The 237,376-nt window shown below is 30.8% G+C and overlaps 6 protein-coding genes and 1 long non-coding RNA gene across 9 annotated transcripts; 3 read left to right on the top strand and 4 right to left on the bottom strand.

Moving 5' to 3' along the window:
* Nucleotides 1-26,874: 26,874 nt before the first annotated feature.
* Nucleotides 26,875-94,629, top strand: Gprk2 (G protein-coupled receptor kinase 2). 2 transcript variants are annotated; one of them, XM_067262155.1, is made up of 16 exons: nucleotides 26,875-27,158; nucleotides 66,625-66,720; nucleotides 70,828-70,940; nucleotides 71,024-71,101; nucleotides 74,354-74,451; nucleotides 78,632-78,724; nucleotides 80,826-81,030; nucleotides 87,586-87,779; nucleotides 88,974-89,011; nucleotides 89,095-89,184; nucleotides 89,259-89,347; nucleotides 89,436-89,555; nucleotides 91,331-91,474; nucleotides 91,573-91,710; nucleotides 91,785-91,921; nucleotides 92,031-94,629. In XM_067262155.1, the coding sequence occupies exons 1-16, from the start codon at nucleotides 27,107-27,109 to the stop codon at nucleotides 92,164-92,166; spliced, it is 1,821 nt and encodes a 606-aa protein (XP_067118256.1). In that variant the 5' UTR covers nucleotides 26,875-27,106; the 3' UTR covers nucleotides 92,167-94,629. The 2 variants fall into 2 exon arrangements, with proteins under 2 accessions (XP_067118256.1, XP_067118257.1); XM_067262156.1 differs by having other exon boundaries at nucleotides 91,785-91,920; nucleotides 92,023-94,629.
* Nucleotides 94,630-98,611: 3,982 nt separating this feature from the next.
* Nucleotides 98,612-114,865, bottom strand: LOC136968187 (protein TRC8 homolog). The gene is made up of 3 exons (XM_067262157.1): nucleotides 114,850-114,865; nucleotides 107,781-108,107; nucleotides 98,612-100,428 (listed from the first exon to the last, which is right to left on the bottom strand). The coding sequence occupies exons 2-3, from the start codon at nucleotides 107,947-107,949 to the stop codon at nucleotides 98,795-98,797; spliced, it is 1,803 nt and encodes a 600-aa protein (XP_067118258.1). The 5' UTR covers nucleotides 107,950-108,107; nucleotides 114,850-114,865; the 3' UTR covers nucleotides 98,612-98,794.
* Nucleotides 114,866-116,545: 1,680 nt separating this feature from the next.
* Nucleotides 116,546-124,449, top strand: LOC136968219 (protease-associated domain-containing protein 1). The gene is made up of 5 exons (XM_067262200.1): nucleotides 116,546-116,690; nucleotides 118,845-118,957; nucleotides 119,937-120,046; nucleotides 123,240-123,407; nucleotides 123,477-124,449. Exons 1-5 carry the CDS (start codon nucleotides 116,585-116,587, stop codon nucleotides 123,595-123,597), a joined length of 618 nt encoding a protein of 205 aa, XP_067118301.1. The 5' UTR covers nucleotides 116,546-116,584; the 3' UTR covers nucleotides 123,598-124,449.
* A 637-nt stretch (nucleotides 124,450-125,086) lies between these two features.
* LOC136968194 (ferritin heavy chain-like) lies at nucleotides 125,087-136,854 on the bottom strand. Its single transcript, XM_067262167.1, has 5 exons — nucleotides 136,598-136,854; nucleotides 131,941-132,053; nucleotides 128,564-128,710; nucleotides 128,344-128,472; nucleotides 125,087-126,957 (listed from the first exon to the last, which is right to left on the bottom strand). Exons 1-5 carry the CDS (start codon nucleotides 136,653-136,655, stop codon nucleotides 126,805-126,807), a joined length of 600 nt encoding a protein of 199 aa, XP_067118268.1. The 5' UTR covers nucleotides 136,656-136,854; the 3' UTR covers nucleotides 125,087-126,804.
* A 7,476-nt stretch (nucleotides 136,855-144,330) lies between these two features.
* LOC136968188 (E3 ubiquitin-protein ligase RNF4-like) lies at nucleotides 144,331-176,759 on the bottom strand. 2 transcript variants are annotated; one of them, XM_067262159.1, is made up of 6 exons: nucleotides 176,613-176,759; nucleotides 167,489-167,588; nucleotides 160,246-160,337; nucleotides 152,161-152,351; nucleotides 151,123-151,201; nucleotides 144,331-145,349 (listed from the first exon to the last, which is right to left on the bottom strand). In XM_067262159.1, exons 1-6 carry the CDS (start codon nucleotides 176,628-176,630, stop codon nucleotides 145,200-145,202), a joined length of 630 nt encoding a protein of 209 aa, XP_067118260.1. In that variant the 5' UTR covers nucleotides 176,631-176,759; the 3' UTR covers nucleotides 144,331-145,199. The 2 variants fall into 2 exon arrangements, with proteins under 2 accessions (XP_067118260.1, XP_067118261.1); XM_067262160.1 differs by having other exon boundaries at nucleotides 145,207-145,572.
* Nucleotides 170,627-174,038, bottom strand: LOC136968221 (uncharacterized). Its single transcript, XR_010879620.1, has 3 exons — nucleotides 174,008-174,038; nucleotides 173,841-173,894; nucleotides 170,627-170,659 (listed from the first exon to the last, which is right to left on the bottom strand). It is a non-coding gene; the product is annotated as an uncharacterized lncRNA (long non-coding RNA).
* A 9,650-nt stretch (nucleotides 176,760-186,409) lies between the features above and the next one.
* Sec8 (Secretory 8) lies at nucleotides 186,410-235,567 on the top strand. Its single transcript, XM_067262162.1, has 27 exons — nucleotides 186,410-186,583; nucleotides 190,868-190,908; nucleotides 190,988-191,076; nucleotides 194,367-194,429; nucleotides 194,723-194,861; nucleotides 196,739-196,827; nucleotides 198,759-198,835; nucleotides 201,918-202,104; nucleotides 203,686-203,861; nucleotides 203,933-204,175; nucleotides 206,065-206,136; nucleotides 206,221-206,364; nucleotides 206,432-206,518; nucleotides 208,060-208,129; nucleotides 210,601-210,664; nucleotides 212,508-212,608; nucleotides 214,951-215,024; nucleotides 216,808-216,946; nucleotides 223,823-223,904; nucleotides 223,968-224,178; nucleotides 224,285-224,377; nucleotides 225,980-226,011; nucleotides 230,074-230,188; nucleotides 231,172-231,290; nucleotides 231,373-231,468; nucleotides 235,042-235,153; nucleotides 235,237-235,567. Exons 1-27 carry the CDS (start codon nucleotides 186,521-186,523, stop codon nucleotides 235,402-235,404), a joined length of 2,946 nt encoding a protein of 981 aa, XP_067118263.1. The 5' UTR covers nucleotides 186,410-186,520; the 3' UTR covers nucleotides 235,405-235,567.
* Nucleotides 235,568-237,376: the final 1,809 nt, after the last annotated feature.

Below are 237,376 nucleotides of genomic sequence, written 5' to 3' on the forward strand. Positions count from 1 at the left end.
TTTTTTCAAATAAGAAAAAAATTCTTAAAACTAATCTTTTTTGTGTTTTTTCAAATAAGAATAAAGAAACTAAAACTAATCTTTTTTTGTGTTTTTTCAAATAAGAAAAAGAACTAAAACTAATCTTTTTTTGTGTTTTTTCAAATAAGAAAAAGAAGAACTAAAACTAATTTTTTTTGTGTTTTTTCAAATAAGAAAAAGAAGAACTAAAACTAATTTTTTTTGTGTTTTTTCAAATAAGAAAAAGAAAAACTAAAACTAATTTATTTTTGTGTTTTTTCAAATAAGAAAAAGAAGAACTAAAACTAATCTTTTTTGTGTTTTTTCAAATAAGAAAAAGAAAAATTAAAACTTTTTTTGTTTTTTCTAATAAGAAAAAGAAGGAAAGAAATTAAAACTTTGCTTTGATTTTTCAAATAAAAAGGAAAACTAAAGAAATTGGAAACAAATAAATAATAGACATATCCAAAATCTTCCACTTCCATTTTCAATAAGTTAGACTTTTGATTTCTTGCGACAGAAAAAACTTAAAATTCTGTGGAAGTAGAACTGGAACAAATCCAGGCATTTCGTTGGTTTCTGAAAGAAGTGAAAAGTAATTTTATAAGTCGAAAATATTAATATTTATTTAAAAAATTTTGGAAATATTACATTTTAATTAATATGAAAAATTTATAATCAGTAAAGTAATATAAACTATATCCCAATGAATTAAATAAAAATAAACAAAATGAATAATAAAATAATAACTGACTTTTAATAAATATTAAGAAAAAAAATGAAATAATTTAATGACTTAATTCAAAACAATTAATTCAAAATAAGATAAAGTAAAAATGAAATGTGGTCATGAATAAGAGTTTACCATGAGATGATAACACATGTTTAATTCAATTTAGACAAAGGTTAAACAGGAAAATATTTTCTAACCTCTTCCTCAGATTTTTGAGAGAACTCTTGTTTTGGCAAAATACTCTCATTATTATATGCCATTTCTTCTGGCATAAAAAAACTTCTTAACTTTTTCATATTTTTTTCTATTTCTTCATCAACTTGATCATTTGAACTTTCTGCAGAATTCTAAAAAAAATTTAAATATATTTATTAAATATTAAATTTGATTCGTAATAATCAACAGTTATATTTTTAGTAATTGCTGATCGAATTTAATAACGCGATGACAAGCAGCTGCAAAAAGTGGTTGCAATTGACAATTGGAAAAATATTGCTCAAATTGTCTTTTATTGTGAATATCGCATAGTAATAATGAAAACATTAAAACCTCATTGACAATAATACGGAGGGGTGTAAATATAAGTATACAGTTGAAAATCTGACAAATACAAATGTATGTTGTTCATTATTATCATTTTTATAATCATTTATTAGTTCGTGTTCCTTATTTTACAATTGAATCTTGCCACATCTAAAATTGTGGTCTTTCGAAATGGTAGTAAAGCTTCTAAGCGGACAAATTAACATTAGATGATAACATGTGTTTAATTTAATTTAGACAAAGGTTAAACAGGAAAATATTTTCTAACCTTTTTATCAGATTTTCGACTGAACTCTTTTTTTGGCAGAGATCTCCTATAATTATATGCCACTTCTTCTGGCATAAAAAAACTTCTTAACTTTTTCATATTTTTTTCTATTTCTTCATCAACTTGATGATTTGAATTTTCTGCAGAATTCTAAAAAAAATTTAAATATATTTATTAAATATTAAATTTGATTCATAATAATCAACAGTTATATTTTTAGTAATTGCTGATCGAATTTAATAACGCGATGACAAGCAGCTGCAAAAAGTGGTTGCAATTGACATTGGAAAAATATTGCTCAAATTGTCTTTTATTGTGAATATCGCATAGTAATAATGAAAACATTAAAACCTCATTGACAATAATACGGAGGGGTGTAAATATAAGTATACAGTTGAAAATCTGACAAATACAAATGTATGTTGTTCATTATTATCATTTTTATAATCATTTATTAGTTCGTTTCCTTATTTTGATTGTTAGTCGTGTTCCTTATTTTACAATTGAATCTTGCCACATCTAAAATTATGGTTTGTCGAAATGGTAGTAAGGCTTCTAAGGCTGACAAATGGTGGTTCTGAGGTGTTCCAATTTCTGTTGTATCACAATATAAGTATTTAGGGGTAATTTTTAAAAGTAATGGTTATTTTAATACTCATGTGAGGTCTTGTAAAGTTAATGCCGAGATAAAAACGGACAAAGTTATTCATATGTGTCAGTTTGCTAAGTTGTGTAATTTGAAGGATCAGTTAAGGTTTTTAATGCCGTGGTGGGTTCATCTCTTTGTTATGCTTCCAAGGTGTGGGGGTTTCAGGCGGAGAGCTTGGATACAGTATTAGTCACTTTTATTGAGAGAATGTACGGGCTTCCAAAGTGTACTCCTGGTTATCTAGTGTCTATGGAATATTCATTGATTCCTTTATCTTGTTTGACTTTGAACAAATGTGTTAATTGGATATTTAGAACGTTGAGTTTAAACGAAGAAAGTCTTAGTAAGATTTGTTTGCGTATTGTTTTGAAACAAGTTGAGTTACCTTGGTCGAAGCATTGGTTAGCTAATTGTTCAAGAAACGAAATCGATTTTGATAATTTGTTACAAGATGTTAACAGTGTTTATTTATTAAAGTTAAATAATTTTGATAACTATGTTTTGAAGTTGAATAACGATATATTATTAAGATATTATTGTGAGTAGTATAAGAGTTTGAATAAAACCTTTTTTGATTGTTCTATTTATAATAGTAATTTTTCTTCTAATGTTATGGGCATATTAATGCAAGCAGATGTAATTCATTAAGTTTTTTATGTAATTACAGAAGAGACATTTGCTTATGTGGGGCAGCTGACTCGCCATTGGATGCGTTTCATATTATCGCTGTTTGTACTTTTTTGTCAAAATTCCGCGAGGAGACTTTTGGGATTATTTATTTTTCATTTAATTATTTTAAAAATTGTTTTTAGGCTTAAAGCAAGTAGTGATTATTTTATGTAAATTTCGTCTTGGGGCGTGGCCTGCCTACTATTTAACCTGTGGTTGCTTGGACTGCTTGGGAGACTATCCGATTTTTTTTTAATAAGTGATTTAAACTGTTGTTTTTCCTTTCTTATAGGAAAGTTTTTTTAACCTAGTTGGTTGTTAATTTGCTTTCGGATAGTTCTCCCATGTAGTTCTTTAAGTCTTTTGTTTTCTGATTTGAATTCAGTTTAGAAATGATATTAATAATTTATGAATTTTTGTAATTTTGTTATTAGGTTATTACAATTAGTGAATATATCTGTGAAATTTGTTTATATTGTTGTGTAAGATTATGTATGCTTATGTTTTGTTTTTTGTTTTATCCCCACAACAGGGTCTTTGTACCAGAATAATAAATAAATAAATAAATAAAAATAAATTTAACCTAGAAAAAGGTTAAACAGGAAAATATTTTCTAACCTCTTTATCAGATTTTCGACTGAACTCTTTTTTTGGCAGAAATCTCTCATTATTATATGCCACTTCTTCTGGCATAGAAAAACTTTTTAACTTGTTCATATCTTTTTCAATTTGTTTTTCAACTTGAAAATTTGAACTTTTTGCAGAATTCTAAAAAAAATTTTAAATATTTATTAAATATTAAATTTGATTCATAATAATCAACAGTTATATTTTTAGTAATTGCTGAACGAATTTAATAACGCGTTGACAGGCAGTTTCAAAAAGTGGTTGTAATGAACAATTGGAAAAATACTGCTCAAATTGTCCTTTATTGTGGATATCGCAGAGTAATATTGAGAACATTAAGACTTCATTAAACATGAGATGGAGGGTATGATTTAGTAGGTATACAGTTGATAATATAAGAAATACAAATGTTTGGTGTTCATTTATTATTATTCTTATAATCATTTATTAGTTCGTGTTCCTAATTTTTGATTTAATTTCTACATAAAAATATATGTTTTTCTTCCTATTTTCTCCCTGTATGTTTTTCATAATCACATATACCTACTTTTGCACTCCAAGGGTATATTCATTGGACTTGAAACTGTAACTATACATTTGCACTGTAGTTGGTCTGGCTGCTTGAGTGTTCTTTGCTAATCTCGATAACGCAGTTAGAGAGATGAGAACCAGACCACCCTAAGAGAACCTTAGAGAGCCGAAGTGTCGATTAACTATATACGGGGTCCGGGCTAGATCGATAGTGGTGTTATTTTTTTAAAATAAAAAAAAACTGACAAAAGTATTGCCGCTTTGCATTGTAACTATGTCACGATAAATTTTGGTCGTTGTCATTGTTTGCCTGTCTGTTGAATTATCTGCAATCTTACACATTTACAAACACAAGAATGTCTTTTCGCATTATAACTTTTCAAAATTTTTATCGTGGATATTTTCATTCACATCAGAGATATGATGTAAAATTAATTATTTAAATCTATCAAAGAGAGTATACTTTTAATTATTTAATTGCAAAATGATATTGTCTTTCTAATTTATGACTTGGAATCAAAATATGTGATAATATTCTATTCCCAGATCAAATGAAAGCAATTATTTCTAAACGTAGTATCATTAATATAAGCAATAATAGTTCAAATATTCTGTGTGAAACGAATCTATCAATTTTAAAAACTAAACAAGGAACAACTTCATAAATAAATAGTATGAAGTGAACTTACATAAAATAAATATGTTTCTTTCTCTTACTTTAAATTGTGTTTTCTTATTTACTTTATTTATTCAGCACAATGGAGTGCAATTGATTCGCTTTTTACAGTTTTATGCATAAGAGAAAAAGAATTAAAGGCTGACTGAAAAGAGATAAAAGAACCCGAAACGCCCATCAATGAATAAATAAAGAATGTAATAAGCTCTTTGTGTCCTATCAATTGCACTCCACTGTGCTGAATAAATAAATATAAAAATATATATGTAGATTTTGGTATTAATATAACAATGTTGTATTTATCAGATTTGTATTACTCAATTTTCAAATGATAAAAAATTGAAAAATAATTAAATTAACTTAAAACTCACAACAGAAAATTCATCAGAAATTTTGGAACATGAGTCAATATTATCAACGACTTTTTCCGGCTTAAACAACTTCTTCGTCGTTTGTAGGTCTTTCTTTATTTTGTTTGTTAATCTTTCTGAAAAATATAATATGGTACGTTTAGTGTGTATGCTGCCTTCTTTTTTGTGTAAAAAATATAAAGCGGCCATTAACTATAAATTATACAAAAACGATCACGCTTCTGAAACATACAGTTACATTATCCGTCTGCAGTGAACACAAGATATAAATGATTTCGAATACTAATCCGCAATTCAAGAATGACAAAGTGCACAGAGTGATAGAATGTGTGACAAAATTAGAATTTTAATTAAACAGATACAACAAACATTAAAGTACTTTTCATTCAAAAAAGAAACTTCTGCTTAAGTAAAATAAATTCTAAAGTATTCTTCCACTCTAATTTCATTATCAATGCAAGAAACATTAATTACCAAATTTTAATGTTAATACTAACAAACTTATCTAATTTTATGTTAAAATTTTTATACAGACGATTCGAAAACTTTTCTTACTGTTTAATTATAAGAGAAATTGAAAGACGTTGTATTATAAAAGCAATAACTTATCATCGTACCAATTTCATCAGCATTTTCGTTCATGATTTCGTCAATCGTTTTTGTACAATATCTTGATGTAGCCCCCAATTCACTATCACGAGTTTCTGATGAATAGTCGTCTAGAAGGCTTGTTTCATCCTCTTTGTAATTGACTTCTCTTATTGAAGAAAACTTTTTTACTATCATAAATTTTTTGAATAAATGACGACGTTCGATATTTGTATTGACAATTGATGCTGACGTCGAAGAAACACTTTCATGCGAATTTTCGGCAGAACTCTGAAAAAAAAGTTTTAAATACATTTATTAAATATTAAATTTGATTAATAATATTCGACAGTTATATTTTTAGTAATTGCTGAACGAATTTAATAACGCGATGACAGGCAGCTTCAAAAAGTGGTTGTAATTGACAATTGGAAAAATATTGCTCAAATTGTCCTTTATTGTACATTAACGCAGAGTGATAATGAAAACATTAAGACTTCATTGACAATAATATGGAGGGGGTGCAAATATAGGTATGCAGTTGAAAATCTGAGAAATACAAATGTTTGTTGTTCATTATTATTATTATTCTTACAATCTTAGTTCGTATTCCTTATTTGTGATTTAATTTGTACATAAAAATACAAGGTAGTTCTAATTAAAGTTGCCCTACTCAGACCTGTCTAGATCCCGTTCTTATGAACGTATTTTGATGAAACTTGGTATATATGTTATATGGACACAGGGAAAAAAATGCAAAAGAATTTAGTTTGAATTTTTACCACTAAATGAAAAAATTGCGCATAGAGAACAAGAAATACAAAATGAAAACACACAAAAGATTTTTATTCACAACATTTGTTTACTGTGCAATCCATTTGCATCAATCACGTGTTCAAAACGTCTTAAAGCATTGTTAAGCGTTTTGAACATGTGATGAATTGCACATTGAACAAATGTTGTGAATAAAAATCTTCTGCTTGTTTCCAGTTTGTTTTTACTGTTCTTCATGCGCCATTTTTTCAACTAGTTGTAAAAATTCGAACTAAATTTTTTTGCATTTTTCTTTTCTCCGTGGTCTATATACCACATATACGAAGTTTCATCAAAATACTTTCAGGAGAATGGGCTCTAGACAGGTCTGAGTTGGGCAACTTTAATTATAACTGGCATGTATATGTTTTTTCTTCCTATTTTCTTCCTGTATGTTTTTCGATAGTAACATATACCTACTTTTGCACCCCAGGTGTATATTAACTGAACTGCAATCTTGAAATTGTAACTATACATTTGCACTGTCGTTGGTCTGGCTGTTTGACTGTTCTTCGCTAATCTCGGGAACGGAGTTAGATAGATGAAAACCGAGACCACCCTAAGAGAACCTTAGAGAACCAAAGTGTCTATTAACTATATACGGGGTCTGGGCTAGACCGAGAGTTGTGTCATTTTTTTAAATTAAAAAAAACTGACAAAAGTATTGCCGCTTTGCATTGTAACTATGTCACGATGAATTTTGGTCGTTGTCATTGTTTGCCTGTCTGTTGAATTATCTGCAATCTGTACACATTTATAAACACAAGAATGTCGTTTCGCATTATAACTTTTCAAAAACAACAATTTTTATCGTGGATATTTTCATTCACATCAGAGATATGACGTAAAATTAATTATTTAAATCCATCAAAGAGAGTATACTTTTAATTATTTAATTGCAAAATGATATTGTCTTTCTAATTTATGACTTGGAATCAAAATATGTTAATATTCTATTCCCAGATCAAATGAAAGCAATTATTTCTAAACGTAGTATCATTAATATAAGCAATAATACTTCAAATATTCTGTGTGAAACGAATCTATCAATTTTAAAAACTAAACAAGGAACAACTTCATAAATAAATAGTATGAAGTGAACTTACATAAAATAAATATGTTTCTTTCTCTTATTTTAAATTGTGTCTTCTTATATGCTTTATTTATTCAGCACAATGGATTGCAATTGATTGGGCACAAGGCGTTTACTACATACTTTATTTATTCATTGATACCTGTTTTGGGTGTTATGTATAATAAAAAAGGAATTAAAAACTGAATGAACCGGGGTAGAAGAACCCAAAACGCGTATCAATGAATAAATAAAGTATGTAATGAACACCTTGTGTCCTATCAATTGCACTTCATTGTGCTGAATAAATAAATATATATGTATATTTTGGTATTAATATAACAATGTTGTATTTATCAGGTTTGTAGTACTCAACTTTCAAATGATAAAAAAATTAAAAAATAATTAAATTAACTTTAAACTTACAACAGAAAATTCATTAGAAATTACGGAATATGTTTCCGTAGTCACACTTTTTTTGATTATTGATTCGTTGTCTTCAAGAATTTCTGTTACTGACTTTTTCTTATAAATTTTAGACATTCGTCTCAGTTCAATCCTTGATACTTTACTTTTATTATCTTTTTCAACGTTTAATTCAGCCACTAAAATATGAAAATTTACAATAAAAATTACATATCTTTATTATAAAGTTTTATATAATAAAAACGCAATCTGTGTTTCAGTCTGTAACAACCTCTTAAATCAAAATTAGTAGTTTAATCATTATTAAGCTTGAAATCAAAACCTAGTTTTGTATAACATCAAAAAGGCAGAAATAACGTGAATAAATTCAGTAAATAAGTAGTCAAATATTTGAAAGAGTTTGCTGCTATTGAATACATTCATTACCTTATTATTTCTATATAATTATGCATTGTGTGCGTAACTATGTATAACCATGAGGGTAAATGTTGTTAGGTATCAAGACTTACAGTATGACATTGGTCACTGACTACTAATGTTAAAATATTGAAAAAAATTAAAACATTTCGAGTATAAATAGTCTCTTGATAGTCGAATTGAAAGACTAATTCTATGGATATTTTAGTATTTTAATTAAATAAGAAACAAAATCAAAGATCTGACTGCAGGGTCAATGATAGATATATTAGCAACCGAAGACAGGATGATTGATCGAAGATCCTACAATTTTTAAACAGTGCTTTGATTTACTATATTTTTTGAAATTTGCTTTTAATTATTTGGATAGATTTTTCTAGACTTTATCAGAGAGACAGCGGAAACAATTTTATTACACAGATTATGGCTCTGCTGTGGATAAAGGCCCGAGCATAGGTTTCAATAATACACAGTGTATCTATCCTCTGTGTCAATGATCTTGTCGGAAGTTACGTGACTGTATATGCAGATATGTGAATACTAATATACTTGAGTATCAAAAGTACTCAGCATAATAAATAAACAGAAACAAAACACCTTATTTGTTGCCGAGAAATATATATAATTGAAAAAACAAACGTTTTCAGCTCGATTAACAGGCCATCTTCAGGTCGAAAACGAAAATGAAACAGATACGTTCCATGAATAGAATACAAAAATTTAAATCAAAAAATTTAAAACAAAAATTTTAAAAATTTTTACAAGAGAAAACGGAAGAACGTATAAAATTAAACAAAATAAAATAACATAAATCTTCAAAAGTATTAATTCTAGTCAGAGTTTTTAGTAAATTTTTTAACCACGAACTTCCACGCTGACGGCAGGCTCTCGGCATCTCTTGCATTTAAACAGCCTTCTTGTAGCCTATATCTATATATTTCAATCTTCTTCGCCGTCATTGATAAAGTTGGAGAAGACAAAAGTTTGATAATTGTTGCCTCGTTCCACTTCAGTTCAGAACCTTGAGCTTGCGCCATTTGTGACAAAATTGTAGTATTAGACCCTTTTGTTTCGTTATATCTATGCTCCCTTAGTCTTACGCCCAAGTTTCTAGTAAAACTCTGAACAGAATTAATACTTTTGAAGATTTAAGTTTTTTTTTTTTTTTTTTTTTGCATTTCTATACGTTTCACAGTTCCTCCAATTCAAAAAGTGTAAAAATGTTGGGGAAAGTCGTTTTCCATCGCTCACTGTACTTTTTCTCCATTATATACAACAGCGAAAAAGTAAAAATAATTACAATAATTAAAAATAACGTATCTTTATCAATTAAAGGCATCGGGGATTTGATTAGTAGAGTAATTTTTACAAATAAGTGTCATAAATGGCAGGCTTCAATTTCTTAAATTATGCCACGAAAATCAGCATTGAAGCATTGTTTTGATTTCAATTAAGGACTTTCCATAACACAACTAATGTAAGTAAACACAAAATAAGATAATTTAACTTACTTTTACAACTCTTTGTCTCAAAATTAATTCGCTCTTCAAAAATTTGCCTCCGACAATATTCGCTTCGAATAAACAACTCGTTTCTACGATTGTTAAAATTGTATTGTTAAGAGTTATTGTGAATATTAGGGCGCCTTTTGTAGGGAAAATAGAAGATGGCATTTTGGTTGGAATGCTCGTAGCGGGAGGATAGGCGTAAACGTTTTCGGGTTTTTTGGCGGAAAGACTCTTGGCAACTCATACTGTGCTTTTATCTGACTGTATATTTTCAATTTAAACAAGATTTCGACGTGTCTAGTTTCGGTCGAGAACCCGTAACGTAGTGTTACAGCTAGGGATTGCAATCCAGCAGTGTTTTGAATCCAGCTGGATTTTTGCTGGATTGAAATCATTCCAGCTGGATCCAGCGCGGATCCAGCGTGGATGTATTTTTGGTGCAATAAAATGTTATCTATCTATCTATCTATCTATCCTGCAATTTATGTTTTTTTTAATGAAATAAAACATTTAAAAAAATACTTTAAAAGCTTTTATTATTTAGACTGGTCACTATAAATCAGTAAAACTTCTTACACACTTAGGTAGTAAAATTAACTTTGGTTCGGTTTAACATTTGAGATAGAAATAATTAACTTTAAATGTTTAGTTTACATTATAATTATAATCTAAGTTAAATAATAGCAAAGGTAATTCTACTGATTAATTTATATTAATATATTATAATAATGTAAGGACGGATAATCAGTGGCTAAGTGGCTATCAGTCTTACCAGTTTTCATATATAGGCTCTACATATTAGTCTGTAGTTATTTACAGGTATATAAAACTATGTACTGGAAGTAGAATAAGTTAAATAAACTACACCTTTATCAATCCAGCAAAATTTAATAAAATAATAACGTTTTCAATCGTTTTTAACGATCTTCCTCGGTTACAAAAAAAATACAACATTAAATATAGAACATAAAATGTGTTCGGAATAAATATGAAAATTAACGGAAAACGCCCAAACGGACAAAATATAGATAAATAAACAAAATAAATAGCGGAAAAAATATATACAGGGTGTTTTTTTTTAACTGACGGTACTCAGAAACATCTGTAGAGCAATCTAGCAGCCGGACTGTCGCCAAATTTGGGAGAGTGACTAAGGACGACATGGAAAAGAGATTCCGCGAAGAAAAAAGTAGTACCTAAATTCGCCGGTAGAGGAGGATTTGGCGCTGTTGTAGCGAAAAAGCTACCAGCACTTCACTGAAGAAAGGGTCATCAGTCGCTTTTTTCCACTTGCATGGCCGCCTCGCTCCCCGGATCTAACCCCATGTTACTTTTTCCTGTGGGGTTACTTAAAGTCCAAGGTATATCTTAGTAGTGTCCCAAACTTGATGACTTTGAAGGACAACATTTCTCGAACTGTGATGAACATTCCTGCGGACGCATGTTACGTTCGGCCATAGAGAACACGGTGTTCAGGATGCAATGAGTTGTCCAGCAGGACGGTGATCACATTGAAGAAGGGAGAAGGTTATTTGCTGATTAATTAAACTTTCGTTATTACACTGAAGCCTCTGTCTGATTATTCATTCGTGTGTTTGTTAATTGCAGCTGGATTTTATGCAGATTCTTAGCTGTTTTGCTACAACAGCGCCAAATCCACCCCTACCGAAAAATTTGGGTACTACTTTTTTCTTCGCGGAATCTCTTTCCCATGTCGTCCTTAGTCACTCTCCCAATTTTGGCGACAGTTCGGCTGTTAGATTGCTCTACAGATGTCTCTGAGTACCGTCAGTTTAAAAAAAAACACTCTGTAGCCTATATAAGATCCAATGAAACCAGCATTGTCCGTTAATAACATTAATTAATGTAAAAGGATCTCCACATGGTAGACAATGAGTCCGCATCTCTATGGTTTATACAACCAGTTGTCATGTGCGCCTTGCAGATTTCCAATCTCTCAAGATGTTTGACCGTTTGCCTATTCGTCGTCGTTTTTATAATTGTCGCTTGATCCCATTAGACGTTAACATCCTTCTGTCTTGCGTATGATGCCAGCGCAGTGTTGTCAAGGTTCTTACTGATTGTATATTTGTGCTCTTGGGCCTTTGTTTTAAGCTGCGCATCGTTGCACCCACATAAACAAGCTTGGAATTGAAACGTTGGTTGTGTAAAGGCACCGAATATATACCTGTTGTTGAATTCCCATCCTTTTTCTTTTTATCGTTTCTTAAAAGTTTGAAAACAGTAGGATTACGTCGGTATACAATACGAAAATTATTAGACCTGCAGTACATTTATGTATCTTGTTTAAAAATGGAATGTAATTAAGCACTACTCTTTTTACATTTATTCCAAGCACATTTTATGTTCTATAGTTAATGTATTTTTTTGTAACTGAGGAAGATCGTTAAAAGCGATTGAGTACGTTATTATTTTATTAAATTTTGCTGGATTGATTAAAGTATAGTTTATTTATAAGTAATTTAATTATTAGTGTTAGTAAAGTAGTGAGTAAGTAATTAGTAGCAGTCTAGTAGTTAGCAAAGCGGCAACGCGACGACGTAGACTTTTTCGCAATTATTTAACAAGTTAATTGAGTATTTGCGGATCCGCAGCGCTGGATCCAGCACCAAGTGCTGGATCCAGCAGGCCGAAGAATGCGCTGGATCCAGCTGGATTGCTGGATGAGGGATCCAGCAATTGCAATCCCTAGTTACAGCAGTTAATATATCATTGGAAAACTACGCGGCACGCGATTAGATAAATGGACACCTTGCGAAAACTATTTTATACCAAAAGTTTACTTATTATTCATAATTATAATAATTTGTTTACGTCTCGAGAGATCATCGCGTCTCTCCAAACGCGATTCTTTACGTATTGCAAGAGGTATTGATTGCACTCATATTTCAATGAAGGCGTTTCCAGCTGTTAAATATAATGAGAATTCGTTTGTAAATAGAAGAGGAATTCAATAAACTAAACCAATCTGAGCAAAATAATTCAAAATCAGTCTATAAATACCTTTTCGGCTACTGGGATTCGCTTTCATTTAGCAAGCGTTTTCAACCAAGTCTAATAGACCAGGGGTGGCCAACTTTTGTGTACGTGAGATCTACTTTTTATCTTAAAAATATGTCGCGATCGACTTGTTGTCATAGGCATAGTCTAAATGGGGAGGGAAGGTGTGAAATACATACTATGTTTATACACTGTGTTTCAGTACGAGGTGCACTCCCGCGTGCTATGGGTAGATAAGCAAAATATATGTTCAAAACTATTTTTTATTTTTTAAATCACTTATTAATCTTTCTAGGTATAGGCTCATAAAGAAAATAAATTTATAGACCCAACTTTTGATATTTGCAGCTATGAGTTCTTTCCGTACAGGCGGTACCTAAAAAATTCGATTTTTCGACACTTTTTCAAGATAGATTTTTAGTAACTTAAAATGTAATTTAATTTTGTTATTAATTGCAATGTAAAATTTGTGGTACTATTTGTTCGTAAATATGAAAAAGTTGTTATAAAAATGCATAGTATGGCTGATAATTTGATTTTAAGATTTCACTTTAGCGATTTTTTTGGGGGGCCAGGAAAATTTATCATGGAAAAATGATATAAAGGTTCAGACTTATTTTTTGCTAATCTATCAATAGTTGGTGGGAGTGTACCTCGTACTAAAACACCCTGTATATCTACCTACGTAAAAATCAACATAATTATTTAACGGTTCAAAAAACTCACGTCTAGAGGAATTAAAACATCATGAGTAATTATTAACAATATTTATTAATTCAAATTAGCTACAGATAAAGACAGATTCTAGAATCTGTCTTTATTATCTTAACATTAATGGAAAGACTGAGTTTGCACGTCTCTAACCAAGGAGTCATAATTAGGTGTATATCCTGACGAAGATAATAACAATGAGTCTTCAATGTAGGAACAGAGTCGGTAGATTAACTGGTCTTTCGACTACCTATCTTCGCTAGTAGCTAAAATCAACTAGAGACAAATGTTACCACCAGGGGCACTGCAATCACTACAAGAGCGCTAGATCGAATCGCAGTGAGGTCGAAAATTTTTTTTTATTGAAAGTTATATAACCTTCGAGTTTGATTTCATAATTTTCTATGAATTTTATTATAAGAATGAAAAGGTTTTTATTTAAACCCAAAACCAGGTTTATGGATAAATAAATGACACTTAATAAAACATTAAACACCTTCCATCGCTGAGAAATGTTTATTTAATAAAGATTGATATTCAGTTAAATAAATGACAAGGAACAAAACTGACATAATAGTACAATTATTAAATTGTGCTATTATGCCAATTTATTATACGTTAAAAATTTATTATACATACAAACAAATTATATTACACATAATTATAATTATAATAATAATTATAATTATTTGCGCTATTAAAATTTACTTTAAGTGAGAAATTTTTCCATCGACAGGTAACAAAAAAGTGCAAAAATCTGGAAGTCAAGTAGGACTTGTGACCAGCATTGTGGCATTCTATCATCAATGTAACAGAACACTGATTTAATATAATATCCATTATTAAAAAATAAACATTCATGTTTGGGTTTGTTAATTGTTCACATACTTCGCTTTCTGCCCAGTACATCAATTGGCAAAGCTTATAGCTTGGATATAACAAACCTCCTCGAGATTTGATGAATGTAAATGTCTTCTCTGGTGCAGCATCTTCAGGTTTTGCTGTTAATATATTTTTGCATTCTTCACAACCAAGTGATGGCAGCAGATGACGAACAATGTAACCTCCTAAATAATGTAAAATAAACTTAAATGTTTCTGGTGCACAATAATCGTGATCTAATAATTCATTATCAGTAGGATCTCCACAGGGCAGGCTTGGATTACAAAGCAAATTTTGTAAATGTTCTTCCAATTGTTCTTGAACTTCCTTAAATGGTTTTTTATAACTCTGAAGAAGATTTTTTAAAGTAACAAGGGAAGATCCAGGATCAGTTTGAACTGATGCTCGTTTGGGAGGACGAACCAAACTGTACACAGTCATCAGTCTATACAGGTATAAGAACTGTACTGTTGTGGGATGAGAATTGCTTCCACTTCCTTGTCTTATCATTCCAAAGAAACGCTAATTGAAAAGAAAACATAAGTTAAGAGTTTAATACAAGATTATATAATCATTACACTAAGTCAGTTTTACCTCTAATGGGTCCTGATTAAAGTGAGCTGTCAAGATATTGTGAGATCTGGAAATCCCCTTGAACGTAAAGTTTTAATAAATTATATCCGAATTAATAATTACCCCTTTCTTAATACTGGATATAATCCGAATATAATACGACTTATAATAAAATTGTTCTCTATAGTGAATGGAAAATTTTCCTATGATAAACATTCTGCCTAAAAACGGTCCTGGACGAGAAAATATGCGTCCCCGGCCGTATAACTGTCAACTATCCATTGTTCTTACGCTGAGTACAGATCATCTTGCAACTTAAGTTTATAGTTAGCGCCCGAATTCGCCGTATTGTTTCCAATCCCGGGAACACCTATGGCCTAAGCACATGCACGTGACCAACTTTCCCAGCAAAAAGCTATATAAGATGCTTCCTTCCCCTCTCAGGGGAGTCAATCATCGATTTAGATCGAGTCGCGATCTTACCCTTTGTGTCTACGGAATATATTTGACTTTTGTGCCTCAAGTGCCACCGACCCTTCCCTAAAAAGGAATATTCGATCATCGTGACGAACAGCATATTTGAATTACTGATTGTCCAAGAGGTATGGAACCCATTTATGTGAGCTCTCTCTCTCTCTTCGCGTGGTAGGGATATATAGCTTATTTTATATGTCAACCCTTTTATGTCAGATTCTTGTAACGTATATTTTGTTTTCCATTAAATCGTTGTTAACCTGTTAAATGGTGTCTTGTTTGCTCGAATATTCGCTTATCGCCTTACCACGACTCCACCTTCCCTTCTACATTCGACCGGATGAAACGTAGTCCCGTCCCTACGGGATTCCTACCGTCAAATAAGCCTTCCCTGACACGTGGGCAAGTCCCTCCGACTTGTTAGCCGAAATTAGACAGAGGGCTGACCTCGTCGTCCCTCCTCGGTACCCACAATATAATATGAGTTTGGAAGCAATTGTTTAATGAGTGCTGAGATACTAGTTAGCGTCAAGCGTAGATTTTCTGCTGTCTGGTGGCTCAAAAATCCCTTTTGATCACTGCTTTTAATCTGTAATCTGAATGTTTCCCATCTATTTAACCATTCTAGAGATTCTTCAATAACCTATTTTAAAAAAGTTGTTTATTAAAACATTTATACTCGTAGTTTTTCCTAGTGAATCATTACTATTACCCTGAGATCATTTGAATCGTGTCTGATTCCATCCTGTGGCAATCTGCGATTTAAAGCATCAAAAAGAGCATTGATGCGACGTATGAAACTTATTGTAACATTTGCATTCTTTAGGCTAGCAACCTCACGCTGTTTATAAAACAGCATAGCATCAGCAAAGGTATTACTAAATATCTATAAAGAAATGAGATAAATAAAAGTATTCTTATCAAATCAGATTATATAAGTAAAAAAAAAAAGTGTTACCTGAGATGCCAGCAATACTCTCATTCTCTGGAAGTTATTGGGATTAACATGTATTTCAGTTACTTTGGGACATGCTTTTAATCCCTTTGGTAATTTGGAATCTTCATCAACAACTGCTTTAAAATGCTGTAATTGTATCCTTCCTTCAGGAAACTAAAAGTAAAAATGAAGAATAATGCAATGGCTTATATTATAAATTAGGTGAAAACACTTTATTTTCTTAGTTTTACCTGAAAGTATCTACTTTTCAAAAGATTGTTTCGTATACATTTTAAAATATGTGGTACATCAATAATTGCCAGTACTTGTCTATCTGCAGCAGGATTTGTAAATGAACATTGTATATTATTTGTGTCTGCACAAATTCCTAGAGCTTTTAAAGCTGCTTTGTTTGTGCTGGCACCATCACAAACTATTGCACTAATTATTATACCACACTGCTCTAAATGAATAATTGCTTGCAAAATAAGTTTTGCAACAGTAGAACCTGGGACAGAGCTTTTTGAACAGAATGTGCCAATACATTGTACCCAACTAGCAAAGTGAGGTCTGAACATAAACACTAGGCCATGATCACCTGCTGTAAATTCACTCTGTGGCAACACAGAATTATCACCACAATCAACAAGTCCAATCATTTCACCAGTAGCTTTTGAAAGTTCTATATGTTTTTGAAGTGTAATTTCATCAAAAATTAAAACTCCCTGGCATTCTGTTTGTGGAATAGTCTCCAATTTTGACTTTAAAATAACAAAAAGATCTTCATCAAATCCAAATTTGGCATTAATGCCTCTGATATATTGATGCAGTGTAGACTGACAAGGTAAAGGCAAGTAATCATTATTTCTCAAAAATTCATAGACAGATGGTGACCTAATTTTTAAAAGCAAACAGTCAACTAACCAATTAATGTCATATCTCATACCCTTTTTGCTTTTTATATGGCATGCTTTCAGCATGTGCTCTATTACAAGTTTCTGTCTCGGTGGTAAGGAATCAAGTTTATCAGCTGACAACTGTTTTATTTTAAGTTCAGCATTTTCTTGATGAAGCTTGAGATTTTCTGTTTGAAGAGTTTTCAGTTTCTTCTTATAGATCATCTTTTGCTTTCTGCACCGATACAAATCCTCTTTGACTTTTAACAATTCAGACTGCAATCAGAGATTTTATTGACATATGCTCAGGATGCTGTGTAGTTGCTGCTTCAGATGTGGAGGGTTCTTCTATTTCATTTTCTACAGTTGTTACTTGGAAGTGTGTATCATGCAAATCTAATGATTGACAAAAAAAAAATATTAAAAAATCAGACAATTAATCTTAAAGTATTTATAAGGAAAGTTAGGCCACAGAGAGATAGCCCTCAGTAAATCACAGTGGGTCTCACAAACCCAGCTCAATCTTTAGTTAGCATTTTTTAAATATAAAATGTTCCTTAAAAATACTGGAAAAATTTATATTTTTCCAACTTTTCGGCCCGATCAACATGAGATTAGAACGTTTTTTTTATTTGATTTTACTTAGACTAGATGTCTTAAGCTTCCAATCGAAAAATTTATATTAAAACACAGGGTCCGAGAGACCCACTGCAACTCAGGCAAGGGCAAAAAGTTACATGGCTCACTAAGGATTAAGATTACATAAAAAACATATAAATATTTATCTTTGGTATTGACTTTTCGGTATCTCTTCGTAGATGGTTCTTCATTTCTTGTGAGACATCGCGTTGATCGTTTTTGAGGTACAGACTTACTAATGTACTTAGGACAATTAGGGAAGTTTGATGGATATGCATCTGACGTTAATGCCCAGCGATCTCGTGGAATTTCTACTTTCTCTCCATTTATAACATGGGAGTAGGTTTTTAAAATAAATCTACTCGCAAAATGTACGTCACAAACATAACATTTACTTTTTTTTTTAACTCTTTCCGCCCTGTGGGCACTAAGAGGGCCTCTCTTAGTAGGCCCATTATGGGTTCGGCCAGGCCCACAATGGGGCGACCGGGTGGTGAGGGACGGGGCCCGACATATCCGAACGGATCATCCTCCGAAAAATTCCTGGGGATTTCTCGACCCGTTCGGATTCGAACCCGGGTCCCCCAGAGCGGTAGGATGCCACCTTGACCGCTCGGCCATCCGGCCATCCATAACATTTACTTGTTAGCATCTTGTCGTCTCGTGGAATGCATCGCATCCACTTCTCAATCTTATCGCTAGGAACACGGAAGAAATCTCTCTTCTCGTTCGATGACTTATATCCTGCCTTGCATCCTGGCACAAAGCACGTTAGCATTTTTATGTAGCTAAAAAAAAACAATTATTGTAGGTCGAAATCACTGAGTTCCGTATATCCAAAACAAGAACAAGGCTCTTCTGCCAACAGTGGCGCCAACTAGCGGCAAATATTGGCTCTAGCTAAGTTTGAACTATTAGTCGAAAGACCAGTTAATCTACCGACTCTGGTAGGAATCAGTCAGGACAGAATGATGTTTAGTCTTCGTTAACTTTAAGTATGAAAATGCCAATTCACACAGGTATGTAGTTCCGAAACAAGTATAAATATATTCGCTACATTCGGTGATACTAGGCTATTTTTCTCGGTTGATGTATTTCCAAAAATCTTCTTCAAATTTTCTGGCTTGTAAGATTAAATCAGTTTGTAAAATTATAATTTTATTTTCTAATGCCTTTTGCTCCATATGAAATATGTCTAAATTTTTTGGCTAATACGTTTCACACAAATCTTTGTTAAAAGGAAAAGTTATAAATTCCACAATTTCTTTTTTCAAGAAAAGAAGCTACGGCATGAAGGTATCAAATATTCAAGCTAAATGGCTATGTTTTTCTGAGTCGAGTCATAACTGCATGCATACTGTTGAGTTTGCGCGTTAAGCCCTGGTCACACTATGCGATTTCCAGCCGCGCGGGCGACTGCAACCGCGACGGCTGTTCCCGTTAACTGGTAATCCCCCCTCGAAAACCGGCGCGACTGCAACCACAACTAAAAACAAAAAGTTTGTTCTACTGGCGACGGTTGCAAACGCGCATCCAATCAGAAAACGTCTTTGTGCCACGTCATACTTTGCGTTGTATATTTGTCAACATATCTTGATTATAATAATTGTATTAACTCAGTTTCAGTACATTTAAATGCTATATTTGATATAAATCAAATCTGAATTTATAAAAGTTATTGTTAGATTTATTTTAAAAAGTTTGATTACTTTTCATAATATACAATTGAATAAAATAAATGCTTATATAAAAGAAAAAAAATATATCGATTATAAATGAATTAAATCATTCAAGCTTTCCTCTAAACAACACTTACCCTCAAATATTCACTTTTATAAGATTGATAAATAGCATCCAAAACTTCTGAAATAATGACTGATATCGAATTATGGGCAACTCTAAATTGATATGCCAAACTACGAAACGTTTCTCCTAAATTATATATAAGTATTGGTATTCATACGGATATATCCCCTATAACCTACGGCATCCGAAAGCCTTAATTCATTCATCAGCTGGTGAAAGAAAGCACGATTGTTTAGCCCATTGATTTTCATTTCGTCAAGTTTTAACCCAGCATGAACGTTTTTTTTTTATTTTTCTCTTCGTATATTCTCGCCAGCTCTAACAAAATTAGCGCCTTTTTTCTTTTATTCATTCCAGAAAAGGAACTGCTTGCTATTTTAATAAGAAAAGTAGCTAAAATTCCGTAAATACTCTGAAGTAGAACGCAAAAATGTCGGTAAACTCACGAAAGTAGACAAAAACAAGCTATTGTAATTTTATTGGTTTATTATAAGGTCAGGTGTTCCGAGTTGCAACGTCAACGAATCAATGTGTGACCACGAGAAGACGCGCGCGACTCGCGCTTGTTGCAGTTGCGGTCGCCTGCGCGGCTGGAAATCGCATAGTGTGACCAGGGCTTTACGTTCACGCGTTGCGTGCGATTACAAGTGTAACACATTAAGTCAAAAGATCGCGAGCGATCGACCAAAATTGGGTTCGCGATCGACTTGTTGGCCACCCCTGGTCTAGAGTCCATTCGTATTCATTTGTTCGATAAGCGAGTAAAAACTGTAGACTTCTCTAAATGTATTTTTAATATAACAATTATATTCCGAATCGCTAGCCACGACATACGGGCTAAAATTAAAAATAAATTCTAAAAACTTACTCGGTGAAATAAAATGTGCGCTGGATATACATACCTGGTACAATATATTGTTCAATTGTATTAATATACTTTTGAAGAAAATTATAATTAAATGTAGCTTTGTAAAAAAACGTACATAAAAATAACATAAAATATTCTTTACTTTTTAAATTATAAAACAATCCACTTAATCAAATAGCTCCATACGAGTTGCTAATGGATGGAATCAGAGACGGCTCAGGTAGGTATGCAGTGTTTGAATGCCAAATCTCGAGGGTGCCAATACCGGTCAATGTCAAATGACTTAAATCGCATCACTAGTATATCTCAAAGAACGCGACAGGGTTGTTGTAAATTTTAAACGTTTTTCACCATAGCTGTAAAAATCTAAATATGTTAAACTTAATACAAAGTAGATTGTTTGTCATTTGCTTTCTAACTAATTCGTTTTAGGACCAGTGTCCACGAAAATTTTCAAAATTTACAACTTTTTAGTCACTCATTGAACTAGAGAAATTTCTGTTTTTATTATCTAATATTACGAAGAAATCACTCCCCACTGTACTCGGCTAGAGATTGGTTGGGTTAAGGTTTTGTTTAAAATTCTGGCTCTATCGGCAGGGTTTTATTTATGTCCCCAATTCCCTGATCTCTTAATTATTTAATTACTTCTTAAGTAGAAATAAGTCGAAACCAGTTACTTTGTACCTGAATATTTGTAGTCTTGGGAAAACGGTGGAAAGACAATTTTTATGACAGCAGATACATAAATCGTAAATTTAAGGAAAATAAATTCTAGAGCTTTTATTGTATCTTGTACGTCTCATTCATTAAATTTGGTTGTAAATGATGCTGCCAAAGTAACAGTTAATTTTTTAACACTGTACTAGAATTGTACACGTTTTTTCTGCATCCCCTTACAGATGGGACATACTAAATCGTAATATCACCGGTTTAACATTTAAATCCGTAAGTAATATAAGATGGGCGAGCAGAATAAATATATCATATGGATTTTTTAAAACTCCTGTCAACTATACAGAACTATCATGAAAACATGCCAGTAAACTCCTATCGGTCGGGTTAAGTTATAAATCTAGTCTACTCATGATTCACATAATCGGGCGAGGGCGGCCAAATATCTAGCAGGCAGGCGGCTAACAGCCCAGAACCTGTCCGGAATATAAAATTGTAAGCTTTATACGTATATAGCGTCCACTAGCTAAACCGTTCGGTTGGTGCTCTGTAAAGCGCATGCGCCAATGCCTATAATCTGGCTGCTTGGAAGCTGACCCGGTTTCGACATTCCTTCTGCCACTGATATTCGAATATACAATAGCAATCTTATCGTTTTTTTACATGTAGTATAGAAATTTGTAATAAGATATATAATGCGGTTATAATAAAATATTAATTTTAATTAATTAATTCAAAGTACGTTAAAATATGAAAATTTATATTTTAGAAAATACAAGGGAAGGTCATTGGAAGTGGAAGCGGCGCTTCCACCGCTTCCAATGACGGCACGCCACTGTTAGATTATAGCCGATATTTCCCGTTTTTACCGAGTGCAAGAATTAGGTTTACCCTCTTCCGAGACTAATTAGAGAATTCTTAGATGGTCTAAATATGTTCGATTTCCCGCAAACATAAAAAAACGCATCTAAAATAGTACAATAGTAGCCGAGTTTTTCAGGGTAAACCTTAATTTTCTCCCTCTCTTCGTCGGGGGAATAACGAAAACTCCCTTCTTAGTGTACAGTACATTCTCATTTGACGGACGGATGGCCGAGCGGTCAAGGTGGCAGCCTACCGCTCTAGGGGATCCGGGATCGAATCCGAACGGGTCTAATAATCCCCAGGAATTTTTCGGGGGGTGGTCCGTTCGGATATGTCGGGCCCCGTCCCTCACCTCCCGGTCGCCCCATTGTGAGCCTGGCCGAACCCATAATGGGCTTTCTGAAAGAGGCCCTTTTAGTGCCCACAGGGCGAAAAGAGTTTAAAAAAAAAAAGTACATTCTCATGACGTACCCTAATTGTGTACCAGATTTCAACTTTCAACTCCTAACCATTTGGAGCTTATTATTTATTGTGCGTTAACTATGCTTCGATGGGCACTTTAGACTGTTTAATTTGTAAAAATATTTGGTACTCTTCTTGAATTTCTTGTGATCTGTACTCTTCTCAATTCTTCAATCTCTCTTTTCTCATAGAAAGTAGTCCGTCATGCTTGGTGGGGGAATTTCTAGTACTAGATTTTTCTTCTGTCCATTGTGCCCTCACCTATCGTAGCTCCCACTGGTCACAGGTTGTTTTAATTACCTACAAGACATTTTTACAAACACAAGTTATACAAATTTTTAAAAATACATTAAAAACACAAAACAAACAGTTTTTCTTTCTTTATAATCACCCATTTTTTTTCGCAGTGTCCCAGTAGAAATAGCGAAACTCCTAAATCCTTATTTCGTCCCTAAATTTGACATTCGAATTCATTTAAAACAAAACACGATTCCGACTCTCTTTCGAATGTTTTCACCCGTTTTTGTTTTAATTTAAGATACAAGAAACATAAAACAGCAACGGATAAACACGAATAATGCTCCATCCATGATCCTAATATATAAATATATTATATTATGCATTTATATAATAAGTTAAATTCATAATAAAATGCATAGAAATGTCAAATATGTGATTATCTAAGTCTTTTTATCCTAAAATTCTTCGAAACTTATCTTCGTGTCTAATTCTTCTTCAACAATCCAGTATTGTTCTTATAAGCGATTGTTAGATATTGTTGCCGAAAACATTATTTGGAATTGTTACTTCACATTATCTATAAATATTTTTGATACGTTTCAATGTTTTGCACATTAAAAAATAATTTTTTAAGTCAATAATTTTGAATTAGTGAATGTTCATTAATATTCTGAAGAAGAGATCCTTGTATTTGTTAGGCACAGAAGCTCTTTTGTAAGAAAATTTTATATTTTATTAAACGGTTTAAACGGGGGAAACCTGTCTCAATGAATAATTCACTCCCACATACGGTTGTCGAGACCCCTCGACCCTGTTGACACCCTAGTCAGCAACCTCACAAATACAATTCTTTCTTAATTTTCTCAGAAACAAAGCATATTATCGAATTTGAATACGACTTTAAATTAAATAAATCGGTGGTATTTTTAGAATAAACCCTAGCTTACTAGATGACAAACTGTGGTTCGTTCTTCATCCTGCCGTCCTAGTTCAATACAAATGCCATTCGCTGTTGATATAAAAATCTACATAAGTAGGACATTGGCGAATTACCAATAGGTACGCGCCTAGGGCCTAGTGATCTCGCGGGGCCACAAACATTATGTAGCAAAAAGATAATATGCCTCTAAAAATTTATTGAACGTTTAAAACACTTTAATAAAAGTTTATCATTATTTAAAAACTTTATATTGTGTTTTTCATATAAAAATCACTTTTACATAAAGGGCCTTTTAACTAAATGCTCCTAGGGCCTCAAAGAAACATAAGCCGCTATTGCAGTAGAAGCATCTTGTAACATTGTGGATAGTATCAACCAAATTTTAAAAGTCTTAGTACTTTTTAATGTTTCAATCTTTCGTAGCAATGTCAATACTACATTTTAAATATATGAACAAGTTAAGACAAGTCGGACAACGAGGAGGGAAGGCTCCTTCAATGGACGTCCGTTTATTTCATTAAATGTTATACAGTTTATGAATTTTATTACATTTATATCGAAATTTCTTGTGTGTTTCGTTTCTACTTATGGTATCTATCATTCATAAAGTCAGAGCCGTAACTAGCCATTCCTGTGCCCTGTGCAAGAATTTGAATGTAGGCCCCTTAATTTATTTGATTTGGGAAAATAATAAAACAAATACATTACAATAGATTTTTAATAAGATTTATTTTAATTGAACTTTTCTGGCTTTCATTTCAGCAAATTCATTAATTACATCAATTTAGCAATTAAAAAAATCCCCGGGCAAATTTACTTTTGTTACAAAATGTTACCTTTACAGATTTCTAGCTCTGCACACTGTAGAAAAATCTAAAAATACGGTTTTGTATATCGTAATAATATTAGTCGTTGCCAGAGAGCGCAATAGAGAAAAAATTGTAAATTTGAAAACTAGAAACATAAATTTAAATTTCTCAAAAAAATAAATGAAAAAATTTCAAAAGTCGCTACTTTTGGCTGATTTGTCTGCGGTTGCCGCAACGTCACTACGTCCCTCTAAAAGTCGCCACGGTTGGGAACACTGGTGAGCAGACATCTAGGGTCTAAGTAAGGCAAAATGTAATCGCCAAACCGCGCTGTAGAAAGGCGGAAAAATTTAAATTTTAAAAATATAATTTCTTGCGAACAGCAGTTTGGGCCCCCCCTTTCAAGTGGGCCCTGTGCGGGTGCACCTGTTGCACCTGCCTAGTTACGGCTCTGCATAAAGTGATAAAGGTGTTAAGGGAGAGTTGAGTTTTGTTGGTCGTCCAAAGAGGGGGGGTTACGGAAACTTGGAGAAACTGGGACAAGAGGGGAGGGGGAGTAAAAATTTCAGGAAAAATGCGGACAGCCGAAACCGGTCCCGGTCATCTGTTACCGAAAATCGAAATTATAGCCACGGTACAGTGCGCTGTATGGCAACTGATACTTACAAAGTATTGCTCTCGCTGCAGCCAGAGTAAAACCACTTTGTAACTTGTTTATTGACTTTCTCTTGTATATGCAACAATGCCGGAATATAATGATATACCGGTATTCAAATGACGTTGATACTCGTAAGAAAGTAATTCATATTTGTATATTTTATTTATGTCATATCATTCCTTCCAGTTATCACGATCGGTTTAACGGCAAAATTTATCAAGAAGTTAAAACAGAAATCAATACATATAATTATTGATGAATCACTTTTTATTTTATCGAGTATTAGAAAATCGGCAATTACGAGGGTGGTTTTTTTTCCAATCTCCGATGGTCCATAAAACAAAGTTAAGTGTAAATAACAAAATGAATTTATTACCAAAAGTTAGGTACAAACATGATTACTTTTCGACATAATCACCGTGAAGATTGAGGCATTGGATTCGCAACCCCCTCTGGGGAATGGAAGTCGGGGCTATACGCTGGGTGTTTAAAAAGTTCTAAGCTGAGTAGAAGTCTTCACACCTTTAATGTGTGAAGATATGAACCTCTTTCCTGAACTGAAAACGTGGCTAGTAGGGCAGAGGTTCGACACTAATGACGATCTTCAAAACAACGCTAAGACCCATCGCAAGTCACTGGCGGCAACATTCTATGAAGAGGGGTTTGCAAAGCTCGTCCACGGATATGACGTATGCCTCAATCTTCACGGTGATTATGCCAAAAAGTAACGATGTTTATACCTAACTTTTGGTAATAAATTCATTTTATTTACACTTGTCTTTGTTTTATAGACCACCGCTTACGTATTAAACGTAACGACCGTATTCTCAACCAATGACGAAGAGTTAGAGTTAAAATTAATCATTTTACTCTAAGCAAGTGAATGCTAATTGGTTAACTTTAAAATTCAAACTCTTCATTCTTATTCTTTTTTTTTTTTTTTCTTGTAACACTTTCTGCCCTGTGGGCACTAAGAGGGCCTCTTATAGCAAGCCCATTATGGGTTCGGCCAGGCCCACAAGGGGGCGGCCGGGTGGTGAGGGACGGGGACCGACATATCCGGACGGACCACCCCCCGAAAAATTCCTGGGGATTTTTCGACCCGTCCGGATTCGATCCCGGGTCCCCCAGGGCGGCAGGCTGCTAACCTTGACCGCTAGGCCATCCGGCCGCTCTTCATTCTTATTCGTGAATACGGACAATAGAGAAACTCAAGAGAATTTTCGAAAGATTGAAATCTTTTTAAAATTAATAATATTAAATAATTCTATTACGATCTGTTAATATCGATACTTTACACAAGAAAAGTATTTAAAAGCATTAAACAATATAAATATATTAACACTTTAATCATACGCATAAATAAATAAATACATAAATCATTAAAAGAATGAATAATGTTGAAATAATAATTTATTATTACTAATTAGAAAAATATAAGAAATAATAAATATCTGACTCATAAAAGTCGATTAAAAAGTAAACACCGAAAAAAATATATATTATCGATTTTTCACGTTTTCGGAAACAAGAGTTCGCTTTTGAACTGTCGTCGGTCAACCATGTTGTCAAAGAGATACTTTTCACACTATGCTAAAATGAGTCGATAAACACTAAATTGTATATTTAAATACATAAAATCGCAACACAGGTAAACACCGTCGGGTGTGAAGAAGTTTTTAAAACTGTAGGTGTTCTAGTAATTGAGTTGTGCAGGGATACGTCCCTCAAAGCGTCACAACTAAGCCAAACTGGAACTGATGGAATTAGAGAATATTGTTGCTAACACTGTGTATCTTAAAGCTAGAGAAGGTAAGAATTAACGCTTATAAAACAACTAAAATATTTTCTATATATAAAAATACATTGTAAATTTCATATATATATAATCAGTTTAAAATAAGTAAACTTAAATATTTCAAAAAAAAAAATAATAATAATAATTATCTTGAAGTTACAAGCCTTTAAATATGTCAGGTATCAGAATTATGATTCATTAAGAAAGTATTTTATTTAATTTTACATCTTTCTTATTAATAATTAATTTAATAATGTAATATACTTGTATAATTTCAACTTGTTGCTTTGCTTTCTTTTAATTTTATCTGTCAGATTGATTATTATTATTTTTTTTTTAATTGGAATTTAATTGAATTTAAAATAAAATTATGTAGTAAGTTCCTACTCTGATTGATTGATGTTATATGAAATTCACTAATTTGTATTTTTATAGCTGTTTTTCTATTGTGATATTTTAATTTAAGAAAATTTGATCATAAATTTTTATAAATGACCACTCGAAAACTGGTTATAATTAATAAACAAAGGCAAAATAAACCAATATCTGGCACGAAAATGTAAGACTGCTAATGTTTTTGCCCATTTATTACATTTTCGTGCCTGTCGTCTGTTTATTTTGCCTTGTTTACAAATTTCTGCGGTTTAATAAGTTTAAATTGTTTATTTTTGAAAAATCTAATTTGTAATAATTTGATTGTTTATTCATTTATCTGATTTTGCAAAACCTTAATAATGGTTACGCTTGATGCATTAAAGATGAAACTGCTTGATGATATATGAATTAAATATGAAAAATTATTTCAAATGCATTAACAGTAAATAAATTCGTCGATCTGGAAATATTTTTATAAAAGAAAATAAATCGTGTGTTAAAGTTAATAAATTTTATTTGATTTTTTAATATAATTATTAAGAAAAACTAATATTTCTTTTAAGTAAGTAACGGATTTTATATGTCGTATTACGCTACTAAGTATATTCCATTAATAATAATAATAAATTATTGATTGTCCTAAATGTTGTGTAATTTAAAATCTTTGACATCTAGAACTTTTTTTAAATGCTAAAAGCTATCATTAATTGAATTTGTTCTGAAAAATTTGTTTTAAAACTTTTATTTAATTAGAAGAAATTTTTAAAATATTTACAAATAAATAAATATTTAGAAATATTTATTTTTAATTTAAAGATAAACCTATTATTAACAAAATATTACTAACCTTTATATAGAAAATGAATTGTAGTAAATAAATATATAATGATGATGTGACATTAAATGACAAAATTCTAGCATTAGCTTTTATAAAATCACATAATTAATCTGAACTTAGAAATCTATTACAATTACAATATTTAAAAGAAGTCTATATGTAATTGACGTTCCACAAATTAGCATCTATCTGGAAAAGTATTTCTAGAAATTTTAATGGCAAATTGAATCAAAATATATAAATTATCTTCATTTAATTATCTGACATAGAAAAAAATTATCGAAATGTGTGAAAATTGTTTTACTTTAAGTTTTAATTTATTACCAAATTAATTATTGGTATCAAAAGATCAACTTTTGGTTGATCGGTTAATGTTACCCTTGGTGCCAAGATGGCGGCTCGTCTCCGATTCCAGCAAGGATACAGTGGGACGCACGTTCTAACCTAACCTAACCTATTCTAATAATTTGGCTGCTAATAATTATGGTAATTAGGTTAGGTTAGGTTAGAACTTGTGTCCCACTGTATCCTTGCTGAAATCGGAGGCGAGCCGCCATCTTGGCACCAAGGGTAACATTAACCGGTTGATCTTTTGATATTCTTGAATATAAAGTAATCTCAAGCTTTAATAACAAAATTATAAATGTAAAATCATTGTTTTTATGAATTACTTTAATGAATGTCTTTAACAAATTTTAAATCTGAAATGAAAAATCTATTTAAAGTGAAATCAAAAATATTTTTATTTAAAAAATAATAATAATTTAATTGTTGCTATTTACAGATGATGTCAATTTTCCTTCAAAAATAAATTACAAGTAATAATAATGATATAATATTGATAAGTAAAAATATTTTGTTTTTTTTATCAATGAAATTTATTTTAAATAGAACATTTAATTCAATTTAAATAAATTATATGTATAAAAATAAAATATATACATTTAAACTTGGTTGATTTGTTTAAAATTTTTATTATTAGTTTTTTTGTAACATCTTATATAAATTTTGTATAAGAAAATGAATATTTTAGAAGTGATAGAGTTGAATAGAAATTCAATTTGATTAATATATATCTATTGTATATTTTACTCATTCAAAAATTTCTGTAGAAATTGAAATATTATTTTATGCATAGTATTTTTTATTTTATGGCCGATATAATTAATGTTATTAAATACGAAAACTAAACAATAATTACATTACATTTAGCATGTATGCAAAATTTAATAATCACATATTTGAATTAGATTTGTCATTGGTATATAAATTGAAAATCATAAATTAGAACCGTCATAGAACAGCAATCAATGAATTAATATTAATTCATCCTTCTCCTGTGTTGGTTTCTAACTCAGTGTGATTTTTCTATTATTTATCAATTGCACATTTTGTCTATCTAATAATTATTTTATGATATGATATGATATATATGTATATATGTATTTTTTTTAATGTAATTTTCTGATGTTTGCTAAGCATAAAATTCTGAATTATTTTGGGCTGTATTAATATTAATTTTAACTAATAATATTAAAATTGAAATTTCATCTAAAGATAGTAGTATGTTCTCATCTTGTATTGTAATGATGATAAATTTAATTTTTTATTTAATAAAATAAAAAATACGGGAAGAAAAAGCTTGGAGTTTGGTTCAAATCCATAATTTCTCCAAGTATCATACCAACCGTATTAACTTAATATAATGAAATAAGTTTAGGTTTAATGTTGACAGTAAGACACAAGCTTTTACATTTATCATTTCAGCAAATTGAAAAATTTTTATATGTTTTATCTTGCTTTGATATCAAAATAATTGTGCAAATATATATATTACTCATTGTTATTTCTGTCCAAGATAGTAAAGATGGATATAATAGTTTAGTTAGTTGATAATCATTGTACCTTGGTACAATGAATATCAAGATAGTTTTATAAGTATTCTTCAATAATGAAAGTTACATTGAATAGTTAGAGAAAAATGGTTATCATCAGAGGATTATCCTGTTAGATAGGTTAGGTATGAATAACAAAAGTTTTTCAGAAGAATATTGTGATGGAGTTATTCTTTTCTGCTTTCATAGAAAAAAGTATTTTCAACTATCATCATCGATCTGCTTATTCTTAATAAAAATAGGTTAAGTCATCCTAATTATAGTGAAGAAATTTCTTCAAGTTTTCTTTTTTTTTTTTTTTTTTTTACTCATCCTCACTTAGATTGATATGGTGATTAGGGTTTCTCTAACAGAATCCCAGCTATTTTTTAACCCGGAAAACATCCCAAGAAATTCTTCTCGTGCTGGGAAATCCTGCAAATTTCTTAAAAGTTTGCTTTTTCTTTTTTTGTGTTAAGATTGAGGAAATTTTTCAAATAGAAAGTATAATTAAGTCATAAATTGTCAGAATACATTTGTATTTATTAATTATAAGCTCTCTTATTAGTTTTTAAAATTTTTGCATGTCACAGATTGTCAATAATAAATATGCAGCCTATTTGTGGCAGGACTCTGAAAATTCATTACTTGTCAGAAGCTGTAATACCATGAATAATTGTGCTGATGCTGTCTCCATTTTTAACCATGCCCAGTAGCTTCAATAACTGCATTATGCCAGGTCATGCAAATTGGGCAAGGGTACAAATGAGTATGAAGTTTTTCTTCGTAAAACAGAGTATTAAAGCCAAACAAACTGCCGAATTATCGGGCTATAAGCTTGATGCTGCTATTAAAGCAGCCGAGGTAGACAAATCAAGAATACTAGACATTCATTGAATTGGAAAGGGCATTCTCGGTAGCAGGACTTTTCATTACTAAAATAAGAACCAGATTGAGTGATCGGAGTATTTGACCATCTTTGCTTTTTAAAATCTTATTATAAAAATTTAAAATAATATTTTGTATTATGTTTTATTTAAGAAATGAAAATTACTTTCTAAGTTAGAAGTTTGATCTAAGTTATTTTTTTCTTCAAATTTTCAACTTAATTCAAAGACTTTTGTTGTTGTTGTTGTTGTTGTTGTTGTTGTTGTAAGCAGTTTCCAACAAATTTTAATAAATTTTTTTCTATTTGTGAAAATTTCTATGTAATTCAAAGGTAATTTTTAATACATATTTTACACAGCAATATTAATATTATTATTTCGGAGGTTGCAGGACACACAATTATTTTTCATTTTTAAGTAATTTAATATCATTTGATTTCAAGATTTATTTTATATCTTAAAAATAAATAATTATATCTCAGGAAACAGATCATTTTTTTCTTGAAATCCTGGAACAAGCAAACATAAATTTTGTGTCAGCATTTAGGATTGAAGATTTTTTAAAGATATATAATGTTACTTCTATGGGTTAGATATAGATTTTTTTTAATATTATTTTTTGATATGAAAACATATATTTTTGGATTTTTTTTTCTTTTGTAGTGTATTTGTTGATTTTTCTCCTGATGATAATGAATAGATACTATTTCACAATTTTAATACAGTTAAAAACAAAGAAACGTTAAGGAAACTGATTTGTAGTATTATTCATGTAATAAAGAGTAATTCAAAAAGGCTTTTAAAACTTTGAAAGCATACGGAATTTTTAATCGAAATACATAGAATCAGTTGAGGTATTTATTATAACACACCATGTTTTATCTCAATCATTTTGATTTGATATGAGTTCCATTGGTGATATAGCAGACATCCTTCCTACCTGAATTTAATTTTTTGCCTAACTCAAGGTGGTACTTGGGTAATTGCAGTGATGAGCTCAGTAGGATTTACAGGTAAAAGTGAATAAATGCTAAATTTGTAATGAAATCCAATAATAAAAAGTTGAAAGATGTTAAATCTGAGGAATGACGTGTCATATTATTAGTCTTCTCACCAATCTGTTGACCTGAAAAAATGTTTGTTAAGGAAATCTTGGATGTCTGTGAATGTGTGGTGGTGTGATGCCTTTCTGAAAGTTCGTATCCTCTTTGTAGGCATTTCACTGTGGAATAAGAATTTTCCAGCTTATCCGGATATACATTATTATTGATGATTCTCTAATAGAAAAGGAGCTATTCAGTTTCTTCAAACCAAAACATGGAGTAAGCATGCTTTGTACCAGTGAAAGTTGCCTTTTTTTGAAATGCATAACTCACGATGATGGAATTTGATACTATGGCATTGCTTGAGACAAACTGGATGTGTTTTGCTGTAAATTAATGCTTCAACGAATTCTGTAAGTCTAGGTACTAAATATAGGTTAGTTGTTTAGATAGTTTATTTTTTTTTTAGTTTGAATTAAAACAAATTTTATAATAATTGGTTAACCGATACTTTGATATTTGAGACTTTTTTTGATGGATTATTGCTTTATGTAGAAGCAATTTCAACAAAACACTTTTTAAAAATTAATAGGTTAAACTTAAAGTTACAATATAAAAATTTTTAACTTTTAAATTTGTGATTTTAAATTATTTTTTTTTCATTTATAAAGTTGTTTATAATCAAATAATTACTTTTAAATCAGAAGCAGGTTTATAAAAAATATACTGAAATGCCATTATAGAACCAAAAAACACACTTTTTCTCTGATTAAAGTATTTAAGTATCAAAGTGTCTGATTGAGAAATTGCTGGAAAGATTTGTGAGAATTTGCATTTCATAGTTTTTTTGAGTAGGTTGTCATACTCAACATCAAATTCACGAACAACACAAGAAAATATGCAACAAAGCAAATAGTATCATCAAGGTTTTTCTTTTTTTTTTTTTTTTTTTACTCTTTAAATTTGAGTTTTATTTATTTAAATTAATTTTTACTAACAAGAAAAATGTTTATTATAAGCTTAATCGAAAATTATAAGCGTTTTATTTCTGAAGCTATCAAAAATTAATTTTATTTCAATAGAAAATAATTTTTCTTCTATATTTAATGTGTGTGGAAAAAAGCTTTACAAAGAAAATATATTTATTTCTCTTTTATATCATTTCACTGATAAACAATTATAGAGAAATTATTATAGAAATTGGCATTCAATGTAATATTAATGTAAAATTATTCATTCTAATTATATAAATGAAATATTGCTATCAAAATTGCAGATATTTCTACTAATTATTGTCATATCCATGTGATTTTTAATTTGATATTAGGAATCTTATTCTTAATAAAAGATATTATTGATGCTTTAAAAAACTATTCCTTTTCCATATTCTGTCATTATATCCAAACACAGCTCATTTCGAAGGTTTTTATTTACTAAATACTGATGTTACTTCTACTTGCATATAATGCAACAAGACTATACTGTATTATTACACTCGTTCATTAACTTTAACTTTTACAAACTGGCTAATTTTAAAAAGGCTAGTTAATTGAAACAGCTTGTTGTTGTCGTTGTTATTATTGATCACTAATTTATTATTAGCAAAAAAAGAATTATTGCGCTTGACCAAAATGTTGTGAAATCAGCTATCTATAGATGCAATAAGTTTAGAAAATAAATAAAATAAGTTACAAGTTTGTTAGCTTAGACAGGATAGCATTAACTTTGATTTTGTTTAATAGACATGTTTATTGTATTTAACTGACTACTAAGCACTTTCAAAGTGCTTGCCATTAATTTAGTTATTCATGCTAGTTAAGCTACTTACCTAGCAGTTTAAATTGCTATTGAGGAGAATTCATTCATATTATTTCTCTTACCTCTTTTGTACTTGCTATATATATCACAGTAAGATGTTCTGCAAAGTGGACAAATTTAGAAAACATGATTTATCACCATGTGAGATTATTGTAGAAGTAAATACTCTTTGGTCCATTATTAAAACTGCAAACTAGAAACATAATAAGCAAAATAGCTGCGTAGCACTTTATAAATTGTTTTCATTATGATCCTTTATCTTGACTTTTCTACTGTTCTTTTATTCTAACTGACTAAAGTAATTTGCTAAAACATTTTATATTTATTTCTTTTAATTTAAATAGGTTATTTCTATTATTATTTCTACATAAATAACTTTTATTCTGTGTATTATTATAATATTAAGTAGTATAATGGAGATACAGTAGATGTCAGTTGAGTAACTTGTGGAATGATATGACAATTAGTACAAATTCTTGTGTTTTTAACTTATTCATTCAATAGTAATTATTAAAGAATTTGATTAAACTGTTTGTCTAAAGCTAATGAATTTTTTCTCCCCTTTTTGTAAATGACATGATGGCACAGCTATTACATAGCTTTTATGCTCCCTTTAAAACATTTCTATGATTCCTTTAGGTATACTTAATGACCATTATGAAAAATTAAGTTCTCCGAATAAGTGTTGCTTTCTATAAAAGAAAATTAATAATTTTATTAATCAGATATAAAAAAATTTCAATGTTGCTGTATAAATTATTTGCTATTAATGAAATGAATCACTTAAAAAATTTAAAACAGTTATTGATCCGAAATATGAAAAAATTATAGACCTATAAATTCCTACTGTAATCCATCTGTCTATAGGTCTGTCTGTCCTTTCTTAATCTCAAGAACAGAGTTAGATAGATGAAAGCCAAGACCAGATATGGAAAGATTAGGGGCAGGAGGCCCTGATTAACTATATACGAACTTCTGATGCAAATCGGAAGTCATGTTCTTTCAGTTCAAAAATTTTCCCCTGAAAGGAGTTAGATAGATGACCAGCATGACTGTATTGCTAACAGGAAAAGTATGATGTACAGGGCAAGACAGTATTAATTTCAGGTGGAGATCATATATCCTAAATTAAATAAATATAAAAAAACACGATTAAAAATTGCAGCCCAGCATTGTGACAATGTCACAATAAATAATTGCTCGCTTATCATTAGAAAGTTGTTATTGCAGTTCTTTCCGTAAGTGTAAAATGTCTGGTGTGTGCTTTTTGTGCACATTTTCAAACAGACAAAATACAGAATGTAGAATATTCAGAAGATTAAATGTTTAGCAATGTTTTATGCAGATTTTAAAAGCCTCTATAAATATTACTTAAATGGAATAAAAAGTTTTATTCCTTAAATGTTTTTGAACACCTGAACTGATTATAATGCTTTTAAGTTTTCTACTGGCTGTGCAGAATTATTTGCCTGTGCATGTTTAATATATGCTATTGCACAGCATAATTTTAACAGTAAATAATTATTACATTTATTGTAAAGATCATGAAGAATAGAAGACCAGTATATTTTAAACAGAAAGTAAGAAAGGAGAAGTATTATTTAATGAAATTTATTACACAAGGAAAGAGAGAGAAGGAAACTTGAATGTCAAAAGACATAATGGTTACATACTCTTAGACAATGGATTGGAGCAATAATTCTTCACTTCTCCAGTAGTAGCAGGTGATAGACAAACAGGACAGTGTGATTACTCCAATGTACATTGAAGATATGATGCTAGAAGAATGTATAAATATAAACAATTCTAATTATTGTGTAATCATATAATTTATTGTATATAATTATTTTATAAATTCATAATTTAATTTATTACTTTAAGATATGTTATGTTTAAAAAGTTAGTTTGCATCATTTCCAAAATTACTAAACGGCATACATGTATACAGGCTAAACAGAACTAACGAAAATAATTCAGGAATATATTTAAGAAGTCATATTTTAATTAACATTGAATACTTCAAAGCAGTATGCCAGTATTGTGACTGTACTCTAAGTGTTAAACACATACTGTGCAATTGCTCTGCTTTTGAAACGAGTCGTAAACAGCATTTTGGAAATGCAAGTTTAATAGAGATTTTGGGCCAGAGGACAAATTTTTACCAAGCTATTAGACTTTCTGAAAGTCACTAATATGTATAAAGAGATTTGATCATCTATTTATTATCTAGTTTTATATACGTTGTTTTGTTTATTTGTATTGTTGTATGTATTTGTTGTTGTCTTTTGTTATTAATTTTTATTACATATTTATCATTTATCATCAAATCACCAGAGATAAATGGTTATGACCAAGCCAGTACTTGGAGACGACACACAATTGTCAGGTGGTGTTCATAAATTACCCCGAGCCTGATGACTCTTGTTTGTTCCAAATCTGAATCAAAAGGGAGAGTTAATAATTGAAAAAGCATCTGCTGTAAAAGGAAGCGAATCAGAAAAAAGCAATAACTCCATGGAAAATAGAATTAATAATGCTGGAGAAGGAAGAGAACTTCAGTTTGCTAATTGAAATTATTTATATGATCATGCTTCTTTTTAAAATTTTAAAACACTTAAATAAAATTGAGTTTATTAATAATAAAAATATGGTTTTTGATATTTATAAAAAATCACAAATTCATTCTATTGTGCAGTGATAGTGTTTGTAATTTATTCTAAATGTATATACACTCTGCATAAGTCAGCACCTGGATAACTCGACACCGTAGGTTAATTAGTCAGTTTTCTGTGGTCCCTGCCGACTTACATAGGCAATAATGTTATTAATGTTAAAAACTCGGTATACTCGACATTGTTTAACTCGTCACCACTGGATAAATCTGTTGATTTATCCAGTGGTGACGAGTTAAACGATGTCGAGTAAACAGAGTTTTTTAAGGTTAATAACATTAATGGCTATGTAAGTCGGCCGGGACCACAGAAAACTGACTAATTAACTGACGAGTGTCGAGTTATCCGGGTGTCGACTTATGTGGAGTGGACTGTATTTATATATAAGAGGATTATAGCTTATTTTTAAACTTAAAAATGTTTCTTTTTATTTAACAAATTGTTAGTTAATATGTTAATGAACTGTAAGTAAACTATAACTGTAATTTCAAATTAAAATGAAATTTAAGTTAATTTATATAAGAATTGATTTTTTGATGGTTATTTCAAGTATTTATGTATTTAGTTTTAATTATTGTGGATAAATTTGTTTCAGTATTAAATAATAATAATGAAAAAATACAGTAAACGAATGTTTTACTATTTTATTATATTATAAACAATGAACAAGGATGAACTAACTAGCTGCTGTGTTTTATTTCAAATGCAGAAATCCATTACGATATTAATGGATTGTTGTTTTAAAATAGTAATCCATTAATATCTTAATGATTTGTTCATTATAAAATTAATTATTTTCTCTTTAATGGCCGAGTATGTTTGTTAATAATTTTGATTTTATGAAAAATTATCTGCTCGGATTTGTCTAAAAGTAAGATTTGGTTTAGATTTCTGCGGATATTCAAAATTAAAAGACGACAGTTTTAAAAATTGTTTTTAAGTCTTAGAAGTATTTAATATTTAAAAAAATTTGCAAAAATTGGTTATTGATTTTATTGTAAAAAATTTGTGTGTCAAAAATCAATTTTTTTTTTCCTTTGAAGTTTTTATCAGAACAGATTACTTTTCCTATAAAATATAATAGATCTATTTTTGAAAATTGATTCTTTCAGAAACTGTCATGTTAAGGTATTTCAGTTAATAGTATGTCGATCTTACTTGCCGATTTGTTTGATATACGATTCTTCATTTTATCTGTGTATTTAAGTTTGAAAGGAAGAATAGGTTTATATCTTTTGACATTACGTCAGTGATATATTTGTGAGCATTATTGATTTTAGTGTTTAACATTTCGAAGCTAATTTAATGAATTCAAAACAATTTCAGAATTAAATGAGTAGATTAGTCGTGAGGTAGCAAAAGACAGTTTTGTTTGTCTTTTTCAATCGAAGCTTTATCTCACTATAAATTATAATAAGCTTGGTTAGGAAAAGATTTTGCACTTTTAATTGAATTTAACTGTATGTGGGATAAAGGGATGAATTGTTACTGATAGAATTGTTAATTATTTTACTACAGTATGCTTTAAGATTTAATCTATAAGAAATTACTTTTTTTTTTTTTTTTTATAAATGTAAAGAAATTATATTACGAAAATAATACAATCGTGACAATATACCTAATACTTAAAAACTTATTGCTCTTATTTAAATATACTTATTCATAAAAATAAGTTTGTCATCATCTCAATATAATATTTCTGTTAAATAAAATTTTTTCCTTATTTCCTTTATTGTTTATTTTACATTAAAAAATTTTATTACTTTAGTGTTGTTGTGATTTATGAATGAAAGTGCTAATATCTTTTCAAAGTAACATTCAACTAGCTTATCATAACACACCCATGTCATTGACTGATATCTGTAAATGATAATTATTTGAATTGCCTATCTTACTGAGAAAAGTTTGATATTCTTTTACTTTATCTTTTGTTCAATATTAATTGAGAAAAATAGCCTAATTTAGAAACAGCAAATACCAGTATGTATTTTATTGTAAGATCATATTAGTAATTGCAGTTTTTGAAAAATAGGACAACAATTTAGTTCTTAAATAAATGATACTTTGCATTTTATAATTGTTTTCGAAAGGCATTGCTAATAACAAGATAATTAAACATTTCTAACCAGAAAGATGTCATAAATACTATTTGATTTGAATTTATATTCAGTTTTTTCTTTTTACATTTTCTTTTTACTTTAGAAGGATTTATAATGAAATAATAAATTTGTCTAATACAAAACTAAAATAGCAATATTTGCCAGATATAATCATTCACTTTTATAATCACTTAAAAGGAGTTTTTCGGACAAACTGAATTGTTATGTCTTTTGAATCAGACATTCACTTAAGCTCAAGAATTACTCAGAGGATGATGTAATTCTCAGATATTTTATTAAATGCATTTTGGATTGGAATTCTTGCCAATCCCTCCTCAGTTAAAGGTACAATCTGCAACAGAGCCTATACCAATATTTTGGACTCTTAAAAATCAGGATTGTTACTGTTTGTAGCTCTTTTAAGTGGTAATAAAAGTGATAAAATTGTCTTTTTAAACATTATTTATGTAGCTCTGTTAGTGACCAAAGAAATTGACATTTACCCAAGCTATGAATACACATTCATTTTTGTCATATATTTATATTTTGATATTTTATCATATATTTATATATTAATCAGTTGGACCTTTCCAATCAGTAAATAAAACACTTTAACTTCAATCAAGCTAACAATCATGGGCATAGCCAGGAAGGGGCATGGGTGGGCACAGCCCCCCTAGTTAACCTGGTGCCCCTCCCCAGAAAATTACAGCCTCTACTAGGCCCCCCCATAACAAAACCCTGGCTACACCAATGCTAACATTTTCAGCTGTTTTAAACAGCCATCCTCAGCTAACATACATTCCTAATCAATGGCAAAGAACATATCATTCTTGAACACAAGATCAAACATAAAATTAAAACAAATAGAGCAACATGATCAGTTAAAAATAGATATATTTATTGATGTGCATTTAAAACATATGAAAAATTAGCTTGATTGCATTACAATGTTTATTTACTGATTGTTATGTATGTTGTATTTCTCAATATATTCATTTACCTTTGTATGCAGAGTAGTTAATTCTAGTATTTATGTATTACTTTTAAAAATCTCACTTTAATTGTGAGATTATATATTGGTCAAAATGATTACACAATCTTTTATTCTCTCTCTCTCCACTTACAACAATAACAGAAATAATTTTTTTAATTGCTTCTCTCATTATTTTTTTTGTAAGTAATGTGTTTTCCTTACAAATTTTCTTTGTTATTGTTGTATGTTTAAGAACTGCAATTTAAGATGGATTTATTTATTTAATTTACATTTTTTCGATGCTGTAATTTTGACTGTAATGATAGTACCAGATCTCTTCGAAATATGAGGAATGGCAAGAATTTTATAATTGGAATGTGCAAATCAAATAATGATTTAATCTAGAATTTTTATATATCTTTGTATAAAAAAAACAATCGATTAAAAACTGTTATCAATAAAATAAAACTTGTTCTTTGAATATACAATTATTATTATTATTTTGTCGGCCCAATACTTTCATAAATAATAAAAAAACAGTGTTAAAATGTAATGATCGTTAAAGTTAAAATTCATAAATAAAAAAATTAAAGTGACTAACTAATAATGACTTTTTAAATCCTGTTATCAATCATGGTCTTATTTAGGTTAAAAAGTGAGTTTTCAGATTATTGGTCTGATAATGTCAGTATTTTTCTTGATTAATGTTATCACAAATAATGATTTTATATTGATTATATGAATGGAAACAAATATTTTAGTTATGAATATTATTGCAAATAACATATGCTATATTTTGATTAAATATTATTCAAATTCGTATATTTATTTTAATTTGTTTTATCATAAGATACAATTTCATGTATAAAAATTAAGTGAATGTTTGAATATTAATATTTCAATGAACGTTTCAATATTTTAAAAGATAATAAATATTTCAAAACATAGTTTTTCAAATTTACATATAAAATTATTTATTACTTTCGTTTTTAATTTTTTATGATTATAAATTTTTGATTTCAAAAATTATCCTCATAATGATAGTATGCTAGTCATTTGTATTATTCAATCTAAGGCAATGTTAACTTTATTGTGATTATTATATAAATTTATGCAGTGAAATCTGAAAGAGATAGGACCCCCTAAGACAGAAACCCGTGAAAATTAAAAAGTTGACGTACATTTGCATTTATCATGATGTTTTTCCTACAATTCCCACAAAATGTTTTCTAAGGCAGAACCTTTAAGATTTGTGTGCTATTCCTCTGTTATTAATTCATATCTGTCAGAATCCATCAAAGACAAAAATTTAAACGACTATTAATAAAAATAATCTGACTAGAAAATGAGTCTGATTCAAAGTCTTGATATGATTGAAAGCCTGAAGGGTCAAAATCTGAACATGATCTAAAACTACAATCAAAATTTTAATGGTTAATAAACTAACCATTAAAATTTTATGAGGGATTCTAAAAATAATACAAATTTAAATTTGGTTGATGTAGAAATGAATGTTTTATACAAATAAAAATGTAGAACAATATATTGTATTAATAGATAAGACATCAGTATATAATACTGTGTAATCAATTAATGTAAAACAAACTTTAACTTATTTGGCACAGAGAACAGACTATTAAACTAACCATTAAACATTTATTGCATTAAATTTTTTAATGTTTTTTTTTGTTTTGTTTAATTTATACAAAATTGTCAGTAGAAAGCCCCTCAAAATGTGTAGATTAAAAAATATTTATTAGGTCAAGAATATGTATATACAATGATAATGTCAGACTTTTAACTGAGTTGTCATTTTGACCTGTTGGACTTTTTTTTTAACTCTTTATGCCCTGTGGGCCTTTTATTTAAGCCCATTGTTTAGCCAAGCCTACAATGAAAATGATCCGGTGTGAGGGACAGAGACTAACATATCCGGGAAGACTACTTCTTGGTGTTTATTGATCTGCCTGGATTCATTCCTGGATCCTGATGGATAGATTTTGATCCTGTCAGGATTTTGATCAAATTCCCAAGAAAATATCAAATGAATCAAAAATATTGCTAAATGTAAATACATTTTTGGTAAAACAAAAATATATAAACCTAGAAGTTTACAATCAAATAAAATCAAATCTGTAGAATACATGGCATATTAAACAGAATACATCTGCTGCAATTGTTGTAGAGAGTCTCATCTAAATGGTCCTCAAACATTTTGGGCTGTGTTTCACAGAGTTTATTAGTCATATCTAGGGGTTGATGTCCTGGCTTTCATTTCTTTTGTTTAGAATTTGATATACAAAAGTTTTGATGATAAGTCTTTTAGCACTCCTAATATCAATAGTTAATCTGCTGATGAACAATATAACTGTGTTGCCAAACAGGTCAGCTTCACTATTGGAAGCAATTTTTCAGTAAGAGTGCTCAACAAATTGCCTTTTCTTATATTCTCCCTATGTTCATTAAGCCTTATTTTAAGGGTTCAGTATATGTTGCTGTGATGTACCAGTCAAGATCTTCCTCCTTATTTGTTCTGACCTGAATTTTGTGCACACTAAGTTTTCAAATACTTCTTCAATCTTCTATTTTTGAACATGTAGATCAGAAGATGGGATGGTTTGGTCCAAAAAAACATTTAATCTTAAATAAACTTGGACTTTTTCAAGTATTGTAGATTAATTTTTTTCTTTTAGCTATCTTCAAATACAGTGATACCTCTGTTTTCGTCGATAATTCGTCCGAAAACAATCTACGAAAACCAAGGCAATTATTTCCATATGAATCGATGTAAATCCAGTTAATTCGTTCTAGACAGTCCAAAATACATACCAAAAACACATTTTATAGAGAATTAATATAGCGTTAAATACTAAAAGCAATAAGAAATTAATATAAAAAAACTAATCTGAAGGAAAGCAATGGAATTGTTTGGCTAGACATGCAGGGTAATGTCTTGTCTTGTAGAAGTTAGTTGGACACGAGCTTCTAACCTATATTGCCCCGTGGTAAAGTGTGACGTAATTGTCATGTTGTAGTTGTATGCGTTTATGATGGTCGTATCACGGGGAATAATGTCTTCCGGGAGGTCCATTTAAGGGAAACTAGTCCCTATTCAGACGTTACAGGCGTGGAGAAAACCCAGAAAACTCCATGTGACCAGCCCGTCCTGGCGATGCACGAACCCACGACCGAACTCCCAGTGTTCAGGGAACGGAAACGTTGGCTAATGGTGGGCCGTCGCAGGGTAATGCTCACACAACGAGAAATAACTCCACACTGAACTGGAAAATGCGTGGGTCGCCCTTCGATGTCGCAAAATTAGCAGCGAGGTCACTTGGGCATGCTGACGAAATCCGAGGCAATAGACAAAAACCAAGACAAATTTTTCGCGAAAAAAATCAGCGAAAACCGAAACCGATGATAACCGAAGTCAACAAAAACCGAGGTATTACTGTATATGCATTATTGGAACTAAACAAAACATGTTTGTCTTAATATATTCAAGCTTATATTTCATCTAAAGAATTTATGTAAAAAATTTACAAATTTCAGATTGTAGAATGTATTAAAGTATTGTTTCTGGTTTGCTAAATTATGAAGTTGAATCAGTTGTATTTGTGGTCTTCAGATTTTTGTGGAGATTGTTGTTTGGAAATCTTCTAAAGCCACTAATGTGATAGTGCAAGTAAAAAAAAAAAATAACAAACTTATATAAAATAATAAATTTTATAAATCAAACATCACTTTTGAAAAAGGACACATGAATAAATTTTTTCAAATTTTTAGATATTCTTTTTGGTCATTACACTCTCAACTAAGTTAATGACAAGCTAGAAACAAAAATGAATAGAAAGCCAAAAACAAATAAGTAAATTATATAAACTTAAAATATAAATCAGAATGAATATACTGGGTGATCATAATTAAAGCAGCTCTATTCAATACTGTCTAGAAAGATATTAACCAGTTCAAATACAATTAGATCTGGTATGGTAACATTTAAGAATACGTTGAAGACATTTCTGTTAAAGAAATATTAGCACCAAAACTTACCACTATGGCATTTTTGGTGTTACAAGCAACAAACATTTTATTTGTTAAAGATACTGTAGTTTACAAAGACTTTAGCAATGCAGGAGATACTGCTTAATATGTTTCCCTTTCTGAAGACATAAATCATATATAGTAAAACCTCTCTTTGTGAGTAGTAGATAAATTTTCCAAAATTTTTCTATTGATTTAAATGGGACATAGAACTCTAATTTGGCCTACCTCCAATATGTGATCATATGTTTGTGGCCCCTGTCATACAAATCAGCTTCTTATATGTGACCATTTGCATAAGTTTAGGCATGTAATTAAATCAAATCCAATTTATTTTTTATTTGAAGCTAATTATTTTGTTTCCAGGCAGTTGAGGATTAATTAAGACCTTCCAGGGTCTCAGACACAGAAAATTGGGAGCCTCTTTGCATAATTTTATGAAATCAAACTAATAACATCTAACTGTAGCAGTAGAATTATTTATAAATTATGATATACATTTGCAATGATAAATTTGCTTTAGTTATTTTTCCAGAATTGGGGCTTGGGATCCTTATGATTATGTCTCACGTGCCTAGTGGACAATCTGGCACTGTTTCCAGGAATGCTTTTATGATTATCATTAACCAACAAAATGTAACTTCTCTACAGTAATAAGAGTTATTAGAGTGGAGTGGTGACTTTTTTGGTTACTTATGTTTGTTAACAGAACTGTAAATAACCATAAATTTTAGTGCATATTCTTAATTACGAATGTTCGACTTATTCCAAGCCTTCCTCAGCTACATTACGTTGAATATCAAAGACACAAAATATCTCCATAGATATTCTGTGAGTGTCTTTGATATTCAAAATTGATTAATTTGATTCACTAAATCAAACAATTAATAACAAACTAGTAATCATTAACAAACTACTATTGGAGTTTTTTACTTGCATGAAGCATCTTAAATTTTGAATAAGCATCCATCTTTGTAAATTGCTGCACACTGTATGTTGAAATTAAGGTTATAAACGACACCCTCTGTTTTGTGTCTACCTCTCACGTGTGACCAGTTTTGATTTTTTGCAAGAGTGTTACAAATGGGAGGTTTTACTGTACTTTAAGTGTTTCCACAGCCAAGAGTCATACAGATTAAGATAACGAGAATGAGGTAGCCAGGTGATAGGAAACACATGACTAAACATGCTGTCATTGGTGAAATGTCACAGAATATACGCATTGTCTGATATTTGAAGATGCCACACTTTGCACGAAAGTAGTTTCTCAAAGCATTGTTGTAGTTTTGATACAACAAAAGTATTGAATGTGTCCTGGTATCTCTAGATCGAGGTTTTCCAAAGTGGTTCATACGGACCCCTGGAGGTTCTTGGAACCGCTGATGGCATCTGTGGCAAATTAAAATTAATTTGGGGGTGCATGGACAACATTAAGGATCTGCAAAAGGTTTCATAAAAAGTAAAATGATTGTGACCCATTTTCGTTATTATGAAAGTTAAAAATAAATAAAATTAAACTTCACTCTGACACCGGGGATGAAATACTAAAATACTGAACCTGTTACCGGTGTAATTTACGTGAAAAAATCTTCTTTTCACAAACGTTTTTGAGCTTTCTAAACAGCTCTTATAAATAGTAATAGATAAATTGGTAGTCATTTTTACGTTTTGGGTAAAATATAAGTATATAAAATACAAGTTTTTTTTTTTTGTTTTCACTATATTATGTCTGTTTTTCAAAAAAGACAAGCTTTAGCTAGTAATTTCAATAAATATTACTTTAAATATCAAAATATTTTATTTATACAGTAAGGCCCTGCTTAATGTGGGGGATGCGTTCCTAGATGACAAAGTGCTAAGGGACAGTTTGATAAATCTATATTTTTGTAATAGATCACACTATTGTCAATATTTTATTATCAATAAAGAGATAAGTGCAAATGTTTTATTGTTTTCTTTGTTAATCAAACTTTCTCTGAACCTTGTTTCTGAATGAGTCATAGCTGCTAGTCCTACTAAATAAATAAATAAACTTTTTGAATAAGTAGACCATAATGTTGACAATGGAAATAGGACATACATTTTTACTAGCTGCCAAAAATTTCTGTTGCAGCCTATCTTTTCCAGAAAGGCTGCAACAGAAATTTTCACGAATGGAGAGTCTCCTTCTTATTTGAAAACATAAATTTTAGCCTTTGTGGCTGTGAAGCTACACCAGACAATAACTTTAGGCAAGTGCTGTGAAATCTGTTGGAGGCCAGTTTTTCTCAACCGAAATGCATGGTGTTGCCACCCATCTGGTTTTTAATCCATTGTCCGGGTTAACTATTAATTTTGTCCGGGATTTCGTAGAAATTGTGAAATTGTGATAAAACAAAGTACTAACAAATATTTTTATAAATTTACTCTATTTTAACAGCGAAAGACTTTACACACTTACCAAAACTTAATCCGCCATCTTATGCCGAGGTATCGGCAACCTGTCAACCCCCCCTTTTTTTGCTTCTCAGCTGGCATGCACGTTATTCTTCATATAGTAAAATAACATTGCGTACACGTTAGGGACTTCTGTTTGAACAAACCTGACCTGCCATCCGCGTCAGCAATTTTGAAAACGTGGCAACACTACAAATGCAATAGTTATGGGTGTTCATTATTTTGCTGAGGTGAAAATGTACTTCATTCTGTGAGACCTTCCATGGCCACAACACATTTACTTTCATTCTGTCAAGGAATGTCAATACAAAGATTAGTTGGGTTTCCTTTCAGCAGCAATCAACTGCTGGTTGTGGCTGATTCTGTACTGATAACAATGTACCAACTTTTTGAGTATCTTCCACACTACCCTAGGGATATGTCCAACTGCTGTGATACTACACATGCATTTCTCGAGTCTGAACCATTAATAATTTAAATGTTCAACAAGAGCTGTGGTAACATCTTCAACTTTTGAAGTGATGAATTTGCACACTCAACCAGTTTTAACTCCCAGACATTCAGTTACTCTAATTTAAGTGATTGTTCTCCTGAGATTGGAGAAACTTGTGGAGTCAATGGTCCTTATCATAAAATTCTTACGACACTGAAATTTATAGTGTAGTCATAATGTCGCATCATTTTTTTAAAACAGCTTTGCAAGAAATGTGCTGGCAAGATGATGATTTCATAGCTGATAATGACATTCAGCAGTTGTTGCCTCTTTTATATTCTGTCCAACTCTTTAGTGTAAACTACTGTATGTTTGGAAGGATATTATTCAAAACTTCCAAATATTTTTTCTTCTCATGATGATGTAACCTTTTTAGTAATCTTTGTTACATTTTTGTCATTCCTGTATTAATCTGTATTTGGCAAATAAATATTGGTTATTTATATAATATTTTAATATTAATGTGAAATTTAATGCATCAGAACAAATGATGTAGAAAAATTTCTTCTAAAATCTCAGACTTGGGCTGCTGACAGAAAGAAAAAGGAAAATGTTTTCAAGATACAAGTAAACATGTATTTTACTATAATTTAGTAACTTGCACGTTATGTATATTTTAAAAAAAACAGTTGTGGGAAATATGCATGTTCTAAATTGAAATTATGAACTCATAAAACAGCTTTTTTTTTGTCTGAAGTCATTGAGTCTCTCTCTTCAGAAAATATGTACCACAGATATATTCATCTTCTGTTGCAATTTTTCCTGAAACCCCTGAAGATATGTATGTAAATAACTCACTGATAATTGACAAAAACAATTTTTTCTTTGCACCTGGAATGTTATATGGGAGAGAAATCATACCTAAGCGATGTTAAAAACATATACTTATTAAAAATTGCGAGTACTTTTGAAGACATCAGGCAAAAATCAAACACAAATTTTAAACATTATTCTTTTCTTATTCATTGTTTGATTTTTGCCTGATGATGTCTTGCTCCTATGTCTTCAAAAGTACTCACAATTTTTAATAAATATATGTTTCGAATGTCGGTTAGGTGTGATTTTTCTCCCAAATATCTCACTTTTTAGGTTCTCTCCTATTTTATTAAAATTGAAGATGATGTCCAGAAACAGGCACCATTTTATTCACTTCTATGCTCTGAAATGCATTTTAGGATGACCTGACCTTTTCTTTTAGGTTAACTGTCTTTTTACTTTTCCATCCAAAGACATTGGGACCATACTGTTACTTAAACTTTTATCCATTGAGAGAAGCACTGATGATAATTTATGTAGATTTTCAAGCTGTCTCCTGGCAATGGATTTTTATAAAATATTTTCAATTTATAAATTACACTGGATTGCAATTAAATTATTAACATCCCATGATGTCTTGTCCAATCCTTTTAGGCTACTTCTCTCCTTTTTGTTTTTTCTGCGTTCATTTCATACTGTAATCAATATTATTATTCACTCCTACTTAGAGTTGTATCTTGATAGCTAATAAATTTCTATTAATTATCCCATGTGTATAATGATAAAACTTCAGAGATGTGATAATTGTCATCCTCATAATAAGCTTTAAGATCATTGTTTTCTTTATTGGTATAAGTGAATTCTGATGATGAAAAATAATTATATACATTTCCTGCTTGACTGTGCAATGTTTTATTTTATGTACAGTACATAAAACAGTATTAGCTTTCATAATAATAATAATGAAATGAAAACTAATGATGACACGATTACAAATTTGGGTTATTTGTTTAATTTTTTAAACTCTTAAGTGTAAAAATTTGTTTTATATTAATTAAAATAACATTTGCATATAATTTAAAATATTATTAAATAATTTTTAAATTAGAAGACAATAGAAATAAATCTTCACATAACATTTTCTAAACAGAATGAACAAAGAAAACAGAATCTCTGCATCTTATTGGATGGCCTGGTCATTACAATCCATCAAGTCTTTACTATGTAAGAGCAGTGGCGTAGCGAGGGGGTGCAAGGGGGTGTGTCACGTACCGGGCATCACTCGCAGAGGGGCACCCAAATGGTCTCCAAGACAAACTATATGTGTTTCTGGAGGGGGGAGAGAGGCGCCAATAAAGTGTCGGGTGCCAGTTATGTTCGCTACGCCACCATATAAGAGAGCATATTTTTTAATGAGTTGGCAACAAGAGGACAAAATTTTTTTAATCACATTGCATCATTTATATTATTTCTCTAATAATAATAATAATCTCTTATTAAAATTTTTCATCTTAATTTTAAGATTAATTTATACAGAGAACAAATAACTGGCAAAATATAGGAAGAGAAACAAATACAGTATAACCTCTATTATCCGGACTAATTGGGGATGAAGATAGTCCGGATAAGGAAAAATCCGGATAATCAAAAAAAATAATAATTGACAGTGCATATAGTATGAATAATTTTTTTGTCTAGATTTACATATCGCTTCAATATTAAATTATTTTTTATTAAGAAATTCAATTAACGATTTTTGTTTAAAGCTAGCTGTTCTTTTTGAAGCTGCTAAATCGCGAATACTTTTAAGACATATAAGTTGTCCTGAGTTACACTCTTCTTAGCTCTCAAACCACTTCATGGCGACATCTAAGCACTGAAAAGCTTCAGAATATGCAGGACCAATATCTCTTACTTTGCAAATCTCTTCGTCTTCTCGATCTTGTTCATTCGAGGCAGATATTTCTTTAATTATTTCCTCATCATTCAAAATTTGGAATCCAGGATTGTTCGAATCGCAATTTAACCACTCGGTTACATCTTCTTCATCACATTCAACACACATTGAAATTTGTGCTATTGCTTCTGCAACGTCTTCTATACCACTTTCTACTGTTACTGGAATTTACTAATGGTGTTTTCAAAATTTTGTTTCATGCATTCCATCACGTACGTACATAAATAGTGTTGCAGTTCGCCAAGTGCAAATCAGCAAATTCATAGAATTTTTGTTTATTTTGAACAATCCGGATAATTGAAAATTCGGATAATAGAGGTCCGGATAATCGAGGTTCTACTGTACTGCATCAGCAGTGATACCTTTATCAGTGAATTTTTCTATTTAATAAATTGCAATCACATTTTAATATGTTGAATGTTTTTACTAATGAAATACATTTGTTACTAATCATAGGACAAATTTCTGGAGATAAGAGAAGGATGTAAACAAAACGGCTGGAGAAAATATTTTCTAGTTATATTTCCATAATTATTATTTTTAATTTTTGAAATTTTCTTTTTGATAACTAAGTAGATGAAGTTAAATTTAAGAAACAGTTTTGTGTTATCAGCTGCCATCATGTTTTAATAACATTTTCTGTCATTTGCATAAAATTGCTTATTTCATTGTTTTCATTTCATGAAGTGGCAGTGTAAATCAAATTTCTTATATGAAAATAAATCATTTCTTGTTTTTTGCTTTTGCTAGGGAAGGTGCTTTTGAACTTCAAGTTCTCCACGGTGGATGACTTCAAATGAGATCTGAGCAATTGACTCTTGAATCTGTGCCATTGGATATTATTAACATTAAAATTATTTTCTATTTAATTTCTTCTGAGTTTATTTTAATATTTATTATTATGTTTTATTAATATTATTTGACAAATAAACCAGAGAATGAACTAGTGATGGATTTTGTTTTTCCACAGTCATTTGTTTAAAAGGTTCCCTCTCAGTATCCCCAGTTTTTCATTTCACATATTTTATATCTGCAGTAAAGTATTTTATATATATATATATATAAAAGAAGTGTGTTAATGTTTGAGATGGTTCCTTCTAAACTCTATAACAGTGTCATGTTTTCAATGGCTTCTGTACAGGAATGGAAGCATAAGGAATATGAGGTCTGTACAATAAATTCCTGAACTTTTTAAATAAAAAATTTTCTGCTTTTCTTTAAAAGCTAGTTGGCCTTGTCACTTTTAAAGTAGTTCTTTCCACTGTGAATACACCTCTTCCAACTTTTCCATCCTTTGAAACATTTCTGAAATGCTTCATTTGGGATACTGTGGAATTCTGCTAGCAAATTTTCCTTTGTTGAGTCAGTTGATTCAAAAACATCAGCCTTTCAAGGCCAGTTCTAATTTGGGGAATAAAAGCATCCACTGTTGCTAGATCAGGCAACTAAGGAAGTTTTGGAACATCTGTTGTCGTGTGGTTGGATGAAACCTGATGGATACTAGCAGTGTATGCTGGCAATGCTCAAGCACATTTCCAGTATGGAGCATCTATTGGTTTGACCTCCAGAAATCGTTCCAAGTAATAAATTCCAACAAACAATGTCAATACTGAAAAAATTATCATCAAAACAATATGGATTTTATTGTTATGTTCTCCAATATATTTGGATATTAAAATTTTACATTGCAGTTTATCAATTCATAGCCCACCAATGGCAAAGAGTGGATAAAACCGCCAAACACTGGTAGTTTGTTGTGGCTTTGCACCTTGCCAATGGGCTGGCCATGTGGAGTTTTCTAGATTTACTTTGTGTTTGTAATACCTAAACAAGGGATAGTTTCTCATGGAATGTCTTTCCAGACATCCCTCTTGGTAGATCATCTGCAAGCCACATTACCTTATACAAACAACAGAGTTACAATTTATGCAATAAATATTAGTTATTTTTGAATATAATAATGAAATAATCCAAAAGAGGGTCATTTTTCAAGCTGTTTAAAAATCAAGATTGTCTCACTCAATTCTGGCAAGTCTGGTCACTTTTATATTTACAAATTACTTAGGCCTATATAAGTATTCCAAATTTCTATTCACTTTTTTACATAAATTGTGAAGATTTCACATTTTAGTTGAATAGTGTTGGAAATAATAATTGAAATATGAAAAGTTATTGAAATTGTTTATGAAAGTTTAGTTATATCTTTTAATGACAACTGAAATGGTTTAATTAAAATAATTTTATATTGCATCAGAACATTTTCTCAGTTCAAACATAGTAGAAACAAATTGAAAAAGACAAATAATGACTATACAGCAATTCATTGTGTTCTACATCAAAGGATAATTTTTTTTACTCTTCATATGTAGGCTGTGGCTTAAAAATACCAGATCATTCCATAAGTAATGTCGTTTTTTATCACTATAAAACAAAGAGTGGAACACAAACCTCAGTCATTATAATATTCACCATCTGATGCCACAACCCTCTGCCATCTGTCAATGAGTTTTTAATTCCTCTCTGGAAGAAAATTCTAGATTTTGACGTAAAAAACTCGGACACTGTTTGCCACATATCCTCCACATTTTGCAGTGTTTTCCCATCAAGATGGTTTTGAAAACTGCAAAACGTATGGAAATTTGTTGGTGAAAGGTCTGGTGATTAAGGAGGATGGATTATTTTGCCCCATTGTGAAATTCCTGTAATTTCATGCAGGTCTTCCTTTCCGTGTGTTGGCTGGTGTTATCTCCATGTACCAGCACACCTTTATGACTGACCAGTTGAGAGCATTTCTCCAACAATGCAGCCCATAGCCATTCCAACTGCTGTGAGTAGACATCTGCCATGATTTTCTGGTTTGGTGGCAACAATTCAAAATGGATGATTCCATGCATTTCCCACCAAACACACAACATCACTTTCTGTGGGTGGAGATCTTGTTTTGCCACTGTGCCCACCATACCACCTTTAGGCACCCACTGGTGTTTGCATTTAACATTGTGATATTAGACCCATTTTTCATCTTTTGTCACCATTCTGTCCAAAAATGGCTCTCTTCTGTGACGGGTCAATAGAGAACTGCAAACATTCACATGCTGCTGTTTCTGCCAGTTGTCAACTCATGGGGTAACCATTTTCCCAGTTTGGATGCACAACCAAGGTCCTGCAAATGCCAGTGAATGGTTGAAGGGGTCAAATGGAGTGCTGTGGCTAATTCTTCAACCGTTTGCAGTGGATTCGCCTCAACAGCTGCTCACAGAAGGTCATTGTCCAGCTCAATAGGTCTTTCTTCTTGTGGCATATCAGTAAGGCTGGCTTTCCCTCCCAAAATTTTTTAAACCATCTTTGACATTTGCAAACATCAAGGGTTCCATGTCCATATATGACATTAATATATTGTGCTGCTAAGGTTGCTGAATGTTCTTGATGGAACTCATAGAGCATAACATGCCATATATGTTCTTCAAACATTTTTATGTTTAAACATGTTTTACTGACACACAAATTGCTGTCAACTGATTACGTTCTGTGCACATGTACACAACAAACTGTCCTATTAGGTGCTAGTATCATAACCTTGGTGTAGTTCACATTGCCCATCATATGGCATTGATTACATGGACATTGAAAAAAACGACATTAATTGTGGGACGACCTGATAAGTGACGATCTTGACCAAACTAAAATATCACCCAACAATATGATTCTCTGGATTTCAATGGTTATATATAATAAAATATATTTTTTAAACATTACAGTTAAATATGGTACTTATAGGAAAAAATCTGAAATGAATCAAGTGTATCGAATGAATCTATAATTTCATAATCGACAGTATTCGTAAGGATATTGTTATCCCAGAATAAACTGATAAGCAAAGTGAATAATGTCTGCTGATGTAGTCATTCACTATTTCAATATAGATAAATATATGAAACTAAACTTAGACAACAAAGGGCAGCGTGTTTGCTTTTTTTGTACTTGTTTTTATCATCCAAGTAATGGACTCATTAGCAGATGGACAAAGTTAGAGGTCAAGACAGAGGGAAGGCTCATACTAACTTATAAGAGAAGGATCATAATACCTGGATGAATGGAGGCTGCTCTATCATAATATTGGTGGAGTGAGAGACCAAGAAAAGATGTTGATCTGACAGACAAGAGAAAAGGCAGTCATCCAGGTTGGAAAAAATTTTAGAGGTGATTATCTCACCTTTGACCCTATTGACCAACCAGAAGCAAATGAATGAGATGTAGAAAGGGTGTCAGTCTCTCAACATGCAGACAAAATTAGAATATAAACTATCAATTTGAACTCTGCATTATGACATCAGTCAACAGGGAAGACATTTGTAAAAATATAGACTAAGAATTGTTTATGATTGTATTGATTAGTAATATTTTTGAATGCATAAAATTTATACTTGTGAATTTATAATTGAATAATAGAGTAATTATACTAATGCAATAACTAGTCTCCACTGAATACACTGGTTTTTATTAATTACCAAAGTTAAATGGTAAATGGACAAGATAGTACAAAGATTTATTAGATGTTATCTAACACCATTCAGTCTGGTGGTTTCGATTGATTCCATGTTAAGATTAAATGTGGAAACATTAGTGGCAGGAAAGGCATTCATTTTTAAAACAAAGACAAATCTGGCAAAAGCAGCAAACCCGAAAAAGTGAGACTATTAATACTGGTTAGGAAGAATGCTATAATAATATTAAAGTTGTAATTTAATAGTAAGATTAATTTGTTTCAGGAATAAAGTATCTAAATAGATCCTTTTAATTAGTAAAAATTAAACTAGTTAAACTCATGCTTTTGTTTTGAACTGGTTCCATATTTGTCATACAGAACCAATTCAAATCAAGTGCACCCAAATGTTTTTTCTATGTGATTTGATTATAAATGAACTTTTTCCTCCTTTCTGCTTGCTTTAATCGTACGTTGATATGTAAGAAAATTTTAATTTTGCTACTTTAGCATTACTCAGCATTGAATTTGAACTTTGCAAATGTCAGTTTGTAATCAAGAAGTTTTATTCTACTGTGGGTTTTTAGTTTTACAAAAATAATCTAATCTATGCATTTAGCACCTTTTTTCAATAATGTATTGGCTAAATTTATTAAAAATGAAATATTTTTCAAATTTATTTTTCTTTATACTTGAAGTGAAAATAATTGAAAGTAATTCCGTTCGATAAATAACAATATAAATTATGTTAATATTTAAAAATTTAAAACAAAGATCTTTTTAAAATTGTTATAAGAATAGGAGCACTAAAAAATGTAGATATCATCACTATTTGTAGACTACTACCATTTTTTTTAATTATCATTCCATTATATATAAAAAGACTCATAAAACTATATGGAGTCTTCTCATTATCTCTCTGCACAAATGGGGATATTGTAAATCTATTATACATTTTTATATAGTCTCCGTTACATTCATTATGCAAATGATAATTATTGTTCCGATGGAAATTTTTTTTTTTTTTTTAAATTGCATTTTCTATAGGTATAAAATATTTTTAGAAGTTTAATAAAGGCCGTACTTTAAGACTGTCATAAAAACATAAGTGTTGAAAGTCTAAATAGCATTGACCTTTAAGAAACAGCAGAGAAGACTACAAATAAATATTCTTGGGTTTTTTTCATCCTTCTGATGAAATTTATGATTTTTATCGTAAACTTCTTGTTTCTATCATAGTTAGAATATCAAAACTTGTTTAATGTTGAAATATTTTTTTACTACATTTTATTAATTTCATTAATTTCTACAGATTTGTATACAAGTACAAGATTTAAACTGAAATTATAAATAATTCAAAATACAACACAATGCAAAAATAATTCCCATTTTTACATGCTCGTACATTTGGTGTTTCTTTTTACAGAAGCTGTCAAATTGGCAGTTACCTAGTATATGTTTCTACAGTTACAGTACCCACTGTATATTCAAATAAAGTATATTCTCATGTAATTTATACTAGTTATTTTTTAATAAAGAAAATTATCAGTTGTTATTCTGATTGTTTTTAGTATAATTGTTTTCAAAATTAATTACACAATTTCAAAATGTTCAGTGTATGGTAATATATTCTAAATTTAACTAACAAAAACTACATCGTTGTTAATAAATTTAGTTTATCTTTCAATTGATTCATATCTCACTTTTATTTAATATCAAGAATAATTTTTGAATAATTATCTAAATATAAATGTATATGTTGTCTTTTATGGCTACGTAAAGAAATTATAAATAGAAGTACCATAACTTGAACCTGATTGAATTGTATGCTGAATGTATGATACAGTAACCACTTGTTATATCATGGATGTTGGAAGACAAACCAAATGAACGGTATACCAGGGGGCACGATATAACGATGTATCTATTCAGTCATTTTTATATGAGGCAAGTGTTCCTTCCTGAAGTGTATAGACACTTATTTGTCTATTCCTTATTTGGAAAATGTATTTTAAAGAAATTTTTGTTAAGGGAATAATTTTTGCCACTTTAAAACTACTTTTTGTCACTGATTGACAGACAAATAGCCTAAAAAGGAAGATCTGAGACTTCATAATGTAGTTTGAGTATCACAAACTCTTTATAGATTGGAGTTTCTGTACATTACACACCTGAGAACCTTTGTTTAACTCTAAGTCCTGTATATAGAAAACAATCCTCCTCTTTCTTCAAATCTTCTTCAGGTCCAGATTTTCTTATAAAAGTATGAATCCAAAACAAATTTAATTAAGAGTTTTTGAGACGAAGAATAATAATGAGTGATTTTGATAGATTTGTTTTACTTTTTATTAATTTATAAAAGTTTTTTTGAATATTTATCAGTCAGAAAAGTAGATTAATATTTAAAGGAAATTTTTGCTTCAATATAAACATTTCTATAAACTTTTTTAAGGAATCAGTTTATTACAATCCATTTAAACTCGAAACAATACAATAATAATTTCTAGAATGTATTCTACAGATACAAATCGAGTAACAGATTTTATTATTTTACATTTATAATAATACGTATAATAATATGTGATATAAAATCACAATGATGAGATAAAAACGGAGGTTTGTTTTGAGTAAAATAGTAATATAGTATAATCCCGAATATCTGAGCCCTAGCATCTATTGCAAAATGGTTTGTTTTTGTTACCTTTTATCATTTAACTTCAATCTGAGACAAGCCCATACGTATTAATATGTAACTACAATAATTATTTTTAAAACTATTGTATGTATTAGGTATGCAATAAATGATATTGAAGTTACTTTTCTTATGTATAATTAATTATAAAAAGATGGCTTAAAAGTGATGCCATATAAACCTAATATACTCATGATTTTTAATGCAAAATGGTGTAGTCATTTGTTTTATCCAAGGTAGCATCAGTCTACATTACCTTGGATAATCAGTGTTCTACTGTAATAGTAATAAAGTGGTTGTGATTTATAATTTTTTTACGAAGACGTCAAACTTGATCTTGATGAATACAACATAAAATTCATATAGTTGCGTAATGTCAGATACATTTAATAAGTATATGATGTCTTTTAATGCCAAGCACATAATTAACAAAATGTTTATTTCATAATTATTTTGTTATTTAGTATCAATAAGCTAACGACATTTCAAGTCCACCTAAAGAGAAAATATTCTGCATGGGAAAATTAACCGAACGGGTTAATGATCTACTTGTAATGATTCAATAATTTAAAAACTGAAAATCTAATCTTAGACACTTTTTAGATGCGATCACATCCATTTCAAAATTTAAAGTTGGTTATTTTAATGAGATTTAATTCAGTGACTTTTCGATAGAGTGAAATCTTAATGTAGTTACAATTTTGCTGGTTCCTTCTATTCTTTACATCAGGGATTCTCAACCACTGTGCCGCAGCACTTTAGTGTGCCACGAGATTTTCGAAGTGTGCCGCTACTGCGAATATCCATACATAAGCGACATCAGACAAGTAGTTTAATCGGTTCCACTTTCCTAGGTCGCATTTGGAAATTGTAAACGATGTTACTAGTAACTGCCAGTAGTTACCAAGGTGTTTAGAAAATGTGACCTAAATAACTAACTGCGTTGAAAAATCACCGTTATGACGTCGCCGGTTGTCCTGCGGTACTTACCGAAGTAACCGCGTGTGCCGCCAAATTTTTAAATTATTAAGTGTATCGTGATGAAAAAAAGGTTGAGAATCACTGCTTTATATATTGAATGATTTACTCAGTTCTTTATGTATTGTCTATACAGTTTTGCATATTTCTAACTGTATGTACTGATAAACATAACAGTTTTTTTTAATATTAATGTAATACTTACTTTTTCATTGTCAATAATTTACTATTAGGAGTGCTTGTAGCCAACGTTCCTGCAAACACAATTTCGGTGCACAAGCAGGTGACATAATGATAAAATTTAATCTGAGAATTTTACATAATTATTACCACTGCGTAATAGTATAGAACAGTGTAATTTACTAATAAAAAAAACTTGAATATGAATAAGATAATTTAGAACAGCAAAGATTCTTTTTATGAATTTCATTTTAATATTTAAGCATCAGGACATACAAACATCACAAGTGCAAGTTTTAAACATTCTTGAAAAGTAGAAATATACTTCTTATTGCTGTTATAAGCTATTTCTATATCCGCTATATAAGATTTTATGTAAAACTTAGAGTATAACATAGTTATTATTTATCATACCTATTGTAGCACAATTAAAACTATAACTGTTTTCCTAGATTTTAAGTCACAGGTAAGCTTTGCCATTGTAGATAAACTAAATCTTAAGCTATCAATTTTATATTTTGTATAATTACTTTATAATTTTATGAAAATTTAAGTTTGCAATTAATAAAAGTTTTGAATTTTTTTTTTTAACTTAATACCATTTTCAAAATTCCAAGAACATCTGGATAAAATTTCGACATATAGACTCCTAAATTGGAAAAATAGCTGGAATAGATTTATGCCTTACATCTCAATTTTCCAGATTTCTTATCATTTTTTGAAGTTATTTCTATATAAGAAATGATCCAGGAATGATGCTGTTTCTTGGTTTAATTTAAATTCGATCAGAATCATTAAAGTTTATAGCAGATTGAAGAATGGTCAGTCGTTAAGCTAGTCGATTTTTCGAAAAAATCTGGATGAGATTGGAGTTTCTAATGGAGTTAAATATGATAAATGGGAAATTTTTAGACTAGTTTTGAAGGAAACTTACTATAAACTAGTTTTTAAAATTAAAATCGACCATTTTTTTTTTTAAAGGTCCCATTTATCTAGTAAAAGTAAATATGGCACCGCTTTAGAACCATTTGTAATATTTGCCATGTTATTAATTTGTAAGTTTTGTATTATAAGACAAGTTAAGGCAATAATTACTGTTAATACGCTTTCTAGCCGCACGGGAAAATGAATTTTACGATTAAATAACGTTAAATTTTTAAGAATTTAATGAGATTACATTTAAAGGAGCGACACAGAAGAATCGATTAGTTGTAAAGAACGTCGCGTATTAAAGGAAATTGTGTTTGCACCGCTTTAAATAAAGAAAAATAAACTTTATTTTTTTTTCTGTTTTCATTCGTAAAAAGACACGCAACTCGTAGACTTCTCTTAATTATCACGCAGTTTAACGTACGGGAGGGGAAAAAAAAAGTTTTGTTTCTTTATTACACGTGTTTTAAACAGAAGAATAATAGTAAATTAATAAAATAACATAAAAACCCATCTGTAGAACTTTTTTTTAAACTAGAAATTGGTACGTCTGGTTGTCTGGCGATGCGAAGAAGTAAGAAATATTTCGTGATATCGATTTTTATCCTCCTTCGCTTCTTTTCACATTTCTTTGTTTATTTGCAACAGTTTAAAAGCAGGCACGAGATTTTTCAAGTGCATTTCTATAATAACATTATTAAGACAACAGGAAACTCCGTACTTAGAACGGAAAGGGTATGGAGGGAGAGGGAGAGAGAGAGAGAGAAACGTTTAATCCTGTTATGTCATATTCACTTCCCTTTCCTGTCGACTCCATTCGTTGGCTTTACTAAAGGCCAAACAGTTGTGTGTGTTTACATAAATACGCGTTAGTGTTTTAATTTGAATTTTTATTTATTTATTTATTTACGTTTTGCCCACTTTCTCATAAGCATAATTTTATTTATTTATTATATATATATATATATATATATTTTTTTTTTTTATTCGTCACGTTGCCTGTGAAATATTTATAATGGAGGCGTAAAGAATTACGGATTTCCTAAATGTAGAAATCTTTTTCTAGTGTTTTTTTATTATTATTTATTCGCGTGGATAAAATAATGGAAAGTTTATGCGAGATGACGCTCTGAAAGTAATAACTGACGATTTATTTCTGCAGCTATTTTTTTGGGGGGGATATTTTTAGTGTAACCCTGACACGTGGCGTGCCTCTATCATTAGTAAAATAATAATTTTTTTTTTTAATATTTCAAGAGAATTTTCCAGTTTTGTTACAGCTAAACTGCAGAAGACGAACGAAAATATACTCGTTTCTTTATAAATTATTTCCTATTGTATAGTTGCAGTAGTGTATTTATTATATAAAAGATGTATTATTAAACCAGGAGTACTGACAATAAAAACTTTATTTTTTAACCAGGAACAGGACTGGTAAAAGAAATTAATATAAAAGCTAGGTTTATTGTTTATCTAACAATTAAAAACTAATTCGGGAATATTGTGACTAAATTAGAATTAATGTTTCACTAAGACGAGGAGCTTGAAATAGGAAATATTAATTTAATTAGTAGCAGTATACGAGGAACAGGACTAGTAAAAATTATGCCGTAATCCCAGTCCTTAAATTAATTAAGATTTATGTACAGTATTGTTATTAGTCGTATATTACTTTAATTTAGTCCTTAGAATTGCTTAAAACAATCGATTATTTAATCAATTGTTTTAAGCAATTGATTAAATAATTGATCAATGTAAAATTAATTCTTACTTCATTATTTTTATTGTTGTTTTTAAAGAAAAATGGAATATTATAGAAATGTTAACCGGAAAAATAATTGTTGAATTAATATTTCGCTCGAGTCTATTGTATATTTAACTAATAATTAATTATTCTTCTGATTTATTTATTTATTTTCTGTAACTTGCAAAAAAAAAATTTTTTTTTCTTAGTAATTCATCTTATACACAGTGATGTAAATATTTCCCGAAGTTTATATTAATCTTATGAAGCCCACTAAATTATAAATTATACGGGTTATTTATTTTTATTGATGTATAAATCATAGTTCGTATGACGTTCTGTTACGAGTCCTTCCATTAATTCTTTCGTTATCCGTTCGTGAAATTTCCAGTCTATATTTAATAAACTTAATATGTATATAAAAAAAAAACTAACCTTAAATTTACAAAATGGAATTTCGATTCCATCCGGAACGTATTTGAATACGGTGTAAATGCGTTTATAGATTCCATCCAATAGAACAGTAACAATTATTGACATTTTCCGCCAGTGTGGGATACGCGCAGTACTTAAATATTTATTCTAAAATTAATGTTTTCTTCTAAAATTATCGGTTATTTATAGTATAAATGATCGTTATTTGTCTAAGCGCGTGTTCGTTACGTTTTATTTTTTAGACCTAAACTGTTACTCTGTCGATAAATTAGCGATTTTATGTAATTTTTTACATCGCTGCTTCGTTGTTTTATAGTAGACGACGAAGTAAAACGTCCAAATTCTCCAATAATTTTGCAGGTTACGATGTATGTACTGTACTGTACTGTACGTGTGCATTTCTTTTGTGTTTTGTTTCATCCCAATCCCTGTATGTGTTACTTTATTTTTAATACACTCGGAAAATCTGTATTTAAAGTTCAATTTTCTTTCGAATTTTTATGTTTTTTGGTTAGTTTTTCTAATGAAATCAATTATTTTTACTCCATTTTTATTTTATGCTTTTTAAAGATTTAATAGTTATATTATTTTTAATACGATAAAATATCGTTTGTAAAATTAAGCGGAATTATAATTATCAAATTTCTCCTTATTTTAGACGAAAGTAGATTACAAGTCTTAAATAACGTTGCATTTTATTATTTTGTATGCATTATTATAGTGTTTTATAATCGTCTTCGTGATCTTTATAATAATTTAAAATGATTATTCAGTTATTTAAATCACGAAAGGTTTTGCATCATCAGCAAAAATTTTTACGAGTTCACGGACATGTTCGCGGTAAAAATATCTCACTAGTTTATGTCCGGATTTATTTATATATTTTTTTTTAACTTTTTCGTGACGTTCGTTTCGTTCTCGGAAACAAAAATCAGTATTGCATTCACGTGTGCTTATTGTTTTCGTGTTTTTCGTCCTTTCGGAAAAGCTCGAGACTGAAAATTTGCAGGATAAATTCGATTTCCCCTCCCCCTCGTTTGTTTTAAGATTAACGTTTTTGTTTCCCGTGTTACGAGTGAGGAAAGCATTGTTCTAGAACACGTCACAGTTTTGTTATGAAACTAAAAAATAAAATAAAATAAAATAAAAAAACATTAAGAAGTTTTCAGGAATGTTACAACACGTTGTGATTTTATGGAAGATCACGATTCTGCTTATACGAAATGGGTTAATGTATTATTTAAAACGTGCAGTCTCTTCTGCGGGCCATTTGAAAAGCTCTGTTGTAGTGGTATCTTTGGATCGAAGCAGTAGATATTTAACTTTCGGTTAATGTTACCTATGGTTCCAAGATGGCGGCTCGTCTCCGATTCCAGCAAATAGAAGGGAAACAGTGGGGACACCTACCTAACCTATTCTAATAATTTAGTTAATAATAATTATGGTAATTTATTAGAATATGTTAGGTTAGAACGTGTGTCCCCGCTGTTTTCCTTCTTCTATTTGCTGGAATCAGAGACGAGCCGCCATCTTGGAACCATAGGTAACATTAACCTAACTTTCTTCTATCGTCAATTTCAAATTGTTAATTGGCGATGGTTCATTGTTTGTCCATTTTTACTTTTCCAGCTGTTATATATATATATATATAACTGAGGGAGAGTATGGTGATCCGGCAGAAAATGATCCCAAAGATTTTTACATTTTCGGATTTAGGACATCTTGAAACGTCGACAAATGTAAAAAAAAAAAAAAAAAAAAAAAATTTGGGGGTAATTTCTGTACGAATGTGTGGGGGCACGATTTTGTTCACCCTTTTTGAAGCTTAATTAATAACTCGTCGAAAATTTCTGAAACTGACTGGAGGTTCGTTTATTAGGGGGATTCACGCTGTTAAATTTCGGTGATTAAAGGTCCAGGAGTGGGGAGATAAAGGTGGTCGCGTGTATCTTCAGAAGGGTCGGACTTAATGAAGATTTTACTCGTTATTAGCATTTACAGTTTTTTTTATAAACCCCTCCTCTACCCTCAAAATTAAGCTCTCTTTTTCATTTTATGATAGTTAAAAACATAATATTTTATTAAAAAACTTTTTATAACAAATGGCGCCACAAATTTTAAACGTTGCCGGGAAAGTCGAGCAACTCATTGCTGGTTTATTTTTTATTTGTGAGTTACACGTGTTGTATCAGAATCCAATTTTTAAACCAGCATTGTTTTCATTTTCATAAAATCTCGATTTATCTTAAGTGAAACGTTCGTTGAGTCCTTGTTATCCATCATCGGAACTAAATTATAGAATGAAAAAAAATCCGAAAAATACGTATATTTCGGCACGGTACTGGAATTTGATTACAGTTTGACGGTAGCTTCGTGTTCCATAATTGACGTAGACAGGTCATTTTTATCGGATAAATAATTCACGTTTACATGATGTTCAAAGGATCGTTTCCGGGAGTCAAGCTTTTTTATTTAAAATCATATCCAAAAATCCGTCACGTGGTATTTATTACGATAATTTTCTATAATTATGAGACTATTTTATAACGTGTTTTAATAGTAAACAATGTGAACTGCATACAAGTGAAATTGTAGTTTCTGTTTAAATGCTTTGGAGGTTTTACAAGACAAATAATTTATTATTTCTGTAATAAAATTTTAAATAATTTGTCTGTTATATACAGGGAGAGGTACAGTACAAAGGCAGGTTCTATGTTTTTTCCTGTATGTTCTTCTTCCATAATAACTGTGTACCTACTCTTGCACCCTCCTGTATATATATATATATATATAAAGGTACATTTTGTTAGTGAATTTCTGGATACTAAAATGTTGGTCTAATGAATTTTGATTATCAACAACTCTACAACTTATAGAATAATATATGGAAGAGCTTCCATTTTATTAAGTGTCTTAGTTTGGCATTATAACAATTAAAGCAGCATTAATGCCTAATTCTGAAATGATTAATCCCGAATATAGGAGAATGTAATTAGCAAACAGAAGCAAAGGGGGGGGTTTATTCTCCATTGAGTGCATTAGTAAACTAGGTTGCAACAATTTGAAGGAAATTTAATTGAAAGTTTATCAAACTATATAGTAACCTGTTGTATCTCTATCCATTTGGTATTGTGCAAATGTTACAATTCATTTATTCACGTTTTTCTGCCAAAATGAAATTTCTAGGAAAATAAAATATGTATCGACCTTTCGAAGTTACTTCGTCGTCATAAGATACTTGATTACATTTATATGTGAGTACATACGTTTTCATAATAAATGGTATTGAATTCCATTCAATTTGATAGGAGAACTTTTCCTTATTTTCAAAAAAGTTGTTATTTCAAAACAAAAATAGGAAATTTCATCCATTTCTCTTATGGAATATATTTACCTAAAATAAAATTTAAAAACTACTGTATCATTCTTAATTTTTAATATATTTTCTGTCAGCGGTTACAGTACATTTTATTTATGTCGTCATTTATTTGTCACTGTCTTTGAATGTGTTTCATGTTGCTGTGACTTATATATCAAACGGATCAGTTACACACCTATTTGTTTTTAAAATATTAACTATTGGATTAAGTTTAATTTATTGCTTTAGAAATCTAAAAGGGTTGCTTAGTAATAATTCAACTTCATCATAATGGAAAAGAATAGTTCTAAGAAAAGGATAATGTCAAAGTGTCAAAGATTAAGATAGACTTGTAGATACGATAATAAATGTATAAAACTTAAAAGTGAGTTTATTTTTAGTTTACTGTTTTAATATAATTTAACAGACGTTTGTTTTCTGGAAATATCTATTGATTTAATACTGGTTTCCTAATATTATCCTGCAACAGTTTATAATTTTAACCATTCATATTTAGTGAAAACAATTGATTGTGAAAAAACCATATTCAAATGACATGCTCGTCAAATCATTTGAATATCAAAAACATATTTTTTAATTTGTTATAAAACAGTAATTTTTCATTATTAATGAATTCATTTGAAATGAAAATAGTATTAAAAACAATTTAAAGGAATTATTTTAAAGCTTTAATGACTTTAATTGTTCCTTGACTTGATCCTGCTAACAGATTTGTGCAGGATCAAATTGAGTGCCAAATGATTATGGGTGGTTACTTAGTCTCTTACTATACGAACAAGTGACTATCCGTGGACGTATTCATTTGCATTGTTGGCTTTAGCACCTCATGCCTACTGGTGGATGTGACTTGTATGTATTTCACTTATTAGTGATAAAGTTTTTGTCTCGTAGGCATATATGGGATGCTGGTGTTCGGTTGTGCATTAGACCATTGCAAAGAATATGTATTAAAAAAATAAAACATGCAGGACAAATAGAGGCGGAAGAGTAGCCTAAAAAGGAAAATCGATTCTGCCATAAAGACAGTTAGTTCCCAAAGTGTGAAAAGGACGTTAAAATTTAAAATAAGACACTTTTGTGATTACTTCTACGCATTTAATATTGTAATGTAAGAATATATATCTTCAAACACAAAATACAGGGTCTTCCAAAAAAGAATGCTATCATTTTGAATTACTATAATTATGTTAATTATTACCTGAGAAGTATGCAATGTACCTTACATCAATTGATAGAGTAAATGTCTGAGCTTCATCTATCATCTGTATATAAATATTTTTTTGTCTGCTGCCTCCATAAGTAGAGAAAGTGTGTTGTCATCATTGTGCAACATGATTTTCAATGACTTTTTTGAGTTTCACAGAAAATTTCAAAATGATCCACCATGTAAGGCAAACAGTCTCATTGCAATGTATGAACTATGAGTGATTATGATGATTGTAAGTGATGAATATTTTCTTGAAAATGAAATATGAAGTCTGATCTTTCTTTATTTCCTCTTAATATAATAATTGTATAATAATACAATATTATATATATAATTACTGTATTAAGTAGGTGTGTGAATATGCCATAAGGTAGTTGAAATGTTAGTTACTGAAAAAAAAAAAAAAAAATGGAATTACAAGAGTCATGCATCATATAAATTATACTTCGAGTTACCAGAAGTAATATGTGATTAACTTACTTAATGTAAGTAGTTAAATCAGTTTGCTGATACATGTTAATATGTATGTATTGGGTGCATAATATAAGGCATAGTATTATATTTTGAATTAAAAAGGCAGATGGTATATTTCACAATATAAAAACATAGAAGAAACTAAAAACCAACTTCAGACTTTCATCACGTCCAATCGTCGGGAAGAAACAGTCTTTACCTCTGCCTTTTTAATTCAAATTATGTATATTTTGAAAGGATTTGGCTTATCATCAGCAAACATTTTAACTGTTTTACATAATTGTGCAGAGGTGTAGCCTCCAAAAAAAGGTCATCTCTGTGAAGTGAAGACTGTTTCCGACAATTGGACGTGACGGAAATTTGAAGATGTTTTTAGTTTCTTCTATATTTTGATATTATTGCATAATATTATAACTAAAATGTACTATCATACAAACATTAAATTACTATTGCTTGCAAATCTAACAATATATTGCTGTTTAATTTTCTTTTATGAACATTGTCATAGCTCTATAAAGACAGAAATATGTTTAACAAAATCAGTGAGTTTCATTTTGTATCCCTGATATACTTAGTATATATGACGTGGATTTTTGATCCGCACCATATATGATTTCTTTTATCTTCTTAGAAAATTATGTGTGTATTTTCTTTTGAATTTATTAGTTAGAATTAAGTATCTATAACTGATATTTATGTAACTTTTTCAGGTGGGGCAGATAGCAATAAAGGGAAAAGTAAAAAATGGAAAAAAATTTTACAGTTTCCTCACATCTCATACTGCATTGATCTTAAAAATAAAATAGGTAAGTGTATTTAAATAATATTATTCTTTTTACTTTCTATTATTAAAAAATAAAATATTAATGTAAAACTTAAATTCTAAAATTGTGTAATTATTTTTTTAAGAAATAAGAAATTGATTAGACAAAGACTGAAAGGAAGTCGTGCCGTTTAATTAGAAGGAAGTTTCATGATAATAGAAAGATTAAAATATCTGATATATTTTGTAAACTCTTCAAAACTTAACGTTAAAAGTTAATTATATAAAAGATCTAAGTGCTTTTTATATAACAGTTGTGTATGCTTTGTATTTTAATTATCCATTTTGTTCCCATTATAACTGGATGATGATAATTCTTTAGACAAAACGTCTTTCGAGATTATAATATATTATCGTCGGATTCAAACTTAGTAATATCAGAATTAAATAAAAAGAAAACATAAAACTACCAATCCACAAATAAAAGTTTTAAATAATTTATAAATATTCTATTCAGAGATGATTCAAGCTTAACAAACAACATTTTGATTTAGAACAAGGAAAACGGTACATTGAATTTTTCTTAGTGTAATACTGACATATTTAAAACTATACAAATTGAGACATTAAAAAACATAACAAAAATAGAGTACTAAGTAAATAAATACAAAAATAATTATCAGATAATGGCTAAACTATTAACACGATGTGAAAATCAATATACACTTACTTAACCCGTGTTATAAATATACTGGCCAGATTGTACTCTGAGTTTTGATTTAGTGGTTTTGTTAATGCCCAAATTCACAGATCTGTTTCTCTATCTTATACTTTTTTGTTTAAAACCTTTTTATTCGTGTCAATAACTAGGTGTTTTGAGCAATTTGTAGCAGGATACTACAATCTTTGCATTGTCCCATTTAGTCAATGTGATTTTATTGGAATATCAATTCTTCTACCAGTGTTGTTTGTTTGTTTGTGCTTTTTCACTACTTCCATGTGTTGTTTCAATCTGTCTGTTAATCTTTTCTCGAATTTTTATACAACAGAATGCAATTTATAAATCAGTTATGTCAATTTCCATTAATTTTTCGTTAGAATATCATATATATGATATTTTAATATATATTAAAATATAAAAGATACTTTTCTGGAAACAGTGTGTGGATTAACTTGTGATCACATACATGCAGGTTTGTTTTTACATGTTTGCATGCATAAGGTGATGATTTTCCACTGATTTTTCATATATAATTATGCTGCACATAATTGACATTTTTTGAATTTTACAATTCTGAAAAATCTTCCAAAGTGTCTTCTTGCAAGTGCCAAATTTCAATGTCATATGTTGTTGGGCTGCAGTTTTCAAATTACATATCTATATATTTCCACCGTCATCCGTTTGTCCATCTGTCTTTTGTTAATCTCAAAAACAGAGATGGATGAAAGTTAAGGCTAGGTGTGGAAGACTCAGGATCTGAAAACCTGGTTAACTATGTACGAACATCCAGTCTGGACCAGAAGTCATGTTTTCAATTCAAAAGTTTCTGCAGAATGGATCTAGATGTAAATCGAGACCAGATACAGAAAACATATTTTTAAATTGAAATATAATTAAAAATTGCAGCGTGGCATTGAGATATCACAATAAGTAATTGCTCATTTAGTTTATATGATACTGTTTTGTGTACAGAACAATGTACTTTGAAACATCATGGGCTTATTAATGTAAACAAGTTTGGATGGAAATAAATGAGAGGACCGAAGTGTTTTTCAGATGGACTAGAGAATGATTTTTCTGTACTTTCAAGCGTGAAACAAACTCACAAAAACATTTAATTTGTTGAAGGTGATAGCAGCTCAAAGCTATCTATCATATGCAGATTGCATGTCACTACATCATGCATAGCTGACAAACATCTGTCATTGTCATGTTTCCTCTTGTGGAAGTCACGAGAGACTTTCATGATGTCATTTTTGATTATGTCAGGTCATCAAAAATGATATCTGAAGCAGAAAATTGCCACTACTACATGTGATCATGGGTTAAAAGAAGGGCTTTGTGTATATGTTAATTTTATAATTTATAATCAATATACTTTATTTTTGTTTTGCTTTGATCACAGTTTTTGGGAACAACCTAAGTGGAAATAGTTTTCATGGATGCAACATTAAAAAATATGTATTATGAGTTCAAAGTCATGTGAATTGTTGACAAGACTATGTCTTGTTTATAAAGTTGTATTGCCAGCTGGGTTACCAGCTTAGAGGTATGAAGGAGTACATGTCAGGAGTTGCAATTTGGCACGGAGTATTAAGTGCTCAAATCATGCACGCATAAAAACACACCAGACTTGTAGTACTCAGTTCTCGGTCCCCTGAGTTAAAATAAAATACAAAATGCCGACACACTCTACAAACAGGCAGTAGTGCAAGATTTGCACATGTGTTGCTTGTTAGGGAGTTGGAAATGCAAACATTGTGAAATCGAATTTTGACAAATGGATCTTTGAAAAAAACCCATTTACCTGTCCCATGTTATTACCAACATATCTCTGGTCGCCACATGCTGACCTTGACCGATTGACCCGAGATATCTTGTTTTGTCATCGGAACATTTTTGGAACTAGATGGTGTGTCGTTATAATTTTATATTAAAGCTAACTTCTGAAATATAATTTTTTTTCTTTTTACATTTATTAATATATATATATTGTTTATGCAAAATAAAAAAATAATTTCGAGCAATACGATAGCCACCATTATTTTTTCAAAAACTGGAAATTTTTGTTAGGCATCGACAAAAATTCAACCCGGAGTGACACACAACAGAGAGAAATTTCGATATTGGATAGGTTAATTTCACTGAAAATGCATCGTGGACAACCTTGTGGTCGTGGCTGGCAAAGTTTGAACAATCACGCTCAAAACCAGTGATACCAAAGAAGATTGGAGAATGAGAACAAGACCCACCTTGAGCGTCAAAGTGATCCCACTTAGTAGTGAGTCTCCGAGACATAGTCTTGTGCCAAATACAGCTTTGCCATTTTACTTGTTTATTCTGCAAATTTATAATTAAAATATATACTTGTTTTTATTATTATTTACTTACTGTTCATGCGATGAATAAAGTATGAATTTAAATAAATAAGTTAATAGTTAAAAGATGTACAGTACCTCTTTCAATTTTCTGGATTTTCTTCATGTGTTTAACACCTAAATATAGGCCAGTTTTCCATAGAAGTGTTTCTGCACTTTCCTCCCTGGCAGCTCTCCCATGTGTTGTGTTATCGTGCTTTGCCTTATTCTTCCAATCCAGATTATCAAAGTTAAGCATTGAGGGACCATGAAAATATTCTGATTACTCTGTCTATAGCTGGATGATTTTATTTCAAGCCTGGATTAAGACATAGAAACTGGTGAATGGAAAAGGCATCTTGCTATGAAATGAATTTGAAACAAAAAGCACCAGAAATGTTGAAAAATGTGGGAATATATGATGCCAAATAATGTCAAAGATAAAGGATAAGGATAAAAAGATATTAAACAACGATAAGTAAATTAGAACTGCTATTATTTATTTTATTTTTTATCATTTTAGTTTTAATAATTTATTTTACATATATTGATAAAGAAAAACTACTAGCAGTACTCTTGGATTTGGTAAAAGATTTGAAAATAGACAAGTCAGCTCTAATTCACAGTTAAACATTTATTATTTTATATTTTACTTATTCATTTATATCTATATACTATAAATATATTAATAAATGAGTATATAATTGAAATATTCAATTTTCTAATCTATAGTTACAGTAAAACCTCTAATCTCATATCCTTTTTTTTACAATAATCACGCTCACATCTTCCGTACTTCTTCTAGCAATACTTTATAAATTTCACTATAAGCTTTTGTCTGGTGTTGGTAATATGTACACTGCATGAACATTTTCAGGATCCTCCAGAAAATTTGGTTCAAAAAAGCAGAAAACCTACAGCACATTTTCAGTTGTTTAAAAATTAAGTTTTTCTTTGGAAATTTGATAATGGATAGGAACTTTCCACCTTTAAGTAAAGTTTCCTTAAGCCATTAATGGTTTTGAATAATTAAAATTTATAAATTAATGAAATGTTGTTCTTTGTTTTGCAGATGTTTCATACCATTTTGTCGTAGAACAGCAACCAATCGGAAGACTGCTTTTCAGACAATTTTGTGAAACCAGATCTAATTATAATAAATGTAATAATTTCTTAGATGCAGTGGTAAGATTTTCTTTAATTTCTATAATTCGAGTTTGCCATATCTTTAAAAATTGAATAATGAAGAAATAATTTTATAATTATAGGTTCATTATGAAGTTCAGTTGGATGAAGATAGGCCTGCTGTTGCTCAGGAAGTCTATAATAAATACCTCATACCAGAGGTGAGTTTTTGGTTTTAACGTTTTAATCATTTTTAGATTGTCTTGAAGATTAAGAACTGTGTCAATGTGATTAACAACATAAATTCTTTATCTTTTTAACCACCTTTTCCATTATTATAATACCATTCCAGGTTTTAAAGGATACATGTGTGTGTATGCATTATGAATTACTATATAATCATTTTTCATTACAAATAAAATAAGCAATTATGATACAGATACGTTAACATGTGATATATATCAGTGAATGACAACGACTTTGTTCTACCTCCACTTTTGTAAGTTTTAAGAAAAGACATGCTGTAGAACATTGTTTAAGTGTTGGCAATGGAACAACAATGTAGTATTAAAATCTCAAAATGTGCAAAAGTGGCAATAAGACAAGTGGTTCTCAGTCAGTCATGTATACTAATATTAATTAGGATACCATAACATTGAGATATAAATAATATATTTTGTATCTGTGTGTTTAGTTTAGAAGATAAGAATGATATACTACAAAGAATATTGATATAAAATAGGATTGTTTGTTTTGTCAAATATGTAAGAAGTATTTGAACCTGTAATAAATATTTATATATTTTGAGCTGTATTATGCAGCTAAGGCATATAATATTTAGTTTTCTTTTATTCTTCTTTGTGAAAAACAGAATGTATTCATTTTATAAATTAGGCTTGCTTTCATTTTCTTATTTTTTTTCCTGGAAATTATTACTTTAATTTTGCATTCAATACAAGAACCAAAAATTATTATTAGTATTTACAAATCCAAATAAATTTTATTGTACTAGGATTCTGGGGTATACAATTTGCATAGTCACCATAACATTAAAATATTTTCCTTTCAATTTTAAAACAAATTAATCCATACATAACATGTTATAAATTAACTGAATTGGTTAACTATTTATTTGAATGTTAACAGAAACCACCTTTTCCGTTATCATCAATTAGATTTTTAATATTCTTACAAATACCTTACTCTAAGACAATAAATCTTTGAAAATAGTTACACAAATTATATATAGTTTTGACCTGTTAAAAAAAAGTATGCATACACTTTTCATCTTTAACGTTTCTAATTCTCAGAGGTTATATTTGTAACATTATGTCTCTTTTTTGTTAAGCTGCAGTTAAATAATTGCAATTAAAACAAATAAGGCCAACTGAGTACACCCCTTTTCACGAATACAAATTCAGTATGATTTCTATAATTGTTCTGTTCAACCGAGTCATTAAACTCGGTTAATAAAACTGAAGTGAATAACTTACGAAAACCTGAGAGAAGTGCTATAGGTTATAATTTTGTGGAAGTTTTAAATAACATATAAAGAACAATCTTGTTCCAGTCTTTTGGAACCTTACACGTATTGTATAAATCATTAAATTGTCTAACCAAGAATCCTACAGCATCCATCAATAAATTTTTAATTATAAAATTGGAATAATACCGCTCCAAGTTTTAAAGGATAGAACCTGGAGTGGTATTATTCTTTAATTTTCTTATAATATTGCTTAGATTATTTATACTAAATAATTGTTCATAAGTTTTGTCTATTGGCTGATAATTATATTTAAAATTAGGAGTATTTTTACATGAATCTTTTTTGCTTTTATATAATTTCTATAAATTCTTTTATTTTCTAGATATGCTTTCAATGATTGATCTGAATTTGTCTTTCTAAATTGTTTCAAACTACTTTGTTTCTTCAGTTTATAATAATAGCACTTATTGTCAAACCATTTTTGTTTAAATTTTGGCCTTTAAACTTTTTTAAACTTAATAACGATATGATTCTAATAATGTTACTAATTTATAATAATTATTCATCGGATCTTTCTGTATCTCATGTGATATTAGATCATATGAAATGTTTTCAAATTCTCTCAAAAACCTCTGTTTGTTAATCTTTCCACATTTCCCTCTATCTGATTTGAAGTCTAGTGTAGATTCCTGTCATTTATTTACCCCGTTTAGACTTCCAATCAGTTTTAACTGTACTGGAAGGTCCAAATCATCTAACTTCAGCACCTCCATTGTTAAACACCAATCAGTAAAAAATTCCAAACAGATAATATATAATATAATCTACTACTGATTTACCAATATGCAATGCAAAAATGTATTTCACTGGAATATCACCAGTAACCTTACCATTTAAAATAAACAGACCATTCTCCTGAACAAATTCCAATAGAGCTTTCCCATCTACATTTACAGTATTATCTTTAGATAAACTTATGTAAATAACATTAGAATTTTCCCTTTATATATATATATAGTCTGAATTCTGACCAATTCGAGCATTAAAAATCTCCACATATAAATCTATAAATATGTAATAATTGATAATTGACTACTCTGTAACAGCTCTTTGGATTTCTTGGTAATATGCTGCTTTAGCTATTAAAGGGGAAAAATATACAATTATTATACCAATCTTTGATTCTCCTCAAGTTAATACTAATATTAAAACTAATAGTTCTCCAGATGCTTGACTGAATCTTCTATTTCTCAGCATTCCCAAATAACACAATATGTTCTTGTTCTGAATATAACTTATCTTCTTCCTTTATCTTGACCATCCAAGTCTCTGAAAAACCAATAATGGTTTTTTATATATTCTTTAACAGCTCCCCTATAAAGCTTTTCTTGTAGTCCCCGAATATTCCAACATCCAATAGTCACTATAGTTTTATCATTCCTCTTATTTGTCTTCAAGGGGAGATTATCCCTTAGATTACAAGTATTATTCTGTTGATCTACATTCTTTTACTTTTTAAAGCTTTAACACTGTATCCTATGTCTTTTCTACCTTGACAAATCATTCATTTACTCCCTTCTTCCAACCATTTGTTATTAACTCTGGAGTATTTATTTCTTTTTTAAAAAATAATTTAATTCAGCCACTTTATCCATACTCGTATCATAAGTAAACATTTTATTGTCTTTTATATAGTAATCTTTTCTTAACAATATTTTATTTTCTTTCAGCATTTTTCCCCCCTCTAATTTGAAAATTTATCTTTGTTAGTTTCTCATTCTTTACTCTTTTTTATTAAAACTTTCATTATTCTTTTATTGATGAGGAATTTCCCATTTGAATAAAATTTTATTTTATACATAACAAAATGTTATATATTTTCATTTATTTGTTCTAGACACTGTATATTAGATTTAATATTTCATGATAACATTAATTAATAGTAAATTTTTAAAAAGTATTTTCTGATTACTTTCTCTTTCCCCAGTCTAATGAATTTGTCGACGTCCTCAATGAGGATTTACGAGAGAAATGTAAATCCAAGTTGGAAGTAGCCGAAAAAGAACTTTTTGTGGAATGTGCCAAGTAAGTTATGGTTATAAACTGAAAACAATAATACAGTGGAACGTCGCTAACGAGCATAATTCATTCCAGACTCTTACTTGTAATGCGAAACACTCGTTAAGCAAAACAATTTTTCCCATATAAATTAATGTAAAATATGATAATGCATTCCACGCCAAAAAAAAATACTCAAATATTTTATGTATAACATTTATTCAAAGAAAATTATACAATATACATTGTTAAGGAGTGTCAGTCGTCATCTTTTCTTCTAGCATGGAATGAACCAACCTGAAATGCAAATTTGATTTGCAGAAAACAAAAAAAATCACTGATACTATGTCTGATAAACATGCCGAATGATACGCCAAATTCTTGAGCTATGTGAAAGCTATAATCAAATATTAAAAATTAATTAATTTGACTAGACATAAACATGTTAATCTGCCATCTTGTATTAAATATTATGACCAATTCCAGAAATATCTAAATTAAAAATTATTTATAATTATTAAATTTAATACGAGATGACAGCGTCACTGCCTACCTCTAATCAGATTATTTAATTTCTAATATTTAATTTTAGCCTTCACCTAGCCCATCTATTTGGCATATCATTTGGTGTGTTTATTATATAAAGGGCTATGGTTGGTGATATTTATAGGTAATATATATGATCACAAGCGACACTAAGATATTAGTGGAACGAGTGCTAAACACAGACTGATGGAGCATGCACACAATCCAGGACTTCCCATCTTCTTGTCATTTATTAGGTGAAACATTGCTCGTTAAGCGAGTCATTTTCTACAAATTTGTTTTACTCATTGTGCAAGGTGCTCATTAAACGAGGTTCTACTGTATTCATTTTGTGTGTCTTGAAATACTTTAAAATTTAATTGAAGGCACTTTGTGGATATAAGTGAAACCAGTACATATAGTTCTCACTTAATGTCTTTGAAGAAAGATGGAGGTACAGTACATTTATAATCATTTTCAATCATAGTTGTTGAATTTTCTTTATAAACAGTAAAATTGATTCTGTAAGGTGGAAAATAAATCATGGAGGTTGCAAACATAATCATAAAAGAATAATAGTAACCAAATTATATTATTTAGCCTATAGTAAAATTGGTTTTGTTATATGTTGCAATTTCCAACATTTACTGAGGACTTTCTGTACTTGTAATAACAACTGACAGATTTATAATTTTTTAGTTTATGTATGATAAATTCAAATATATTATTATAAACATAAATAATTTCTTTCAAGAAATTATTTATAAACACTTTCAATTATACATACATCCATTCTTAAATATTAAGTTCAGATATATTTAACTAAAAAATGTTAAATTCTCGTAATTTATAACAAGAATTTAAAAAATTTCAACCATGCAAATTTTATTGGATACAATCAGAATAGATAAGTGAAAATCAGATGTAACTTAAGAATGTAGATACACTTTTTAGACATCAAATGAATCTTAGGTTGCAGTTCCCAAATAGAAGTGTCAGAAAAATCCAGCCACTGGTCATTTACCATTTTGTCACATTCTCAATTCATCAAGCAGCTGCTTGGAGATATTGAGGCATTCTTTCAGCTAGTTTTGTCAGTCTGTGTGATGGACATTTCTGTCATTCTCCCAACATCTTTTATATCATTACTTATAAAAATTAGATTAAGAAACTGATGTTCTGTTCTGTTATTAAATTCCTACTATTAGTTCACACTCTCCCTATATATATATCTTGTTCAAATTTTCAATCATTAATTAAATACTTTTTATTCATCCACTCAAGTTCAAATACATTTTTTTAAACTTGTATTGGATGACACTTGATGTTAATACAGTTTTTTCAAATATTAATTCATTAATTGGTTAATATTACCTGTGGTATCGAAGATGGTGACGGGGAATTTTTTCCCTAGATACTAGATGGCAACGGGAAAATTTTTTTTTCCCTACGTTCGAGATGGCCACGTTTCCGGTAATCTGGAAGCAGATTAACAATGGATAATCTTGAAATAGAATACCGAGTGATCTAAACGTTAGAGGGCATACCCGTACTATCTGTCACATTATGCAAATTAATAAATTTTCCTGTCGCCATCCAGTATCTAGGAAAAAATTTCCCTAGTAGGAATTGACTTTAAAAAATTTTTTTTTATATTACTTGTTTTTGTATTTAAATCAACTATTACCTTGAATTGATTTAAATATAAAAACAACATTTAATATAAAACTGAAAGTAGCAATATTTGCCAGATATAATTACTTATTTTGGTAATCTCTAAAAAAGAGGTTTATAAACGAATAAGCAAATTCACATCTGTTATAACAAAAGTGCAAAATAAATATATTGCGTTGTTCGGAAAGCAATTTCATTTTTTTTTATGATAAATAAATATTTTATTGAATTGTATATCCATTTTGGTCCAATACCTTTTGCCATCTTTCTGGTAGTAGCATGATTCCATACTCATAAAAGTTCTGATTTTTGCTTATAAAAATCTAATTCAAGTGATTTTTCACATTCTCATTTGAAGTAAATGTTTTTATGTTTAAAACATTTTTTAAAGACCAGAACAAGTAATAATCCGAGGGTGCCAGATCTGGCGAATATGGTGGGTGTGGTAGCATATTCCATCCAAGCTGTAACACCTTCTGATGAGTTACCATACTGGTGTGAGGTCTGGCATTTATCATGGTGATAATACACCTTTTCTGATCGATGGTATCACTCAATTTGTCCAGTTGATTGCAATAAACTGGACAAATTGATTGTGGAATTATCTGGTAGAAGCTCAAAAAAAAAAAAATTTCCTCAAAATCCTACCAAACACAGCATGGGTTTTTGAAGTGCTTTGAGCCGGTTCATATCTTCTACTCCATGAGCACTTGCATTCGACATTGTTATAAACAATCTGTTTCTTGTTGCCAGTTATGAATTGCTTCAAAAATGGATCATTTTCTTGACATTTGAGAAGCAAATCACAGATGTCAATGCAGTGGAGCAAATATCTTTAAGAACATGTGGAACCCATTTATCAAACTTTGAAATGAAACCAAGTTGTTTCATGTGATCGTAAACAGTTGTATTCGACAAACTTAATCTCTTAGCGATTTCTTGTGTTATTTGGCAGTTTGCTTCAATTAATACCTTTATTTTGTCTTCATCAGTTTAAACTGGCCTTCCAGAACGTGGTACACCTTCAATATGAAAATTGCTGAAAGAAATTTGACAATGCCAAAACTGGTTCATAATTCTGTCAACATGTCTTCTCCATACGCATCACACAATTTTTTTCTTGCTTGAACAGCATTCTTACCTTTTTTGGTAATAAAAAAGCAAAAATATGCCAAAAATGCTGCTTTTGATGGGACAACAAAAACAACAATTGCACAGAATTAAATAAAATTTTTTACAAATAAGCCTTGAAATGTCAGCTGTCAAAATATATAATGACAATACAGTTTGGAATGAAGTTGGCTGGTTAAAAGTACAATTACTGTATATTCTGGTGTATAAGATGACTTTTTAACCTAGGAAAATCTTCTCAAAAGTCGGGGGTCGTCTTATACGCCGGAATATACGGTAATCCCTCTGGTGGTAAAAAATGAAATCACTTTTTGAACAACCCAATATGAACCTGTTGTAACTCAGGATTATGCATTACGGCTACAGGACTACATAGAAAACCTTTTCCATTGCAAGGAAATCATTTGTTTTATTCCAAGATCATTATAACTGTCTGCATTTTTAAATTTGTATATTTTGTTCTGTTTATAGATGTTTGACATTATTAAAAGCTTCCACCAAACTATATAACAAATGTCATACCTTATTCAAAGAATTTATGCTGGAATTTTTCATTGTTTATGTTTCAGAAAGCATTTTAAAGAAGTTTTGTTTATTCCTAAAATCATTTGTATTAAATAATGTTTAAATGAGCTCTTATAGAAGTTGTGTCTTGTTTCCTTTCTATTTCATATGAAAGAATTGATTCAATTTTATTGGGATTTTTACTTTATTAAGTAAAACAGAACAATAGTTACTACAATTTTGCATGTTTGTAAACATTTAATAGAAATTAAAATACTACATTGCAAGAAGTTTAAGATATACTTAAACAGAAAAAAATATAATTGACTTACATGATTAGATATGACTATATATATTATTTTTCTTTTGACAGAGCTGTTAAAGAATTTTTAGTTGGACAACCATTTTCAGAATTTGAGAACAGTATGTACTTCCACAGGTATCTTCAATGGAAATGGCTAGAGAGGTAAAAGTTATTTCTAAATTGCTTGACACTGACTGTTCTATTTAAAAAATGTTAGTTTTTTTTTTTTAAATAATTATTTAATGGTTTTTATCGAAACGGATTTATCAGATTTTTTTATGTTGAAAATGCATTTATTTGAAGCATGCAAATGCTGTAATGTTGTAAATGCCGAAAAAACAAACTTTTCAGGAGAGGTAAAAACAGTTTTTCTATTGAATGAATTTATTTCAACTTTTCAATAAAATGGTTTTAAAAAAAACACAATATAAGCTGCAATATTTTAAATGACAAAAGTCATGGTACTTGCACTTTTAATCTTTAAATGTTAGGGCTTCACATAACTTCAAGTTCAAAATACAGCCACTTGCAGTGGCAGTATTGCCACAATATTCTTTTTTCTGCAGCATAAAACATTGCATTTAGAATTCAATTCTTCAATAAAATGTATTTACAATGTTATGGCATTGCTTGTGTCATTTATCTGTAAAATTCATAGATAATAATAATAAATACTAAAACATGAATAAATAGAATAAAGTATGGCATTCTGATAAATATGTAAGAATTAACAGGAGTGTTACATTCACTAGAAATTAAAAAAACAAAAAGTAGTATTAAATTATTATAGTCTTAAGTATTAGATAATGTGTACTAAATAAAATTCAACTTACTTGAGCCTCTAACCGGTGTGAAAAATAAATAAGTACGACAAAACAAATGTTTTCAAACACCTTCCGTGTTCTTCATCATGTAAATGGTTGGATTTCTTCTAAGAAGTAAGAAAACCAGCCATTTACCTGATGAAGAACACAGAAGGTGTTCGAAAATGTTTGTTTCATCGTATTTATTTATTTTTCACGCCGGTTAGAGACTCGAGTAAGTTGAATTTTATATAGCTTCCACATGCACACCGAGCTGTGTATACTAAATTAGATAATGTATAGTAATTTGGACACTTGCCTTCTCTCTCCCTCTTAAATTAACTTATAGACATCTGTTTTGAAATTCTGATTGAAGGTTAATTGGAATGCTATCTTTCAAATAAATGTTTCATTGTCTGAAAGCAGGATAAATATCTGAAGCTGCAGATTTAAAGAAAATGCTCAAAATCTGGAAAAAATACTTTTTTATATATGCCACTATGTTGTCATGAAAATGCATATGTATGCAATTAATAAGCGTAATGTTTTCTAAGAGTTTCAAAACTGTTCATCGGGAATTTAAAAACTAAATTCTTTATATTGTACATCTTTGGAGTGATATTCTTCAATGGTGGCAGATAATCTTTGGCATCCTTCATTGACTGAATCAATCTCATCATTCTTGATCTTTTGAGAAAGACCTTTACATTGTGTAAAGTGTGCCGGCCAACCATTACATAGTTGAAGTTTGAGATGATGACCATCTGTTCTCCAAACATGGAAGCTTGATGTTTGACTGCTGTATATGTTACAAAACCATGCTTAGTGTTGATTTGACCAATCCAAATAGATAATGCATCTCTCAGTTCTTGATGCTTGATGGTTTTGGCTTATTTGTTCAACAGAAATTGTTGCCTTTTTATCCTTCATCATTTTATCTGCAGCACAACCATCTTCAGACTGAAAGCAAACTGAGGTGGTCAAAATTAGTGAGGGGCTGACTTGACAAGTTTTTGAAAGGTTCTAACATTGGGCAGTACCCTCAACCAGCTCTTACCAAATGTTTGACGATAGATATTACAGGATTAAAAGTTTGAGTGACTGGTAAGTTGCTAACAAGATGGTAATTAAACTAGACCTACATGTAAATCGCTTAATTTCCTGCCCCTGTGGCAAATTATCAAAAACAAAAGTAATATTAAAATGCATGTTTGTGCAGGCTTTTAAATTGGCAGATGGTGGAGGACAGTTTATAAGGAATTTCATATCTCAAAAACATACAGAAGATCCATTCATCTCTTATTTTTGCAGTCAGTGATGGTGGTGTTTTAGTGATTTGACTAATTTGATTATTATTGGGTTTTACAGTCACTTTTTAGGAACATTTTCATTAGTAAATATGAATTAAATATTCTTGTCTTCTATAGTTTAATAATTTTATATTTTTTAATAATTTACAGCCAGCCTGTAACATCTAAGACATTCAGAATGTATAGAGTCTTAGGGAAGGGAGGATTTGGCGAAGTTTGTGCATGTCAAGTACGTGCAACTGGAAAAATGTATGCATGCAAAAAATTGGAAAAGAAAAGGATAAAAAAGCGCAAAGGAGAGGCCATGGTTTTAATAGAAAAACAGATTTTACAGAAAGTAAATTCGAGGTTTATTGTGAGTATAATATAGATTTTTAATTTCAGTTAAAAGCTACTTAAAATTAGTAAAAATATTCTTAAAAATTTTTCATTATAAATCAATTATTTCCAACAATACTTCTACATTTTATGTGTTATAATTACTTATATTAATTGAAGCTTAATTTTTAATAATAATACAAAATTTTACAATTAACAAAAATTAAATTCAAGAAAATAGAATGACTCTGTCACAAATACTAAAATGTGGAAAAAGCCTTGAACAGACATCTTGTTAAATAGGACTGAACATCGAAATAAGTATTATTTTCTTGTAAGGTATGCAAATATTATATTGTATATTAGAAACTTGTACAGATTAGAAAAATAATAAGTTTTGAGAGATAACTACTACAGAACTTGCAGATGTCATAAAAATCATCAATGGTGATATAAATAAAATGGACTATGTTACTATAGATTGGAGGTGGCCAACTTCTGTGTACATAAGATCTACTTTTTATCATAGGCATAGTCTAAATGGGGAGGGGAAGGTGTTAAATACATACTATGTCTGGTTAATGTGTACCTAGGTAGCCAAGATGGCAACTGGGGAAATTTTTCCCTACATTCTAGACAGCAACGGGAAAAATTTTTTCCCGTGTTCGACGTAGCGGCCGCGTTTCCTGTAACCTCGAAACGGAGATGCGCGATTTCGCGTTTGTGATGTGAGAGGGAGCTCTTTGGAAATGTTGTGACGAAATGTGTTGGTGCCAAAATCGTCGAATTATGCAAATTTCGTTTGCAGGGAGTTTAGAAGACAGTGGGTGTGTTGCATGTTCAGTGTTGGCATCGAATTTTTTTTTTTTTACAATATCTGTTCTTTCCGAATTGCTAAAAAGGTAATTTATATTTTTTACAAGTAAAAACAAAAAGATATTGCGTTCTTTTTGTTGAAATTTCATGCACGTCATGGGCAACATTAATTTGAGTTCGAAGGAATTCTGGGCCAAATGTACTACCAGGAAGTTTTATAAAATAATGGAAACAGATTATTCAGAATTGGGATTGAACCGGGCAATTGATAATGCATTCAAATTTGCTGTCAAATTAGGTATACAGCAGATAGAATCGCCGTGTTCTACGTGCGAATAAGACATGCAAATTATATCACAGAAGCGAAAGAAATGAATGTCTTCTTAGATGCAGTTTGTGTGCAGTTAAATATTCAGTGTACGAAGGAACTTTTAAAAGCAAATGTGGTCGTCTGTTCCTGGGATGTATCTTGTCATTCATATTGGCACTACCTATGTCTAGAATGTGGTGCGACGATTTCGGCTTTAGCATACGGGATATCTCGAAAAGCTAGTATAGAACCCGAGACAGTTCCGTCTGCACCTGTTCAAAACATCGATAATAATAAGAAGAAGTGAAAGAAATCAAAGAAGGGTCGGGATAAGGAAACGTCAACCACCGTGAGTAAAAAAAGAAGAAATAAGAAGTCATCGACAGTAGCAGCTGATGCAAAACAAGGGGGGAAAAAAGATCTATAATAAACGAAGATCAAAGTTCGAAAGTCGGGAGGAAATGTAAAAAAGGGAAATGACAGACGATCAACGTGAGTAAAAAAATGTTTTTTTCTATTAAAATAGGGTTTACAGTAGCTTATTATAGTATAAGAGTTTTTAGGTCGCGTTATTACGAAACAGTGCGCAACGCGCAGTCTCCATAGAAGACGAAGATGGCGACCGGAAACGCGTTAGCCACGTCGAACGCAGGGAAAAAAATTATCCCCGTAACAGTCTCGAATTAGGGAAAATTTTTCCCATCGCCGTCTAGAATGTAGGGAAAAATTTCCCCGGCCGCCATCTTGGCTACCTAGGTACACATTAACCCTATGTCAGTACGAGGTACACTCCCGCAAGCTATGGGTAGATAAATAATAAAAAGCAAAATATATGTTCAAAAATTATTTTTTTATTTTTTAAATCACTTATTAAGTTTTCGAGATATAGGCTCATAAAGAAAATAAATTTCCAGACCCAACTTTTGATATTTGCAGCTACATGTTCATTTCGTACAGGTGGTACCTAAAAAGTCGTATTTTTCAACACTTTTTCGTTACTAAAAATCTAATTTAATTTTTTTATCAATTGCAATGTATAAGTTTTGGTACTATTTGTTTTATAAAATGCACAGTATGACTGATAATTTGATTTTAAGATTTCACTTTCGCGATTATTTTTGGGCCAGGAAAATTTATTATGGAAGAATGATATAAGAGTGTTTTACTTGAGCTATTGATAGATTAACAAAAACTGAGAGAGTGCATTTCATACTGAAACACCTTGTATATCTACCTATGAAAAAAACTCATGTCTAGGGGAATTAAAACAACATGGGTAATTATTTGACAATATTTATTAATTCAAATTAGCTACAGATAAAGACAGATTTAGAATTTATTTTATTACCTTAACATTAATGGGAGGACTGAGTTTACATGTCTCTAACCAAGGAATCATAATTAGGTGTATATCCTGACAAAGGTAATAATAATGAGTCTTCAGTATGAGAATTAGTCAGGATAGAACTTTGTTTAGTCTTCGTTAAAGTTAAGTATGAAAGTGCCGATTCACACATGTATGTAGATCCGAAACAAGAATAAATATATTCGCTACATACTAGGATTTTTTCTCGGTTGACGTATGACAGCTATTTAGCTTGAATATTTGGTACTGTGTTTTTCTGAGTCGAGTCATAACTGCATGCATACTGTTGCGTTCACGCGTTGTGTTCGGTTACAAGTGTAACATATTAAGTCAAGACATCGCGTGCAATCGACCAAAATTGGCTTTGCGATCGACCGGTCGATCGCGATCAACTTGTTGGCCACCCCTGCTATAGATAATGAGTTATGCATAGAAGAGACAAGTAATGATATTCATGCCCATCTTTCATTTCCTTACTCAGAAGATACCCTTATTGAGACAGATGAAGAAGAACAAGTTCAAAATCATGACTAAAAACAAAGCAAAGTCAAAAATTACAGTGATGCCATAAATTGTACTGAGAAAATTCAAAAATTTCTTTTGAATATAGGGGACACTGATGGACTTACTTTCATTGGTAAATTTAAAATTTAATATTTAATATTGAAAAGCAAGTTTGTAAAGGATAAAATATGAAGCAAACTCTTTTGTCTGATTATTTTATATAAATTTACTTGCAATTAGGTGCTTTATTTCAGTGGTGCATCTAAGAAGGGTCAAGGAGCCCTGGTCCCTTGAAAGAAAAACAAACAAAAAAGATTTTGGAAAATTTTCTATTTATATTGTGTGGCATCTTCTATTTCTATACAAATTATGAGTTAGCAGTCACATAAGGTGGGAATTTTATTGAGTTTGCATAAAAATGTAGATAGCAAGCAAATTGCCTTCGTAATTGGGCATTTGAAAGATTCAATTGAAACAAAATTTTTACAGCCGAAAAGATTAAAATACATATACAGTATATTATTTATTATATATGCTACTTATACTTTTTGGTATTTTCACGTTCATAATGCAAATTCAATGTTTTAGTAATCCATCGTATCCTTCACTATATAATGACTAGGTTAAAATGCAGTACAGTTACCAGCATGTACAGTACCTCTAAATAGTGGACAAACTTCTTGGACAAACTATGCTTTGTGAAGTAAAAAGTTGAAAATTATATGTCAAAGTCTGGAATCAATGCTCTGTATGAAAACAAATTTTTAATAATTTATAATTTTTCTTGGAAATATATTAGTTTATTATTGTATTCATAGTCTGTAGAAAATCAAAAATTAAATTTTTACATAATCTGCTGCATAAATACAAGTTTGTAATTGCTTTAAAATTTTCCAAAAATAATATTCTAATTCCAGTATACTTTAGTAGTAACTAAATAAACACCACCTTTAACCATCCAGCAAATTATTTAATAAAGTAAAATGTTTTCAACCATTTTTAATGGTCTTCTTCATCTAACCAAAAGAACATTAAAAATAGAACGCAAAGAATTAAATATGAAAAACATGAATTGCGCTTGCGTAAATACAATTAAGATGCACATGAAGATTATCCATAAATAAAATAAAATAATATATGGTAAAATAACATATAAAAATATATAATAATAAAAAACATGGCCGCAAAGGAATAACACTAGATAACTATATGTTATTAATGCATGTTACTGTAAAAAGATTTCCATGTTAATTGTATTTATGCAAGTGCAATTCTTTGCATTCTATTTTTAATGTTCTTTTGGTTAGATGAAGAAGACCGTTGAAAATGTTTCTATTTATTAAATAATTTGCTGGATGGTTAAAGGTGGTGTTTATTCAGTTAAAATTTTCCCCCCTCATAACACATTCTCCCTGAAACTATCTATTAATACAAATAATCCTTGGCTAATCTGTGGGAAAATATGGTAAAACAGGTTTACAAAAAACAAATTTATATTTTCAATTATTTTTGGATTACAGTTATACAGTGGTGCCTCATATAACGTACTTAATCCGTTCCAGGTGCACGTCCGTTATACCAAAACGCATTTTTCCATAGAAATACATGTTAAAACATCTAATTCGTTCTGCAGCATAAAATAACCGTACTGTATCATTAAAAAAAAAATGAACATGGGGTGCGTTCTTTTATTCCTCCGCGTAACTCTTTGCGAGCGACATATGTTTAAAAATTTCTGTGGAGTGCGTGCCGTTGAACGGCAAAAACGGCCGCTTGTAGCAGTAGTTTATTGTGGAAAGCAACATGGCGTCCTCCATGGCTCAGATAGTTTTGTTTCCGGGTCCATTATGTGGTTTTATGGATGAAAATTTAGAAATTGTGAAAGCGCAAGTTAGTGCACGCGGTGAGGTGTCTTTACGAATTTTTTTCGAATGGTAGCCCGCATTCTAATTTTTTTTGTGGCTATTTTGAATGCACTTTCAACAAATAATCCATTTTATGGTTAAATGTTACAATTGGAGCCCTTCTTTTGCTTCTAAAAGCTCATATTTTAGAATTATAGATTCCTCCATCACGATACTATCGATAGTGCGGGCGCCGCCATTTTTTTTCTTTCACCGTCGTTCATAAATGCCTACAAACAGCAGCGCACTCCTGTAGTAACGGAGACGCAGAGCGACCGCTATTAAAGAACGCACCCATGGAGCAGTCATCTATTATGCTGAAAGTCCGTTGTTCACAGCCAGTCTGTTGCTCGAGTCACGTAACGGCCAAACAGAAAGTCCGTTGTTCGCAGCGTCCGTTATTTGAGGCGTACGTTATACGAGCCACCACTGTATTTTAGAATTGTTGGGCCTGCAATGTGAAAAAAATTGTAGACCTATAAATTCCCACTGTTGTCCTCCATTTGTCTTTTTATACTTGTAATGTTACTAGAATACTCTCGAGTTCTTGTGTTGATAAGATGCAGAATAGTAAGAATAAAGTCCTGATACAGCAATGTAAGGCAAACTTTATACTGGAATACTTGAAGCGTGCAATGCCATAAGGTTGTAAATGCCATTTTTCTCAAAATACATTTTATTGAAGAAATGAATTTTAAATGCAATGTTTTTTCCTACAAAACAATATTGTGGCGATAGTGGCGCTCTAAGTGGCTATATTTTGAAGATGAATTTATGTGCAAGCTACGTGACTTTTGGCGTGTAAAATGTTACGGTTTACATTTACATCATTTTGTTATTCCAATTTGTAATGCAGCGAGTTTTTTACGCAGAACTGGATAACTGAATCCCAGTTTATTAATAGTTAACCTGTATCACCTTATTATTTGATATTTCAAAATGATATTCGGACTTCTATTAATCTTTCAAATTTGAAAGTTTTTAAATACGTTTTAACTTTTATTACACTAAATTAATACCGTATTGTTTATATTTTCCTTTATTTATCATAAATATATTACAATTGATAAAGATTACAGCCCAGTTCAAGTACCAAAACTGTGGGCCCAACATTGTTGAAGCCAGGAAGCAGTCACTAATAGATTATTGCCAGTTTTTAATGTTAAAATTGATAATGAATTTTAAATTATTAAACACAATTTACAATGTAAGTTTTTGGTATTCAAAACTGTTTTTCAGCTGTAGAAACATTATGATTGCAATTGTTTTTGGCATTTACAACGTTATGGCTCTAACCCTGTTTTTAAACTTTTTTTGTTTCCTTACCATCATACTTTGAGTTTAATTTCAAACACCTATGTTTTATTCCAAAGTGTAAATTGTTAAAATAATTTTTATAGCATTTGATCAAAGTTTGTTCATTAGAAAAAGTGTTTTTTCTCTCTCCTGAAAAGTTTGTTTTTTGGTATTTACAGCATTATGGCATTGCACGCTTCACTTAATACTTGCTCATTCAAATTTAAAATTAAAGAGTGAATTAATATCAGTTAATATAATAGTAAAAATGATATTGATGATGTTTACAAAATATATAATGTATAATCATAAAATGAATGTGCATTGTAATGTAATTTGTAAATAAAATAAATTTTACGCTAATTTGTATGTAATATTACTATTTCTTCATAACAGGTAAACTCTGCTTATGCATACGAAACCAAAGATGCACTTTGTTTGGTGTTGACCATCATGAATGGAGGTGATCTCAAATTCCATATCTACAGTATGGGTGGAGAGCCTGGATTTGATCTTGGAAGAGCAAAATTTTATGCTGCAGAAGTCACTCAAGGTTTAGAACATCTTCATGCTCAAGGAATAGTATATAGGTAATTACTACTAGACTGGCATTAATGAATACTTAGTATTACAGTTTTAATAATTTCAAATGTTTAAAATATCAAAAAACATCAATCTTTCCAACGAGTCATGTAATAAATACATACAAATGCAAATGTGCATGCACACATCATATATATATATATATGATGTGTGCATGGAAATTTCAAATCAATGGGAAAAATGAACAAGAGTATAACAACACTAATGCTAATGAACAATACCTCTACAAAACATGTTCTACATGTTCACGGTTACACATTGCTACAGATGTATGATGATGATTTCCTGAATTCTGAAATTTCTACATTCATGCAAGGACATGCAAGTTGCAGTGATACTCTCTCAACCATGACACATTTCTGATTTGCACCACATACAAATTTCCACCATTTGAGTATGTAACTTGTACAGATGGAACTTCCGTTTCAAAATATTCCTACACTTCACCATTACTCAATCTGTAATGAGAAAAAAAAATTTCTGTTGGTTTCAATTTTAATGGATATCCTATATAGAAATCTTTCTTTGCCATATTTCAAGTATAGATTAAACATAAAATCTATAATTCAGCCAATTTAAATAAATGAAACAGGTTTTTATGAATCTTTTTATTTATACAGAATTTGAAATTTATATATAAGAATGATTTGCAGAGTATTTTCATCATATAAAGCTTTAAACATTACATTGTTGATATAAAAATCAGTTTTGAAGGACCATTTAACTACTTTGCTACCTAAAGTAAAAGAATTACTGTGGGTAACAAAGTTATTTTACTTTGTTGAAAGATATTTACATATTTTTGGATAACATTTTACAAATTCAAACAGAATTAAACATATAAGCACTTGTTTCTCATTGAAAATTCAAAATAATGTAGATATTCAATTTATTTCATGTTTGAATTTTCAAATTGATGTAAACATAAACACAAAAAAAACAAACAAAGATATCTTCCAGGCAAACTTTTCCTAAAAGGGATGCAAGTTCATTGTATTCTTTGGTAGCTCTGTAGTTGAAAATTATATTAAGATTTATATGTATATTTATCAGTTTCTCCGCTCCTATTCTTTGTTTAAATTTCAAGTTTTGTAAACTTGAAGAAATCATATTTTTTAATTAAAAATAAATATTCAGTCAAAATAGTTGTATACTTTTATTTAAACTTTATTTTATTCTAGGGATCTAAAACCAGAAAATATCTTGTTAGATGATCATGGTAAGTTGGATATTTTCAATTTGTAAATTTTATAAATGTTACAGAAAAATAAAATTTATGAATGTTTTTTGTTTTCTTTAAAGGTCACGTTAGAATATCCGATTTGGGTCTTGCTGTTGAAATTCCTGAAGGGGAAACTGTTAGAGGAAGAGTTGGCACTGTGGGATATATGGGTAAAGGATTTATTTTGTTAAAAAAATTTATCTAATTTCAGTAATAAAATACAATGATTTTTTGTTTGTTGTAGCACCTGAAGTGATTGATAATGAAAAATATACTTTTAGTCCAGATTGGTTTAGTTTAGGATGTTTAATTTATGAAATGATTGAAGGACAGGTATTTTTCTTTAATACATCTTATAGTCAAATGTGATGATGATGATAATGATAATTAATTTTGGATTTTTTAAAAATACATTCTTTAGGCTCCATTTAGAGCCAGAAAAGAAAAAGTTAAGAGGGAAGAAGTAGAAAGGAGAGTAAAAGAAGATCAAGAAAAATATTCTTCAAAATTTAATGATGATGCCAAAGCTATATGTCAGGCAGTATGTATTTTTTCTGTTTCAGTCATCTAATATAAACAACAGTTTTTGTCAGAAAATTGATCTATAGAAAAAGAAGTTTGTATAGTTGGTGATTTAAAAAAAAAGAGCACTTTTTTTTCTTACTATCTGGCAGCATTGTAATATAATACTAATAGTACATATGCCATAGTGTGCTATTGGATAAAATAGTATGTCAGATAACTTAAGCTGCAATCAGATGGATACTTCTACATTACATAAAGATCAAAACTCTCCATTCTCTTACATCACATGCAAGTATTCTTGTGAACACATTAAGTTTTACAGTAAGCCAATCAAGCATCAGCATTTTTATAATTCTTTTCACTAGCATTGTATAAAATAAATATTTTTCTACTTCAATAATTATCTTGTCTTTCTAATGCCCATGTCAAGTGATGGAACAATTTTGATTCGCTGGATATAAGAATCTTCCCATCAAAATGGACTTTAGCTCAGCTCCAACACAATGACATCGTTGCCTGAAAATGGCTTCTTGGCATATACCAACATCACTTTGCATGTGTGTGTCTGAATGCAGCTTGAGACTTTAAATATACTATAATATTTATAAAACAGATTAGTTTCTGAGACATTTATAAATTAATTATTATTATAGCAACACAAAATAGAAACCAAAACTTGAATGAAAAAAACATTTGTTTTTTCTTGATCATAACATCAATATTCCAGAAGGACATATATTCATCTCAATATACAGGAAACCTTCCTACCAATCCTTTATTCATTCCTGCAGTATTGTACAATTCCTTCTATAAGGTGATGGCATTTAGTCCTCAAAAAGAGAGCTTCACCCACATATCCAACCATGAAGACAGGGCTCGAGAGATTAAATTACAGCACAATGTGGTTACCATCCTAGAACCATTAAGGGTCTTAATTAACTCTTATTCTTCTCAGGCCACATACAACAACATGGAAGATATGCCATATAATTCAATGGTATACAACCAACCTTTGACATAAGACTTCTCTTGAAATTGCAAAAGCCAATAATATTACCATTAGATGAAATCCCACCATGATGGTGAATTCAAAAGGCTGTCTCAGAGACCTTTTTCCTTCCAGGTGTTAACTCCATTTCAGTCATCACATTGCTCTAAGACAGCAAATGGAATAGATTGTTTGAATGGACATGTTGTTGTTCCAATGTTTAAAAGAACATATAACCTTATAAAAAAGGGGGCACAACACTATCGTAATAGCTAACCTGGTCACAGAACAAGATATTTGTACATAGATAAAGCCTGATTTTACACTCAACCAGACAGCACATGCCTTGAGAAGGTAGAGATTTATAGGGCTTATAAGAAAAATATGGCCATACACTATGGTACAAGAATAGTAACATTCCTTCTCAAGCCTGGAGATGTGCCAATGATAAAAATTACATCCTCAAAGACATAATTATATCATTATCCAATCAGATCTCTTAAAAGGAAGTAAAGCCTTTGAGTTTTCCTGATTTAGTTAAAATTTGGCTGATTTACAGACAACCTACAAGGTATGTGATAAAAGCATATATTAGTATTGTAAATGCATTTCAGACTTTTATAGTCCCTCAGCAAGCATACAAGACTAAAAAAGAATCCAGAGAAATCAAATACCATTTAATCAAACTCTATGCTATCATCAGGTTACATAAGTAAAGCTATCAAAAGCTTTGTTTTCTGCTGGAGTTTTGGTTTCTATTTTGTGTTTTTACAGATTAAATTAATTACATTATCTGTTTCAAGTTATTAAAGAAGAAACCACATGAAAGATTAGGCTGCAATAGTGGAAGAAAGGGGGCACAAGAAGTGAAGTTACATCCATTTTTTAAAAGTGTAAATTGGAAAAGGTTAGCAGCTGGTATGCTTGATCCTCCTTTTATCCCTGATGTGAGTGAAAAAATTTTTGTATTTTGTTTTTAATAAGAAATTTATATTAGAAAGTGTCTTCTGTTTAATAAATATTAGAATGAGATTTCAATTTTTAGCCCCATGCAGTTTATGCCAAAGATGTTCTTGATATAGAGCAGTTTTCAACTGTAAAAGGTGTAAATTTAGATGCAACGGATGACACTTTTTATACAAAATTTAATACGGGTAGTGTATCTATTTCCTGGCAAACTGAGGTAAGAATAGAAAATCATAGGTTTGAAAAAATGGCTGTTTTAGTTTTTATGTAAAATTTTATTTTATTGTACAGATGATTGAAACGGAATGCTTTAAAGAATTAAATGTTTATGGTCCCAATAATACCCCATCTCCAGATCTGATTATGGATATGCCTCCTCCTGCTGAACCCTCTGGATGTTTTCCTTTTCGCAAAAAGAATAAAAACAGGTAAAATTTATTGAATTTACTAAGATAAAAAAATTTTTAAATGAATGCAATACTATTATTGTTGTCAATTATTTAAAATAATTGCGAATAATTCCATTGTTGGTTTCAGAAGAATGGCACCAGACATTAAAAGTTCAAACAGTAGCACCCATTTGTCTTCTTCAGATGAGCCAAATTCTTCGGGCATGACAAATCAAGCATTAAACACAATAACTGACAACCAGGAAGTTCTTGCAGTAAGCTGAGAGTTATTTTCACAAGCTACTACAGAAAGGCAATGTGACGATAAAGAACAGTGAATTCCCAACGTGTGCCAAGATTTCTAAAATAAAATTTGTGATGTTTGGCATACTTCCAAGATCTTCCCCTCATACATCTGAAAATTCTCTCCTTTATATCAGGTACAAAAGTGTTATAGAACTAGCAAACTAATTATTTTTGGTGAATATACATCAGTTAAAATAAAAAGTTTAAAAAATATGCTCAGAAATAAATTCTGAAGATATCACAAATCATGAACTTAAGTTATCGGTTAACGTAAAGCATTTTCATTTACTTTTAACATATCCTCTTTTCTCATTTTAATATTTTGCCGCGACTCATTAAATCATCAGGTTAAATGTTCTGAATATAGAGGAGTAATGGTGGATCTGTAGAATATTAATAGTGATTGAGATTGCGTGAGAATTTTGTCATTTTTACAAAGTGACATTCCATTTTTGGCAAATGTGATTATTTATAAAGAGAAAGGTGAAGCCATTCCTTCATTTTTGCTGTGATTTTTGGCATTGGCTTTGATTGTGTTGATTTTGTTGTTTTTTTTAACTCTGTTGTTTTTATCTTTCGAATATACTTTACAATACGAAACTCCATCAGGACGGCAAATTAACTTGTCTTTAGTGCCAATAGTTTAACTCGCCTTTATTACCTCTATTTTGTTTTAATCATCAGTAATTATTGTATAAAAAAAACATTCAAGCATTTATTTTGTATAAATTTGCAATAATAGACAGCATTTTGTATACATAAGGAGCACTCTGCAGTGCTGTAAAATAATTTGAGATTTTTTTTTTTGAAGTTTTAATTAATTTATGGAATGAGGACGATGATTTTTGTTTTCTTCTGTAAGGGTAAATACTCATGAAAATAATCAGGAGTATGGGAATAAGTGAACAAACTAATTTATTGTGTTTGCACAGATGTTTCAATTCGATGTGGTAACTTGAAACCAATTTTTAAAGATTTGTGATGTTTTTTCTGTATAGTCTGAACGATGACACAACTTTCATCTGTAAATGTTTGTCGAATCGACTATTTAAGATTGACGGCTCAGAAAACTAGTGCCATTTCGAAATCAGTGTTAACATGTTATTTAATTAACATTTTCCTATTAGGTTAGAAATCTCTCGCGACTCTCGTCACAAATATCGTTTTAAGTTTAAGTAATTAGACTCCAAATAAATCAAGGGCATTCCAACTTTTAAATTCTCATCTATGTACCTTTTGAAAAACCCAAAAACAACATCCATAACTCATTTATAGTTTTCTCTTTTTTTTTTTTTTTTTTTTATTCAGTTAAATATACCAAAGGAATTGCTGTCATTTAAAATAATCTGTTTTGATTATTTTTTTGTTATAATTGCCTATAATATTTATTCCTTCAGGAAAATCAGTTTATGTTAAAAGCTTTTGTATTTTATCTTGTAATTTTGATTGTATTATTACAATAATTGGAATATAATTCATTCAGTGTACATCCATACATGTGAAGTCTGTGAAAAAAACATTCAACCAATAACAAAAAAAAAAAGTTGGTTTTACTGTACATTATTGCATATTTGTCATTTTAAGTGAACTGCAAAGTTCCCAGTAATTTTTAGAGGGAAAGAAAAAATAAACTAAATATACACTCTTGTTGGACTGTATGTAAATGATTATTTGCAAAACTGTATTACCATTTGAGATCATCAAGTGTAGCAATGATTAGAGCAATTACAATGTACATTTAAAGTTTTTTTAAAACATGCTTTCATTCATTTCTATGCACAAATCTTCGACAAAAAATAATCTGAGATACATCAGTATTATAAGTAAATAAAAAAAAAAAAATACTTTAACCGCATTGCCTGATTTCATATTTAAAAAGAAATATGAAAAAGCGTTTTTGTCGAGGTACATCGAAGCACAGTTTTGGTGTCTTGTATCGAAATGCACATTAAACAGAAATTTATGATTGACTTAAATTTTCAAAAATTAATGTTTCATTGTATGCAAATAATGTATCTATATGTTTATTAACGACAGTTAGTTTATAATAAAAACATACATCGATATAACGTTACTTCCGCATAATGAATTCCCTACGATAACACCTATCGCAGACCTTCATTTTATCATAAAAATGACTATAGTAAACTATAAATGGTGCTTGCAATAAGTTTCTTACAATATACATAATTCAATATTAAAAATATCCATATCATTAACCCTTGATATTTTTTCTGAAAGGAATCAGTACAAATATGCAAATTATCATTTGGTATCAGCCAACAAGTGATGAAATTATAAATAATGCCAATTTATATATGCTTCTGTCTTGTCCATCAGTTGTTCACTGAATGTTCAAAACTCCCCAGTATTAATGGAAAACTGCATTTTGCATTGTTGTATTTATGTGTATAAAATAAACTTGTTCATAAAATTCTGAACTGTTTTTTTTTCAATTCATTTTAGATCAAACACAATAATATAACATCATGACAGTAAATCTGTTTTTTGTGTCAAAACTAGATCGAGGTCCCATATACCATAGTCGAGTTTCATTACCTCAGGATAACGCCCCAAATGGTCTGTTATTTGAAGAATGGTGTGGAATTTTAACCTTTTTTCTGTGGAAAACTGCATGGCCATTACAGAGAATAAATTTTATTTTTCTAATCACCAAAATTTAACAGCGTCGATCCCCCTAATAAACAAACACCTCCCTGCAAAATTTCTGGAGTTATTAAGCTTCGAAGAGGATGAAAAAATCGTGCTCCCACAACGCTAACATCGATACCTACAGAAATTAACCCGAAATTTTAACGGATGAAAGAAACCACACACAACACTACAAGGAAAATGATGCCCTTCATATTCTTCACTAAAATCTATTAAAAAATGTTGAATCAATCGTTTGATACGTAGCCGAAACTGATCCACAAAGATTACATTCTGCTTCCGAAGAGACAACCAACATAATTCACGTACAATGAAACGTGTGTTAGCAATTACGAATCTTCAACAAACACAGTAGAAGATCGTTAGTCCGGCGTTCTAGTATTCCGCCAGTCGGAAATTGGACATGTGGTGGGCTAAAGACTCTGGACTGAAACACCATTTGTCATATTGTACAGATGTGTAAATCACGGTTAATTCGAAACTGGATAATTCGAAGTCATGTTATGCATAACAAGATAAAATGTTGAAATCGTGCGAAATTAGTACGATTAATAATATAAAAGTTATTTTTTTAAATAAAATTTCATAACAGCCGGGAAGTTATGCAATTCGTTGTAGGGTCTTTTCAAAACTTTTTCCATCTTTTGTTCAGTACAATACATTTTGTTTATTCTATTTACATTTGTTTTTTTATATTTTTGCGAAGGAATTAATTAACAGGCTTAATGTTCTTTCAAATTTATCGAAAATAATTTAAAAGTTTTCATTGAAATGTTATTTGTTATTAATTAATTTAATTATTGTGGAATATAATTAAACCCTATAAAAAAAAAGCAGTTAAATGTTAGTATTGTTACACTTACTGACAAAAAAGTTGCACAGCCAGATAACTGTTATCTTGGTAAATGCTTACCAATCGGTTTATTTGTATGTGGCCATTGTTGTCTGAAGGCCAGAACACTCGATGTATGACGTCACAAGGTCCTGCTTTAAATCTGGTATCTATTTCACACTTTCGATGGATAAAGGTGTGAAATAGATACCAGATTTAAAGCAGGACCTTGTGACGTCATACATCGAGTGTTCTGGCCTTTAAATGACAATGACAATGGCCACGTATCACGACATTTTACATTTCGTATTCATAAAACACGTAGCATTTACGAGAAACCAAAAAATAATTTATAACGAGGGTAAGCTTACGACATCATCGTTTTAATGTAGAAAATAGGAAGGTGTTTCTTAGCGAGGTATTCTCAGAATTTTCACGCGCCACGTGTTCGGAATCCCAGGAAAGTAAATTTTATTTCGTTAGAATTAAAACGGGTAGGAATTACTTTCAGGTAATTTATTTATAGTCTACGTGTAATGGATAATAGCTAAAACTTGCTTTTACCAGAAACTATAACCGAAGAAGGCATGGAACGTAATCTGCCAAATTTTGGGCATTTGGTAACATCTTAGAAGTTTCAAATAGAAAACATTTAAGAGAGAATCGGGATAAACGATCGACTTGATTATTTTGCTAGAGCCAAATACTCGGACACCATCTTTTCCGGTACCGGAAAAGATGGCGTCCGAGTACATCGGTTTACCGGAAGTAACCGTGACGTCATTCACCCCCATAGTCAGTTGGTAGGGATGAATGACATCGTGGGTGTTTGGCAGGTCACTCTCTACATCACATTATCATCATTCGGCTAAGGAAAGATGGCTTAGTTTATAACACTGGATAAAAAGAACAAATATTCAATTTTAAGTTTTTAAAACTTCCTCCTTCTGCAGAAATTAAAGATTCTTTGTGTACTCAAAGAATTCGGCCAGTTCCAAATGGCATGGTGGAATAGAGGGAGACGAAAATCAAGATGCATTTTAGCAGCGGCGCTTTATCCGATAGCCAAAAAAGGGCCTATTACCTGGGACTCCCGCTGACGGGGAGCCCAAACCAACTTTTATAAGAAGATATTTCCCCAAAGGAAAATCCAACATTGCACGTGCGGCCACAAATTCAAATTTGCCCGGGCCGCACGAAGCTATAACACGTCACTGGTATTTGGCAATGAATTTATTTCAGTAACAAAACCGGTGGGATAATTAGGAAAGATTGAAAACGAAAACTTTAACGGTTGTAAAGCCATAAAGGAGTGACCAAATGAGACGTTTTTGAAAGAAATTAAAAGAATTAATCGAAAACTATATTATTTATAAACTTGCAGCTGTTCAAGATTGTGGTGGCCCACCAGTGGCCGAGTGGGTAAAACCATTGAACACTGGTGCGTTCACGCCTGGCCAAAGGGCTGGCCACGTGGAGTTTTCCGAGTTTTCTTCACGTATATAACACCTAAATAAAGGCTAGTCTACCCATAAAAGACCTCCTGAGAGGCATCCCCTTTTCTGATTACTTGTATTTTACTTTTTTTTACCCGACATAAAATAAATGGACTTTCACATTACCATTTTTAGTTTCTTTAATAAAAAAGACCACACTGAAAGAGTTGTAAGATAACCAAATTAATGGAAAAAACTATTTATTAGACAGATCTATTTAGTCGACGTAAAAATATGTCATGTTTACGAGTTAACTTGTAAGAGCCGAGTAACAGTACCGAGTTATAGCTTCATGGGACCCAGTCAAATTTGAATTAGGGGACCCCATGTACTGTACAGTGTTGATTTCAGACATTTTTTTCGGAGAAACGTTTTGGGGAAAATATTTACCTATAAAAGGTTGATTTGGGGCTCCCTGTTGAAGGCTCCAAGCAATTTCCCTTTTTGCCTATAGGATAATGCCCCATTGCTGAGTAACTTTCCTTCTTAGCCGAGTAGGTATAAGAAGGCACGTTGTGGGCAGTTTCGGAATCAAATAAAAGTAATAAAATTGTCGGCACGATGATACTATAAAAGTTTCACAATAAATTATCCAGGGGATGTAAACCTCGACATCCCGATGTGTTTTTTTTTTATATAACTCTTTCTACCCTGTCGGCACTAAGAGGGCCTCTTAGAAAGTCCATTATGGGTTCGGCCAGACCCACAATGGGGCAGCCGGGTGGTGAGGGACGGAGCCAGACACATCCGAACGGACCACACATTATGCAAGAAGATTCAAACTATGATTCAAAGACGCTACAGCCCTCCCACAAAATGGCACAATAGGGACTAAAGTGGCCTTGAAAGCAAGGGACGTCCCTTGTTATCGAGGCCAAGTTTTCGATCAAAATGAGAGAAGTTGCCTGGGACAACGGGTGAATATCGTTCATTAGTTTCTTGTATATTTGCAGAAAAGAATGAATTTTATGTTGCTCGTTGATAATGGAATTTAGGGACCTCTTGGGGATTATGTAAAGGGCAATACAGACGAAAAGGGAAACACCTGTCCGTACATTGGGAAAATTCTCAATTTTAATATTAGATATCAGAAATGATTAACATGCATAAAATTGTCATAAATTTGATCAAGGCCGAGAAAGCAAACTTTCCTGGTCATTAGTTTCTATAATAAGTTGTCTTATTCTTAGAAAAAAGAATGGAAGATAGAAGAAAGACCACAAGGAAAAAGAAGAATCAGGTGGTTTGATAATGTGTAAAAAAATTAATGATTATTACTTTTTTCAAATTGTTCAAGACCAGGTAAAAATAGATTTTCATGGCATGAAATACCGCAGTAATTCATATTCTGAGTGTACAAGACACGATTGTTTGTAATATTTACTCTAAAGTCTTTCAAATTTAAGGAACTTTATACAGAAATTAGCATCAAATATCAAGCTTTAATTTGTCGACGACACTCTAATGATCATTCAAATTCTTTTTGTGTATATATATATAAAGTACTCGATACGTTTTGAAATTATTAAAAACAACGAATAAAAAAACAATTTTGAGTAAATTTTGATTTAAATAATTTAAATTTTTATACAATTTAACAGTCAATCAGTCGTCATCGTCCCAATCAATCAAATTAAACTCTAAATCAGTCTCTCTTCCGTCGTATCCTCTTTCTTGTAACTCAGTTGAAGTATATAAGCACGTTTGGCATAATGGGCATAGATCCTGTACGTATAACCATTTCCAAAGACATACACCGTGATAATAATGATTACAAGATGTTATCCTCGCTTTCTTCATATCCTGGTAGCAAATAGCGCACACATCGTCATAATTTCTTAATTGATCTCTGGTGGCTTCGGCCAACATGGTGATCTTCTTCATGGCTGCTTTTCTTTTCATTATGATGTTCCAACCGGCTTTGGCTTGTAACCAAATGTTAAAGTATGCGTGAAAACATATCATACAAGCCCTGATCGTGCCTCCCGATTCGAACAGCAGCATCCAACCTCCATTAAAGAACAGAAAAATACTGAATAAGAATTCTATAGCGTTTCCTGCGGCTCTAATATAATAAACGTAAGTATCTAATTCCTCCCAAAGATCGGAACGATACGTATCTATCAGAGAGAGTAAGTAGAGCATTAATGTGATAATTGCTTTAACCACTACCTCCACGCTAAAAATTGTCACAGTCAGTAGCCACGTAGAAATTGAATAATGGCTCCATAAGTAGATGACAAACCATACCGGGAAGCATACAAGTAACGTACATACGCACAAGGCACGGATATGTTTCCCCACTGAAGCATTCTTGGTTGCACTTAAAGACAAGAGCACAGGATTAACCGTGCTGTGCACAAAATGTAGAAAGGCTGTAAACAACAGGCAGACGTTATAGTACAGCCTAATTAGTCTTTTTTCGGGTTGAAGCGTGGTTAATCCAGTTTGCAACGCGAGAATTAGAAAAAGTATGGCGGACACGATACCAACGTTGCGATCTTCGATGTCTTCTACGCGCAGCAACATTTGAATGACTTTACACAGACGGCAACAAAAATACGACACCACACTTGTCATACCCAGTACAGCTATGATCGTATCGCATCCATCGGTAACCAGCTGTTTCCAAAAATCGTATAATTCAATCCATTCTTCATTCTTCGAGTTATTCATGAAAACCAATATGTGCCCGACGAGTCGCGTGGTCCAGAAGATTCTCAACACTTTAGGTATACGTAATCGTAACCAGTGATATTCTATCAGATTATAAATCCCATAATGTCTGATAACCGTCCGCCATTTTAGGATGCAATCACATATTTTCTCGTACATGAATTTGCTGTTGTTTATGAACTCGAGTGCAACGTAACAACTCAAAACGGCGGCACACAGGAAAGAAAAGCAGCATAACAGTGTAGCTGGAACCGCTAAATAGTACATAATACTCGGGCCTAGGAAAGATATTCCTATTAAAATCCACGAAATATTTTTATCCAATTTTCTGCGTATCATACAAAACACGAACATCAAAACGCACTGCAAAACGAAATTGCTCACGGAATACTGCACAAAATAGTTATATTTAGTGTTCAACATGTTCAATCCTTCGATTTCGTACACGTAGCTAATATTCCTGACGTATGACCACAATACAAGTCCAAATGTAATCATCCACAAATAGACTAGGAGCAGTAGTTCTGCGCTGAAGAGTGATACACAAAAGGCTACCAGAAATACTGAAAAATAAATAAATAAATATTTTTAAAAATGTATACTCTTTTACACACACAAGTATTTAATAATTCTTTCCTCAGCCAAGGGAATGAGAGAAAGAAAAAGAGAGAGAGAGAGAGAGCAATCACCCGTGCAAGAAGTACAAGTTCAAGGACAAGAATAACTATTTCCTGTTTTACTTCTCAAAGTTCAGTAACATTTTTGAACTCGAATAAATTTAGTTCGTTGTCTTAAGTGTTCTAAGGTCTTCTTAGGATATTTTTCCTTATAACTTAATATTTTTCTGCTTGTCTGTCTGTCACGTTCTACATCTCAAGAAGTTATTTCAGAAAAAGGCGGCTACAGCCAATTTCTAAAAGGTGGGAGCTCGTATAGGATATACACATGTTTTTTTCTATACAAGCTCTCACGTGTTTGATACATACAAACATACACGCACGCACCGTATTTAGAACGTGAAATGTATCTTTTTGTTTCGATTTTTATCAATTTTTTAAACTGATAAGACACAGATTTTTTTATTTTATATTGTGGAATGTAAATTTTTATATTTCCCCTTAATTTAAACCGCCATTTAAAGGCTTTAAATATAATATTTTCTGCTGTATTGTTCAAGTTTCGTTATGTATAGCGTATAGTATTACCAACGCGTTGCGTCGATCAACTTTGCTATTTTACATGAAAAAAGAAAGAAAATTTTAAAATATTGTTAAAATTAATACTAAATAGCGCACGTCTTAAGATTTTTAAACATTTTTAACGAATTAAAAAGGAATATTTGAAGAACAACGGTTTCCGGCGCTGTACCCGACGCGACGTGGCGCGACTCTTCGCGCTACATCGACTCGCCATGAGTAAATAAATCGTTCAGAAATTGCATGCAATTAAAAAATATTATCCTACTTTGTCAACAATTTAGCAACACCATTTATTATCTTGCATTTAAATTACATATATATTAAAGCGATATTAATCATACAAATTTCCACTTTTGTGTTATTTACGAATTATAATTTTCAGATGAATGGTGACCCAATTTCCGGTCGATAAATACAGGTAAATAATATATATATATATATATATATATATATATATATATATTTTAAAATTCCATCACGTAATTTATAAATCGAAACACTAACTTAATACTAAAAAATGTATAATATGTGTACCAATTTAAAATCTTCTTAACAGGTTAAATTACATTTCGAACTATTGTCTTCCATCAGTTGGCTTTGATATTAAATCCACTTTCACATTAATTAATACATTGACTTTATTCAATCAATAACAATAATAATTATATTTGACAAAGAGGTATCGTTAGTCGAGTGTAATTATAGGATGTGTCAATGTATTGATTGAAGTCAATGTATTAATGTGAAAGTGGATTTAGTATCAAGGCCAACTGATGGAGGACAATAGTTCGAAGTGTAGTTATGCTGAAAAGGTTTACATTCTGGCAAATAAAAGAATAGTCAGGGGCGCAATTACATCGGAGCACTTGTCACTCTTTTTGTTTCGGTTGCCTTTTTCCTAATCCCCGAGGGGACACCGAACAACAGAAAATTCGTAAGTTCTATCTTATTCTTCAAGTATAAAAGAAGCTAATAGCGAGGTTGAGGCCGAAGTTTTAAACGCGAAAACGTGTACGTCGGACGTTCGGCGCCGCTTTCCTGTAAGCCTAGAAGTTTGACAATGGCGTTTGGAAAGTCAGTGGAATCACGCTCCACATTCCAAATGCCATTGTCAAACTTCTAGGCTTACAGGAAAGCGGCGCCGAACGTCCGATGTACACGTTTTCGCGTTTAAAACTTCGGCCTCAACCTCGCTAATGAACGATACTTGTCTATTGAACCATGTCGTTTTCAAGGCCGAGTGCAACCAGCGCCACCTTGCGGGAACGCTGATCCGACGTTGAATCAGTTTGACGCTCCTTGCATAACGTTCGATGGCCTCTTTTTATATCTTGGGCAAAGGGCAAAGGGCCCCCTTTCTCATAGTCTGCGGGCGCCGCCGCATGTAGTATAGTGTAAGGTCGCCGACCGGTAGTGATAGGGAACTTGAAAGCCCACTCCTCGGCACCAAAGTATGGTTGCCGTCCGTTAGGTGGGGATCGGTTAATCCCGCGTCAGGATGAACCTAAGGGAAGTTTGCGTGTGGGTGTGGCGGAGGAGCAAGTGTTTTACAAAAGAAAAAGCTGTTTATTCGGTAACATTTATGCCTACATCTATGTGACAGTTCAGATCCACTTCCTTATCGTCTTCGGGATGGCGAGGATTTCCTTTCCGTCGAAGCCCCGGGGCGGACGAGATGAGATCGCTGGGTGTTGGGGATGATCGGAAAGTCGCAGAGACGTCTTGGGCGATGATACAATTCACTATATAAAGCATACGGCGAGCTTAATCCAGAGGAGACTGTCCTTCGACCTTGAATTCCGATTTTTATAGTTTTTCTTCCACTGTCTGCATTTCGGATTGGTCCCTCGTTCCATTCCTCGCTTCCCGATTGATCTCCCCTTTTCTTTCCCGGGGAAAACCGAGACCAACTCGGGTTACGAGAAAAGTCCGATTCGAGGTGTCTATTTGATACTTTTTGTCGACTATGCTCGGAGATTGTTGATAAAACCATAACACTAGACTCATAATTTAGCCCGTTGTTTGTGATTTTTGTCGTCTTGGAACTTTAGATCAAGGGTTTTTTCCTCTCCCTCTCTTATATAATCTATCGTTATAATTTAAACACAAGAATTCTGTAATTTACGCGATTTCGGACCTCGTTTGGGTCCTCACAATAAGGAATTGTTTAGTTTAGAAGTCCTGAAGAATGGTGAGCCAGAGTTTACATACACTATTTAAATATAAAGAAAAAAATCCTAGAAAGACTACTGCAAACTACATAACTTAAAGGAAATTTACTTCTACAAGAAAACTAATCATTTCTAAAGTACTGTACACATGTGTACAGTAGTTTCCACTTTACCATTAGTAGAAATTTCTAAATTATGATTGCGTGAAATGTTTATAAGTTACATATTTTTATTGATGATTTTCGTCCAGGAACGGAAACGCGTAGAAAATCAATATGGCGCTGAGCTGATGACAAGTGATTTACCGAACAGTAAATGCTGTATAACTAAACTCTACTTCTTGCTTATGTATATAGAACACAACTATGATTTTCCTGTTTGCTGCTCCGTGGAAAGAATAATAATCGAGTGTTTTAACCTTTAAAATCTAGCTATTTTTTTATTTTGAGTCTTGAAAATCCTTTAAGGGTATTATGTTTTCTACGTAGAATGAAACAAGACATGAATATAAATAACGCAATGAAGACGATGTACTGTACATTCTATGGCGTAATAGGCTATAGAATTCTATAATAAATAGCTATAATATAAATGTTTAATCACCGAGAAAGAGCCCATTCTTTGCGAAGGGGCAATTATAAAGATGAATGAAGCGAGGATTGTGATCATTGATCCCAGAAGCTTTACGATAAAAGGCACTCCGAGAACTATGGAACCATATACCGTTTATATATTTATAAATAATGTATGCATCCCGTCTCAAAATTCAATTATTCCACTGTGTTTAATACCATTCTATCAAATATTTAACTTATTAACCAAACTCTCGACATAAATCTGTTGATTTGGTTAGAACAACGTATACATTATATACTGTACTGTGCTGTGCTGTGTTTTTACGTTTACGTTGAAGAACAGGTTAGAAATTATGTTTCAGTTAGAGCGAAAGTAAACAAAAACTCAGATTCGTACAGATAATAGCGGCCTTACTTTGGAACCCCGCTATCTTGACACATTAATAACTCGAAAATCCGGATAACTCGACATTTTGATTGGTCTAATGTATTATTCTATTAGACAAGACCTCAGTAATAGACAACCCGTAAACTCGACCTACGTACGACATATTTTTAAAAGAAAAAGCAAGTTTTTCTGAGAATCTGTACTCGTACTTGTGAACTTAATACAGTTACTTTTCCCTTTATCTCGTTTATCATCACACAAAAGCTGCTGTATATCGGTCCTTTTAATTTGGAAAAAACCTAGAGGCACTGTCTAGTTATAGTTCTGTCTGTAAGTACTGAAAGTTCATTGCGTACAATAGCTAGCTGTGTACAGCGTATTCTTAAAAAACTATATATATACTCGAAGATGGCCGTAAGCAGTCTGGCGTCGAGAAAGAATAATGGCATTCCACATACAACGGTAATGACATTTGTAAAGAATAAGGAGAAAATTATACAGAACCTATGAGAAAACGCAGACGATCTTGTGTGGGGGGGCACGATTTTGTTTCCTCTGTTTGAAGCTTAATAACTCCTGTGCTTTTTGTCGTAAATTTCTGAAATTTCGCAGGGAGGTTTGTGCATTAGGGAAATTGACGGTATTAAAATTTGGTGGTTAAAGGTTGAGGGGTGGGGAGATAAAGAAGGTCGCGTGTAGCTCCAGTAGGTCGGACATAATGACGATTTTACTCGTTATTAGCATTTACAATCTTTTATAAAACCCATCCCTACCCTCAAAATAAGGCTTTTTGACATTTTATAACAGTTAAAAAATATACGAAGTTATGTAATAAAATATGACAACAGATGGCACCACCAAAATTTTAAATTATGCCGGGAAAGTTAAGCAATTCGTTTTGATAAATTGCATTTGTCAATAAAATTTCTGCAGATGAATCAAATTTTCCTTTTACGTATTACAGTACAGTAATTTAGTGTATAAAAACGATCACCTTTATGGAAATTTTCATTGATTTCACCATTATTTTATGTACTATAGTGAGATACAAAGTCGAACAACATAAGAAACAGTACGATCAACCTGTAAAATTCAAAATTTCCCAAAACCTCGCCGATTCCACGTTTAGCTTTTTCCTTTCAAGTGTCGTTTTATGGAGTTTCCACGTGAAAATTAGTACACGCGGTTCTGTATGTTAGTATTAAAAAAGCAATAACTTCGAACCATTTCTTCGAACAGCAACTACATAATAATTTTTCTACTCAATGTTTTATGAAGGTAAATTTATTATTATTTGTTTTTAATCATAAAAAAACAGCTTATTCTTATTACCTGTAACATGAAAAAGAATTCAGCTGTAATTTCAAGTTTATACATATAATTTTCCTCGGAAAAATATTAAACGTTAGCTTATCATTCAAGGTAATCTCGTGCTTATATTATTCCAAAAAAAACAAGTGGTCCTTTACGATATTCAATAACAAACACGCGCTCTGAAGGTTTCCTTAAACAATTTCGAATATTTAATTTATATAAGACTGAATAATCTCGATAAAACAAAGTACTATTTTCGCGTAAATTGACGATTTCGACAGTACAAGTAATGCGTTCACATTAAGTGTGACGTTATCGGTTATATTATAAAAAAGAATGACGTAAAAAAAAATTATATAAAATATTATATACATATTTTAAAATAATTTTCTGCGTTTTAAACCTTGCAAATTATAGTTTTAACACGCAACTGTCATACACCAATTGCTCGTAAAAATACACGTGTAGCTGTGTATAGTAATAATTTAAGCCGATAAAATTAATTTTAAATTGAGTAAAATCTACAGAATTTCATAATTATGCTGTAATATTACATCTTAAACCTTCAGATACACGTTTAAAATATACAATAGTCGTGTATTCGGCTATACAAGTGTAGGCCTAATTAATGACTACTTTATTGGCAGTGTCCTACAGCTATACATAAAGGTATATACATAAATAGTCTTGTATGTGAATACACACAATATATAAAACTAGAATTTATAAACATCTTTCCTTTTTTTTTATGCTAATTTAAGAGTTTCTATTTTTAAATCTCGTTGAATAATTATATATATATATAAATTGATTTACTTTTATAGTGACACGAAAAACTTCTATATATATATATTAATAGTACGTTTACAGTCTAATATTAATTGACATATATGAAAACGTGAAGATAAATTGACCTATTTTGGTATTTTCCGGGTGGAAGACAATAAGAAGTACTCGAGAAATGAGTTACGTAAACATTAGAACATCGTGTAACGTATTTTAATCGCTTATAATTAATCGCTATATAATTCTATATTAATATTCTAATTTGGGTTGTAATCTATTTTATTTGATTCATTAGTAATAAGTAAACCTTTGTGTGTCTTGTTACACTAAAACAAGATAAAGGTTTTTTTCCCCTAAGTCTTAAATCTGTCTAAATAATAATATTTAAGAAAAAATAAATTGTTTTGCATTTTTTTAAATATATAAAATGCTTATTTATATCATTTTAAAATGCTAAATATAATAATAATAATTATTATTATTATTGTGTCACACTCATCAACTGTGACACGTGAATACAAAGTGTTATATTTTTAAACAATAGAACGTCGGAAAGGATGTTGACTTTTTACAAACCAGTTTAAATTATAATAAATTAAATATATAAAACATCAGTTTTAAAACTATAACAATTTAAATTTAGATTTTTAAACGATTCGAAAAATAAAAAGAATGAATAGGCCCTACGTATTCATAAATCGCCCTAGTTTATGTATTTATCGTCACTACTTTGATGACAAGCGAATCACTTAAATGCAATAAAAAAAAGAAATACAATAAAATTCCTCAAAAATTATTTGAAATTAAAATTCTTCCTGTTACGCTCATTTGTTATTATACGGTAGAGAGAACAATAGAATAATAATAATATTATTGTTTTGTTTTTTTTTTAATTTAACAAATAACGTCACAAAAAACTGGAATAAATGCCAAGTAATTATTCTTAATATATTCGTGTTACTTTATTAAATTTTAATATTGAATTACCAAGTGTTTGCACGTATGTATCATTAGTATAGTGAGCTGTGAATCTAGACTGCGCTCAAATTTATTTTAAAATTATCATTTATTGTATTCCTGTGTAAAAGTTCTAATTTGGGACTTGAAATTTGAACTATAAAATAACCCCCGAATATACAAAAGGTCTCAGAATGTCTATTCTTTACGTACAAAGCATAGAAAACAACCTTCCCTGTAGGCAAAGCATAAAAAGTAACCCCCGAATACATAAGAATACAAAACAACACCCAAAATATGGACTATTTTCATACACGGCATACACCCGTCAAAGTCAATAACCTTTGAAACCCTTAACCTTAAAGATGTGCAAAAACCATTAAATATATATATATCTATATTTTTTTTTAAAGTGCGTTTGTATGTCTATCAGTAAGTCGACACGTACTCGAATCATCTCTCTCTCTCTCTCTCTCCACTCGCAAACAGAAAAAAAGTATAAAAATATAACAAACAGAACCTTACCTTTAGCATATAAAATATACCACAAGAAGGACAGAGTATCCTTCTCGTCGTAATTTTCGTAACTCGTCACATGGTGGCAATTTCTATTAAGCACAGCATCCATAATAAACAAAGGTGGGATCCTCAGTACGATTTCCATAGAGAGCCAGATACGTGATTTAAGCTCCATGTTACTCTGCTTGGTCCTGTAACATTCAACGTTACGTCTTGCCTGAATTAATTTTCCTTGAGAATCGTAACCGATTTAACGCCATCTGTCGAATCCTTACTTCTCTTTTTCGTCTTTTGCTGCTGCAGTAGTATCATTTACTAGCCAGGAAGTAATACCTGAAAAACCGGATTCCATGCCCCTGGCATATTATTATTATACGACGTCTTGTCTTATTTAATGCAGTGAAGACTACTTTTATCAATCGAAAGCATGCTTTGTACTGTACATATGCCACGTGGGCAACAAGAGCCACGTGGAACTTTCCGGGGGTTTTTTTTTTTGGATATCGCTAACACCTAAATAGGAGTCAGTTTCCCATAGAAAACCTTCACGCGGGCATCCCCCTCTTGGCAGATTGCCCACTTTTCTTGTTTACTGTTTTATACTACTGTAATTTATGATAGACGTTGCTGTGTTGAGAGTTAATACGAAATAAAAATTACTTTTATCAATTTAAAACAAACATTTTTGAAGTGAATTTTGTACTTTATGACAAAATAAAGGCTCAGTCGTGTAAATACTTTTGCTTTCGACTTATAAGTTGGATTGTTTAGAGAAGTAACCCGATAGAAGGAATCGCAGCGTGTCTAATCACCCCTATACAGAGGAACTTTAATTTCTTATTCAGAAAAAAGTTATGGGGAAACCTATTGTCATTAAACAATACGAATTACATAACTGATACTCAGAAAAACATTAGGATTGACTTCATTATCAATTGTTGTTATTTTTACACGTGGTAGAAAAATACACAATTAATTTCTAATTTCTCTCCTTTGATGGTTAATGGTAGTATTAGCAAGGAAACTTACAATTCAAGGCTCGCTCTCGTGTTGATTTTTTTAAATTTATCTTACTAAATTAATATCTATTATTTTTATTATGACATTAGAACAATTGTTGTTTCATAAATTACACTCTTTAATTCAAAGAACAGTGCGTGTTTACTTATTTCGTACATTAATTTACAGAGAAAAATAAAGTTTTATTCTTACATAATTTTCATTAGAAAATACCATATAAAATTCTCCGTATTCGCTTATAAATAAATATCTAACGAAGTATATCCCTGCTTTTAATACAATTATTTAAAGTATTGTATCTAAAAAATAGTATTCTAATTTTTCACAGATTTAATGCTGTACGAACTGAGGATCCAGGTTCGAATCCGGGCAAAGAACTGCGGATTTTTTTTACCATCGGGCCTCTCCTCTCATTGTAGACCACGAGGAGCGTCCAGGAAATGCCAAAGGGATCTATGTATGTTTTCGGAGGGCCCCGCACACGCTTAAGGGAATATAATAACATATATGCAAACTAACAATATAAAACTTATCATCATCTTTTTATAAGTGTAGCTTAGTTTGAATGGTCTTCGACAGGAATATCAGCTTACTCGGGATTGAATAATGGAATTACCTTGTCAAAGTCCGGGGTTTGTGGGTTACTCACCACAGATTTATGCTGCATTTGTCCTTTTCCTTTAAGAAATCATTTGTTTTACATTATAAACTATGCTAACGAATTCACTTGAAGAAATAATTCACAACGACCTTAAATTTACCAGGAAAATTTTTAGAAAACAGACTTCCGTATAAGGTATGCTGAATTTATATTAATGTTAAGCATTCGTACAGATTCGAAAGTATATAAAATTTATTTATATAATCAGGAAAAAAACAAATTTTATATAACATTTCTTTTATTTAATTTAATAAAAATGGCTGCTTGCTATCTCAGACTGTTTAGAAAATGTCGAATTTTATGTAAAAAAAAAAAAACGCATGTGAGCAATAATAGGACCTGTATTCGGGTCTATCGTGGATTTGGCCAGACCGGGTGGAGGGATCCGAAATTTACACGCCAATTTATCAAAAAAATGTCGCGTAGCAAATGAAAAAAAGGCCTCGGTCAGTAAATTGCGTGCAAATTGAGCACTAAAATGGCGTCTAGTAGTCGAGATCCGCATTTGACTAATAGGATTTCACCTCAAACGTTATCTCATTTCTACTTATATAAAGCCTCTAGATGCGTCGGGCCCCGCCATTCACCATCCGTCCACCCCATTAAGGGAGCCTATCCGAACCTGCGATGAATACGGGATTAAGAGGCCTTCTTGGTGCCCACAGAGCGGAGAATGCATCAGTAAAAAATTAATGGATAAGTGGCTTATCGCAATCTGGATAACCTCTTAATGGAGGTTAAAGTTGCAAAAACTTACACAAGCATTATCGTTTAATCTGCATGCCATTTCACCCGTTATCGTCCTTGAATTATATCGTCCTATAAATCGTCCTTGAATATAATATACATAATTAATTATAATTATTATTATTCAAGAATGAAGAATTTGTCCTTGGAGTTAAAAATTATCCGTGTATTCTATAATATTCTATAGTAAAAGTTGTCGTTTAATATATTATGATGTTGCAATTGTCATGCTCAACTGATACTAGTGTAAGTGATATAAGTGATATGCTGGACTATAGTCAAGACGCGGCTATACAAATAAATGTAACATTAAGCTTCTGTGTTGTTGTGTGTGTCAACATCTAGGAACTTCCTAACAATGCGACGTGTTCAATATGCGGCTTTCTGTAGTGTCACGTATGTTTTTATTGAGGTTTAACGTTCCTAGACTGTCGTGTAGTGTATGTCGCATGACACCGATTTCACAAATTCCAAATGCATTTCGCTTACAACAAAGCCTCATCAGTGGACATAATGAACTGTAACAATTTCTGTTCCTTTTATGCTGGGTGATTTTTTCCCAGCGTGCATCTACAATCATTCCAGTATTCAGATTTATCACATTTGCATACGCTACAATACAAAAATGTTCTATTATTCTTCTTTTGAAACAATTTTTAACTTTATAATTATAATATTTTTACATTATTTCTATCTATTTTACAATTAATTTTATTACAGTGTAGGCACCACGGCGATTCTTATCTTTTTAACCTAATAGCAGCTTCGTGTTCTTTTACCCGTGTCTCCAACTTCTTGTTTCTCCTGTGTAGAGTTTCGGTCTTGGACAAGCACACGATAATTTGTAAACGACACCTGCAACTTCGAGTTGGTTTTTTAACATATTTCGGTCTTCGTTATTTATGACAGTAATTACATTCATCGTCCTGTTTGTTTTGCCAGTATACACGTAGAAAATTTCTTGAAAGCCGGTTTATATTTTTCAAATAAATTATTTATATAAGGAAACTTAAGATAAAAATCAAATAACAAATAATTTATAACATTATATCTATGATTTATATAATATTTATACCACTTACATAATGTATTCTTTGGGTAATCGTTTAATGGTTAATGTTACCTATGGTTCCAAAATGGTGGCTCGTCTCTGATTCCAGCAAATAGGAGAGAGGAAACAGTGGGGACGCACGTTTTAACCTAACTTTTCTAATAATTTAGTTGCTAATAATTATGGTAATGTATTAGAATAGGTTAGGTTAGGTTAGAACGTGCGTCTCCACTGTTCCCTGTCTTCTGATTGCTGGAATCGGAAACGAGCCGCCATCTTCGATACCTAGGGTAACATTAACCCGTTTAATAAATATTTTGTAGAGAGTTGACCTGTTTCTATTTTTCTATCTTCTTATAGCGTTGTTCTATTTAACATTTTCTTTAGTTCCATAATAAATACATTGTTCTTGGTTTCTGTAGGGCAATATGATTTGTAATTAATAGCTTTCTCTGTGTTACGTAATTTTTCGTACTTACGAAACAAAGTTTGAGTATCTTCGCTTTTTATAGTAGCATCTAAAAAAATTCATTTCTCGATTTCGTCCTTCCTCACTTGTAAACTTTAAATTTTTATCTAACTTATTTGCATGGTCTTCAATGTCTTGGGATGTAATTATTTGTGAGTCATATATAATCAGTATATCGTCTACGTAACGTGCATAATATTGAATACCTTGAACAGCCAATTTTGGTCCGACGACCGATCCCATAGCAATTCCATTTCTCTGTCGATAGTAGTCTGTAGATTTTAAAATAATTGTTTTTAAATACAAATTCTGTAAGATTTAATATGTGCTCCGGCATTCTGCATCTACTAATAGTTTCTTTAATCGTTTCTTAAGTAATAGATGGGTACATCGATTTAACATCAAGACTCATAATAGGATAATTTTGTTTAATTTTACCTTTTAATAATCCATTGTTTAATTCATCTGTATTCTGTATACCATAAACAGATTTATCTATTACACGTAAGTAGGTTTTTAAATAACATTCAAGATTAGATAAAATAGATTTCTTAAAGTCCACGAAAGGTCTGCGAGTGTTACCTGGTTTGTGAGTCATGAATCTTAAATTTAATAGCGAGGTTGAGGCCGAAGTTTTTAAACGCGAAAACGTGTACGTCGGACGTTCGGCGCCGCTTTCCTGTAAGCCTAGAAGTTTAACAATGGCGTTTGGAACGTCAGTGGAATTATGCTCGACATTCCAAACGCCATTTTCAAACGTCTAGGCTTACAGGAAAGCGGCGATGAACGTCCGACGTACACGTTTTCGCGTTGAAAACTTCGGCCTCAATCTCGCTAATTTTGTTTCTCTTACGTTATTAAAATCTAATATATTTTTTACCTATTGACTTGAAAATTCGTTCATATATTTCTTCATTAATTTGGTAAGAATATTTTGTACTTCTTTTAAAGGATCTAGTTATTGGTAATTAAAGTTTAGTATTTATTTCGTTATTTGTTTGTCTGCTAAAATAAATCGCTCGAAGTCGGATAAGAAAGAGTAGTTTTACTTGTTTTAATCAGGAAATAATTTTATTTTTTTTTAGAATTTACAAAAAATTTTAAGAATATTACCGATCCCGTTGTTTCTAAATTTTGTAAAATCTTTGTATTTTTTATCTATTATAAAATGGCAAAAAGCTTAATTTTGAGAGTATCGATGAGTTTTAAAAAAATTCAAATGTTAACAACGAATAACATCTTCAAGTCCGACCTCTCTCGAGATATGACATGACAATCCTTTATCTTCCCACCCCTTTAATATTAAGGAGCTATGATTCTATTTAATAATAATGAGCAGCATCGATGCTATTAAATTAATAAAGAGTATCAATGCTTCTTATATACGAGGTATCATGCCAAATTTCGATTAATGTTACCTTAGGTGCCAAGATGGCGGCGCTTTCGGTCGCCATATTGGATTAGTCGAGAGACTGCGCTTTACGCGATACTTTGATCGGAGATCACGTGACTCTTAAACCGTAATAAACTACCATAGGAAAATAAAAAAAAACTTACGTTACGCTTCTTTTTTCCGTTCGAAACTACATTTTTTCCCTGATCTTGTCAATTCTTCAGCTCTTGTTGCATGTCTTTTCCTCCTTGATCTTGTCGATTCGGCTACACTTGTAGACGTTTCTTCCTTGTTTTTGTATTCGAATTGGTTGTTGCCTTTTCTTTTTCTTCTCTGTTTTCTGTTTTTCCTTATTTTTAAAACTTGACACTGGTACAGTCGAACAGATTTTAGTGCCGTTTTGGTGTTTTTCCAGTCCCAGGATTTTTCATAGCCGATCGTTTTGCAAAAATTTGACATCTTTCTCCAGGTATTCTTTCTACATAATCAAACACATGTATGAGTCAGATTGCCAAATGCTACACTTTCCAGTTGCCGTACATTGCAGACAAAGATATTGCCAAACGAACGACAAAAGACCACCACGGCTAATGTAACCTATGTTAGCGAATATGGCGGCTCGTTTCAGAAACAATGGGGACGCTCGTACTAATCTAACCTATTCTAATAAATTATCGTAATTATTGCCAAACAAATTATTAGAATAGGTTAGGTTAGTGCAAGCGTCTCCTTTGTTTCTGAGACGAGTCGCCATGTTCGCTATCCATAAGTAACATTAACCCTACCTTTCAAGAAAAATTATAGGCATTATCATTAACCGGTATCCTAACCTAATTTCAAATAAGCATTTTCCATTAGCTGATAGAATTTACGTGTTGGTACAACCTAACCTAAATTCCATTGGAACGTAATTCTACAAAACACAGTGTCACAGTATTAGCAAAAAACTAAAAAAACAAGTTAAAATTTAACAACAAATTATGATGATATTTAAATCAAATTCTCAAAAAATATCGTTTAAGAAAAATACATTTACTTATTTCACTTTTTTGGAAAAATATCGTAAAAAAATCAAATATTCCACTACACATACAACGTAACCCTGTCAGTATTGTCTACCTACATGTTAATTTGCATATTTCCACGATAAACTACCATCTACAACGCCAAATCTAACAAATTTGCATATCCGTTCACCATCACATTTTACGTCACGTTCAACGTATTTTAAAATTTCGTCACACTATTAACAGATAGCGCCCTCTATCATCAGTACCACGCGTGACTCTGTTTCGAGATTACCGGAAGCGCCGCCATCTTGGCACCTAAGATAACATTAACCTAAATTTCTTTTCTTATAGACGCCAACATACATACAAGAAATATTTTCTTTTTTGACTTTTTTGAGTTTAGGTGGTTTCAAAACGTGAAGATTTACATATCGAGAATATTCTAGCTCGTTGCTTTTACACAACACAAATGCCACGGCCTTTGACTAAAAAGAAAATGGCGGACGTGTACTCAATTTTCTTCCGACATGACGTTGTTACAGCCGCTCCATATAGTATATTCTATCTCGTTGAGGCAAACGTAAATAAACATTCAAGCTATTATTTAAATTACAGTTTTAAAAAGCCTGGCTAATACGCCGAATACTTAAGAGTTTATTTTATTATCAGCAATGTGCTGCCCGACCGCGTATGTATCTAGCTGTAGATAAAACATTTAACTTACCGTTTCTTGTCAGTATGTTTAAACTCCAATCGAATGACTCGTAAAAAAATATTTAGTAGACGAGGCATTTGTTTCTGTTTTCTTCCATTGTTCAGATGCTGTATCGTATCTCACATTTCGGACTTGTTCGATATAATTTTCAATTACGCAGCTGACCAGCACACTCGCAGCCTACAGAGAAAATACTCTCAGGATATGCAAATTACGTAACAGAGCGAGACTAGTGCGCTTACTAAATAACTTTCACGTTTTTAAGCTCTATTTGGAATGGAACGCCTCTTTCAAAAATTACGTTCATTTTTTCCATTCTTTCTTCATTTCCATTGCAGATTACTTTCCAACGACATTATGCAAATAATGGCTTCTGTCAAGTCGAGTGAGATTGAGTACGAATTACAATCTGCTTAATTCACAAACAAACATATAATCCAACATTTATAACACAGTTATATTAATTTAAAATGCGAGAAATATCGAACACCAACAAAAGACAAACACGAATAATGCTCCATCGATGCCTCTAATAAACATAAATATATTTATATAATAAGTTATATTCATAATTCTGAATTGTTCGGATTTATAATACACTATATCCGGATAATTCAGATAAGTCCGAGTAAATTTTCTCAGTTATAAATAATGGAAATTGAATTAATCCGTTTCCAGACCCCTAAACAATACCTATTTCGATAAACTTAAACAGCAAATACACGTAATTTAAGATAAAAATAACACATCTAAATATACTAAATAATAAATTAAATAGTAAATACTGTTTAATAAAATGAAAATTGAATATATTAATCGCACACAGTCGACTTCGGCATCTTAAACATGGCCGCCTGATCCGCCACACGCGTATACAGACTTATTGGCGAAAATTCCTTTTTTACTTCAATCCTCTTAGGCTTCGTTGCTTCCACTCTCTTCTTCGATGCTATGGTTAATAGATGGGGTTATATATATTTTTAAATACATCAAAAATAAAGCGAAAAAAGCAGTGAAACTCAAATGCAGAAGCATCGTTCGAACTCAGGATCAAATTTCTCTCGAGTTTAATGTTCGAACTCTAGAACGTTAATAGTTAGAATCGTTCGAATTATGATTCTAACTTCGAACGTTATTACCTCTCTATGACATTAAAAAGAACTTTTTTCACATCTGTTATGAGTTCGGCCACAATGAGCAGCCTGGCGTGAAGGAATGGGCCTGACGTATCCGAAACGAAACAAAACAAAGCAAAATAATGAAAACTTTCGCGCCAACCCGAACGTGAAACAACACTCCAAAATGGCGCATTAACACTCGTACTACATTACACAGCGATTATATTTGAGAAATGTTTGACTAAAAAGAAAATGGCGGGCGTGTTAATGAATTTTAAACTAAGTAGCGTCATCATTATTATTTTTAATTTTAAAATAAGTTGCTTTAAATAACAAATCTTTTAGAAACAAAAATAAACGAAATAAAATTTTAAAATAAATTTAATAATTAACACAAGTAAAAGGATTCGCTTCGATTATTGGTCATAAATTAAATATAAAATTTAAAAATTTTCAGAAAATATAAGCAAATAATAATAATAATAATAATAATAAAATTTTAATTTTAATTATATTATTATTATTATTTTAAAGAATTTTAGTTTGTAATAAAAATTGTAATAATTATTAACCAATAAGGAGTCGGAATTATCGTAAACGTGAGTCATTCTGTTAGTTTCTTATAGATGGGAATGGTCGAAGGAAGAACGTGGTTTTCGGTACACGTGTTTCTCCATAATATTTATAAACTGCAGTTATTTTGTCTTTTATTGAATATTTCGGGATATTTATGTGAGTATTTGGTTAAATTTACATCGTTGTTAGAGATCGACGAATGTAGAATTTGAAAATTAAAAATGATTTGTTAGTGAGAAATTGATACATAAAATTTTATAATAATAATGGTAATGTGATTTATAAACCGTGTCAATTACACAAATATCCTGTAGACAACATCAATTCCTACATCAATTATCCTATGGACAAAAAGGGCAATTGCCTGGGGCCTCCCACCATCTGGAGGCCCCAAAGCAATCTTTTATAAGAAAATGTTTGAAGTCAACACTGTACATGGGATCCCCTAATTCAAATTTGCCTGGGCCTTACGAAGCTATAATGTGCTGCTGTTTATGGCTATATTATTTTAAACTATTACGGTACCTTGTTTTATGCTTAGGATGCATTACTAGATGACAAAGTGCTAAATGAAACAGTGTTAAACGAGATCATTTTAAAACATAGTAAATAGGGAAAGGGAAATGTGCGACCAAAAATAAACAGATTTTACTTTAATTCTAAGTTATTTTTATATTAACTTGCATAACAATATATGTTACATAATACAAACATATGCACACAGAAATATAAAGTTCATTTTTGTGGTGAAGTCATTTGTTGCTGTCTATTTCTGTTGTCGAACAAATTTCGGTAGCAGGAGATTGCATCCGAAATGCCTCGTCTCGCTTTTGCGCTCCTTTCAAAATCTAGATCATTTGTTGGTAAATTAATAATGTTTTACGCAGCACTTCGAATTGTATTGATAGCGTGGACGCTGTTTCACTGCTAACAAACACGATATACAAAAACAAATGCATCAAACAAACACAGATTCGGGGGAAGTACGGTGCTATGATGAATTGCCACCTTTTGCCGATCGGTTTGTGTTCGAGAATAATTGTATTATATATAAATCGTGAAATGCCGCGATAATTTGGATCGGTGTAAATTTTGAGCTTTTTTTAGTCTTTGAGCAGCGTGCGTTATATCGAATCAGCATTAAGCGAGGACGTGGTAAACAAGGTCTCGCTGTATTTATTTAATTTTATTTACAATTAGTATCTTATTTCCTCTCCACATCAACATAAAATTCAAATGTAAATATAAGTAAACAAAATAAATAATCCTTTGTTTTTAAAATTATATAAAAATTTGCTAATTTTGCCCTATTAAAGTAGTGTGTATGTTTCTTTATAGTTAAAAGGACTATATTTTTTTTATATAAAGTATTCAGTTAATGTTTTTAACAGCTGTAGCATCCTCTTATTGGCTAAACTTAAGGGTACAACTATGCAGATGCAAATTTAGTAGTGAGTGAGAGGTTGCGAGCGATATAGTTCTCGCAAAGGAAAACCATGCACAAGCGAGAAATATGGCAAGGCAAATTTCTGGTTCTCGCACATATCTGACAGGGTTTGATATTTATCGTGTCTCACCTCTTCTCGCTCACTTGGTAAATTCACTTGCTCGCATCTGCATGGTCCCACCCTAACTTTTGAAGTAATACTTAAAGAACCTTAGTATAAATTTGGCTGTTGTGTAAGAAGGTTTGAAGATACAGATGAAGAGCTTATTTGAATATGATGGATAGCAATCATGCTAGGGTATAAGAAATCCTCTATTATAGTCTTGCTTAAGTAATAGCCAAATTTATAATAAAGTTTACAGAAGTCAACCTTTCACCTGCTTTATATCCCAGCTAGTTCATGTGACCTTTTGGTTACTAGTTACTGGCCTTCAAAGTCCTAATTAAAAGAGTTTATTTTCACTACACGAGGGTTGAAGATAGGGATGAAGAGCTTAGAATTAGTTAATATTAGAACCGTTAATTAATTGCATTAATTTTTTCTCATGATTAAAATGTTTATATCCTCTGTTAATAATCCATAATGTTTATTAAATTTAATTTCGGTCCATTTCAAAATAGATTATAAGACAAAGTAAGAATTATGTTAAGAATCATGAACTTGTTCCCATTGAAAGCAGTCGGTTCTTCCATTTTTTATATTACATTTTGTTATATTTGTCAATCTGTTAGCTTTTTCAATTTGTTTGAAAAAGCTAACAGATATTCTACATATATATTAATTAATAAATTTCGATTTATGTTTATGAAACAATGCTTAATGTTGAAATCAAAGTTATTTTAATATAAGTTTTTATTCTCAGGTTCAAGACTAAACCATTCTGTAAAAGATGACTTGTTTTTTGAAATAACTGAACCTGATTATCTTAGATATACTTTTAAAGTAAGACCAGCCCAAAATTTTGGAGTGCCTTTTGTAAGTATTGCTTACAGAATAATTGAATTGTTAAGTGTTATCTGTTTTTGTATATAGTAGAACCCCAACTAACCAAGGTTTTGCATTATCTGAAGGAAACCTGTAAGTGAATGCACTACTTTTCTTAACTCTAAAGGACTTTTTGAAGAAAGTTTAAAACAGTAATATGTCTTACAAAAGGATTGTTTCCGTTATTTTTTTATCATTTTAACTTAAATATGAGACAAACTATTTGTGTTAAAATGTAACTACAGTAATGCAATTTTTTATTCTCAAAACTGTTATACATACACTGGTGTGCAAAACTTAAGCAATGATTTTTTTTTTTTTTTTTTGTCTTAACTCCGCAAGAAATCACCCAGGAGACACGAAATTCAAAATGCAGAGAGAATATTTTGTACTTAAAGGATGAAGAATCATACTAGTGCAAAAATTAATAGAATGCATACAGTATGGAATCAAAGCCTTTTTATTGTAGTCTTGCAATGCACGCATCTTGCATGCCCTCACGTTATAGGTGATGTGAAGGCACATTTTTACTTCACCTTTCTATCGAATTGGGTGTTCATTGTACTGATCGCAACAATTCCTTTTCTACAATTTTATGGCTGGCTGCTTAAAAATTACATCATTGCTTAAGTTTTGCATGCCAGTGTATGTTAACTGTATAAGAAATATTGTCACAATTAAAATCACTAGGATATGAAAAAAGAGTTATAAAGAGATTTATATGTTATCAGATATAAATCTCTTTAAATCATCATAACTTAACATAGTCAGTTTAGATTAAGAGTTACGAGTGTCTGTTTTATCCAGATTTTTCAGTTATCCAAATTAGCAACAGTCCACATTACCTGGATAATTGGGGTTATACTATAATTTTGATTCTTCTAAGCAACTATTTCAGTCCTAAAATCAGCTTGATTTAATTAAATTGACATTCTGCAAATTATTGAATTATTCAATGTTTATCTTCCAGAGAGAAAGTCTAAGGAATGTTGGATTAGTTCTTGCAGAACCTCATCATGGGTGTAGTCCACCCATCAATAAATATGATTTGCAGAACAACGTTGCCTTAGTAGAAAGAGGGTAAGTTTATTAACGGCAATTTTGTTTTTGCAGTCTGAAACGGTAATTTCTAGTTAAATAATGATAACAAAAGAGTTGATTAAATACTGAAATACAGAATTTTAAGATGATAACGAAACAGACTTTATTGAAATTTGCGGTAAATACAGATAATCATACTGTAATGTCATGGCATAGGATTCTGTAATATAAAACCTTTTCATTGATAAGCACCAAGAAACGACTTAAATCATGATGATGATTTTGTAAATATTATTTTTTTTTTAATATTATTCATTTTATATAAATATATATATACAGGGGTTGCTCTGGAAAATTTTAAAAAAATCTTCAACCATTTTTTGTTTTAAATTTTTTCCTCTATCTGTTTTATTTACTTACTAATTAATGTATATGCTGGTAGCTTTATCGATTTGGAGTCTTTTTTCAGTAGACTAAAGCAGTCTACTGAAAAAAGATTAAAGTGAAAAAATGTCATCCCAAAATCCCGTCAGTCGATAAAAAAATCTCCAATTTAGAAATGCTGGGCAAGCATTGCATGAAAACTGCATTCAACATCACTTCCTGTTGCCCTATCTGAACTTGCCATGTGACATCATGACATCACTAGATGTACGGTGCATGTGAGTTCAACATTCTGCTGTTTTTCACGAAGCATGTTTTGTTATTCAAGTTCACGCTGAACATTGAAATAAGAAGACTAGGATGTTTTTTTATAGGGTTTTCATAATTATCAGGGATACATACTGTAGGTCAAGATGTTCTTCAACCTTCATCTTAGCATACCGACCTCACCGAGGATCAGATTTATCCATAGAGAACAAAATTTTGATCAGTAATATTATCTTAATATGCTGCTATCTCACATTTGAGTAATCAACATGCTTATTTCTTTTTCTAGATATGACAGTTTACACCAGTCTGTTTCCTCTGTTCACATAGAAAATTTCTTTCTCACTTATGAGATTAGAAACAGGCAGTCAAATGTATTATTTATTGGATAATTTAGATCATATCGATCTACTTTTTCAATCAAGAATTTCACCTTTCAGACCAGAAGTTCCCAACCTGGTTGCTGGCGAGTGTGACCACGTTGGAAACTTTTGAGCGACCTCGAGGGATTGGTTAATTTATTTGACGGCACATTAATTACCGGACGTTGCTTCGGACTCGATATAAATATAATAACGAAGCAGTTTAGTGGAGATTCGGCAATAGAAGACATCCGTTTTTCCCGATTAGTCCGTTAAATTGAGGGTTTACTATATGTTACTTACAGACAACCCAGTATTTCTAGCTTTAACTCATTATTATTAGAATAAATAATTTTAACATAATTAAATTAACTAAAATAACATCATCTTTTAATTATTTATTTTCACTATTCAGTTTGAAGACTTCGAACACTATATTTTATTAATTAATGCTTAATTTTTACAACAAAATTTATCAATTAAAATTAAATTTTCTTTGTAATTGTAAAAAATCCAGCAACAAGTTGCATAACTTTCCTGGCTATCGTGAGATTTTATTAAAAAATATAACTTTTATATTATTAATTATAATAAATAAATTTGTGTGTGGTGCCATCTGTTGTAAGATTTTATTATAAAAATGTTTTATGTTAGTAATTATAACAAAAAAGGCAAAAGGCTTAATTTCGACAGTAGGGAGGATTTTTAAAAATTGTTGTAAATGTCAATTATTATTAAAATTTTCATTAACTCTGATTCCTATTTCTAATTCCTATTTGAGATACGGCACGTGATCCCTCTACCTCCTCATCTCCCAAACTTCAACCACTAAGATTTAATAGCATAAATGCCCCTTATATACAAGTTATCATGCCAGATTTCGTTTCTTTATCTTTAACCCATCCTACAATATTAGAGGGGCAAACACGTACATACATATATATCTATATATATAATTGAGACGAGTTGATAATAATAATAATAATCAGCACAGAGCCCAAACGGTAAGGAGTTGAAAGTTGAAATTTGGTACACAGTTAGGGTACGTCACGAGAATGCACACTAAGAAGGGATTTTTCGAAATTCCTCCCCACGGGGAGAGGGACAGGAATAAGGCTTAACACTTCCATCGACAATAAAAGTGTTACGTAACAATGGAATTGTTAAGAGAAAGCGACGTGCAAGACGCAGATGCAGTTTTTTTTCGTTTTTGCGGGAAATCGAACATATTTTTAGACCCATTTAAAAATTCTCTAATTAGTCTGGAAACAGGGGGACCCAATTCTTGCATTCTGTGAAAACAGGTAAGGTTGACTATAATGTAACAATCTTAATCTTCACCATCGTTAATTTTGCCCGAGCAATGCCAGGCCCACCTGCTAGTATATATATATATATATATATATATATATTCCAGCAGTGGTGTGTTATAGCTTCTTGGGGCCCTCATGTACAGTGTTCACTTCAGATATTTTTTTTCTTTGTATTTCTTTTGGGAAAATTTTCTTATAAAAGATTGGTTTAATGCCCCGGGTAATTGCCCTTACCCAGAACACAGTGGTGTGTCATGCTATCTATTTTTTGACTTTTTTCGGCTTCAGACGTCAAAACATCATGATTCCAAAAATCCACAGGGTCAAATGTGACACAATTACAATATATTATATTATAACAGCCTGGAATGTAACCCACGTTAGGTTAAAACTACCAGGAAAGTAACAAAGAAGTAAAAGTTTTAGACGATTACAATACTTTCCCATGTTATAACAGCTGAGAAAGGACTGCAAATACATGATACGCTCCTGGTTTTTTTTGTTTTGTTTTATTTTTAACATTTATTGTCAAGCAAATCTAAGACAACTTTATAATGTATTTTAAACTGAAATAATATGTAATTAATTAATAATAATTTACATTGTTTCTGGTTGTACAAAAAAATGGTATGAATTTTGTTTATTAAAATATTATATTTAAATATTTTTTAAATTTTGTATTTCTAAATTCATACAAATATACTTGCACCATTGCTGTAACAGCATGCGGATGACATTGTCTGTAGACTATGTGACCGTCTCTTCTAGGTTTAGAAAATATTTCATGTTAATTTTCTACATAAATACAAAATTCCTTGAGAATTCTAAGCATTTCAGGCTAATGGTTACTAAATTACTTAGTTGTTTAATTTGGAATTTCAATTTATTTTGAAATTTTATTCTTAGGAGTTGTTCTTTTTTAACAAAGTGCGTACAAGCAGAAAGAGTCGGAATTCTTGCACTCATCATTACAGACAACGACATAAAAAATGACGACCAGTACATAGACATGATCGACGACAACACAAAAAGAAACTGTAGCATTCCCGCCGTATTTTTATTAGGAAAAGATGGGTAAGTAATTACCGGTAGGTATACTGATATCGGAAACCATTAAATTAATTATCAAACATTTGTAATTAGTTACATGATCAGACAAAGGTTACAAGCTCACGGACTGTCTCGTGCAATAATAAATATTCCAGTCAACATTACGACGGTACCTCTTCATCGGCAACGGCATCCGCCTTGGCAACTTTGGTAAATACTCGTCAAAATCCGTAAGATTTTTGGAAGGAGGAAAAGCGGATATAATATGTTAATTCATTGGTTTTTTTTAAATTTTGTATGTTGTGTTTGCATATGGTTATTTTGATAAATGGATAAATGTTAAAATAGATATTTATGCAAAGAAAGAAGACATAACAAAAGTACATTACTGTTATTTCTATTTTGTTAGTTTCACATTGCCAAGTTACAGTACATTTTATCAGAGTAATTTCGAAAGTTTTGCTTTATTGATAAAATTACAAAAATATTTTTAAATGTTTAAATTCTATGACATCTGTTATGTTAATAGAATAAATTACTGTAATTGCTTTTATTAAGTTCTAAAGTCTGTTTTAGTAGGAAAAACTGTTAGATATGAAGGAGTAAATGTATTTGAATTATAAATCCTACGGATTGGTTTAACACTTACACAGACTGCAGTGTAAAAAAAGTAATTTGGTGTAGAAATTTGCAGAAAAATAACTTTAACTGCATCTTCCTTAAATTGTCATCTCAGTTTTAAAAGGAAAAAAAAAAAAAAATGTTCTTTTAATAAATACACTGTATTCATTACTAGTCATTTGTTATAAAAGTTCAACATGTGTTAGATGAATTTTTGAATAGTTAAAAATGTTTTTTAATTCTTACAAAGCGTACTGTTTAAAGTTATAAACTGATTTACCGAATGCACTTCAAATGAATTTAGTTAATAAATTTATAAAATTTAGAAAAGTCTTTTAAAGGAACTTATGACTATATATTTCCTTTCAAGAAATTGTACAATATGTACTGTAAATTGTATAAAGTACTTTTTATACCAAATAAAATTTGCCAGTTTCAAACTGTTTTAGTGTTTTTTAAGTTATAACTCTTTAGCAGTTTATTCTGTCAATAACTTATATAAAATGAAGATTTGTTTAAAAAAAATTTTCCTGCGCTTGTGCCAAATTACAAAATCTTTACGGCGCGAGTCACTTAAAACGGGGACGGGCAATCTTTTTCTACGTAAGGGCCGCATTTTAAAACTTTCAAACTGACGCGGGCCACATACAAGAGACGAGAGAGAAAAAAAAAATGTCAGTAAATCACAATTATTTATTCGTATACATATGCTAATTTATAATTATATACTTAATTTAGCTTCTGGAATTGATGTAAATGTAATATATCGGAAATATTTGGTTAAATTAGTTTCGACGTGTCGTTAGCCAGTTTCTTGTTTTAATTTTTACTAAATTCAACACGAAAAAACTATTCGTATACATAAGTTGTAGAAAATAATGTTTGAATTTTTGCTGCATACTTAAGCTATTATATCGCCACAATACTTCTTGAAGCAGGAAACAGCGAGTTTAGAATTCATTTCTTCAATAAAATGTATTTAAAAAAAACATGGAATTTACAATGTTATGGCCTTGCGTGCTTCAATAACATAACACAAAAAGTATTTTTAAGTTTACGGTGTTATTTAAAAAACAACTATATTTAATATTTAATTTTTATTCTTCAAGAGAACAAGATACAATCAACACTAATGATAGTTTATGTAAATTTGTATCAAATTACATATTAACATTATTCTCAGTAAATGAAATTTAAATTATAACATTCACATACACATTAATTAGATTAAGAGTATATTTGAGTCTCATTTAATACATAAAAATTGATAAAATATAATTTGCTATTAACAGCAGAGTATATATTTGAAGTACACTGTGACAAAATTGTGCAGATTTTTAGAATGGAGTATTGCCAAAATATTTTATTTAAATAATTTGACTCTCTTCAAAAATCAAAACACTGTTTCATTGTTAAAATATCAATATGAACTTAAAAATTCAGCTACATATTTAATTTCAAATAATATAAAATGAAAATTGTCTAAAAAAACTATTATATAAAAGCCTTTTTGAATTGTTACTTCATTTTTTCCCTAAAAGGAATGTTACATGAATTTACAAATATTTTTTTTACGTGCGACAAAATCATTTTGAATCTCTCTCATGTGTATTAAGCGTTTAATTAACAATTGATGGCTCGGAAATTTGTTCAAAATATTTTAAATATTTTCTTACCGTTTCGAAGTTTTGATATTCGTAACTAATTTATCACATAAGATTTGAAACGTTCGGAAATCCGTGGCAATTCTGTACTTTTCTCGTATTCTCGGCTGTTTCTATCGATACGTAATTTTCACCGAACGGTTTGTAATGATTGATCTGCAATTTGTTATTGGCAGAAATTGGTAGACAGAATTCTAACTTTAATGCAATTTTTCATTTTTCTGAATAGCTTGATAGTTTTCTAACACACGATAATTAAAGAATCAAATAAATTTATGTATTATTCATTATTAAAAAATATTTTATAGACTAAAAAATTCTTAAGAGTAAAATCTTTACACTTTTAGTAAATTATTACTAACTTGTAAGTAGTGTTTTACATTTTTTAAAATAAAAGATTGGCAACGCAACGTTTAGATTACGAACGAGTGAACGAATCAAAATATAAACTAGATACAAATTATACGACCGAAGATATCATCACTTATATTTTAATTTTATGAAGGCAATTAGGAAATATGTGAACGATAAGTAGCGTTAAACAAATATATTTATGTGTATATATGTGTATATATATATTTGTACATTTACAAATACATTTTTATCTATCTAATATTGTATATGGAGCATTGTGCTACAATTTATCTAAAAATTTTAGAAAGTTTGCTAATTAAAAATATATAGAGAAAGAGTGAGTGAGGATTTATATGAATTAAAATTTGTATTTTCACATAATTGAGTTAAGTGGAAAAAAAAAAACTTAATATACTCTTGTTTTGCTGTTTACAGGAGTACCGATACATAGATCTTTGGCAAAACTTAGGAATAAAATGACTTGAATGCTTTTTTGTATCTGATATGCGTTAAGAAACCTTATGAGGTATTTTCGTACGTATGTGATAACTTACAGAATTATGGAAAGTATAGGGTGAAAAAGAATGAGCTGTATATTTCTCATCATAGGAATGTTTATAAGAAAAATACATTTTTTGAACATAAATGATGATAAAAGAAATTAAATGTAAATAAAAATTTTTTTCAAAAAATAAAATTGAGTAATTTTGAAATATTAAATCTTATGAGAAAGAATTCTTTTAAATATATATCATACTAACAATGCACCAAGAAGAGAAAAACTACAGTTCCAACTTTTCACCAGAGAGTTCACGATCTATCAAATATTCTCCCATTCCACTGTCCATGCGTCTCAACTTTGTGACGTAAGTATTTATTTCGTCAATAGACTCCACCTGTTCAGTCAAATATTCATTTTCCAAGAAGTCCATCAGCTAGAAATAAATAACTTGGTTAGAAATTCACATTTTTGAATTTACAAAAGGCATTTTTATAGCTATAACTCAACATTTTAAAACAAGAAAGACCGTTTTCATGTTGTTTACTTGAAATATTAAATCAGAACCTTACGAACATAAATAACAGGTAATTACTTCTATGATTTCTTTTTATTGTTATTACTATCTTTTAATTCCTTTATTTTTTCCCTGATTTTGGGACCTCAGAGCTGGAGCTCTTAGAAATGTACCTCAGGTGCCTAATGAGCAATCTAGCACTGATTATAAACAAAGTAAAATTATTATTTTGTACGTAATTTACCAAAAAATTCTGTAATTTGGAAATTACTAATTGTCATTTCACTAATCGTAAATAAGTCCAATCAAAAAACAAACTTTTTTCATGTAATCACTTAAAACTGTTTTCTACTTACTTCATTTTTATAATTAACATTTGATATACTGTATTTACTCAAACATACGACATCTTTTATCGGGTTTTAATATCTTTGAAAATAAGGAGCATCTTAAATGTGATGTAATATGTCATAATTAACAACCTCTAGTACAACTCTTTTCACAATTCTTGGTCGGCAATAAAAATGCTCTATTTACTTAGTGAAGGGAAAGATTATGGGAATGGGCAGAAATAATCCAAAAGATCCATGACAATTGACACATTAAGTAGGCAGAAGCATGGCACATACACAAGACCAACCAAGGAGGACAAGCGATAAACTTTAGAGAATCGAATAAAGTTTCGGCGGCATGGAGGGTGTGCTTAAACCTCGTAAGTACTGTACTTGGATGAAAATCCAGGATATGTGCAGCATATTTAAAGAAGTGTTATATTTTCGATGTTTCAAATGGCACTGGGAATGATTGCATCTTGGAAGACGTGAGCATCAAATCCACGTTGATTCAGAAGAGCCTAACATGGAAAGTGAAGTTGTTTTCAACTGCAGTGATATATAATTTACTTTACTCTACCAAAAGTACTGAACCAATTTCTTACCAACATATTTTCAGACTTATCTTACAAGAAAAATCAGCTAAAGTGTCATCGACTTTACATTCAAGTACGGTAAATTTACTTGAATTTAAGGCCGACGACATCCAAATAATCCATTCATTGTTTAGATGTTTTCAGAAAATTCTAAATGTCACTTTTGGAACATTTGATTGCATTTGATGAAATATCGTGAATGAATTAATTCCGAGCTATGGCAATTTCGACTCTTACCGGCTGTCACAACAATTGTTTTATTTATAATTTAGTAAATAAATTATTTTTACTAAAATTGCAAGTGTATCCATTATTGTATTAAAAAAAGTTAATAATAAATGATCTATATTTTAAAAGTTTAAAAATTTGTTGCTTACATGTGGATCTTTGCAAGGTCTCTCTGCTAAACCATGCAAATGATGTAATTTGTTATTTACAGATTCTTCCAATCTCAAGGCCTCTTCCATTGCATCCAAACCACTCCTCCAAGTATAATTAGATGGCATCTATGTTTTAAAAAATTATTATATATTTACTTAAAATATTATAAATTTGTGTACGACTTTGTTATAATTTTGTAATTATGTAAAAGCATACCTTGATGTTAAACGCACCCATTTCGCCACCTCGTCTATTGATGTAATCAATCAGTTTTTGAGCGTGTTCTCTTTCTTCTTTAGAATTTTCCAAAAAGTACTTGGCAAAACCTTTTCTACCAACTTTATTATTGTCAAAATAAGCTGACTGGAATTCAAATTTATATATTAATGTTATATTTATTCACAAAAAATAATAAAAGAAAAACAGCAGTGATAAAAAGAATTTTCTTCATTTTACAATAAATAATTGTTTGTTATTTATGAATTTCCAGCTAATAATGTTCCATAGTATCTAGTCAAAAATAGAATAGAAGGAAGTTGTCATATTAAAATATATCTTATTTACATTTGATAGATTAAGGTACAAATGTACAGAACGTTCGTAAAAATATGCCTGCCAAGAGGCTGATAGAATCAGCCAGCCTCTTGATTTGTGATCTGGAAACAATGAGATAAACAGGACAAACATTCTATTAAAACAGAAGATTAGTAAGTGAACTTGAATAGATAAGAATAGTCAATAGTTTGTAATATGAGACAGACAAAATTAAATAGGACAGAGCATAATCGGATCGCAAATATCAAAATGCATTAAAAACTTAGTTAGAATGGAAATACAGTCGAGTCCGCATAAGTCGTCGTAGGTATAACTCGACACCATCACTACACTATAATTTTTATGATAGTAAGTATTCACAGATTTGACCTGTGCATTCGCACTTAAGACTTGTTGCTGAAAAAAGTTGTGACTTAGTTACTGCATTTATATTTTTCACTGGGCAAAATCTGTATACATGTAGGAAAATTAACATAAAAACTATCAAAAACTAGTAAATACAAACACTAATAACTGTAAAGAAGTCATTTTATTAAGTGACTAAACATTTTGAAAATGCTTAATCACTTGACAACTATTAGCATTCATGTTTGCTAATAGAAATTACAGTAATTGATAGACAAAGAAGCTATAAAAACTGCATTAAACAATTTAAACAAGGCGAAGTTTATTCTTTTGAAGCAATAGACTAAATCAATCTCTCTAATTTCATCCAAAATTTGAATCAATGTAAGTCCTATTAATAGATTATAGTCACAATTAATAAATTGTTATTTAATGAACTAGAAGCATTAATTATCATAATTACATTACATAAACTTACTGGAGATACACACGACCTCCTTTATCTCCTACCCCCTTGACCTTTAACTACCAAAATTTAACAGCATCAATCTCCCTAACAAACAAACCTCCCTGCAAAAGTTCAGAAATTTTCAATAAAAAGCACAGGTGTTATTAAGCGTCAAAGAGGGTGAACAAAATCATGCCCCACACACAAACAAAGAAATTATCCCTGATTTTTTTTGCATTTCTTGACATTTCAAGGTGTTCTAAGTCTAAAAACGTAAAAATCTTGGGGTCATTTTTGACCCATCACCATACTTTCCCTCTGTTATATACAACAGCCAGGAAATTAAAGAATTATTAAATTATGTTTTGCTGTAAAGTACTTAATTTTAGTATCTTAGGAAACCGACTATAATTACGGTCGGTGAAACTTCCGTTAACCTAACGGGTACTTTACGCGGATTCGAGATTAGTTTGCCAGGCCTGGGCTTTTAAGCGTGCACCGAAAAATTAGTAATAATAACGATAAATATCAAGTCAGATCAAAAGTTCAAATATATTTAATTAGCAACTAGAATGTACTACGTACAAATGTTAATAATCCAAACAAAATTTATTAACGAAAATCAACAAGTCAACCCGACAATAAACTCAGCTACTTAGCTTAACTTAATACTAATTTCCCCTTTGAAATTCGACAATCAAATACTTAGAAACTATGAACAAAATCTCTTACTAATTAAACGTCTATCCGTCACCTCACTATACGAAGAAAACTATTTCCTCAATACTTTCGATATCGTCAAATCGTCAATCGAACTCCTCTTTAGCACCATGGATCATCCAATTATCAATCTGGACTTTTATCAGAAAATACTTCGCTTTCGAATCTACCTCGCTCTCACAGTCGACTCGATTTGGAATTCACCTCGGTTTGGAAATCACCTCTCCTTCTTCGGTTAACGTACGGGTTTTATACTGTGAGGTGACGTCACACTTGAGCTGGGCTACTCCCCTTATTTACATACTTAGTTGCTAACATTAACTTTCTTTTCTGGCAGCTTTAAGTTTCCGACAAAGCTTATAAACCGTTTACAAAATATTTATCATAATTTTCTGGGATGTTTAAGACAGTTTATCAAGTATTTCTCTACTAGTGATTGTGGGGACTCCCCCCGCCATTTTTTTCTTTTTTTTTTTTTTGCAGACTGTTACTTCCGCCGTAGGAAAAATCTTGCGCACTTGCGCAAGATTTTTCCTACGGCGCTTATTTCTCTGTGAGTTGTTTTATCTTCATTTTTCATTACTAACAAGAGAGTGGTGGGGAACCTTCGTCCTAAATAAACATAAACCCCAAACAAAAGATAATAAAACAGAAATAATAATAAAATAAAAATAACGTTCGGACTCAGTTCCTTACATTGCCACCTAGCAGACTTATGCCACTATTTCTCAAATAGAGTTATAAATCATGACAATAGATATATACTTCATAAATACTTCATTCTCTTTCAAATATTCTCTCCATAAACCATAATATATCATTATAGTATCATAAATAGTATATTACTTATTGAATTATAGCATAGTAAGATGTTTATATTATTACTACTTATTTTACTTATGTAATAATATATTATACACTACTAAGAGTGTAAGACAATTAGCCAATATCTTGATATCTTGTGTTATATGTATTGATTGCATGTGGTAAAGTTTGTTTGTTTTAATATCCAGAGGATGTTATATCATAATACTAGCGAGGTTGAGGCCGAAGTTTTCGGCGCGAAAACGTTTATGTCGGACGTTTGGCACCACTTTCCCATAAGCCTAGAAGTTCGACAATGGCATTTGGTATGTCAAGCATGAATCCACTGACTTTCCAAACGCCATTGTCAAACTTCTAGGCTTACAGGAAAGTGGCGCTGAATGTCTGACACACGTTTTTGCATTTAAAACTTCGGCCTCAACCTCACTATTGTCTGTGTGCATATTACATATAGCATATTCATAAACCTATCCATTAATGTACTGTATATCTATGTTTATGTAGTTGTATTTCTGATAACTTATTACAATAATGTAAATGCAAAGTTAAAAATTGATCAAAAATCTTGAAAACTACAATCAAAAAAACCAATAAATTTCAAGCGAGACAGCTTAAAAACAGAGGTTGATTTTGCACGTACACAATTCTAACGAATTATCATCAACGTAGAACTTTGTATATACAAATTTTAGATACAAACCATGCCCATGTAGGCAAGACTAGCGTGCATTTCTTCGTCGATTTGATTTCTTAAACCGGTCAAACACTGTCCGTGTAAGTGGTAATGATTCTTGGAAGGCTTCACTTCATTATCTGTAATTTCAAATAGTAAAAACAGATAAATTACAGCTACAAATAAAAAAAATATCTGATTATATTATAAAAGAAAAAGGCCTACGTTATCTACAGACCTTTTGATAAGATCGTACAAATTAAACATTGATTAAAAATTTCAAAGATTTCCGTTAAGTAAATATTTATAATTCGTTCAGATAAAGAAATCTGTTGATAGTTTTAATGACTTGTAACTTAATCCCAAATGTATCGAATAGTGAGTGAATGCATGATAAAGAAGGTTAACAATTATTTTTTTGTTTTTAAGAAGTGCTTTACTTAATTACATAAATAATTTTTTGGCTTTAATCCAACAGCCTTACATAATGATTAAAATAATTTCTAAAAATACATTAATATTTTTCTTATATTAGCATGTATCTGAAGAATTATATTGTTATTGTACACTAAATACTCTTCCTCTATAAAACGAAATATTTTAATTTGATTACGTCCTCGACAAAATTAATAGATCTTAATTAAAATCTCTTAATATCACGAATTCGAATGACTTTCTTATAAATGCATTCTTTTCAATGGTTTTTATAAATTTTTGATAAAAATTTAACAAGAAAATAACTTTTTAACTATAAACAAACATTCGCACAGTTGAATAATATATAATTAATCTAAAAAGTTATATAAATTAATAAAATATTCATAAATTTAAGTCAATTAATAGATCCATTTTAATGATTTCTACTAATTATAATCTTTCGAGCAATGTTTGATTGTCCTCTGAAGTTTCATAATACGAATCGTTAACAGTTAGTTAATATTATATAAATCGTAAAATATTTAAAATTCCGTTAATTGAATAACAAAACATACGACTGTGTCATATTTCTCCTCAAGCTTAGTTCTTTTTTCCTTATTTTTTAATTCTTATAATCAATAAATCCGCAAACCCAATTTTTAATCAGAAGACGGCAGCCTAACTGCCTACCACTAGTTAAATTACTTTATATCTAATTATTAAAATTACTTTATTACGGCCTGATATTGTGGCAATTGTTCGGAATTCCTGCAATCACAATGCTTACTCATATCTGAGATGCCGTCTTAAGTACTTTTATCAAGTACACAAAGTACACAGACTCAGAGTAACACAAAGTAAATTGGGATAAGAGAGAGAAGATAAGACATGTTTTGTATGTATTTCTCCACAGATTCGGCTGGAGGGGTCAGATTTTTCACATTTACATTTTATTCGACAGTACGTTTTGTTACAAAAATCACACGCGAGCAAATAATTTCACGTCTGTCATTTTATTTACCTATTTATCTATCGCAAATGAACAAATTTACATGTTATAAAAGAGATTTCGTTGCTAATTTTTTTTAAATTTTAATACGTAATACAATGTAATGTACGGACTAGGGTATTGTAATCACAATTAATTAATCAAACTTAATTAGTAGTTAAGAAAATGAACCATGTCAAAATAAACGTAGTTTGATAAAGTTGGTCTAAGTTTAGATAATTAATAAAATAAAGTTACGGTCGTACGAACGTTACATTATTAAAATATAAAAATTTTAGCAAGCGTCGGCGTGCCATTCGATACATAATTGATCCCGGCGGAGTTTAGTCGATAAAAATTAATTGGCTTCCTTATAAGCTTCGAAAGACGCATCAATTAATTTTGGAGTAAATTAAGGAAAGGTTTACGATGGCGACAACCGTTTAATTAGGTTGTTAGCGTCGAGAGCAGAAAAAAGAAATGTTAGAGGGACCAAACTACATTGCAAAGACTTAATTAATTTTCAACATTTTCGGATTTAAATTTATTTTCTATGGATTTAAAATGCTTTTTACTTTAATCCTATCTCAATTACTATAACCAAGCAAGTCAAAAAGGTGGATAATTTACGGCTAAGATTAAGATGATTTTTAATTAATTAAAATGCGGAATTTGACCTATAATTTTGGCAGTTAAGTCATCATCCTGTGCTAATATTAATGTTAATTAGAAATTAATTTTGTATTTAGGAAATTACGGATGACGACTCAAATTAGGATTCAAACCTGTAACTGCCAGTTATCCGAGCTTCTTAGGCCGAATTCTGTAATTTTTAACTAGAAATTATCTTGATTCTAGAAAGAAAATCACCTAGTATTTTCTATTAAAATTAAAGTATTCTTATAAAAATCGGGATGTCTTTTGTATACTTAATCACCGTATTAGCCTATGAACTTGTTAGAAATAATTCCGTCGTAATCTACTTAAGTAAATATTTAATTATGTTATAAAGTTATCAAAGAATCTCAGTGCATTCCGATGTTTTTATCTTCATAAAACCAAATAATAATATCTAAAATTAAAACCATATGAATTATTCTGTCATTCATTTATAGAACATGAAGTTTCATCTTCTCACATTTAAATTTACACAAATTAATAAATATTTCCAGGGTGGGGCACGAGCTTATATTAAATGTTATAGTTTAAAAAATTTATTTTCTTATAAAATGAACACGACTTTTAAAATGGAGTTTTCGGGTTGGCTTAAATAACGAAGCGTAATGGCAATAAATTTTTCTGTAATAACGTACAACTGAGATTTTTCTGTTTGAGTATGTCTAGCCATTTTTGTCCTTTTATTTACCGTAATTTTAATCCGAACTTTTCACCGTAACCTCGTAGTCTACGTAATAACTTATACTATATATACATATATTACACTAAGGAGATTCTTGTTAGCTGAACTCCTCTTAGATTTCTTAGATTTGAATGAATTAGGTGTTGATAGACAGGGGTGGGTGTGTAGAAGTGCAATAAGTTTTTTTGTTATTGAATCTGATAATCCATTCAGGAGACATTAGGCTCCAACGTTCTAAAATTTCTATTATTCTGTACAGGGAGTTTACGTGAAAATTTTTTGCAACAACTGTGTTCAGATTTGCCGACAAGTAAAGTTTACGAAAGGAACGTGTGGCCCTGATAAATATATTTGTCATAAATTTTCTGCATTCTGTAAGTGTCCACTGATCATTTCGTAACTATTATATAATCTATCATTGTGTCGTTACGTCAAAGTCGTATCTCATTTATTCTCATGTTAATCGGGACTCTGGTTTTATTGGATTTACTGTTTTATATGGTAAACAAAGAAATTTTATAATCCATTTTTGCAGTTGGTGTTGAGAGCATGAATATATTTCACATAATCCAAATAACAAGTAACTTTTGATAGACATTAAATTCCAATTTTTAATTCTAAATAACTTTTTCTACTCAATACCTTATCCTGTGGGTTGCCTGCTAGTAGTAATAAAAACCTGAAAACATTCGAAGAAAAATAATTTAATTCACAAAATTAACATTAAAATTTATAAATTTTTATTATAAAATAGTTATGTAATTGTCTCTCTCTCTCTCCCCCTCGAGGTTTCTATATTCAACATTAATTCGATCAGCAGGTCGATTTGATCTCAACTAAAAAAAGTGCAAAAAAAACTGAAGTTAGCAAAGCATTTTATGATCTTTTCTCACATGACTAGATGATATCATCTCTCCTAAGGTCAAGACCAGTGGGGGGAGATGATGGGGTAAAATTTCTCAGACCCGGAATTCACAGGGGCCTGGACATCATCCCACAATTTGCTTTTTTACATACTAATTTAAACATAAAGGACAGCGTAAATTTTTCTCCTGGACCCTGCAACATCTCTCAACACCCCTGCCTAAGATATATCGTGTCAAACGACGGACGATTCATCACTCAAAGCAATCCTAAACAAACAAACTTATATGGCTTATTAACCAGATGGTCGGAAAGCGAGATATCATCCTACCACACGGCGATAAAAAAAAAAAATCGCATCTTAATTTCGTAACTTATCATAGGTATCGTCAAGATATCATTCCCATCTTTCGCAAATAGCGAGAGACGCCACTACAGATCAAACGTGCCAGTATCGAGAAAAACCAATCAGTTCTATTGCAATACTAAGTCCTACGCGGTGATAAATTAATCAGATTTACGGTGCACACTTAATTTTGATCAACAGTTTAGGTATAATTATTGATTTTTCAACTGCAACCTGTTAGAATTAATCTTAGATTAAATTAATATTTACACATCATTAAATCATAATATATATGTATATTTCTGTAATGGGATGAAATATACAATTGAAGAAGCAGCAAGAAGCCCATTGTTTTCTTAGCAATTATAGAATCAGCAAGAAGAAAACAATGGGTTTCTTGCAGCCAATTGGTTTCTATGCATAGCCCATTGTTTTCTATGATTGCATAGAAAACAATGGGTTTCTTGCAGCCCATTATTGTCTAAGCAATTATAGAAGAAGCAGCAAGAAACCCATTGCTTTCTTCTTGCTGCTTCTTCTATAATTTATATGTATATTTCTACAATGGAATGAAATGTACAATTGAAACAGTATTTAAAATTAAAGCTTCAGTATAAAAATTCCTTAACATAATACAGTTACTTAGTAACAAATCAATACAATTACTTCATATTGTTACGTCATAAAAGGCAAGAAAACAAGTACATACTCTCCTTTCCTATAGCAACCACGGCAAACAAACAGAAAATGACAGCTGCAGTAAACATAGCGGGGAAAAAACGATTCTTCCGAGGAAAACAATGTATATATATGGTTACTTTAAGCAGCTATTATGACTTTGTACTATAAATTTTATCGTTTTTATATCAACATAACTGTGTCTAAATATTTAAAGATAGATAGCCTTTGCACTCACTGGTACAGAAGGCTTGAGAAGTGAACAAAACAAATGACGTGATTAATATGAAGGCCACCTAGCGTCGATCGGCGTTATATAGTGGGGTTCACGTGAGAAAATACGCCAATCGAATCGCTGCATATTAAATAAATTCTTCTGTATCGATGGCATTAAGAGTCACGTGATAGTTACGTTTAACCCGTCGCGTCGCATAGCGGAAAGATTATATAATTTACGTTTTGATCGAATTGTTTACAAGTATTTGTAAAATATATATAAAAAATAATGTAAATATTCGTTAAAAAATCTAAAGAGTTCTTTAAAAAAGATATAAATATTTTTTGATGATCATATTACATGCTTCGGATTAGGTATTTTCGATGAGAATTGGGAAGTTAATTAATCTCTCATTATTTTGGCTAGCCAAATTTTTAGCTCTTTATTTTTAAGAAAAAAAAAATGAAATATTACATCTTTGCTAGTGTTATATAATGGTGGCAGCCATGACTACAACCCTCATTATATAGTTTATGTGTTTACAGATAGATGGCGTCACTAATCACTGAAACTCGTCCATTATTTAACTAATTTTATCTATATGATTTAAATTCTTAAAATTAATCTTACCCTATTGTAATTGTTTTTTTAATGGTTATAAAAATTTGAATAAGATATTTTTCTATCATGAAAAACATTAAGCTTTCAATAAGAAACTAGTTGTATGCTCGATGGAATGTTGATTCAATACAATATTTTATAATTTAATTTAGTGTATTCTTAATTATGCATACAAATCAATGAAAAGTAGTTAATTCAGGATTTTCAGAAATAATAAAATTTTCATTGTCACTAAATCCATATAACGAAATTCAAGTTTATTTTTAAAAATATTTTCATACTTTTTAAAATAATTCATAAACATGTATTTAAAATACGGAGCGCCATTCAACAGGAAAAATTGAAATTATTAAATCATGTGATATATCTATTTTTTTCTGTTACATTGTTGCCAACTTGTGGGAAAGTTTTGTTTTTGTGAGAATTTTTGAATTAATTGGAAAAAAGAAAAATTAAAAATATTGAAAATATTGACCTTAATTTATTTTTTGTTATCACAAATGAAAATACTAGAAATGCGGGTCGCAGTAGTAATTTTTATCTCTTTTTCTATACTAGAGGATAGAACTATACATTCTCCGCAGGTGTCGCCTCAATCAGTAAACGGCATTTTGGAAATTGGGAGAAAATTATTTAATAAATTATATTTTTATCTTGCTTCTTTAATAATGATTTTAGATGAAATGATTTATATCCCGGATTCTGATTCACGCACTAAATTTTAAAAATGTAATTTAAAATGTGTTCAAAGAGATATAGATTTTAGACCTACAGGTGTCGCTATTAAGACTAAAAAATTCTATCAATATTCAAAATGTTGACATGAAGTGGAGTAATTTAAAACTATTAGAAGGCGAATTTGTTAACAAATACCTAATTTCCCTTCATTATAAGTTAGTATTTCACTGAAATACTACACCTGATAATAGAGGATTACAGAGTTAAAACTAGAAAGATTTAATTTTTTTTAACAGATGTAGAAAACATAAATATGATTTTGATAATAAACCATGATTTTTAAACCTAAGTTGATTTTTTTAATTCGCCCTGTGGGCATTGTGGAGCCATTTTTAGCAAACGATTATAGTTTCGGCCCGGCCCACAATGGGATAGATGGATGCTGGAGGCCAACGTATTCGGATAGACCACTCCCAAAAAAGTCCTGAGGTTTTTCCGATCAGTCCAAATTCAATCCCGGGATTAAATTTCCACCTTAATCGCTTGGCCATCCGGTCACATAAGTTCATTTGATTTCAATGTTACCACATTCAAATACAAAAGCCAAAAAGATTTTTTTCTATCGTAACTGACGTAAAAATAAAAAAAAACTAATCGGTTAAGTGCTGAAGTTTATGTGAACTATGATCAGAGCAAAGATGTATGACCAAATGTTCGGCAATTGATTTAATGTTTCTTTTAAAATTTTAATTTTAGCACTTTTTTATTTTTCATTAAATATAAATAGTCATTTATGCACAGGTTTGAAGTTGCAATAATAATATGTAAATTAAAATACTATAAAGTACTGTAAAATTTTGTTTGAATTCTTTCTGTGATCATAATATCAGTGAATGTATTTTAGATTTAATTTGAAGTAGAAAAAATATTGGCAATTTAGTAGAATAATGTGAGGGAAAGAGGAAATTTTAGCAAAAAAGGCGAGAATTCTCATCAAGATAGGTTGGCAATATTCATACATTGTAGATATGCACGCAACTAATATTCATCTCACAGGTCTTCCCATTACATTTGGGATATGCATGGCAGCTTGTTTCTCTCATTCAGTTGTAGACTACCTAATGAAACTACTACGAATTCCTGTGGATCACTGTTTACTCGAAAGCTATACAGTACTTATGCTAACAGTCTTCGTAATAAAACATGCGCATGGCGTCTGTAACAAACGCCTTTATTTTCCGTCGGTATCTAATGATTGCAGATAAATTCTTTTGAAATCATAACTACACAGACACTACTGCATACACAGATTAGACGAAAGACTATCCCTTACTAAAAAATACAGACAAAATTGTTTGCTAACTCAAAACCTAGGATCTAACTACTATAATCTTTCTCAAAACCACTAGTAGACGAGTGAATATGTCGGACTTCGTCCTTTATCACCAAGCTCCTTAATTAATGAACTTGCTAAAAGAGGCCCTCTTAGTTCCCATAGGGTGGAGAGTTAAAAAAGTGAACGAGTGGATAAACACGGGGCTTCACCAACGGGTTGGCCAGGTGGAATTTTATGGGTTTTCTCCACATGTCTAACATCTAACTAACGGGCCAGGGGACCTATTCTGAGTAGTATCGTTAAGCTAACGAATACGATAAAAACCAATTTCTACCGGAACCACGTGATTCGCGTTTAATCAACTGTGAAAATGCTATTCCGAGCCGTACGTTCCGTTTTCGGAGCCGATAGCCACGTGCGATAACTAAGCTTTTGTTATCGGTCACTCTCGAGCTGCCGTTAGGAACGAAAGTGAAAACAACATGGCGTCTTTTCGTGTAAGAATGATTTTACTTCACGAGCAATTGGAGAGAGGGGACAGCAGTAACACCGATTAAATTTAATACTCTTTCTTCAACTTCAGTTAATTTTTGATTAACTAAAGGCCCACCTCCTGTTTGAAACGTTGATTTTTTTTATTTGCGAGGCTTTACTTTTAATGTTTGCTTTCCAGTCACTCCGTGTCTATGCTAATAATATTTACATTTAATAAGATGTATTGCATTTGACATTAGTCATAATACTAATTCTAATTTGGTTGTAAGGTTTATAGAAGTAGAACTTGTGGCAAAATTAAGTTTGTCATTTTATTCTTAATGAATGAATTAAAAAATACATTAATTACATGAAGTTATATAGAAATATGCACAGAAACTTAGACATACTTTGTATAATTGTAAAATGTTAGCATTATGTAATAATAGAAATCTTTATTTTGTAGATTTTATCTAAGTTTAATGTCGGCTTTAATTCATTAGTTTTAGTTAAAAAAAAAAAAAATACATTCTATATACGTAACTTAACAGAAAACTATACACTATACATAAATGACTATCTATCACATAAATTATAATTTTTAAAAACAAATATTTGCTTAACGGATGGGCTGACAAAATAGACCCAGACATTTTAAAACAAAACAAAACTATATCACTAGCGGTAGTATACGACAATGCTAAAAGCACGTGTTTCGCTTAGAAAATGGCAGGTTGCAGTCACGTGACAAAATACAATGTTAACTAAACTGTGATTGGTTAAAGCATAATAGCTATCGATAGCATGGAAACCAGACGCATCTCGACCGACTACCCGTAGCGAAACCCACTTAACGTAGAGCACAAAATAGCGATTTGTCTAAGGTTCGTTAACTGCCTTTCGCTAAGGGGACTTATCGAATGTCCCATGTATCGCTCTCGTTCAGTTATCGGAAGAGCTCAGAATAGGTCCCCAGTTTCTCATAAAAATCCTCCCGGAAGGTAGAATATAGACAGCTTGCTTATGTGTTGAGTTGAATTATCTTATCAATCTAATCCATGTATTTTAATTGAAGCACATTCAATATAGATTGGTAACACAGTGGACATTATACAGGCGTTAACAATTGAGAATAGTGTTTATCAGTACTATATTTCAAATAAATTATCGACTAATATAAACAGACTGATGAACTGTCGAGTGATTTTAATATCACCCGGCCAAAGCAATTTGATTGGTTTTCTCTGGCATTTTTTAAGCCGAATTTAAGCTTTTGTGTACAGCATCTCGCGTGCACGTTCTACTAACGCAGTACCATAGAAACGAAAAATTCAGCATTGATTAGCGCCGTCTATTGACAATATTTTGATGTAGTTCTCAAACAAAATTGAGTTTCTTTCAATTCGTTTGCAAAGCTTTGCATAAATTAACGACGACCGGATAGAAACAATATGACGTCAAACCGACGTCATTTTGCTGCAGGAAACAAACGCTAGACGTTACGAGAAAAAACTTAAATCCAGCTTTACGTTGAATAAAATCACATTTTTAACTTTGCAAATTGTCCGGTTTATTAATTTGAATTATTTTCGGTCATCAAAGTGTTAGTCACAGATACCAGAATGGACTAACTTATCTACAGAAATATCAATACAAACCCAAATCAGCGGCATTAGGACGGACTGTTCGGCTTTTGAGTAATGTTCTCCCTCAGGTCGCACCTCTAGTGGAAATTTCCTCCTGTTTGAGTTTGCCTAAAAAGAATTATACAGAATCTAAAACAAAAATTTTATGAAGTGTTTGAAACATTCTGATCATTTATGCCAGTTACTGGATGTTATAAAAACGTTGTTTTATCATTATAAGTGGTGAAAACGTGTAGGTATTGGCGTACCCATTATAGATTCGGCCAGGACCACAATGGAAGCACCTGGATGGTGACAGGCAGATCGCCCACAAAAAGTTCGTGAAAATTGGTCGCTCTGATACGATTCCGGGTTCACAGCAACATCAAACATTAAAACTGTTTCAAAGTTAAATAAAATGACGACTTTTAATTACTGTATCATAAATGCAAAACTAAAGCTGTATTTTTCGATGATGATCCATTCCGATACGTCGGGCCCCATTAATAACCTGCCCAATCCATAATGAGCTTGCTAAAAAAAAGGCTCTGTTAGTTTGAGTGACAATTCCAATTTACTGACTTGTTATCAGTACATTAAAAAAATAATACTTTTGTATTACACATTTGACATAGGTCACTTTTTTAAGTACAAAATTATAGACTTCTGTCGCTATGTTTTCGCGTGGGGCGAGAATATCGCATCATTGTAGAGATCTCAGCAGATATGAATTTACATCATCTGCGATAAAAATAGTAGACAGGATATTACAAATACGGATGTATTAAATAACTAAATTTCTTCTTATAATTTATCATCGGCACTTCTCATTAATGAGGATGTGTAATTTAATATTTTTGTCTAAGTACGTCATAAACAAATCTATTTTGAGTCTCCAAATTCCTAGAACGCCATCTTTATTTTTGTTGCAATTCATTTTTATGCAAATATAACTAAATCTAACTACGAATTAATACTTATTTTTCTTTACGTAGTAAACATTATCTTAAACGGACTTACTAAAACATGGAAATAATTTGTAAGATACTACTAAACAAGAAACGTGTTTTGGTATCAAATTACGTGTCATCCTATGGACAAAGGGCAATTTCAATAGGAGACCCCAAACCAATCTTTTATAAGAAAATAATTCCCCCAAAACTATCCTCCGATGAAACTGTCTGAAGTCGACACTGTACCAGGCCCTTAATTCAAATTCACCTGGGCCCCATAAAATTATAACACACCACTGATTGATGGAAGACAGCATGGTAACAATGGCTGATCTACAAAGGGAGGTGTACCTACCAGGAAGACATTCTGAAAAACTGACTCCTATTTAGGTGTTAGACATTCAAAGAAAACCCCTGAAAACATGACCATTCCATTAGTCTGGCACGAACTCATGACCAACTACAATAGTTCGGTGCTTTTTATCCACTTGGTCAGTAGTGTGCAGAAACTTGCTGGTGGCATATGTCATGGTGATATCACGTAAGGAACATGATTGGTCAATTTGAACTGGTAATGAACGCTGCCGAGGAGAGATCATTGAGGAACACGACTGGTTAAATTTGAGTTGGTGCATGTGTCTCAAGGATGAGACCATTGGCAAAAATATCACGCGATGTGGCGGACCTGGAATAGAGCTATTACTTGCATAGCCTCTGATTGGTCGGCTGATGGCTGTTAACATGGTAACTGGAAATCAACTTTGAATCTGTCTCCTGACTGAGTTCTACCATAGCCGAAGAAAGTGTTAATGCTAGCCAACTGTTCGTCGGTCGTAAGGTGTCTTCGTTATGGACAAGTATGGGAGATAAGAACCGGAACTTTTCATTGTGTTATTGGCATATCAAACAGTCGCTAATTGTGAAGCTGTTGTGTATTTTTTAACTTTACTACATACTCATGATTTATGACGGCACACCTATGTACCAGTTTGAACAAAGATAAGCCCACTCTTATAAGTATATAGTAACGTTGGAGATTTGCACTTTTATATGAAAGATATAACAATGTTAAACAGGGAATCAATCTCTTATTTTTAAATTTAAGTTGCACTGTTATGAGAAATTTGCAGCACATCGGTTCAGAACCATTGTTAGAGAAGAGCAAACTCAACTCATCTGGGAAACTGAACATTTTTAGTAGTAGATGAGATATGACAATTTAAACAGATACTATATCCTCTACATGACCTCTAGAAACTGATTTACTACCAATTCTCTTCTGTAAAATTCCATTGGTGATTTTGACACAGAAGTAAGAAACATTTGCTAGATACATGTGAAGAAATTATAATTAGTTTATTAATAAATGGATCTTCTACTTTCATTTTCAGTACAGAAGGGTCTTGTTTTATGAGGATTTGTATTTTTGCAGATAAAGGATGTACAGTACATCTGTCATGGAATGCCTCTGTACATCCAAGGTTAACCCAGGGCCGTGCCGTGCTATGATATAGGCAGCCGCATCAGGTGGCACCCTTACTCTTATAGCGTTTTTATTTTAACATTTCTAGCACAAAGAAACTGATTGATTCAGGTGTATTTTAAATTCAATTATTTTAATTTGTCCTATTTCAATATGAAATACCACTAAAATAAAAATTTTATGCAACTATTTTAGCAAATTTTTAGTTTTTAGGCTACTAAATCTACCGTTTTTCTTTCCTATCTCTATGCGGCAGTCATGTAGACTCAAACCGATTCTTCTATTGAATTAATGATGGCTTTAACAAGTCTTGTCGCTGTTATTTTTTAAAAATAAATTATATCATCTAGTTTCTGAACAATATTGAAACTACGATATTAATAATTTTATTTCACACTTTTATTAACAGGACTTTTTCATGAATAATTACATACATTTTCTATTTATGATAAAGGCAATGATTTAAGTCAAACATTTATACAAAATTTAAAAAACAAAACACTGCAATTAACATATATATCTTTTCATCTTCCTCTTAAATCAATATTGAATAAATAGATAAAATGTCAACTTATTGACACAGTATCATATTATAAATATACAAATGATAAGTACTATTCTACATACAGAAACAGTTTAATAAACTAGAATGATCGATTTTGCTCAGTATCAAAGAGGTGAACTTATAGTTGGGTTAACTACGCCACAATATAAGCTGCAAATACACATCTCTCACATTGTAAAATGTTGCATAGTGGACTTTTAAGACATCAATTTAACTATACATACCCAGAATTTTAGAATATTTATTTACTTTAGTCATCTTGACATGAAAAAATTTTGCAACCAAACCATTTTCAAATTCATTGTGCCACTAAAATATGTCAAGCAACTCTTAAAATGCAAATTGTATATTTTGGCAGCGAAGCCATTCTCTAGAATACATTCATGTAAATCTAGTGAAATAATAAAATTATACAATAGCAATGAAACACAGGAGAAATAAAAATCTTTTTTTTTTATAATTTTTAATTTGTTGTATATTTAACTCAAGTCTTTCTATATAATGGAATGTAAATCACTTCTTCGATAATAAACTGTTAAATATTGTCGAGTCTTACACATTTATTTTTAAATGACATTCAATTAATGAGCTTAGATAATAGATTATATGTGGTAAAATATAAAACGGATGAATTATATATCAATTTTCAATTCACTGTCATAATCTATTGTACATACGTTCTCAGATAAATATTGGATGAAACTGTTTCATTGTTAATCTTTTACGGCAATTTGGACAACAGTGATGAGTTCGAATCGCCTCTTGTAGACAAGAATTGCAGAAAATATGACCACAGACTGTCGATACTAGATGTCTGTCATTCTTCTGAATCTAATTATCAAACAGAAAATAAATTTTAAATTGTATAAATAACAGAGAATGAGCGGCAAAAGTACCGAAAAATTTCAAAATTGTAGAATGAAATATATTTTCTAATATGTTCCATTTAAGATATTGAAACAACAAAAATAGCAGAACAAGCCTTTACTGCCAAGAAATTCCATAAACTGAAAGGTTTTTAAAATTCTGTTCTTGTTCAACATTCTTTTCTTCACTTTAAAGAAAATTTATTGGTAACTTTATAGATTGATTATATCAAATTTTTATAAACTATTTAAAACAATTCAACACATTATTATATAAATTTTTCCCACAAAATGATAATTACATGTATAATAAAAAAATAAATGTATACATACATACATACATATAAACTATATGTATTTAATAATCTACATTTATATGATATACCTAACATATACATAAACCTATATATTACAAAGTAAATTAAGAATTTTTTTGATGAAGTGATAAAAAAAAATATTCTGAAATTCAACCTGTAATCTGATTTTTTTAAATGTAAGTGTTGGGATAACAAAAAATCTTAAAGTATTGTGAAATATAAAATATGTGATTGTATAACAAATGAAAATGTTAATTATACGTGAAAAAAGAAATGATATACAGTAAAACCAGGTAGTGAAGCATGTATTTATTCCTAGTTTAGCAGGATTCCATTTTGAACGGGTTTCTTTTAACATAGAATATCTCTTAATTCCGAAAAATCTTTCCTGCTTAGGCAGGTTTCGGTTTTATTCGGGTTTTACTATACAAATTCATTTGCAAACTAGAACAAATATTCAATTACGCAAATTAGGATTCATCCTTTGGATCACAGAAACTAGCAGGTGATACTAGGAATTCCAATACCAGAAAAATTTTCAGTACTAGAATTTCTGTAAAACTAGTAGCACCAGTAATTTTCAGCATCGGAAAATTCTTAGTCAAACTAAATATATACTGGTCAACTTTTAAATGTATAAAATTATAAAATATAACAAAGTAATCTAATGGCAAGTATCTGATTTAATACAATATGTAAAATAAATTTATAATAATGGAAAACAATGCTTTGCGATATAAAAGTAAAAATGTAAGTTCCAAACTATAGAATAGCAAACGTCGAATAATTTATTTATAAAAAGTATAATTTTAAATTGTACTTTTGATAACCGAATGTAAATTGAAAGTAGCCACTTATTCATAGTATAATAAAAGCTTTATTATCTCGATTTTATAGGGCAGATAAATATACTGGGCATATCTTGATTTATGATGATGACTAACTGCTTTTATCATTTTGCAGCTGTGATAAATGAGTGAATATCAGGCATTAAAATAATTTAGAAGATTAATACCAAATTACTGGTATTCATTGTCCAGTATTTGAGATTTTAACAGAAATTACAGGGATCCTGGTTTCGGTACCTACAGATATTGGAATTCCTAGGTGCTACCAATTTAAAGAAACTGTCACAGCAGTTCAAAATACCATACTTTATACAATAAAATTGTAAAAGCAATTATCAAAACAATATATTATCTTACAGAAAAATAACTAAATTGCAATCAAACAGCCTGAAATTATGGACTATTTTAACACTAACCATACTTGTAATTTATGAGTGTTGGTTAATTGTTATAAATATCATGCTAAAGTTTATTGTAGTATGTGCGAAAAAAAATTACATTAATAGATTATTAGGATTAACCTAGTTCTTATTCAAATCAAATATAAATGATTTATTGATTATTTTTATTAGATTATTAATTAGAAACTTAGTTATTCAATAATTACTTTATAGTTAAAGAAACTGAATTTCTAATGATGTTAAAGATCTACACAAAATTCTTTGCTATATCATTAATAATAGATTTCCTTTCTTTGATTACATAAATATTCAATTAAACTAAAAGACAAAGGTTTTTTAATCACTCTCTTTCTCTTATCTGTTACAATACAAAAGATAATAACAAAACGTTAATCAAAATATCTTTATGCTGTGTAAAATGGCATGGAAACTCTATGTTTCAATGCTAGCAACATAAATATTCCAAAACTGTCCACAATTATTGAATTTGGAAATTTCAGCTGATACATTACAAGGCTATTTGTAAATATTGATGGCTTGAATCCATTACCCCAATAGTTGCTTTTATATCTTTGATATTTTGTAATTTTGAATCATTATTGTTATTATAATGCATTCAATAGTTTTTCCCCTCCAAAATTTTCATTTCATAATTCAAAAAAATTGAATTATAAAGCAAAAATTGATAAATTTATTTCAATATTTCTATGATAGCACATAATTATCCTACCACAATCATGGAAATTTTACTGTTTTATTGATAGTCAAGATCTTTGTGGATAACATATGAAGAAGGTACCTGATGACAGTTCTCGCATTTTCATCAGATAACTTCTGTCATTTAAAATTATATAAGTTACATCAAATTACTTAAATGTAGCTATTATAATTCTTTTAATAATTTCATTAACTGGAATTACATATACTTTCAATTTTGCTTCTTTCTTAGCAAATAGATTTAATTTTATAAACAACACCACAAACCTGATGTTTGATTAAAATCAGACAATGTGCCAAATTATTGGGCTCTAAGAAGGCTAAGTTAATAATTAGATATTAAGTAATTGCTGTCTACTTCTAGACAAATTACTTCATATCTAATTACATTAGACTTAATTTAAATTTCCTGTTAATTCAAACTGGGTGCTAGTCCCATTTGATTCTCATTTAAATCAATGTAAAATTCTCTTAGTAATTAGAACTCAATTGTGACGCCTCCTGTTTATTTGAACCAAGAATGCTTGTTAGTTCAAAAATGGGACGATCATTTTCCCATCTTTGAAATTTAAAGATAGAATTTAAAATATTTCAAATCAGTTGGTTAACACTTAAAACAATTTATGGTTGCCCTCGGATGCTTGCTCGTCATGGCTTCTCACGGGCAATACAAAGTTTATCCAATGATTTTTTTTCTTTATCTTCATTGAATACACTATCGTACTTTTTTTTTTATTATTATTTCTCATTGATTGAACATTATTCTTGCCATATGATGTTGATGTGTTGTTAAAATCGTCTTTTTTTTTGTTCTGTAGCATCGAGAAATGGTTTCCTTTTCATTCAAACTGTTTAAGGCCATCCCTTTGAGGTTGAATTAATACGTGTCTTGTGAATTAACTTAGCCTTATTATAGCCCAATAATTCAGCAGATCATCTGGTTTAGAACTAATTTTATTTAATAATCTTCCTATCATACAATTTAGCAGAATTGAAAAAAAAAAAACTATGGAAACAAATCAAAATAAGTAATTTCTTTAAGACAAACTGTAATAAATAATTTATATGTAAACTGCATTCTTTTTAATATTAATTTTACTATTATGTATTCTGTATTTTGAATTCAAAGTTTCATTAGTCCTTTATAGATTGCAATGAAAGATTAGATTAGTGCTTGTTTTTAAACAATTTTTTTTGTTATTTCTTATCATTTGCATGTATTAAATTTCTATGCCTTAATCTTTTTAAAATTGTATTATAATTATGATTTCTACTTTATTTAAGGTATATGGTTTTTTATTCTTTCCCTACCACATGTGATTGGTTAAAGCTGATACTAACTTTTTTGATAATGCAAGTAATCTCCAGCAAATGGTGTTAAAAATTTACTGCTTTTTTCTCTACAGAAAAAATCCTTTTCTAAAAATATGGCAAAACTTCTCTAACTCGAATATTTCTTTAACTTGAAGAAAAATGAAGCACTTGGTAGGTCTCAATGGAATAGCAAAAGGATTTAATGTCTCCAACTTGAATTTTCTCCAAGTAAAAGGTTTCATGGTCTCCTGACACTGATTTATATTACTTTCAACTCCCCCAACTTGAATTTTAACATTTATTCTATGCAAAGTTGTTCTAAATATCAGATTTTCATGAAATTTTGAAACAGTTAATTTTATCTACTGTCCAACATCCATTTGCAGACAACATTCCAGTCCAAAGAAAGAGGACTTCTCACTCTATCTCAACAAGATGTCCCTGCAAAACTGTTCCATTAGTTAGATTGAAAATTTTCCTGGGCTGTTTAAAACAAGAAACTATCAAAGATTTTTTATATAATGCAAGAGAGGTAAAAATACAAATGTATTCAGACTCGATATCTTTCACTCTATTGTTCTTTAACTTGAATTGTCTGTAACTCAAAGCTTTTTCCTGCCCCTTGGAGCTTTGAGTTAGAGAAGTTTTACTGGCCAGTTGCCTGGCTAGTTCAGAATTTCACTGACAATGCTTTGTCAAAACTCTATATGTTATACTGAATGGAAAGATCTGAACATATTATGGCCAGTCTGCTACCATTCTTGTCCTGTATGATTTGCTATAGTATAAATGAAAGTATCATTGCAAGCTGTTCATGTCCTGATATTTATTATTGTAAACATCTTTCTTCCTTAAAAGATGCCAACTTTGAAGGAAGCAGTTATACTGCATGAGGAGGCTAACAGTAAAACACAACCAAAGTTTAACAAGAAAAATGATATATTGAAATTTGGCTGGCTAAGGCCCAACATGTGTCCAGGCTTTATTGTAAAATAAAGCCTAAAAGTGTGTAATTTTTGGACTTTAGGCAAGTTAACTACCAAAACTAAAATGGCTGACCATTTCAGGTATTCAGTGAATTTTGCATTTGATTCTAGCATATATTTAAAAAATATTCTATTTGCATTATTAACAACTGTATTCTGACTATGTTATAATTAAATGAGTAATATAAAATTTTCAAGTACTGGTTTCATTTGAACGAATTCAAATTTTTTGTTTTTTTAATGTTTGAATTTAAAAATGAGATTTGTTCTTGGAAATGTTAGTGAAGTCTTTGCATAAGACATCTGGAAATGAGAAGCTAGTTTCAATATACAGATATGCACTACTTAACAATGGGAATACATTCCAAGGAATATGTCATTAAGTGAACATCATAGTGTGTACTTACAGACAAATCTAAACAATATAGTCTACTGCTCATATAGGATATATATGTAACACAATGTCATTATATATATATATATATATATATATATATCTAGAACAGATACAGGTAGCTATGAATTTTTCAGTTCCATCATAATCTTACAGGATCTTTGTTATATATGCAGTCTATTATTATTATCAAATTTCTATGCATATAAACGTATGCTTTTATATCCAAGTATAAAAGTAAGCTGTTACAAATGGGAGAAAATCTGCATTATGTTCCACAAAGTACCCCCCAAAACATCACTGTTGTTAAAATAATTTTACAGTATTGAAAGAATTTTTTTTATTTTAGTTTTTTACTTTTAATAATGGTTACTGTTAATAAATAGGTATCACTGAATAGTTATTGTATCATTATATTTATATTGACACAGTAGTGAAATGCCAAAATAATCTGGCACATCTAACAGTATGCTCTTATAAGTGAAGCAGGACATGTTTAAAAATGCAAAAACAAGTTATTTTCACATGTAAGAGCATGCACAGAAATATGATAAGTGGAACATTGTTAAGCACTACATACATATATTGAAATGGAACCAAAAAGACATATCACATTGATTACTTAACTGTTTGATTTATCAGATTACCTTGTAGCAACAACGATTACTATTAACTAAAAATAAATAATAGATGCACTTTTCTATACAAATATAATTGATTCAACTCTTCAAATTTTACAAATAATTTACAAATTTACTTACACTTGCTATATCATCAAAGCATATTGGGCAAATTATCTTTTTCAATGCAGGATCTTCTACAGAATTTTTCATTTTTTCACTGTAAAATATTAATAATAGAATCAATTACCTGTACGATAAAATTTAATTATTAGTTAATGAAAAAAAATTACATAAATTAAAAGAGCTATACTTCTTTTCTTAACAGATTATAGATTTATAGACAAAGAAGAGGGGGAGAGGTTTTTGAATGGCCAGCATTGTTTTAGATAATTCAATAATTACATTTAAGTACCTTTCCATTTGCTGCTATAATTTTTAAAAATTTTAGGCTTCAGATTCAACTCATAATTTGTTTAACATAATTGAGCACTCAACTTTAAGAATGTACAATGTTTTCAAATCTAACAAATTTTACTTGAGATTTAACGAAGAAAAAAAAATCTTTACGACTTGTTTCAGGTGTCTGAGAAAGTTGATGAAAAATAATCAAATCTGATTACTCAAATTTAAACTAATTTAAATGATTAAATAGTTTAAATCTTCTAAAATTTCCTTCAAAATTTGTTAACAGTAATTTAAATACAAAACTTTTCATATTCTAAAAATAAAACTTAAAATGAAAGTAGCATTTTATCAATTCTAATTCATAGAATGTACATGTCTCCAGGATGTGAATGAAATTGTCATATGTTTTATAATTTTAGGGACATTTGTATCTTGATATGGCAGAGCTGTTGCTCTGCCATATCAAGATATAAATGCAAGCTGTTTGCCTGTTTTTTACAATGTCTAAGCAAGGATTGTATCAAATTCAGGCCTGGGAGTGCCATTTCCCCTCTGAAAAAGTGAGAATAACTTAAAATTATACAATCCGCAACAAGGTACAAACTAAAGTAACGAATTTAATCTTCCTACCCTGTACAAAACATCTATATAATAAATTATTTTATGTAATTTTTAATAAATACAGCTAAGATAATTTTCCAGAATATTAATTTAAAATACAATTTAATTTTTTAAATGTCTTAAGTGAATATATATAAAACTTGTACTTACTCCCAATTTTTAACACAAGAATCGTATATAGGAAAAACGTCTTTAGACATGTTTGATTGATTGGTATCTTCTCTATCGACATCTATATGCTGTGTAACTCTGTAACAATGATCATGCTGATGAGCTCTTTTAGCTCTTCTTTCTAGTAACCTTGCAACTGTATCTACTGAATGTGAAGACTGACCTAGACACTATGAATAAAACTCTGATTTTTAATTAAATCTGAAAATTTAGTTTATTACTAAAAGTAATAAAAAACAAAGAATCATTAACTTATTTAAACAATAAAAACTTTAAAAAAATTTTTTTAATAATGTAATACAGGCATTACCCAAGGTTATGTACATAATATGTTCCATCAAATAGTTGCTGTATCATAAATTGTCATTTCCCATACATTTTATTTTTATTATTTAAAGAAAATTTCACCTCATGGAAAGTTTTTGAGCAATGGCCAATATAGTTTCATGCCCCAGCATTCCATAGAGCAGTGTTTCTCAAACTTTTTGGTCCGCGACCCCCCTTTTGCACTTAAAAATTTCAAAGGACCCCTGAAGAATGAGTATGTGTAGAAAAACATCCCAGAGGTAGGAGGTCAATTTAAATTCAGGAGGAGTTAATTTCTTTTGTTTAATTAATCTATCCCATGTTGAAATTTCTCTTTGTTGCGAGTCGCTTTGCATTGAATTTTTGTCAATGTTAAGACTAACAAAATTTTTTTAAAAATTTTTTCTTTACTTTTCACAAACAAAATAAATATATTGAAAAATATAAAAACAAAAAAAAGTTATATTTTGGAAGTTAATCTAGTCTCAAAACGTTCCGATTCAGCACAACACAGTTCTCAGAAAAACTTACCACTCACGATGGGAAAAAATTCTCGTTCAAATACTGGCGCATCCTTAAGTACCTTCTCATGGTCGCGCCAGTGCTGCCAGCTAAAAATGCATATCAACTAAAATAATATTGGAGTATCCCAAGACACAGCCAAATATTGCAGTGCCACAGCACAAGCAGAAATTCGAATTTGCCGACTGAAAGGCTTTCGGTTGATCGGTTTTCGGATAATCGACGCTCTACTGTATTTCTAACTCGACTTGCCTACAGACGCAACGCTGCTAGCAAACACCGTTCCAAATTACAATGTTGTTCTACGATAGTTTAGGCAGAGAATGGAACTCGGGGATTCCTCAATAGCGCACAAATTTATGAATATTATATTTAGGCTCGTATTTAAATATTTATATTATTTTTATTGTTTATATGTGCAATTTATTTAAGTAAAAATTATTTTATATGTATATTTTTTCTATTAGTTCTAAACATGAATGCATAGTAAATTTATAAAATATTTGAAAAAAAGTGATCTGGAATCAATTTTACAGCAACCCCCCCAAATATTTTTCACAACCCCCACTTTGAGAATCACTGCCATAGAGGATGTTTGTTAAATTGCATGATATTCTACAGCAAGAAAGGAAAAAGAGATTGATGTCTCTATTAATATTTCTAGACACCAAAATCACATTTGATACCAAATGCATGGTGGCCCTCAATTTGAAAACTTAGAGATACCAGAGTATTAGAAAATACTTTCTACTTGCTCAAGGATCACTTCAAAGACAGAAAGATGCTAATTGGGCTTCGTTTACCTGCTCCCTGTATAAAGGCTGTTCTCAGTATCTAGATACCCACTCTATTGATTTGCTAATTAAATTATAATCAGATTGTTTCCATTCATTTGTTATAAAATCAGCTATGCCATTAAAAAATAATTAATATTTGACGATTTGCCAATTTTCTTAAAACCCAGACAATTTTGGTCTTTGCCCAGACATACAATGCAAAAACTGGACAGGTGGCAATGCTTGGAACAGACAAAGCATTGTATCAGTGGGGATAGCTAAGTCGGATTATGGTAGGGGTAGAAATATATGACAGTTGTATCTGTGGTTTGTTTTATCGTGAGATGGTCGTAACCTGTTGTATTCTTGTATACCATTGCTCTTGATTTTAAATACCATATTATGGTGCATTGACAAAAAGGTTAGACCAAACTCATTTTACCTTTTTGTATTATTATCTCCTCTATCAGTAACTCCTAATATTTTACATCTCACTTGAGTGGACATGGCATAACCTAGTATTAGGCTATTGTTGAACACATTTCGGTGACAATTAATAGCAATGAATTTAATGCAACATGAATGAATCAAAAGTGGCATCGTTATTATACATATGTTTATTGAAAATTCAAGGCTGAGTTCAATTGATTCACATTGTTGCACTGAGACAAACCAATGTGACGTTTAAAAAGATATATCTGATAAAATTCTAATTTTACAGCACTCTCTTCAGTCATTAATTCCTTAATATAGTTGCACGTATCCCTTCTTATAACATCTCTCATCCACAGTTTAAGCTCCATACAAACAGCTTAATAAAGTTACCTCTATCCTTCCAACAATATTTATTGTATACAGAAGACTTTTAAATCCAAATTTAGGTTTTCAAAGATTCCCAGAAGATCAAAGATTTTAAAGCTATATAATAAATTGAATAGTTTCATAATTAGATTAATGTTTATATGATCAAAATTAAACTTAAAAAAACCTTAAAAAAACTTTCTAAAATCCCAAAAAATTATTAATATATACAAGAATGGAATCGGAATTACACACAACTGAAATTAAAAACCTGAACACTTACCTAAGTTTAGGTTAATGTAGCATTATGTGTAATAAATTGTATTGTTTTGGTTTATACTTCTTGGTTTCTTCTCTGTACAACATATCATATCATTGCAAATTGCAATCAGTTTAAACATGACACTTTGAACATCTATCGAATTATCTATATTGAATACTGCCCCGGTGAGGCTGTCATCATCTATCTTCACCGTCCCCCAGAAAAGATCCTTAAACTGGATACTGTCTTCTTGAACTGTCTAAGGACTATTTAAACTATCACCCAAATGGAATCTTTCTGTAAATTCTGTAAGCATTCTTTTGTTTTAATAAATAGGTTGATTGTAAAGGCACATGTCATCTCTGTCTCCATGACAAGCACTCACATAAGAGAAAGACCTTAGACCATTCCTGATGTGGAGTTAATAGATTTCCCTAAAAGTTGGCAACCACACATATTTATAATAAAGGATGCAATTTCCAGGCTGCTATTGTAGATCAAGATTTACAAGATTTTGCTGTGATGGTTGCTAATATAAGCAGAGAGAACCCCATAAAGCACTTGATCCAGTTTATGTTCAAATGAACGCTTCAAGCTCTGGAGAATTTGTAATGGTCTGTCTGGAATACATTTTGTTGGTGTGGTTTGAGTCCACTGTTCATTGCTTAGAAAACGAAGTCACAGAACTACATTATAGTGCAGATGACCAACACATTTCTTTCAATCTACCATTTTTACCCTGATGGCTCTGCAGTATTATTTCAGAATGATATTGCTCATAATGTAATGAATTGGTTTGGAAACATGCTGACTTCATACTTCTCATTTGGCCTCCAGAGACAGCAAATAGAACAGTTCCAGTTGAACATGTAATTAGACATGATGATGTACTAATGAATTTGACTGTTCTGGAATAAAAACTGAATTAACATGGTTAAAAATTGATGAAGCAATGTTTCAGAATTTCATTGAATCCACACCATGATAGATCTGGGCTATAATCAAAGCCAAAGGTAGTCCAATTAAATATAAGTGTAACGTCCAATCTCTCTGCAATGATACTGTATAATAAATTTTGGAAATAATAGACCAAATCTGCATGTTACAAGACAGCTATTGGAAGAATCCTAGAACTGTAGAAAAATCAACATTATCAAACTATTACTTCCCCTTTGTTAGTCTGTTATATTGAGAATCAAGAGTGTTAATTAATCTTCATATACACAGGGGCTGCTCTGAAAAATTTAAAAATATCGCCACCATTTCGCCAGTTTTAAATTTTTTTTTCGCCACTTCAAATTATTTATCGCCAACAGTTTTACTTACAAATTAATGCAGGTGCTGGTAGCCTTATCAGTTTGTCCTCTGGAAAGGAAAAGTAACGTGTTAAGCTGTCACTTATGAGAAGAGGTCCAGATGTTCAGGTCTCCAATTCAAATGAAACCTGGTGAGCATGATCCATTTTTCAAGCATTTCCAAAAAGTTGGCCTCTGAAAATTTAGTGTTTAGTTAAGTGATTCTCAACCACTGTGCCGCAAGATTTTTGAAGTGTGCCGCCACTGCAAATATTCATACATAAGCAACATCAGACAAGTAGTTTAATCGGTTCTACCTACCTAGAGCACATTTGGAAATTGTAACAGGTGTTACCGGTAACTGCCAGTAGTTACCAAGGCATTTAGAAAATGTGACCTAAATAACCAACTGCGTTTAAAATCACTGTTTTGACATCATTGGTTGTCCTGCGGTACTTACCGAAGTAACCATGTGTGCCGCCAAATTTTTAAATTATTAAAAGTGTACCGTAACAAAAAAAAGATTGAGAATCACTGGTTTAGTTAACAAGTCTTTGAAAGTTTCATGTATCTTGCAGCTATAGTAGAGTGGATAAGACGTTAGGCACTGGTGTTAGACGATATAGGTTTGAACCTTCTGCAGTTTAATTTAGTTTTTTTATGTGTAACAATATTGTTTTATTATTTTACTGCATCAATAGCATTATTATTACTATTCCTATTCCTGTCGTTTAAAGATTATAAAACAAGAGATTAAAAATTGTGATGTCATTTTCTGTTTAATGAAAACAAGCCTGTATAGATTTAACTCTTATGTTGTTAAATAAAATTTTCTTCATGTTTATGTTCAGATATTGTAGTATAGTGACATAGTATTAACAATTAAAAAATAAAATGCTACTATGCTACCCTATTTTCATTGGGCTGCAATTTGATAAAATTGTAGACCTATAAATTCCCACTGCCGTCCACCTGTCTGCCCGCCTTCCCTTAATCTTGAGAACGGAGTTAGATACATGAAATACGAGACCAGATGTGGAAACCTTAGAGGCAGGATGTCCCGATTAACAATATATGGACTACCAATCCAAACCAGAAATCACATTATTTCAATTCAAAAAATTTCTCCTGAAAGCAGTTAATAGATGACCATTACGACTCTGTTGTTAAAGGAAAAGTACTGTACAATGTACAGAGGCAAGCCACTACTAATTTGAGGTGGAGAGCATATATTTTAAATTAAATAAATTAATAATATTAAAAATTGCAGCTTGGCATTGTGACATCATCATAATGAAAATAATTGCTTGTATCACTTGTCTTTTTGTCTATGTGCAGTAATGTCTGAAGCTTATTCGCTCGCAAGAACATAGTATGTAAAATATGTGAATATAAATGTGAAGTAATAAAAGTCTTATTTAACAATGTTAAAGCGTTAGATCTCTGTAGATTTAACTCTTTAACATTGTTTTTGCTAAACAGGAAATGACATCACAATTTTTAATCTCTTGTTTTATAAGCTTTAAACGACAGGAATAAGAATAGTAATAATAATGCTAATGATGCAGTAAAATAATAAAACAAAAATGTTACACATAAAAAACTAAACTAAACTGCAGAAGGTTCAAACCTGTATCATCTAACTCCAGTGCCTAGTGTCTTATCCACTTGGCTATAGCTGCAACTTTCAAATTAACTAAACACTAAATTTTCAGAGGCCACATTTTTGGAAATGATTGAGAAGTGGATCCTATTATTTGGACAAGGAGCTGCTTGTGTTTAAGGCTATGTGCCTCAACCCGAACATCTGGCCCTCCCCTTGTTAGCAATAGGAATCATTTTTGAATAATTTTTTAACAAATAATTCCAAATAACATATTTGATCACAATATTTAAACAGTGTTTCACAGGTTCTGTCATTTTTGTTTTAGTCTACTGAAAAAAAGATCAAAATGAAAAAAGTCATCCCAAAAAATTTTCCAACTTTTCTCAGTCGATTAAAAATCCCCAATCTGGAAACACTGGGCGACATTGCAAAAAACTGTCTTTGGTTCTCAATGTCACTTCCTACTCTTCTGTCCAAGCTTGCCACATAACGTCATGAAATTGCTAGGGGAGTATATACTTTTCGTTTAAGATGGATCGATCTGTAAGATCAGATTAGTCTTTGTCACATGATACAGATTGCTTCTGTCTTGTATTCTGCCAACTAAAACAGTTGGCAGAAAGTATACAAGTAGGATTGAACCATATTTACTCTGAGAACTCACAAAACAGAAAAAATGGGAGATCATACAATGCGTTCTTGCCGTACAATCAAGCAAAATTGTTTCCACTTATTTTTTCATCTCAGTTTATTGGATATTTTAATAATGATGTTTTTACTTACCATTTATAAGTTTTACATACAGTACATTTCATCATCGACAGTTAAACATATTTCTTTGCTGTCAACTATAAGCTTGACTTTAACCACAGTGGTCACCATATTTAATCTTTTTTATCTGATCCAAACAATCCTACCCTCCACTCAGATTAGTTTGATCATGACCCAGTTAATCCTAAATGGCATTTCTATATGCGGATAGAGATTGACCAGATCGATATAGTTTGTTTGTATACATGATTTGAACGATTAGATTAGTTTGATTCAAAAAGTATATGCTTTCTAGGTGTATAGTGCATGGGTCTCCCATTGTAAGGAAGCTCGACATTTTGCTGTTTTTCCAAAGTGTGATTTGTGATTCAATTGCATGCCGAAACAAGCTGACTAGAGTTTTTGAATTTGGGCAAATATAGTCTGGTAAAATTGGCACATTTGACTTATGGAAAATATCATTTGCCATAGATAATATTGAGTGAATTTTGTCAATTCAAGACACAATGTTTGAGTTTTGATTCACCTACATTCAAGAAAGTCAATTACATCTAATGTTATCACCTAACTTACAATTAACTAAAAGTACGCTACAAAATGCAATAAACTGTGTTAAGATTTATCAAATCATAAAAAAAACAATAGTTTTTGCTCATCATTAAATACAGATTTTATCAAATGAGAGAAGTTAAAATAATATTTTCAATGATGGAACATGTTTTTCATAGCAACTGCATTCAAATTCACATTAGTCTTAGATCAATCATTAACTTCTAACAGTTCATGTGATATTACAGATGTATAAACATAAGTAATTTTGAAATTAATTTGCCTAAGACAAAAACGAGAAGAGTTTTAATAAGCCTATATATTGACAAAAAGATGAGAAGAAAAAGAAACTCAATTTTAAATTGCTTCATAGCATCAGAAGTAAATTTTTTTCTTAAATGTAACTGAATTGAATCTATCTTTTTAGTTTTTTAACCATTTTTCTCTCTGCTATATGTTCTTTAGCAATCTTCAATTTGATGACAATGTAATTTTATGCAAGTTTTTCTGCAGAGAGAGAGAGAAGCATTTGAAGTTAGTATCTACTCATTAATTTGCTAAATACAGGTATACCTCGAGTTACGTCATTCTCGATTATACGTTGTTTGTCTGAAAAGTATATGGAAAAATAAAAATGAAGTTTACGTCATTTTATTCGACTTTACATCCGTCCACCACAAATATTGAAGTCGTAACATCACTAGAAAAGCGTAAAAAGCACATAAAATCATATTAAAATATGTACATTTACAGTAAATGTTAATATAATCATCATAAATCCTACGGAACAAACCATGAAAACATCTGTGTTTCTGTGTTGTTGTCTTATTTAGCAGTCTTTAATTGCTTATTATTGGCGTTTTCCACCGTAGTTTCGACTTACGTCGTAACTACACGAGTAAATTCGACTTACGTCGCCTCTCCTGGAACCAATTACTGACGTAAGGTGAGGTATACCTGTATGCATGTTTATATAACTAGATATAACTAAATTTTTAGTAGAATTCTTCAGATCTGGAGTTTTAATTTAAACAATTATTGTATCAATTGCATTTATTCACCACATTTAGTTAATTAGAAGAAATACTTTCCACTGAATCAAATTTCCAGCAATTATTCATTACTATAATTCATAAACAATTCATAAAAATTAAATACAAATCAGTAATAATTTACCACAACTGAAGTATCGTGAGGTGATGCTGATGTTAAATCCACAACGTCAGAATCATCTTGTTCGTTTGTTAAATCAATACAAGATGGAATATCTAGAAATCAGACATTCAGTTAAAAACAATTGATAAATATAATAACTTCATTCAATTTAATGTAATTTAATATCAAATTTATTATAAATATATTTGGCTTCGTTAAACTTTTTAAAAAATTTAGTCTAATCATCTAAACAGTAATTGAATGATATAGTAAATAATACCACAACCTATAAATAGAAAAAACACGAGGATTAGATTTGAAACTATAGGATTGGCCAATAAGTCTGTGCGGTTTTTAATATTAAATGAAAGACAAGTTTTTTCAGAGAAAATAAGAACTTTATTCAATAATGTATAAGTCATTTTGATCTACAATCTTTAATCATCATCTGAGCAGCTCTTAATTCCTTGCTTAGAGATCTTCCTGTCTTTTATTGTAAAAAACTGTTCCAAGTACCATTTGATGCCTTTCTCGAAAACAAAGCACTGTTCATTTAAAAAATTCTAGAGAGCAAAACAAGTAGTAATCAAAGAAGGCAATTTCTGGCAAATATGGAGGATATGGTACGACTTCCCAGCCTAGCTCCAACAATTTTTGCTGTGTTTACAAAAATGAGTGAAGTTGGTGCTGTCACGATGAAAGACAATCCCCTTGCATTTACCAATTCCAGATGCTTCTCATGAATAACTTCATGTTTGGTGAAGCTTTGTCTTTGAAGTGATTTTTGGTGGTTCACCAGGCGGCCCTCACAATTATTTGCACTTAGTGTACAGGATTCATTTTTCAACACTTATTATCATCCACTTTAGAAATTGGTTTCTTTCCTCATATTTTTTTAGTGAATAACTGATGGAAATGTGTTTTAGATTTTCTTCAATCATTTCACGTGGAATCCAAACAATGAGTCTGTTAACATAGGCAAGTTGATGTAAATAGTTTTCCATGCTCAATTTCAATATTTGAAGAATACCTGCAATCTGCCACATTATGTAGTGTGAACCGGTGTTAATTAGCTCCTTTGCTTTGTCGGTGATGAGCTAAGCTTTCCTACATCACCATAAGATAGATTATTGTAATGCATAACAGCAGGCCAAAGTTTCAGAGCAGACTTGTAAACTGCATCTAATCCAGTCATGTTTGATTTGTATTAGATATAACATCTCTATGTTTAGTAGGTGTTTCATTTTAAGATACAAATGATGATAGCTTTTCTTTGTTGTGTTTTATGTCATACATTGTCAATAACCTGATATTAAAATTGTTTATAATTTTCCACAGCTTCCATTTTCTCTGTTATACTCAATTTCACACATTTTCTTTTCATGCTTTTGTCACCTTCATTCTCTTCCCTTTGCGTGATCAGATTATTGTTTAAAATGATGACATTGATGTTGGGCAGAAGATGATGATCAACACTGATAGTTATTGATTTCAGAAATTCAGTTTAGAGTAGAGACATATTGCCTAGAAGTTGGATCAGCCTGTCAACTCTACTTGTGAGTGACTTCAAAATGACTCATAAAAAACTGAACATCAACTCCTAAACAACTGGCATTGCTATGAAAGGAAGCTCATTTTATAAATGCTGTTCTGCAGATGAGCAACGATTGAATTCTTGTTGAATCCTGTAAACATCAGATGATGCTTTCAAGTTCAGTCTTGAAAGATGTTTACACCAATTTGTTCAGTAAATGTGGCATAAACAAATATTAGGCACAGAAAAACACTAGTAAAGTATCCAACCCAATACAAACAAGAGCTATAACAAAATGAGTCCTTTTTCTTTATCACGTTGGTTTTGGTCCCATAGTCATCCTGTTGACATGTAGTAATGTGCACAACACACCACCACCTTTACCTCAATTTTTATCCAGTCTTTACCACATCACGTGTCCAAACAAATACAAATTCACAAAATACAAGCATGTTAAATTATTTATCAAACAATTCTGGATAATCAGCTACTTTCAGAGAGAGTAGAGAACATTCCACATTATCAGATGCCAAATTAATGAAATTTTTACTGTATATATTTTCCCATTTCTTAGCTTAGGATAGAACAAAGAGATATGAATACATTAAATATATAATTTATTCACAGATAAGATATTTGAAAACAGATAAAGAAACAAATTGCAGCCAAATTATTATTGCCAAAACATATAAGATGATATTTTATTCTAAAATTTATAAAATTAAATTTCTAATTATTTATAATTATACAAGATGGTAAGAATATTTCTTTATGCCATATTTCAATATTAATCAATTGATAATTAGCCATAATACAGTCTGATGATAGATCATTGATTTATTTGATAGATTAATGCAATGTTTTGAATTAGTCTATCAAATAAAATTACAGTAGACTGTCGTTTATCCGAATCAATTGGGGACTGGGATTGTTCAAATAACCGATTACGTACGAAAAAATATATTAACCTATCCCATGTTTAAATTTTTCTCCGTTGCGTCACTACGCGTTGAATTTTCGTCGATGTTAAGCCTAATGTAAATTTCTTAAAATAATAATCGTGGCTATTGTATCATTAAAAATTATTTCTTTATTTTGTACAAACAAAATAAATATATTGAAAAATATAAAAACAAAAAAACTATATTTTGGAAGTTAATCTAGTATCAAAAACGTTTGATTCAGCCCGACACAGTCTGACTGGAACGCTTTCGGTTGATCGGCTTTCGGATAAAAGACGCTCTACTATATTTCGATTCTAGTTACATCATATGCAAAATTATTTAAATCTAGCAGGAAACACTTCTTGTCTCTCAAAACAGCTTTCTAAAAATATGATTAATTAAGACTACCAACTTGGGTGTCCACAGAGGGAAGCAAACAGGGCACTTGCTCCTCCAAGTAAAAATTTCCACAAATTAGAATTGCAAAATTGAGATATGTAGCCTTACACTCTCAACCATGGGATGCTTTGTCCGTCTTCTTGTATTAATGCAATATTGTATATTATAATCTACTTGTAAAAAAACAAAAGAAAAATAATTAAATAAAAGTTAATTGATGTATTTATTTATCTCCAAGCTTTGCCCCCCCCAGAAAATTTGGACACCCATGACTACCAATATGCTCAAAATTTTTGTGATTAAATTAAAACTTTCATAAATACAGGAGACAGAAAGTAATCACATCAAGACAACTAGGAGTTCTATAAATTTAACAAATATATGATATATAAATAATGTTAAATGCTGCAAAGATTTTTGCACCAGATACAGTTTTTGTTACATGGCCAGATGGCTGACGAGTGGTTAAAGTATTAGCCTACTGCTCTGGGGAGCCAGGACTGGAGCCAAATAGGTAAAAAAACAAAAAATCTCCATAAATTTTTCAGGGGTGAACTATCCCAGATATGTTGATCCCTGTCTCTCACCACATGGTTGATTCATTGCAGGTTTGGTCAAACACACACAGGCTCGATAAAAGGGACCTTTTAGTGCTCACAAAGCAGAAAGAGAGCTACCTGAGATAATTTGGGTAATCTGTGATCCACAAATGTGTTTGTAAAAATCTGAATTGTCAGAAGAAACATTATGTTGAGGAATAGAAATTGCTTTTTGTAATATTTATCTTTAATATATTTTTTTATAATATTAAAAGCGTTTAAAATATATATAAAAAATAATAACTGAATTATACGCTAGAGATGGACCTAAGCTTTCCAACTCCAGAAGAGTTGATTCTGGGAATTTTCTATTCCAAGTGGAAAAAGTTTCAAAGATTTGACATTTAAACGTTCTTTTAAACTTAATATTTATATTTAATATAAATGCTAATAAATAAATATACAAATATTTATAGATATATATCATAAGATTTATGATAAATATCTATAAATATTTGTGTAGTTTGAAAAATACTTTTTTAATCAAATTTGAGAAAATTAACTTTTCCTTGTAGGACCAACCAGAGTTAAAACTTTTGGGCTGCAATTTGAAAAAATTGTAGACCTAAAAGTCCCACTGTTGTCAGTCTGTCTGTCTTTCCTTACTCTTGAGAATGGAGTTAGATAGATGAAAGCAGAGATCAGATATGGAAAGCTTAGGGGCAGGAGTCCCCAATTAACTGTATGTGAACTTCCAATGCAAACAGGAAATCAAGTGATTTCAATTTAAAAATTTTCCCCTGCAAGGAATTATAGGTGATGGCATGACTGTTGCTAACACGAAAGGTATTAGGTACAGGGGCAAGACACTAATAATTTGAAGTGGAGAGCACATATTTTAAATTAAATAAATTTTAAAAAATATGATTAAAAATCGCAGCCCGGCATTGCAATGATGTCACAATAAATAACTGCTTGTTTTTCTATTGAAGAATTTCCACTATAATGGCAATAACTAGGGTTTCTCATTTCCGGATCTTTTGCTTGTCCCGGGATTCCAGGATAAAAGTGAACTGTTTCCCGGGAAATCCCAGAATAGAATTAATTATTTTTAAGATATACAAAATATCATGAAATCGAATCATATAATTATTTTTCATTTTTTAAAGTAATTTAATATGTTTGCAACCTCCAAAATCATATTAATAATGCTGTGTAAGATATATATTAGAAATTACCTTTGAATTACATAGAAATTTTCACAAATAGAAATAATTTATTAAAGTTTGCTGGAAACTGCATACAACAACAATAAAAATGCTTTGAATTGAGTTGAAAATTTAAAAAAAATGAACTTAAAAGGTAATTTTTGTGATTTAAATAAAACATAATACAAAATATTATTGTAAATTTTTATAATAAGATTTTCAAAAGCAAAGATGGTCAATACTCTGATCACTCAATCTGATTCTTATTTTACTAATAAGAAGTCCTGCTACCGCGAATGTTCTTTTCGATTCAATTGATACGAGTGGAATTATATTTAATGCATTTAGGAGAAAACGAATGTTATGTGTTTTTCACCCGTAGCCTGGAAGACTTCTAGTTTGTTTTCGAGATTATAGTACTTCTTTCGCTCTCTAGTATTCTTGATTTGTCTGCCTTGGCCGCTTTAACGGCGACATTGAGCTTGTAGCCCCATAATTCGGCAATTCGTTTGGCTTTAATAATTAGGTTTATGAAGAAAAACTTTATACTCATTTCTATCTTTGCCCAATTTGCACAACCTGGCGTTACAGCTATGCAGTTATTGAAGCTACTGGGCATGGTTAAAAATTAAGACAGCGTAAGCACAATTAATCCGGATATTACAGGTTCTGACAAGTAAAGAATTTTCGGAGTCCTGCCACAAATAAGCTATACATTGATTATTGACCATTTGTGACATGCATAACAAGGAAAAATTAAAAAAACTAATAAGTAGGTTTAAAATTAATAAATACAGATGTATTCTGACAGTTTATGAGTTAATTATATTTTCTATTAGCAAAATTTCCACAACCTTAACATAAAATAAGAAAAAAGGTAACTTTTAAGAAATTTATGGGATTTCCCAGGATGAGAAGAAATTTATGGGATTTCCCAGGATGAGAAGAATTTCCCGGGATATTTCCCAGGTTAAAAAAACAACCGGAATCCCATTTGAGAAACCCTAGCAATAACATTTTAACATTCAGTAAAATATAAAATCAATTTTAAACAAGATGTAAAAAAAATCTATCTTTAGAATAATGATAAAATTTTTTCAAACTACTGATATATTTCAACTTTACTTCCCATTTTCTAGATATCTGAAAGACAGTAATTCTGATATTTTAATTAATTCTTGATGATTTTAAAATGATTTAAAGCTTACAAAATAGTTTGTAACCCATAATTTCTTATTTATATTTTTTGATTGTATAATACATCATATCTTTGTTAAATAAGTACAGACTTCTAGTTGTTTTTAATATCTTGGATTTTTAAAAAAGTTTAATCAATCATAGTCATTTTTGAGTAAATTGATAATTATATCTATTCCTTTTCTTTCTTTTTTCCTCTAATTTATTCCTTAATTTTATGTATTAAAATTAGATGGCTAAAAAAAATCAAAGTGCCACTGTACAAATATATATGACATTTGAGATGAATCATGTACAGTACTCTCTATGATTTCAGCTGGCTGCATGCATATAAGTGATGATTTATCCAGAGACTTATCACATCACTAATTTCACTTTAATTATATATTTACCAAAAAACTAGTAGATTCAAAGCAAGATTAATAGAACAAGGGACGTACACTTGATGTCACTAACTGATTTAATTAAACATAGTATCAAATGAAAGATAATTAAGAATACAATCACATACTAAAATATCCGTAGAAAATACAGGTATTAAATGAGTTTTAGCTCATTAAAGTTCTTGCTTTTAAACCACTCAAAGATAAATTTATTTAATTTTTTTCCTTACATTACTTGGATTAATTGTCGTTCCGTACACTAGATATGTGAAAGAAGACATTTAGTACAGCCTCAATTCAGTTCTGTAACTTCCATATTGAAATCAGATAAAAACATCAACATATGTGTGAAAATGCAAATGACTGCCAAGGAAGCATTAACTAATTACGGTTGAAGCCTATAATTCCATTCTTGTTATGACATTCAATGATATGTTAAATGCTTGACCTTCTGACTCCTTCCAAATGTTGCTTTTCATTCATGAGATCTGTAATGTAAAATTATGCGTTTTCTACACTATCACTTTCAGCTCCATACATTTTCATAGAGACGAAGCTTGCAATTGCACCTCCTACATATTGCACAACAATACCTTTTCACATGTGTGTTCAAACAGCAATGCATGTGCAGACATTCTAAAGTTCTATGACAAAATTTGATTGTCTCTCTTCACTTTGGACACATCTTATTATGCAGTGTTAAAATAAGTGAAAATAAAGTTACAAAATTGCCTATTTCAAGGCATTTCTATTGTTTTCGTAACAGTCAATCAACAAAACTTAATAAAATTTATTATTTTCCCTGTATAAAAAGAATCTTTAAATTCAATTTCAAACTCATGGTGCATCCCAGAATCGAGGAAATATGATGATTTAATTAATATACTTTGATATTCTTCCATTTATACATGAATATTTATCAAATAGATTTATATATTCATTAAATGTTCACATTTATGTTTATCAAGAGCAAAAATACTTCATTTATCTGTCCAACAAGACTTCCATCTTAAAAGTATTTTTAAAAAATCAAGATTAATCATGAAAAAGTTATACTTACTTGTTTGTGGTGAGCATAAATCTACTGTGATAGGCTGTGAAATCATAGACGTATGCTGAATAACGGACATTCTACTTCTACGTCTACTACGTCTTGTCACCTATATTAATTTTGTTATATGTAAAATATTTTTAAATATAATAAAAACAAATAAGAAATTTAATGAAAAAATTTTATTAAAAATAATGTATTAGAAAAATTACACATCTTTTTGAAGAGAATATTAAAACAATTATGATTAATTATTATCTAAGAATTTCAGCATTTTCCAATAAGATATACAGTAATTGCTAGCATATAAGATGTACTCCATTTATCACAAGCACTTTTTGAAAAAATTTTTAGTACATTTCTAATCTACTTTATTAAAAAATAAAACACTGTAATTTTCACATAATTGATATGTAAAATATATTTTAGATACAAAAACAAAGAATATTCAAGTACAAACAACAACATTGCAGCAACTACGCATTTCCTAAATAAAAATTACTATGTATATTTGCTGGCATATAAGATGATTCCTCATATTCACAGTATTTTTCAGGGAAAAAAGTGCATCTTACATACCAGCAAATACAATAGAGTACAACAAAGTTGATTGAACGATGTAAAATTCAAATCACCGGATTTTTTAATGTATCCGTTCACGTGGAGTGTTTAATGTCCACGTGCTTTGTAAAACAATGTTCTAAAAATAGCGATTGATGTGCAGTGTAAAAAATGTTATACATTACCGATTCATTCGCAAAAAATGGATCTTAAACACAAATTCAGAGTTTGTAAATAAAATGCAGAATGTTTGAGATCGTATAATTGATCGTATAGATATGTCCATGTGTTCCTGTAGCATCCGTAATTCTGTAAATTTAATTTTCATTGGGCAGTGTAGACTGCCAGGCCATTGAAAGACATTTCGTCTCTCGAATTAATGCATGTGGATGTCGTGTATGCTTTAAAAATTTTCACTGCTTCCAACCATTTGAGGTGGTCAGGTTGTGGGGTGGTGAGAATTAATTTTGCTCCTGAGAAATCTGCCTCAATGTCAGGATCAAAGTGAGAATTTGTATTATGCAGAGGTTAAAGATTCACGTAGGTCAATTATTTTGGTATTTTTGTTTATTGAAAGAACTGAAAAACTACTGTTAACATCTTTATTCCATAGTGTCCTACAAAAACTACCCTTTTTTGTGAAAAGTTTCTAGTCTTACCCCTTTGTCTCATCAGTTGGTGCCCTTTGGTGAAACACCTGGTTGAACTTCACAATGAATAGAGACTTATTTTCCTACTGACTTACATATCTGGTTAAAAACAAACAAATAAAATCCAATTCTTTTCATTTATTCATGAATTTGACAACACAGATAAGCAGTAAATAATCTACAAGGGTTATTTTTTTTCAACTGTCACCGATCCAGAATAAAAAAACAAGAATGAAGAACAAAACCACTTTAGTTGTAGAAGGTAGTTACAGTCTTCACCTATTTTTCCACATAATTGCCTTGTCGATTCAGGCAGACATCATACTGTGACACCAGCTTTTGTATACCCATGTCAAAGAATGTTGCCGCCAGACCATTCAGCCAACCTTTAACACTGTCAGTCAGTGGTATACAGTGTGGACCTTGAAATTTGAGAAAACCACACTGAGCTCAGAAGTCGTGAACTGACACCTTTCTCGCACCAATTGATCCACTTTGTCCACCAAATCGTCGGTCATCACACACTTCCTCCCTTGACTGCCCTCATCATGAATGTTGTCACGTCCTTGTTTGAATTTCCTGCACCATTCATGCACACGTCGTAGCTCATGAGGTTCTCACTATACACAATACACATCCTCCAATGAATTGCACCTCCATTCAGCCCTTTGGCCTGTAGATATCGAATTACTGCTCGTACTTCACAGTTGGGAAACTGGATTGGAGGCATCATATTTATGTGTTTGCTGCAGAGTAGCAAATGTCTAAAATAACTTGGCACAACACTAAGTGGTGAGGGAATATACTACTGGCTAGGTGTGCACCCTGTCCCTGTCTCACAAGCTTCCAATAGGTTTTTAAAGTCAAATAGACACAGATTTAAATTAAGAAATGCTAGTTTTTGCATTGAATTTTTTGTTCATTGTTGGTTTTTGGTAATTTTTGTGTTTATTTTAGAACATTAATCCAGTATATTGTTGGTGATTGACGTGTTGTAATTTTTACAATTTATATCTAGACAGTTAAAAAAATCTTCCACACGTAACATGTTACATTAGTGAAACTGAAAGAAAATTAAACATTAATAAAAGAACAAGCAGCTTTCAGAGATAGTTCTGATAGTTGTTTATATGCTTTCCTTATATTTGTCTTGGTTGTTCATTTCTTATAATAATACTCTTATGTTATCAGATACAAATATAAGGAGCAAATTAGGCCTACTTCCCTTAGATGAAACTTAAACTTTTGTACATAGGTTATAGTATTTTTGTGTATTCATTGTTTTAGTATTAATCCTACCCTACTATTATTTAAAAATAAGAATTGGTCTTATCTTATGAGAATTTACTTCTCTAATTATACATCAGTGTTTCTAGTCTGGAAGTGTGAGTAATAAGTACATTTTGTTACCACAAAGATAACAAAACATTAATTGTCTTTAGAGGTCCTGAAATAAAATTTAAAAAATACATATATCCTAGTATCAGGTGTAAATAAATGTATATAAAGACAGAATGTTTCTTTCTTACTTCAAGGTAATCTCAGAATATACTGAACTGATTTTTTAATTCTTTCATCAAGTTTTAAAAGGTAGCTTTTGTACATTGGAAAGATTACTTTCCAATGTACAAAAGCTACCTTAAAACTTAGATCTCTCACTCCTTCCTACTGAATTCATCCCATCCCCTACTCCCAAACCCCCAAACCTTTTGAGCAATCTGGACAAATTTTGCATAGTTACTCTCTACAATCCTCCAAAAAATATATGCTATTTTAAAACTAGAATCCTCACTTGTTCACCAGATTTCATCCCCACAAATTGCCAAACCCTTCGACTAATTTGCATCAAATTTTGTATAGTTACTCTTTACCACCCTACAGGAAACATACATACACTACCTTATAATGAGGACAACTCAACCCTCTCCCAAAGTTTCCGGGCAACACTGCTAGTTCTTTGCTAGTCAATCTATAAAAATATTAGCAAATGAAGATAGTAAATGAAAGTTGTTAGAATACATTACATAATACGACACAAATTTAACCAATAATAATAATAATAATAATAATAACTACAGAAAAGCATTCGACAGTGTTCCACACAGTTGGCTGCTACATATCCTACACATGTACAAAATACATCCATCACTCATTGCATTCTTTCAAAACACTATGCAGCACTGGAGAACAACACTACATCTCAGGGCCCATAACACTTCCATACAAACAAACCAAATTTTTATTAGGCGAGGAATTTTTCAAGGAGATTCCTTGAGTCCTCTATGGTTCTGTTTAGCCCTGAACCCATTATCCAACATGTTAAACAACACGCAGTATGGTTACAATATCAGACACAAAAAAACAACACAGTTTACACTGTCACATCTCATGTACATGGATGACATAAAACTTTATGCATCCACACAAAAACAACTTCATCAACTCCTACAAATCACACATTCATACACCAAGGACATACAAATGGAATTTGGCCTAGATAAATGCAAAACACTTCACATAGAAAAAGGAATCCTGAAGAAAGAAGATTTTGCACTTGGAAATGGAGACATTATTGAATCCATGGAAGAGGGCGAGTTCTACAAGTATTTAGGATTCCAACAGGCCAAACTAACAGAACATACACAAATAAAGCAAAGATTAATTAAAGAATACCAAAGTAGGTTAAATGCTATTCTCAGAACACAATTAAATGCAAAACACACAGTTAAAGCAATAAACATATGTCATCCCAGTACTCACATATTCTTTTGGAGTTATACATTGGACTCACACAGATCTTGAGCAACTCCAAAGGAAAACAAGAACAACACTTACTAAGCATAAACATCATCATCCTAAATCCGCCACAGAAAGATTAACCCTTCCACGTAAAGATGGCGGACGTGGCCTGATTGACATAGTTAACCTTCACTACAAACAAATACAGTCACTGCGAGAGTTTTTCTATAAAAAACAAGAAACATCACAATTACATAAAGCAGTAACTCTAGCAGACTCGAATAACACACCATTAAACCTACACTCACATCATATGGACACAACACAACATATAAAAAGCATAGACACCATTAAGCAATCGTGGGCTCGAAAGGCACTCCATGGCAGGCATCCTTATGATCTGGCCCAGGATTTTGTTGACAAAACTGCATCAAACAGCTGGTTAGCTCGGGGATGCCTCTTTGGGGAGACGGAAGGATTCATGATTGCCATACAGGATCAGGTCATAAATACTAAAAACTACAGAAAACACATACTCAAAGATGCAACACTCACAAATGACACATGCAGAAAATGTCGCATCATGCCAGAAACTATACAACACATCACCTCTGGTTGCAAGCTCTTGGCACAGACAGATTATTTACACAGACATAATCAAGTAGCAAATATAATACACCAAGAGCTTGCAAAGAAACACAAATTAGTAGACATCCACGAACCATACTACAAATACATTCCACAGACAGTATTGGAAAACAACACGCACAAAATGTACTACGACAGAGCCATAATCACAGATAAAACAATTTACTACAACAGACCAGACATTACACTCATTGACAAACACAATAAAATCACATACATTATAGACATATCCATTCCAAACACTCACAATATACAAAACGCATGCACTGAAAAAATTAGCAAGTACACAGAACTCGCCCAGGAAATAAGGCATCTGTGGAGGATGGATAGGGTGTTTATTGTACCTGTTGTTCTCTCCTCTACAGGTGTCATACCACACACACTACACAAAAGCTTGGGCACATTACAATTGAATAGAAACACATACATCACACTACAGAAGGCCACTATATTGAATACATGTCATATTGTGAGAAAATTCCTGAATACAGACACACACACTGATACACTTCTTTAATTTCTGTTTTGGTTACTATGCCTTGACTTTGGTCCGACATAGTACACAGCCACCGGTGTTAACCGAGTATATCTCACTTAACCCAACATAATAATAATAATGGTCTAATAATACTTTAAGTGCACTTAAAGTATTCACTTTAGTAAGATCTTAAAAATATACATTTGCAATAAGACATCATTAAAAATCATTGTTAATTTTTACTTGAAATGTGTCATATAAATAACAAAAGCGTGTATTGGTAATATTTATGTATTTTTATGGATAAGTGATCATAAATCAATTTATACTGAAACTCGTGTTTATGTTGATACTGATATTGTCTAAATTGTTAATGGGTTTAAGGATACATGACTGGTTGTGATAAAAAATAATGTTTTGACAATTATACAGAGTATGACATTCAGAGTACGTAGAGTATAGTCTTTATACATTTTACAGTAGGCCTACTTCACTTTGCTAATATAATGCTTTTAAATTATAAACATGGTTATTTTCAGCATTTGTTTTGCCATTAAGAATTTACAGGGTTTTTTTTAATTATTATTTTTAATTTTGAATCTTTTTAAGTCTAGTGTTATTGTACTCTTAATAAATGATAGTGTAAATATGATTTTAGGACTTTATATGCAATGGTAATTGAAGTAGAATATATGATTCACTTTAAGATAATTTTCACTTAACTGTGGTGATCTGGAATCTAACTTGCCATATTCGTAATGTATATCTGTGTAAAGGAATTGCTCAAAGAAAAAATGAATCTTTTTCCCATGTTTTCCCACAAATTCCATAAGAATTTAATAAAATTATTTTCTTATAGTTTGTATCAAATAGTATCATAGAAAATACATCAACACTAACAGGATTCAATTAATATCTATCACTTATAAAGCAAAATCAGAACATTTGGATTAGGCAAACATACATCAAACGAAACCCGATATAGTCAAATACATCAACAACTGCCCGATATCATAAGCAAATAGCCCATCATTTACAGCAGTTGTTGGTGTATTTGATTTGGATTAGGCCTATTCAACTGTGAAATTCACTTTTTATATTATCATAAAAATCTAAAATTAGTTAAAAAAAACTGGATATTTATATCACTATTAGGCTGATCTGGTTGAATAAATGCTAAATCAAGTCCAGAATTGATATCCGTATTTCACGTGTGGGGGTATTTTTTATTCATTTTAACTGTCATTTTATTGAAATAGTGAGAAGATTGTATATTTGTACATACCTATGACTAAGTGAAAGGAATATGTGATGATGATATCAATTACTGGTAGAATCTCTTAAATCAAAACATATGAATCAGACAAAGATCAATACTATAGATTTATTGACAATATTTTTTTATTAATAAATAAATTAGTACTGAACTTTATGGTGAGAAAAATTACTTACTTTATTTACGTATAAGAGGTCCACCAATTCCTATGAATGAAAAGCTAAATATTCTCATAAAAATTATAAGATTTTAAAACTTCTTCTCATTAAAGTTATTTTGCATAAATTTTAAAAGAAAATTCAGTTAATTCAATTTTATAACACTGGAATGTACACATTAATAAATACAAATGAGGACGATTACTAGATAATTCAAAAATCTGACTAATTAATTAATTATATATTATTATATTTACTTAAAATATGATTTCTTGACAAATTTGCTATGAAAAAATAAATAAATAAAAATCTTTGTAATCCAGAAATATTTATTTAGAACAAACATTTTCAACCATCTTATGACCCATTATCAGGTTCACAAATGGGGTGAGTTAAACAATAACCCACATGGTAGAATAATGAATATGTATTGATAAGTCACAAGATCAATCTATAAAAATATTAGCAAATGAAGATAGTAAAATGAAAGTTGTTAGAATACATTACATAATACGACAAAAATTTCAAAATATCAAGTCACAAGTTATATCAATCAAATAAATTAAATTCTTGTTTAAATTTATTATGCTTCTTCATCACAATTATTGTAAAAATATGTCTTATTGAAGCATATATCTGTTGCATATATCTATCAGAAATTGTTGTTGAATTAAAGCATACTGTACATTAATGAAAAAATAAATTTTAATCATTTATAATAATAAAAAATATACAATAATATAAATCAAAAATAAATAAATTCCTATCCTTTTACATAGTAATTTCACTCTTTTCAAATTATCATCATTTGTTTGTGAGTAAATTATATTAATCTATCATCTTTAATACATATTAAAAACTAAAATTTATATAAATTATTCTTATATATGTATGTTTTATAGCTTTTATTTTGAATTAAATTGTTTACTGTTTACTTTGAGTACATTATAAGTGAAAAATTAATAGATAAACTTGATAAATTCTAAATCATTCACATATAAAGGCATTTAACTGTAATTGACTATTTTGTACCACAAATTCATTATATACAGTATGTAAACATCCACTATATCAATTCTTTTGTCTAACAAACTATTAGCTACTTTACAAAATAACAATAAAGAAATAAATACACAAAAAGTGGAATATAATAAATTATTAATCGCATACAAATGTATATACTAAGAATCAGCAAAACATTAAAGATTTCATAAAGCATATGTAAGTCAAAGTTTTCATTAGAAACAATCAAGAAAACATTAATATATCATTAATTAAAAAATTCCAAATTTCCTTTATTCAAAAACATTTCTCTGCTTATAAACATGACAAGTGTCTTAAATATTTGCAAACTAGACATTGAAACTTACTAAAAATGAATTAATCAACAAAGCATAACTAATCAAATCTACCGGAAATAAAACAAACCATCTCAAATCTTTAAACACGACAAATAACTGAAGATGCCACTTTAAAAGAACCATTAAAGAGTATATTAAAACACAATTAAAGTAATATCTGTATTCATTACAGTCTGGAAAGGAGCAGATTATTACTTATTGTTGTGTTATCAAACATCAAACTGTAAAAGAAAAACACCCTCTTCTCGTTTTTATTTGATTTTACGTTCTTGGATCTCGGAAGAATCGACAAGCTCTTCTGCAGGAAAATGTCTTTTATCTTTCTTTTCGAATTCTTCGTCCAAACAGACTCGCCAAAAGGAAGGAATCGAGAACAAAGAGACGAACGTAGTCACGACACTCGAAGTCGCAGGCCCGAAAGAGGAAAAGAGTTTCAAAGAGAAATATACCATAACGAATTTTAAATTAATTAGAAATAAGCAAGTTTATCATTTTACTTTATACTGCCAAACGTACATCGAAATGCAAACCGAAACACACACTTATACTGTATTTTTAAACTGCAGATATGGAAACTACTAACAAAAATGAATTAAATGACAAAACAACCGGTCAAATCTATCAAAAAACAAAACAGAAACCATCTCAAATCTTCACACATAATAAATAACTTGATAATGCTTTTAAAAATCCATTAAAGAGTGTATTAAAACACAATTAAAGTAATATCTGTATTCATTACAGTCTAAAAGGAGTCAGATTATTACTTATTGTTGTTTTATCAAAAATCAAACTGTAAAATGATTCATTTAAAATGAATAAGAAGCAAGCAACCTGTCTGTAAACCTGCTTAAATATTGTTTCTATATTTAAATAATTTCTATATTTAAATAGTTAAATAGTTTCTATATTTAAATAAAAAGGAATTTAATATAGCTTTTTCTTTTAGAAGAATTTACTTCTTTAACATTTTAAATCTTAATTTGTGAGAAAGAAGAAACATGCATGAAGAATGCAACTAATATAGATTTTTATCATTGCTTTATGTATTTTCTGCTTAAAGGATGGTTAAAATTCCTTCAATATTTATGAATTTAAACCATAGAATACATTAACTTTTAAAACAACAACCGAAAAAAAAAGAAAGTATTCATAATTGAGTTTTGTATATGAAAGACCAAATATATTAAGTCTAATCTCTTATCTCTAACATTAAACCTTTGTTTATTGTATAACACGGTTAGAAATGACAAAAAAATTACCTTATTAACGCGATTCATCACTTAACACTGAAAAAATTACTCCATAACATTGAAAGATTTCCCTATGAAACTGATTGCTTAATTTTTACGAATCTTTAACACGATTAGCCAATCAGGTGCCTCGTCTGTTTTCAAATAAAAAAATAATTCTTGCCATAAATATCGAAAAAATATATATATTTATCGTTAATAATACACACATATTTTATTTTTATTTATATTTTAATTTAAAAATTTTATTTCAAACTATAATTTAATGTGTATTATTAATATAAACTTTTTACTTAAGATTTTTTTTTTTTAAATTTGATATCCCTTCCGAATATTAACGTAATTTTTTAAAAATTATATTGGAATGTAAGACAAAGGAGCTGGCGCCACCGTGATTCATGGACGCGTGCTTTTTCGAGTATATTACTCTTTTTTTTTTTTTTTTTTTAAATATTTTCCTGGGACTTTGCTGTTTTTGTTTATATTCATAATTATTCCCTCTTTTTATAATCTGAAAAAATATTAAGAGACGATTTAGACCGAAAAGAAGAAACTTTCGGAAGAAATCGAACCCGGACTCTCTTCGGGGAAGCACGAGTTTCTATGCAATCGTCCTCATCCTTCAAAAGCTATTAATTTCACTTTTTACAATTAAAAGTTATGTATATGATTATGGCTGTGAGTCACTGTACTTCAATTATGGAAACACGTGATTTCTAAATTAAAAAAATTATGAAGAGATCGAATAAGTCTTAATAATTGGAGTATTTATAATGAGGAGCTTTGGAGAACAAGTAATACAGTCGTGAACAAATTATTGTCTAAATAGTTTAGAACTTTAACGTCGTAACAAAAGATATTCTTTTTATGTGTAGCCTTGAATCAAGATTAATCCGACGTAAGTTCATATTTTAAACATTGGCCAAGGAGATGTAAAATGCCAATAGGTTTTTCTCCGTATGGAATCGTTTCTAAATTACGTAGCGCTACTTTTATACTTTACAACTACCATCCACCGTATAACCGCATAACGCTCCGTAACAATATTGCACATATCCATCTTAAAATTACATAACACATATTCTCGTCTCCTTAATTATTCTATGAAATAATACACAGCACGAAATACTGAACTTTACGTCGAGCTTCACAATTACATATCAGCTGAAATGTGCAAGTCTTACTATAACATTTTTAGCACGAGGCAGTAACTATCTGATTACTTCCAATGTCATAGCTGCCACGATCAGTCTCTGTGACTTTTGATTGTGGTACTGCCTAAAAAGCCTCATTTATCAATGTAATATTCTCAATCTTGTTGTCATAAAAAATAAAATTTCATAACGTGCGACAACTCTACGCAGGTCAGTTGCATTCCGCCTTCAAATGTGTTGTGCAGCGATTATAGATGGAAGGCGCATATCTTTGATGAAATCGTTGATTCCACATTCCATAATTGTAATTGAAATAAAATTACTGTTTAACTTCTGAAGTTCGTTAGAAAACGTACGTAATATGAACATTAAACAAACAGCGACACTAAATTTCGCCTTAGCGGTTGAATACTAAGGTAAAAATTTTCCCCCGAAAATCGATCTTATGCTCAGAACTTACTAATATGCATAATGAGAATAGCATATATACAGTGGTGATATTTGAAATACTTAACAAAGTGTTCGCTAGCAGAAAATTTTTCCTGACAATCACCGACAACGAAATGAAAGTTTTGGCTACAAATAAATATAATACCTTTTCTTGCGATATATCTAATAATCAGTGGCGTATTTGGAACGTAACGAGCCCTGGGCGAAGACCAGGTAACAATAGTATATTACTGCTGTCAACCTTTTTTTTTTAGGCAGAGAAATTTTTCACCCCGAATGGCACTGCTGATAATAGACAGATGTCATCATCTCTCGAAATACAATATCCTTTTTATTTCGCCGTCCATAGCCCGACACGTGTTCCACAGCCATCTTATATTATCTCGCGCGCGTGAGATTGTGGAATCTCTCTTATGACTGGATCTAGTTTTAAGAACTCTCTTGAATCGATCGCGATTAAACCTCGTTTCGGTCGAGATTGAAACGGTCGAGAGAGATCGCACCAAGACATAGTACCCGACCTTGCTCACAATCTATATTGAAATGCTCGGTGCGAATGGGGTATAAGTAACATGACCAGACGTCCCGTTTTGAACGGGACTGTCCCTTTTTAGAGTTACGAGTCCCGGTGTCCCGAAATGAACTCTGGGACGCAAAATTGTCCCGTTTTCTGAAACCGCGCGTAAATTTGAGTAGTCGAGCCGGCCGGACGGCCGTCGCGCCGGCGGCCGGACGCGATCGGTGTGCGAGAGCAAACTGCGTCGTCGGTTGACGCGACGATAGCCGAGAGTGGCGAAGACGTCATCGCTCGCGCTTTGTTGACTAATTGTTTGGCAGATTTTTCGTTCGCCCACTTCTCGATATTTGTTTTGTTGTTGTTTGATGCTCGTGTACCTAGTAAATAACTTAAACTTCTTTTGTTTTGGAATCATAAGTTAAAATGCCGAAACGCAAGTGTACGTTCAATGTTAACTTACAAGCGAAATATCCGTTTATCAAGCAAATAAATACTCCCTCAGATGTCAGATGTGAAAAGTGTCGTACAGAATTTAGCGTTTCCCATGGTGGTGCCAGTGATATTGAACAGCATTTAAAGTCTGAAAAACATAAAAATGCCGATCGTACCGCCGCTTCGAGTTCTTCGATGTTAACCTTTTTCAAGAAATCGGACGCACCAACTTTAAAGGATTTGGATATCGCCGCGGCAGAAGGCGTCTGGGCTTATCACACGATACAAGAAAACCACAGTTTTCGCTCTAATGATTGTGCGTTGAAATTAATTCAATCATGTTTTGATCCCAAATTTACATGCGCGCGTACGAAATCAGAAGCTATTGTAGTAAATGTTTTGACGCCTACAGCAATGAAAGAATTAAAAGATGATCTTGATAAGTCCAATTGTATTACAATACTAAACGACGCTTCAAACCACGGTAACAAGAAAATATACCCTATTCTAGTGCGCTTTTTTCAACCTTACGTAGGTGTGCAAGTAAAAATTTTAGATCTCCAAGACCAACCAGGTGAGACTTCTGACATCATTGTCGATTATTTAAACCAAGTGTTGACAGATAATAATTTGACAGCAAAAGTCGTGGCATTTTGCGGAGACAATGCCAACGTCAATTTCGGAGGTGCGGTTAGGCGAGGAACTAACAATGTGTTAACGAAATTGCAATCATCACTGAAAAAGCCATTGATAGGTATTGGATGTGGAGCCCATGTAATTCACAATGCAATAAAATCTGCTGCAGACAGGCTACCCTTAGATTACGAAAGCATTATTGTGAAGATATATTCATTTTTTTATGTTTACACGATTCGAGTTGAAGCTCTAAAGGAGTTTTGCGCCGAAACTGAAACGGAATATCAACAAATGCTCGGCTATAGCAAAACTAGATGGCTTGCTCTTATGCCTGCCTTGGAAAGGGTTTTAAAAATGTATCAGCCATTAAAAAACTACTTTTTGAGTATTGAAAAATGTCCCCTGTTACTAAAAAACTTTTTTGAAGATCCCATGAATTGTGGCTTTATTTTTTACACGCTCTGTCAGCAAGTTTTCATCAAGCTGTATTGAAACTGGAAGGTCAGACTGTATCGGCAATTGAAGCTGCAAAAGAAATCAATCAACTAAAAGACAATTTGACTCAGAAACAGACCAATCAGTTTCTTCCATTTATGGTCCGTCAATTAATAGTGAAATCGAAAGATAATGTTACTGACATAGATGAAGAGTTTGTGAAAAGGGCGGCTACAGAATTTTATCAAACAAGCCGTGAATATCTGGAGCAGTGGACTTGCTTTCTTACCAAAGAAATGGAGATATTTTATTGGGCAGTTTTAAAAAAGGTCCCCGCATGGGAAGACGTTCAAAAATCTCTGGATGTATTAATTGAAAAGGAATATATTGACTGTAATAAAGATGCAGAAGTTTTTGACGAATTTTCGTTAATTTGTAACTACATTACATCGCAGAAAGTAACCGAATGGAATAATCTAAATGTTTCCACGGAAACTCGTTGGGTGGAAGTATTCAAACACTTTCAAGCCAACAATCTTCAGCATGAAAACTTTTCTATTTTAATTGAATATATTTTATGTTTGCCTGCTACAAATGCTCCAGTAGAAAGAGTATTTTCTATGATGAACAAATTGTGGCCATCTGAGAAGACCCAGTTACAAATTTCAGTTCTAAAGGCGATGTTGATAATTAAGGTGAATATAAAAAAAAAACGTGCCAAGAGTTTCATTCTTACTTAAAATCATCACCAGCTATATTAAAGCAAATTTGTTCCTCTGATAAATATAAATATAACTAAACGTTTCGGGTATATATATTTTTTAATTCGTAACTTTTAAGCTAACTGACTTTTTCTGAATAAATAACTTTAAAATAGTGTTTTTTTTTTTATTGACTACCTGTTAATTAACCTAAATAAACCAATGTCCCGTTTTGAGTCAAAAAATAAATGGTCACGTTAGGTATAAGGCTCTAGTTTAGTAGTATTACAGAATATAATACGTATATTTTAATATATTAAAAAAAATAATAATAACAAAACCACTGAGAAATGTTCCGTGTGTTTAACAAGGTTCGGAAACTGAAAATTTTAACAACGGGTTCTGCCGAACCTGTGCGAACCCGCTGAATATCACCACTGCATATATATCACATTTTGTTGAGGTTCGCTTAATGGTTTTTTCTACAGAAAACTCTGAACACTTATTCTTTGATTACGATAATGCTGTATTTTATTTGAAAATTAAGGATAAATCGACATTAGAAAAATACCGTATTTACTCGCATATGAGACGAGGTTTTTATTCATTTTTCACTGCATCAAAATCAAGGTCGTCCTATATGCGCGACCGAAGGATTCTTTGCGTTTTTGCAATAATTTTTGTGAACCGCGTGTTCTTATTTTTTACCAACGCTCACCATCTGGTGTTTAAAAACAAAAGTGTTTTATCTGCGTCGTTTCAATCGTTCCTATGTATTTCCAGGAGTAAAGATGAATAGCAATAGGAAAAGCAAAGCTTTTGAATTGAATTCCAATTTGAAATTGCAAAATCACGCGGGAGCCCGATATAAGTTTTAATCCATTCCCACGTGAAAACGGATGATTATTCGGAAATCAGAATTCGAAGAAACATAAGTGTAATCGACGGAGAGTGGATTCGACTGTTAAGAATTGGCTAAAAAAAAGGTTCCCTATTGTCCAGCTTTACGTGAACAAATTTGTTGTCGATTTTACAAGATTTTTCCTTAAAGTTTAAAATGCCTGTAATTTTTGCGGGACAATGTGTGAACTTACCTTCCTTTGATATTTTACTTGTGATTAAATGAAAGAAAATGAAATTGTATTAATAAATCTAATTTTCTTTATTTTGACCTTTAAAGTCAAATCAAGTCCTCGTCCTATATGCCAGGTCGTCTTATATTCGAGTAAATACGGTATTTCCTATATTTAACTAACCCACTTTAGCTAATATTTTAATTTCTTATCATTTCATTTCCATTTGTAACAAAAAACTTTTGAGTTAATTTGTCTGAATAATTGATATAACAAATATACACAAGCAGTGGTGATATTCAGCGGGTTCGCACAGGTTCGCCCGGACCCGTTGTTAAACTTAAATTTTTCCGAACGGGTTCGGGCGAACTCGTTGGTAAAATTTTCAGTTTCCCGAACCTTGTTAAACACACGGAACATTTCTCAGTGGTTTTGTTATTATTATTATTTTTTTTAATATATTAAAATATACGTATTATACTCTGTAATACTACTAAACTAGATCCTTATACCCCGTTCGCACCGAGCATTTCAATGTAGATTGTGAGCGAGGTCAGGTACTATGTCTTGGTGCGATCTCTCTCGACCGTTTCAATCTCGACCGAAACGAGGTTTAATCGCGATCGATTCAAGAGAGTTCTTAAAACTAGATCCAGTCATAAGAGAGATTCCACAATCTCACGCGCGCGAGATAATACAAGATGGCTGTGGAACGCGTGTCGGGCTATGGACGGCGAAATAAAAAGGATATTGTATTTCGAGAGATGATGACATCTGTCTATTATCAGCAGTGCCATTCGGGGTGAAAAATTTCTCTGCCTAAAAAAAAAGGTTGACAGCAGTAATATACTATTGTTACCTGGTCTTCGCCCAGGGCTCGTTACGTTCCAAATACGCCACTGATTATTAGATATATCGCGAGAAAAGGTATTATATTTATTTCTAGCCAAAACTTCCATTTCGTTTATCGATGATTGTCAGGGAAAAATTTTCTGCTAGCGAACCCTTTGTTAACTACAATAGAGCGTCGATAAGTGGAACGTCGGTAAGTGGAATGGCCGGAAAGTGGAACGATTTTCAGTCGGACTGTGTCGTGCTGAATCGAATGTTTTTGATACTAAATTTACTTCTAAAGTATAATTTTCATGTTTTTTATATTCTTTAATATATTTATTTTGTTTGTACAAAATAAAGAAATAATTTTTAACGATACGATAGCCTCGATGATTATTATAAAAATTTTCGTTAGGCTTAAAATCGACGAAAATTCAACACGAAGCGACACGCAACGGAGAAAAATTCAACAGGAAGCGATACGCAACGGAGAAAAATTTGAACATCGGACAGGTTAATGTATTTTTTCGTACAAAGTCGGAAACTGGAACAAATCATTAACTGGAAGGACCCCAGTCCCCAATTGGTTCCACTTATCGACTTCCACTATATTCCACTTATTCCATCTATATTCCACTTATGTATTTCGAATATCACCCCTGTACACAAGCACTGTTTATGTAGTGTCAAAAAAGTTTCGTACTCTGTGTTGTTCATGAGAAAATGGACATTAAACTTTCAGTTAGGTAAATATCCTAATTTTTGTCTAGGAGTTGTATTTAGACATAGAACCATTATTCATTTAACAAACGACAGGCGTGAATTTTATTTGATACAGTGAAACTTCGCTTAACGAGTATAATTCGTTCCAGAGTCATACTCGTAATGCGAAACACTCGTTACGCAAAACAATTTTTTCCATAGAAATGAATGTAAAATACGATAATGCGTTCCACGCCGAAAAAATACTCAATTGTTTTATGTATAACGTTTATTCAAAAAAAATTGTACAATGTACACGTTAAGGAACGTGAATCATTATCATCTTTTCTTCTAGCGCGAATGAACCATCCTGGAATGAGAATTCGATTTGCAGAAACAAAAAAAAATCACAGCTAATATGTTTGATAAACACTCCAAACGATATGCCAAATTCTTGGCTTATGTAAAGGCTATAATTAAATACTAGAAATAAATTATTTTGACTAGAGGTAGGCAGTTATGTTTCCATCTCGTATTAAATTTAATAATTATAAATAGTTAATTTTTAATACAGACATTTCTAAAATTTAATTTGGAGTCGGTCATTAAATTTAACAACCCAAGAATTTGGCATATCGTTTGGCATGTTTATTATATAACGGGCTATGGTTGTTGATGTTTATAAGTAATATGTGTGGAACACAAATTTGGAAAAATATGTGATCGCAAGCGGCACTAAGATGCTAGCGGAACTAGTGCTAAACACAGACTGATGGAGCATGTTGCATGCAAACAATTCGGGACTTCCCTCTCCTTATCACTCGTTATGAGAAACAACGATCGTTAAGCGAGGCAAATTTTTACAATTTCTTTCGCTTGTTATGCGAAATACTCGTCGTACGAGGTGTTCGTTAAGCGAGGTTTCACTGTATTTAAGTTATGGCAACGCAACATTTGGGCGATCTGCCTAAGGGGGTTGCCTTCCGGGAGGTCTTTTTTTTAAAAGAAACTGGCCCCTATTTAGACATTACAGACGTGGAGAAAAAATTCGCGTGGCCAGCCCGTCCGAGCGAGGCGCGATCTCACGACCGAACTCCTAGTGTTTGGGAACCAAGACCGTTTGGTCACTGGTGGACCGCGGTAATAATGGAAAAGAAACTTAAAATGATTAAGACAACATTGGTTTATTGTGGTGAAAATTCAACGGTAATTTGCTGGACACTAAAGTGAAGGAACATAGTCAATATTTTCGCATTCATGTCGCTATTTATGATCTTAAGACTTAAGCCCCGGGCCCCCAGTGTCGAGCGCTCACAAAATTTGAATTATTATCATAAATTTCTAATACTTTTTCATTATAATAGCGGGGTTGAGGCCGAAGTTTTAAACGCGAAAACGTGTACGTCGGACGTTCGGCGCCGCTTTCCTGTAAGCCTAGAAATTTGACAATGGCGTTCGGTAAGTCTGTGGAATCACGCTCGACATTCCAAACGCCATTTTCAAACTTCTAGGCTTACAGGAAAGCGGCGCCGAACGTTCGACGTACACGTTTTCGCGTTTGAAACTTCGGCCTCAACCTCGCTAATATATTTCATATATTTCAGGGGTAGATATAATTGATATAATAGTCTATACTTTTTCATTCACACCAAATAACGTTTCTGTCTATTGTTTAGTGTTAGAGATAGGCCTATTTTTCTTATTATAACTTTCAGCATGCCCAAAAATTTTGGTCATGATTCGCCCCTAGTATTAATTATTTTATGTTATAATAAAGTGTTTATATCTTTGCAACAGATTGTATAAATTATATGGGAAGTATGTCCTCGTAAATATCGAGTTTACAGAAAAATTATTGGACTGAAATTTGAAAAAATTGTAGACCTATAAATTTCGACTGTTGTCTGTTCTTACACAATCTCAATAAGGATACATGAAAGAAAAGACGACGTATAGAAAGCTTAGGGGCAAAAGACAGATTAACTATACAAGAACATCATGTTTAAAGAAATGTCACGTTATTTCGATTCAAATCTTTCTTCAAAAGAAGTTAGATCGATAACCAGTAGAACTCTATTAAACAGGAAAAGTATGATTTACAGGGGTTAGACCACTACTAAAAAATTGAAAATGTTGGAACGAAAAGTTGCCATATTTAGGTGTTATAGACGTGGAGAAAACCCAGAAAACTCCAGGTGACCAACCCGTCCTGGCGAGGCGCGAACCCACGACCGAACTACCAGTGTTCAAAGAACGGAACCGCTTGGACACTGATAAGCCACGACACTGACGGCCGGATGGCCGAGCGATCAAGGTGGCAGCCTACCGCTCTGGGGGACCCGGGATCGAATCCAAACGAGTCGAATAATCCCCAGAAATTTTTCGGGGGGTGGTCCGTTCGGATATGTCGGGCCCCGTCCCTCACCACCCGGTCGCCCCATTGTGGGCCTGGCCGAACCCATAATGGGCCGTCTATAAGAGGCCCTCTTAGTGCCCACAGGGCGGAAAGAGTTAAAAAAAAAAAGATAAGCCACGAGCCTGGCCTTTTTGTGCTCTCAGAGCACAAAAAAGGCCAGGTAAAGGCCCTAAAACCACAAATAAAAAATAATAATAATAAAGCCATGAGCCTTCTAAAAAATCCTCTTAGCGCTCAAAGAGAATAGAGGATTAAAAAAAATTCAGAGTAAAAATTCAAAAATATTCTTAAACGTTTATTTTGTTACTAAAGTAAAAAGTATTTTAAACAATTTAAATTATTATTAGTATAAATATATTAAATCTAAAAATGATTTTAAATAAAGAAACATTAAAAAAAAAAAAAAATACATTAGTATTTTTAGGGGTAAGAAAACAAGAGGGCGTGACATTTGTCAACATTGGCTTCAGTTTTGGACGATGGTTTGTTTGTGTTCGGGTTTATCTGTCTTTTAATTCGTTTAATAAACTCTATTCGTAAAAAATATAAATATAAAACATCAACATAATGCCTGGACACATGGAGGGACCCGTCAGGCCTCCCAGAGCCGTTAAATCACCTAAAGAATCGGTCAGTAAACTAAGTTTTTGACTTTCTAGTAGGAGTTACTTTTAGATAATTCGCACGTGTATATGTATATAGAGAAATTACCCAAAAGTATCATCTACTATTTTTATGTATCTTTAAGTTGAATTGCTTAAAATTACACGAAATAAATAAGAATGCTTTAAATGTATTTTAAATTTAATACTATTTGTATTCTGGTGTCATTTCTTATCTGCAATAATAGATTCTCCCCTTTAAAATATATATTAATTAATAATACAGTTCGTGCAGTTTATGTAGAGTGGAATAGGGTGGGGACTCCTTTTGCCGACCGTGTAAGCTAAAATTGGTGCTTAATTAGTTTGTCGCAGCGGATTTAGGCTGGCCGTCATCACAGAAAGCATCGTAAGATGTTGCCGTGCTCACTGTAATGGGAAAATTCATTGCGCAACACTGCTTCTGGTAGCCAACCACCTAACAAGGTGTTGATTCTTTAGAAGATAATGAGACTTGATGTTTTGGGTGCATATTTTCTACAAAGTCTCTATTATTGAGCTTATCCTTTCACGATTGGCACATTTTTTGGGCTCTTGAAGGAAAACCTAATTGTCAACCTCCATAAATAATCGACCACTGGGTGAACGGCTCCCATAATTGAATTATTTTTTTTTGTAATGTAAACAAGGGTCAAATAATAATGTTTTCCCCCCATGACAAGTATAGAACAAACTTTATTTTCATATATAAATTTTGCTTTTTGTGTTATTATATATTGTAATAATAAAAAATCAAAGTTAAAAACAGCTTTAAATGGTTGACTACTAGATCTGTTCACATTCATTGTTGTGAAGTAATACATAATGGCCATAAATTTTCTATGCATACCAGTTTTTCTCCAGTTTTCACATAAATTTTAACTTTTTTGTTTTGTGTTCTGAACATCCTCTTTCATGTTGATGATTGTAAATCATTAAAACAATATTCAGTACCTGGGTTTAGGTATTAACTGTTATAAGGTCAAGTTGAGAAATTTCCTATTTTACAATATACAAAACATATTGACTATGATCTTTGAGAAGGCCATTGCATGTCAGATCCTCATTTAATCCATTATCTACTATATTGAAATATTCTGTAATTGGGAAATGCAGGATGCAATCTTCTGCATGGTGATTTTGAACTCGTTCTGTAGATTGTTGGATGCTATTTAATATAACTTATGAAGAAGGGAAAGATACTGAAAACATCAAATAAAAATATAGTTGATATTTAGTAGTGATGTAACGAATATTCGGTTACTATCCGGTATTCGGCCTATTCGGCCTATTTTTCACTATTCGGCCGAATACCGAATATTTAGTCACTATTCGGCTCGAATACCGAATACCTAAAAACAGGAGTAAGAAATAACAAAAACACAGTAAATTAATCATTTTGGTAACTTTTATTAATGCTGAAAATTAAACTATAATTATTAAAGTTAATAAGCAATAGCATCTAACTCTAGTATTAAATTATTTTGTAATTAAATAATATTATAGCCTTTATCTAGCCCGATATCTTATGGCATTGATGGCGTGTAGGTTAGAATGTATCGGGCATTAATATTATTGATTAGTTAATTATGTTATTAGTTAATTATGTATTCGCATATATTTTAATATTTTTTACGATATTTTAAAATGATTTATGAAACATTTTATTGAAACTTATCGTATTTAATGAAAGAATTATTTATCTATTTCTAGAAGATGAGTAACTAATATATAATTTATTTTATATATAAAGCAAAGAATGAGCATTTCTCATTATATACAAAAGATAACATTTGAAATCATGTTAAATTTTAAAAATATTGACAAAAACAATAGCAACAAAATATCACAAAACTTCACAAATAGAAAACCCCCAATAATATATTTGAACTGTTCCACAACTGGGCAGAAACTAGACCATATGTCCCCACTAAAGTATATCCTTAGGGCACTATTCAGTCTACAAATACATATTAAAAACAAAATTTTAGAGTTAAAAAGATCAATTGCAAATAAAATAACTTATAACTTACATCTAAATACCAACAACTGCCTAATCATATCGGGCTATTTACAGCTATTACATAAATTATAAACCAATTTGGCAGTAGAGGTAGACGTTAGGCTCCATCTCATATTAACTTTAATAATTATAATTTAATTAATTAATTTAAATAATTTAGACCTACTGGAAGAAAAAATCGTAGTGACAGCGGGCCAATAGAGAGCAGAGTGCGTGATCCTTGCCATAATGCGGTTTGCGTGCCAATTTTCGTACTTGCGTTAATCAAGCCGAATAGTTTGGCCGAATATTTGGCCATTCAGCCACGCTCCTGGCCGAATATTCTGTATTCGGTCACGCTCCTAGCCGAATATTCGGTATTCGGCTGAGGCCAAATATACTATTTATTACATCACTAATATTTAGTGATACTTAGTTGGAATGTGTGTGTATTTGCATCAGGAAATACAGTTTAACCCGATTAGAACGTCATGAGATGTAACAACAACCCTAATATAACGTCAAATTTTTATCGGTCCTACGATCCTACGATTTTACTATACTAGATAATTTTAAAAAACTCGCTTGTAATGACGTAAAATCATGTTTTAACATCATATTTGAATCACTCCCAAATTTAAAATATTAGATTACAAATTTTATTTAAAGAAAATACTGTGTTCAGTCCTAGGGTCAGAGTCCACTTCCTAAAACGACTGTGGGGTGCGATTCGCCACACTTTTAAACCACGTGATGATTGGTTATTATGATATTATGACCCTGCAGATAATGACACTCGGTAATAACGTCAAAAAATTGCCGGTCCCATGGATGACATTATAATCAGGTTAAACTGTATAACTTTTATGCTATACTTTTTATCATAAAATGAACAGAAGTTCTTAAGAAGATACTGGTTCCTTTTGCATTTTGGTTTAGAAGGATTTCTGTTTGTGTTGTTTAAGTATTTTACACTCCATGTGAGATTTTGGTAACGAGTAATGACAATAAGAAATACAGAAAGAGCCAGAAATATTGAAATTGTTTTCCATAAATGAATTAACCGGGCCTTTTAATAAAAACACTGTTTAGGTATGAAATTTGCTGTATATTATAGGAATTATAATAAATGTTTTATTTGATAAGTTTTACATATATAAAATTGTAAAATTATGAAAATCTAGCACTTAATTCAGACATTTTTGAGTAATATGCACCGAATTAATTAAATAATTAGATCATACTGTTTGCTTATAACATTTAATACAGAAGTTAGGTGATAAATTGACAAAGTTTTATATAAAGCAGACATTTATATAGCTAATACAGTTTGATGATTTATAAAATGATCTTTGAAACATACCGTAGAGCCAATGTACAGGTATACCTCAAGTTACATCGTTCCCGATTATACGTTGTTTGTCAAAAAATTATATGGAAAAATAAAAATCAAGTTTAAGTCAGTTTATTCGACTTTAAATCCGTCTGCCATAAACATTGAAGTCGTGATATCACTAGAAAAGCGTTGAAAGCACATAAAATCATATTAAAATATGTACATTTACAGTAAATGTTAATATAATCATCATAAATCCTAGGGAACGAACCATGAAAACATCTGTGTTTCTGTGTTGTCGTCTTATTTAGCGGTCTTTAAGTGCTAATTATTGGCGTTTCCTCCATTAGTGGCGTTTAGTTACAACGTAAGTCGAAACTACGACTTACGTCGTAACTACTCAAGTAAATTCGACTTACGTTGCCTCTCCTGGAACCAATTACCGATGTAAGTCAAGGTATACCTGTAATGTGAACTATGTAGTCCAAAAATTTGTTTGCATTAAAAGTAAGTTTATGTTACAGGATTTGTAATTGGTAAGGTTTTTCTTATTCTGTTGGATATTATCTGTAACAATTGTAATAAATTAATTAATTTTTTATTTTATGGTAATAAAGTACAATTTGGATACTGGAAATATATTTTTATTAAATATTAAAGATGTGAAGTTGGAAGCCAACTTTTCACTGTATTATAAATGTTTTTGCTTCTTTATGAAGCTATATTGTATTGTGATTACACTGTACTTCAAATTAATAATGCTCAATTATTTTTACTTTCTAAAATTGCATTAAGTGAAGACACAATCATCATGTTTAAATCTTAATTATGTTGATATAACTATATTATGCTTTATTTTTGTTTAATTTATATATTATAACATTTGTATAGTATTAGTTCCGATCGTGTAATATAATTATTTTCATTATGTTTAGACTGGACTTTTAATGTCTGTAATTCGGACACTGACAGCTAGGTAAGTTTAATTTAATTTTTAATATTTGTGATGAGCTAATCAGTAAGAATTTATATAATTTATTTTTTATTTATAATAGTCAAAATAATACTGAGAGAGATCAAGAAAAAGCAAAACTTCAAAAAGAATTCAAACGAAGTGATCAAAGATTAGAAGATCTCGTTGCAGGTATTGAAATTGAAAAATTATTTGAATTTTGAAATAAATCATATTTTTATGATGTTTTAAAATATATTTCAATGTTAATATTTCTACTTTATAATAAATCTATGGAAAAATATGAAAAATAAAGGAAAATTAACTTCTATTCAGCTGTGTAATCAAGACAATTCAGAAAAGATTTTAAACACAGTTCATTAATTTGAAATTTTCTGTGTGAGGAATGAATGAATCTTTTTAAATTCAAGCCAACATAAAATTTCACCCATTAAATAGCATCAAAAATAGTTTTTAAATAGAATTAGATTTTTCTTTTTTTGGTACCGTCTAAAGCCTGATTTTGGTTTTATAAAAATCAAAACTGTAATTCCATAACTGAGATCGATACACCAACCAAAGCCGAATATAATCGGGCGAGAAATGGCTATAATACTAATAATTTAATAGACAATTTGGCATTAGAGGTAGACGTTAGACGCCATCTCTTAATAAATTTAATAATTACAATTAATTGTTGGAACGTAGTGACGACTAATATTTGACTTTGTGCATTCCTTGTCAACAAAATAACTCTGGAATGAGTTGTCCGATCTTGATGAAATTTTTTACGACGACTCACCATCACTCAAGGATGAACTGATTAAAATTTCAACTTTCAAAAATGATCCGTTTTTTTGGAGAACTGGAGATAGGGGTTTTTCTTCAGTGTGGATCATTTTTGAGAGTTGAAATTTTAATCAGTTCATCCTTGAGTGATGGTGAGTAGTCGTTGAAAATTTCATCAAGATCGGACAACTCATTCTAGAGTTATTTTGTTGACAAGGAATGCATGAAGTCAAGTGTTAGTCGCTTCCTGCACGCACGTGTAGAAGCGTCATCTAGTGGTCAGAAAATATGACAAGCATTAAAACAGTAATTTTGAAAGGTAAATGTTATTGCTAACTAGATACACAACAAATATAAAGAATCTTTATAAAATAGTAAGTTTAAAAAAGTTTTCTTTTTTTCACTTATTATTCTATAACATGGAGCAGCAGTGATCAATATTGATGGCTTTACGATCCAGTCTCTCCTTCGTCTTTCTATTGTTAGTATGAAATTTCAATCTCTAAATGGAGAAGCTGCACAGAGATTGCAGATTGAGATGAAGTCGCTCAAATTCATCATCATCGATGAGATGTCAATGATTGGTGCAAGAATGCTTTACATGATCGAGAGAAGATTGAGGGAGATAAACCCCGAGAAAGACGAGCTGTTTGGTGGATTCTTTATCTATTTGTTTGGTGATTTTCATCAGCTTCCTCCTGTTAAAGATATTCCTCTCTACTCGAGTGTTTTTTACAATGTAATGTCCCAACAAGGTCCCTACCTTGTTGGGACATTACATTACATTTGCATTTGATTCTTTTGTGAAGTTCATTGAACTTTGTAATTCTCATAGACAAAATAGCACAGATAGTTCCTTCACAGATGTCTTACAAGATCTAGCTTCGGGTGATTTCTCTGATAGAGATCTGAACATTCTGACGACAAGAAATCGGGCCTATTTATCCAGAGAGGAACTTGATCAGTTCCAAACGGCCATATCCAACAAATGAGCAAGTTAAACAAAGCAACGAAGACTACTTGCAGTCAACTGGACGCCTTCTTGCTTATATAGCATCTGAAAACACTCCAGATATTGCCCCGCCTTCGTCCAAAGATGACTCAGCTCTTGGTCTCTTCAAGTATTTTAATCTCTCAGTTAATGCCAGAATCATGCAGAGAGTCAACTTATGGGTGCAAGGAGGTCTCGTCAATGGTTCACTAGGAACTATACACTACATTATATATGCTCCTAATGCTCGCCCTCCAGCTCTTCCTCTGTTTATTTTAGTGGAATTTGATAGCTATCAAGGACCTTTCATCTATGGTAATCTGTTACCAATAATCCCCATAATACGCTCTTCAAACGATGGCAGTATATTGCGATCTCGTAGACAGTTTTCCCTTACCTTAGCATACTCAATGACTATACATAAATCATAGGGATTAACTTTTCCAAAAATCAAAATATATATAGGGAAAAAAGAGACAGCTATCGGTCTTACCTATGTTACATTGAGTCGAGTGAAAAAAATAACTGACTCAGTATTTTTAAAGAGTTACAATAAAGATCGCTACGAGTCAAACTGTAAGTCCGAGGCCTGTAGTGATAGACAGAATTTCATGAAACATTGGCATAGCAATTAATTAATGGTTTATACTGACCTTATATTTGTACCTTTAAATGATCCAATAGAAATCAAACATATTGTTGAGAACGAATGATTCTGTTTCTTTTTTCCCTCATAATCTAGAAAATAAAGGTGCGAGCAGCTTCGTTCCGACTACACGCTGATGCAGCATTACTTAACTAGTTAAATAATTTAAATAATAATTTAGAATTACTGGAAGAAAAGAATTGGCCCAAAGCGGGACTCAAACCCGCAACTTCTGCTATCTGTGCAGACACGTTACCAGTTATGCTGCTCGGATTTTCGGCCTGATCTTCTCTTCCAGCATATATAAGCTATAACCATTGACGGTTATTACAATGCCGGCTGGGGACACATTCAGCATCCATGACGTGCTACCCAAGGCACTCAACCGGCCATCGTAAACCCCAGCGAGGCATATATAAATAATCAAACATCTTTACTACACCTGATACATGTAAAACTATACACCAACCAATATGGTGCCTAACATCTACCTCTAATATCCAAATTGTCTATTAAATTATTAGTATTATAGCCATTTCTTGCCCGATTATATTCGGCTTTGGTTGGTGTATAGCTTTACATGTATCGGGTGTAGTAAAGATGTTTGATTACTGAGATCGATGCATACTTACTGCAAACACTAACTGTATAAGTAGCAGCAATCTATTAAGTAATTGAACTGGCCAGAAACAAAGTAAACAACATTTCAGTTTCTCTCTTAAAACATAAGATGCTTGCATTTTGGTGAATTTCTCCAAATTAATCTCTATAGTCTTAGCCAATATGCTTCACCATTTTTTGCTGTTATTGCCATAATATTTTTTCTACTGCAAGTTTCCCCAAACTTTGTTTGCACGATCAAACATATTCTGCAGTTCTGGTTACAATTAACAAGTATATAATTAATATAAATTATAGGCTACATTTAAAAATTAATGATTAAATGCATAATCAAATGATGTATAATAATTAATTTAGAATTTCAAGATATTTTTGTCAAATAATTGTTATTACTATAAACAGTTTTGTTTGATGATTTAATTTTAATATTTTTAGCTCATGATGATGATCTTTCAACAGCAATGCAGGCATTTACCAATATTTCTACAAGAGTTACAAGTAGGTTATATAATATATATATATGTTTTGTTTTTGTTATAAGAATAATTATTTCTTAAATTAGTAAAAAATCAAATATATTAGTACTGGCTAACTTATACTGAAGTGTGATCTACTTTCATGAGTGAGAGAAATTCTAAAGTACTGGTGATTTACCACCAGTTTTATTTTTTTTTAAATAAAAGTTTATTAACTCACTTTTATAAAATTATACTACACATATACATAAAAAAAATGATAATTGTATTATTTACAAAGTGAAAAGTCTTATCAAATTTATGTATGTTTTTTAGCTTCAAGAGAGAAGATTACAACAGTAAAAGAGAAGTTAACTACTTGCAAAATGCTGCTTCATTGTAAGAGAGATGAATTACGAAAGCTATGGCTCGAATCTGTAGAGCATAAGCACATTCTATCAATGTTAGATGAAATGTATGTATTAATGAATTTAAAATTAATTAATTATATATTAATACAAAATGTTCTAAAAATGAATTTATTTTAATTATTCTTTAATGTAAATTATATAAAGTAGAATCTAATTAATATAATCATTTTGGAACTCTATATTGATAACAGTAACTGATTGATAATGTTAAGCACAATAAATAAATAAGTCAAAAGAACCTTTCTCTTAAGCTCTTGCTTCCACAGTCTTCTTGGATGCCATAGTAGGGATTATATATGTAACTAAATACACAAAAATACAGCAAAGAAGCACTGAAAAAAACAAATGTAACATGAGAGTTGTTTTCACAATGTGAGCAAGAGAGGAACATGGGCACACAACATATGGTGTTTATGCAGCAAGAGCGTTATTTTTACTGCATGTGCAGTTTGAACTTAGAAGCATTGCTTCAACTTGGTCAAATTTAGCATTCAAACTCTGGACTGTTCGAAGTTAGAGTCGCTCAAAGTATAAAGTACCACTGTAGTTCAAATCTAAACTGTTGATGTTTATAAAAGTAATATCTAATCCACATTTTCTAAAATCCTACTGACTTCAATTTTCAATAATTTTATGTTAGATACTGTCAGTAATTCATTTTTTCAAATTTTTGTTTTTAAATCATAGGTACCTGTACAGTATGAAAGGGCTTATATTGATGTGTATATTTTAAATTGAAATAAGAAATATGCATAAATTACATTTTCTTGTAAATGATGTAAAAATTGATAAAGTAAATAACTTGAAAAGCTTTTTCATCAAATATAGGGTCACAATAGGGCAATGTAATACTTATTTTTTGGACAAAGTTGTACATATAAAATATTAACTTAATGTTTTGGCAAAGGTTATGAACATTTGGAATCATATTGAAAATCAATATGAGTATAACTTTTTGATATTAATTTTATTTTTCAATTTAAATTTTATATTATTTTTATTTTTCTTTGAGCAATTTTTGTGTGCAGATTCAAATTCATTTCAATTAATACATCTTTAATTATTAAATTTTGTGTATTTATAATTTTAACAAAATTTTCATAGTTTCTTTTGAAGTAGACATAAATATACTTGCTTTCACAATATAAAATGATCTTTCTAAATTTTCTAATAAATTCTACATTATCATATATTAACTTTTATTGTTTTTCTTTTGTTACTCTGAGCACATGTAATGAACTTAAAATTATTATTTAATTGACAATAACTTAATATCTCATAAAAATAACAGATAATAGGATCAAATATTAAAGTAAGAATTTGTTTATTATTACTATTACTTAGATTGATTAGCATTGTAATAATGCCAAGGAATATAGAAAGTATTTCTGATACTGTATTACCTATATTTCTATGAATAAGTCTTTAACATTATTATAAATAATAAATCCTTAAATATTACAAAATAAGTAAATAAAAAATAAAAATGGTTTAGTAAAATTTTATTTTTGCAATTGTTTATGATTATTATCTGTAGTAAAATTCAGTTTAATACTCAACTCTCAAAATTGTTACACAAATTTTAGCGATTAAGTTTTGTGTTTATATACAGTATCAATAATTTTATGTTAAATAATTTTAATATAACTTATTTTATAAGATTATTATTAGCTTCTTAATATGTTATTTTGTCTTGATAAAAATAGGATTTAAATTGTAAAAACAATATCTATTAAAAAGATACATTTATATTTTTTCCTCTTTTGAATACATTCTGATATCTGATTGAACTATGAGATATCTTAATCTGTCGTACTGAAATTTATATATATACTGTACTTTCATTTGTATATTTAACATTTCTCAAGCATTAATCTCATAATAAAATCTTGATAAAAATGTTCTTTTTATTTGTATTTAGTGAATCTTTAATGGAAGTACCAGAAAAACTTGAAGGATATATGAGTAAAAAACATTATCTTCATGCTACTCAACTGTTAGTATCATCAGGTAAGTTAATAATTTGATTATTTTACTCTTAAACAGAATAAATTTTATTTTGAAACATCACCAAACAATCGCCTAAATAATCGGGCTATAACTCTGTTAATTTTATGATTAATATCACTTCTATAATGTATAACTACACGTATATGAAGACAGAAAAATGAAATTAAATTTTCACATTGGTGATTGATATTATTTATCTGCAATTATAATTTTCTGCATAAAGATTTTACATGTATAACAAGGACTGTAGCCTGTTTGTGTGTAACAATTAACTTAACACTAGAAATTAGGAATTGTTTTTAAAAATAGAATAAAAATCTTATTTAGTTACTTATTTTTATTAAATAACTAGCTGACCCGGCCACGTGTTGTTGTGGCTCAAAATGTATCTATTATAAATGTATAACACTTCTCCCATGGGAGGAATTTCAAAAAATCCCTTCTTAGTGTACATTCTCTTGACGTACCCTATTAAAACGCATCTAAAATAGTATAATAAAAGCCGAGTTCTTCACAGTAAGCCTTAATCCTGTTCCTCTCCCCACAAGGAAATATCAAAAAATCTCTTTTTCGTGTATATTCTGTTGACGTAACCTATTAAAACGCAAAAAACCGCATCTAAAATAGTATAATAGAAGCCAAGTTCTTCACGGTAAGCCTTAATCCTGTCCATCTCCCCCAGTGGGTGGTATTTCGACACGTATATTATATAAAAATACGTGCGTATTCGAATGCAACGTTGTGTCAAAATTTCAGAGGAATCGGTAGGAACAAACGAACGTTATATTTTATTTATATAGATGGATAGAAAATGATCTGCTTTAGTCCATTCTCACAGAAAAGCAAACTTAGGTCATCAGAGTTAGCACTATCTGTTGGACATAAAAGCCTTAATCCATATATAAAGATATTTTTGGAAGGGGGGAAATGGTGGTCTTCACATATGCCACAAATCTTTGCGAGAGTGTATTAAACAACTTCCCAAAGTTTCATGACAATCGGATAAATGGTGTAGTAACGCATGAAGGACAAACACACACACAGACAGACAACAGACATACATTCGTTTTTATATATATAGATTTAATGTACTTATTACATAATTTTATACTAAAGGAAATCAGTATTATCAGTTTGTAAAAATTTAAGGATTAAAATTAAGATGATAAAAAAATATCTAGAAGAAAAGATTGATCTAGAGCAGAGTTTTTGAATTTTTTTCATTCATGACCAGTGGCGTAGCGAACATAACTGGCGCCCGACACTTTATTAGCACCCCTCCCCCTCCAGAAACACATAATTTGTCTTGGAGACCATTTGGGCGCCCCTCTGAGAGTGGAGCCCGGTGCATGATACACCCCCTTGCACCTCCCTCACTACGCTACTGTTCATGACACTTTTACCTGAGAAAATTTTACACTTCTCCTGATGTATAAGTATATAAAATAGGTATGCAAATAAAATTACTATACTGATAATAAATTATAAAACAGTTTATTCCAAAACAATTCTTTGATAAACATATTATTTTATCATTTATTAAAGACAAAAACAAATTTGCATGTTAATGAGATGGATGTTCTTAAAGAACTAAATATTATCTGAATATTTGATACTGTGAGATGCAGGGAATTGTCAACATTTTTCAAAGTTGACTGATATTTTTGTTTTATAATTGTCAATGCTGAAGTTGCTACTTTGAATAAATACATAGTACAAAATTTTATGTAAATTTATATTAATGCAAATTTAATTAAATTTATATTTTAAAGAGTGGAACAACAAATAAATAATTAAATATGATAATATTCTTTAATATTAGTATTTTATATAAATTTTGTAATGAAAATGTTAAATTTTCTTTGAAAATTTTATTCTTTTGGCAAGTTTTAATGAGTATATTTATATGTATTTTATTTTATTTTACTTAGTATCACTTTTAGAAGGAACTTTAGAAGGAGTTGATGCTTTGAAAGATGTTAAATCAGAGTTAATAATGAAGAAAGAAGTAAGTGATAAGTTATTTTATTAACAAACATTTTAAGACAATTTCTGCAACTTTCTTCTAAATTATTAAAGGAAAGTTGCAAGAATTTTGGTATGTCAATTAGCTACAAGAAAATGAAGGTTATGGCTATTATTAGTAGAGAGAAAGAGACTTTAACAGTTAAACTTGGTAATAAATGCTCAGGACATGTCAATAAGTTCTCATATTTGGGAACAATCTTTAGTGAAGATGGAAAGTTAGATTTGGAAATCAGCAATAGATTAAACAAGGCAGGTCAGGCAGGGAGCCAATTGATCAACTATATCTGGAACAAAAAAGAAATAAGTCATAAGACAAAACTAGCTGTGTACAACAGTTTTTAAATCTATATTGACATATGGTTCTGAGAGTTGGGTGAGAAATAAGGAAATTGACCAAAAATTAGAAGCAGCAGAAATGAGAGTTTTTAGAAAAGTTTTTAGTGGTGTTAATAGATGGATACAGTGGCAAAATCATATTAAAAATGAAGACATAAGAAAAAACCTTAAGTTAACAAATATTCAGTCGAGTAAGCAAGGCTAATCTGAGGTGGTTTGGCCATTTGGAAAGAATAGGAGAAGACCAACTGGCCAAACAGGTATTTGAAGCTAAGATTAAGATAAAAATCAAATGGATGACCTAGATGAAGGTGGATTGATAGTGTTGAGCAGTGCCGTAACTAGGAAGGTGCAACAGGTGCACCCACACAGGTCCCACTTGGAAGGGGGCCCAAAATACATGTATTTGTTTTATTAATTTCCCAAACCTAATTAGTTAAGGGGCCTAAATGCAAATTCTTGCACAGGGCACAGGAATGGCTAGTTACAGCACTGGTGTTAAGCAGGCTTTAGAGAAAAGGAATTTAACTTTAATCCAGGATAAAAACTTATCTGTTGATATAGAGCTTTTGGAAAAAGTAGTGGTTGGTAGTATAAAAGTTTGATTTTTTTTTACCATGTTGACCTATACACCCTCTGGGTATCAGTAGGAATGGATGATGACATTTTAAGTTTAAAAAAAAAAAAAAAAAAAAAACAGATTTGTTTTATATAAATTATTACATATACTAGCTGAGGTAATTGCTTTGCTTGGAAAAGTGATATATTAAGTAAAGTTTTCAATATAAAAATAATTTTACAGTAAGACCTTGTTTAGCACTTCCTCGATTAACATTGATTCAATATAAAGCAGTCTGCTTGAAGCCTAAAAAACTCAAAATTTACACCGAATCACATTATTGTGGCATTTCATTGATTCGTATATAATAGCATTATTCCCGAACATGTACCAACATGGAAAATAGTGATTCTGAAAATGAAGTACCCAAAGAACTGGCTACAGATTTCCTTGGTAAAAGTTTTGTACCGATAACCAAATTCATTGATAAAATTGTAGTGAATGATCCAGATTTTGAAAGGACTGCACAAGCAAGATGTGGTGTTTTGGATGTGAGTACCTGTTACTTACATTTGCTTAACGAAAGAGAAAGAATGTGACAAATGACAAATAGACGACTTCATCGCAAATAACCAAGAATTTCAGAAGAGCCAGGACCTTCATCACGAAAATGAACTTTATATTGCTGTGTGCATATGTTTGTGTGTTATGTAACACACTTTATTATGCAAATTAATATAAAAATAACTTAAAGTAAAATTTGTTTATTTTTGGCTGCATGTTCCCCTTTTCCTATTTACTATGTGTTAAAATGACCTCATTTAATGCTGTTTCATTTAGTGCTTTGTCATCTAGGAATGCATCCTAAGTGTTAAACCAGGTTTTACTGTACTTTGAAACAAATTTTGTGAACTCGCTGACAGTCTGACACAGGTAAAAGTGGCAATGGTCATATGTTTAGTACTGCATAAGTTTTGTTGAAATTACAGACTGACCAATTAAATTTCATTGACCAGCTTTCATATTTACTTTTGCATTTTAATAATTACATCTTTTTTTTTTTAAGACTAAGAGGGACTTTATGCAAGTCTATTATGGGTTTTGCCAGGCTCCTAATAGGACTATTGAGTTTTGAGGAATAGGGCTTGACATATCTGGATGAAACACTTCCAGAAAAATTCCTGGGGGTTTTCTTTTTACTTGTCTGGATTTAATTTCAAGTCCCCAGAGTGGTAGGCTGCCACCTAACCACTTGGCCATCTGGTTGCCACATTAGTGTATGTATTCAAATTTCTGAGTTCACTTTACACCCATTGGCCTATGGAACAAAATTTCATATTCATGCAAAAGACTTGACATAAGCTATTTACTTGTGTAAATTTTATCATAATTTTATCAGAGTATAAAAATTAAATAATTTTGGAAATGCCTACACATTATCTTTACAAGGACTATCCTGAATGTAGATATACAAAGAAATGGTTCAGCCTGTTCTCATACAATACTTGAATAGACATACAGACAGACATAAATTTGACTTTATATATAGATTAAGTTGTTTGTGAAATGTAATTAAAATTGATACCTTTTGAATAAAAAAGAATGTTGCCTGAGACTAAAAACTTTATTAAAATAAGCTACTTGTCTGTATTGGATTTTCTACACTTACTATTAATAACAATTGTTAAATGTACAAAGATACAAAATTTATCAAATTAAGAGAGAGAAATTATTTTAATCTGATTAAGAGAGAAAAAAGAACTTATAAAAATTAACACACTAATAACTTACAATACAATAGTTTCAAGATTTTATTCATAGCTGCGATGCTCAGCTTAAATTACAATTATCTTTTATATTCATTGATATCATCAAACTAATTTACATAGTTTTTACAAATTCATAACATTTTGCAATATTATTTTGAATTCAGAAATAGTTTTTAATTATGAATATTCATCTATTTTAAAACCATTATTTAAAATTTCAATATTTTTCTAGAATATAATTTCAATACTATAAGATTGATGCAAATTAAGCTGGAGTACATTGAGATAGGTGTTGAGATTTAACAAAACAATTCTTAGAACTTCACACATTTTTAACGTGTTATTTTGTAGTATATTTTATGTATTGTAGTTTATTAAAGCTTAAATTTTTCTAATAGCATATGCATGAAGTTTTAGTAGAAGAACTCCATAAACATTTATATGTAAGATCGACAAACGATGCATTGAAACGCTTCAAAAGACAAGGATCAGAAAGAATAAGAGCCGAAAGTAGTCCCGGTACACCAAAGAAGATTTCGCGAATCGAGCCAATTCCGGTCATAATGGGTTTAAAATATGGTTTGAGTAAGATATAAAAAATATTCATTTTCTTAATTAAAATTTATTATTTTTGAATAAGTATTAATGAGTAGATGTTGCAGGCTTCACTCCTGTCCTGAGCCAATCTCTTCTTTCAAAATTTTTTAAATAATCAAATTAAATTTTAGAATTAATTATAATTAGTAATTTTATTTCAAGATGATGGCTGAACTGCTTACCTGTATATCAATTAGATGATTACATTATTTAATTAACTTCTAAATTGTTAGATTTTTGGTCTACGTTATATTTCTAATTGACAATATGTAATGATAATCTAACTTAGTGTTAAACTAAATTAATTATTTCTGTTTGTTTTTGCCATATAATAATATGATATTTTGATTTTGATTATTGTCACATTTAGAAGTTTTGAAGAAAATAACAGTTAATTGGAATATTGAGCAACGCTTTGTTATTTTATTTTTTTATGAAATAAAGTATAAATTGTAAAAATATTTATATCAGAAATTTGACATAATGTAGGAAAAATTCGGTTAAAAAAAATGTGTACAGGTACTCCTCACTTTACAACCGAGTTTCGTTCCGACGACTACGTCGTTAAGCAAATTGGTCGATAAGTGAGGAGCTTGTGCCGGGAATATAGGATCGTTATAAAATTATACAAATTATGCAACAAACTTCAAATTTATTCATAAAAAAACCATTATAGTACTATAAGACAATTATAGTACGCACAAGCCCATTATAGTACGCTTAGTGCGCATGCCATCATTCACCACTGATCGACACTCAAGCTGAGAATGGGGATTCCCCAAATTGCAAGTCGAAACTCGATTGGTCGTAAGTGCGAGTGGTCGTTAAGCAGATAGGTCATAAAGTGAGGAGTACCTGTATATGTAATTTATAATGATTCCTGGTCAGAACTTTGTTGAAAATTAATTTTATTTGCTGTAACAGTTTTTTTATTGTTGAAAATATTCATAAATTATAAAGGAATGTTAGGTTGAAAATAGTTCATAAAATTTACAGATAGGACTGTTTAAGTAGGGACTGATAAATAGGCAAACAACCTAATAAGGTTGTTTGCCTATATATTAATGCTATAGGAACAACTTTTTATATTTTATTTGACTGAAAAAATGATAAAAGTAAATAATATCTTAGTTTCTTTTTAAATCAAAAATTAAGTTAGCATTCTAACATCAATGTGAGTCATATTACACATCACTTTATTTTTTGCATATTAACATTTGTCTTTGTATTGAACAATGAAATGTTTTGAAATTGTAAATTGCATTTCTGAAACTTTAAAAGATTTTTAGATTAAGAGCGATTCTTTGAAATGAAAATCTTACAACAAATAAATTAAGAATATACAAAGTTGCTATCACTATTGCCAACTTTAAGTATTAAGAGGTTCGCTGACTAATAATTCAAAGACATAACCCTTCAATGTGATTAAAAATTGTCGTTGCAGGTATATATTTAGTACATTAATGTTGTATAATAAATTTGTGTTTAAATACATTTCACGTTTTAAAACTAAATTACTTGTTGATAATTGAATTATTTTATAATTAAAATTTTTATTAATCATTATAGGAGCTAATCCTAGTCAAAATATGCTCTCAGCTTTCTCCAAAGAAACTGATATTGTGATTGATAAACCTGTTGTGGAAGATACTACAGTTCCCGATCCAGAAGAAAATAGTTCTCATTTTATTAATATTCTCGTAGAATGTTTAGCACTTTTAAATAAAGTTCCAGAAGCAGTAGAGGTAAGAATTATGCAATGTATATCAATAATAATGTACCGAATTTAAGTAAAATATGAATTTTTAAATGGCAGACAATTAAAGAGCGAAGCCAGAAAGAACTGATGGCGATCGTTAGCCGAACGACTCAATACGTCTTAGATAATACTCAGAACTTGCCGATAATGCCTGTTCCAACTGGAAATTATGTATCTGGATTTTTACAGAATCCTTCTCAAGCTCAGTTGTTGCTTGAACTTTTCGAACTTGTATTTGAACAATTTTGTTGCGTGGTTAATGCTCATAAATGTGTACTTGCTAATCTTAAAAGGATTGCCGTGAGTATTTTAATTATAATTATTAATTTATATTAGAAAATTAAAATATAAAATAAATACTCATAAGTTAAACTATATAATTGTATACTTTTTATTGATTGGCAATATAATAGTTTAATATTCTTAATCGATAAAAATTAATTCTGAAATATAATTAAAATTCTGTTTTTATATATGGAGAGAGGGGTTTATCCAATTGATTGACAGTTTAATAAGAAATTATATTCATTTGTAACTTTCATACAGAAATATCAACATTTTATTTTTATTGAATGATTGTAATTACAATTAATTTCATTAGAATGACTGTATTACATTATAATTATAATATCAAGGATATTGAGTGAATATAAATGGTACTGATACAATAAGAAAATTATTTATAAAATAATATAAGATGATACTATCATTAATTATAAATATAAATGTTTATTTATGCAAAGACACATTTATGTCTGTTGTTTTTTAAATGCAACACTATATACACCTCAAAATTTTTGGTTACTTAAACTCTGATTTTATTTCTGTCAAAAGAGTTTAATTTTATAAAGTTAAAGTCAAATTGCGTGCAGTAAACTATAAAAATAATGTCTTATCCTGTTATATTTTAGATAGTTTCGTCTTTCGTCTTTCAAAATTATTAATTAGATTTATTTTGTGTAACAAAAAGACAAAAGTCATACAGAAATTTTTGATATTTTTGTACTGTTAAATAATGATTATTCCTTCTTTTACTGATTATAAAATATGAATATTTTTATGGTTTTCTCCAAGACCCTAAGGATAAATAAAAATTTTGAATTGAAAGAATAATTCTCTCATCAATATTTCTAGCAATTATCTACATTTGCTGATAACTTTATGCAAAATTCTTTACTTTTCAGTGTATTTCATTCAACATTAAATCAAAATTGTTGCTGCAATTTAAATATAATGTTTGATGATTAATTACATTTTATATTATTTTAAAAACTTGTTATTATTTTTGTTATACAATACAGTAATACCCCAAACTTACGCAATAGGTGGGACCGAGCGATAACTACGTAAGTCGAATTTGTGTAAGTCGGGGTATAATTTCGTATATAAATACATACAAATTATTTTTAATTGAGGCCGGGACTAAAGAAAACAATAATTTAGAAAAAAATGTTTAATAAAATCTTAGATAATACATATGTATAACAAATTATATTATTAAAATCGCAAACCAAAATTATTTTGATGTAGAAGGCTTCGTAAAATCAGCAATTCGCAATCCAATCAGCGATCCCCGATGGTCATAGCTTTATCGGAGCTCCGCAGATGGTGTGACGGTCTGACGACCAATCAGCGGATACGCATTCAAACTCCAACGGTTGCGTCCTCAACCGTCTTTTTGTAACAGCAACCGTTACCAGTTAAAAAAAAAAAACGGGAATCGTGTTCCTGCACGATTCTACCCCGACAAACACAAAATAAATTGCAGCTATGCGTCGATTCCGTGCGACACGTCCGAACATGTAAGCTGAACAATAATGTGGGGGGAGTGAAGTAATCAAGAGTTGCGTGGCACTCAAACAAAAGATGAATCGATGAGATTTGAAAATCGCGTAACTCTGGGTTTGCGTAAGTCAAGGTATTACTGTATTAAATCTACACAACATAAATTGATTATTTTTAGCTACATACTTATTCAAATTTACATATATAACAATATATTAACTATAATTCACAACATTTATTTCTAGATATTGTGGTTATATAATGATAGCTTCAAGGCATAAAACGTGAAGCAGATTAGATGCTTCCTTGTTAATTTCATACATAATTTATTAAATATGTTATGATGATTTAATTGCACAGAAAAAGATTTTCATATTTATTTAAACTTTTAAAATGTATTTTAGTCATCAAATTCACAACACGGAGAGTTGCTGTTATATGAAGTGCCAGACATCTGGTCCAAAGTTCAGACAGTGGTAATGTAATTTTGTTTTGATATTAGAACAGTTTTATTTCAGACTTATAAAAATAAATTTGCATTTTTGATTGATGTGTTACAGTTAGAGATTCTTGCTGGACAGTATCTTGACATTCAAAATACTACAACAAACAGACAGCAGGCTTCTCCAGCATTTTCTGAAGTTACTGCTGCGAGTGATATTTCTTCATTTTATGCAAAAAAAAGAAATGCTAAACCAAAAACAGTAAGATTATCAAATTCTATTTTGTAATCAGCTAATTTCTTCATATTAAATTAATTTCTTTCTATAGTTTTCTCTTTTTAGATTTGATAGTTCTTCACATGCTATAAGTATGAATACTTATCTTCAAGAACAAAAGGAAGCAATGAAAGATAAGGTACTATTTAAATGTAAATTATTATTTTGAAATTTATTCACTATACATAACAGAAGAATGTTAATATAGCAATTAAGATATAGCAAATAAACTTAAGGTAATGGAAATGAGGAGCAAGTAACACATGTAAATATACATAACCACGAATAAAGTTTTTTTTTATTACTTCATTGTTCAAATTCTTCGCCAATAAAAAAATTATTAATTCTATACAGTAACATAAATATAAAACAATACATGTAAAATGAAAATGATTTAAAACAAAATGGAAATTAATAATTGAATAATAGTTATATAATAATTCAATGAAATTGTGCTAAATGTTTGACCACTCACATTTCACTTAAAAAATAATAGGAGTAAATGTTATGAATAATCTATTCACTAACAGAAGAAAAAAAATTAAATAACTGTTTACAATATACTGTATTATGATCATGTTTTAATGAATTCATATATCTGCAATTTAAGAAATAAAATGATTTGATTATTTCTCAATGAAGTGTAATATAAATGACACAATGCTTTCTTTACATCTGTTTAATTCTCTTCTTCCATTTGCCAAGACATGTTTTGCGTTTTATCTCCTCTTCTGTCAGCTTCTTCCGTTAAGATGTTATACATTTGGTTTTCCAAAAATGTATAATAGTGTATTTTTGGAAAACTAAATGTATAACACCTTAATGAAAAAAGCTGACAGAAGAGGAGTAAAAACGCAAAACATGTCTTGGCAAATGGAAGAAGAGAATTAAACAGATGTAACGAAAGCCTGGTGTCATTTAAAATACATTTCATTGTGAGAAATAATCAAATAAGAAGATTGACACAGTTTTATAAAAAGAAAAAAGAAAATGATGTATAAATGCAGTGGTATAACTAAGATCTTGTTCTAGGGGTGATCTGAAGATAATCTAAAATGTACAGTCAACGGCTTTATCACACCAATTAATCATCTGTAATTCACCTATTCACATACACTTTGATTTCACTTGTCGCTTTTGTTTATTACTCAGATCATTGGCTAATATTAGACTGATTTGCTGTCGACAAATGAACATTCCTTATATACCTGCCAGACAAATGTTCTAGAATGTTCCAGTACATCTAGAAGGAAACTTTGAGAACAAACTCAATATTTAAACTGTGATCTTTTGTCTAGAATAATATACTGTTACATAGTCTAAGAAAGTGATTGATAACTGAACATTCATTTTTGTTGTTATAATAAGAAAGCAAATGATTGATATTGAATTAGCTGTTAATAAAATGTAATTTTAGATTTGTTGTTTAGGACAAGATTTTTTAGTTTAAATTTTATTTCTAAAGCTTCTATGAAGAATCCAACACCCACATCACTCCCACAAATAAGCCGCAATATAAATGATATGAACAGACACACTATTTAAAAAATAAATACAGAATAAACATACTGTATAAGGGTTAAGACATAAGTTGTAGTTAATAAAGTTAATTATTCAAATTTAAAGTTTTATATGGCAGATATTTTTATATATTTTTATTTTCAATTTATATTTATTTAGGGAGAAATGCAGGATATGATTGATGTTGGTCAACAGTTTGTTTGTCAACCTTCAACTACAAATATTACTAGTAAGTGAATTAATATTAGAAAATAAAGAAATTTAATGATGTACCTCGACAAATCTCAGATAAGAATTATATGTGCTTGTATGTGTAAATATATATTACAAAAATTTTAGTATTATCATCAATAATATTGATATATATGGTTAACCATTTCAATGCTGCATGCAATGCTAAATAAGGGGTTGGATGAATCGAGTTTATCAAAAACATTCAAGACAATTTTATGAAGCAACAATTTAATTCATTTTTCATAAATATTTGTAGTTTATTTCTGGTATGTCATCTCCAAGTTCTGGTCAAGTTTTATTTTTGTCCTCTTTTTTTTTATTTTTTATTTTTTTGCTAAATCCAAAATATCACTAAAAATAATATACTTATTTTTTAAAGGAATAGTTCCATATGGAAAACTTTTCTTAATTTGTTAAATTTTCAATGATATGGCCTCCTGAAAAGATTTAGTTTTGAAAATATTTGATTTATTATACTTTACTCTAAACTATGAAATTTATAACTTCTAAGATTTTAATATGATACAGTGGTGTATGCTAGAATGAACATAATTAATTCTAGAACCTTGTTTCTTATAGCATCTATTATTCTACATACTTTGAATATACAGTCGAGTCCGCATAAGTCGACACCCAGACAACTCGACATCATCGGTTAAGTAGTCAGATCTCTGTGGTCCCGGCCGACTTACATAGGCATTAATGTTAAAAAACTCTGGTTTACTCGACACCGTTTAACTCGTCACCACTGGGTAAGTCGACATACTTTTGCCGTCCCACACACTGATAAGTTGTCACCCCTTCCTGAAAAAATGAATTCATTCCACACCTGTGGTGCGTACCCCCTTTTTTTTTTAAGGAGGGGACTCGATTTATTTATTAATATATAATTAATATATTTAATATATTAATATTATTAATATATATACACATATTAATAAAAATGCCTTAACATTTTATGTATTTTTATGTATAAAATAATAACAGATAAACAAAACGAAAATACACAATCTACATCAACGTCACACCATAATCCAATTTTGCATTTTCTCACACTAGAGGCATTAAGAATCCTTAGACGTTACTTGCCAAAAATTGGCAATTGCGAAGATGATGTTTTAAAGGCGTTCGTGATCGTTGAAAAAGAAAGTTGAGACAGTTAAGTGCTCAAAACAAACAACACTAAACGAATTTTTCAGTTTTTCATCTACAGAGTAATTGTAAATGGAGGACACAATGTATTGTAAGCCTATACTACTGTTTAACGCACTACTGTATTTTATTAATTGTAGTTTTGTGGTTTTTTTCCAACTTTGCTTTAGCACTCACATCGGATAACTCGACACATTTCCACTTCCCCTTGAGGTGTCAACTTATGTGGAGTCGACTGTATATATATTTTGGAGTAATCTGTTCTAGGCCCAAAACCTAAAGCAAAGTTACCATCTAACGTAATTGTTTAAACAAAAAAAATAATAAGTGTAAAAATAATATAAAATTAATACAATACACGTAAGTTTCCATCTGTTCTGTGATATTACATAGTTCATGTAATATTTTAATTTAGAGATTACTTTCACAATCTATGCACTTTTTATTTTTTTATTTTTTTGTTTTTTAAAATTTTACTGATAATTGATTTAGCCATAATGTGTTCAGCACATTTCCTACACTTTTTCCACTTTCTCACTTGGAAATTATTTCTTTTTTAATATCTAAGTTAATTAACTTTCTTACTTTATTTTGCTGGTTTATGGCTAAAATTATATGGCAGAATAATTTTTAAAATATATTTTTATTGATAAAGACACAAACAGGTATTTGAACCGTACAAACTATAATAAAGACAATAACTAATGCTCTGATCAAAGTGGAGAAAATTTCGACATGTCGTGTGTGTGCATGCTATGTTGGCCACATTCATTGTAGCAGTTTGATTTTGTAAATAAAAACTATTCATTGTAGCATCACTCATTCTAGTATACATCACTGTATGCTAGAATGAATGATGCTACAATGAATTGTATTCTCAACAGAATAATTTGTTTTTGAAGGAGAATTATTTTATAATTATAATTCTCCTTCAAAACAATAATAATAATTTGAAGAGTATTTTTTTATGAGTTTTATTAAGATATGTAACATTTTGCATGTTAAGAAACTATGATTTCTGTTTTATATTATTTTGCAATAAAATATTTTTTGGAAGCTGTTTTTAAAGTAACAGCTTCCACAAAAGTGCTGTTTTGTGTTGACGTATTAATCAATTTTTTAAACAAATTTTTCCTCTTCAGATTATTCTTCCATGGAAATAAACTTTATTTTCTTAGAAGAATAATATAAGAATGTTTCTTCCTTTATGTGATATTGTTAGATTATTCTAATTTATTTTTTAAATGATTTGATTTACTTTTTATGTTTTTTGTTTTAAAAAATGAATTAAAGTATTTGTTTAATTTTTTAAAGCAATATTCAGGCCCCTTATGAAATTCGTTGGTGAAATTGAACAAGCTTTAGCTCTTGAACCTGGGTATGTAGATTTTTAAATAGATCTAAGTTTCATATTACATTAATATAAAAATAATGGGATTAATGTTTGTTTAGTGTTTCTGTCAGTAATCAGATAGTCTTATCACCTAATTTCTTCTGGCCTGCAGTACTGTATGGAAAACTTAATTTTATATTTAAAAAAACAGGTTGAAATTATGTTTTTCATATGCATTCTAAGTCTATATATTCTAGAAACAACCTGACGAGTTTCATGGAGAATTCTTTCAGGTTGTTCTAGAAATGAAGTAGGAATAGAAAGGTTCATAATTTCCATTTCTACTTTATTTTTCTTATTTAGAAACATTACAGTAAATAATAATTATTATACATTCTTTTATATTCTTAGGGAGCTAAAAGAAAGGTTATTCAGTACAAAATGTATAATTAAGAAACGTATTAAAAAAAGTTTATTTTGGTTTTTTATATGACTTGCAATCATAGTAAATGTTCAATGCAATCGATTAATCTGTAAAAATTCGTCATCACTGATATAAATTTTGTTCAAAATTCCATATATGTCAAATGAATGGTACTTTAAGTTTTAGAAATATATTTAGAGTTCTACTCATTACAAAAGTTGATTGGGTTTGTACTTTTCAACCTGAAAAGTCTGTTCTCTTCTTAATAATTTCCTCTTTCAAAACATTTAACTTTTTACATACTGACATGCACATTTTTCATTCAGATATAATTTAATCTGTTAAAATTTCACTAGTAATTATACTAAAATTTTAATCAGAATATAACTTTTCTTTTGACATCTTCCCTGTTGTAGATATTACATTATAGTTAATTAAAAAGATTGATATAATTTAAAAAAAAATTAATTGTTTTTGTACTTTTTAAAATATATTTAAATATAATTATATTTAAGTTGTTTGTCTATGTTATATATATATACAATGATTAAACAGTTAGAAACTCATGTTAAAGTTATTGAATTGATAAAGTACTTGATAGGCACGTTTTTATAATCTTTTCTATTTAAATATATTTATTTGATATATTAATACATAACATTTTAACATTATTTTTACCAGTATTCAGATTAAAATAGTTTTATGACCATATTACAATTATGAATGTGATATTTAATAAATGCTTGTTTGCGTAAACTCAGGATCTAAAATTAAAATTATGATGTAATACTAACTTGTGTAACTATGTATTATTTAGTCATTGAGCAATTACTCAAATATTCTAATGATAAAATTAATCAAGTTAATTAAATTATAAAAACTTTAATGTAATCTGAAAGTGTTTTATCTATCTGTGGAAGCTATGTGCAATTTATTAATTATATTGATTAACTAGCAAATGAGTCTGGCGTTGCTCTGGAAAACGATTTGGATGATTTGGTAAATATTGAACGTTTGGAAATTAAGTTATTACTATCAAAAACAAAAAAATGACTTCTAAAATAGTGTAGTAAAGCTGTTCTTCAGGTTAAGCCTTAATCCTCTCCCTCTCCCCCGCAGGGGAATTTCCAAAAATCCCTTCTTAGTGTGCATTTTCATGACGTACCCTAACTGTGTATCAAATTTCATCTCTTTAGGTTCAGCGGTTTGCTCTGAGCGATGATGAATCACCCAGTCAGTCAGTCAGTCAGGACATGTAATTTTATATATTTAGATTTACTCATAAATTCAAAGATATGCTTCCACTTTTTAAGATTAAGTTTTATTTATTACTTTTTAATTACTTGTAACTGAAACAATTTCTAAGATGCTTATGTTAAAATAAATGTAGATCTTTTACTCCCAATACAGTTCATTATAAAGAAGTTTGTTTTGTATATTTAATAATAATGTAAATAATTGCAGGAACCATTGTCCTTTACATGCATTTTTGACACAGTGTGTGAATGTATTTCTTGGACAAGTAAGTGGAGTTGTAGATGTGATGGTTGATAATGCTACAAAAAGTAAGTAAAAGTTTTCTACTTTTATAGCTTGTTTGAAATTTTTATATTGATTTGATATTGATAAGGCATCACTTAAGTTTTGTATTAATCAAACATCAATACAAAAATCAATGGCTACACCATCAAATGGCAAAGGCCAAATTTTTTCTGTTATTTCACTGTTTTATCTTCTTTGGATTTATTTTAAAAAATAAACAAATATGTATTACTCCAAATGTTTACTTTATTGAGATATTATGACTTAGACTCAATGCTCATTTTTTGATGAAACCAGTTAGAGTTCATAGTGGGATGATTAAAGCTACTGGATATAACAGACTGACCTAACCCTCAAATTGAATTTAGGAGCCAGATACATAAAAAACTATACAAATTTAAAAATAACTTATTTACTTGAATTTTAATGAAAATGGTTTGTTATTTCAAAATTTCAAACTAATTACAATATGTAATATTGTAATTTGGCAATAACATTATCTTCCAATCCTATTTTTTTTTTAATCAAAATAGGATTGGAAGTTAACATAGGAAGTTAATAGGACATCACACTACTGTTCTGGAGGACTCAGAATTGAATCTGGACAGGTCAAAAAACCCAGCAGAGTTTCAGTGTGATCTGCCCTGGATATGTCTAGCTCCATCCCACATCATCGATAATGCATTTGGAAGAAGGTTCCTTTATTACCCACAGAGTAAAACAGTGATTTTCAACTGGTGTGCCATGAGAGGATCATAGGTGTGCCACGAAAATTTTTGAAGGTTATTAAATAAATTATTTTTGAAAGAAGCCCAAATAATAATAAGTGTATGTGTCAAAAATAAAACCTCTTCAAAGTGATTATATGAGGTTTTCATCATTATAATAAATAAACATACATAATGTAGTAAAAAATATATATATATATATATATTCATAAGCAAAATTATGTGTGCCTAACACTAGATTATTTCATTTAAAATGAAATTTTCTTTAAATGAAAAATGTATCTATAATTTAATATATTTAGTTCAAATTATTTTAACTTAGAAGTAGCAGGATATTGGGCAGATTTCTAAAGGCAATTATCATGTCACTTTTAAATGCAAATTAAGACTTAATGTTAATTGCTTATCTTATATAAATGAAAATTATTAATTTAAATAACTATTGTTGTAACCTGCTGCTATTTTACAGAATGACAATACTATTTTATTTAATTCACAAAACATATAGACAAAAGAATAAGGTTAAGTGGCAAGTAACACACCAATAGAATACTACTTTACAACACAACTTTAAATCACGTGATTTTTCCCACAGAAAATTAATTTTAGGTTCAAGTGTGCCGTGAGATAAAAAAGATTGAAAAAACTGGCGTAGAAGGAGTAAACAAAAAACTTCCTGTTTCCAATGTGCATGTCATCTGTCTTAACTAATCATTCATCTCTGTCACAGCATACAAAGCATCAATTGTAAGAGAGAGATTTTTTATTTGGCATAAACATTATTGCTGTTGCATATGCCTAATGTCTGCATTGTCAGCAACAATACTGATATCATAACATTAGTCAAAAAACATGCCCCTGATCATGATATGACTTGTGTTTTTCTAATTTGGTTTTTATGGCTTTGAGGAAACTAAGAAGTGTGATTTGTATTAAACAACAAAATATAATTGTCATTGAATTCACAAGACCACTACAAGTTTCATATCATATTTAAATTTATTATATCATATTTCATACCAATATTTTTGTGGAAATGTTATGTTATGTATGATATCTGCATTAATATTAACCAATATTGATGCAGATTTCATATATACCAATAAAATATTAATGAGGTTTGACCATATATAAACATTAATATTCTTAATCAATTATATAAATTAATATTCTTGATTGTGTTTTTAATTATGTTTTTTATATAGTTAGTTTTTAACGAATTCATAAAATATATCTTAAATTCTATTATTAGTTCTTCCTATTTGCAGTTTAAATATTATATTATATAAAAGTTTCCAATAGAATAAAGTTATTAGTGTTTATATAATTTTATCAAAACAGATTAAAAAGTATTCATCTGCTTTATCTTTTATTTTTTTTAATTGTAGTTTAAAAAATAAAAGGTGAAGCAGATGAGCACTTTAAAAATTTTGTTTAACTTAATTGATGTATTATTAATCATGCTTTATTCAAACTCGATTCTGTTATTTCCATTCATAAATGTAACTTGTAATATTTGCTAATAATTAAGAATGATTTTATATAATTTTAATCAGAATTAATTAAATAATTGATTGAAAATACAACATAATATATTTATAATGAATTTCATTCATATAATATATTTTTCTAACAAGGTTTGGACACGTGGAAACCAGTAAATGATCCCGAATTATTAAAGCCACTAGGAACAACAAGACCATTATTACAGGTAATGGTAATGGTTTAATTAACTTTAATTACAAAATTTAGTATAATTTTATGATGAAAATTAGTGAAAAAATTTTAAAAATAAATAATCATGTACAAATAAACTTATTACAAAAGCTTATTTTACTGCAACCGTCCCAATTTTTGTCTTAAATAATTTTGCAATTTGTTGGGATAATCTGAGATAAAAAAAAAAGTTCAGTTAATAATTTTAAATTTTTATTTCATCTTGTTTGCATTGCATGGTAAAAATGAGCATCAGAACATACTACTTTCCATGAACAGAGAAGTCATTGTTTCTTTTTCGCACTATTAAACAATTTCAAGAAATAAGAACAGACTTTATAAAACATAAATATACTAATCAGTTTTTATATCTGGCTAAACACAGGACTATAGGGACATGTTGGGCAAACTTCAGTTCTTCTATACGCTAGTTTTTTTTTTATATATAACATATATAAAATACAGTTTCTATAGAAAATGCAGCTTTTATATTTTTCATAGGCAATACATTGCTCCTGTTTGGCCAGCCATGCAGGAGTGGCAATCTCTGTAGATGGTGTAGAAATTCAACTGTTACTTTGTTCATATTATCAGATACAATAATCATTACACTCTGTAGTATGTCATGTAGTTTAACAAGGGGGCAGCCATCATCAGGTTTAACTCAGCTTATCATTTTTATCTAAATTAACCTTGAAAAACCAGCTCTGAATAGATTTTATCCAAAATCTGTGATTTCTTTAACTAAAATTTCATTTTATTATTTTTAAAGTAAGTTTAGATGAAACTTCATACAAAGGAAGGTATTTTTAATTAATGTTAAGTTAAAGGAATATTTATAAATTAGATATTATGATGTTTAATTTAGTTATATAAACAATAAATCCACAAACCCAATTTTTAATTAAAGCCAAACAATTTGCTACATCATCAAACTATAAGAAGACTAATTATATCATCATGAGATAGTGGCTTAACCATCTATCTGTAGTCAACTTACTGTATATCTAGTTATAAAATTAGTTGTACTATCGCTGAATAATATGACAGATCATTTGGCCTTAACTTTGGCATAAATGCACTGATAAACTCATTGATATAAAGAATATCTCAAATAAGAGTGAATACAGCATATCATATATAAAATTCTGCTTTTCATGGAAAAATATTACTCACATAGTTGCCATATTCACATTATGATAGCTCTTGTCAGATATAAATCCATATAAGTATAGAGATTGATAAAGGAAGGCCATATTTCCACAAAACATCTGTCTAATCTGATTGTTTCATATAATTTCATATACTAAGAGCAGGGACAAAGTGACTTCAAATTAAGCATGAAGTAGAAGAAGAAAGTTTGCCTGTTATGTGTTACTATAGTATATCATTACTTAGACAGGCAAATACATCTTTGCAGTTAATCAAAGAATTGTTTATCAATGATATCAAAGTGTACCATTTGACATTCTTGAAAACTGATATAGAAATGTTCATTGAGAAGTCTGTTAAGAAGACACTTCAGTTGTTTACCTCAATTCTAAAATATTGCAGAATTTAAATATTAAAAATATATGTTTGAATTTGGGGTTATTGAAATGTATATAACCCCTTTTTAAGATATTTTTTTATTTACACACAAAATAAATGTAAACAATGTAAACAGAAGCAAATTTCATTTTATTGTATCTTTTAAATATTTTTATATTAAGTAATTACATATTTTTATCATTATTTTATAAAATTTTATTTTAATTACATGAAATTACTTATTCCAGAGTACAGTGAATTTAGATAAAAGTTTACAAGAATTACAAGAATTAATGTATGCTATTCCCCAATATGCAGAAGATTTTCTTAATTTAATATGTAATATTTTGAAAAATTACAAAGAAACTTGTCAAGCTGCGTATAGAGGTTTGGAATTTTGAAATAATAAATATTTAATTATATTTAATGTGTTGATAATTTAAATAATTTAATAATTATTGTTTAAACAATTCTGATGCAATATATTAATTGTAAAATATGTAAATTTTAATTTCCTTTTATCATTTTATCCAAAATGCAGAAGCATTATTAACAGATTTACTTAAAATTTTTGCATTTTCTGTATTTCTTTGCATTTCTTTATATATATATATATGGAATTCTACAGTTAGAAATATTACAAATACAAATATTTATGAATATAATATATCCTATTTATCTATTTACTGGTTATAGTACATAATGTTTTTTTATGATTATCTAAAAAAGAATAAATAAAAATAAACAGGTAGCTACAAGTGAGCAAAACTGTGTTACATTAAAATCAATAAAGAAAGTAAATGCTTACAGATTTACAGATACTCAAAAAAAGATTAAAACTGACAGGAGTTAATACATTTGAACCATCATATGAGGGCTATTTTTTAAATAAGGTTCGTTTGTGAATGAAAGTGAGAATAATGCGCAATCACGGCGGTATGCATGCGTTTCTGCTCCGAGCAAGCTTGGCGCGCGTTTTGACGCCATTTGCAGCCATATCATCTGTCTGTATGCTGAGCTGTAGAAGTTTAAAATGCTTAAGAAAATTGAGTCTCCTGCCGGCTGTGAGATACGATCTGTTATTCGATTCTTGAATGCAAGAAACTTGGCAGCAGCAGAAATTCACCGTCAGATTTGTGAAATTTATGGTGATAATGCTATGAGTGACAGTAAAGTTCGAAAATGGGTAAGAATGTTCAAGGATGGGCGAGTTAATGTGCATGATGAGCCACGCCCTGGCCGACCTTCTCTGATTTCTGAAGATTTGATTCATGATATGGATAACAAAATTCGAGAGGACCGACGATTCACGATTTCAACGTTATCAATTGAATTTCCACAGATTTCAAGATCAGTTTTGTATACCATTGTTTCGGAGAAACTGAATTATCAAAAATTGTTTTCTTGGTGCGTTCCAAGACTGCTTTCTGACGATCACAAAACAAAAAGATTAAACAGTGCTTTATTGTTTTGACTCGATACGATCATCCACACAGTCCAGACCTTGCACCCAGTGATTTTCACTTGTTTCGATACTTAAAGGAGTTCCTTGGTGGTCAACATTTCAACGACGAAGAAGAAGTGAAAACTGCAGTTGTGGATTGGACTTCTTGACAGGCGGCAGATTTCTTTGAAGTTGGAATTCAAAAAATTGTTGAGCGGTATGACAAATGTTTAAACAAAATGGAAATTATGTAGAAAAGTAGATAAAAGTATGTAGAATATGGAAAAAAATATATTTTAATGATATTTACAGTATTTTTCTTCTTATTAAAAAACAGACCTTATTTAAAAAATAGCCTTCGTATATTTCATTGTCTTCTTTTAAATTCTTAGAAGTTATTTATATTTTTTTATAGATTTTGACCAATACATTCCAGAGCATTGGTTGCTTGCAATAAAAGATTTTATTACTGTTAATGCTTGAAGATGAAATTACTATAAAGTTATATGTGAGGTCAATCGGAGGTATAGAATACAGTTATAATTCGTAGCTGCTTACTCGGCTACTAGTTGTTAAAGTAGTCTTCTGTTTGTCTAAAAGGATGGTTTCTAATGTGTGATAATAGATCAAGATCATGTGATCAGATCTAAGTCAGGATTCCCGACACCAGTTAATCAATTTCCCGTAGATGAACATGCGTTAGTTATTTAGAGATATCTATGACGTCTGAGTGACAACATCCGTAGTATATCTTAGGAGGGGCTAAAATATGGTGAGTGAGAGTGCATCGATAATGAATCAAACCTGTATGGCCTATGACACTCTTTTTATGGTGCTCTTATGGCAAAGTCTTGTTGAGCTAGGCAAGTATGGCGAATTCGGGTCCTATCGAACTCTGATGAATTCTCTTCCAGGAACTGTGCGGAAAAATGGGAAAATCATCCTTTTTTATAAAGACAACGGCCGGATGCGCGGCTGCTTATGACTCACTTCAAGTTGGCCGTCAGGAAAGGAAATCAACTTCCTTTCTATAATGAAAGTATTTGACATCTGTTATTCGAATAAAATTGTTAAAATTATAGAATATTAATATTCTATTTAAATTTAAAACGTTATTTTCACAAATAATTCCTTTAAATAGCCAACTCCCAAATCTCGATTCTCACATACATTAAATTAAAAAAATAAAACAAAATAATAAATTATACTTTCAATTTATATCCGTGTAAATAGTAATTAAAAATATTTACTTTTTTCATTTGAAATACTTTTTCTTGTTTGAAAATACTTTTAATAGTATGTAATACTACATATATTTGCGGTATTTCAGTTGTATGATTACGAAGATGTCATTAAATTATCTTTTTGAGAGAATTTTATGTTTACAATATCATTGTATAATATCAAAAAATACAGGAAATAATGTATTGTAAAATATCACTAAGATTTAAATTATGTAATAATGTGATTACTTTAATCTAACAGAGTTAAATATAAATATTAGATCTAAATTTTTTATTTTGGGTTGAAAGAATTGATCAAATTTCTTTATAGTAAAAGAATAATCGATCAGTTAACCTCTATAAATGTAGGATAAAAAGTTAGGATGTTAATAAATACAATTTTTTCAATATGATATGGCAATATTTATCATTTCAATAAAAGAAAGGTTTACTTTCCATAAAGATCAAAAAATGTAATTAAAATTACAATACTTGTATACTAAGAAACATGAAACAAAATTATGAACTCATAATTTCGAATGTAATAGTTTTTAATATATAAGTATTGTGGATACAACATGGCATTGGCATTATTTTATCATGAAATTAAAAATACTCTAACTAAATTTTGCATTAATTTTGCAAAAGAATCATAAAATTTCTTTATCATCATATATAAATTAAAATTTTAATATCAAAATTAATTACGAGGGCTATTTTTTAAATAAGGTTCGTTTGCGAATGAGAGTGAGAATGACGTGCAATTGCAGCAGTGTGCATGAGCATGTGCTTTCAGCATGCTTTGCATGTGTTTAGATTCCATTTGCAGTCATATCCTCTGTCTACGTGCTGAGCTGTAGAAGTTTATAATGTTTAAGAAAATTGAGTCGCCTGCCGACTGTAAGATACGATCTGTTATTCGATTTCAGCACGAAAGGGATTTTGTTAGTGGATTTTATGCCAAGAGGCACAACAATCAATTCTGGAGCTTATTGTGTGACCTTGAGAAAACTCCACATTGCCATATATGACAAGTGGCGTGGCCTAATGTCTTTCGGTGGCAGGCGGCAGATTTCTTTGAAGTCGGAATTTAAAAAATTTTTGAGTGGTATGACAAATGTTTGAACAAAAATGGAAATTATGTAGAAAAGTAGATAAAGGTATGTAGAATGTGGAAAAAAATATATTTTAACGATATTTACAGTAGTTTTCTTCTTATCAAAAAACGGACCTTATTTAAAAAATACCCTTTGTATAATAAAAAATAAGCTTCCAAATATATTGAATTGAACATTAGAAAAACTTTGAATTTATTAGATTACTTAATAACTTACATAAAATTAGGCTAATAATTCTATTACTAATTGTGGGAAGTTACACTATAAATAATTAAAATAAAAGAAACCCTTCTAACCTTTTTTACCCGGTGTGGTTCTATTTTTAGAATCGCTTCGTTCTATTTACAGATTAGCAAACGTTTTCACAGCCCCTCCTGGGCTCTTCTTCAGGCTTCGTCGAATAGGCCGTTAACATTCGAAAATATTCAATTTAAATTTCTTTCCGGAATATTATCACGTGCGGCAGCTGGATATTTGTACTGCGCATGCTCGATGCTCCTCTCCTTTAAACGCTGTTTTCTAGGACAACCTGCCATGCGCTCGATAGGATCATTTCGTCCTTATGATTAATGCAGGTGTTACGTAATCCAGCCTTAAATATCTCTATGGCTTCTAGCCATTTCAATTGCTGTGGGTTATAGCTGGGTATAATGATTTTTGCCGCATGCAGGTCCGCCGTTATCTCCTCTTCCGACGCGTACGTCGCCAGGGCCGTGGTGTATCTACCGTGGTGTATGTCTGACTCGTGCTCCTTTAATCTCACTTTTAACGCACGTTTCGTGGAACCAATGTATGTTAATTGTCTATCGCACCTGTGATCTTCTAGTGGTATCATATATACTCCCGGAAGCCTGTCGGGGTTTGGTGGGTCTTTACTGTTGCTTAATATTCTGAAGAGAGTCTGACATCTTCTGTACACGATGTTAATTCCTTGACGGTTGGCCACGGTTTTGTAAATGGATTTCAGCACTGGATTGTATGTGATAGGTATCCTTTCATTTTCCTCCTGTGTGATATTCAATGGTTGTGCTGTTTGCTTATTTTCCTTTTGGGAGTTCTCATGTCTTCTAGACAACTTTTCAATGAGCGTTTTGCTGTATCCATGGCTTATAGCAATATTTTGGATATGATTGAGCTCCGTTTCGAGCGCTTTTTTTGTAGAGGAGTGCGTATGAGCCCTTCTCACTAATGCTCGGAAGGCAGCTATTTTGTATTGAAAAGGATCATATGAATTTCTAGGAATATATGTGTGGAACGTGCTAGGCTTTCGGTATACTGATGTAAGTATATTAGCTCCTTCAAAGTTGATATCAATATCCAAGAAGTGCACCCTCGATGAGTCGTGCTGCTCCACCTCTAATGTTAGCCCGTACGGATTACTGTTTATGGCTTCGAGGAATAATTTTATGTCCGGTTCTACTTTCCAAAATATAATAATGTCATCTATGTAACGTTTGTACAACAAGATGCTGGGCAAGAATCGCGGTAGGATATTGTTTTCCAATCTCCTAATTACCATTTCGCACAAATCACCCGAGAGCGGGCTGCCCATCGGGACTCCTTTGCCTTGCATGTACGTGATCCCTTTAAATTGGAAAAGAGAGCCGTAACATAACAAATGGGCTAGTTCGAGAATATGTTGGTGCATTGTGTTGTCCTCAACTATCGAAAACAGAAAGTCCCTTAGTTCGCAAAAACATGGTGGTAGTTCTATCGACGGAAACAACGATCTGAAGTCTAAGACCGTAGCATAAGCTGGTTTTGCTATCTTCTTCAATTTTTCTATAAGTTCTGCTGGGTTGGTTATATTGAACTGGTATCCTTCCAGGTGCGGGATGAGCAAGTTATGAGTAAAAGATTCTAAGATACGTGTGGGGGCCTTAGTCTTGTCCACCACTGGTCTCAGTTGCTGTGCTTTTTTGTGTGTTTTTGCAAATGCAAATAACCGCGGTATTTCTGGAGCATCAACTATTATATTTCCCATTTTCATTCTCTTGGCCCGATGGGCAGCCCGCTCTCGGGTGATTTGTGCGAAATGGTAATTAGGAGATTGGAAAACAATATCCTACCGCGATTCTTGCCCAGCATCTTGTTGTACAAACGTTACATAGATGACATTATTATATTTTGGAAAGTAGAACCGGACATAAAATTATTCCTCGAAGCCATAAACAGTAATCCGTACGGGCTAACATTAGAGGTGGAGCAGCACGACTCATCGAGGGTGCACTTCTTGGATATTGATATCAACTTTGAAGGAGCTAATATACTTACATCAGTATACCGAAAGCCTAGCACGTTCCACACATATATTCCTAGAAATTCATATGATCCTTTTCAATACAAAATAGCTGCCTTCCGAGCATTAGTGAGAAGGGCTCATACGCACTCCTCTACAAAAAAAGCGCTCGAAACGGAGCTCAATCATATCCAAAATATTGCTATAAGCCATGGATACAGCAAAACGCTCATTGAAAAGTTGTCTAGAAGACATGAGAACTCCCAAAAGGAAAATAAGCAAACAGCACAACCATTGAATATCACACAGGAGGAAAATGAAAGGATACCTATCACATACAATCCAGTGCTGAAATCCATTTACAAAACCGTGGCCAACCGTCAAGGAATTAACATCGTGTACAGAAGATGTCAGACTCTCTTCAGAATATTAAGCAACAGTAAAGACCCACCAAACCCCGACAGGCTTCCGGGAGTATATATGATACCACTAGAAGATCACAGGTGCGATAGACAATTAACATACATTGGTTCCACGAAACGTGCGTTAAAAGTGAGATTAAAGGAGCACGAGTCAGACATACACCACGGTAGATACACCACGGCCCTGGCGACGTACGCGTCGGAAGAGGAGATAACGGCGGACCTGCATGCGGCAAAAATCATTATACCCAGCTATAACCCACAGCAATTGAAATGGCTAGAAGCCATAGAGATATTTAAGGCTGGATTACGTAACACCTGCATTAATCATAAGGACGAAATGATCCTATCGAGCGCATGGCAGGTTGTCCTAGAAAACAGCGTTTAAAGGAGAGGAGCATCGAGCATGCGCAGTACAAAATATCTAGCTGCCGCACATGATAATATTCCGGAAAGAAATTTAAATTGAATATTTTCGAATGTTAACGGCCTATTCGACGAAGCCTGAAGAAGAGCCCAGGAGGGGCTGTGAAAACGTTTGCTAATCTGTAAATAGAACGAAGCGATTCTAAAAATAGAACCACACCGGGTAAAAAAGGTTAGAAGGGTTTCTTTTATTATTACAAGTTCCGGTGAATAGAGAGATTATATCTATAAATAATTGTGTTAATGTTCGAAATTTTATAATATAAATAATTTAAATAATTTTTATAAGTATTATTAAAATTTTTCCAGTTATTTTTAATGTTTAAGATCTTTATTTACATTAAATTTGTTGAGATTATTTTATGAAATTATATATAAAATATTTTTAAAGGTGTTGTCCAGCCAGAATCGGAAGATAAGAGAATTATAAGCGCTACATGGGCGAAAGACGATGATATTAGTCGTTTTCTCAGGTACATTTTGATAATTCTTTAGTTAATTATTTAACTTAAATAAATAATCTAAATACTTTACAGACATTTGCCTAATTGGATAAATCTACAGCATTTAAAAGAGAATTGTGAACTGCCAGATGTTGAAGAATCGCCCGAAGAAATAAGACTGAGAAATAAACAAGAGTCTGAAATCTTGACTGGAAATTTGACTGGAGAAACATTAATTCCACATCATGAAATTCTATCTGACCTCAATCAACTCCGGATATTAGCCCTATTACAAGAAAGTTTAGTAAGTTATTTTCAATCCTATTTAAAATTTTAAAACTATTTTTAAGAAATTAAGAATTTAAATTAAATTTTACGTTAAATCAATAATTCTTATTTAATTTCATTAGGAATGGTTTGGATCAAGAATATTAACATTTGCTAACAATCTTCCTACTCATCAACAACAGCAAATGTTAGCATCTCCTCAAGCTAAAATAACGGTACGTATTTATTTATCTACTTAAAATGATTATAAAATACTTGTATTCTGAGATGATGAAGAAAAATTTGTGGTAAATTCAATTTTAAAAATATAGTTATCTATTTATTGAAACTTCTATAAATTTGTATTTTCTGAGAATTAATAGGGTTGGATTCTTAGAATCTTAGGTATACCTTGTAATATATTAGACTCAACACACAGTAATTACTACACACAGGTTAAGATATTTAAAAAACTTGTTTAAAACATTATATTTAATAGATTTCAATGTGTTTAGTTTGCCGTAATATGATATCATATTACAGAATATGTCAATTATACAGGAATATTAGAGATATAAAATTAAATGTATTTATAAAACTATTTAGCACCTTTATATTTATTCTATGAAAGTTTTATTGCCATTATGAACTCATAATTTCAATGTAAGTATTCCACTTAAATACAGAATGGCCAGATTAATCAAGTTATATTTAAAGATTATTTTAGAACAGCTGCTGTTGCTTTTTGTGATTCAGTTGTTTTATTAGAAGTAATTGGATGTGACTACAAATATTACTATTTACAAATAAAAGCTTACAGCTGTTCCAAATTGGTTTTAATGGTTCTTGAAAATAATCTTAAAATATATCTCAATTAGCTGACCATTGAGTCCCCATGGATGAAAATGAAACAAAAATATAAACAAAATTAAAAAAAAATTACATCATGTATCACAATTATGTTTTATACATGATGTGTTATTCATATAATAGAACTATTTTACATAAATTTCTCTAATTTTTTTTTTTTAAACATAATGTAAGATGTGTGTATTTTATATCAATAATATGCACATAGAATATAAGTATTATTAATATGAAAGATAACAAAGTGAAAATAATTATTACAGTAGAGAGTCGTTAATCCGAATCAATTGGGAACTGGGGTTGTTCGGATTAGTGATTTGTTCGAATAACGGATTATGTACGAAAAAATATATTAACCTGTCCGATGTTCAAATTTTTCTCCGTTGCTTGTCGCTTTGTGTTGAATTTTTGTCAATTTTAAGCCTAACGAAAATTTTTATAATAATAATCGAGGCTATCATATCGTTGAAAATTATTTTTTTATTTTGTACAAACAAAATAAATATATTGACAAATATAAAAACATGAAAATTATACTTTAGAAGTAAATCTAGTATCAAAAACGTTCGATTCAGCACGACACAGTCCGACTGAAAATGGTTCGGATTACCAGGGTTCGGATTAACGACACTCTACTGTATTTATAATAGTAACAATATGTTAAATATTATTTATATTAATATCAAATAGATGTCAATTTTTAATTATGAAAGAATTGAATATGATATTTTTTTATGGATATAAGTCTTAAAACTCTCAGCTAGAAGCATTTGCTTGTTTGTAAAAAGTTAGTGTAAAACAAAAAGTTCATGGTAATAAAATTAATTTTGAAAAAATTCCATAATTAAATATTCTTCATAAACTGATAATAAGTCATTATTTGCATTTATAAATGATGATGATCTTAAATAAAAATTATATTCTATAAAATTTTGAATTATTTAAACTTATAAATTTTATTTTATTTTCAGGATCTTTCACCATTAAATGAAAATACAGTAAAGTAAGTATTTTGAAATAATCCCCTTTTAGCAACACCATCTGTCTAGTTTTATCAACTCTAATTAAGATCAGTCCATTTCTTCTTATCTATTGTTTAAGCTTTCAAACCTCTTTGTATTGTCTCTCTTTCTCCTGTCTGTGTTGTTTTGTTTCTTTCTTTTCACTGTTTTCATTATTAATTATCTTCTTTTTTTGAAATCTTGTTCAGACTTTTAATAAACATATTAAAAGTCTGAACGAAATTTTTCTAACCATTAATTTTTCAATCCTCATCTCTCCATAATCTGAAAGGGATTATTGTCAAGGACTTCTCCTAGTTCTTTTTAGATAACAATTTGCCACGTTGCAGTAATATGACAACAGCATGACTATCTCCCAAAACTCGAGAAAACTAGTCATCTCAAGCTGTCTTGTTAAAAGTTGAAAATGTAATAGATACATAGCATTGCATATAGTAATATGTCTAGTTTCAAAAACTATTCAAATCAAATGCAAATTTGTCATTGCCAATTACCATTTTATCTAATATAGTATAGTATGCTATTCACGCCAAGTAATTAGTAATAGGAAGTAGAGCTCACTGTATGTGGCATTACCAAATATTTTTCTTCCGAGCACTTTTGACCAATGTATTTCTGTCGTCTTCAGGCAAATAATAGATTTTTATATCAAACACGAACATTTGAAACAAAAAAAGAACACACAAATTTAAATAAAACGATTTTTTCGACCACATTCGATATGAATTTGCTATGATTTTCAAATACATACAATGTTATGAATGTGCTGTAATATGGCGCATGCTTGGTGCTGTTTCCTGTCAGTGGTGTGACAGACAATGTAAATCGCTCATTTATGTTGAACATTTATCTTCTATATAAAAATTGTTATGGGCCCAGTCTACTATACTCAGGGCCTGCACTGACTGAAAGCTCCTCTTTATACGGGAGTCTCTATTCATAACAATCTCTGAAACATGCAACATACCTACTCTGGAACAGATCAATGTATGGATCATCCTATATAAACAGTTAACATGTTAACTGCCATACAACATGCCAGCCGTCGTACTAGTTAGGGCCTCATAGAGCCATCCGACTGCCGGTCGTCGCCCAACATTGCTATAACCAATGTAGTTTCACTCAAGGTTAAATTATCCTGGCTTCATAAGACGTTGTTTTACATCTTAGTGGTGGCCTCTCGCGGACGTCTATGAAGTTGGTTTCTGACTGCCGGCCGTCGTATGGCCTCACGAAGTGATCCGACGGCCGGCTGTTGTAGTTTGTTTTAAATAAAAAGCTATTTTATATCTAATAGTGTTTTATTAATAGTGAATAGTTAAAAAAAAGGAAAAAGTATCGAAAACTAGTTTAATTATTCTCTTTTGTTACATATAAAGTAATTAATATTAAATATTTCATGGTCTTATAGTCTCCGGTTATACGATGGCCAGTCATCGTTGATATATTTTTTTTATCTTCACTCTACCGACTGTTATATAATGACCCTTCCATTTATATCATAATAAAATATTAAATATCAAATTTTCTCATTGTGGCCTGAAAAAACGGAAAATATCATATTACAGTTAGCCTGATAAAATGCAAAATATCATATTACAGGAGGCAGTTAATGTGTTAAACAGCGATTTACATCGTCTGTCACACCATTGACAGGAAACAGCACCAAACATGTGCCATATTACAGCACATTCATAACATTGTATGTATTTGAAAATTGTAGCAGATTCATATTGAATGTGATCCAAAAAATCGTTTTATTTAAATTTGTATGTGTTCTTTTCTGTTTTGAATGTTCATGTTTGATATAAAAATCTATTATTTGCCTGAAGACAATGGAAATACATTTGTTGAAAGTGCTCGGAAGAAAAATATTTGGTAATGCCACACACAGTGAGCTCTACTTCCTATTATCATTTTATCTATCCCTATTAATTGAAAAATTAAATTTATTGTCTTTGTTATATTATCTAGTTTAACAAGAATAAAACACAGCCTCAGCTTGTTACAGTGGAATCTCTTGATGATGAGCTTTTCAGAATAACAAACTTTTAATTTTTCTGCAACACAACTTCTGTAGGAACCATAGCAAAATTTTTCAGTTGTGTGAAAATATTTATAATGAACTTTTTGGGGATGCTATAGATTGCACCCTATGGAATTTCAGGACTTTGAGTATATATTTGAACTCAGGATCGAGATGAGTTCGACAATACCCTACTTTTGGACCAGAGGCGAAAAATAAGAAAGTTATCATACTTTTTCCGGCAATTGTGCGATGATTGGGAGTTGCGTTGCTCTCTCCACTAAGCCTATCGCGTGTTTAACAGGCAGTCAGGCAAGTTGGCCATATATACTTTCAACAGAGACAGATGTTGATCCACAAGCACACTGATCATCTGCAGTTGGAGTTAAGTCCTTTTCGCACACCCTCGCACTTCTCAATCTCAGGGCCTACGGCCCCTCAGCCGCCGACACGCTTGCTATCACTCACAGTCGGCTAGTACCATGCGCCGCTATCGGGGCTTGTCCAACAAACCTAACCTATCCCTCTGGGAGATGATCATAGTCCAACGTCATGGTTTGCAGACTTTACTGCAAGATGGTGGTACTAGCAACTATGGTGCTGTCTGCATGATATCATTAAAAGAGTATGATGACTTTCTCATTTTTTGTCTCCGGTCCAAAAGTAGGGTACCGTTGAACTCGTCTCAGTCCCCTGAGTTCAAATATATACTCAAAGTCCCGAAATTCCATAGGGTGCAATCTATAGTATAGTACATCCAACTTTTCAGTTCAGTGTTCTTTTTCTGTCAGTCCAAAGGTAATAGAATTTTTACAATTTTCATTTCATTGTAACAATTTCATTCTGATTCCTTTCTTTCTTCATTACTATTGCTCTATAACTGATGAACAACTGTATCCAAGGGAGAGGGATGAACTCAGAAGTAACTGATGAGTGATCTCAACAAGACTCCCAAGTTGTCATAGACATGGGTGTAAGAACAGCTGTTTATGTCTTTGTAAATTTTATTATTTATTTTATTCTTCACTTAAGATGTGAAGGTAATACGACACTGAGGACATTCGTAGGAGGGATACATGCCAGGTTTCTTCTGGCCATTTCCCTCTAGTACAGGAAACCAAAGCATAGGAAGAATTCAGATGATTCAGATGTGTTAATTAAATTGACAACTTCAGAACTAAACTATTTTACTTAAATGAAGTAGGCAAGAAAACAATACAAGTAACATATATAACATCTTTTCAATCTATACTTTCCATTTGTTACACATGCTAGATATTCTAATAATTATTTTTTGACATTCAAAAATATGAGGTTCTTCTTTCAATAATTTTAAATTAACTTATATAAATTGTGGGAATAAATTAATTACATTTTATATTAATTGTATCATTTAGAACTACAGTAGAGCATCGATTATCCGACCCCCGATTAACCGTCACATCGGTTAACCGACCGCTTTCTAGTCGGCAAATTCAAATGTCTGCTAGTGATGTGGCGCTACAATATTTGGTTATGTCTTGGCTACTTTAATATTATTTTTGTTAAATTTTTGCGTGTTTTAGCTGGCAACACTAGCTCGACCATGAAAGGGAAGCCATTATTTAAACCATGCTTAATTTTTTATTTCGTCTTTATTTTGTGGAAAATAAAGAAATCATTTTTAACGATACAATAGCGGCGATTATTATTAAAAAAAAATTTTGTTAGGCTTAACATCGGTGAAAATTCAACGCGAAGTAGGTTAATAGCGATATACTAATATACAAATTACATAGGATATACTAATATACTAATAATGTATTTTTTCATACTTTTCGGTTATCCGTTTTTTCAGTTATCCGACCAACCCCATTCCCCAATTGAGTCGGATAATTGATGCTCTACTGTATTTAATCTTTGTACAAAATAGCAAATCTTATTAATGAAATAAAAAATACGATTTAATTTATATATAAATATTCTTGTGTACCTTGAAATTATTTATTTATAATTTTTTTTTAAATTTAATTTTTAGATCTTTGATACAGTTGGCAAAAGAATTTGAAGATCTAGCTGATACATGCTTACTGGTTTTACATTTGGAAGTCAGAGTGCATTGCTTCTACTTCTTGTTACCAGTGGCAATGCAGGTAATAGTGTCTATGAGAATAATTTTTGTTTAGATATGCTGAGTATAAATTCTTTTATCTTAATTCCTTATATTAAGAGAGATTTTAAACAGATAAAACAGATTAATCGATTTATAAATACTAAACATGTTTCTAACACACAATGCAGTGTAATCCAGTGACCACTTGGCTTATTTTCATCTTTATTTCAGTCAACTAAAATAAAGATGAAAATAAGCCAAGTGGTCACTGGATTACACTGCATTGTGTGTTAGAAACAATAGAAATAGGACACTGTTTCAAGTTATCAAATACTAAACGTTTCTTATCTTTATTTGATATTAAGGTTAATTTTGATATTATATAATTTAAACTTGTTTAAATGACACTCTTTATGCTGTTTACTTTTGAACTTGAGTGAGCCAGCACTGGAGTTAGCAGAGAGTGAAGGGGCAGAAGAGTAAAAAAAAATCAATTTTAACAAAAAACTTTAAATTGAAAAATTGTAAAAATATAACAATATAAATTGATATGTTTTTATCTTGTGTTTAATGTTTGGCTTAAATTAACAGATAAAACAATTGTAAACATCACAATACAAACAAAATCTGGAAAATTTCTTACAAAACATCTTCTAAATGCCACTACACAATAATTTAAATGTTGTTTTACAATAGTAATCATCTGAAACAATTATAAAAATTATATATCCCATTCGGACATATGAATAATATAACCTTCCTCATGAATAACATAATTTTATGATTAACCATAATTTTTCAAACTCATTTCATTTATGAAATGAGTTTGAAAAAGATATTGATGCTTATTATAGTTATTGATGATATGATTCAGAAGAACTTTCTCGTATGTCTTGTCTTTGTAGTATAAGTAGGTTTGACATGATTTTTTTAGTTTACTTTACCAAGCCAAGAAGCTAATTTATGATTTTATATTTAATATTTAAAAAAGATTTTAATAAGAAATATGTTTATGAAATTTAGAGTTCATTCTCAAGTGGTATAGACAGTCAAGAACCTGATCCGGAAGTGACAAAACTAAATAAAGACCTGTCCAACATTGATGAAGCAATGACTGCCAGTCTTCAGCCACGAAAATTAAAGTATAATTACCTTTAAAACTAAAATATGCAGAATTTTGATGTAAATCTAAGTAAATCCTGTAATTAAAATTGTATCTTTCAGGTATATCTTTGAAGGTCTTGGACATTTAGTTGCTTCCATCTTAATAAATAGTACTGTTAGTATCAAAAGAATTAATGAAAATGGAGTTAAAAAAATGCAAGTATCAGTTTTTCTTATGATTGAATAACAGATATACCTGAATATTAAAAAAGTTATAAAGGTTAAAAGTACTATTAACACAATAATATGATTATTTGTTATAATGTTGCATATTTTAATGCAAATTAGTAGCACATAGAAGCATATGTTTTTGTAAACAGTCATTTATGTTTTATGACATAATTTAAATGATACAAATTAAAAAGTTAAAAAATTCTGTTCATTTTTTATTTGTATATCATTTAAAATGGTTGTCTTATGATTATGCTGTTTATGTTCAACAGTTATCATATGCACTTGATTAGACTGTGAAAGGTGTGAAACACGTTACAAATAAGACAAGGTGAATACCAGTCGAATTGCGTTTATTAATCGAATATAGGGGACAGATTTCAGTCTGCCCATTATAGAGAACCAAAATCATAGTTACACTGATTCTATGCTCTCGTCTGATCTTCCTGCGACAATTCTTGATAACACAATTCAACTTAAAACTAAAACTATTACTACTTACGAACTAGATAGAGAGAGAAAAATGAAGAATTGTTAGAGAGTATATCAATAGCTTAGATCGGAGTCCTAATAATGAAATAACATGGATAATTATTGCCGTATGGAGAGTAGATGCTCAATCCATTTACATCCAGAGTAATAATAACCCATTATCATTAAATATTGCTGAGAAAGGTTTCCTTGGGCTTCGATGGAAGGGCTCGCTTACGTAGTTCTGTACTAGTATACCACTTAGCTCAATGTCACTGTTCATACGTGGTCTACACTTCTATCCCTGCTTTCTTATCCTTCTAGACCTCAGAGTCCTGTTACTTCTCGACCCCGCTCAGTCTCTCTGATTAGACCTCGTCTCTTGTTGGTGACTAACCCCAAAAAAACTGACTCTTCTTAACTCCCATATCACTGGTCCCCCTCATGCAGAACCCTTTCTTTTTGTTATTGGTTTTCTGACCGATCAGGACCCATGAAAAGCAAGGCTCTTGTCATGTGACAGGAAAGGGTTGAAAACAGAAGGAAGAAACGAATTTCCTATTTTATATATGGCTATATACAAAAGCAAACATGGTAGACAGCCACAATATGTTTATATTAAATTGTTTAAATTACCCCAATATGTTTAAATTACCCCACAAGCTCAAATAAACCCACATCTAATTGCAAGTAAAAAAATAAACACACATTACTTGAACAAACCACATGAAGGTTTATTCGAATATCATGTTATAAGCAATGGCTTATTGTAAGCAAATAAATTTTTGGATCTCATTTTTTGTTGTCTGTGTTCCTTTTTAGAATTACTTTTTGGTTTTCATTCAACGGTCCTCAATGGCCACTCACACCAATGCTTACAAAAACAGTGGATTTGAATAATCTCACATGCTTGGATAAACTTCCAAATATATTTTAAAAAGTAGACTCATAGTGGGTCTATTTGAGTCTGTATAGTACTTTTCTCTAATTAAAACTAAAACGTAAATGGAAATGTTTTTATTAAGTTGGAGGTTTGAATGAAAAGCAATGTTTCTATTTTGATTATTTTTGTCTTATGTTTTAGCAAGGATATTTTATTGAATGAAATATAAATTAATTTTTGAAATGAAGTTTTTTATTACCAATATATATTTCTCTATATAATCACCAGTATTCCCTATAAACTTCTGGTATCAATAGTCAGCTTCCTCGAAACTGTTATGAAAGTTTGATTCTTCATCTACGCCTTTGTCAGTCTTAGATGATGATAGAAGTTCACACTTTGTGTCTTCATCGAAGTCATACAGCCCTTTCTATCCGTCGTTTGAATCATATAGATGTCCACAAAGATCCTTGGCATACAAATATCCACTTTTTTCAAAGATGTTTGTGGAAGTCTTTTGTGTTTTTGTGGTGTGAAAAGGGCAATTTCTGAAGATTCCAAACTGTGTCTGGTCTTCTAATTACGAATATTTACTTTGATACAAAATGTAAAAGATCATTTTTCTCTGCAATAGATACTAATAATTTTTGTAAAAATTATGAATAATTAAGAACTATTATATGTAAAAATATCAAAACAAATAAAAATATTTTTACTTTTACATTAATACTTTCAATATTATTTAAATTATTGAATGAAAATAGCATAAATTATTAAAAAAAGTCCATAGAGTAATGCATTTCTAACATAAATAGAAAGTTTGATTATATGTTTTTATTATTAAGCATTAATTAAAAATGCTAGGATGATAAATATTACATTACAAAGAAATCTCAATGCATAGAAGTACCACATAAGTGTCTTCTTTATTTCATGACATCCTTTACACGCTTCAGGAACAAACTGTCCTTACAGCAGAGTCAACCTTTATAGGCTGCTTTTCCTGCCTCAATATATAAAAGCATTAATTATTTTAATTAACGTTTAATTGTAAATTAATTTTATACAATTGTGTCGAAGCTTGGGAATATTTTACAACCATTTTTACATATTGAGGTGGGCTGAGAAAAACTGGTCAGGCTTGAGTAGTTGGCCTACACAAACATCACCTTACATTAACACGTCTTTGTGTAAGGCTAATCTGCATGGATCTTGACAGAGAATGGGTACACCCACAATTTATTCAATTTACATTTAACATATTTATTCTAGTTAAGAAGGAAAATTATATTCATTTTTCAAGGGTGAGAGAGTGAGTTTACAAACGACTAATGTCTTTATACATAACTTAAAATGATAGAAAAAATATCAGTGATGTGGAGGTCTTCCGCATTCACCGGATGCAGGGCTATATTACTAAATAGGCACAGTAGATCAGGGCCTAGAGCTCAGACTTTGAGGGGATGGCATATTTGTAAAAGTATACTAAATTTAGTACACTTTCAAATAATAATTTGTAATAAAATGTCTAAGTTGGTGCCAGAAGCATTTATGTTTAAGTCAGAAAAGGTGGCATTGTCTTCTGTGTCTACAACAGCAAAGAGTTAAATCCATCCTTGATTGGATGGTTATGTTAAGGAGTCAGCAACTGGCAATAGTGATGGTCGGGGTTCCAAGTGGCTTGCACTCTCCAAATGTCCACTTGCACAGATCAAATTGATACTAGTTCACTGCCAGTCTAAATTCGGGATGATGTTCTCCTCTTCTAATGGTGACTCAGGACGTCGAATAATAATGTATGTCATCACGGTGGATAGAATTGCACAGAAATTTGTTGGCGAATTTCCACATGCAGTTTCTTTAAACTTTATTAACAACTTTAGTAAAAGATGCAGTAAATTAATAATGTTTGAAAGTAAAGGTTATAATTTGACAAATATTTTGGTCCCCATATATATTTTTTGAGAATTAATATATAAAAGTTGCTGTAGTATGAGAAAAAACATTCTAAGAAGATGTGAAAGCTGGTTTATTTTTGTACTTTCTTTATCTCTAAATTTATTACATTTCTTTTTAAATGTAATTTCTCTAATTGCAACTTTAATTAACATTATCCTTAAACAATTTTTTAGAAGCAGTCGAGATGCTAATAATAAATAATTCCGTTAATATAATAATAAAAATATTGGTTGATTCTTTTGAAGGTGCCGCAACATATTTGCCATTCAGCAAAATCTCACTAGTATAACGATGAGTCGCGAAGTGGCTCTGGACCATGCTCGCCAGTATTTTGAACTGTTTTATCATTCTCCAGAGGTAAGTAAAGTTTCTTTTATCAAAATTCGAATGCTTTTTTTTTAAATTCACGTCACTAATTTTTACCGCACTTTATTTGTTAGGAAATTTTGAATTCCATTCTAGAACGCGGCCCGCAGTTTCAAGAACTGGAATACAAGAACGCGTTGCAGTTATTACACAATAGTCAGCCAGGAAGTGACGCGGAATCTTTAAAATCCGATCTAGAAAGACTGCAGGATATTCTCGATAAAGTTGCCGTTACAGTATAATTTACATTGTATATATTATGTGGGATATCTTTAAATTAATTATAATAATTAAATTAATCCAGAACGTAAGCTTATGTTTAATTATAGCTGTTCTTGAATTATATAATAATCAGTAATTTTGTAATTTATGTAATATTTTATTAAAAGTTCTAAATACTTATCTCATATTATTTAAATTTACTTTTTAGCATGAAATTTACTATTTTATCATGTTGACTGCTACTTGGACTAATATGGCTCATTTATTCTACATGATTTTTTTTGTGAAAAATGTTGCAATAACATCTCTTCTTTTATTAAAAAAATAACATTTGTTTTTTTACTCTTTGTTTCCTGTTAGCATGGGGGCAATCAGATATTAAGGAATGGAGTCGAACGTATCCAGGACCAATAGTGGACCAGTCCACTGAGAAATTGGGAATTTTCTGGTGTGTCATTCTATCTGACTACATTTATTTTAGTATTAGAAATTCCCTTGCCAAGGATGACAGATTTCTATGAGAACGTAGAGATTGAAGAATTAAGAAGAGTAAAGATTTCAATAAATTCAAGAAGAGTGGCTAATGTTTCTACAAATTCAATAGCTTATACTGTCCATTGAAACGTAATTGAAATTCCAGAATACATTTTAAAAATAACAGATCATTACTTCTGATTGGATAATAGAGCATCACATGGTCACCGTAGAAAGATTTTTTTTATAAATTTGTTATAGAAGTGACACGATGTGGCTATTAATTTTTTTTTTTTTAAAGTTTAACTTTTAAATTTAACAAAGTAAGTTTAAAATAATCCATTTGACAAAATATTTAAAAAGCACTATCTATTTATCTATTATATTAAATTTAAAAAGTTTAATCCAGATCGTAAGCCATTATGGAAGGTCCATAGAATCAGACATTCAGCTTGTGACAAATGCAGTCTGTTACTTAAAATTTTTATAATTGGCCTCCCATTTGGATGTGGGCTGCCATGTAAGAATTAATGGAAATCGACATGGTCCACCAGTGGCCAAACAGTTCCGTTCCCTGAACACTGGGAGTTTAGTTGTGGGTTTGCACTTCACTCGGATGGGGTGGCCAGGTGGAGTTTTCTGGGTTTTCTCCATGTCTGTAACACCTGAATAGGGACCAGTTACCCTTAAAAAGACCCGGGAGGCATCCCCTGGGCAGATCATCCAAGTGTTGTGTATCCATAACTTAACAAAACAAGCAAACTGATATTGGGTTCATCACAATGTTCATTTGTAACTTTTAATTCAAATATAACTGATCCTAACCTGGACCATATACCACCATTATAGGGTCCAAATTGGACTAATGCTTGGCAATGTCCAGATTTGATTTCAGGTTTTCCAGAGCGGTAGGCTGATGCCTTAACTGTCTTGGCCCTCTGGCCAGCAATTTATATAATTTCTATAATTAGTCTACATTTGGTATATATATTGGTTGAAATTGTTGCCAGTCCACCACTCCAGGACAAACTGCTTATGAAAAATTCCTAGGGAGTTGATCACCCAGATTTGAATCTAGATTCCCAGAGAGGTAGGCTGAAGCCGTAACAGCCTGGAAGCTAGTTGTTGCCATGTGTTTCCAGTTAGTGCTTGGAAACATATGGCAACAACTAGCATTGTCTTTGGCCTGGTTTCAATGGCCTCCACAAATCCCCAGGGATCAATAGTTTTGTACTTGTTGCAGAACTTTTGAATTCGTTGACAACAATAGTAATCAACGAGCACAGAAGATAACAGAATATTTTGACCTTGCCGAAGACAAAGCCAATAAAACATCACAATAAGTAAGTAATTGCCAATAATAATAAAATCCAGTACGTTTCAAAATCATCTTCTAATATATGCAAGAACTGACAAAAATGGCCCATCATCGGAAAAATAGTAGTAGTGGTGCACTTCCCATTGAACATTATTGACACTAATACAATATGGTAACACCATCTTTTTAATTGGATGAAT

This window comes from Centruroides vittatus, unplaced genomic scaffold (assembly GCF_030686945.1).
Source record: "Centruroides vittatus isolate TY-2023 unplaced genomic scaffold, ASM3068694v2 contig_1416, whole genome shotgun sequence".
Classification (NCBI taxonomy): Eukaryota; Metazoa; Arthropoda; class Arachnida; order Scorpiones; family Buthidae; genus Centruroides; species Centruroides vittatus.

Bases quoted from the DNA above. Each gene is read 5' to 3' on its own strand.
- Gprk2 (XM_067262155.1), top strand. From the start codon at position 27,107: ATGGAATTAGAGAATATTGTTGCTAACACTGTGTATCTTAAAGCTAGA. The intron at 74,452-78,631 runs GTAAGTTATGGT...TTCTTTTGACAG, and splicing joins CTTTTTGTGGAATGTGCCAA to AGCTGTTAAAGAATTTTTAG. The intron at 89,556-91,330 runs GTATGTATTTTT...ATCTGTTTCAAG, and splicing joins CCAAAGCTATATGTCAGGCA to TTATTAAAGAAGAAACCACA.
- LOC136968187 (XM_067262157.1), bottom strand. From the start codon at position 107,949: ATGGAGCTTAAATCACGTATCTGGCTCTCTATGGAAATCGTACTGAGG. The intron at 100,429-107,780 runs GTAAGGTTCTGT...TTTATTTTTCAG, and splicing joins GTATATTTTATATGCTAAAG to TATTTCTGGTAGCCTTTTGT.
- LOC136968219 (XM_067262200.1), top strand. From the start codon at position 116,585: ATGGGAATGGTCGAAGGAAGAACGTGGTTTTCGGTACACGTGTTTCTC. The intron at 116,691-118,844 runs GTGAGTATTTGG...TTTTATTCTCAG, and splicing joins GAATATTTCGGGATATTTAT to GTTCAAGACTAAACCATTCT. The intron at 118,958-119,936 runs GTAAGTATTGCT...TTTATCTTCCAG, and splicing joins AAAATTTTGGAGTGCCTTTT to AGAGAAAGTCTAAGGAATGT.
- LOC136968194 (XM_067262167.1), bottom strand. From the start codon at position 136,655: ATGTTTACTGCAGCTGTCATTTTCTGTTTGTTTGCCGTGGTTGCTATA. The intron at 128,711-131,940 runs GTTTGTATCTAA...TTTGAATTCCAG, and splicing joins GTCTTGCCTACATGGGCATG to TCAGCTTATTTTGACAATAA. The intron at 128,473-128,563 runs GTATGCTTTTAC...TTTAAAACATAG, and splicing joins TGGGTGCGTTTAACATCAAG to ATGCCATCTAATTATACTTG.
- LOC136968188 (XM_067262159.1), bottom strand. The intron at 152,352-160,245 runs GTAAATTATTAC...TTTTATTCATAG, and splicing joins CTCACGATACTTCAGTTGTG to TGTCTAGGTCAGTCTTCACA. The intron at 151,202-152,160 runs GTAAGTACAAGT...AATATTTTACAG, and splicing joins TCTTGTGTTAAAAATTGGGA to TGAAAAAATGAAAAATTCTG.
- Sec8 (XM_067262162.1), top strand. From the start codon at position 186,521: ATGCCTGGACACATGGAGGGACCCGTCAGGCCTCCCAGAGCCGTTAAA. The intron at 191,077-194,366 runs GTATTGAAATTG...TAATATTTTTAG, and splicing joins ATTAGAAGATCTCGTTGCAG to CTCATGATGATGATCTTTCA. The intron at 206,365-206,431 runs GTAAGATTATCA...TTCTTTCTATAG, and splicing joins GAAATGCTAAACCAAAAACA to TTTTCTCTTTTTAGATTTGA.